A 251,056-nucleotide genomic window follows, 5' to 3' on the forward strand; every position below is an offset into this window, starting at 1 on the left:
TACCTAAACATCCCCAGTTGTTCGGTACTCAATTAATTTATTAATTTACGTAATCTTGTTTTGTACTCCACTAATTTTATCTATTTATATAATTACTTAAATAACCAAAGGCACCTCCTCCCACAAAGGAGGAACACAAAAAAAAATCGTTTTTCCAATTTAATAACCTCGAGACTCAATTCTAATCCCCTATAATTATAGGATGTTGAGTTCTCCCTCTGAAATATAGAACTTCCTTTATTTTCCAGACTTTTCAATGTTTCAATTAGGCACCCTTTAATGATAATATTCCATTACATTAAAATATATCCCGTTAGCATTAATCATAAATGAGCATATCTCTATCTTTATAAACAGTATCTTTATTTAACCATTATACTAAGCGAGTATCGCTATCGGAGTACCCCAAAAGGATCAATATTTTCATTACTCATGTTTAACATATGCTATATATTTATCACAATAATCCCTTTATAAGGTACATTATCGATCTAAGATTCTGAAAAAATAAGAGAAGACTAATATTTAAGCATACTTCCATATTATCTACCCCTTCTTACTTTCTAACCTTACGTGATCATTATGTCTGATCACCGTAATTCCATTTATTAGCAAAATCTCATTTAATTTGGAACCAAGGTTTTCTACTATACGACCTTTTTCTTATTTATACCCTTTGTTATCAAACAAACGGGCCCATATAATTCTCCCAACAGGATATTTTATTCCAATTTTATCAACTGAAGGTAAACTAGCCCTGTCTTTGGATCTTAAGAAATCCAACGGCACTCTAGTCCTTCTTCCCAAAAATAACTCCACCGGCGTAATTCCCTCCCGGTTTCTGGAATTATTATTATATAAATGGGCAATCCAAACATCATTATTCTCTTGTTTGGTCTTTTTAATCCAATTTTTCAAAATAGCTACCCTCCTCTCCGCCTGTCCATTGGAACTGGGATGATATGGTGGACCTAATACATGTTTAATTTCCAACGAATTTTTATTTATAAAGGCCGGACCTCCATCAGACACAATTGTCTTGGGAATCCCAAATCTGGCCCACAACCTTTGCAATAATTTGATAACAATCCTAGTGGTTAATCCATGAACTTCTTTATACTCAATCCACTTAGAATATGCATCAACAACTAAAAAATTTTGGTTTAAGTCAAAGAAATCAACCTGGATACGTTCCCAAGGCTTTTCAGATTTCGGCCAATAACTGTCTATCTCCTTCCGGGGCATAGCGGCACAAGAATTACATGTAATACAACTCCTGGTAATTTTTTAAATATCATTACCCATACCAGGCCACCATACATACTCACGAGCCCAAGATTTCATTTTATCTCGACCCTATGTCCTGCATGCAATAAACGTATAATTTTACACCATAATTTCCACGGAATTACGGCTCTATTACCCCGCATCAAACAATCATCCACCACAGACAATTCCTTTTCAATTTTTTTATAAACTTTACCATTATTTTTTCCCGTCAAAAATAATTTTACTCCATAATTCCTTATCCTTTAAGGTATTGCTTTTAAGATCCTCCCAATTCGTAGGACCACCCTTCAACATATGTGATAAAGAAAAAATCAATGCCTTTTCTCTATTCCCTATTATATTTTTGTTAACATCAAGATCATCCTCACTGGATTCCAACCTAGATAAAATATCAGGCAAACAATTTTCTTTGCCACGGCGATATCTAATTTCTACATTGAAACTCCCCACCAGTAACAACCAACGTTGCAACCGGCGAGATAACATTAACTCTTTATTATCCTTCTTAAATAAATAAATTAATGGCTTATGATCTGTGTAAATAATAAATCTTTTACCGATCAAATACTCCCGACACTTGGTTAACCCAAAAATAACCGCTAAGGCTTCTTGTTCAATCACAGAATACCTAGTTTCAACTTCATGAAAATATCTTGAAAAAAAAATAATTGGTCTTTCTAGCCCATCAATTATATGTAACAATGCACCTCCAACACACTTATTGGATGCATCCACGTCTAAAATTATTTTTAAATCATTATTAAAACATACTAAAATAGGTTCTTCACCAATTTTTTTTTTCAAAATTTAAAAAGCATTTTGTTCAAATTTCCACTCAAAATGAACCCCTTTTTTAAATAAATCGTACAATTGAGATGCCACTTTTGAAAAATTCTCCACAAAACGATGATAATAATTCACCATGCCCAAAAAAGATTGTACTTCAGCTTTGTTACTTGGCTGATTCATATTAAATATTTTTTAAATTTTTATCAAGAGGTTTCACTTCAACCCTATTAATCTGCATTTTTTTCAAAAAAAACGAATAATACAAGATCAAACAATCCAGTTAATAATAACAATTTACAAGAATGAACAATGGATAATGTTATTTAAAATGATATAATGAATTCTCTATTATTACATTATATATTATTATAAAACTAAATGTGGTTGTAATAGTATAATTACAACTGTGTACCGCCACAGTAATCGCCCCGTCATTTTTTTATCACGCCTCCACTAAAGTGTCGGCTATTCTCATTTTATGTCCAATGTCTGAGAAATCATATCTAAAAATATATGTAATATGTCTTACCTACACAGACAAATGCTCTAGGGGATACTATGTCAAAATGTCCTGAATTATTATTTTTATATAAAATACTTATTCATTATGCTTAAGCTAAAGATTTTTTATATGGCCATTTCAGCAAGGAAGTTATTTCCATTTCAAATTTAGGTTTTCTTATGCAACTAAGTGTGAATTGAAAGTTTTTATTCGCATTTAAAAAGTTATATTAAAATTGAAAGTCATGCGTACATTCGGCATTACACCGAATTGTATTAATACAATTTTGAAACTCCTCCAAAACAAGGAGGTATCGTATTTTTGAATCGAATAATTTTAATATTCATGAATTGAAAAATTCCTTAATTTTATTCGTACGAATAATAAAAAATTTTCAAAAATGAAAAGAACAAGAGTATAAAAAAATCTTAAAATTTTTTTAAATAAATCTTTGAATATTTTTTTTAAAGAAAATTTGTGATTTCATTTTTATAGATTTCCTTTGCATTAATTTTTTTTACTAAACATATTTGGAATTTTAAGCAAAATTTGATCAAAAATCTTTCTTTAAAAAAATATCCAAAATTTTTTTTTTACAAACTCGGGAAAAATTAGATTATTAAAATTTAAAAAGTGATTTATAGTTGTAGAAATAAAATAAAAAAAATAAAATTCTCCATAAGGAATATGTTACATTAATAATTTTTAATATATAAATAAGTTTTCGTATTTATGAATAATGTCGAATATATACGATAAAATGCAATTACATAAATGGCAGAAAAAAAATTATTGTAATTTTAATACTTTACCTTTTCCCAGGTTTTACTACTAATTTAGAAAACTAACTGATCATTGTAATCAAAATTCGAATTCCAATGATAATATGGATGAGATTAAAACTTTTAGGAAAAATATATCTCAAAATGTTCATTATTCAAATGATGAATCAGTTAATTCAAAATTCTTGATAAAATTTAAATTTTCAAATATCTATTTGTCATGTAAAAATGTTAGGATCCAATACTAGATTTTAGTATTTGGTTTATTTATATTTTAAATCATATTTTAAATCGGAACAAATGCTGAGCTCTCCCAATGGGAGGTTTACCAGTAGTGTTACTGGGGGGGGCGCAGGGGCTATAGCCCTTTGAAAATTTTGAATAGCCCCCTGACGAAGATAATTTTTTTCTTAATGGCTTCCTAATAACCCCCTGAGTTAGAGATAAATTTTTTGATAGTCCCCTGAACTTTTATAATTCTATTAAGTATTATATATAGATTTTATTTTAATATTTAAAAATTAATGAGACTATCTAAATTTTTACTAAATGAGTGCTATTTAAATTATTAGATTAGATTAATACAAATAAATTATATTTTATTATTTAAAAATTTATAAGACTATCTGAATTTTTATTAAACGAATGCAATTTTATTTATTAAATTAGATTACTACACAAATTATATTCACTATATCATATTGCAATCAAATTCTGTGTTAAAAATGAAATATTAACATCACTCATAATGTCTAAATATTAATTTAGCATTAACAGTTGAAAGTTAATTGAGTTTTATTACTTAAATTAATTTATAACCCTAATTAAATGAATATAATCATTTATTAATTGAAAATTAACTAATTTAATATTGCAATTAACCGAGTTCAAAATCACCTAATCAACTATTTCATTTTTAAATTTAATTACCATGCCTCTTCCTAAAAGTAAATTAAATGTCAAAATAAATATAAGAGATTTCTTTATATAAAGTAAATAGATGTATAGTTGAAAATCCTCTATTATATAAATTGGTTATAAAATATTAGATAAAATGCCACTTTTATAGACGTATTTAACAGTTATAGAATATATTACAGCTAAAATTTTAATAAATTTGTTAAATGCTTTTGATAATAAATATAAATAACAATTTGCATTCAATTCTTTAACACTATCTATTTATATGAAAATATTATTAAAAATTAAACATCTAGTTATTCATCCCACAATGGATGTAATCTTATTAGATTATTTTTTTCCTTCTCTTTTTTTACATGTTTTTAGGAAAGCTATTTTTTCTTCTTTGAAAAACAATTGTGAGTTTAATTAATACGAGTATATTCTTGATATTATTACAAACCACTATTATTTTAAAATATAATATACCAACAAGTGGTGGTGCAACAATAATATATATATAATCATAATTGCTTTTATCATGTCATTCTGGTCCTTATTTTATAGGTACAAAATATTTCATTTCCAATATGACTTTCTTGCGGTGTAAATAACGCAAGGCTTCAATATATTTGCATAATTATTTTTTCTAAAGATTTTTACTGTTTTTGTTTTATCATTTTATTTAACATAATAAATTCTGATATACTCTTAAGTGTCATGGCTATGACTGCAAATTAACCATCATCTATTATTTGTGTGGCTATGTAATTTAAGATTATTACTCATGCTGTCGAGAGCATTTGATTGAATAATTTAGATATGCAATAATGATCAACTGTCTAGTCGTTTATATTATTAAAAATGGAAGATAATCCTTTAGAAATTTAATGTCTCACAATAATTTTTTCGATTACCTATCTAGCTTCATAATGTCATCTAAGTATAACCACCATATAGTCTTATGATTTGGATTAGTCGTTTATATTATCCTCTTTAAGAATTATTGATTTAGTTAGGTCTACAAATTTTTCCCAACGTTATATTAGTTTAATGACTTTTTCTTAATATAGGTTGCTAAGAATTTTATTGCTCTGTGTGGTTTGTAAAATTATATCAATTGAGGTTAACCTTTTTTATCACTTGTAATTCTTTAGACAAAAATTTTTTATATTCGCAAAAATATTTAAAGTTGTAATAAATGCTTTGATGGAGCAATCAAAGGATCAAAATACTATTGAATTATCACCAACAAATTCATCCAACTTTAAATCAAACATTTAATAAATTTTATCTTAGTGTGTTTATTTTTGTAAATATGTTTATTTATATATAATAAAGTAATATTCCATATTATAGTGTCCATTTTTGAAAAATATATATAAATAAGCAAACTATTCAAAATTTATTTAGCATTTTTAATAAAATATATAGATTATTATAAATATATTAAGGTAGGATAAACAAATAAATATTATAATAATCAAATTATGAAAGAATGCGATTGAGTAAACAGTTATGAAAATCCAATAAATAAAAATATCAGGAGTAACATGATTGGAAGAAGTTACAATTAAGATCTAATAGTGTATATATATATTATAAATTTTGACACAATAATTAATTAAGATCAAAATTTGAAGCCTATCTAGGATTTTAATTCATTGACATATAATTTAGCCAATATATCTTTAGAAATTAAATAAAATATTATGTATATAAACAGAATAATAGTGTTTGATTTTTTAAGATATTGACTATTTATATCTTACTATGTTTTATTGAGCTAACAATATTTTATTTTGACATCATCTTATGTGATTATAATAAAAAAATTCAAAAACCAATTAAATAAAATTGGGCAAGATGGTATGATTTTATTATTTTAATAAGATATTTAATATTCTTACATGTTCTTCTAGTGTACATTTTTATTATCAAATAATTGAAAATATAATTAAATTATTTTATGTGCATTATTTGTAAATTATAATGTTCTCCTCATCCTTGTATAATTAAAATAAGCAATTGTTGTTTATCTTGTAAACTAAAGAAATCCATATTGTTTAATAAAAATTAAATCACGTTTCAATTTTAAAACAAGGAAAAAACGTGCTGCTTTCAATTTAAACAAAGGTGCGTTGCGTTAAAAAACGTACAAACTCAAACGCTCAATTTGTGCGCACTATTATGTATTTTTTTTAATAAAAGATGATATGTACGTCTGTACATCTATCTCTCTCTTCAGAAATTTAAACTTTATGCCCTTATTTTTTAATTTAAAAAGTATTTTGAAATTAAAATTATTCATAAGATTGCTTTTAGTAAAAAATAATTTTTTGAGCTTCAAATTTTTAGAAAAAGATCTCTTCATCACATCCTTGAGTATTATTCGAAGATGAAGACGTTTAGTTTTTATATGACTTCTCTTAGTGATAATTTTAATTGTCTTCAAATTTATAAGTCTCAATTTTTTTTTATCGCATTTAGTAAGAGTTTTTTTAATTTTATTATTTTCTTTAATCTTTGTTTCATTGTTTTCTTTAATGTTTATTTCCTTTTTTTTATAAAATCACGAATATTTCAAATTTTATTATATAATTTATCTCCTTTAGTTTATATAAATCTCTTTCATTTTGAATATTTGATTCTAATTCAATATTTTTCAATTTTTTGTTACTAGATTTACAATTACAATGATAATTTCTTTTATTACAATGTGTTTCTTTATCATATTTATTGTCTAATTTATTTTTCTTATCATGGGATTCACAGTTATGACATCTAAAGTTAAAATTTCTGTAGTCTCTACAATTACAATTTTCATAATATCTAAAATTATTATTGTTGCAATTTTTATTATAATTAATATCATATTTTTAACAAAGTTTCGTCCAAAGTTGTTTTTAAAATGCTCATTATATTTATAATCATTATAATTTCTTTTGTTATAATTAATATTTCTATTATTATTATAATAACCTATGTCATTAGTATTATAATAACCTATGTCATTAGTATTATAATAACCTATGTCATTAGTATTATAATTTTTTTTAAACTGAATTTTGTCAATATGAAATCCATAATGATCTGGGAATTGAATTAAATACGGCCTATTTACGTAATATTTTTTAATTGGGGCTAATAATTTATCTTTAGGCAATTTAGTTAATTCCCACATTTGGTCATAATCCCAGAAATCAAAAATACGAAAAATGTCAATGGGTAGGTCATCAAGAAATTTAACTGTTAATTCATTATTAAGTAAATATTTTCTAAGGTTATCTAAGTATTCATATATGTCCATTATAACTGATTTATATTTAAATTTTTATTAAATTCTTTTATTAAGTTATATTGGAATTTTATAATAACTTTTTTTTTACGTGGATTTAGAATATTTTATAAATCCATTACCTATTGTCTAACTATCATATTGTTCTTGTAAGTCCATATACCCAATTTTAATAATCATTTCCATTTATAATAACTCCATTATCCATGATACATGCGTCTAGTTTGATATTAAGTTTAGTAATTCTCCTTCCCAGTTGAATCACCCGTGTCATAATTTTGTGTGTGTCATTTATCGGCATATACACAATATATATGAGATTTTTTTATATATATCATTGTGAGTTATCATTCCGGGGCGGGGCACCATGTTATATATCAATAACGGTGGTGTTGTATGGACAAGAAAAAATGTTTTATTTATTATAAATATATCTAAAACTAAAAATGATACTATCAAATAAATATAAAATAAGGTATATATTTATGTATTATAAAAAAACAATTTAAATGAAATATATATTTAAAGGCTATAATAACAATTTAAGTTAAATAAAAAATTAATAAATCAACACAATTTTTTAATTTTGATTTTTTAATTTTATTTAAATATGGTTTTTATGCCTGTCATTTTTATAAAAAATTTCAAATAACCATTAAAATTATAATTCTGTATAATGCAATATAAATATTTATTCAAATATCTATAGTTCATTTATCATTTTCCCATATTTTGACATATTTCCCTGCTTTGGATATATTATAACTCCATTTTTTGCCAATACTTTTTCATTATTTAGGAAACCTGCAATTTTTTCTTTTTACGAATTTAGATTTATTTTTAATTTATATTTTTTGAATTTATTTCTCAATATGTTTATAACATAAATTTGATAACGATTATATTCGAGTTTAAAGATAAAATAAAACCAAAATAGACCTTTTCTACTTTCAGGGACTCTTGGTTAGATATTAAAAACTTAAGGAAGGCAAAAGATGTAGATAAATTTAGATTTTATTTTCTTTTTAAATTCTTTTTTTATGAAAACATTTTAAAATTCTTTATTATTAAAATATCTTCTTTTATTTGACAAAATGCTATTCTATATATATATTTCATTTAATTAAATATGTACTTTTTTTTGTGAAAACATTTTAAAATTCTTTATTATTAAAATATCTTCTTTTATTTGACAAAATTCTATTCTATATAAATATTTCATTTAATTAAATATGTACAAAAATTAAACTATCTACTAGTAATAAAAAACAAATTATTTATAAGGTTAAATATCAAAGTAAGAAAAGAACAATTTATTTTAAGGTTAAACATTAAAGTAAGAAAAGAACAAATTTAAGGTTTTTACATATAACATTTTTTTTTACAAAAGTAAGAAAAGAAAAATTTGTTAGGCTAAACAAAATTATTTTAAAATAAGCGTGAGTTAAAATGACCTTAATACAAAAATATTAAAGTTTTATTATATTTAAGGTATAAATATTAAAATGACGTTTTTATTGTAAGTCAAGTATTTTTACATCTAAGTTTAAAATGAGTTAAGCAGATGATAGATTTAGTAACTCAAAACAAAAGAAGAGAGCAGTGATGTTAGAACAGAAATATACCTAGTTTTATTTGAATTACATCATTCCACGTAAAATCGATCACGATTCGACCTACCCCTTTTAAAATTGTTAAAAATTTCTGGAATTATTTAGAAGGGTAAATAAATGAGAAAGCCGTTTATTTTAGCTCTCTAGTACACATGGTTCTCGAGATATAGGGGCTCATAGGTACAAAAAAGAGCCACTTTGGAATCTGTAAAATTTTTTAAAAGCTTATATCTCAAGAACTATTTATAGTAAAAAGATGTATAATATATCATATTGTAGGTAAAAAAAATCTCTAAAAGGCTATCATAAAATAATAAAAATTGGCGCCAATTTGAATCTTTAACTTCCGGTTTATCTATAATGCTTTACCTGTATTTTTAAGCAAAAAGGGGAGTTTGTTTTCGAAATTTTCTTATTGCTTTTTATTTAGACACCTTTTATAAATATATATACGATGTCAAAACTTTGGCGACGCTATCGACTCCAAAAATTTAAAAAAATAATAGATGGCGCTTTATGAAATCACGGATTTTGGTTAAAATTTTGCTGCAAACTTATCAATAAACGGATATTTTCACTTTTTATACTAAAAATATTTTAAATTTCTATTAAATATACTAAATAAATTGAGGGGCAGTGTGGGTAAATGCCCATTAAACACTTAATAATGTAATATATTTCCAATAATAAAATCTTTCGTATAATTTTTTTATTATTCATTCATATTAATAATATAGAAATATAGAAATAGAGATAGACAATCATATTCATTCCATAATTTAAAATTTGTGAAATGTTATATTTAATATTTGCGATTCTGTTGAATTAGAATAAAATTTTGTTTCAATTTTATCCTGAGAAATTGGATAAAAAGCATGAAATTTTTGCGTCCCTGGTATAGTACGGGCTTTGTCGAATCTCTCTTTTAAAATTATTTGTTCTTTCTCATATTCATCTTCCATAATATAGGAGAACTCGATTCCTTAATAAAAAATTTTAATATATATATTAATAAATTATAAATCATATACCTTTTATATTTTCCTTACAATAGGCAAAAAACTCTTAAGAAGTTATTTGTTCTGAAGTAGTTCTTTGTAAACTTGCTCTAGCCACTAAACGCTTGACGGTACCTCCGACCCCGTCACAAGCTGATTTGCCATGAGATGTAGCCCAGAAATGCCACTCAGCTTTTATCTCGAAATCATATTCATGGTGGCAAAGATTGATTAAATTTTTCCGATTTTTATATTGAGCTGCTGCTCCATCTGAAAAAAAAGAAGAATTTTTTTGGCAGGCATTGAAATTTCTTTGTTAAGTATTGAACTAAATATTTTTAGAATATATGAACCGCAATTGTATTATGAACGAGAGATTCAGATATTACGAAACTTAAATGATTTAAATTATTAAGTGACTTGTAATAAATGACAAAAGGATGAATGGTAACTTGAGATTTATTCCAGTGAAACCCCTGTACTTCATCTTGAACCACAAAGGCATAATTTTCAGCAAAATCTGCCTGCACGATATATTCTCCTTCCTTTAAATTAATTCTAAGAGAATTCATGAATATTGTTTGCTGCTTTGTTATTAATGAGTGTAATAGTAAAATATTTAGCTTTTCGAAAAGCGTTTCTAAAAAATTAAAGGTTGATGAAGTGATAGTTAAAAGATCTGTACGATCTGTTGTTACCCATTGCTTGTTTTAAACTTTTAATTTTTTAAAATATTATTATCGTAAATATATAATTTATAATATGTCTAATATAAATTCTTTTTTAATGCAGCTGTTATACATTATCGTGCCAAAAAGTCATTCGCTATTATAGTAGTAAAGCAGAGATCTAAAATATGTAAAAAAAATTAAGAATGGTGGGGGGGGGGGATCAGAACTGGAAAATTTTATCGCATTTCTTATAAACTTATAAATATTTTCATTTTTAGAAATAATATTTTTTTTAAACATTAGCGCCATCTATTTTTTTTACGATTTTTGATAAAAATGTATATTTTTGAAGAGTCGATAGCGTCGCCAAGATTTTGACATCATACATATATTTATAAAAGGTGTCTAAATAAAAAGCAATAAAAAAAAATCGAAAACAAACTCCCTTTTTTTGCTTAAAAATACAGGTAAAGCATTATAGGTAAACCGGAAGTTAAAGACTCAAATTGGCTCCAATTTTTATTTTATTTTGATAGTCCTTTAGAGATTTTTTTTACCTACAATATGATATAGATATATTATATTATTTTTTACTATAAATAGTTCTTGAGATATAAGCATTTTAAAAATTTTACAGATTCCAAATTGGCTCTTTTTTGTACCTATGAGCCCCTATATCTCAAGATCCAGGTGTGCTAGCGAGCTAAAATAAACGGCTTTCTCTTTTATTTCCCCTTCTAAATAATTCCAGAAATTTTTAACAATTTTAAAAGGGGTCGGTCGAAAATGGGCCTTTTTTGATCGATTTGACATGGAATGGCCCAAAAGCGTTCAACCAACCAGCCATGGATAATTTTAATTATATCATATCTCTTAACAATCATTAAATTAATTTATTCAACAATTTATAATTATGTTTATTGGAAAAACAGATTTATTTTTCAAAATTTTTTTAAAAATTTAATAACCACTATTAGAGCTTAACCCTTCATTGTACAAATGAAAAATTCCTCAAGTGAATAGGCATTGTACCAGCCAGCTGAGTGGGGGGATTATTTTCCTTCCAAAACTTTATAGAACAATCTAGATAATAAAAATGTTATTTATAAAAAAATAAGAAAATATTTTTATAAACTTATAACATAAGTTTATCTATCCCTAAATTGTAAATGGGTTGTTAATTGTCAGCTATCACCATACCATTGTTGCTATTTATCTAATAGATTGTTATACAGACATATACTCTCAACTGCATTCCATAACGTTAATATAATTATGCCTAAAATGAGAATGAGAAGCGGCTGTTATTCTCATTTGTCTCCTAAAGCAACTTTTATAATGATTTACTCTGCCCACATCATATTCAATTTTTATATTCGTCTACCTTAGACACATCTCGTTCAATATATATCCCGCATAAGTTATCATTCTAAATATATGTAAAATCTTATTTCCTATTTTGAATACTATAAGTGGGTTAACATATAAAAATTTTAAATGCATGATTGTCTCATATGCAATAAATCATCAAACATAACCAAATCAATGATGTTTCTAATTCATGGTCCTCCATCAATTGTAAATGGATTTCAAACACAGACATATACTACCAACTGCATTTCATAATAGGTCAACATAATTATACCTACAGATATACATTATCAATCTTATATGATTTTTTAAGTTATTTTGTTTATAAAAAAAAATTTGATAATGATTTATAAATCCTAATGTATATGATACTCTTAAAACAACTAGACCCTAATTACTCTACTATTTCACAGATTCCTAATGCAATTTTAATATGGATTACCCTGTCCTCATCTTACTTAATTTATACATATATATGTCTACCTTTGACACCTTTCCTACATTACACATCCAGCATAAATTATCATTCTAAATTTTTAAATATATGTTAAATTTTATCTATCATTTTGATCACCCTGAATTCTATGTATTAATTAGAGTGTTGGTAAATAAAAATTTAAATGCATGAAATATGCCCCTTATGCAATAAATCTACAAATATTACCAAAGCCAGAAAGTTTCAAATCCATGGTCCCCCATCCTCCAGATGTAGAGGTTCAAGGCTACCATGTATAATATCTACAGATCCTCCTCCCTTTAGTCTATTAAATCTAGCAAGCCCTACCTCCTATTGTTTCTACTGACTTGCCTGCCAGTCAACAATCACCCAACATACAATCACGGGCCAATAATTTTTTTATCTCTACCCAACTTTCCCACCATATCCCGCATACCACGGGGTGCTCATAATTCTTTTGCAGATTCCTTCAACAAGTAATCCTATCAACAGTGAACAATCTTGGAAATCTATCCAATTGCAAAAACTTACTATGTTTTACCAATTTCACTAGTGTTTGCAACGGTCCGGTCCGACCGGTCGGACCGACGGTCCGGTCCGGTCCAGTCCGGTCCGGTCTTATTAGACTTTTCGGTCCTATGGGACGGTCCCGTCCAACAACACGGTCCCACGGTCCGGTCCGGTCCGACCGAAGACCGATTAAAGAATATAAAAGTTTACTATAAATTGCTTTATAGTTAATGTGTATGTACATGAACATATAAAATATGATTATTTAATGCCTAACACTATATAATATCTAATTCATCGTTTACTTTTTATATTCTTCCGTTTCATTAAATTCAATATTCATAGTTTACTTTTTATATTCTTCTTTGATTAGGCATTTGTGTATAATATAATAAAAATGAATTGATGATATAATTGAAATATTAATAGGGTAATTTAACTATTCATTTTTAATAAATTTAAATGCAGAATAAAACTTTTGTAGCTTTATAAAAAAAATTTTTTTAGGTGGGACCGGACCGCCTGGACCGGACCGGACCGACGGTCCCACGGTACGGTCTCATTTGACTTAACGGTCCATCGGTCCGGTCCCATTTTAGAAAAAAAAGACCGGACCGGACCGGACCGTTGCAAACACTAAATTTCACCCTTAAAATTCCCGATAATAAAAATATTTTATTATCCAAACATATAAAAACATCAATATCCCTCTTCAACCCTAATCCCATACAAACCCCTACTCCCCAAACCTACCAATCCAATCCTCTCCCCATTTCCTGTAGAGCTAAAATAGTCTCAAACAAAATAAACAGCCTTAACATAAAGTCAGCCCTCCGGGTTATGACCTCTGAAGACTCCTTAGCCCCAAATAATGAGTCCACCTTAGAAGCTTTGATTTTAAAACAGCCCATATGTGATTCGGAATTTGCCTTCTCAAGTAAAAACTTCCATACAGCTCCCAAAATCAACACTGATGAGACAATCAAAGCTGTTAGATCTTTCAAAAGATACTATACCGGAAGTCTTGATGGCATTCGTGCTATTTTCATCCAAGACATTTTAAAACATTTCATATAGAACCCTTTTACAGAACCTTACCAGGTTACTAAATATAATTATTAATGGACCCCTTCCATCACCTATAATTCCAATTCTCTTTGGGGCCCGCCTTATAGCCCTCAAAAAAAAGGACGGAGGTATTCGCCCAATTGCTGTTGGGTCGTTTTTCCGATGGACTGTCTCTAAGATCATTGCTTCACGAACAAAGGAATCCCTTTCTTCATTCCTGTTGCCACTTCAACTAGGGTTTGGTGTTCCAGGAGAGGCTCTGAAATTTCCGCTCACCTTGCTCGTTTAACTATAGCTAACAGAATACCAGATGACGCGGTCCTAAAGCTGGATTTCAATAATGCATTTAATACAATAAAACGTCAACACTTCGTTCCCCTATTTTGCAACCAATATCCCGAATACTCTACAGCTATTCGAGTCATACTTTTTTAAAATTCAATAATTACATAATCGAATCTCAAGAGGGAATTCAACAATATGACCCCTTAGGCCCAGCTCTCTTTTGCAAAGGGATTGACAAGATCAAGACAATCCAGGAAATTCAATCTAAATCTAACCTTACCTTAAATTCCTAGTATCTTGATAACGGCATTGTCTCGGGCATCTCTCCACAATCACGTCCATCCCCCTCATCATTGAGAATCTATCTCATATAACAGGACTATCTTTCAACCTCCTCAAATGTGAAATTTGCTTCCTAAATCCCACTTCTATCCCTTCAGACATGGCATATCACGTCATCAACAGAGACGAGATGACACACCTTGGATCACTTATAGGAGATGAAAAGCCATTGAAACATTTTTAAACAAATCTCTTAATAATTTATACAAATTAAATACATTATTTAATTACCTCCCAGCACATCAATCTTTTTTTTTAATAAAAAATTATTTCAATATACCTAAAATGTTTTACGCCCTGAGATTTCCTCCGATCTTTAAATGCCGCGACTTGCTCGTTTCCCATGAAACCCAAATTAAGGGTTTTCTTGAAAACATATTAAACCTTATATTTTCTAATTCATCTTGGCTTCAGGCCACCCTTCCCAGCAAGTCAGGTAGTATTAGTATACGATCCCCGATACAACTTCTCTCTCAGCCTTTAACTCATCTCGTCTTGCTGCTCAATCTATCATTGATAATGGATCCACTTCTTAAAATATTGACCTCTTTCAGGCCTTCACCTTTTGGGACAGCAACTGCTCACCCACTCTTTGTCGTCCCGCTTCCAGCATTCAAAAAGAATGGGAAGCTCCTCTGATCGCCCGTTCCGTTGAATACCTTATTTCGAACAGGTTCTTTGAGGACAATCCATATAACTTAGTATTATTTGCAAGTTCAGGTTATGAATGGCTGGAAGCCATCCCCAGTTCCAATCTTGGCCTCCTCTTGACTAGTGAACAGCTACGCATTTCCACAGCCCTCCGCCTTGGCTGTAATGATGTGGTTTCCTCCATTTGCATCGACTGCGGCCATCCCATCGAATCGAAAGCTTACCATCCCTTGCACTGCAAGTTCTCCTATAGACGACAATTGCGTCATAAATCTATTAACAATTTTCTACTAGCTGCTCTTAAAAAAGTTAATATTCCATCCACCCTCGAACCAGTGGGCCTCTCAAACGAAAAAGCAATACACCCTGTTGGCATATCTCTCATTCCTTGGCCCAATGTTCGCCCACTTGCTAGGGACTATACCTGTGTTGCTTTTGCCGCCAAGTCCAACCTCTCATTTTCTGCCATCGAAGCCGAAATAAAAAAAAACAAATATCCTTGCATCACCATAACCGTGTTTATCCCAATCGTTACTAATACCCCAGGCATGTTCGGAAGTGATGCTCTCAATTTCATTAAAACCATAGGAAAAAAATGAGGCAGATCTCAGGGGACCCCAATGAATCTTATCTTCGTCAGCAATTTCCCTGGAAATATGCCGGTCCAATTTTTTAAGCATTCACTATTCTCTAGAATGATTTGTACTTTTTTTTTAAATTTTTTCCCTCAGTTCTTTTATATATATATTTTTTTTTAAAATTCATTTTTAATATATGCTTATTTGTTTTTTTAATATATATTTTTAATAATAATTTGTAAAAGAATAATTTGTGAAAATTTGTTTTTTAAATAAAGTATTTACCCGACGAAAATAAAAAAAAATAAGTTAAACATCATTGATTTTTTATAAGCCAAATATATAAAGTTTTTGATTTTTAAATTACAATTTACTTCTTAATATATAAATTTATAAAAAATTGCTTGTAAGAAATATCATAAGAAATTTTTGATCTTTTAAATGCATAAATGAATGAAAGGAAAAATGCGTTCAGCTCGTTGTAAATTTGCTCCTCTCGGTTCTTTTTTGAGCTGTTCTGACGCTTATTTGTCAGATTTTTATGCCCTCTGAAAGATTCCTCCCCTATATTTTATATAAATATTTATCAATTTCCTATCATCCCGTTATTTCTAATTATGATTAACTTTATGCGTTTTGTCGTTATACGAAAAGGCGAAAAAAGGTGAAATTGGATTTACAAGCTAAATACCATTTTTCATTAATCAACCCAGCATAATACTTTAAGTTTATATAAAAAGGAAGTATATAGGTAATTAATTTACTATTAATTTAATATGACATGCAGATATTTTATGCTATTCTAATTACATAGTTATTATTTATATAGTATATAAAGGTGCACATTCTATTATCAATCAAAAAGGTCATATCCTACCCAGACCAAATCGGATATGTATTATTATGATATTTTGTTTTCTATTATAATATTAAATTTTAGTAGATCAACTTGCCCATAAATATAGACCTCTCAATACTCCATTCAGTCTATAGAAAATATTGTACATATTTTTGGTCATGTACCATTTCTATCCCTGTTTTAATATTTCGATATTTTGACCAATTAGCTAATTAAGACAATTTACGACAATCATAGCGTAGTTCCTCAGCATCTAAATATGAAGTCGCAACCTTTTAAAGCAAATAGGGGCCTCAAACAAGGATGCATCCTTTCACCGATTATTTTTAATGTAATAATGAATGATATCCTAAATAAATCCCTTAAACAGGAAAATGCACTCAACACATATTACAGTGATCAACAACACCTCAATGATATGCACAAATCTTTAAACTTTCTATGTTATGCCGACCACGTATGTATTCTAGCCAACTCAGAATACAAATTAAGAAATATTTTATCATTATTTGTCAACAACTGTGATGGATATGGTTTAAGAGTTAACTACACAAAAACCAAACTGATCACCTCAAATACCGATGCGAGTCACTTAAACCCCTTTAACTTTGAGGGTAATATGATAGAATTAGTGTCAGATTTTAAATACCTAGGAACCAGGATAACATCATTAGGCCTCACTTTTTTAGATACGAAATCGAGTACGAATAATGCTAGACTCCGCTATCATCAACTGTCGAAATTATGGTCATCCAACCAAATATCTACAAATTTAAAAATAAAACTCTTTAAGTCCCTAATTATACCCATTTTTACCTACGGTCTGGAGACTTGGCAGGACTCAAAAAGTAACATCAACACAATTCAGACATTTATAATCAAATGCCTTAGAAGAATCACCAAAACGTATTACCAATACAACACATCAAATACAACGCTCTGGAATAGATGCGACATCCTACCAATCAATCGTCTCATACCCTTGAGGAGACTAGAATTACTAGGCCATAGCTTAAGACACTCGCAGGAAACGTCCTTGAAATGGTGCCCTGACGGTAGGAAGAAAACTCCTAAATACTATTGGTTGGCGAAATGTTTGAAAGATATGGACCTGATTAATCTCTCGTTTGCAGATTTCATGGCGCTCAGCAAAAACAAGAAACACCTAAAGGAACATTTACAATATATGTTAAAATATGGCCTAAATTAAAATTGAAACCGTTCTTCTCCTTTACGTTCTTGTAATAAATGGAATAAGTATATTTGATAATGATAATAACCTGAACAACAACAATATAACTTAACTTCCTTTTATTAACCCACGACCTTCTTTTCTGGACACACGATATCGGCGACGATAACGATAACAATTACGAAACTATTAGTTGTATAATGGACAATGAGAAGATAAACTGGTTATGATTATAACGCAATAACTCGGACGAACCCAAATATCATTGGCACAGCACATACAAGATCTACAGGACATACGATATTTGGCACACCGAACAACAAACAAGGAAGAGACTCTTCATGCAAACTTAACATAAACTCTCAATACTTACCAAGATATAAGGGTTATTATTTTTTGCTCACCAAATACCACTTAAGGATGCAGGTACATTTTTTATATGACATTATTTTTTTCCTTAACACTATTCTGCCGGTAACGGAACTAATACATCACCATTATTGTACTTCTTCCTTCTTCACTTTGCTAACTGGCTACATAGTGTACCGTCCACTATAATAAAACGGGTAGACATCATGTATGGGATGGGATCTATATACTAGTGAAAATACATGATGCACGCTTCAATTCCTGGTGGGTGATCACGGTGCAATTTCTGGCGTGGTAATGAATGAATGAATGAATTACTATAATTATTTACAAATGTTACAAATCTTCAAAAATTTAAGTAAACATTTTATGATTATATTACATTTTTTATATTATCAATATAGATAGAATACCTTTAAAATATCTTTCTAATGCTGTACAAGTAAATGTATCTTAACCAATTTAAAATTTTTCTTTAAAAGTGTATACAAAAATTTGATGGATATATACCTTTAAGTTTACCATTTTATCAATATATTTTTTAATTTCCTTTATAGATGACCTAGAAATTAATTATATAAACAGTACTGGTCCAGGGGGACAAAATGTTAATGCAAGTTAATTTTCTTTTATTAAGAATATAATTCATAAAGTTTTAGGAAAAACTAAAGTTCAGATAAAATTTAATCTGCAAAGAGCTGATTGGATTCCTATGGAAATAAAAGAGAAAATAAAAAAAAAGGTTAATTTTAATTTTTTGTTTTATTTTTAATTTGGGAATTTTATCTTAATAAACATGCATTTAATTTTATCATGTAAAAAAAAAATTAAATAATTCTAGTAAATCTATGACCTAGATCCCTGTGGTTTAGCCTAGTTAGGCATTGCCAAGGGTGACACAATAAAGGGGTGGGAAATCATATTAATGCATTTAATTTTATCATGTAAAAAAAATTAAATAATTCTAGTAAATCTATGACCTAGATCCCTGTGGTTTAGCCTAGTTAGGCATTGCCAAGGGTGACACAATAAAGGGGTGGGAAATCATATTAAATAAACATGTTCTAAATCTATAGACAACTTTTATATATGTATTATGACAAATAATTTTTGTCTAGGCATAAAATATTTTAGGAATGATGCTGATCAGGTATATAAATTTTATAAATTTAGTTTTTATGACATGTTTAAATACTTAATAATATACCTAGTTTGAGTTATTTATTTTATTGATATTTTTTAACAAGGTGTCTTATTTGAACAAAATTTTACATCCTCTTTAAGTCAATGATACAAAAACTAGAAATCAGCCGGTGTCAAACCTACCTGGAAAATATTCTGGCTCAATAAATATAAATAACTTTTTTTATAAGTTCTTTGTCCTGGTTTGGCTTCGGGGTGATTCCACGTCAAATCGACAAAAAACGAAATTTTTGGCCGACCATCTCAAAAATGAATGAAACTTGGCATGTTAGTTATTTATGTTGTAAATGTTAATAAAATCAAAATTTTAGAGTGCTAGCTCAACCATATCCTAAGATATACGCCTTCAAATTCGAATACTTAAGATAGAGTTACAAATTATATATCATTTTATAGCCCTTAAAATTTTACGTTGGAAAATATTAAAAAAAAATTTAAAAATTTCAAGTGTTTTTTTATTTCCTGTAAAAATAAAAAATTAACATTGTTAGGAAGGGATTTTTTTTGGGTATTAATATTCACTAAAAATGTTTATTACCTTTATATTAAACGATTTAATAAAAAATCTCGATAGCCATTTTTGTTTTTTTAATTTTATTAAAATTTTTATAAATAAAAAATGAAATATAGATGGCATTATATTAATTTTTTTTATAATATTTTTAATAAAAATATGAATAGTATTGAGATTAAAAATAAATTGAGTAGAGCCAAGAAGATGTCCTGGGGCGATATATAAGCAGGCAGCCCATACAGATAATATTTTATTGATGCTATATTGTAAAATAAACATAATAAAATTATTAAAACTATTATAATTTTTCGCTTATTAATAGAAATTCCTACGGCCATAATTTGTAGATATATCCTTTCATTTTTGTGAATCTACTATCGTTATTATTTGAAAATAACGATTTTATCAGCTTATTTTATTTTTTTATTCCTATCATCGCTACCAATCAATCATCATATATTTCAAAACTTAAACATTTTTTACAACCAAATGAATTTCATATAATTTGTGATTTCTCTGAAAATTATACATTTATAATCCATGACACTGTTCAAGGATTCCACTGGAATAATAATCAAGCCACTAGGCATCTTATGATAGCATATTATGATAATAAGAGCAATATAGAAAACTTTAATTATATGGTAATATCAGAGTCATTTCATCATAATGTTATTGCAGTACATTTATACCAGACTAAAATGAAAAATTTTTTGACCAATTAATTCAGCAAAAGGCAGACAAAATATATTACTGATCTGACGGATCAGCTGCACAATATAAAAACAGAAATTTTTTTTATAAATCTGTGTTATCATAAATCAGATTTTGGTGTAGCAGCTGAATGACATTTTTCAGCTACATCCTATGGAAAAGGTCCATGTGATTGCCTTGGCGGAACATTAAAAAGATTAGCCGTGCGTTCGAGCCTTCAGCGCATCAGTTCTGGACACATTTTAACGCCAGTTGATTTATATTAATTTGCAAAACAAAACATGCCATCAGTAAATTTTACATATATAACCAACGGACAACACAATTTATAGAGATTAAACTACGAGTAATCTTTTTTTTTGAGCCAGGCATTGCAGACCTCCAGTTGGAAAAACAACGTATTTACCTTGCTAAAATATTTATAAAATAAGGCTAATTTTATGCACTTTGAGAGGCTTTATAGCATAGTAATATTATGTCATATTGGATGGGATAAGGAAACTATAGTATGAAATATCTCAATTTTAAATAATTTACTAAGGGCCATTTTTAAATTTGGAGATTCTTATTTCCTGCAAATTTATTCCAGCATGTGTAGATTATCTGCCATATCGATTTCAGACAACTTTTTATACTTTTACAATTTATTTAATTTGTTAAATATAGACATAATTCATTGGTGGAAACATACTATATTTTATTCAATTTTCATAAAAAAACAAGAATCCTTTTCAATACACAGGCAAAATTTTGAAAATGTCAACTATTAATTAATTTATGAAAGTTGCATGGGACATGGTTTTTTGATCAGGCCTGGCTATGTCTGCAAAAAAAATTTCGGACCAATCTATAACCCATATTTAAAATTCAAAATCTTAAAGCACCTCTATTTTAAATTTTATCTAATATGATTTCCATCACATTTTTAAATTTTGATATTTCTAATACATGCTCACAGTGTACATTGCAACAATTTTACCTCTTTTATTTTTAAATTTAAATATTTATATAAAATTTATTAATAAAGTATATTTAATACCATACACACAAACTAAATAATTACCCTTCAACCCATGGCTTTTTGATCAGGCCTGGCTATGTTTGCAAAAAAAATTTCAGACCAATCTATAACCCATATTTAAAATTCAAAAATCTTAAAGCACCTCTATTTTAAATTTTATCCAATATGATTTCCATCACATTTTTAAATTTTGATATTTCTAATACATGCTCACAGTATACATTGCAAAAATTTTACCTCTTTTACTCTTTTACTCTTAAATTTTAATATTTATATAAAATTTATTAATAAAGTATATTTAATACCATACACACAAACTAAATAATTACCCTTCAACCCCATCAGCTAGTATGATAATAATAAACGGTAGAATTTTATAAATATCAGATATTAATTATCTATATAATTAATATTTTAAATTTAATTATATATGTCGTATTGGGATATGTATAAAATAAACACATTAAAAATTTATCATATACAAAATCTTTTCATTAATCGTCGTGTTTCAACAATTTTATTTTCTCCATTTCGGCGTCTGTGAATTCTTCTTCATTTTTAGTTTGGCCTCTATTTATAGATTGATCCTCCTTACCAGGTCTCGTAGCTGGTACTGCATAAACTTGTGGGATCAGAATAACCTTTTTTCATAGATTTTTTCAGGGAATTCATTAATCTATCGCTTGAATGTCGCATATTTCCTTGATAAATCCTGGGTGGCCGCATTCGATTGCCATAGTACTTTATCCGGGAATCTAATTCATTTATCTTATTATAATTTATCAATCCCAATTTCTCTTTTTTATCACATTGTAATTACTGGAAAATTTATTTGTTGAAATAAATTTTTATTATATGTGGTGTAGCAATGAAACAGATAAAATGTTTTTATGAATAAAAATAAAACGGCTAAGTATGATCATACAAAGGTTTGAAATGAGATAAAAGTTTGAAATGTGTTTGAAAAAAGGGTATAAAACATGTATAATTTTTGAAAAATTTTTATTATATTTTTTTAATTTAAAAAAAAATTAATTTAAAAAATTTTATATATTTTTTTTTTGTATTTTAAAAAAATTTTCTTTTAAAGTTAATTTAAAAATTTAAATGAATCCTAAGGAACTTCCATTGATCGATTGTGGAATGTGTTTCATAAAGATTATTGTGATTCTGAAATCAGTGAAAGATTTTGAGAGGAAAAAGAAAACATCTAATACTGGCCGAAAGTGTTTTCGGTGTCAAGGGACTGACCATTTGATGGCCGAATGTAAAATGCCATCATATTTGCTAAAAAAAACGTGAACATCCCAATTTTACCGTGAGGAAGATAGTAAAAGTCAACCAAGCTGTTCCGGTAATTATAATGTGATAAAAAAAGAGAAATTGGGATTGTTAAATTATAATAAGATAAATGAATTAGATTCCCGGATAAAGTACTACGGCAATCGAGTGTGGCCACCCAGGACTTATCAAGGGAATATGCGACTTTCAAAGCGATAGATTAAAGAATTCCCTTAAAAAATCTATGAAAAAAGGTGTCCGATCCCGCAAGTGTGTGCAGTACCAGCTACTATATGAGACTTGGTAAAGAGGATCAATCTATAAATAGAGGCCAAACTAAAAATGAGGAAGAATTCACAGACTCCGAAATGGAGGAAATAAAATTGTTGAAACAAGACGATTAATGAAAAGATTTTGTATGTGATAAATTTTGATATATATTTATTTAGTTGTACATGTCCTTGGCCTTTTAGGGGTGGACATGTTGTAGATATTAATAAAATATGTATACTTAGAAAAATTATAATATTATATTTAAAAAATGTCAATCAGATGTTTTATTGATTGTAAAATTAAGAATATATTATTGATTATTCATTTTTTTTGATTCGTGAAAAAATAAAGGATTCTTGTGTTTTTATGAAAATTGAATAAAAGATAGTTTCTAACAATGAATTGTGTCTATATGTAATAAATTGTTGTTTGAAATTCAGTCAGAATATTCTATATAAGCATTTCTGGTCAAATCAGAATTTTCAGGTTATCTTTGCAAACTTCTAGCCCTTAATACCAGAATTATTAAATGCTACTTTACAAATGTACGAGGATAGATACAAAGGTATCTATAAACAGTTTTATAATAATCTATGGTGGTGTATATAATGTCAAAATTGGAAATCTTGAAGTGAATCAAACATTTTTTTGTTCAGTTTATATTTTATTTATTCATAAAATATGAAATTAAATTATATTTTTTAGATTTTAATTATTCCCGAAGTATCCTTAAACACATTTTTAGCTAAGCTAGAAATCTTTCTACTTAAAGATAGTGTTGTGCTATATCATAATTGGCGTTATACTTTTTGAATATCACTTTTACACGAATGACCTTTATAAATGGCCATTTAAAAAATAATTACTCAAAATTTGATAGGTATTTAAATGTGTAAACTTATCTATATCGATTTTTTTTGGACAACCTTGTTTATTTTAATTGTAACAAAATAAACTCGGATGTAATTTTATTATAAGGAATATGATTATATATTTAATTGAATAAATAAACATAATATAAAAATTTATCTTGATACCTTAATGCATTAGTGATACAAAATCGTTCCATTTGAGCCGCTTTTTAAAATCGGCGAACTCAGTATTTTATCCAGAAAAATACTACTCAAGTCTAGAGATTCTTCTCATAGATAGCACAAAGATTTAGACATCTCTTAGCAAAATCTCGGAGCTTTGGCAATATTTTGCTGGCTAAAATATGAGTTAGTCGTTTTTAAAAATCGGCTCAAATGGAGCGATTTTACACCGTTTTTCTGAATCATGCCTAATTTTTTAAGCCTGACCCAATCTCGAACAAAAAAATATTTCATTTGTCCCGAAATACCTGACCCGAAGTTAAAATTATTTGTTTGGCCCAGCTCAAATTTATTTTAAAAAAAATAAAAAAATTTTTGTTTTATATTGATTTTACCATATATATAATAAATCTCAGATTACACATTATATTTCAAATATTAACCAATAAAAATATAATTTTAACAACCCATTTACTATTTTATTAATATTGAGTTATTTTAGGGAATTGATGAATCTTCTTTCTAGTTAACGCACTGAAACGTCTTAAATGAAAATTACCATTATATACTTTTATATTAAAATATAGTTTTACATTTTTGACTTACATTAAAAATAATAGGGTCTTTGATATCGTCAAAATTGTTATATATTTTACTCGTATCTAAATGGAGGAAACGTTTATTTGCGTCGTTTTGGGTTTTAATAATATAATGGATTCTATAAAAAAAATTATTTTTACCCCCCCCCCCCCCATTACCTCAAAAAAATAAAATAAAAATGATATGTAGCGCTAGTTTCCTATATATATAAAATATTTTTTTGCCAAATATTTTTATAGTAATTTTAATTTTCAAATATGAGTTATTATATATACACCTTAGGTATATGACACGTTTTTCATGAAATAATTTAGAAATTTATACGAATTAGGCTTCGCCCTCTCCCGGCTGATAATTGTGAATCGTTTTAGCTGCAACTCAGAAGGAGGAAAGTGGGTGGCGATCAAAAAATATTAAATTTCGATGAGGTAATGACTCAATGTCTTTTTTAGAATCCCTTATATTTTTTACTGAAAAAAATATAATTCCAATTTTTTTAATGAAAAATCAAATGAATTTCCAAGTTTATGACACAACTAGTGTCCTGCATGGGCTGTCATTAGTGGCCCCTACAAAGGGGGTGGGGGGATTAGAGCGGAGGCCCCAAAGGCAGTTTATTTGGTCCTATTGTCATCGATTGTTAATGGTTGTTCAATGCCAATTGATAAAAAAAATACAAATATTTTAGGGATCTTAGAGGAGATTCACATGAATTTCACTGGTGTTAAAAAATATATGCAGTTCTCAAGCATGTCTGTACTGACAAATCGCAACGATTTTTACGCATCAAGAATACCACTCGGTGGTATTATCTTATTGGTTTAGATTTAAATGGTGTTTCTTACATCTATAGAAGCTGGTTATCATCATATAAAGCTATTGTAATTTTTTTTCTACTTCATAATACCTTGACGACATCCTTGACAAATTTAAAGAATTCTGCCACTTTTGGCTATAGTTTTTAGAATAGAAACTTTGATTTTATTACTTTGTGCTTTGAGTAAAATATTGTTTATAACAAATTAAACTAAACCATTTTATCTGCCTAAATTATTAATTTAAAAAAAATAGATTTTAATATTTTTTTTACATTTTTATGTATATTCAAGATTGATGCAATAAAAATTATTGTAACTAATTAATTCCCTTTTTTGAGGAGGATATTCTACTTCCATCACTCTTAAAGTGTAGGTAACATAGGCTGTCAGAAGCCTCAGGCTCACGCACAAAACATTTTAAATTCGGACTTCGGCCACGAAAATATCACTTAGCATGGCTTTAGACAACACTATTCAAAATAGAATTGGGTTACCGCCATAACTGGTGACCGTATTCATATTTATTACTATTTTTTTATATCATATTGGGATATGGTTACCATGGTGATTCGGAATCTAGATTTTAAATCATTTTCAAGATGACCATTTATAAATTCGGCCTTAAATATATTCCAGCAAGCGTAATGTTGTAGAGTACCTACCCTATGGACGTCTTGAACTTTTATTTATCTTTAATTTAATACAAACGATCTGTATATAAAAATTAATAATTAGGAGTAACTTCAAAAGTTCTCCACAAAATTTGTATAAATTTTCACAAAGCGGATAACTCATACACATGCTGTAATGTGTTTCTGATCGAATAGATTATTTTTTTTTCAAATTTAAAAATGTCCCTATCAGTAAAAAATGATTTAAAATTGAGATTCCGAAATCTCCGTTTAATTGTAATTTTTGCTAAAAATATCTTTTTAAAGCTTCCTAATAAAATAAATCAAGAAGGACACATGATTATCACTTCCGAAAAGACGCGTTATCAAATGCTGAATCAAGCTGATTGCCTGAATAAAATACGCAACATAATTTGGAATATGGAGGATCCACAAGAAATTAAAGATGATGATGAAGAAATTTTCAGATTAAGGCACATTTCAATTTTTTTATATATCGTCACCTGAAAATTAGATTATTTCATCTCCATTTTTGTAATATTACAGTAGCTTAATTTTAAAAATGGATATTTAACCTTATATTGGCTATGATTTAACTTATTTTATATTAATTTCGAATTATTTTTTCTAAATAGAACACCATAATTATAGAAAATTGATTTATGTAAAAAAGTCATTTTTAACAAAAAGTGGATATAGAATAATCCAATTCTCAGCAACGATATACATGTTTAAATATAATCATAGATGCATCGAAATTTTTTATGCGATCGGGTATCGGTATACAACCGATACTTTTATTAAAAATTTTTTACTTAATAATTCAACCATCAAATGACGCTATTGATGAAATAAAATTACTAAAACATTTCTTTTCTAGGTGGGAAAAAACGAAAAAATATTAAAAGCAATCTTTTTTAAAATTATTTTAAACTATAATGGACTAAAAATTACATTTTTTTCTGATTAAATTTTGTAAAATAATATTTCTTTCAGTGCAAAATTGTATTAATTCAATATATCGGCCCAAAATAACGTCCAATACCAATGTAATTAGTAACGATGCAACTCCAATTGTAATCAAGGACTTGGAATATTGCATATTTTAGGCCCAAAATAACGTCCAATACCAATGTAATTAGTAACGATGCAACTCCAATTGTAATCAAGGACTTGGAATATTGCATATTTTTCTTTCTATTTCCTTAAAAAGTTCCATTTCTATTTCTAAAAATATTAAATTATCGAAATGTTCTGGAATACTTTATATATCAACCATCCCACTATGTTTTTATAAAAATATTATTTTATTGTAATATTTAGACATGAGGCTTCAGTGAGAGAACGATTAAAAGAAAAAACAGATAGAAGTATAAACAAATCATACAGGAATGTTGGATTAATTTAAAATATTGTACAAATTTACAAAATGATTCATGTTTTGATCATTAAATGAAAATGCATTGGTTGAATAAAAAAGATTATTATTGTATTGCACATTTGTAAAAAAAACTGTTTATAAAATTATTAAATAATTATATTCATGTCATTAGCTTTTTTGGAAATCTTAGGTAATTGAGCAAAAATTTCATCAATTGGAGATCTTTCAGAAATTACAGTAACATTTAGTTTTGTATTTAAGAGATTTAATTGAAACCTGGAATAATAAATAAATAAATAGAGTATAAAAGAATTATTACTTAGGACTGATAGAAATAATGGGTGGTTTATTACATATATTTAAAATAACTAAATAAAGTTTTGATGTGATTTCAATAGCATGATTGCTTATTATCATAAAGTCACCTTTTTGAGATTTTTCATGAGGCTTAAAAATATAATAATAAATTTTTACATAGAATATGTTTTTAATTGAAAATGCACTGATATTACTCTTTTGCCTATAAAAGGGTTACGCCAACCCATTATCTTTCACCAATTAAATGGGATATTCATATCAAATCTGATATTTAAATTGATTTTTATTTACCATATTTAATTTAATGTTTTTTAAAAAGATCATATTTTCTGCTAAGTGTAAATTATGAGCAAAACAAGAAACACTTTGGAATTCAGGCAATCTTTATAAATAATTAAGTGTATTTTGTTTTATACCCAGGGTTGCCAGATATTCTTCACTTGAAAACGTATTTCTTTTATAATAATTAATGGGGGACTTCGCCCCCCATACCCCCAATTTGCGGGCCTTCGGTCCGCTTTTTGATGTAGCATACTCATCTAAGTTAATATATATTTAATATAACAAGATTTTAAAGACAATAAAAATTCTTTATTGATTTACTAATAACAATTATGATATATAATTTTCTCATTTTTATAAATATAGCATAATATTAATTATTATATTTTATGGATGATTTCAAAAGGCAATAAAGATTTCTCAACGGCACTGTGGAGATAGGCTGAAAACTCTTTGCATGAATAGTTATATTTTGTTTAACCATAAGTTCAGCTTCCAATGATGACATTCTTTTCGCCAAGCAGTAGTCATTAGACTGAATATTCTCTCTGATTAAGCATTTGAATGCGGAATAGAAAATATAAAATTGCATATTTTCTCTATCAATGGTGAGTTTTTATTAGAAAGAAAATCCATCCATTTTTCTTGGGTATTCATGTGATAGTTTTTTGATAATTTTTCTTCATAAAAGGAATAAAATTGCGAATATTTCTCAAAGAGAATTTCTGTATCTATGTTTGGTATTTTATAATTACTAATAATTTTTTGTAATTGTTCAAATTCTGGACATTATTTTAATGTCATAGGGCTAAGATATTTCCATATATTATCTATAATATAACGTTTTTCTACATATTCTATAATATTTTTTATAAATATCTTTGATTCATTTTTGAAATTTATTGCCTTTTCTACATCATTATTATGTTGTAAAATATTTTTAGAAATGCTCCCATAAAAATTTTGTTGAATTTTTAAATTTAATGAATTCTTTAGTTTTAGGATAAGATCATATATATATAATGCTAATACATCTTCAGATTGCAATTGTAAATTTATGTTATTGACTAAAGTGTCAACGTTAAGGACAACACCTAAATATGCCTCTGCAAAATTATTTTCAAAATTGGTAAGGTTGCTGATAATGATAAAAAATATTCTTTAAGGGGTTGAAAATACTTAAGCATCCGCTTAATCGCTGGGATTAATGTAAGCCAGCGTGTTGGAACATGGCGAAGTGATTCTCACCATTCTAAATTGCACCATTCTACCAATTCTTTTAAAATTGTAACTCTTTTTGTCGAGTTGCTAAATTAATTATAGCATTTACTATAATCTCAATATCATATTTAAGAAAAATTATGGCCTTTTTAAACGAATTGTGAAGAATGTGGCATATACAACCAGGGTTTCGAACCGTTTAGTATAACGGTTCGGTTCGTTCCGGTTTTTAGTTTAAAATTTTATAAAGGTTTTGTTCCATTTCGGTTTTTTAAAAAAAAATCATATCGGTTCGGTTTGGTTTATAATTTATAACGGTTCTTTTCGGTTTGTTCCGGTTTTTATAAATTTAATTTAAAAAAAATTAATCATTAACCATGTATATATTAATTTTAGAGAAAAATCTTTTTAGTTTATAATTTCTTATTTAATTTATCCATGATAATCTAATAGATATTTTTATTAAATTTAGGAAATATAAATTAGACAAATTAGTTTTTTTTTATTTCATAAATAAATAAGATAAAAACAAACATGCGTAAATACAATAATGAATAAAATAATATGTATACTATACTATTTAGGTTTAAAAAGAGAATTCGAACGGATAACTAAAATATTTTCTAATATTTCAGGATTTAATTTAGTTCTCTGCGCAGAGAGTATAAACTTAAGGCTTGAAAATGCTCTTTCTATGGAGACCTGCGTAGCTGGAACTGCTAGCACAGTTATAGCTAACTTATAAAGTTCTGGCATACTATTCTTTACATTTTCCCAATAATTCAAAAGATTAGTATCTTTTTCTAATCTCTCTATATTATCAAATGACCGAATTATATATTCTATTTCTATACATTTATTATAATTTTCGATGCCCTGAGAATTATTCTTATTAAGACTTTCATGCGACTTTAATAAATCTTCAAAATCATCATATAAATTATCCTTCGAATACGAACACGTAGGCATAGTATTTAGAATTTCAATATTCTGATTATTTAGATTTTGTATCAAGTTCCAAGTTTTACAAAGATGTTTTCTGGCGATCTCTCTTTCTTCAAAAGTTAAAAATACATTATATCTAGGGTTGAGATAAATAGCAGAGCAAAAAACTTCATTTTTGAAATTTATTTCTCTTGCTTTCATCGTAGAAACTAAAAGTCTGGCAAATGGAGTGTCTACTTTACTCGTTTGCATGAGACATTTGATCCACGCAGCATAAAAATCGCCCATTGTCAATTGTTCACTTTGTAAATATTTTGTCAAAACATATGCTGGATATAAAGCTTTTAATATGTCACTAATGATTTTAAGATATCTTATTTAATTAACAGATAAATTGTCTAATCTCTTATAAATTAAGTATTTAAAGAAAAAACAACAAACCTGGTATTATTTGATATATAATGTTGATAATATAAAAATATTTAATTTGATATATAATGTTGATAATATAGAAATATTTAATTTGAAAAGAAATCACCAATTTAAAAAATGCCCCCAAGGAAAATTAAAATTTTAAATTTAGGTTAATAATTTAAAATTAATTATTTTTAAAATATTTATAACGGTTCGGTTCGTTTTTTTAATATTTTCTTCATAACGGTTCGGTTAAGGTTCAGAAAATCATAACGGTTCATTCCGGTTTTGCGGTTCGGTTCGAACCCCTGTATACAACCCATTGGTATAATATTATTACTATGGCTTTTCAATTCTGTCCAAATACTTTAATTTTTCCCAAAGTTTACAGATGCGTTATCTGCACAATAGGCCGTTACATTAGCAATATCAAGTTCAGCGAATTTTAATTTTTTTTAGCAAGCATCTAGATATGTCTGTAGAAGTTTCACTGTCAGACGAAAAAATTTTGAGTAATTAAACATTTATTCCATTCTTTTTGTTGAAGTATCTAAGTAATAAGGGAAATGTTTTTATACTACCTTTATTCTATGCATCCGTTAGTATTGAAAACGGATGATTGTTTTTTAGATCTTTTATATTATTTGCCCTTAATTTATTTCATTTAAAATTTTACAAGTTTTAATATAAGATTTATAAAATCCATAAAAGAAATGTATAGTTATTTAAATTCATATTATAATTATACTTGATTAACTTTCTAAAAATTGAATTTCTGTTGTGGGTAATTGATCAATGAATATGATTGGTTAGTTGGACTATTAACAAATACTACAATTTTTTTAAATATTTTAAAATAAAATTAATTTAAAATTTTATATTTGTTTTTAAAAATATTTTAAAAAAATTTAAATGTGAAAAAAAATGTGAGACTAAGTGTGATTATTTTCATTTACTCAAAAAACGTGAGAAAAGCGTGAAGTGTGAGAAAACGTGGGTAAGTAAATAATTAGGTATGAAATCGTGAGAATCACAGCTAAATTGTGACATCTGGCAACCCTGTTTATACCTCAAAAGTTAATCATAGTGTTCAAAATATGGGTGATTGTTTTTTAAATATTTTCAAATCATTTTCTTGTTATAAAAATAAAAAACACCTCATTTTAATTTTTTTTTAAAATTAATTTGATTTTATAAAAAAATAACTAATAAATTAAATGTTGGTATTTTTAATAGGAAATTATATAAAAAAAAAATTATATAATTATGTACAAATTAAATCTTAGTTAGCACAGCCAAACTAGCTTATGGAAACTTTCTGTTAGGTTTTTGGCCCAACCTATAAAATATTTTGAATAAGTCCATAATAATTTTTTATAAAGGATAACAGCATAAATTTACTTAATTATCAACTTTAAAAATATTTTCAAATTTTTTTATCATAAAATCATTGATAATATTAGATCTATTGTTTTGAAAATATTGAGCCAATCCAATTATTTATCAGCACAGCCTTGCTGATACCAAAGTGGTATATACTGATGATAAATTTTTTTAAAAATATTATTGAATAGTATAAAAAAAATCCAGTCTCCATTTCCAAACAATACTTGATTAATTTATTTTATTGCATGTTTATTCTTCATAATATAAATAATTTTGCAATAAAATTTTAAAAAAGATATAGGAAAAAATGAGTAGTCTCCATTTCCAAACAATACTTGATTAATTTATTTTATTGCATGTTTATTCTTCACAATATAAATAATTTTGCAATAAAATTTTAAAAAAGATATAGGAAAAAATGAGTATCAGTGCATCTGATTTAAATACTATATTGAATCCAATATTAATCAATTACTTTTATATTGAAGGCTACAATTCCATCTGAAAATGGACTTAAAGATATTTGTATTATTTCAAAAGCAGGTATGATATATTTTGCTTCAAGTGTGCGGTAATCAATAATTAAAAGTCCTTTAGTAGTCACCACTAATAATTTTTGTACAAACTTAAAAATAGTTTAAATTTTTTTAATAATTGTATAATTATAATTACACTTCCATCTGACCGATTAATTTTGTGAACAATGTCAGCAAAAACTATATAATGCTCATATGTTTCATGGGACATTTTAAGCCACTTAGGATTTTGCCGCAATTTAATATAATCTCCACAAAATATATGAGGTACACTTGTAATTTAATAATTCTCTTTATGTCATAAATATATATAATAAACCTTCTAGCATAACTTAACTTCTTATCCTTGAATATAGTACTGGCAATAGCCTTCTCATGCATTTTGTTACATTCAATTTGATCTAATTTTTGTCTATACTTATAACACTAATTTCAACTAATAATAAGTAAATTTAATGATTATTTTTTACTCTCCATTTATGAAATATTCTTTTTAATTCTTCGTTAACTTCTATAAAACATTTTAAACATGAGGGCCACCGATTATCAATAGGGGAAGATGTGGGCAAATTATTGTAAATATTAGTTAAAAATTTCCTTATAATAAAATGCTTGATATGACGTTGTATAATAATAGTAGAACGTAAAAAATAAATTGTATGGGTGTTCTGTATTAAAAGATTTATATAATTTTAAAAAATCAAATATTACATTGAAAGGATTGTTGGTTATCATCAATTTTACGATTCATTATCCTTAACAAACTCTAAAATCGATTCTTGACTATAATCTCATATTTATATAAATAGTTACGACAAAAAACCTAATTTATATAATATAATATTCTAATTTATAAAAATATAGACGCGAGTTTCATTTAAGATCTTATATGGAGTTGTATAACATAAATAACAGAAAATATATCCTCATCTCACATCCGTCAATGCGAAAAAGTTTTTTATTTAGTTTTTGTCATTGAAAGATGTGAGATGAGGATATATTCTCTGTTATTTATGTTATAAAGGCCAAATTACGTCCGAACTTCGCGATGGATGCTTTGAACAATTCCACATATATGACTGAATTCATCAAGCTGGATTTCCCTAAATTCAGTAGCGATTACAGCGCCTTCATAGGGAAATTGCAGAATTTCTTAGACACCAGCAAGATCTTCAACGGAGCAGGGGCCCCTACAACGGGGAGGGGGGGGGTCCGAAGCAACTGCTTCAGTAAATTTGAGTGGGGGTACTTTTTTTTTACATCCATCATGATCATGTGATTTCTGGTTTATAAATGTAACAATAAGACCCCCCCCCACTTAATATTTAATTTAATATATTGACGGAAATTTTGGTCGATGTTTAATAAATTTGTTATCAGAAATTTCTTGTTTTTCCAATTATAAAATATGCCTAAAAATATTAACCAATATTGACAATAGCAAAATTACTTGAAATTGGATTACTTATAGTATTAAAATGTATAAAGTTTTTTGCTTAACATGTCTCTTATTTCGTGGTCCACAAGCAAATACAAAATGGACATGTGAAGGTCTAGATAAATGGCAAAATATTAATCGTGATATTATTCTGCATGAATCATCACAGGCACATATGATGGCCGATTATGGAAGGCTTTCTCATAATAAAAATTCGATATTAAAATTTATAACACCTCAGAAAGAATGTGTAGATAATAACCGTTCTATTATAAGAATTATAATAAGATGTTTAGATTATTTAATATCTCGTAACCAAGCCTTCTGGGGGAACAGGCAACAAGAAGGCAATATGATGGCCCTTATTAAGCTTATTGCAGATTCTGAACCTTTACTAAAAATGTATACACAGCAAAATGAAGAAAGAAAAAAGGATAAAAAAAATAAGAAATTAAAAACGAAATTATATTCAAACCTATTATCATATAATAACATAAACATTCTCATTGAAACCATGAAAAATATGGTTATAAAAAAAATTCAAAATGAGATTACATTTAACAGGTGCTTTTCAATCATAGTTGATGGCACATACGATGTTTCGAAATCAGAAGCAATAGCTTTTGTTGCGTTATTCCTTTATCTTATTTTTTGTTTTTTGCATTTGAACTTTTATTATTTTTGTTATAATCTAATTTTATTTTATAAACGGCGTAACCTTACTTTTTTATATATTATTTTACTTTTTTGTATTTCGTTTTATATTCTAATTTATATGTTAGAAAATGTATAAATACCTTAAGAAAAGAAAAAGAAATTAGTTAATAAAATATATTTTTACTGACTCGAACCTCGCACCATATCGTCTCCATCCTTATTCTTTGCATGGTGCCCTTTGGGTGGTGGACTAGAAAAAGATGACTACCTAATCTGCTGAGATGACCATCTAATCTATGACGATTGCTTAATCCATTGAGATGACTCTATTTATATGACTACCTATTGTGATGATTGCTTAATCCATTGAGATGACTCTATTTAGACTACCTATTGTGACGATTGTTTAATCCATTGAGATGACTCTATTTATATGACTACCTATTGTGTTGATTGCTTAACCTATGGAGATGACTACCTATTATGACTACCTTATCTATTGTGATGTTATGACTACCTTATCTATTGTGACTACCTAAACTACTGAGATGACCAAGAATCAAACCTTAGTACGTTCTTTCATGCAAAAAGCTTCTTTCTTTATGGTGTCCCGGCTCTGGATGTTGGACTGGAATATAATAGCCAGCACCTAACCTAATGTGACAACCTAGGAAGAACTGATATGGAAGTTGAACGATAGGTTATGAATTCTATTTTGTGAGACCAATGATGGTTACTTATTATTCTAATCCACGTAAGAAGTATTATAAATTAAAATTTTATGCCAGGATAAAGGCATGTTATAAATTTTTAAAATTACTAAAATGTAAAATCATAATGGATAATATTGATATTTTTTGATTTCTTGAATGATGACCAATTGTTGTAAATTAACATAAACCTAAAGATGAATTCTTAAATATAATTAAAAATATTAAAAATCCTAAAACTTAATTTTAAATATGTTAAAATGTAATTTTTAAATCACATGATTGATTCAAATAACCTTCATAAGTAATACTTAATATGATAAAAAGTTTTTGAAATTAAAAGCTTTGAAGACAAAAAGTTATGTAAAAAAACATTCATTTTAGAAAAATATATTTAAATTATGTGGTGAATTTTCAAAACTATCTTATGAAGAATTTTTTTTTTGAATTAAAATTAGGGTGTGAAATTTAAAATTTTATTTAAAGAGAGGGAAATGTGAATAATATATTATTTGCATATTTTAACCTGGGAGATAGAAAATAAACAAAAATTAATTAAACACTAAAACACGAAAAATTAAACGCTTATAAAATATGAAATGCTAAAAAATGTAAAACGCAAAAAATATAAAACGCTAAAAATATAAAACGTATAAAACGCTAAAAGTATAAAACGCTATGATTAACTTAAAAATAATATAATAATTATTATAATTTATCATTCCTTATTCTGGATTAAAATTTTATTCCTTATTACATAAATATCATTCCTTATTACATAAATTATCATTCCTTATTACATAAATTATCATTCCTTATTACATATTTTATTGTTCCGAAATTCAAAATTTTATTCGTGCATATTATTCATATATTTGATTTGATCAACTATTCCAAATTACATATTCTGATTTATTCCAAATTCCAATATTCAACTGGAAAAATGATAATTAACAATTGAGTTCGATCAAACAAGCTATGATTAATGGAGACAATTATATGGATATCAAGCTTGTGATTAAACAAACCAATGTGCAAAATCGATTTATACAAACCAACGATTGGACAAGCCAACGTTATGATGATTTGTGATACAACTTGATTACCAAAATTATAAACCACTTGAACAACAAACTCTCTATGACTTCTCCGATGAAATTATCAGAAGAGGGAGAATGTTGCGTTATTCCTTTATCTTATTTTTTGTTTTTTGCATTTGAACTTTTATTATTTTTGTTATAATCTAATTTTATTTTATAAACGGCGTAACCTTACTTTTTTATATATTATTTTACTTTTTTGTATTTCGTTTTATATTCTAATTTATATGTTAGAAAATGTATAAATACCTTAAGAAAAGAAAAAGAAATTAGTTAATAAAATATATTTTTACTGACTCGAACCTCGCGCGATATCGTCACCAACCTTTATTCTTTGCAGCTTTGATAGTAAGATGTGTTGAAAATAGTGAGACGCCGACTGTTGAAAGACTGATTGACATATATTGTACGGGAAATACCACAGGTCTCGATATAAAGCATAATATAATATCCAAACTTGGCTCGATGAATTTACCCCTTGAATATCTAGTTGGGCAAAGTTATGATGGCGCCTCAAACATGAGTGGAAGAATCAGTGGTGTGCAAGCCTTGATTAGAGCAGAGGCGCCAAAGGCAGCTTTTATTTGGTGTTATTGTCATCGATTAAATTTAATCGTTGTTCAATTATGCCAATCAATTAAAGAACTTCGAAATGTTCTATGAATACTAGATGAGATTTATGTCTATTTGAATGGTGTAAAAATATATGAAGTACTCAAAAATTTTAGTGTAATGATCTGCAAAAATCGCAACGATTTCTACCCGTCAAGAATACCACTCGGTAATAGTTCCTTATTTATTTAAATTTTAAATGTTTTTTTTATTTAGAAGCTGGCTATCGTCATATAAAGCTATTGTAAATTTTTTTCAACTTTATGATGCCTTAAGGGCAGCTTTAACAAATTTAAAGGATTCTGAAGATCCTGCCACTTCCACTATGGCTAGTGCTATAGTCTTTAGAATAGAAAAATTTGATTTTATCTTATCACTTTGTGTTTTGGATAAAATATTGTTGATAACAAGTTTGGCTTGTACAAAATTGCAAACCATTTCGAAGAATATAGGGTATGCAATAATTCAAATTCAATTGACAAAAGATTGCTTGATTAATTTGAGAAGTATAATATAAATTATTGTCTTAATTATTTTTTAATCTAATAGATAATAACACTTAATTTTTGGATGTTTTTTCAAAGGCGCAAGATTTTATGAAGGAGAGAAATCTACATTTTGATTTTGAAAGTTCTAGACTTCAAACATTACAATCCAAAAAGGAGAGGTATATATACTTTCATCTTTAAATATAGAAATTTTTTTTAGCTTTAAAATAGGTGTGTTTTATGCTGCACTCGATTTAATTATTATGCAGTCGAAAGATTTAATGATGATTCCATGAAATTTTTACATCAAACATCATTTTTTACGCCAAAGGGAATGGCAGAAAAATCAAGTTTTAAAGAAGATATTGAGGATATCTGTGAATTTTACAATTTAAATTCAATTCAAATTTTCGAAGAAATGTTGAAGTTTAGAAATATTTATAAGATGGCCAAAATGGGGAATGTAATTATTACTCATGACCTAGATATTCAAGAATATAAAGATTTGTCAGATTCTGAGAATTGTAAATTTATTTAATTAAAATATTTTTACCAATACATTATTTAGCTTCTTCTAATGATGATGATGATAATTCAGGGACTTACGATTCAGATTGGAAAAACTATTCATTTATTTTACCTTATCGTTTACTTTAAAATTTTTCTGCTTTCCCTAATTTAAGAATTATATATAAATATTTATTAACCATTCCCACAACCTCATGTACTGCCGAAAGAGTCATGAGTAAAATTAAATTAATTAAAACAAGACTGCGCAGTACCATGAAAAATTCTTTTCTCAATAATTTAACCATATTATCAATGGGAAATTTTTTATTTAAACAATTAAATACTGATGAAATTATAAATTCTTTCGCTTTCGCTTTCTCTTCCCCTAATTTATCTAAATTATTAATTTAAAATAATATTTATAAAGTTATATTTTTTGCATTTTATTTATATTATATATTAAAAATTGATGCAATAAAAATTATTTTTGAAATTTATGGGCGTCAAATTATCATTTTTTTGAAGGGGGGGGGGGACTTTTCAAGTGGGCACTTTTCATGGGGGTATTCTGCTTCATTCGCTCAAAAAGTGTAGGGGCCACTGCAACGGAGAAAAGGCCGCGTTGTTTCTCCGAAGTCTTCCAGATGACGAATTCAATAATATTGGAGCAATTTGCACGGAGGCAGACTTTTAGGACCCAATCGTCCTGCTTGGCAAATTCAAACTACAACATCCATCGAAGACTGAGAACGCTAAACTGTCATTATTTTATGATGCCACTCAAGGCAAGGAGGAGACGTTCTTGGCTTGGGTCACACACGTAGCACGACTCAATAAAGAATGCAAATTTAATAGCATTCAGCGCATTATTGAGAAAGTGAGAGTTGCTTCGAATTCCAAAGATGTCAGGAAAGCGGTCAGGAGCTCTATGACTATAGAAGACATTTACAATCTAGGTCTAGAGGAAGACACCACGGAGCCAAGTGACATCAAGGGCGTGATGAACGTTGAAGCCATTCATTTGACTGAATCACCTGGAATACAAGAGGTTAATCACATGGGCAGAGTCAAAAATGGTTACGTAATAACAAAACCCATTCAGGACTCTCAGGCACATGGTAAATTTCTTATCAAAAAACCTCAGTTCATCAATGACAATCGCCACGGACAACATTTCGATGAACGTTACGAAGTATGCTACGACTATTGCCGCGACAAACGATTTGATAAACGTTACAAGATGTGCTACGACACCGGCCGCGACAAACGATTCGATGAACGGCACAGCAACTTCCACGACAATCGTTTTGATCAAAGTTACGATAATTGTCACTATAACCGCAACCGTTTTGACAATCGCAACGATAACTACTACGACGATCGATACAACAATAGCGGGTACAACGTACATGGCAATCGCCACGACTATTATTGTGACCATCATCAAAGCCCTGATCGACGGGATGACTGCTATAGAGGTGATAACCGAACCAACTATTCCTGTCGTGGTCAGCACAGACAAATCTCTCAAAATATTAATGGCTTTCCGAAATATTTGTTCGAAGCCCAACCATTATAATAATGACAATAATACCTACAACAGATCTTCTGACTATAAAGATTGTGATTGCCAATTGAATATGAACCATGCCATGAACATCGAAGTAATTGATGATGACGACGACTTAAACACAAACCTTAAAGAATATAATCTACAGAATTTGGAAGTGTACAATCTGGGGGTAAACGATACCAGATATGACGCGTACAACGTAACGGTGAGCATCAACAACATACCCACGTTGATGCAAATAGACACCGGTACAAGGTACACTATACTTCCTAAGCTGACAGCTAAGACTGTAGGCATAACCACGATACGTAAGACGGATATGAAACTCACTGTTTATGACGGCTGCGTCATCAAGATATTAGGTCTTGCCAATGTAAACGTTAAGTATGAAGGTAACTCACACGCTGGATCCCATAGTAGTGGATTGTGACTAGATCCCCCTGCTAGGGTGTATGTGGCTCCACGCCTTCAACAACATTTTAAAAACGTTCTTAGTGCGCTATAGAGAATGATCTTGAGAAGATAATCTCGACAACAAAAAAAGACCTAGAATCAACTTACTCCTACAAACCTAAAATGGTCAGACAAGAGAAAGTTCACTTAAAGCCGGATGCTGTGCCTCTAAGATCATTCAAGGAGATTTTCTTGTGCCAAGATCGATGCAACGACTTAGGAATTGGATAGCTGGCTGAATGACAACATAAACCTTGCTCGAGAAGAATCTAGATGTCTGATACCATGCACAAGCGATTCGATTGGGAAGTTAGCTAAGGGCTGCCTTTTCTTTACCAAGCCATCGTTCGGTTTGAAAAGAAGACTGCACCATGAACATGGATGGCGTATTGCGTGGCGATCATGAACGCCAATAGCGTTACCATACCACTCAACTTATCCAAGGAAATCATAAGCCGAATTTCTTTTAGGGTGGAATGTTAAATAATAGATATTATACCTTTCAGCGATTTTATATTTACATTTTTATTTATATCATTTTAATGTTACATTTTTTTTCCTTTTTATATCTTTTTTCAACAATAAATAAATAACCAATACAAATTGATATTAAAAAAAAATGTTACGTTAAAATGATATAAATAAAAATGTTAATAAAAAATTTACGCCGAAAGGTATAATCTCTATTATTTAACATTTAGGGATGATCATGATAAAAAGTCTTATCGAAAATATTTGACAATGACTGAATTTATTTTATAAAGGTTAAAATATTTTGTTTTTTGAAGACTTATTAGTGATAATAATTAAGGTTCGTAGATATTGAGGTTAGACCTTTTTTGGGTATGAAGGTTTGTGAGATAGGAAAGTAGGTTAGTGTTATTAGAGGTTTTTACTTGAAGTACATTTCAAAAAATATATATTAATATAGTTGATATCATGATCTTAAATCGTCTGCCTTTAATAAATTTAACTAAGAATATTATAAATATCAGATTTCAGAGGTGTAATTTCGCTAAGATGGTGAGGCCATTATTAAGTGGGTTTTCCTCATAAATTTAATTGGAGGTCTATAGATCCACTTATTATAGATCTTGTTGCCTATATTAGATTTTCATAAAATTATTTTGGCCTTAAATATTTCTTATAAAAACGTTATTATTCTAAAAATTTTGAATAATAGTCGTTATTTTTAAAATTCTACTTTATAGTAATATATTGCATGCATTTGTAAGGGGTTGGGGGAAGAGTGGGTGTAGGGGGGAACATTTTACTGACTTAAATGGTATATATGAAAACAGGAAAATTTCCGATAGGGGATGAATTCCCATTGCCCTCCCCCTGGCCAGGCCTATGCCAGATTGCATTTATTTTTTTGGTTATAATTCTTGATATGTGTAATATTTGTCGAAGAAAATGGTTACATTATACCTATATTAAAGTGAAACATTTTTCCAAAAATGATAAAGAAATATTTATATAAAAATAGAATGATAATGAAGATTGAATGAATGCACACGACTTTTTTATTGAATAGTTTCAATATTGAAATCTTATATTTCTTTTTCCAGCATATAAAAAAATAAATATTTTTCATAAAAAAGAAGTGGTCATTTCTTTGAATCTAATTTTATAGAATAAAAGCAAAGGGACGACATGTTCAAGCTCCTTTCTATATAAATATAATCAATAAAATATAGGAATTAAAAAAACAACTTTATACTATTAATACTTAAGTGATATATGAAAATTGAAATAAACATGATGAAACTATAGATTTTTCATTTCGTATAAACAAAATGAGTCTATAAAAAGAAGATTTTGGATTAAATTGAAACAATATAGGTGCCTGTTTTATTATATTTTCTTCTTATTATATTTCCTATGTAGTATTTTAAGAAGGGTTGTTATTGTTGAAATTTTTTCGATATATATGGTAAACATTAAATAAGCATAAAAAAATTAGAACCTCCTTTATATTTCCAGGAGTCGGTGCTCTCGTGATTGCATTAAAATTTCTAGTAGTGGGCAATTAATCTTATTATGCCCTATTAATTCTATCAACAAGTTATTTATATCTTCCAAAAAATAAATTTCATTGTCCCTTATTAATAATGTTAATAATACGTTATGCAAATTGGCTACAAGTTCCTTTAAGATTAACCCTATAACTATTATTACCAAATGAACTGCTGTTTTTGCTACACCGTTTAGAAAAATCAATGGCAAGTTAAAATATCATAGTAACCAAAGCGATTACAAATCGATTGTATAACTAGTCTTGACGTATTTTTGGTAATACCGATATCAAAATATTATATTAAAAAGGAAAGAAGTAATTCATCAATAATATCACTATTTTTTAATTTATAAAAATTAAATTAAAAGTGCATATTATTTTTCTTACATTTTTTTATCGGATTATAAATTAGTTGATGAAATTTTTTTTATACAGTATAACAGGGGCTTTATTAAGGCAAATTATCATTTTTAAGTACCGGACATAATGAATATATGACCGATATAGTGAGAGTATCTCTGTATTATATTAATGCATGAATAAAACATAAATGAGAGTATTTATTTATCATATGTACATTAGTTTACAATGATTTTTCAAAAAAGGAAGATAAATATATAATAGTACAGATTTATGTATATTTTTATCAATATAAAAATAATTATCACAATTGTATGATATAATAATCGTAGAATAATATTTATTCTTTTTTAAATAACATATAATGTGTTTTTCTTAAATAAATAAGAGGAAAGTTTTATACGATAATTAAAAAAAGGAAAAATAATTAAAAATTCTCTTTAGGTTTTTTTTGTGTGTGACTCAACTTAAATAATTAGGATGTCTTAATGAATAGAAAGTTATATAAATATATTATAATAATTATATATTTTTAAAAATATTATAGCACTGATTTAATGTCGAGGGTTAAATAATAAATATTGTGTTCATGCGTCGGCGATATTTTTTTTGATTAGCGTATAATCGATTATTTTTTCTTTGTTTAACTTTTGGAAAAACGTGAGGTACGAATAGAACAAACTTCCCAATATACTAATTTATTTTCATAAAAAAACAGGGAGTAATAGGACAATGACAACTAACCTAAACTCATGATACATTTATTAAAAGTGGGTATATAGTGAAGTCTCTGTACTCTAATAAATGTCACTAACTGATGGGGGACTAATATATGCATACCTTTAATGCAATATAGTCTAGGTCATATTAATTAAGGTAGGGTTCGGTCTAACTTAGTAGCCATTCCGAATGATCTTATCATAAATATTTTAATTAACTTATTAAATGGCTACATAATAAAACAGCATATAGCAAGTACCAACAATTATTGAAAAGTTTTTAACAACCGGTCCAGACCAAAGACCAGGAGCCTGAACAGCTAATTATAAATATTATTTAATATAATTTTTGCCATCTAATATATTCTGAATTATAAAAATAAATAATAAAAAAGAATCAAATCCCATCTGGTATTGCAATCAAAAAGAAGTTTTTTAAGATTTAGGCGTATTAGTAGAATATTTAATGAAATATGATAACGATTTTTTTGAGTAGTGATGCTTTATTAATTATCAATTCTGGTGATGTTTTGACACAATCATTAATGGCCAAATAAATGTGTGTTATTGATTGCTATACTAAATTAATATTGTATCTATCTCATGCTAGAAAAATTGGTGGAATTAAAATATTGTGATGAAATTGAATATTAACGGAATAGCGTGGTCACCTCGGAGAGTACGGATCTATGTGAAGATAAATATAAAATTATTAAAGATATATTAAAAGCATTGAAACCGTCTATTCAACAAAAATTCTTCAAACTTAACAATTAGCAATGAGGGATTTTTATGCAGCATTACTAAATTGTCGTAATAAAAATACAAAAGGTTCAAATACCCTTTTCACACCAAACCTATATCAAAGCAAAGGCTAATATTTAAAATGATGCAGTTTGTTCAGAATTATACATGAACTCACGATATCTGATATTGCTAACAGAGGGTTAAAAATCTACAGCCAAAGGCATTCAAATCAAAGATGGAAATCACTTCAGGTCAACATCTTTAAATTATTTAACTATATTTTTATTATTGTCTAGATTTATTTTAATAGATATTTTTTACTTAAATGTATGGGCCTGGGAAAATCAATGCTTAAAGATAGCATTAGTACAATCTAACCATAGCCCTCCCGAAGAATATAATTCAGGTGATGAATTATAAAAAAATCAGAATCTAAAAAAACCTACTTCAAATATATATAAGAAACAAATATAAAATTGGAAATAGTGTTGTTAAACGGCTCGTTTTGAGCCGATTCTTAAAAAAGACTAACTCAATATTTTATTCAGAAATATATTATAAAAGCCTTAAGAACTAGCTCATAGATGACACAAAGGTCTGAGCATCTATTAACAAAATCTAGAGGCTTAGGCCATATTTTCCTGGCTAAAATATTAAGTTAGCTGTTTTTAAATCGGCTCAAATCGAGCTGATTAACAACACTAATTTGAAACATTATTGATTCATTTTAAAGTGTTAAAAAAACCGAGAAAAAAATAATTATTGGAATTTGAATGTCCAGAAATATACAAACTTGCAGTTCCCATAACACAAGTTTCTGTTGAAAGGACCTTTTTCGGGATTAAAATTTGTGTCATCATCGCAGTGAAAATACATGAATCCAGTTAATTTAGAAAATTTATTGTATATATGTTCAAATAATGTATTTAGAAATGAATTGTGATACTTTTTTATTTTTTAGAACCGCAATGAACCTTTATAATTAGTGATCTAAGCTTTTATTTTTTTTCTTCTTAATAGCCGTAATCATTATAAATTTTTATATACTGAACCGTAATCAACCCGTTGTAAATAAGAAAGACTCGACCGTGACCTTTACTAGTTAGTATTAGGTGGCATTCATAGTGGGATCCGATCCGACAAAATTTAACAGCTGAGCGATTTTTAAAATCTTTTAATGAGATCAATTTTTGATTATTAAAATCAATAATTCTTATATTATTATCATGATAGAATTAAAAATAAAATAAATATTAATAAAGAAAAATCAAAGATGAGCTGTTAAATTGGATCTCACTATGAATCCAGTTTTAAATATAAGTAGTAGGGGTAATGATCTAAATGTGAATATTTTCAATTTATAATCCTTATTTTTTAAAAATCTAAAATATAGCATAAAAAGAATAAGGAAAAATAAAGCAGAAAGTCAAGAAGCTTAGGGAAAAGACTGCCGTTAAATCTAATATAGTTCACTTTGAGGATAGTGATGGCGAGCATGCTGTCATGAAGACAGAAATCCTTTCGAAGGGCTGTCAGAAAGCGAGCCGTTCATACATGTGTATTATATATTTTATTTTTCAAACCTTATATTCAATCCAACGAAATTTGGCCAGGAAAATATGTAATCACCTCCAATCATCATACCGGAATAAGTCACTATCATATTCTATATCGATAATTAAAAAGAGTAATATAAACATATTTCATATCAAAAAAAATTTGTTTAAAATCAATCTGAGAAGCCTCTTACCCTTTTGTCAAAATCAAAATATGATCTGGTCACTTAGTAATAAAATAATGATAAAGATAATATAGGTACGCACTAAATCCGACATCTTGACATATGTGATTGAAGGCATGTCTACTAGAAATATAAGCTAGGAAAATGTTATTATTAATGAGAAAGGATAATTATAAATTAATTCAAGAATTTATCAATTTTGTATTTAAAAATATTTATAATATCTATTTCATATAAAGCTATGTCCAATTTTTTCTATCTTTTTTAAATAAAAAATTTAAAACTTTTGCAAATTTTAATGAAATCGCATGAAATTTTCTATAATTATGCATTGAACATGTTTATATTTTTTACATTTAAAATAACTTATTTATTTATTTTCATTAAAGTTTTGAAAGTTTGTGAATTTAATTTTTTGATATTTTAGACACACCCTAACAAAGAAAAATAAGGAACTATCACGTTGTCTAGTAAAGGTATTAAGCAATAGAGGATGTCGCCGGATAAATGATGATTTACGTCGTTTAAGAAGCCTTATATTAACTTATTCTTCATGATTCAATCGATCAATAAATTCCTGACACGTTATATAGAAGGATTAACCGAAAATATAAATTCTCAAGGGTAGTCCTTAATTTTAAAACTTTCCAAAAAATTAAAAATGAAAATGATTTAAAAAAATATTATATATCTTCAGGCATGGACATCTGCCTAAATAAATGATGATATATCGCTTAAGAAGCCTTATATTTTATTTTCCATGATTCAATTGATCAATAAATTCCTGACACATTATATAGAAGGATTAACCGAAAATATTTTAAATTCTCAAAAGTAGCCCTAATTATAAAACTTTCCAAAAAATTAAAAATGTTTTTAAGCGATTAAAAAAAAATTATATACCTTCAGACAACCGATTATTGTAGTAGTCAGGGCAGAATTATAATGCGTACATAAAACGACGGAATAATTTAGAATAAATCCCATGAAACAGGATAATAAAAAGGAAAGAATAAACAAGGGTTCATTCCATGAGGTAAATTCAGCGAGCTTTAACATTGTTAAATATAAACATTTAATGATTAAAATGAAGTTCGATAACAAGGTGCAATTTAATATTACATATAATTACGTTATTCTTTTTCGTGGGTTATATTTTAAATGCAGAACACAGTTATCTTGCATTTTAAAGAATAATTTATGTTAAAGTAATTATTAAGTTTAGAAAATTTTAGTTGTAATTATTCCATTATATAACTTTTGTTAAATAGTATTAGTATATTTATCTACGCCCTTAGGATTATTTTCCTTATATTATATTATGAATAGTTTTTCTAGGTCTATTTTTTGTTTCTTTTAAAATACATGAGAAGAAAACATGTGGCCATTTGTGTTTCCAATTAATCGCGTGCTTTTTATACTTTTGGATTCCTTACCAAGATATTCATTTATTAAAAACTATTGGATCATCGTCCTGAATCCAGGTGTATAATTATAATCTCGAGAAGTATAAGAGGCATTGGCGTAGGCATGCCTCCCCTCCCCCCACATGAATTTCATTTTATCAATTGATAAAATAAATGCTTAAAATTTAAAAACTATTTCTATGTTTTTAATTTATAAATAATAATTTTGATCGATAGTATTTGATTATTTTTTAAATAAATTTTAAATTATCTTGCAATAAACTTGTCTGGTATGTAATACTTTTTTTAAAAAATTACTTTGTCAATTTTATTATGAAGAAACAATCATTAATTTAATCCTATTAATGTTAAGCACAGATATGCCTCATGTCCATTTGATTACTTTTTTTATGTCGCTATTGAATATACAACCACATCAAATCTCATATTTAAAAGATGATAGCATTTTTTATATAACAATAATAGTATAATTTATTTTAGATATTTCGTTTATTTAATATTTTTTATTGCTTTTGTGCTTCCAGCATCTTCGCTCTATTTTGTTTAATGAAATTTAAAAATCTTTCTATATTATTTATTAAACAAACTGTAAATAAAAATAACACATATGAAGATCATATAGAATCATATGATTCAAAAATATCTTGAATCGGGGAAGAGAACATAATGTATTCAGACCAAAGAGATTTATGATAATTTAAAATGTGATATTAATAAGCTTAAGACTTGCCGTAATTTTTATATCGCTTATACTGGTTATTATTTATTGGCTGAAAAAAAACTGATCGATGAACTAGTAAGTACTAATCATGCATTACATTGTTCATTACTTCTTAAATTTTCCTTCTAGCATGATGCCAATTTAAAATTTTTTTTTTATTTTACCAAAAATGTTTTTCAAACTATCTACCAAAAGGGTTGAAGCAGTAAAGAAGTATGATATACACACTAATTATTAACATTTTCCGAGAAAATGCTTCCAGTGGTTTGGCTAACTTTAGGCTTAAGAAGTGATATCATAGTTAGTTTTTGGTTTATAATTTGGTTACTTTTATAATGGCTGGCGAAATTGATTAAAAATTTATAAGGAACTAAATATTAATGCAACCAGATAGTTAGAACCAGGGATGCGAACCCGACAAAATTTTTGCCCGGGTTCGGTTCGGGGTATAAAAAAAAGGTGGGTTCGGTTCGGGTTCGGTTCAAGAATTTTTGAGTTGATAAAAAAAATTCTATATTTAAATCATAATAAAAAACTAGACATAAATTTGATATAAAAAATAAATTTTTTATTTTATTTATAGGCAAATATAGTTAAAAATACAAAGCATATAGTCATGTATCAATTTTAAAAATTTTATTTAGACGTATTAGCATAATATCTTCCAAGAGTTGTTCACTCATCCTCAATCTATGTGGTGAAAGAATGAATTTCAAATGTGAAAAAGATCTTTCAACGCTAACCTATATTAAATGTATTTATATGTGAAAATATGATAAATTAACTTGAGTTGCAGGAACAGCAAATATGATTTTAGATAAAATATATAATTCAGGGTGTTCCAGCTTAGCAGACTCCCAAAAATGCAAAATATTTTCCTTCTTATCTAATCTTTTATAATCGCTAAATCCAGTAATTATTGTTCCAATACTTTTCTCAGCAATCGTTGGCCCTCTTTTAAGTATTTTCTCCTGCCTTTCTTTAAGTTGTATCAATTTCTCTAAATCATCTTCTTGTTCAATAACTTCATCGGAACTAATATCATCAGATAAAATCGGCGTTGTTAAGCTTTTAATTCGTCTCCATAAATTGACAAGATGCCTTTTCGCACAAATCTTATCATCATCACTAAGTAATACCTGTAATATTTAAGGATTTATATTTTTTATATTTAAATATTTCATAAAATAACAATTTTAATATAAATCTAAAACAATTAATTTACTAAGCTTTTAATTAACCTTGTATCTTGGGTCCAGGTATATGGCAGCTAAGAGAATTTCGTTCTTTATAAACCTTTCTTCTCTGTTCTTAAGACAAGAATATAGTAATTGAGCAAAATGGTTTAGATTTTTTTCCAGTTCGATGCAGCATCTTAACCATGCTGCATAAAAATCTGTCAGTGTTAACTGTTCAGATTGGAATTGTTTGGTTGCAATTTTTAGCGGTTTTAAAATTTCAACAATCGTTATTATCTCTTTCCAATCTTCAGTCAATAAATAATCAGATTGCTCTGAAAAAAAATCTTCGATATTGGGTTTTAGTAAAATCAGCCTTTCTAACATATCATGGGTTGAATACCATCTGTGGCAATCTAACACAGGCTTAGGGAGTTTCATATTTTTTAATAACTTTTGGTAAGTGGGATGTCTTAATTTTAAATTTAGGCTCCTAGCTTTTGCAATGGTTTCCACAATAGGTGATAATTTTATAGCATCTTGAAGTGCCAGCTGAAGTGTGTGAGCTGCACACCGTACACTATAAATCGGATAGGATATAAAAGTTGATAAAAAAGTATTTTGTATATCATCAATATCATATTTATATACATTTACATCCATATTTTCCTCATCTGCTGATTCACTCCTTATATCATAATCAGTTTCAGGTTGCAGGAGCTTTATAGCTCTTAAAAAATTACAACCATTATCAGAAGTAATTGTGTATATTTGTTCAATATTAATTTTAAATTTTAGTAAAGTTTTTAATATATTCTCTTTTATATATTCTCCTGTACATCTCTCTTTCAGCTCTACAATTCCAAGAGTCCTCAAATTTATAATGGACTTTGATATAAATTGAATATTTACACCAAGAATTGACCTATCTAGTCGTTGAACTGCATCAACTTTTAAACTTATTAATTTTCCTTCTACCTCTCTCGATATTTTGTCTCTAATTGATTGGACTGTTTTATTAATAGTTCTGGATAAATTTTCTTTGTTTATAACTAAATTGAGCCCAGATAGGAGTGGATTTATAATTCTTTGAAATCCCGAATCTCTAATAATTGAAAAAGGCCGGCCATTTACAGCAACAAGTTCTAGTATAGAACTCATTAAATCATTAGATGATATATTTATACTTATATGCTTTTTTGGGAAAAAGGTTTCTATATTAATTTTAGGTTTTTTTGCCAATAACAATTCCTGATATTTGGTTTTTTCATTTAAATAATTTAAATATTCATTGTTGTGATTTCTTTCCAGGTGTCTTTCTAAATTTGACAAGTGATTACCAGACATTTTTACTTTGCAATATGAACATATTGATTTTTTTTCTATTGTATTAAGGGTAAAATGCTTATCAAATATGACTTTATCTTTAATCTTAAATCTATATAAAGAAGAACAATTTTTTTAAATAGCAATGATTTCAGAATTAAAAAAGAGATATTGATAAATTTAATTTCATTTATAATATGCACTTCATTAATATCTTGTAAAAATTAATCTGAACCAAAAATAAATGATTAGCATATATAAATTTTAAAATAATTTTAATAAGTTCACAAAAACTGCCCTACATTTAACAATTTTTAAGTTAGATGTTTAGAATTTTTAAGTTAGATGTTTAGAATTTTTTAAATTAACAATATAATAATTTTTACTTTGATTTGTTAACCATTTTCTTCTAATTAATAATCTTTAAGAATAATAAGATAAAAATTTAAAAATAAATGGCGTAAATTAATTCAATTGTTTAAAATTTTTTAACACTCTAGCAATCGAGAATAAATTTAAAAATGGCATAAATGAATTAAGTTGTTTAAAATTTATTAACACTTCATTTAATTGGAAATTTGAAAATATAATATTTGTATTTACATATATTAATATATGATTTTAAATAATACACTGAACCCGGGTTCAAATAAAATTCTTGGGTTCGGTTCGGGGTTTTGAAAATTTTATAAATGGGGTTCAGGTTCGGTTGGGGTTTAGAGTTTTTTTCTAAAAACCCGGGTTCACTTCTCCGGGTTCGTGTTCGAATCCCTGGTTAGAACTTTTATATTCTCCGTTAAGGCATTTTTGACAATTTTTTATTTTTATAAATAATTCTATTCCTCTTTATACCAACTACCAAAGAGAATAAACCAATAAAATATACAAATAAAGTTCTATTTAAAGGAGTATGTCAAGTTTCCAAAAGTAGCTCGCTTCAAGCTTAGAGCGTGACCTCATAGTTTTAATTTTCGTGGTTCTCATATTTGAGTGAGGAATTGAAATTACTAGTCAGGCCACTTCCAAACACGACGTTTTTTCAAAACGCTTTCCGAGGCACGTTTTTTGCAATATTTTTTACTTCCAAACAGCAACGATTTATATTTTACAGTATATTTTTTAAAAATGGATCTTATAACTAGATATTTTATTATGAGAGATTATTAAAAAAAACGAAAAGTATAATTTATAAAGAAAGAGATCTGTATATGAACTATATCAATTTAAATGATTCGCAATTCTTTCACTATCTTGGATTATCAAGGAGTAAAAAATTATCTAATGAAACCTTATTCTACGAAGAATACCAGCCCAGAAGAAAAATATTATAATTATAAATTAAGTAGTGCTAGAATGTGCATTGAATGCACATTTGGCATAACTACTGCTAAATTTGCCCTACTTTCTAAAGCTATAGAGTGTTGAGTTGAAAATGCTGATAAAATTATATCTACAATTACTCTTTTACATAATATTATTATTGATTATGATAAAATAGAATATACACCTAATATTTTACCCAGGGATTCGAACCGAACCCGGAGAAGTGAACCCGGGTTTTTAGAAAAAAACTCTGAACCCGAACCAAACCTGAACCCCATTTATAAAATTTTCAAAACCCTGAACCGAACCCAAGAATTTTATTCGAACCCGGGTTCAGTGTATTATTTAAAATCATATATTAAATATATGTAAATACAAATATTATATTTTCAAATTTCCAATTAAATGAAGTGTTAATAAATTTTAAACAACTTAATTCATTCATGCCATTTTTAAATTTATTCTCGATTCCTATTGGAGTGTTAAAAAATTTTAAACAATTGAATTAATTTACGCCATTTATTTTTAAATTTTTATCTTATTATTCTTAAAGATTATTAATTAGAAGAAAATCGTTAACAAATCAAAGTAAAAATTATTATATTAATAATTTAAAAAAATTCTAAACATCTAACTTAAAAATTGTTAAATGTAGGGCAGTTTTTGTGAACTTATTAAAATGATTTTAAAATTTATATATGCTAATCATTTATTTTTGGTTCAGATTAATTTTTACAAGATATTAATGAAGTGCATATTATAAATGAAATTAAATTTATAAATATCTCTTTTTTAATTCTGAAATCATTGCTATTTAAAAAAATTGTTCTCTTTTTATAGATTTAAGATAAAGTCATATTTGATAAGCATTTTACCCTTAGTACAATAGAAAAAAAATCAATATGTTCATATTGCAAAGTAAAAATGTTTGGTAATCACTTGTCAAATTTAGAAAGACACCTGGAAAGAAATCACAACAATGAATATTTAAATTATTTAAATGAAAAAACCAAATATCAGGAATTGTTATTGGCAAAAAAACCTAAAATTAATATAAACCTTTTTTCCAAAAAAGCATATAATTATAAATATATCATCTAATGATTTGATGAGTTCTAAACTAGAACTTGTTACTGTAAATGGCCGGCCTTTTTCAATTATTGAAGATTCGGGATTTCAAAGAATTATAAATCCACTCCTATCTGGGCTCAATTTAGTTATAAACAAAGAAAATTTATTCAGAACTATTAATAAAACAGTCCAATCAATTAGAGACAAAATATCGAGAGAGGTAGAAGGAAAATTAATAAGTTTAAAAGTTGATACAGTTCAACGACTAGATAGGTCAATTCTTGGTGTAAATATTCAATTTATATCAAAGTCCATTATAAATTTGAGGACTCTTGGAATTGTAGAGCTGAAAGAGAGATGTACAGGAGAATATATAAAAGAGAATATATTAAAAACTTTACTAAAATTTAAAATTAATAATGAACAAATATACACAATTACTTCTGATAATGGTTGTAATTTTTTAAGAGCTATAAAGCTCCTGCAACCTGAAACTGATTATGATATAAGGAGTAAATCAGCAGATGAGGAAAATATGGATGTAAATGTATATAAATGTGATATTGATGATATACAAAATACTTTTTTATCAACTTATCCGATTTATAGTGTACGGTGTGCAGCTCACACACTTCAGCTGGCACTTCAAGATGCTATAAAATTATCACCTATTGTGGAAACCATTGCAAAAGCTAGGAGCCTAAATTTAAAATTAAGACATCCCACTTACCAAAAGTTATTAAAAAATATGAAACTCCCTAAGCCTGTGTTAGATTGCCACAGATGGCATTCAACCCATGATATGTTAGAAAGGCTGATTTTACTAAAACCCAATATCGAAGATTTTTTTCAGAGCAATCTGATTATTTATTGACTGAAGATTGGAAAGAGATAATAACGATTGTTGAAATTTTAAAACCGCTAAAAATCGCAACCAAACAATTCCAATCTGAACAGTTAACACTGACAGATTTTTATGCAGCATGGTTAAGATGCTGCATCGAACTGGAAAAAAATCCAAACCATTTTGCTCAATTACTATATTTTTGTCTTAAGAATAGAGAAGAAAGGTTTATAAAGAACGAAATTCTCTTAGCTGCCATATACCTGGACCCAAGATACAAGGTTAATTAAAAGCTTAGTAAATTAATTATTTTAGATTTATATTAAAATTGTTATTTTATGGAATATTTAAATATAAACAATATAAATCCTTAAATATTACAGGTATTACTTAGTGATGATGATAAGATTTGTGCGAAAAGGCATCTTGTCAATTTATGGAGACGAATTAAAAGCTTAACAACGCCGATTTTATCTGATGATATTAGTTCCGATGAAGTTATTGAACAAGATAATTTAGAGAAATTGATACAACTTAAAGAAAGGCAGGAGAAAATACTTAAAAGGGCCAACGATTGCTGAGAAAAGTATTGGAACAATAATTACTGGATTTAGCGATTATAAAAGATTAGATAAGAAGGAAAATATTTTGCATTTTTGGGAGTCTGCTAAGCTGGAACACCCTGAATTATATATTTTATCTAAAATCTTATTTGCTGTTCCTGCAACCCAAGTTAATTTATCATATTTTCACATATAAATACATTTAACATAGGTTAGCGTTGAAAGATCTTTTTCACATTTTATATTCATTCTTTCACCACATAGATCGAGGATGAGTGAACAACTCTTGGAAGATATTATGCTAATACGTCTAAATAAAATTTTTAAAATTGATACATGACTATATGCTTTGTATTTTTAACTATATTTGCCTATAAATAAAATAAAAAATTTATTTTTTATATCAAATTTATATCTAGTTTTTTATTATGATTTAAATATAGAATTTTTTTTATCAACTCAAGAATTCTTGAACCCGAACCGAACCAAACCCGGGTTCAAAAATATTTCCCTGAACCGAACCCGAACCGAACTCATTTTTTTTTATACCCCGAACCGAACCCGGGCAAAAATTTTGTCGGGTTCGCATCCATGATTTTACCTGTTACTGAAAATTTAGGGATCAGTAGATCTTTAAATGCTTCAAGTTCTAATTCAAGAGAAATTAGAGAATTATTTAAAAACTATTTTAATTCTTAAATATATGTTTAATTTAACATTTTATCATTATATATTAAATAAATAAATTACTTTTGTATGTGTATATAAATTAATAAATTACTTTTGTATGTGTATATAAATCACTTATGTATGTGTATATAAATCATTTATTTTATTTTAATTTAAATTTATAAAATAATACATAACTATTTAAACATCAACATTTTCTACTATAATATTATTTATATAATTATAAATAAGAGTTTGCACATTAATTTTCATGGCGTCCTTAACTTCATTTGGCACCTTCTTTACATTATCAACCAAAGACAGGCACCATAATCTATCTGGGTCATTATCAATTTCTAACATTTTGTCAAAATATCTTTCCATTGAGTCTTTTGTTACTTTAGCCCTTTTTACAGGTCTTACATTCTCTATATTATCTGTGATATTATTTAGTGTCTTTCTTGGTGTAGTGGAAGTAGTAAGAAATGATAGTGAATCATACCATTTCCATGGAGTGCTAGCTTAAGCAGCATCCCCTGAATGCACTTCTTCTCTCTTTCTCTTTTCCTTTAAATAAGAATCCCTCAAATTCTTCCATTTTAATTTACAGACATTTGGGGATGAATCAAGCCTGGTAAATAATAAAGAATAAAAAATAATTTTATTTAAATAAAGATATAAATTATTAAAATTCATATTCCATGCTTACTAATAAATAGTATCTAATTACAAAGTCTGTTAATTAAAAATTATTATTATAAAATAGTCAATATTTTCAATATAAAGTCTTGTTCTACTTTTTAGCACATAAAGTCCATAGTTCATCTACTAATAATCTATTAGAATAATTATTATTAGATTGGTTCCATAAATCGTCATGATCTTCTACAAAATTTATCAATTCAGATACAAAATTTCCTCTAAAATCATTTCATTTATTGAATATTAAAAATTATTTATTCATTTCAATTGTATCAGACGCCATTTAATCGTTAAAAAATATCAAGCTAGTTTGTTATTAAAATAATCGCAAAATCGTATGCATGAAAAAATCGTTTGGTTTGGAAGCACACATCTATAAAGCTTAATTTGTTATTTATCGCTTTGAAAAAACGTCGTTTTGAAAGTGGCCTAAGGATTCTTAAAATATTTAGTTAGTCGACTTGTACAAGATCATAAGAAATAGAGAACGACTTTACCATATAATAGGCCTATTCAAAATTAATTCGAATCGAATAATTACGAATAATAAATTATTTGTTTTATGTGAATACGAATAATCATTTATTCGATCCGAATAAAACGAATTATTCGTAATATTTAATAAATCTAACATTTGTCATTTCTATTTGTTGACCGGCCAATCTGACAGGTGATGTGTTTGTGTTTATAAAAATTCAAGCACAAATTTAAAATTTCTGAAGTGAAAATTTAAATTTTTATTTCCCACATTTTTTGAATCTCACGAAAAGTTTATTTTTTGAATTTCATAATAAATTATATTAAAAATTACACAAACCAGATGTATATAATTACATCTCTACAATAATTATTGTTAGCTAGCCTAATTATGTTAGAGGAGAATGCTTGTGATGAAATTATGCTATGTTGAAGATGAGAAAATTTCTTCACAAAAGAGAGCAATCATATGGGATCATCAAATCCTTAAAGAGGGTGAAAAGGCTGATTGCAATCATTGGAAGAGTATTATAAAATGTAAAGGCAAAACAACATCTCCTCTTATTAATCATTATAAAAGGTTTCATTCACACCTTAGTAAAAAAATATAATAAAATTGACATTTTTTTAAAGTCTACACCAAATTCTTCAAAAAAAATTAATTTTAAGGATAATTTATTAAAATTATTAATTCAAATGATTTTAAAAATTTTATAAGTGATCTTGATTGTTCTGTAAAATCAATATGCTCCAATACTCTTAAATTGCACGTGTATAATACATTTGCAAAAAAAGAACAGTTGGTAAAAGAAATAATATCTAAAAATAAAAGTCAGATTAATTTTTCATCTGACATTTGGACTAACCCAACACAGGTTACTATTTTAGGGCTAACAGCCCATTTTATTGATGATAATTTTAAAATAAATAACATAATTTTGGATGTCAGTCCAATAAATGAAACACATTCAGGTGAAAATATATTTAAAGCCTTTGTTAAAATAATTAAAAATTATAATTTAAAAAATAAATTTTTTTATATAACTTTAGATAATGCAGCTAATAATAAAACATTTATTGATATGATACATTTTCTTTAAAATGTCCATTAATAAAAATAGGGCACATTCGATGATTTGCCCATGTAATTAATTTAATATCTAAAGAAATTTTAGACCCTTCAATTCTAAAACTAAGAAACATTATTAGAATGATTCGTAATTCCCCTAAAAAATTAAATTTATTAAAAAATATATGTGTTCCCTACACCCTCCCCTAAATTTTTACCAAAATTGGATTGAAAAATAAGGTGGAATAGCACCTACCAAATGATTAAAAGGGGCTTATTGTTAAAGCCTGCTATAACAAAATTAGTTAATGAAGTAATAACTAATATTAAAATTCTTCAAGAAAAACAAATATCAGAGGTAAACTAAAATTTATAATAAGGTAATAATATAATACTTTAATAACATAGGATGAATGGGAGGATCTTATAAAAATTAAAGCTATCCTATTGCCTTTATATAAAACTACAAATATGGTATGTGGGGAGAATTATCCTACTTTCAATTTGGTTATACCCTTATATTTTAATTCTTGAAAAATGAAAAACCTGGTTTCCATAAATCCTTTAACAATCAGAGCAGCATGTGATAAATTTTTGAGTTATTATAATTTAAATTCCGATGATGCAATAATAACCACAATATTAGATCCCAGGCTTAAAGTAGAATATTTTAAATAAATAAATTAATATCTGTTGATTATGATATTGACATATCCAAGTTAATGGACAAATTTAAAGAGATTTACAATAGATATGCATGTATTTAATTTACCCCCATTTAAATATGATTTTATTTTATAAGCTCATAATTATAGTTGTCAAACAAATAAGGATAAAATTCAAAAAAACAGGCTAGACATTGTTTTTAAACAAAATAATATTCAACTGTGTGAAATAAATTTTTATCTGAGTGAACGTGATACTGACCTGTTAATGTGGTGGAAGGCAAATGCATATCGGATCCCCATACTGTCGAAAATGGCAAGGGATTATCTATCTATACAAGAAACATCAACTGCTTGTGAAAGGTTTTTCTCAGTTGGAACTAATTTATTGTCAAAAAACCGCATGTCATATAAGGAAGAAAATATAAGAAAAACTCTTTGCCTTAAAAATTGGCTTAAATTATAAATTAAATTAATAATATACATTTTAATTTTGTTTATAACTTGATTATATATTATATTATTTATTATCAGATTATTGATTACATATTATTATAATTTTTTTGTTTAAAATCAAATTTGTATTAAAAAAATTTGTCAATATATTTGAGTAGTGTTGTTAAAAAGTCGAGTTCACCCGACTCCGACTCAGAGTCTGAAGTCGTTAGTAGTGAACTCAAGTCGACTCAGGTCGTGAACTCAAGCCGACTCAAGTAGTGAACTCCAGTCAACTCGAGTCATGCACTCAAGTCGATTTGAGTCGAGAACATGAGTTTTCCATTTGAGTCGAGAATTTAAGTCGACTAGAGGACGAATATTTCGAATAGGTATTGTATAATATTATTTTTGTTACAATTAATTTGTGGTTTTCATGCAAAATTTGAATTGCTAAGAATTTAAAATCTTCTTTTTTAATTAATATTTTTGTGAATTACAAATCTTTTATAGGTTTATTTTTATCATTTTTGTAAAATTATCTATTTTTTTAGTATATTAAAAGAACTAGTTTAAATAATTTATAAATATTTGTATTAAATTTTTATGTTATTTATAATATTTTAATGTGACAATTATCATGTTATTTTTTAACATTTTTGAAATTTTTGGTACTAAGGGTAAAAATATAATTTATATTATAAATATGTTAAACTATAAATTCAATGATGATGTTCCTTTGTAAAAATGACAAATATCATAATCTGTATTTTAAAACATATTAGTTTATTTTTGACGCTATAATGGGTAAAAATATAGATTGTAAATATGTTAAATTAAAATTTCAATTAATATTTCCCCTAGATAAGTGACGTCATAATCGTTATTTTTAAAGTTTTTTGACGCAAATAAGTAAAAATATAGGCTGTAAATAATCCGTTTAATTAAAAATTCAGTGAAGATGTACCATAGATATGTGACAATTGTCAAAATCGTTATTTTTAAAATTTTTTAAAGCAAATGGGTAAAATATATATTGTAAACATGTTAAATTAAAATTTCAGTGAGGATATACCATAGAAAAGAGACAATTGTCATAATCGTTATTTCTAAAGTTTTTTGAATTTTGACGCAAATAGGTAAAAATATAGATTGTTAATATGTTAAATTAAAATTTCAGCGAAGATTTCCCCTTGATAAGTGACAATTGTCATAATCGTTATTTTTAAAGTTTTTTGACGCAAATAAGTATAAATATAGGCTGTAAATACGTTTAATTTAAAATTCAGTGAAGGTGTACCATAGATAGGTGACAATTGTCATAATCGTTATTTTTAAAATTTTGTGATTGCAAATGGGTAAAATATATATTGTAAACATGTTAAACTAAAATTTCAATGGAGATCTACCATAAATAAGTGACAATTATCATTTTTTTTTCATCTAATTCTCAACTCCCTTTTGAAATTATTTTAATATATATATTTTGAAATTATCACATTACTCATATCCATTATTTTTAAATTAGGTTAATATGATTTTGTTGGGAAACACTTAAACCTCTGGGCAGATGATAATAGTATCATATATGTTAAATTTTTTGAGCCAACCGGAATGGAGTTGAACTAGAAAGATGCATCAATATAAACATCATATTTTTGGGAACAACAAATTTAAAAATATTTTTTCTTTGATCTTTTAAATCAATTTTAGATCTTAGAAACTACTATTTGGATATATCTAGTAAAATACGCCCCCCTCTGATTATACTATTCATACAAAAAATCTATTTATATTGTTATCATCTAAATCAGTCATATATATGAATTTTTATTTATTAAAATTTCAACGTAAACAATAACTTTATAATGAAATAGGTTATATAAATAATGATTTAAAATATCACATTATTTAACAATGTACGAATAATTAAAATATCATCAAGTATATCTTTGTCTGATCTTGTCCTTAGAGAGGTTACAGTTAGTGCTATTGCACTAAATGCTCTCTCAACTGAGACCTGGATGCAAGGAGCAGCAAGAATTATTTGAGATAATTTAAATAATTCTGCATCTTATTTTTTTATTTTGCATTATATATAAAAAAGAAAATTTTGTAATTTTTAATTTTAAGTTTAACTTTCTTGTTTTTTCCTTTTATTTTTTTTTTCACTTGTTTATTATATTTTGAAATAAAAAATCATGAATTAATAATGTTATATAAAATAAAAAAAATGAATAAAATAATTGTTTTATAATAAAACCCCCATTTATAAATTTGGGTGGGATATATTTATTTAATGTTTTTTTTATTTATATTTATAAAAAATCAAATGTTAAATGAAGATATAAAAAATGCATTTTCTTTTCTTTTCGTTTTTCCCATTGTCTCTCTCTCTCCCTCCTTTATTTATTTTTATTTAATGTTTTGCCTTATGAATTAAAGAAAATAAAATATCTCAAAAAAATGAAATTTGCTGGTGCCAGCGAGGCGGCACCAGATTGAAAAAAAGTAATGTTGTCATATCTGATAGCAGATTATAGAACTTTTTTCTTAATTGGTTCATTCAAAGGTCTCCCTGATTATTTTTTAGTAATTTTGCCCTCCGATACGATAACAATATTTATTTTAAATTTGATAATTTCATGACTTTATTCTCTTTAATAAGGTGCAAGAAGATATACTATATTTTGAAAATTTTGTGTTATTATATATGGGCGCATTATCCTTAATTATTAGTGAATTCAACGGCAAAATGGATGATAATTCATCCAGGTAAGCTTTAAATTTTATTGCTGTAATGGTACCCAAAACCGATACGTTTTCCCCCTTGAAGGAGGGAGTTTCATCCATAGTAAGAAATGACGTGAGAATTCTAAATAGAATATATATTGAAATGACATGTTCACATTTTTAGATCTCAATATTCTTTACAAATATTGATAACATCTGGGGAATCCGTCTCTCGAGTTCTTTTCCAACCCTTTTTCAGCTCCATCCTATTGATTTAATGAATCTATATAGATATTCCCGTATCACTCATTATGAGATGAGGTAGTAAATTTTCCACTATATTTTTTATCGTAAATCCATTATTACGTTCTATTAGCTGTATAATTTTAGATTTCAATTCTGTTTATGGCTATTGCAATTTTTTCCTGACTCCAATTGCTATATTTCTTTTGTGGTTTATGATAGGTATCAGAGTTTATTGTAGAAGAATTTATTTGATTGGGTAAAGAATTATTTGTTATACCAAATAAAAATGAATTTGAAATATTTTGAGAATAAGATGGTTCTTCCTGTGAGGAAAAATCTAAAAGATTATATATAATAAACAATATAATGTTAATTGGTACCAACATGTAGATGTAGAAAGATCTAAGAGACCGGAGATAGTGACTATTTTACTAATTTTTAATATCTTAAAAAATGGGAATTTTATTTCCTGGGAATTATATTCACAGATTCTTTTTAATGTTTACCTAATAGATTTTAAATAATAAACTAAAGTTAAATTTTTTAGCCCGCTAATTGTTAAAATTTTGTAACCGATTCGCTCGCACTTTTTAAAATTATTAAGCTAGGCCGCCCATGGACGGGCTTCAACCAAAAACCTGCTCGTTTCAGCAAATAAATTCTAAAATGATCATAACGATTATGACAATTGTCATTTTTCTATGGTACATCCTCATTTAAATTTTAATTTAACATGTTTACAATATATAATTTTATATTTTTGCTTCAAAATAATTCAAAAAAGATTAAAAATAACGATTATGACAATTGTCACTTTTCTATGGTAGATCTCCACTGAAATTTTAATTTACATGTTTACAATATATAATTTTACCCTTTTGCTTAAAAAAATTCAAAAAAGATTAAAATAAACGTTTATGACAATTGTCACATTTCTATAACATCCTCATTTAAATTTTAATTTAACATGTTTATAATTTATTATTTTACCCTTTTGCTTCAAAAAAATTCAAAAAAGATTAAAAATGGCCATTATGACAATTGTCACTTATCTATGGTACATCCACATTTAAATTTAACAAGTTTACAATTTATTATTTTACCCTGTAAGTTCAAAAAAATTTAAAAGGGATTAAAAATGACGATTAAGACAATTTTCACTTTTCTATGGTAGATCTTCAGTGAAATTTTAATTTAATAAGTTTACAATATATAATTTCTTCAAAAAAAATCAAAAAAGATTAAAAATAACGATTATGACAATTGTCACTTTTCTATGGTAAATATTCACTGAAATTTTAATTTAACAGGTTTACAATATATATTTTTACCTATTTGCTTTAAAAAAATTCAAAAGTTCAAAGATAACAATTATGATAATTGTCACATTTCTATGGTACATCTTCACTGAAATTTTAATTTAACATGTTTACAATATATAATTTTACCCTTTTACTTCAAAAAAATTAAAAATAACGATTATGACAATTGTCACTTTTCTATGGTACATTCACATTTAATTTTATATTTAATAAATTTTTATCTACTTACTTGCTTTAAAAAAGTTCAAAAATAACGATTGTGACAATTTTTACAATCATTAAAACCATCTCGAAACATGCTCAAAAAATTTTTTCTTGCCTATTTAATACCTAAAATTATTTTTATAGGTTCTGATATGAATATTATGACAATTGTCACTTTTATAGTTTACACATTAAATATTAATTCATGTTTGAATTAATCATTTTTCTCTATTTTCAATTAAAACATATGTGAAATAAGTATTATGACAATTGTCACCTTTATATGCTTTACAATCACTGAAACCATCTCAAAACATGCTCAACTAGCTTTTTTAATTATAATTTTTTTTAATGGTTCTGAGAAGAGTATTATGACAATTGTCACTATTATAGTTTACATTAAATATAAAACATTAAAATTATGATATAACATTTTTAAAATAATCATTATTATATTCCAAATATTAAAAAAATGCAGTCGGTATTATTTCCAATTCTCACATTTACAACTTTTTTTAACATAAAATAAAAAAATATATATATATCAAAAATTTTATTTTTTAAGAATTAACCAAAAAATTTTAAGATCAAAATTTCAAAAATGTTTTAATAAAGATTTCCTTACAAAAGATTTTATTTTATTATAAAATTCTCAAAATTATAGAAGATTTCTTTACAAAAAATTATAGAAGATTTTTTTACAAAAAATTATAGAAGATTTTTTTACAAAAAATTATAGAAGATTTTTTTACAAAAAATATTTTTTAATTTTTTTAGCGAAAAAATCTTCGCAAAAAATTGATCTTTTCAAAGATTTTTTCCTCAAAATTTTGGGCGAAAAAAATCTTCAAAATTTTATTTGAAGATTTTTGTAAAACTCTGGTTTATTTATAAGAAAATTCTCCAAAAAATTTATCAAATGAAAATTTAAAATTCTTATATTTTTTTTATAAACAATATAAATAATAAAGTAAAGAAAAGAGGGAGGGAGAGGGTTTATATTTAATTTTGACTTGGGAATGAAATTATTTAAACAAAAAATAAATATTTTTATTATGGAATTAATTTTTGGGGGGAAAAAAAAGGGTGGGGAATAGAATTGTTATTTTTTTCAAAAAAATATTAAATCAAGGAAGGAGGGGGAGGGGTATTTTTAAGAACAAAATTATAATACATACTTTTAATATTATTTATATATATTTTTTTATTATATTTTATTCTTAATTTAATTAAATATCATGAGCATGAGATATTATATACCTCTTAAAAAATTTTCTCTATGTAGGGGAGACTGGGGTAAAAATGTTAACGCGAATAACTTTTTAACCCTTGAGCACAAAGATTTTAAATTTGGTGTGAAGAACAGTGATTATTACCCAACCTTGTCGTTGATAGCTAAAGATTTCCTGGCACAACAAACGACAAGCGTTCCAAGTGAGAGAGTCTTTAGCAAGGCAGTAGACTTTTAGACAAAGAAGCGAAATAGGATGGCATATATCTCAAAAACTAATTATATATCATATTGTAAGTAAAAATATTCTCTAAAGGGCTATCAAAAAATAATAAAAATTGGCGCCAAATTGAGTCTTTAACATTCGGTTTACCTATAATGCTATACCTGTATTTTTAAGCAAAAAAGGGAGTTTGTTTTCAATGATATAATAAAATATATATTTATTAAATAATGTGATCAGGATTTCCATTAGTGTTGTTAAACGGCTATTTTTGAGCCGATTTTTAAAAACGGCTAAATCAATATTTTAACCAGAAAACAATTGTCTAAGCATCGAGTTTTCGATAGTGCCATCTATCCGGATCTGGACCTTGGGTCTGAACGCCGGGTCTGTGCTCGAGGTTCGTGCTCAGAGCTGGTTTTGTCGATATTTTATACTCAAACCCCGGGTCTGGGCTCTACACAACCAACCAATTAACAACACTACTTATGCAGGCAAAAATAATTTTATATGTAAATAGGAAAATATCAAGTGCAGAAAAGGCTAATTTTATGTAATATTAAAGAACTTTTCATTCACTTTAGAGAGACTCATAACGATATACAGTTAGGCCTGAGTAGATTTGCTTTCTTACGACGTAAAAACTGTGTTTTAGCGTAATCCAGGTACATATACCATGTGTATCTGCACATTACATTAAAATTTTAATCTTATTTTAATAGGTGGAAAATTAAAACAGCTAACAAACAATATTGGTCATTATAATTATCCTGTGTAAAAACAGAGCAAATAAATTAATTAATAATAACTAATATGAAATATTCGTCATCTAGTCGACTCAATTATATATTTTATATTCATGGTGTCAAGTTGAAAGTCTACAGTAAATAAATGTAAAAAATAGATCACAAATATCTTAATTAATAAAATTTGAAATATTCGTCCTCTAGTCGACTCACGTTCATATAAGTATAACTTATAGTCCTCTAGTGGACTCAAGTATATAATTCCTATTTGCAACTAAAGTTGGAAGTCTAAAATAAAAAAAGTAATAAACAACAAATATCTTAATTAATAATAACTAATTTGAAATATTCATCCTCTAGTCGAATCATGTTCATAGAACTATTCGTCCTCTAGTTGACTAAAGTATATTATTCCTATTTAAATCTCAAGTTGGAAGTCTAAAATAAAAAAATGTAAAAAACAGAACAAATCTTAATTATTAATAATTAATTTGAAATATTCGTCCTCTAGTCGATGACTCAAGTTTATAAAAATATTCGTCCTCTAGTCGACTCAAGTATATAGACTTGAGTTCACGACTCGAGTTCATAACTCAAGTCAGTTTGGGTCGATTTTTTCGACCCAAAACTTAGACTCAGTTTTCGACTAAGTCGACTCGACTCAGTCGATTAACAACACTATATTTGAGTATGATTTATTTTATTAAAAAAATTAATTCGAAATATTTGAATCGAATACAAATAGTAGATTTTATTATTCGTACGAATTCAAATAGTAGATTATTCGATTCGTTTAAACGAATCGAATATGAATACAGCACTATTCGATTCGAATTTGAATAGGCCTACCATATAATGACAGAAGTCCCGTTATTTCAGCTTACGCCATGGGGTATAGACCGCTAATATCATGAAAAATTCAACACTGGAACCATTGTGTAATTATTTACACCGGTTCCGGTTACAAACCCTGAATATAACAGACGACATTGAAAATAAAAAAAAATGCCTTCGCCCTAAATGTAGTCATAAAATCAATGAATCTATTTCTGGAATGGAGGAGCCACCAAATCAAGCTCACTACTCTCTAAGAAACTGGATACAAAACAACAATAAAACAAAAATGCGGAATGGTGGAAATCCAAGCAACTGCGATTTAAAGAAAGCCATGATTTATTCAGATCAACTCCGCATATAATAAGAATGAATATTTACAATAATTAATAAAATATTTAATGACATGTTAATTATACTAATCAGGCCTCTTCATATTAGTTTTAACCCATTCATAGTATAAACAAGGAAAGGAAACTAGTTTTTTAAATGGGAATTGAAATTTTGCAAAAGAATATTTAAAATAGATTAAATAAATCAATCATTATTTTTTAAGATAGTCAATTTTCCAAATAATTTTTCATAACCCTTTGTCGTTTCACCGTATTTAACATTGTGCAATAACCTTATAACTGGAGCTGATGAAGGCATTTCTAATGTATTTCAACAGTCTATAATATTTTAAAACCTCCAGCTCAATGTTATCTGTTTTATTGAACTAAGCAACATTTGTTTTACCAAAAGAAAATTAATCATAATCGAGCCTCTTTTAATAATATATTTAAAAATTATTATTTTATCATCCGATTTAATCCATAAGTTCTAAAAATATAGATGGGATAACGATGCCAAAAAGCCTCATTAGATTCATCTTTATAGGAAAAATTTTCCCAAAACCTTTGCCAAAACCATCATTTATTATTATCTTAATGTGAGATGTAAATTTTCCAACTAATTTTGGTTGTCAAAATATTTAAAATATGGCGGAAAGAAAATAAAGAAATTAATACAAGATTCCATGAAGAAAATAAGGTTATATTCTGTGATAATATAAATTTTTTAAACATGAACATTAAAAAGAATATATATATGAAAAGGATACAGGATTCTTTTTAGAAGAGAGACTCTTTGATATAGATAGTATCTTATTAAAAATTGTTGTAATATTCAAATCTACTTTTAAACAAAATCAAAAACGAAAGAAATGTCTTATGCAAATTATTATATTATTTAATTTCAGACTATAAATGAATATTATAGAAAAAGATATATAATTGAGGATATTTTTACTTGTTAAAAAACTTATTTTTTTTAGCATATACTTTTTAGTATTTTACTTTTTCTTATATTAATTTTTTTCTTTTATTTTTGGTTATGTTTTCACTTATATTTAATTATTAGCATTTAATAAAGATTTTTAATTTATATTTTAGTATTTAATTATATTTTTTAGGTTCCAACTTTTTTCTATATGACAGTTTCGCCAATCTGATAAAAATGTCAAAAAGATACTGAGTACAAGATACAAAAGGATCTTGTAACTACTAAGATACAAGTATTCGCGGTACTGCCCAACTCTGTTTGAGGGTTCTTCTAACCCTTGTACGCGTCATGGATAACTAAATATTTTAAGAATTTTTTGATTAATCATAAAATTTTAATAAACCACAATTATAAATAGATCCTGGCATGGTAAACGAAAATAAACGGCGCAATCATAAAAAGGATCATTTTTAAAAGTCGATTTGTGGTATTATTATCTTATATAATTTAGAATAAAACGGATCCCCCCCCAACCATCCTTACTGCTCGAGATTATAATTATACCCCCGAATTCAGGACGATCCCAGGGACTTAACTATATAGTTTTTAATTAATTAATATCTTTGTAAAAAATCCATAAGTACAAAAAACTCAAGATAAAACACAAAGTGTCACATGTTTCCTTCCTATGTATTTCAAATATAAACAAAAGGGGGTAAAAAATACTAGTCATACAATAGAATATAATAAATATAATCCTAAGGGCAAGAATGTAGATAAATTAAAAAAAAAATTAAATAACTTTCATAATGGGACTCATTAGATATCTGTTAAACCAGGTATATTAGTTACATAGTGGCCTATATTTACCAACCACTCCTACTTAAGAAAACATTAAATCTGTAGTTAATACATGAAAGGATATATAAAATGAATTTAAATTTAAAATATAACCCATAAAAGATAATTAATTAGATTGTTTTCGGGTTAAACACGTAAATTATATATATATAAATCAAAAACTATGACCAAAAAACAAACTTTATTAGGTAACGTTTAAGTGCAACTTGTTCTAATTTGTGCACTATTCGCAATTATTAATTTAAATAAATCTTATAAAAAATTGAGGTATAAAATAAGGGATATATATTTTATCGAACTCGTTCATTTTTTTAAGTCGGCTGATGCGACATTACAAAAATTCTGATAAAAAATTATAATCATTGTTAATATTGGATCATTTTTTTTAGTTAAGTAATTTTCATAATCAAGCTAATAATGGGTTTAATTTATAAAACACTGAACGAAATAATGATATTGCGACATATTTCAAACGCATCACTTGAGCGAATCACTCTTAAATGCAGCGTAACCTTGCATTAACATTAAGCGTGAATTCGCGGCGACGTATAAAAAATTAACATTAATTTTTATACTACGCCGCGAATTGGCGCTAACTGTGAGTGCAGGGTAAGTGTAATTGCCTTTTAGAAACCGATACGAGTTTAACGATATTAACTCTTCATTAACTGGCTTAATATGACATTACATTCTTTAGAATTATAATAACAATATAACTATTTTTTCGGTATATTTATTTATGCAAAATTTGATAAATTTAGGATCAAGTGCTTTTTAAATCATACTGATTATTTATAAAATTTTGATAATCTCTGATGATACGAATCAATATTTTGTGCTTAAAATTAATTTTAATGTTTTATTTGGTGGTAAAAATTAATTCACGATTTATCTGGTGGCCAAAATCATTTTTATCTATATGTCAATTTTTTTAAAAAGATTTGTGATATTATTTATAATGATTTTTGAGTACTTATATAACAACACATAATTGCATTATTATTTAATAAAATTTTAAAATAATAAAGAAATTTTATATAATATATAAAATATAAATAAATTTTATATTCAGATAAAACAAATTAATTTGAGGTTTTCAAAAAACAAACAAAGAGTAAAATTGATATCTGCCAATTACTGATATCAGCCGATCCTAATTTTAGAAAATCTATCAAAAATATTCCTATAAATAAATATTACAATATATTAAGCAAAACTAACATTCTTTAAAAAGTTATAAGAACTATATTTTTAAAAAATTTCTCACTATATCCGTCATTTTGATATATCGATCGGTACATAAGAAATAGGTATATTAAATTTCAAACATAGTTAAAAAAAAATTTTAATTTATAATAAAGTTAGAATATAAAGGAATCAGCTGATATCGATTATCGCCCAACATAAATTTGACAATTGGCAATAACAGATCGATCTCTGGGTAACAAACCTATATGCCTAAAAATATTCATTAAATCGCTGTGCTGGCTTACCTTTACGTGTTCTTGATCTAAAAATGCGTAAATGAGAGCAAAAGGTATCACGAAGAAAGAATTATAGAATATCAGACCATATTTACCAATTTCCTATACATGAGAAAATATTTATTATTAAAAAAATGGATGGGATAATTTAATCTAATATAATAAATTTACGGTAAAAAAAAAATTGATCCACCAAAGTTAAAATTTTCATTTCAATGTTGTTAAGCCTTATTTAGGCTTAAGAAAAGTTAATTTTTTCTCAAATAAAAAAATATTTTAAATTAAATTTATGGGAGGGGGGGGGGTGATGTGACCACGTTTTTATTAATCCCCTAGGAAAATCCACTAAATATTTTTAGAAAAATTTTGGTTAATTCATGACTTTATGAAAGATATATTTTATTAAGCATATAAAAATAATATCGATAAAGCGGGTACATGTTAATGAAAACTGGAACTGGAAAATAACCATCTTTTGAGACATTTAATAAGAAATAGGAGAAGGAAAGGAGTGGTTAAAAATATTTTACGTCGAAAAGAATTGCGAAAATGTTTTAGGAAAGTGGGAGATGGTGTTATGGAAATAGCTACCAAAGAGTAAGAAATTTAGGGAAAGATGGTGATTAGATACATTTTACTGGAAGATTAGAGATAGAAAAGTTATTAAATATCTTAGGGAGATTTTAAGTAAAGACTAGTGGCAGGAAAACAGTGTATGTAAATTGGAATAAGACTAAAAATTTAAAAGAAAAAAATGGTTTAAGGATGACTACAAAATTGGTCAAGTAAAAAAAAAGGATCACATATATTTAAGAATAAAGGTGGTCTGTGTTAAAGTGGCGGTACACGTGAGTTTTGTTGCATAAAGGGCTGTATTTTAACTGGAAGCTTCTGGGTGTATAAAATGATTGCGAGACAATAATTTTTTTATATAAGAATGATCATTAACAAGAGCGAGGAAAATGATTAATAATATATGGAATGAAGAGGGAGGCATTATATCAAGAAAATGGTAAAAACTTGACGATATATGAGTAAGCGGATGAGAAAGATCGATAAAAAACTAGTGGATTTGTTAAGATATGATTTTAACAAGGTTCCTTTAATAAATGACAGAATGCATATAATGAGGAATCATAGTGAGTATATATATTTTTATTAATATACTTTGTTTTCGAGCTTCTTCTTAACAATAACGCCATTCAAAGCCGTGAACACGTCGTTCCCAAATATAAATATGTAGCCAATGATATCGAAAGCTAGATCATCGCTAAAATGTAATATTTTAATAAATTTATCATTTAGTATTGAGTTAATAAAATTTAGGTTTACGTAATTATAATCAGTCAATTCAAAGGAAAATAGTTAATTGTTATGTCGGGGATACTAAAGTCCATTTGTTTAAAGGTAGGCATCGTTTGAATAATTATCAAAAGTCTATTTTCTTTTAAAGGAAAAGAGGGCTCTAGACTATAATAAAGATGTCAATGACAATATTAAAAAGATTTGATAACATCTATCATGACAATATCAGCATTTATGAGTATAATAGGCGCATCCTAAATCCAGTGCAAAAAAATATGAAAGGTAGCCGACAAACCCTTATTCAACGAATATAATATGTTAAGAACTTTATTAGATAAACTGGACGCGTTTTTATATGCCAGTGATCTTTCCCTCTATTACATACATAAGTAGTAAATTCGTCGTTGAATATATAGACGTCATATATATAAAATGGCTATTAGTTTTTAAATCTCAAATAATCAAGTCAAAGGATTGATGGAGCAGGGAAAGAAAATTATAGAAAAATAAGCGGACCTACATTGGGGATGGATAAAAACAAGAAGGAAATCAAATATTCATTTGCCAAAATCTCGTTTTAAAATTTAATAAGATAGAGCATTGATTATTAGGGGTTAAGTTTATTCCTCTAGGATTGAATAAAAATCTAAAAATCGCAGATATTTTATTGTTTTCTTATCATTCAAAAAAATAAATTGTAAATTTTGCAACATGTAATCATTGCAACATTTTTAAGAAAAACACTTTAATTTGATTAATAAAAACGTTCTAAATATGTTCTTTATGTGTTGGGGGGAGGGGGGAATTAAGGTGGAGCGGAAGAAAGAGTTAAATATAATTGAACAAAATTCGCCTAAAATAGCTTCGAAGCCTGTTTCTTTAGTAAGCCTAATTTTTTTTAAATTTAAAAAAATTTAATCCCTGAAAATATATTTAAAATTTTTTGTTTTTTTATCAAGATTTTATACAAATTCTGTTACAATAATTATTTAATCAATGAACGAATTTTTACAATATAAAATAACGATATCATAAAATTCTTATTTAAAAAAAGTAAACATTATTTTTATGTAAATACTAGAATAATAACGGCACGTGTAATTTTATGAAAATGTTTGCTTTTTTAAATTTAAAAAAAAATGCTGTTTTTTTTAAATTTTAAAATAAAAATTCAAGCAACTAATTAATTCGAATCACGGAAATCCCCCCCCTCTTGAAAAAAAATTATTTTTTCTTCGGGGATTATGAAAGAGCTCGACTGCAAAAAATCAATAATTTGAATACCTTTACGATCTGAGCAAATTAACAAATCCTTATTTAAAAATATGTCGATCATTCAATGCACAGCTTGGAAGATCTACGTATAACTTAAACATGCTACCATAAAAACGGGTTTAACCGGGTTTGGTTCAAATCTCTGCAATGATTGTAATAAAATAATTTAATAATATTTATCGAATTATTTGATTTGATAATTAATTTTTTTATAAATATTAATTTAAAAAAACAAAAAGGAAATTCTTAAAAAAAAATTAAGAAAAGAATAGATTCGGAAAACAAAAGTAAAAACATAAAAATATTTTTGAAATAAGGCTGTGTTCAAATTCTTAAAAATCCAATTGACAAACTTGTGAAATTTTATCGAAAAAGAAGAAATAAGTTTGTTTTAAATATAAAAATCATATTCTTGTAGAAAATTGAATCTAAAATTTAATTAAAAATTTAAAACTTCTGAAAGTTTTAACTTATTTCTTTCTTTCTAGGTTTGATCAATGCTATATAATCCTTAACTAGATTGAATGCAATTTGAAGAATCATTTAATGCAAATCAGCTGCTAAGTGGTGACACGCTACATTTGGGTTTCTTTTTTATAAAATTTTAATGCAAATTTGTTTATATGGAAAACTAAAATCGCGTTCTGCCTTCTGATTTGTGTTTATTTTAAATAGGATGTTTAATGTTTAAAACTTTAACCCTTGGAACACAAAGTAAAAATTTCCAAGAAAACCTTAAAACAGCTATAATAAAAAAGGTACAAATAATTTATAGTTTGCACTACCCCACTTCATTGATATCCAACTACTGTTATTTTTTTTCTTAGCTTATTCAAATATTTAATTTGAAAAACTAATCAAAAACAATCCGGAGTTTAAAATAAGAAATGTTAGGGTTGTGAAAGTTATTTCTTCTTTTATTTCTATCTTTCATTTTAGCATTCAAAATTACAAATTTATATGTTCCCTTTAAATGTAATTTAAATTAAAATAAATTTACTATATATTAACGGAATCAATTTACATATCAAAATAAATATCAAAACACATTAAGACATATTAATAAAATGAATATTTGAACGAAAAATGGCTATTATGTTGAGGTTATACAAAATCTCTGGCAGTAAAATAAATTACTTTAGGCAGTATAAAAAAATTGTTTGGTAGGTATCTTAAATTCTTGGTAGATTAATTAATTTGCAAGTGTTTTTTTAAAACTAACATAGGGAGTAATTAAGATGGGTAGTTTAATAATAATTTATTTAGCGTTTAAAATTTTTGGCAAACTAATTAATATTCGAGTTTTTTTATTGGCTTTGGGAAGTTTTAAATTTTTTTTAAAATTGTGAATTTAAAATATTGGAAGTGTTTAGCAAACAAATGCCTAAGTAAAGTGCAATTTCTGCAGATCTAATTATTTAATCTTATAATAATAAAAAAAGTTATCAAAATTAAATTTATTTATAAAATATCTCGCCATACTGGGATAGTTGCAGAAAGCTTCTATATTCGCCAAATAAAAAAGATTAAAAGTATGTTCAATCAAAATGTAATCTCAAATAGAGATCTGCGAATCCCTGCCCAAAAGGGCTTCGGGTGTATTTTTAAAATAATTTGGGTGTCTAATATTTTAAAAAAAATTCGGCCGGATCGGGTGTAAATATGATATCAATCAATTATGTGGAATAAATTGGTATATAAAATTCTTGCAGGAAACAAGGTTCCTATACTTTTTATTTGTATATTTTTTATTAAATAAAAAAAATTAAATATTTCTATATTTTAAATTATTCGGGTAAGTCCGGCAAATAATTTTTTTTATTTTGGGTCGAGCTTTTTGGGACAAATAAAAAAATTCATTTCAGCCTGGCCTTGGGCCGAACTTGAAATATTAGGCCCGATTCAGATCACTAATCTCAAACATGTGGATTTAATTATTAAAGACACTCGCAAAACAATTTTTCATGCTTTGACCCTTGATATCTTGAAAAGTATAAAAGCTAGGAGGTTAAAATTAATTACAAGAATCTTAGTTTATATTCGAATATTCATAAAAAATATAAGGGACCAGCTATAAATGATGTTTTTTGATCGATTTAACATGGAATGACTCTATATTATTATACATTAAAAAGCTAAATATGTATAATGAATATAATGAGATGTGATATCCGATTGGTAGTTTGCCGATATCATTTTAAAAAGTGGAATTATTATACCCCTAATTCAAATTAAAAAAATCGATGGTGGTCAGATACAATGAGGTGGGGTAGTATATTCTTCAAATGTGTGCAATTCATTTTATAGTGTTTTTTATTTAGTATTTAAAACAAATTTCTATGCTTATTAACATGTTCGAAATAGACTAAGAGCCTAGAACCTCTGGAAATTATGAAAGTGATCTTCTAAGATTTATAGCAACTAGAAATAGCCTTAAAATCAAATATTCAGGATAATGCTAATACCTTTGATGGTCAGGGGTGAAAATGAATATGGAATACAGCCAAAATTATTTAAAATAACAAATTATAAAAATTTTAGCCAGAGTTGTAAGAGGATCAACAAACCCGCACCAAAAAAGGCATATTTTTTTTATACTTGGAATAGGTAGACCTCTTATTTTGACCTCTAAGAGTCTCCCTGATAAATAAAATTACATTTATTATAAAAAAAATTAATCTTAAAATTTTACCTTTTTTTTATATGGAATATTTTTATTACAATATGGAATCTGGACTAAAAAAATTCTAGTTTTAATATTTATTTATAGGCCTGTGCAAATAGGATAGTGTAGGTGGGGAAGCAGTCCAGAGACCCCAAAATTTGTTTCTTATGTATTTAAAAGGGAATCATAATTTCAACAAGGTATATATTATATGCTTAATATTACCTTATCCAGTCATTTATCACAAATTAATCATTATAATAAATTGCATAAATATTAGCTGATTAATATTGTAAGCCACTTATTTATGAATCAAATTTTATGATTTTTATAAAATGCAAGCTTGTTCATCTCTGATTTATCATTTAAATATTTATTTAATAAAAATAAACCTAGCTGCAATAATAGCTCCCAGGATCATGGAAAAAACTGATAATTGTATCCAATTAGATGGTCGAACTCTATAATATATAAAAAATAGATCATAAATATGATAAGTCAAAAATATTATAAAGGAAAGTTTTATGCTAAATATAAAATTTAATAATATATTTACTTTAAAATTATATATTCTAGTATCATAGTAAAGAGTATTGAAAATCTTCGAAGAACTGTAAACATTGGCAAACTATAATAGTTTAATAATAAAATAAGTAAGATCGTATTTACCTAAGTTTTTTTGTCCCACCTAATCCAGTCATAATGTTTCCCAAATATATTAATGGTAATGGAAAAATCTATGATTGTATTTAAAAATATTTATAAAAAATATATTCACCTTTATTAACATTTCTTTTGCATCCAAAGAGAAATTTATTAGTCTAAACCCCCTAGCAAATCCCAACACTAAAACAGTCGTTATCATCTTAATTTAAAATATCATAATATATTCTTTAAAATATTTTGATAAAATAATAAAATATCAATTAAAAATTTTACATAATCAATTCATACCATATTATTACTTTATAAAAAATAGATAGGTTATATATATTAGTATTACAAAAAGTTATAAATACTACCTTACTTGACCAATTGCAAGGCATTGAAATGAGGGAAATCTATAGTAGATTAATTTAATATACATGGCATTAAAATTTTACTTGAATGTAGTCAGAACTATCTTGTTTATGACAACGATAAGAAATGAAGAAAGAGCGTAAAGAATCGCCGAAAATAAGCGTAAAATCGCCAACTTTTCCATTCAAAAATAAATGAATAGCTTCTAAACTTTATATTTTTAAGCTAAATCTTGACCGGTCAAACTGTTAATTGATGACTTGGAACGATAATACTAATATTTTAAATACATAAGAATAGATAAAATTTGCAAGCAATACTTATCATTGAGTCCTGCCTTTTAGTAAGACATAACAATTTTAGCTAAAACCTTATAGTTGCGTTGGCACGGAACTTCCAACCTTTTAAGTTTCAATAAGTAACCAGTTTCCTGGTCGTGTCTATAATTGCATAGTAAAGAATTTGTTTTATATAAATAAACCTAACAAAGTCAAAATCTGTGTAATAAGGCTATAATAAAGTCAAGTATAATAATACATTTGATAAAGAGAATAATAACTACAAATATAATAATGATAAAGATTATAATAAACTTAAATGTTATAAATGTTGTTTTATTTATAACCGAGAAGTGAGATGTCCAGCTACAAATGCGGCATGTAAAAATTGGTCATTTTGCAGTTTGCTGTAAATCAAAGAATTTAAATTATATAAGAGTGTCATCAAGTGATTCTATTCATAATATTTGGAAGATTCAACAAAATCGAGAGAATCGAGCAAAACTAACTGCAGAGATAAATGGGTTAGATGTTGAATTTGATTTTGACACTGGTGCACAAGCGTCATTGATAGGAATTGATATATGGACAAGTATTGGGCGACCAAAAATTAGGCCAACCAGTCCATTGACTGCATATGGTGATCATCCGTTAGACGTCAAGGACGAGACCTAAGTCAATGTTAGGATTGGATCACAGACAAGGACTCTACCAGTGGTAATAATGAATACAACTGGGGTGCCTCTTTTCGGATTACCATGGATTATAGCATTCAATTTAGAAATGCCTCGTCAGGTTATGATTAAACAAGTACGCAATTTGGTCAACAATATTGAAAAAGAAAAATTTTGCATAACACTAGATTCTAGAATTCGAGATTTGATTAATAAACATCAAGAAATTTTTGATGATAAGATGGGACATATACGTGATTTTGCAGTGCGAATACATTTAAAGGATACCGCTGTACCAAGATCGTTTCCAGCCCGTAGGGTACCATTTCCACTTCGCAAAGCAATTGAAATGGAATTAGACCGATTAGTAGCTGCAGGAATTATTGAAAAGATTGATTCGACTATAACCAGGATACAGTGGTCAACGCCAACCGTAAATGTACGCAAGAGTAATGGCGATATTCGAATTTGTGCTGATTCCAAAGTTACACTCAATCCGTGTTTATTATATGACCATCATGTTATTCCTACCTTAGACGATTTATTAGAGAAAATCCAAGGTGGTGATAAATTTACCATGATAGATCTGAAAGATGCGTATTTACAGATGGAAGTAGAATTGGAATCTCATGAACTACTAACGATAGTGACTCATAAGGGCTATTTCCGTTACCGACGATTGCCATTTGGATTGGCAAGTGCACCAACTATATTTCAAAGATATATGGATGAGTTACTAAAAGATTGCCAAATGACTGGTGTCTATTTAGATGACGTAATTATTTCTGGTCGAAATGATGAGGAGCACTTAAATAATTTGCGAATAGTGTTAGACAGATTACATGCAGCAGGTCTTAAGGCGAAATTAACAAAAGTGAGATTTTTACAAAAATCGGTTTCATTTTTAGGGGTGATAATTGATAAATTCGGTATACATCCTAATACGGAAAAGGTGAAGGCTATCCGAAATGCACCAAAACCTAAAAATATACAACTTAGATCTTTTCTAGGACTAGTTAATTATCATGAACGTTTTATTCGCAATCTACATTCTAAAGCGGCGCTACTACATAGATTAACGAGCGTGAAAGTACCTTGGCAGTGGTCGAAAGATGAACAAAATTCCTTCTATGAGGTTAAGAAATTATTGTCATCCGAGGAAACGTTAATTCCTTATAACGCGCAGTTGCCTATAATTTTGGAATGCGACGCATCTGATTCAGGATTAGGGGCTGTGTTGTTACATCAATTAGTAGACGGAAGGACAAAACCTATTTCGTTCGCGTCACGTACTTTATTAGAATCAGAGAAACACTACGCTCCGATTGATAAAGAAGCTCGAGCACTTTTATTTGGTATTGAAAAATTTCATTCATTTATTTATGGTAGAAAATTTTTACTTCGAACTGATCATAAACCATTAGAGCGATTATTTGGGGAGAAACGCGATTTACCTAAAATTTCTATTAATCGTTTGACACGTTGGGCCTGGAAGATGGCTTCTTATGATTTTACAATAGAATATAGACTTGGTAATAAAAATGTAATCGCCGACGCATTATCAAGGCTTCCAATATTAGACACGGAAGAGAATCAAGATTCTAAACATGCTTTGGATATTCGAAGTATTAATTTGGATGATATGCAATTGTCAGAAAATATTCTACGAAAAGAGTCGAAGCAAGATTTAATATTAAAAAAAGTAGCCATACATATTCAGCAAAGTTGGCGAAACTTTGATCGTTATAAAGATAAAGAAATAGTTAATTTTTATAATAGACGGGAAGAGCTTTCTGTCGATCGTGATATTATAGAATGGAATGGGAGATTGGTTATTCCTAATAAATTAAGAAATTCAGTGTTAGGAATGATTCACCGGGGACATTCTGGGGAAAATGTAATGAAATCTATTTTTAGATTGTATTGCTGGTGGCCCAGATGTGATGTTGATATAGAAAATTTTATCAAAATATGTTCTGGATGCCAGAAAAATAGACCTAGTATTCAAGAAGTACCTCTATATTCTTGGACTGTTGGAAAGGAACCTTGGGAGTGAATCCATATTTATTTTGCTGGACCAGTGGATTCGCGATACTGGCTAATAGGTGTCGATTCGTATTCCAAATGGTTAGAAGTTGATCTAATGCAAAATACCTCTGCTGATGCTATGATAAAACGACTAAAAAAATGGTTTGCTAGGTTTGGAATACCCAAGTACATTGTGTCAGACAATGGACCACAATTCTTTTCTGGGGAATTCCGTAGGTATTGTGATTTAAATAACATACGTCATATACGTTCAGCACCCTATCATCCAAAAACTAACGGATTAGCTGAACGTACAGTAAGAACTTTGAAAGGTCGGTATTATGCAATGAGAGATTCAATTAGAGATCCCGAAGAAGCTATGACACAGGTTTTAACAACCTACCGATTGGGAGAGCATAGTTCCACAGGGAGATCACCTGCTAAAATCATGTTTGGGAGGCAATTGAAAACAAGTCTGGATTGGATCCGACCAAATGCCGAACACGAAATAGTAAGGGCTAATGATAAACAAAGCCTTCATCATGATTTACATTCAAAGGAAAGAGAATTTGAAATCTCACAACCTATATGGTTAAATAATGAAAATACCAATGGTTGGAGAGAGGGAGTAATTAAAGAAAGAATAGGACTTTATTCTTATATTGTTGAATCTTCCGGGAAAACATTACGGAAGCATGCAGATCAGTTAAGAAATCGTTTAGTTATCCCAAATCATGAAAGTTCTTTGGAAGTTACAGAAATGGTTGTGCCAGTGAATGAAGCAAATACAAACACAAATACCACATTACGTTGCTCATCAAGAAACCGTAAACCTACAAAGAGGTTTATTGAAGAAATCTAATTTTAAATTGTTTGAAGGAAATGTAATAAATTAATAAATGATTATTTATGTATATTAAAACAGAATCGAACATTCGAAAAATAATAAATAAAAATTTGATATCAAAAATAAATTGAAATATAAATCAGTGGTCGTATTGTTTATAATTAGTAGTTGGTATTACTACACAATTAATTTTTTTCTAGATTCTTTATTTGTTTAGTTTATTTTTATTTGTTGCTTGAACTCAAGCTTAAGGCTGGGTATATTTTAAAAGGGATAAATTTTTTAGTTGTAGTAAAACATGTTTCTTTATTATACTCGGCCCTAGTTCAATGATATTAGCTTAATAAAATATTTATGTTATCAAATATATATTTCCAAGAAATTTTATAGCTAATTACATCTAGACAATTATGTGTTTGCTTTTGGAAACTTATTGACTTTAGAATAAGAAAACATATGTATTTATATCATTTATCCTTTATCATGAATTATAAAAACGAAGTTCTGGACGCTTATAAATGTGCTTTTGAAAATGATTTTGATACTCTTAAAAATATCATTAGGGAATCTCCAGATATTATTAACAAAAAAGACAATGTATTTAGATTAAAAATTTTTTTTTAAATATTATTTTAACCAAGTCAGGGAGAACGCTTTTGCATTGTGCTACCAGTAAAGGAAATATTGAAATTATAGAATATTTAATAGATCAATGCCATGCCACTGTGGACGAAAAAGATGAAGTACTAAATTGAATAAATTTTGTTATATATTAAAATTTAGTTAGGCTGGACACCATTAATGATGGCCTCATCAGCTGGATGGCAAAATGTAGTTTTTTATCTCTTAAACAAAGGTGCAAAAGTAAACATTACAAATAACAACAAACAAACCCCTCTGCATTATGCTGCTTCAAAAAATCATTTAGGGGTGCTCTAAAAATTTTAATTTAGTCATAAAATATATATTTATTAGATTTTACTTTTATTATTAAATGAAAATGCCAAAGTGGATGCATATGATAATTTTGGTAACACTCCTTTGCATAGGGCATCTTCTCAAGGCCATGCTGATATTGTAAAGTCATTGTTAGAATTTGAAGCCAATAATAATATACAGAATTTGGAAGGAAATACTCCATTGTATTATAATTTATATAACTTAAATAACAGGGCAGCCCAATTATTTATAATTTTTATAATCCTATCTAACTTAATAGTCATATATTCCTTTTTAGTTTTGGTCTTACTCATTCTACCTATATGTAAATCTAAAGATAATTTTATTATCATACTTTATACTAGGTCTGATAAAACAATATTCGCAGCTCATTTTTTATTTGTTTCATGATATCTAATGAGTTTTATAAAAAAAACTAAACATTTTTATTGGTTATCACTAGAGACTTACATTAGATAAAATATTTTAACCCAAATCATAGGAAGCAAATTTTTTTTCATGACTTAACTCAATCTAAATACTATATTTTTTAAAAAATTTCTAGCCCAACCTAAATATAGAATTATATACATATTTTTCACCCAAACAAAAATTTACCTTAAATATATTTATTTTTTAGTATGTAATATTACATTTGTATAATAAATTAAAATGAATAACCAATAGATGGTTAGGGATAAATTTTAATAATTCAACTTGATATTCAAATGATTTGCTGGTGTTTTTGCTCTATTTCTAATTTTATCATAAAATAATATTTTTTTTTGAAATGTAAATCTATTTGCCTGTTTCATGTAATATCCTCATATGCTTTATCTCTCTCATAATTGCTACTCTCATAATTAGGGCTGTCCGATTTCCTAAACTAACTCAATATTTTTATTTTAAGTTGTTAGATTTTATTTAAAAAAATATGATCAGAATATTCCCTTACTTATCTCCTCTTGTAAAATAAGTATTCCAAAACTTATTTCGATTTTAATTCTAAAATGTTCTCTCCTTAAAATTCTAATTATGTAAAGGTTTATTTTAATGTAAGAAAAAGGAAGGTAAATATTATTTTTTCCAAATTCATCTTATAGAAATTAAGTAATAGCATTCTTACTGCAAACAGTATAATCAAATTAAATTAAAATTTTACACTTAATTAAGATTATTTTACTAAAATTATATACAACGGTGAGGAAACGACCCTTTTCTCAATTTTTGTTCTCATCATTTTGTTAAATAAATTTATTTTAACGCATTCAGTTTTTAATCGCATATCGGTGACAATCCAATTCCAATATATGGGACAGTCCTATTAGCGCTTCTGATTATTTAATATATTTTTTTACTGTAATAATATACAGGCACCTAGCATGTGAAGAAAATCGAGAAGAAATTGTTGATATATTATTGGAAAATCAAGCAGATATAAATATACAAAACAAGCAAAAAAAGACACCAATCGATATGGCGGAACCAGGCTTAAAACGGAAATTGACTAAATTAAAAAAATAATTTTCATTTTCGTTTAGTTTATTCAATCACAAAATAAATATTATTTGATTTATTTTACTTGTAATATTTTTTAAAACTTTTCCCAAAGATGTTCAATAAAATTTTTTTTAAAAGATATAAGCGGGATTCCCAATTTTAGCGATTTATAACGTGAATTATGATTTTATTTCTAATTTGTTTTCTCAGCCACCAATCATTCCGATTTTTTTAAAGAAATTAAATTTTATTTTGTAGGCATATAATAATTATTATGTTTGTAAAAAAGATACAAAATAAAAATTTAGAAAAATATAGAAATTATATCAGGACTAGGACAGGGTTTGCATATTTTCATTTTGCCAAGTTCTAAGAATTATGGTCATAAAAAATGTAGACCTATCAGAAATTTCTAGATTAACAAATAATTTAATCATCACGCTTTTATTTCCATCTTTAATAACTCGCTCTCAGTTTATTGGTCATTAATTTTTGAAAATACCAAAATTTTTTAAAGAGTTCATTTTTCTAAAAAAAAGATGTAATTTTTTCTGCAAACCTAGATTGAAACTAAGCGACTAAAAAAAGCTATATAATTATCAGAGACCTGCAGAGGTACCATTTGCACGGACCGGCCCGGTTTTAAATTTTTTAGGCCCGGCCCGGATATTTTTAAAAAAAATTTTTTACAGCCCGGCCCGGATTTAAAAATTTAAGGCCCGGCCCGGATATTTTTTAAAAAAAAAATTTAAGGCCCGGCCCGGATATTTTAAAAAAAAAATTTCAGGCCCGGCTAGGAATTTTTTAATTATATTCGACCTGGTATATACAAAAATTCACCTATGAGGTATTTTACCATATTTTTCAGCGAGTATTATCGCTTATTATTTAAAAAATACATGTAAAAAGCTAATATTTTGAGAATATTATATTGAATTTAAAAAAATTATAAAACTGTTATTTATAAAAATGGATATTTTGAGCATACACTAAATTTTATATTGCATTTATAAAAATAATACTAATATTCATAAAAATGGTAATAATATTTGTCATATACTATATTTTATATTACATTTATAAAAATGGAAAATATTTTGAGAATATAATATATTGTATTTAATTTACTATTTAATTTATAAAATAAAAATAAATCGCTATTTAAAAAAATGCATGTATAATAAATAGTATTTTGAAATATTCTAATTGCACAATATTAATATAATTTATTTTATAATAAAAATTTTTAACTATAATATTGTAAAAAAAATAAGAAAAATGTTGGATTAAAAACTTTCATGACTCAAGGTAAAATATAATAAATGCAATAAATATTTGACAGTTTGCAAAGTAAAAAACCAGCATGATTGACGAAAACCTATACTCAAGAAAGATATTAAAAATTCACAAATTATCATGAAGATAGAGAAGCATATCTACCTTTTCAGGTTGAAGATTACTTCTTCTTTCTTCAAGAATTCTCCTAGTAGTGGAAAAATTCCGCTCACAGCTTGCACTTAAAGCAAGAATTGCCAATTTTGCTAAAATTGGAAATTCGCTTTAATGAGCCGCCCACCACTCTAACAAATTATCCACCTTAAATGTTTTATCTATTATTTATGTAATTATAATATTCATCATCGGGTATTGACATATTACCAGAATTACCATCGCCCCATTTGTCATAAAACGATTCAGTTTGTTTAACAACAGTCGTAATTTGACTGGTCGATGGTATTTCATTTACTTCCTGAGCCTCTTGTAATTTAATATAATCTTTTATATAGTTTTCCGTCATTTTGCGATCTGTCCCTGACTACATACTTAATTGCTTGAATTTGGGACAGAGAAAAAGAGAAATAAAATGATACTTGTGTAAAACAAATTTTTCAATTAAAAAATGCTTTATATTAAGTAAAATCAATTTTATTTCTCCTTTTCGCTTTGAAAGGTATTACAAACTTTAAGAAGTGATATTCCTTTATTTGATTGTTTTGGTAAAATATATTCTAAAAATTTAGATATGAATTATAAAAAAATATATTAATAATACTTGAATATTGGGGCTTATTTAAGATATTCCTTTATTTGATTGTTTTGGTAAAATATGTTGTAAAAATTTAGATATGAATTATAAAAAAATATATTAATACTTTGAATAAATTTGCAGGAAATTAATAATTAGATCGATCTGTGGGTTGTTAGGTAGTGTTAACCATCACCCAATATTATATTAATCATATCTATAATATAATATAATCTTATAACCATTAACTCATAATGTAAAAATTTTTATAAAAAATATTAAGGCCCGGCCTGGGTTTAACAATCTTAGGCCCGGCCCGGATATAAATTTTTTAGGCCCGGCCCGGATATGTTTAAAAAAAATTTTTTTAGGTCCGGCCCGGGTATATTTAAAAAATTTAAAATACGGCCCGGCCCTGCAGGTCTCTGATAATTATACTTTAAAAAAAAATTTGTAAAACAGTGAAATTTTTATGAATTATTATATTTGTCCTTGCCACCTAGATTGACGATTTATTTATTTAAATGTGTATCAACAAAAATCAACAGGTGACACGCCATTTTGGTTTTCCATATAAATAATTCGTTAAAGTTTTAAGAAAACTTTTTAAAAAAGTAAAGTTTCATTAATTTAGGCTATGTCCAAAATCTTTTTTAAAAAATTCAAAAGGTTTCAAAACTTTTCCCAATTTTAATGAAATCGTATGTTAAATTTTCTAGAAATGTTTTGGGCATGTTTTTATTTTTAAAATAGATTATTTCGGCTGTGGAAATAAATAATAATTAGGGGATAAATTTATAATTCATTTAAAGGATTTTATAAAATATGAATGTTATCTAATTCCATAGCTTTAGTTTTATATAAAAAAAATTCACTAGAATAATATTATAATTATTTTAACGAACATCTTTAAAAATTGATTGCTTTCCCACAAAAGGCTGCTAGATTAGCTTCTCTCACAGCTTCGGCGCATGTCTAAAAAAAGATTAAATAATATTTACTAGAACTTTTCAAAACGATAATACAAAATAAAAAATATATTTTATAAAAATACGATAAGCTTCAAATTTTTTCGCGTTTCAAAATAAAATATATTTGATTAAACTTAGTTAAAATAAACAATAGATCTAAAGAAGAAGTAAAAATCACAAACTTATGAAGAATAACAACAAAGTTTTAATTGATCAACTAAGGCTGGATTCATAGTGAGATACCCCACACGATTTAACAGCTAATCAATTTTTAAAATACGAGATGAGATTAATTTTATCTTTAATTCTATTTATGATAATAATATAAGAATTATTGATTTTAATTTTTTTTATCAAAGTCAAGATATAGGTGAAAACTTATTAAAAAATAAGAGTATCTGTACTGACCATCATTATAGGCGGATGTTTTTTTAAAAAAACTAATAATCATGTAAATAATTCTTACTGGATGAGCGTGACAAGTTTTCGCGACATCTTCGCAGGTAGCACCTTGTTCTATAGCAAAAACCATTTCGTTAATCAATTCACCTGCTGACTAAATTTCAAATAAAAATGTATGATCAAATCAGTTTCGCGGAATCGTGCATATAATATTTAATTACTTTTCAAAATTGTAAGTTACAGAGCGTAGTTTGCCTAATTTGAAATCTAAAAGTTACTCAAATGTAGAGCTAAGCCGATTCACAAATTTTTCACCGATTCAATCCGTAATTACTAGTGTTGTTAAACGCTATTTTTAAAAGTAACGCGTTATTGCTACTGGTGTTTCACAAAAAAAGTAATGCGCTATTAGCTACTTAAGAATTTTTTTAAAATTATGATTTCAAATATAAATATAATACATTTTTTATTGCATTTTAAAAATAATAACATTTCTATACTGTCATCCCCATGTAGAGAAAAGATCAAGGTTTTTGCCGAACTAAATAATCGTACAACGCTATATCACTTGAGGGCAATGCAGTATTGAATTTAATATACATATTTTTTTATATAAGAAAATTATCAAAATATTCATTTGAATATTTTTAGAATTAAAAATGCGTCTAAAGTATTTTCAATAGTATTATTATTTATTTCAAAAAAATCATCTATAGTAGGTGGCGTTTTTGATCTGGCTAGGGTTAAAGTATTATTCAACTTTACCATTAGTCTATCAAGTTGTCATTTAGATTCAGTCAAATTAATATATGGTCAATTCAACTTGAAACTAGAATAGCAGCTATGTTTAACATCGGGATAATAAAGATAATAATTTATATTATAATTAAATAGATGAATCTAATGATAAAATGAATATAAATATTAATTATTTATAGTAATTATTAATTTATAATATATTTCTTATAACTTATGGCCAGTTAAGCATACCTTGTTTGGACTGGGCCAGAAAATGAATTTCTACATAAACTATTATATATACAACTTTGATTCGAATTTTAATATAAAAATTGAGACTTTAGTTAATAATTAAGCCTCAAAATTCCGCCAATAGAAGTTTAAACTTTTTTATCATCTGTGGGCAAAATCTCTAAGTTGATATTTTTTTTTGGTCAAAATGTTCAAGTTAGCCTCTAAAAATCGGCAAAACTGAACCGTTTAACATTAGCTGAATGTGATTCGTTAGATTTTTTAAAATCCTTTTCTTGTTGCAGTAGCCTAACAATATCTTTTAAAGTTATTTGATTTTTTTAAACATTACAAATAATTTGAATTATTGTTTTTTATATATTAATGAAATTATTTAAAAAAATAATAATTATAAAACTATATATATACAATCATAAAATAACCAAAAACAAAAAAAACCGCATCGGTTCATTTTAACTATCGCCACAGTTTAATCATTTTTTAAAAACACTAATATCGACATCGATCCCATTTTTAATATGTATACAGCCCTAGTAACTTAAATTTTTGCAAAAAAATTATGTCTATAAAATCATTTATTTGATTTACATTTTTTTTCAAACGTGGTTTAATTTGTTTGGAATGTTTTATACTTCTATTCAATAAATCATATTTTTCCAAAAAAACCATACATCCAATGCTAAATAAACCTTCTACTAAGGCACTTGTTGGAAGAGCAACATTAATATTTGATGTATATTAGCTTTAAAGTAGAATATTCATCATATTTAGTTATTTCGGGATTATGAATATATTAGGAATTTGGCATTTTTTATAACTAAGGCTGTGTCCTAAATATAAAAAATAAGATAAGCTATTTTTTATAAAAAATAAAAGTGTTATAAATCATTTTTCGTCATTTACCAATTTTTTTTTAAAGATAATACAATTAAACGTAGTAAATTAATCAATTTTAAATAAAATTTTGCTTAAAATCTTTAAATTTGTATAATTTTTATGGCTTTTTTTCTTTCATTTTGTTTTTCTTTATTTTCATTTTCACACAACTTAAAAAAAAATGCAACATTTCAGGCATGTTTCACAATTTTATTAATTTGCGAAAATTTATAAATTTTGAGGTTTTTTTTAAATATATTTAGGAAAACAGCTTAAAAAAATTTAAATTTAGTAGAATATTTCCTACCGCCATTTGAATTTATTTTTTAAATTATATACAATTTATTTTGGTATCTTTTCCAAATTCAATTTCAGTCCGCCTTAAACCAAAAGACGGAAAAAAGCTACTATCAAATCTCAAGATTAGGTTGCGACACTTTTATTAGTTCGTCAAAATCTTCATGGTTTAAGGTTGAACGCGGATTGATATATAAATCATACATTAATGATCAAATTTTTAATTCATTCTGGTTTAGTTGTTGTGGGAAAAATTTAGTATTTTCTTTGTTGTGATTGAATATTTTTGTGAATTAATTAAAGGCTTCGTTTTCGAGGAGAAGAAGATTGTAAATTTTATCATTATATTTAATATGAATATATTGTTTAAATCTATTCTCTTCTACAGGTGTTGATGGGCCAGAACAATTATAATTCATTCCCTTTCGTAAGGTAAATTTTTCTTATGACTTATTACAAAAGGACTTTCAAACTAGTTGCCATTCAATACTTGTTTCTTAATTTTTAGTGATCCTTGTTATCGTCCTACGTCTTAGAATCGTTATAATTTTTATACGTTTTGTAGTAGTAAATTCCCTTAACAGCCGTTGACTATTGAAAAATACTATGGGCAAATAAGTTAAAATGGCGTTTAATATGGTCCCTAATAAGTTTGAGGTTAGAAATTTAATATATTAATATTAAATAGAATTGGAAGATAATTGTTTTGACTAATAACAATATCTTAAGTGAGTACATACTCTTGAATTAACGATAGAAGGTGGGGGGGGGGAGGTTAAAAATTGATGAGAATATGTTAAATAATATTGTATTTTACATGGAATTGGAAGATAATCGTTTGGATTCCATTTTCCTGAGTTCCTACATCTTTTTGAATGGTAGATTTGTACCTCCATTGTTTCTGAAAGAATAGGTGCTTTTGGACCCAGAGCAAAGGATATTTTCAAGGCACTTGGCCAATTAATTTCGAGTGATACTTAGGAAGATTTTTACCTAACCCAACGAATTTTAATGGGAATTTGTAGGTCTCATAATATATCAATACATGGTGCCATAATCTAGATGCACTTCCTCGTGTTCATTTTTTATTACATTACTGTTACATATGTTATGTCATGTATATTTATTTTTAATATTATTATAAATAAATGTAACTTTTATTATATAATAATCATATAGAAAGCGTAATTTAAAACTAAATATGATCAAATATTGAATCTAATATCAATAGCTAAGTTAATAATTGATAATTATGGCAAAAACATCAAAATTAATTTTTTTTAAAATATGGGTCATCTTATGGTCAGTTGAAAATTTGAAATTAATATTTCGAAATGAATATGATCTCCAATTTTTAATTTTTTTACGAAATATTATCCGGTTACTATTTTTTTAATAATTTCTTTAACAATTAGCATGACTGAATATTTATTTTAAAAAATATTGCCATTTTTATACTTTAAAAAAAATAGATGGCGCTATATATAATAGTTTAATTATGTTAAAATTCGTTTTTTTGTTGAAAAATATTTTAATTTATATATATCATATAAATTAATTAAATCTTACTTCATCTAAAGGAATACAAAGCCTGGCTAGCTTGTGAGATTTCTTCAGGAGATAATATATGTTCGACCGGTGGGAGTAGAAGGATTGACCAGTGAAAGAATATGAGATTTAGGTAACACTAAAATATCATCTTTAAGGGGAAATTTAAATGAAGCTGAAGGTCCACAAGGGTGTAAAAATCGGATTTTTACTTCTACATTTGTATCATATTTAACTATTATATATCCTAACTACCATTTATCATCATATACACATGTTACATATCCATTAATATTTTAAATATAATTTTTTCTTTTAAAAACGAAACTTTTTTTATATTATATTTTTTAGAATTTGGATATATTTTGGTTTTTAGTCTATTTTTATCAATGAGAATAACCCCGTGAATTTTTAAGGTCCCATGTATGGGCAGCGCAGAATTAAATCTTTTACGATGGGCTAATTCCCCTTCGATATATTCTTGATTGGATATATATTCAAATTGAATTCCATTAATATTTTCTTTAGCATAATTATATAATTCTAATGGGGTTATGATTTGATTTTTATTTGGCCTTTGAAGACTAGCTCTGGCAACTAATCTTTTGACAGTTCCTCCGATACCGTCACATGCTTTTTTGCCGTGAGCAGTGGCAAAGAAATGCCATTCGGTAGGAATATTAAAATCGTATTTATGAAGGCATATGTTCAGAAAATTTTTGCCATTCTTGTATTGAGACGCGGCTCCATCTGAAAAATATATTATTTTTTCTGGTTTAGAATTAAATTTGGCTGTTAGGAAATTAATAAATTTTTTTTGGTAAAGGTGGACTGCACTAGTATTATGGTTTAATGATTCGGATATAATAACAAAATTTATATTTTTTAAATCTTCTCCAGATTTATAATATGCTACAAATGGATGTATAGTGGCCTGCAAGTTGTTCCAATGAAATCCCTGAACTTCATCTTGTAAAATGAAGGAATAATTTTCAGAATAATCTAGAATTGTTAAAAATTCCCCATCTTTTAAATTTTCTTTGGAATTCTTCAAAAATAAACTTTGTTGTTTAGCTATAAACGAGTGACGTAGTAAAATTTGAACTTTTTCTAATAAATAATCGATGAAATCATCAACGGACTTTATAATAGTTTCAAGATTTGTTTATCCACCATGATCCATTGTTTAAATGTGACATATTCTATACGATTTCTCTGAAACAATTGGTATAATTGTCCCTTAAGAGATTCTATACCAGAGCATTGATCACAATTTGTTAAATAACATTTTGGCTATGTATTACAAATAATTTGCGCCAAAAGATAGTTGTAAGAATTTATACAGTAATCTTCTCCTGCTGTAATTTCAGCTATTACATTTGTCATTAATTTCACATTCTGATGAATAGCGCATACACAAGCAGTGTGTGTGCCACTAGCTTCAACTAAAATACAGTTTTTTGGTCTAAGTTCGGCAAATTTAGAGAATCCAATTGATATATTTGGGTATTCTTTCTTAAACATCTTGAATATTTCTTTAAGATTATTTAATATAAGTCTTTTTTCAACTGGTTCTTTCTCGCTTTTAACAGATACACAATCTTTTATTCCTGGCATGAGTCTGCTTACTTCATCAGAACTATAAAAATCCTTGACGAGTTTAAATGTTTTTTCGTTTAGTGTCTTTCCTGCCTTATGTTTTGGGAATGAAAGAATTCCACTTTCTTTTACCACCATTTTAGATTTTCTTGCCATGTATGATGTTACTTTGAATTCCTTTTGAATTTTATTTACACTCCATCTTTGAGGCAAAATTGTAAGAATTTGATATTGTTGATTTTTTGATAATTTATCAAAGTTATCCTTAAATATAATAAGAATTTCCACTTTCATTAAACTATCAATCTCGGAATCAGATATTTCTAAAACCTTACTCTTTATTGCTTTAATCTTTTGAATTTTATTTTTAGGATATTTTTTCTCCATTAAACGTTTTCTTTTAATTGGTGATTCTCCAATATTGTGTAATGTTTCATTAATCGATTCAAAGGCATCCTGATTATGGGTTATTGGGGATATAACTTCTTCGGGAATGTGTGGACCAATTTTACTTAACTGGTATCGGCACGAATTACATATTTTTTGTTGAAGATATAAATCATTATTTATATTAAGCATCGATGGAATAACTGATCTTAAATTTTTTTTAAAATTTTTATGTTTTGGTTTATTCAGTGGATTGTAACACTTTAGCTTATCTTTTAAAGGTTTCATTTAAAAAATTTATTTATTTTTAACGACAAGTAAAATTATAAAAAATTAGTTTTTTTTTAAATTAGAAAAATGTTAAAGAAATGAATCGGTGTTTGTGAAAAAATATTAAAGAAATCAATTTGTATTATTAGCAACTGATTTATTAACTAAATTCGCTAATTAATTTTGCTAATCAGTTTATTTTTAATAATTTTAAGAAAAGATAAAAACAGCTGACTTACTTTTATTAATTTTTTCAGTGTTAAACATATGCTCAAATTCATTTGATACCCAATATTTTATAACTAGTTAATTTTTTGTTTTGCTTAAAAATTTTTTAAAAATCTTTGAAATTTTCTGGTTAATGACAATTTCATAACATTCTTGGTCTTGATGGGTATGACTTAGTCTCGGGGGGGGGGGGGGGGGGTAGGCCGGGTAATTATGTGATTTTCGATTTTTCCCTTAATAATTTTCCTGCACTCCTTTAATCCTGCTTTTTTGTTCGCATGCTAGTCGGATTATTTAATTATTTTTAATTTACATTGAAATATTAAAAAAATTATTAAAATTTTTTATCCTGCGAATATCTCAGGGGAATAAGGTTTACAAAGTTATATAATCGAATTTTATAATATAAAATATTTTTAATCAATAAAAAAATGAATCTTAACATATTAAAACTATTATATATAGCGCCATCTATTTTTTTAAAGTATAAAAATAGCAATTGAAGAATTTATTAAAAAAATAGTAAAAGGATAATATTTCTTAAAAAAATTAAAAATTGGAGATCATATTCATTTCGAAATATTAATTTCAAATTTTCAACTGACCATAAGATGACCCATATTTAAAAAAAATTAATTTTGATGTTTTTGATTATCAATTATTAACTTAGCTATTGATATTAGATTCAATATTTGATCATATTTAGTTTTAAATTAAAAACTAATTATTTAACATCAGTAAAAAGCAAAAAAAGACGTTTTTTGGACCTTTAACCCCGATTATCTCCGCTAATATAGTTGCTAATGCTCTAAAATTTTGTTTGTGATCTAATGGGAACATATATAACCAGCCTACGATTTTTTATCGAAATCGAAAGGGGTCGGCCGAAAAGTGATTGATTTGACATGGAATGACCCTATAATAAGTAACAAAATGATAAATTATCTCTGAAATTTTTAATTAAATTGAGCAATAAGTTTTTCCTATATTTGATTTTAAACTTTAATGTTGATTTTCTCATTTTAAACATTTGCGCAAGTGGAGCAGTCCAATTCTAGGCCGACGAAATATTAAGCCAATAAAAATTACCCCTTTCAAATGAATATAATATTTCATTATAAATTAATGATAATTTTTTATCAAATCAGTAAATATTCAAATAAAGTAACCCATGACCGGAAAAAAATTAATAACTATAATTCAAAAATTTCCCGAAAAGTAATATTTTTAAACCAAAATTATTCCAAAAAGCGTAATCCTGTCAAAGGGATCTGGAATAAACTTGAATTTGTTGGAGGGAGGGGTGAAATCAACAGCCCCCCCCCAGCTAAATCCTGGCTATGCCCAGGAGTTACGATATGGAACTTTAGTTATGTTTTGGATAAAGTAACTTCTTACTAAATATGATTTAATAGTTACTTTAAAAAAAAACTTTTAACAACACTAATAGCTATGTAGAATCAAACAGAATATGTTACATGCGATTTTAATATATGTTATAATGAAATAACTTAACTAGTGACTAGGTCCATTCAAAAATTAATATGAATAGAATAATCTTTCTTTCTTTGATAACTATTCGTTTTTGAATAGGTCTACTTGTGACTGACAGGATGTATTTTTTTTTAAAAAAAATTAAATATGACATTACCAAAATCTTTTTAAAATTTAATATTTTCTTTGCAAATAACTTATCAATAAATAGGTTAATAATCTAAGAAATTTTACTGGTCCAAAAATGTGGGCGCCAAGAATTTTGTTAGATTCCTGATGAGCTATAATCTTAACAAGCCCATCTGGTTCGTTGTTACATTTAGCACGGCTGTTGGCTAGGAAAGGAAATCTTCCAATTTTGTACGGAATTTTCTGTAAAAAATAAAATAACGTTTTTTTTAAAAAAATTGACTAATTAAGCCACAATTTATTCATTATTTTATATTCTCCCCTAATATTTCCATGTATTCACTATTTTAAAAATTATTTAAAAATTTCTAATTATTTCTTATTCATAGAAAATGTTTTAAAAAAATTTAAGTTGATAAGAAAGTTTTCGTTTTCTATATTATATACAAATCCTAAATAAATGTGATAGGAGAACTTTTAATCACGGGTTAGCAGAGTCGTTAAAGTAGCTCGCTGCTGTAGCGCGCTATATTTTTGGAAGCTATAACTAATAAATAGCGCGCTACCTAATTATTTTTTTTAGGGAGCTCTTTTTTTTGAAAGCGCTACTTAGCTACTTTTTAAAAATATAATGGATGTAATTATAAAAATTAAAATTTAAATATAATATCATAATTAATTATAATTTTTATAATTTATTATTTAATTTTAAAATTGAAATTTATATTTTCAATTTGTTTTATAAACCTAAATCATCTGGTGTAAATTATTTAAAATGTCATCGCAAATGGATAATCAAAACGATGTAAGTGAGTCAGCCAATTATAATATTAATGAAATGTAAGGCACCCTATAAGTAAATGTTCTTCTAAAGGTAATTGTCATTTTTAAATTCTAATAGTATGCCAACAGTTTTAAAGAGATAGAAAAACATCTTAATAATTTTGGTATAGAGGAGACTACATTCAAAAAGACCAATTCAATTCAAGCCAAATTGATTAATAATATTGCACATGCCAATATTTCTCAGAAATTGGTTGATAAATTATTGATGATTTTATAATTGATACAGTTTAGCCAATGTCATTGGTTGATAATCCGTCATCTACAATGATGATTAAAACTCTATCCCTGGTACAACAATTTTTTATCGCCACACTAATGATTGAGATAGCAAAGAAAGATGCCCTAGTTAGAACCATAAAAACGATTTCCATTGATAATTTTTTTGAAATAAAGGATACTAATATAATAGAATATCCCCTCTACGCATTTTCTAAATCTAATATTACAAATGAGTATTTTTGATAGTTTTTCTTATATTAAAAATATTTATATAAAATTAAATACTGCTCTAGTGTTGAGAGATTATTTAGTAAGACGAAACTTATACTTTCTGATCATCGCTCTAGGCTTGGGGATGAGAGTAGAGAAATGATTTTTATTAAAATGCAAAAAAATAAATAATAAATGAATATTACCATAAATAGTTATTTTATTATAAAAATTAGTTTTTTTACACAATTTCTAATCAAAACTTACTACATTTAAATATTTATAAATTTTATGTATTATATACTCTGCTATTACATTATAAGCAAAAAATAAAACAAATTTATAACTAATTTTTTTTTATAAAAAGTAACCAAAACTAATTTTAAATTATAGTAGCTAATAGCGCGCTACTTTTTTGACAAATAGCGATGGTATCGCGTTACTTTTAAAAGTAGGGTTCAACAACTCTGCGAGATAGATCATTTCACGAAACATTTCAATCATAAAACTCCATATGTCAAAGTGGTAATTTTTATTAACCCTTAATTGCACAGGTGCAAAAAAATCACGCGTGGAAATGGGCGGAGCATCTTCAAACCCTAATTTATAAAAATTATATGGGTAATTCCATACCAAATCGATAACTTTTCGGCCCGACCTTTTTAATTTCGATAAAATTTTGTATGCTGAGAGAATATCATTTGAAAGCATCGAATCCAAAATTTTAGCTTCCTAATACTCATAGTTCCTGAGATATCAATGGTCAAAAGTGAATAAGCTTTTTTTCGAAAAATACGATTTTTTGAAATTGAGATAAGTTAAAAAATATGATTTTAAAATTATAAGTTATATGTCATTTTGTAACTCTATTAAAGGCCTTTTATTAAATATTAAGGATTTTTTGAAATAATATTGTTGCGGTTTTTATTTACGTTATAAATTTTAAACATAAAAATTCCAGGTGTTTCGCTTTCCAAATTTTTTTGAATTTAATATTTTCTTATTCTCTAACCTTATATCTATTCATAAAAAAATTTAAACTTGGGAGAGCCATGGGTTTTTTAGTTATTACGATTTAAAAAATCAAAAAATAAATATTTTTTTCAAAAATAGATGGCGCTCCTTTATAAAATAACATGTTTTGTTATAATTATTATTTTTTTAAACTTTTTTTCATTTTTAAACATAAATAATAAGATTTTCCAGCATTAATATCATGAAATGAGATTATTTAGCTGCGGTTATAATTATTTTTTTTTATAAAAAATTTTAATTTTCGAAAAATAATTTTGTAAATTTTGAAGATATAATAAAAAAATTAAAATTCATGAAAGATATTACCTATTTTCGGGGTTTCATTAAATTTAGTTTTTTTGACGCCATGATAATTTCGTTTTGCGATAAATTATATGTACGCCCAGTAGCCGTTGATAGGCTAACTATTGTTAAAATATTATTTTTTGGTATGAAAAGGATATCTTGTGCAGCTGGATAAACAAAAGAATTTGCTGGTCCTTTAGGGTGAAGAAAATTAATTTTTACTTCATCTCTAATTACATTCACTTCTTGTACAAATCCTAAAAACCAATCGTTTTCATATGCACATGTTACATATCCTCTAATCTCATCGATTAACAGATCCTCAATCAAAGGGTCCTCACGTGGATATACTATATTCTCCACAATAAATGTCAGCGAATTAGAATATAGTTTAGTGTTGAGTTTAGTTAAGCCAATCGGAAACACTGCATGAATTTTTTGTGTCCTGGGTGTTAAGATAGATTTACTAAATCTCTCATTTAGCCTTATCTCTTCTTCCTCATATTCTAGTATAGTAGCATAAGAAAAATTTATACCTTTTATATCTCTTCCGCTTATTTGATCAGTATAAGGTCTTTGTAAGCTTGCTTTGGCAACTAACCGTTTTACTGTGCCGCCTATGCCGTCTCAGGCACTTTTACCATGTGCCGTAGGAAAAAAATGCCATTCTGCTTAGAGATCAAAATCGATTTCATGGTAGCAAACATTGATGAAGTTTTTCCTATTTTTATATTGCGCTGCTGAACCATCAGAAAAGTAGTGATTTTTTTCTGGTGGAGTGTCGAATTTGTTTTTTAAAAAATGAATCAAATGCGATTGGAATAAATGGAAATGAAACAGTATTATGAATTAAGGATTCCGATATTACCACAAAACTTAGATTGTTTATTTGATCTCTTATTTTATGATAAATTGAGAATGGATGCAACGTAACTTGCGAAGTTGTACAATGATAACCCTGAACTTCGTCTTGGACAATAAAGGAATAATTTCCTGAAAAGTCACTAATAATTAGATAGTGATTATTTTCTAAACTATTTTTAATGTGAAATGAACTTTGTTGTTCATAAATAAATGAATGGCGTATGAGAATATTCATTTTATCGCAAAAATAAATAATAAATTCGTCTGAAGATTGAGAAATAATCTCCAGAGTTGTTTTATCTACCGAAACCCACTGTTTAAACGTAACAAGTATAAATAATTTTTGATGCGTTTTTTTAAGAGTGCCGAGCCAGGACATTCGTTGCAGTCACCAAAATAACAGGTGGGTAACGGGGGATTGCAAATCATTCTGCCTATAACATCTCTATAAGTTGTTAATATATCCTCACAATTTTTAGTCAATGTTGCTAATTCACAGCCTAAAATCATAAGTTTAATATTCTGGTGTATGCTACAAACGCATACACTATGTATTCCGCTAGCCCTTGCTAATATACAATTTTTTGGTCTTAAGCTAGCAAATTTCGAAAATCCAATTTTTAAGTTTGAATTACTCGCCTTAAAATGATTATATAATTCTTTCACATTATTAAGAACTAACCCTTTTTGAGCGTTCACTCGTTCCCCCTTTTCAATGATAGATATGCAATCTTTTTTTCCTGGTAATACCCTACTAACTTCATCACTGCAATTTTTTTTTAACAATATCAACTTTTTGATTGAGATATTTTGCAAAAATGATTTTGGAATTATATGCCATATGATATGTAGCGTTGAATGTCTTTTTATTTTATTTGCGCTCCAATTAGGAGGCAGAATGGTCAGCAATTGATATTTTTTATTATTAGATAAATTAGGATATTGTAATTTCATGTTATTGAGTATATTATTATTATCTTTTGTATCCGATTCTGGATTGTTAATTATTATATCTGAAATAGCTTTTGATATTTTTGTTACCTTTTTTTTGGATAATTTTTTTCGGTTAGTTTTTTTTCTTAATAAGAGATATTCCAATATCGTTTTAAGTTATATTAATTGTATCTATTGATGTTGATGCTGTGTTGATATTATTTACATATTAGCTATCAGAATATTTATATTTTCAATATTCTTTTGTGATAACCGTTTACGACATTTATCACAAATATAATGTTCCGCCTCAATGTTTGGATATTGTGTCATCCACGTCATGACTTTACGCAGGTTCTTTTTATAATTAAAGTGTTTAGATTTTTTTAAAAGGATTTACGCATTTATATTTATACATTATAAATAATTTTAAGAAGAAAAATAATTAATATCAAAATATTTGTAAAATAAAATTAATTAATTTTAGGGCAGGTGCATGAAAACTTGCTTTTATCTTTCAACAATTAATTATTATATTTTCTTGTAGGAGATATAGGAATTTTAACCATCTTTTTAGGAAATTTAATCATTTATTATAAAAACTAATTTTACAAGTTATCAATATAGCTATAATAATAAGTAAGCCTATCAAACGATCTACATAATATTTTTCCCTGATATTAATGCTGGAAAATCATATTATTCATGTTTAAAAATGAAAAAAGGTTAAAAATAATAATTATAACCAAACACGTTATTTTGTAAAGGAGCGCCATCTATTTTTGAAAAAAATATTTATTTTTTGATTTTTTAAATCGTAATAATTAAAAAACCCATGGCTGTCCCAATTTAAATTTTTTTTATGAATAGATATAAGGTTAGAGAATAAAAAAATATTAAATTCAAAAAATTTTGGAAAGCGAAACACCTGGAGTTTTCGTGTTTAAAATTTATAACGTAAATAAAAACCGCAACAATATTATTTCAAAAAAATCCTTAATATTTAATAAAAGGCCTTTAATATAGTCACAAAATGACATATAACTTATATTTTTAAAATCATTATTTTTTAACTTATCTCAATTTCAAAAAATCGTATTTTTCGAAAAAAAGCTTATTCACTTTTGACCATTGATATCTCTGGAGCTATGAGTACTAGGAAGCTAAAATTTTGGATTCGATGCTTTCAAATGATATTCTCTCAGCTTACAAAATTTTATCGAAATTAAAAAGGTCGGGCCGAAAAGTTATCGATTTGGTATGGAATTACCTATATATTAAAATTAAATTAATTTGTAAGCTTTCACATTTTAAAAATATATAAAATAAACTATGAGTTAATGATTTTAACTGTTATTTTTTCATTATTACAGCAAGGAGTAAAAAAAGTGACATATTTTAAAATGTCGCAATGTGATATAAAAAATATTTATAAATAAAATTGATGATGTAGAATATTTATTAAAGAAATATTAATATGATATAACTTTTAATAAATAAAAATGATATATAAAGTGTTTATTTATGCTTAATATATCAATGCCAAAGAAAAAAAAACTAGATAGATGAACAGGTGGGGCATATGTGACCCCAAGCTTCAAAAAACCCTAACTCTTGAACTACTGAAAAAAATCAAAATTAATTTTGCACACATGTACTTTATCTAAAAATGTTAAGCTACTAAAAGATTCAGACAAAAATATCGAAAGAATTTAAAGTAATAACGTTTTTAAAATGACTGGGGTCTGCAAAGTCCTACCTGTGCAATGGAAGACTTAAAAAAGGACTCAATTAAATGATCCACTAACAAAATATTAAGCATTTATGGGTCATTCCATGTCAAATCGATCTATATTACATGATACTCAGCAGACTCTTTTCAACTTTGATGAAATTTGCATATGCATTAAGATTCTTGTAAACTATACTTGGGCAACATTTTAGCATTCTAGTATTTATACTTTTGAAGATATATACAGTCGAAGCATGAAATATAGCCTTTTTGCGAGAGTCTATATTTATTAATTAATGATTGATTAAAAATTATGCGAAATCAATCTAGTATTAAAATAAAGAATACACTTTTTATCTTCAGAAGATGTAAGTAAAAAAATTAAAAATTATTTCTAAAAATTTCTAAGACCTCTTATTCCCAGGATAAAATTTTAAATCCTGATAACAAAAATTGGGTAAAATCGATTTTTATGAAACTTTAGATAAACATTAGTATTATTAGTCTATATGAAAAATTTAGAGTGGAGCCGATAATACTTCAAAAGCAAAATCGATAAAAACCAGTAAAAAATGAAAAATATTGTTTTTATACTATAGATGACGTTTAATTTTTATAAGCCTAAATGTATTTTGATGATTATTTCTATACTAGCTGATAGCCCGTCAAGAATGACGGGGAATCAGAATTTTCTTATTTATTTAATGATGGATGAATAATAAATTTTCCTATTTTTACACAAAACTCATCTAGCAAGAATATATTTTTTATATTATATACAAATAAAAATGAATAAAAGTTTAGTTTATAAGATTTTTTATTGTGCACATAAATTAAAATACTAACCATATAGTTCATAATCATAATTCATAAAAAAGAATGGAAAATTTTAGAATAACTCCTCATCTAAATAAATATAAATTTCTGAATCACATCTCATAAGATAAGAAAATTTCTGATTCATTCATCATCAAATAAAGGTAAAATTTATTATTCCCCTCATTAAATAAAAAAGAAAAGCTGATTCCCCGTCATTCATGTTTGATAACGGGTTCTTAAAAAAATCCCTAAAATATATGTAAAAGGAAAGGTCACAACAGTCATTATTTTTTTTTGTTATTTACCCTAAAATAAAAATGGATTAATATTTCTTCCATATATACACTTCAATGGCTTCCTTTATTTTCTTGTGTACAACAATTTCTTGAATCGAGTAACTATCAGAAATTTTTTGCAAATGATTTAAATAAGGCATATCTGTGGTTTGATTATTCCTTTAAGTTCAAATAAAGTCAGATGGAAAATGAAATAATTCAGTTATTGAAATTAGAGACCTTCACGGGCCTTGGTTTATTCATCAGCCTCCAGCCCAGGTCAGCAGTAAAAATAATTTGCAGGCCCAGTCCATATTTAATAAAATGTTCAATTCCAAGCTCATCATAAGTTTCAAAAATTTTGCCCAAGCTCATATCCAAAATTTAATTTATTGTTTTAAATGAATAAATAAACAATATTTAAGTGTATTTAGGCAATCACTTTGTTTGCAATACTGATATTTATTATTATTAGAAGAAAAAAATGTAATATATTTTTAAGTTAAATAATAACAGTTTGATAGGCTAAATTTAAATGAAATTTTTTAGGCTTTTTATCAAAAACCCTGTCCTGCAGGCACGTTAGTAAATATATTATACCTGACATCCCTCATTAAAATATTTTGTCACCTGTTAAATATGGATTTATATATACAATTATTTTATTTATACGTTGTTGTGTAGCATAAATTGTGATGTCTCATTCATTCATTAACATTGATTATATAACACTACCATTTTATTAACTGAATGAGATTATTTCTTTCACGTGATGTATATTAATAATTTGATTCACTAAAATTGAATTCGAAAAAGTATTTATAGAGATAATTTTTTAGTTAGATAGTTGCATTCATTATGAAATAAATAAAATAATTAAAATTTCCTTTGTTTTTTTTTGATATTGATGATGGACGAAAGTATATCTAGAAAACTTTATGGCATACTTCATGGTTGCAGCGGTGGGATAAATAATTTATTGGAATCATTCATGGAATAAGAATAATAATCATAATTTGAGATATAGAATCAGAATATTTTGAATTATAGCGTTTTATATAATAATTTTTTATTTAATATTAAATTTCAATTATTTTAAATTTTACTCCTTTATTTTTCAATTTAAACAATTTTTTCATATCATAATTTATCTTCAAATTGTTCTTTGCAAAAAATTTTTTATTTCACCTTCCATTTTTAACATATGGTTTCCATATCATATTTTTTTAACATCAAGATATTTCACTTTTACCTTGCCTCTCTGCCACCATGAAGTTTTCTAAGTTTGATGTACTTTCGTACATCATCAATATAAAAAAGAAACACAAAGGAAATTTTCTAATTTTAATAATTTTATTTATTTCACAATGAATGCAACTATCTAACTAAAAAATTATCTCTATAAATACTTTTTCGAATTCAGTTTAGTGAATCAAATTATTAATATACATCACGTGAAAGAGATAATATCATTAAGTTAATATAATGGTTGTGTTAATTTAATATGTTAATGAATGAATGAGACATATCACAATTTATGCTACACAACAACTAGTATAAATAAAATAATTATACATATAAATCCATATTTAACATGAGTTAGAGATTATTCTATCCGCATTTTTGTCAAAAATATTAAGAGTTTTTTTAACTGATTGTATGGTTTTATATAAAGATCCTGATATTACTGGTTCAAAAAACAAAAAATTAAAAAGAATATTTTTTATTATAATTTAAAGAAAAATAATATTACCATAATTTTTATTCATTCCATTAAAATATATCAAAATTTTTCAAATAAATAGTAATTATTATTTTATAAAATTTTTGGATTTAAAGAGAAGTTGTTTGGAGAATAGAATGATATTTCTTAAAATAATAAAAATAAAATTTGGTATTTATTCTATCTCCAGTTTTAGAATAATAATAAAGATGATTTTTTAAGAAATATATCATGGTATTTTATATAATTAAGTTATGAGGAACTAATAAATATACACATTAATTTCATATAAAACCTTCTCTTATCTCAAAAAATCTTTTATATGCATTTAAGACCTTCATAAATACTCTTTTAAACAAAAGCCTCCTAACACAGATTTGAATCAAATATGAGGTCAACTTGATTGTGTCACAAAAACAATGTGGTGGTATTCATCCCATTGCAATTGGCTATTTAGAAGATTATTAGCAAAAATAATTGCTATGGGTAAAAATCCAGTCTTAATTTATTAGGAGTGAGTGTTAAGGAAGAGTGAAAATACCATGCCATTCGTATTATATTCAGAATCTTCTTCCTATTATGTATATTATCAGTCTACTTTAAAAATGTTTTGATAACAAATTTCGACTCCTAAATTCCTAAAGACATACATGGTATTATGTGTTAAAACTGGTAGCTTGTCTTTTCCTTCACTGGGAAACACACAATTAAATGGTTTCCACCACCCAAAAGGGGGAATATCCAGTGCAGTGAATTTGCATCTACTGTTTGGCAGTAAAATTTACTCTACTGTCAGGACCCATTTAATAAAAAAAAGGTTGATGGTAACTGATCCACTAATTGACAGTAATTTACCCTACTGTCAGGGCCCAACAGTAATTTACGTAGATTATTGGTATGAATAGAGAAATAAGAAAATGTATAATTAATAAATAGTGTGCTTATCTTATTAGAGTATTTGTTTCAATAGTTTAGTGAATGATTATATGAATCCGTAATTGTAACAAAATATTAGATGGTAAATCTAGAAATAAAATTAATGTCGTGTATCATTGCATTTAATCATTAATAGTTTATCATATTAAAAACACACAATTAAGTGCCACAACTCAAAAGGGGTCATATCTAATTTGCATCCACTGTTTAGCAGTAAAATTTACCCTATTGACTGGGCCCATTTAATTAAAGAAGGATGATGGTACCTGATTCACTAATTGACAGTAATTTTATCCTACTATGGGGGCACGACAGTAATTTAGATAGATTATTGGTAGGAATAGAGAAAGATTAAATGCACTGATATTCAAAAACACTAATCTATTGAAACAAATATTCTAAATAAATAAGCTCACTATTTATTAATTATATATTTTCTTATTTCTCAATTCTTACCAATAATCTATGTAAATTACTATTAGATCCTGACAGTAGAGTAAATTACTGTCAATTAGTGGATCAATCTTTCTTTAATTAAATGTGCCCTGACAATAGGGTAAATTTTACTGCCAAACAGTGAATGCAAATTCATTGCACTGGATATGCCCCCTTTTGGGAGGTGGAAACCACTTAATTGTGTTTTTAATATAATAAACTATTAATGATTAAATGCAATGATAACCACATTAATTTTCACAGAATAACTAATTAAATTTTTTTATAATCATTCATTAATGTTATTTCTAGATTTACCATCAAATATTTTGTTACAATTATGGATTCATATAATCAATCAAAAATTCACTAATCTATTGAAACAAATACTTTAAAGAGATAAGCACACTATTTATTAATTATATATTTTCTTATTCTTACCAATAATCTATGTAAATTACTGTCAATTAATGGATCTCATCCTCTAATAAAATGGGCATTATAGTAGGGTAAATTTTACTGCCAAACAGTGGATGCAAATTCACTGCACTGGATATGCCCTCTTTTAAGTGGTGGTAGCCACTAATTGTGTGTTTTTAATATGATAAACTATTAATAATTAAATATGATATACCACATTATTTTCACAGAATAACTAATTAAATTTTTACATTAAATATTAACAGTTGTGCTTTTAAATGTTCCATCATGTTTATTCTGAAATCTGGAAATTATATAAGTATCATAATAATATATTCATAGAGTTTTTCATATGATTTATAAATAGAACTGGTAGCTAAATTGAATGAGTGTTGAGTTGGGTTAGGTGATTACTATTGGGCCGATTATGCTATAATAATTTTTATTGGACAAATATGTTTTAAAATAATACTATTGGCTAAATTTGATTAACGTTTTTTGAGGATTAATATAATAATAATAATTTTCCTACGACATTCCTATTCAACAGAACTACATTTTTTATACTATGTATAATAAATTTTATTATGAATTTATTTAAAAATATATGAATCTTTCAAATAGTCCAGCCATCTGTTTCTATTTATTAGAAAATGATAAATGTTTGAATTTATCTTTAAGATGTACTAATATATCATCTATATTTTGTTTTGAATCCAATGCTGTCTTCGCAATATTTAATCTTGTTGCAATGGTTCTTGATATTTTATCAAATTTTTTTGGAGATATTGTTTTTCCGATAGCCTCCTTTTTTGATGGGAGATTCTCCAAATTCATTATTTGTTGTGTTGATTGATTCAATAATATACACACCTATGACAACAGTTTTAGTTTTTACGACCTTTAATCGGCAGCTATTGCCATATATAGTGTTGTTAATTGGTTGGTTGTGTAAAACCCAGAGCCAGGGTTTGGGTCTAAAAAATCGACCAAATAAGCTCTGAGCACAAACCTGGGTCGTGTTGTGAAGATTTTATAAACATGTAGATAATTAAAATATTTTTTTATTGTAATAATAATAATCACTGATATAAGGTGGGGCGGGTCTAGGTCTTGGGGGGGGGGTCAGGAATATTTTTATCTACACAAAATATAGATATGGGTATCAAATAAAATATAATTTCAATATCTTTAGATTGAGAGTATTCATTTTTTGTCTTAATGGGTATGATCTGGTCTGGGGGGTGGATGGAGGGGGGGGGGGGTGTAAAAAATATTTTTATTTTATATGGGTATCAAATAAAAGGTAATGAAAATATTATTTTTATTGTAATAATAATAATCACTCATAGAGGGCGGGTCTAGGTCTTGGGGGGTCAGGAATATTTTTATCAAAACAAAATATCGATATGGGTATCAAATAAAATCTAAATATCTTTAGATTGAAAGTATTCATTTTTTATCTTAATGGGTATGATCTGGTCTGGGGGGTGGATGAAGGAGGGGGGGAGGGGGGTGTAAAAAATATTTTTTTTAAAATATGGGTATCAAATTAAAATATTTTTTATTGTAATAATAATGATCACTCATAGAGGGCGGGTATAGGTCTTGGGGGTCAGGTATATTTTTATCAACACAAAATATCGATATGGGTAGTGTTGTTAATTGGTTGGTTGTGTAAATCACAGACCCGGGGTTTGGGTCTAATAAAATCACTGCAATCTACATAGCAATATTTATATAAGAAATAAGCCAGCGTTAACTCGAACCCCAAGCACAGACTCGGGGTCCAGATAAATAATGTTGTTTCAAATATTTTAAATAAAAATTATTTATCAATAGTATCGAACTTAATAGGAAAATCCTGCAAGCAACTCAGTTTATGAATGCAAATTTTTTAATCGGGACCACTTATAGGGCTTGGAAATAATTAAAATGAATTATTATGTAAGTTTGCTGAAATCCCCTATTTTCTTATGTGATAAAAAAATTAAATTATATATTTGTACATGATTTTAAAATCTAAAATATATATGTGATATTAACGCGTGGATTGGCGTCTCTAGTTTCTATAAATATAATCAAATATTTTTATTTTACATAAAAAATTCAACATAAAATTGATTAATTTAGATATATTTAAAAATATTTCCGTCAACATTCTCTTGGAAACAGTTATAATTATAAATTTGATGAAAATTAATTTCCATTTTTTTAGATTTTGGAAAAAAAGGAAGCTTATAAAAAATTTTCAAAAACACATTTGATTTCAATTTTAATTTTATTCGTAAATATAGTGTTGTTAATTTGCTTGGTCGTAAAATTTACGACCCTTTTATGTGCTCAGGCCGACCCGGGGTTCAGACCCACCTATAAATTACACCTGGGGTTCGGATAAATGAAAAGTAAAAAAAATATCATTTTTTAATCTTAAATTAAATCTTATTCTTATCTTATACATTCTAAATTACTAAAGCTTTTAATCTCATTTTCTTACAATTTAAACGATTTTTTAAATTTGGAGACTTTCTTTTGATCAAAAATTTTTTTGGTAAAATAAAAATATCAGTAAATATTCAAATAAAGTAATTCATGCATGACTGGAAAAAAAAAGTAAAATTTAATTTTAATACATATTTATTGTAATTAAATATGGACATAAAATAAAAATTAAACGTCATTCATGCATGTAATAGATGTAAATTTATAATTTGTGATGAAATGGCCAAGTCATGATGCGTTTTTTATATATTTTTTATGTTTAAATTATTATTTTTTAGTTATTTACTTATAAAAAATTTTTTAAAAAATAATAATTTTTAAAGTTATATTCCCAATATATATATGATAATTTTTAAAGGAATTTGAACTATCCAGGCTCATCAAGGGTTTTTAAGGTATAAGTAATAAATTTGGATTTTAAGTAGGTGTGTACCGAAATCACTTTTTGGAGGCATATCCGGTCCGATATTCCCGATATTAAATTGATATCGGCCGATTACCGATCCGATATCATATCTAATTTTGTATTAAAGATAATGGTTTTAATTTGTATTTTACTTTTTATTAGGATAACATCTATAATTTAATCATACCATAACTTATTAAATATATTATAATGATCAGTTATAGTTTATATTCAATTCTATTGCAATTCTAAAAGTATATAAAATATTTATGTTAAATCACTTTTATATAATAAGTAACAACATTAATCTATATACATAATAAGTAATAAACAAATATATTATAAAATTTAAAAAATAATATTTAACATTAATATATCGAAGATTTCTTTTTAGAAATACCAAAATTTCCAATTTATCCGAAATCAGCCTGTGGCGATGCTAACTGTCAATATCACCAGCTTCACTAAAAACAAAGAGATTATGGCACACTTTTATAAACAGAATGCGCAAAAGAATAACAATATGGCAGAATGTTTATTAATTAATTATCATTATTAAAAAAATTTATATTTAGATTTTATTTATAAAAATAAATGATTTTAGATATAACTTTTTTTTTGTTTTTATCAAAAAACATTTTGCATATCATATTTGTAGTATTTTTGACATATATTTTGGTATTATCGTTAACATTTATTAGAAGTAATTTTAGCCAAAAATTAAACCTTATTGTATTTATCATAAAATCTTATTTTTGTGTATGAAATTGCACAGAATAATAAAAGAAACATTTTACAGAAATTCAAAAATATTAAATAAAATATTTACATAATAATATTTTTATTTTTTGTTAAGCTAATCTGAAGAAACATCTAAAGTCCGCGCACTCAACTATATTCACTGAATTATCACAAATTTCAACAAAAGATACGATGCCCGGGATTAGAAAGCCTCTAATACATGAGAATTTAAATATGAACAAATATATATTAAACTTTTTAAAAAAAACAAATAGTCCACTAAGTTTAGTGGATAATGAATCTTTTAAAAAGATGATGTATTATGCAAATAGTCATCTCAAAATATGGTGTAGACAAACGTTATCCAAAAATTTAGATAAAATTTATGATATGCCCAAAATACAACTAATAAAATAATTTAATAATTTTAAAAATAAATTTGCCTTAACAAGTGATATCTGGACTTCCCATAATGGTTCATCTTTCTGTTCATTAACACTTCACTAGTGTTGTTAAATGGCTGAGCCAAGCCGGCTTAGCCGAAAACTCAGCCAGTTTCTGAGCCAAAAATTCGGCTCAGGCTCAAGCCGGCTGGCTCAAGCCGATAGCTCAAGACGATGGCTCAAGCCGATAGCTCAAGCCGATAGCTCAAGCCGATGGCTCAAGCCGATAGCTCAAGCCGATAGCTCATGCCGATGGCTCAAGCCGATGGCTCAAGCCGATAGCTCATGCCGATGGCTCAAGCCGATAGCTCAAGCCGATGGCTCAAGCCGATAGCTCAAGCCGATGGCTCAAGCCGATAGCTCAAGCCGATGGCTCAAGCCGATAGCTCATGCCGATGGCTCAAGCCGATAGCTCAAGCCGATGGCTCAAGCTGATAGCTCAAGCCGATAGCTCAAGCCGATAGCTCAAGCCGATGGCTCAAGCTGATAGCTCTAGCCGATGGCTCAAGCCGATAACTCTACCCGATGGCTCAAGCCGATAGCTATAGCCGATGGCTCAAACCGATTCAAGACTAATCCGGCTAGCCGTTTAACAACGCTAACAAATAAATAAATTTCGAATCAAGGGTCGGCTTGAGCTAAGTCATGAGCTCACTCGAGCTAAATTTGACTCAAAAGGCCGGCTTAAGTCAATTTTAGACTCAAAAACTAGATGAGTTTTCAGCCGTTTACCAATATTAATCTTAAATAAATTTCGGCTTGAGCCAAAATGAAGATCATAATAACAATTAAAAAAGGTCTACGACACTTATTTCATCGGTATAGCAAACTTTTGTTTTTTTTCTACCGAAGTATAAAATATGATATTGCACGAAGTATATTAAAGATCTGCAAGAGTAGGCCCGGCCAGTACCTGGTCCGAACGGGCTTCGGCTTATATTTAAAAAAAAATCAGATTCGGGCTGGGACAGGCATAATATTTTTTTAAAAATTCGGGCCTGGTGGTGCTCAGTCAGGCCTGATAAATTTTTTTATCTAAATTTATCAACTTTATGTGATTTTGTTTCTAGAAGGAACAAAGGTTTGGACATCTATTAGCGAAATCATGAGGCTTAGCAAATATTTTTCCGGCTAAAATATTGAGTTTTTTATAAATCGGCTCAAAACGAGCCGTTTAACAACACTATATTTATAATAAATCAGGCCAAGCTGGTAAATTTTTTATTAAATAATTTCGGGTTCGTGCCAGGTCGGCCAAATTTTATTAAAAAAAATTAGGGCTAGGCAGGGTTTCAAAAATAAGGCCGGATGCAGATCACTAAACTATATTCTAATTCCTGATGATATTAAATGTTAATTTAGACAAAACTCATTCACAAGTTTAATCATACACAAGTATTCATTTAAAAAAATTTTATATTTATTTTAAAAAAAATAAATAACATAAAAAAATAATATACCACCCGAGACGAGATTGGCAGCATCCGGAAATTTTAAATCATTAATTTTATTTGTTTGAATTGAAATAAAGTTATATTTTTTATATTTTTTTATTTATTATAATATAATAATATTAAATTTTTTACAATTATTATTTAATATTATTATAAAATAAAATCCATGCTTTTTTAGTTTATGTAAAAAAAAGTATATAAATTCATTTATTTTTTAAAAAAAGTAGGAGATATGGATTATTCATCATTTGACGATTCCTCACTTACAGGGATAGAGGTAAGGTCAATTATATAATATATGCTTATTTTTTAGTTTTTCTTTAAAAGTAGTTAGAGTTACATAATTTTGTTAAAATTTGTAATCTTAAACGAGATACATAGTCTTTGGTTAATTAAAATAATTTTGATTTCATTAAGAGAAGTATATTTGAATCTGCATATTATTTATTAAATCATAGCAATTCAATTTAATTTAGGTTTATGGCAATATGCTAATTGGCTCAGCATCCGATTAGTGAATTTAATTTTTTGTTAAATTTTGCGCTAGATTAAAAGTTTAATTTTTCCTTGCAATGGTTTCTTTATTTTAATGATGTCTCATTTTCTATTTAATTCCTAATAATATAATTAATTTTTATTATTTTAATTTGTAAAACTAATTTGTTCAGAAAAGTCCGACCCAATATATAAATATTTTTTCCGCCCAGCCCGATTTTATATAAATTGAAAATTTTTTTATTAGGAAAAATTTATTAAATGAAAAATATTAGTGCTTTGTTTCTTGAAATATTTTTAAAATATAGATCTTAATTTAACACAACTTAATGATAATAAGCCAAGCTCGGCCCATTTTTTTAAAAATATATCCTATCCGGAATGAGTTTTTTAATTTATTTCGAAAAGTCCGACCAGAAATATAAATAATCTTTCCGCCCAGCCCGATTTTATATAAATTGAAAATTTTTTTATTGGAAAAAATTTATTAAATGAAAAATATTAGTGCTTTGTTTCTTGAAATATTTTTAAAATATAGATCTTAATTTAACACAACTTAATGATAATAAGCCAAGCTCGGCCCATTTTTTTAAAAATATATCCTATCCGGAATGAGTTTTTTAATTTATTTCGAAAAGTCCGACCAGAAATATAAATAATCTTTCCGCCCAGCCCGATTTTATATAAATTGAAAATTGGAAAAAATTTATTAAATGAAAAATATTAGTGCTTTGTTTCTTGAAATATTTTTAAAATATAGATCTTAATTTAACACAACTTAATGATAATAAGCCAAGCTCGGCCCATTTTTTTAAAAATATATCCTATCCGGAATGAGTTTTTTAATTTATTTCGAAAAGTCCGACCAGAAATATAAATAATCTTTCCGCCCAGCCCGATTTTATATAAATTGAAAATTTTTTTATTGGAAAAAATTTATTAAATGAAAAATATTAGTGCTTTGTTTCTTGAAATATTTTTAAAATATAGATCTTAATTTAACAAAACTTAATGATAATAAGCCAAGCTCGGCCCATTTTTTTAAAAATATATCCTATCCGGAATGAGTTTTTTAATTTATTTCGAAAAGTCCGACAAATAATCTTTCCGCCCAGCCCGATTTTATATAAATTGAAAATTTTTTTATTGGAAAAAATTTATTAAATGAAAATTATTAGTGCTTTGTTTCTTGAAATATTTTTAAAATATAGATCTTAATTTAACACAACTTAATGATAATAAGCCAAGCTCGGCCCATTTTTTTAAAAATATATCCTATCCGGAATGAGTTTTTTAATTTATTTCGAAAAGTCCGACCAGAAATATAAATAATCTTTCCGCCCAGCCCGATTTTATATAAATTGAAAATTTTTTTATTGGAAAAAATTTATTAAATGAAAAATATTAGTGCTTTGTTTCTTGAAATATTTTTAAAATATAGATCTTAATTTAACACAACTTAATGATAATAAGCCAAGCTCGGCCCATTTTTTTAAAAATATATCCTATCCGGAATGAGTTTTTTAATTTATTTCGAAAAGTCCGACCAGAAATATAAATAATCTTTCCGCCCAGCCCGATAATATATATTGAAAATTGGAAAAAATTTATTAAATGAAAAATATTAGTGCTTTGTTTCTTGAAATATTTTTAAAATATAGATCTTAATTTAACACAACTTAATGATAATAAGCCAAGCTCGGCCCATTTTTTTAAAAATATATCCTATCCGGAATGAGTTTTTTAATTTATTTCGAAAAGTCCGACCCGAAATATAAATAATCTTTCCGCCCATCCCGATTTTATATAAATTGAAAATTTTTTTATTGGAAAAAATTTATTAAATGAAAAATATTAGTGCTTTGTTTCTTGAAATATTTTTAAAATATAGATCTTAATTTAACACAACTTAATGATAATAAGCCAAGCTCGGCCCATTTTTTTAAAAATATATCCTATCCGGAATGAGTTTTTTTAATTTATTTCGAAAAGTCCGACCCGAAATATAAATAATCTTTCCGCCCAGCCCGATTTTATATAAATTGAAAATTTTTTTATTGGAAAAAATTTATTAAATGAAAAATATTAGTGCTTTGTTTCTTGAAATATTTTTAAAATATAGATCTTAATTTAACACAACTTAATGATAATAAGCCAAGCTCGGCCCATTTTTTTAAAAATATATCCTATCCGGAATGAGTTTTTTAATTTATTTCGAAAAGTCCGACCAGAAATATAAATAATCTTTCCGCCCAGCCCGATTTTATATAAATTGAAAATTGGAAAAAATTTATTAAATGAAAAATATTAGTGCTTTGTTTCTTGAAATATTTTTAAAATATAGATCTTAATTTAACACAACTTAATGATAATAAGCCAAGCTCGGCCCATTTTTTTAAAAATATATCCTATCCGGAATGAGTTTTTTAATTTATTTCGAAAAGTCCGACCCGAAATATAAATAATCTTTCCGCCCAGCCCGATTTTATATAAATTGAAAATTTTTTTATTGGAAAAAATTTATTAAATGAAAAATATTAGTGCTTTGTTTCTTGAAATATTTTTAAAATATAGATCTTAATTTAACACAACTTAATGATAATAAGCCAAGCTCGGCCCATTTTTTTAAAAATATATCCTATCCGGAATGAGTTTTTTAATTTATTTCGAAAAACCCGAAATATAAATAATCTTTCCGCCCAGCCCGATTTTATATAAATTGAAAATTTTTTTATTGGAAAAAATTTTTTAAATTAAAAATATTAGTGTTGTTTCTTGAAATATTTTTATATAGATCTTAATTTGAAAATGACAAATATCCCGCCAATGCATACCTTTAAGATATATTCCTTATAGTAATTTATTTAAATAGTATAAAAACTTGAAATTTATATTTATATCTATTTTTTTAATATATAGACGCAGCCTATGTCCAGTCCAATCATGGAAATTCAAGAAGAAGGATATAAAACTTCTAGATCAGAGAACAGCGTCATTATCAAAAATAATTTTAAAGATACTCCTAAGAAGTCAAGACGTAAATGTAAATTTTGTGATAAGTTCTACCTGTCTACTACAGCTTCCAGTAATTTAAAAAACCACCTAAAAAGATGTCATCCCAATATATTACAAAATGTTAGTCTACAATTGAGTGATTCTAGTTCTACATCATTAATTGGAGTTAAAAAACTTTCAGCTAATGAAAATCTTAATCTAAATAAATTAATTTTAAAGTATCACATTGATCAAAATGTACCTATTAATGGATTCGATAGTGAATCATTTAAAGATATATTTAAATATATCAATAAATATTCAAAGATTTGGTGTCGACAGACCGCATCCAAATATTTATCGAACATATATACAATAGCTAAAAATGAAATGATTTCTAAGCTTAATAATGTTAACAGCCAAATTTCTATAACCACAGATATGTGGACTGGAATAAATTCCACTTCATATATGGCTCTTACGATCCATTATATAGATAATGAATGGATATCCAAAAATTATTTACTAGATTTTATCGAGGTACCTCACCCCCACACGGGTGAGGATATTTGCTCAGTTATAATTGAATCTCTTAAAAAATTTCAAATTCCTAAAAAAATATCATCAATAACCCATGATAATGCCTCAAATATTTTATCAGCATCTGAATATATCAAAAAATATTATTTAAAAAATTATAACAAAGATTTTTACATCAATCGATGCTTAGCACATACTATAAATATAATAGTCAAAGAAGGATTAGATTCATATTCTTCCCTCCTCCAAAATATAGATATTTTAGTTAAAAAATTGCACAGAAGTCCCAAACTCATGCAGGAGTACATGAGGATTAGTGGTGGCACAAAAATCCCAAATGATGTGGCCACCAGATGGAACAGTAGATATTTAATGATTAAATCAATCAATAAGGTATTAATATTAAATATTTTACTTTTTAATAATTTTTAATATTTATAGAATATAGATGCTGTCATAGAGTTTGGCACAAAATTCTTGGAAGATTTTCATTTAAATAATGAAGAATGTAAATTTTTAAAAGAATTAGAAAGTTTTTTATTTCCATTTTACAAGATTACTTGTGAAGTAAGTTCCGAAACCTATACTACTGTAGGTTTATCATTATTGTATATTAATACAATAATGACATCACTTGAGCGAACCATCGCATCTAATGCAAGTGATGGGATAAAAGAGGCTGCTGTAAAAATGAAGAATAAATGTAAAATTTATTCAGATTATATGAATACATTTGAAAATTATGTATGCTCTTTCCTTGACCCAAGGATTAAAAAAAAATATATACCAACTTACATCAATAAAATTGAGTATTTTGATAAATTTAAAATTATAACAAATATCTGCCCGGCACATACAATGTTTATGAATATAACGACGAAGAAAATCCAGCGAATTTGATGTCGGTATCCATATTTAACGACCTCAGAAAGTAAATATAGCAATTTTTTATATTTAATCATATATTTTTATAATTCGTTTTAAGGCAAGCTTATGATTATCCAGAGCCGTCAAAAGAAGAAATTGACGATTATATTGGAGAACCGGTTGCTAAATCAACAATAAATGTTTTGGATTGGTGGAGTTCTAACATCCACAGATATCCAAAATTATCGATGATGGCCAAAGATTTTTTTTCGCATCAATCTACGTCAGTGCCTAGTGAAAGAGTTTTTTCTGGTGCTGTAGAAACGTTGACCAAGAAAAGAAATCGCATATCATCAATGAAATTAAATGAATGTTTATCACTAAAATCATGGGATTTTGATATATTAAATTTAAAAGATGATTTTTGGACATGATTGATTATTGTATATAATAAATTGTTATTAGCAAAATATATAAATAAAAAATATTATTACAAATATTTTATTTTGGCTAACAATATAAATATTAAATATATTTTTTCTAAAATCTAATAGGGTTTATGAACCCCAGGTTGTTGGAAAAACTTTTGCGTAAATGCCGTCAAATAATATAGTTCCATTTTTAAGTATTGAGTGTTATTTCTTTTCTAACACTTTTTTATAAAGTAATATACAAAATATATAACTTTAGCTATTAATTGGAAATATCCTTTTGAAGCAAAATTTCCCTCTCATTCAATTTGCTTAATAAATCATATAAGTAATCTAGTTTCATAAAATTTAAATAAAATTAAAAAAATATATATTTTTTTTTTGATTTATTATTTTTTTTATTTTACTAATAATTATTACTAAAGTAAAGAAAAGATGGAGGGAGGGAGATGGTTTATATAATTTTGACTTGGGAATGAAATTATTTTAACAAAAAATAAATATTTTTATTATGGAATTAATTTTTGGGGGAAAAAAAAGGGAGGGTAAATAGATAGAATTGGAAGTTAGTTATGCTATGCTATTATGGAAAAAACAAAAAATAAGTAAAAAAAAAATGGAAGTTATTAATATTAAAATAAATAAAACTGAAATTTTTTTCGGCAAGTTTGGAAATTTGTTTTTATAAGGGCTATGTGTGGAATAATTGTAAGCAGAAGCTAATCTGATCATATAAAACTTAGATTGTTTCAATCAAATACGGGAGACCGGACCGGGGTTATTTTTATCCATAAAAAATAAGTGTTATAAAAATAGACTAAGCAAATTTATCAATATAGAATTTTAAAAAATATCATGGTTTATCAAGTGATTAAATCTATATTTTATTTACTTTTAATTTAATGACCCGTAAAAATTCCCTCAAAACTATCAAAAGTTTTAACAATTTCATTAAAATTATTTTATTTATTCTATGACAAATATAAAATTATTCACATTAATAAAATGAATATCGAAAAAGATAACTTTGTTTAACAAATTTATATTAAGTTTTATGATTATAATATCGTCTAAAGTATATTTGTCAAATTTATTTCGTAATGTGGTTACTTCGTAGTGCACTGAAGGATCTTTCCATCGATATATGTGACCAAAGATCAGTTAGAACTACTCGCTAGAGGGATATTTTGGATAAATGTAAAAATATTTTGATGGGAAGGCAATTTTAGGCTATACATTAATTTGTAATATCTATCGAATTAGAGTTAAACAACAAATAAAAGCATTTCAGCTTAAAATTAAAGTCGGGCCTACTAGAGTCAACTCCTGAGGTGACTAATGTCAACTCCTGAGCCAGCATATCAAATCTGTTTGAGCCTTAACCAATTTTTACAACTTTAGGGCAAGAATTAAATCAACATAAATTATCCTCATTTTTCGATGATATATGAATTATAAATATCTAAAAATCGATAAATTCCTATAATAAATTTTTCCCGGTCTTAGAAGGTAATTATTTCGAATTCCATATCAATTATTTAATTAATATGAAATTTAATTACTCTCCTCTAATTTTTAATATAAGTATACAATTTTTTAAAAAAGACTGTTATTGAAATATTCGTCCTCTATGCATAAAATTGATCAAAACATTAACAATAAATTATTATAAGTTGATTTGGGTTGGTGCTCAGGTCAGTGCTTGGGTCGGTGCTCGGGTCTATGGATTTGGTCGACCAATTTGTTTGCTTTGGTTTTGGTTCATTTTTTCGACCAAAAACCCAACCAAAAATAATGCTAATTCGACCCAACCTAGCAATTTAACTACACGAATATTTACAATATATATTTTTACCCATTTGCGTCAAAAAAATCAAATATCTTTAAAAATAACGATTATGACAACAATTGTCAGTTTTATATGGTACATCTTCACTGAAATTTTAATTTAACTTGTTTACAATATATATTTTTACCTATTTACTTTAAAAAAGTTCAAAAATAACGATTATGACAATTGTCACTTTTCTTACATCTTCACTGAAATTTTAATTTAACTTGTTTACAATATATATTTTTAGCTATTTATTTGTAAAAAATTCAAAACAGTTCAAAAATAAAGTTTTGGACAATTATCACTTTTCCATAGTACACTTTCACTGAAATATTAATTTACATGTTTACAAAATATATTTTTACCTATTTACTTTAAAAAAACTCAAAAAAGTTCAAAAATAACGATTATGATTTGTCACTTTTCCATAGTACACTTTCACTGAAATATTAATTTAACATGTATACAAAACATATTTTTACCCATTTACTTTAAAAAAACTTAAAAAAGTTTAAAAATAACGATTATGACAATTGTCACCTTTCTATGGTACATCTTCACTGAAATTTTATTTTAACATCATTATAATATATATTTTTACCTATTTACTTTAAAAAAAGTTCAAAAATAACGATTATGACAATTGTCACTTTTCCATAGTACACTTTCACTGAAATATTAATTTAACATGTTTACAAAACATATTTTTACCTATTTACTTTAAAAAAACACAAAAAAGTTTAAAAATAACGATTATGACAATTGTCACCTTTCTATGGTACATCTTCACTGAAATTTTATTTTAACATCTTTATAATATATATTTTTACCTATTTACTTTAAAAAAACTCAAAAAAGTTCAAAAATAACGATTATGACAATTGTCACTTTTCCATAGTACACTTTCACTGAAATATTAATTTAACATGTTTACAAAACATATTTTTACCTATTTACTTTAAAAAAACACAAAAAAGTTCAAAAATAACGATTATGACAATTTTCACTTTTCTATAATAAACTTTCACTGAAATATTAATTTAACATGTTTACAAAACATATTTTTACCCATTTACTTTAAAAAAACTTAAAAAAGTTTAAAAATAACGATTATGACAATTGTCACCTTTCTATGGTACATCTTCACTGAAATTTTATTTTAACATCTTTATAATATATATTTTTACCTATTTACTTTAAAAAAACTCAAAAAAGTTCAAAAATAACGATTATGACAATTGTCACTTTTCTATGGTACATCTTCACTGAAATTTTAATTTATCTTATTTACAATATATATTTTTACCTATTTACTTTAAAAAAATTCAAAAAAGTTCAAAAATAACGATTATGACAACAATTGTCACTTTTATAAGTTACATCTTCATTGAATTTATAATTTAACCTCTTTACAATATAAATATGTCAAAAAGTTTCAAAAATGTATAAAAAACGAATATGACAATTGTCACATTAAAATATTTTCCTTTAAAAATACATATAAAATAACATAAAAAAGTTTAATATAAATATTTTTAAAAATTATTTAACCACCTCTTTAAATATACAAAAAAATAGATAGTTTTACAAAGATGATTAAAAAAAACATAAAAGATTTCACCTCAAAGATTGTTTATTTATAAGAAAATTCTCCAAAATATTGCTCAAATGAAAATTTAAAATTCTTATTATTTTTGAACTTCAAATTTTTGCTTAAAAATTTGGGCGCGTGAAAATCACTAATAAATTGTAACAAAAAAAAATAATATTACAATACAACAATAGCAGCATATTGTTTATTAAAAATACATCAAATCAATAAACTATTTTCATAATATATAAATTAGTTTAAAAAAAATAAATATATATTATATTGTTTTTTAACATTAAATAAATAAATTTTGGCTTAAAATAAGACTCGAGCCAACTCTTGAGCCGGCTTGAGCCAACTCCTGAGCCGGCTTGAGCCAACTCCTAAGCCGGCTTGAGCCAACTCCTGAGCCGGCTTGAGCCAACTCCTGAGCCGGCTTGAGCCAACTCCTGAGCCGGCTTGAGCCAACTTCTGAGCCGGCTTGAGCCTAAGCCAATTTTTCGGCTCCGGCCTCGAGGTCGGAGCCGTAAAAACTCGGCTTTTTAACAACACTACACTTCACTACATCAACGATGACTGGAATATTATAAACATTGCTCTAGATTTATTATCGTTCCCCCACCCACACACGGGGGATGATATATCATCGCTTATGATAACCTCCATAAATGATTTCGAATTTAAAGATAATATAATATCTATAACGCATGATAATGGCACTAACATGGTAAAAGCCGTAAGTATTATCATTTAAATTATGAGACTGTTTTATATAGTCATCGTTGTATGGCACATATCCTTAACCTAATTGTCGAGGGACTTATATTTTTGGATGATAAATTAACAAATATAGAGGCTTTCGTTACCAAATTACATGTCTCACCAAAATTATTGCAGACTTATCAATCTATTAATGGAGCTACAAATACCTCTTCCAGTTAAAACAAGATGGAACAGCGTATATCTTATGATAAAAGCCATTAATAAGGTAAAAATAAAAATATTTTAGTATATTTCTAATATTATTTTCCTAATTTTTTTATATCTATTTTTAGAATATCAAGGCAATATTACACCTGAGTGAGCTTAAATTAATTGAAACCGATTTGGCTCCTGAAAATCGAGAATTCTTCACAAATTTAGAAGAATTTCTAACTCCTTTTCATCAAATTACGGTTGAAATAAGCGCACAGCTTCCAACAATCGGGATGGCTATACTATTTTATAATGATATTATGGATAATTTGAAAGATCAAGAGATAGGTAATTCAGATGCCTCGATAAGAGAAGCAGCAACATTTATGTTAAAAAAATACGAAGAATATAGCCAATATATAAAAACACCTAACAACTATGCTGCATCAATAATAGATCCTATTATTAAAAATACATTAATCAATAATTTAAAGGAAGATGCCGCAGTTAAATATATGGCTATATTCAAAGATATTTATTCAAAATATATGATGGAGCCATTTGATGAGTACTTATTCGATAATAATAACAATCCTTCTAACCTTAAAACAATTTCATTATTACAGGGATTAAAAAGAAGGTATATTTGTAATATAATATATTTAGATAGAATTAATTAAAATTATATATTCTATAATTTTTATTTATTTTAAATTTATCTCTTTAGAAAAGTATCATCAAATGGTGATACAGACAATCAGCTAAAGACCTATCTTCTTGAGCTGGTAGCGCCCGAGACAACCAACATGCTTGATTGGTGGAGAGGAATGCAAATCGATTTCCTCATTAAGCTAAGATAGCATGTATCAACAAACAACTTCAGTGGCATCGTAAATAACTTTTTATCTTGCCAGAAATACTATTACAAAATTGAGGAACAGGATGGCTCCCTCCACCTTAAAACAATGCATATTGCTATCGTCTTAGGATATAAATATAATGGGTCTTCATGACGATATATGGCAATAATTTGTAAGGTATAGTAATAATTTATATTTTAAATATTTTTTGCAGGCTATGGTATTTATATACATGATCAATTCAAATCTATATCCACAATCAAGAAAAATGAAAAAATACTATAATTATTTAAAATTGTATTTTATATGTTATTGTATATATTTTTATTATAATCAAATTTTGAAAATAAATATATTTGTACTTGTACTTCACCCCAATGTTAATCTTGGTCGGGTCTGAACCCCTGGTCGGCCTGAGCACATAAAAGGGTCGTAAATTTTACGACCAAGCAAATTAACAACACTAATTATATATAATCTATTTTATAAAAATAATATTGCGATAATATAGAAACATAAATGTTAATATGATATAAAAATATAAAGTAGTTCTTCTGTTGAATAGTACGTCGTAAGAAATTATTATATAGAAATAATCGTAAAAATACACTATTAAGAATATCCCTCCAAAATCCTACCTTAAGCCTCATCGTGGCGGGGGAGTGGCAACGTCGTTTGGCGACTAATGGAGGTCTAAAAGGTTCCCTGTGGTCAGTCTCCTCGACGAGGTGTAAAAACCATCTAAAGGGGTTGATGTTAGGAAGGGCATCCGATTGTAAAATCTTTGCTATAAAATTTCTATTAAATCAGAGGAAAAACTGGCAAACCTGGAAATAGCCATTAAAGGGAGAAGAAAAAGAAGAAGAAACTATTAAGAATATTAGGCCTATAAAAGTTAAATGCCATCTATAGTATAAAAATATATTTTTTATTGGTTTTTATCGATTTTGTTTATCGGCTCCACTCTAATTTTTTTATACTTATATAGAATGGTAATAGTAATGTTTATCTAAAGTTTCATAAAAATCACTTTTACCCATTTTCGTTATCAGGATTTTAAATATATTCTGGGAATAAGAGGTCTAGAAGTTTTTATAAATAAATTTTATTTTTCTGAAGATAAAAAGTATCTAGATTTATTTAAATATGGGCATAATTTTTAATTAATTATAAAATTAATGAATGAAGACCCTCGCAAAAAAGGGCAATTTTCATTCTTTGACTGTAATCATCTTCAAAAATATGAAAACTAGAAAGCTAAAATTTTTCCCAAATATAGATTACAAGAATCTTAGTGTATCAACAAATTCTCATCTAAATTAAAACAGATCGCCCAAACCGTGATCAGTTTAGCATGGAATGACCATATAAAAAAACATAATGTAACCTCCTGTTTGATTTGTTCTTCACTTTTACCCACCCAGGCCACCTCGGGATGCGTGTAGATGACGGAAGGGACAGCGTCGTAATCCAAATGCGCATTTCCTTTATTTTTTATATTTTGAACGCATAATATACCCTCGTCCTCAGCTTTATGGGCTAGCATAGGCCCGTGTATACAATCTCCTATAGCGTAAATACTTGAAAATAAATAATTTGGATATCAGAAAAGGGAGATAGATATGGAAATGAAAGACATTTAAAGGATTTAGTTTTAAAAAAAATCTGGCTCACCCAGCTTGACTCAAATAATGAAATTTGGCACGATCAGGCACAATTGGCATAGCTAGAAGCAAAAAAATTACTAATAATACAATCAACCATTTCAAACGGTAAATTAAAGAATTTTTTAAAAAATATTTACTTTGGAATAGATGTTTCCCATTTTGAATTGACAGGTATCCTACCTTTATCATCCAATTGTAGGCCCATCTCTTTCAACCCTAAATTATGAGTATATGGACGCCTCCCAATACTTACCAGTAGGATTTCGCATTCGATCTAAGATTAGATTAAATTGCAAATTGTTTATATTTATCAAGACCTGTAGTGGAAAAATTTCAGGTCCAGCCAGAATTTTTTCAAAAAATTATTTTTAAGGTCGGCCTTTTTCGGACCAGTCTAGATTTTACTTGTTTTTTTTCTCTCATTTTCTGGCTATAGAATTTTTAAAATTTGTTGTTGAAAATAATTTTGGTCATAGTCAATTTATTTCAAAAGGAGATATCGAAAATATGAGCAGTAAACGAAAATTATATGTTATATTTATTATTTGTTTTTTCCAGCTAATTGAGATTTAATTTAAATATTAATAGGTCAAACCCCAAATTTTAATTTTCATAATCATAACGGTTAGATTTTATATTTATTTCTCTTAAAATAGGATCCCAAAAATAGATATTGTTTAGACCTCCAAAATTTTATTCAAAAATTCCCCAAAACCTGGCCCACAGCAGGTTCAATTTAATAAAATATCCTTCCAAAATAAAAAACCACTACAGAAACAAACCTTTAACAAATTAGTTTTTAAAAATATGAATCGAATCTTTATTATTTCACCGAAATGTTTGTTTTAAACAGATAAAAATATTCAATTTTTTCTTGTTTTTTTTAAATAAATAAATGCATAACTACAAAAGATTTATAATTTTTTTTACAAAAAAATTTAAGAATTTTTAGGGAAAAATTAATGGTCAAAAATCTTTATTCTTTAAAAAAAATAATTTTTTTTTCAAACTCTATGAATATATTTAAAAAATTTGATGAAATTACCTCTTCCTTCTTGCCATCTTTAACTGACTCCATCTGCACCTTTATTTTGCCGTCAGCTTGTTTGGTGGCCGATAAAACCTTGGTGTTCAGCCTAAATTTCATGCCCTGTTTGAGGAGAGTTTTTTGAAACTGTTTGGAAATTTCCATGTCTATTCCCTGGCCACCCACGTGACCCATAAATTCAACGGCGGTCACGTCAGAACCTAACCTCTTCCAGACTGAACCCTAATGTATAGATATGAAAAATAAATATATTGAATATCATAAGAATAAGTAGATCTATTATGCATCATAAATTTTTAGAACATATTTTTAAAAATATTCCTGTTTTTTATAAATAAAATGATAGTAAAGGGTTAGATGCAGGTAGATAATGGGTAAGATAAGTTACAAAGCACCTAAATATCCATTCCGTTTCAGTTTAAAAATGGTGCCATCCTCATAAGACCAAAAAAATTACAATTATATATTTTAATATATATGATTGAATGTCTTAAGCTTTTTATCATCATTTACATTTCTATTATAATTTAGAAGTTTTTTTAAAAAATGGATATAGAAGAGTGTTATTATTTTATAATTACATAATATCAAGGTTTCAAACTTAGCCCAAAGCAGAAAACCCGGGTTTTGGAAAAATTTCTGAGTTTAGTAAAACCAATAAGAAAGTATCACATTTGTTTCATATATAAAAAATATATTCATATTATTTTATATGTGTCAGGGTGCATCGAATAACCTTGATCTCCAGTGCATGGTGTCACAAGTTAGAATATGGTAAGTGCAAAAAAATATTTCTTTTTAAAAGTCAAATTTCAACCTGAAACTGATCTCGAATAGAATTGGTTGAGTGGAGGGGGGGGGGTGGATAGATCAAATTATAATTAGGTTATACAGTCTCCCTCTATAACATTAAGAGATAGGAAAACATGCACTTATGGATTATGGATATTATATATTAATAATATGAAAAATCTTAAAATGTAGATATAATTAATTATAATTTATTATACCTGTTGATGTTGACCAAATTTTAAAAATTTATGCAGGCTAATTATTTTTTGAGTTTATAAGTTAAAATTTTAGTTATTAGGCAATATTGATGAATTTCTGCTCAACATGTAAAATAAATTTAATATTATACCAATTCAACACCGATCACTCCAGCTCCTATAACAACCATTGATTTTGGTACAGATGGCAATGAGAGTGCACCTGTTGATGAAACAATGCTTTTTTCATCAATCTATGAAATTTAAATTTAGTTATCTAAATTTATATATATATATATAATAGTCATTAACTGTTATTGATGGAAATGGTGTAACTTCTGACCCACTAGCTATAATAATATTTTTAGCCTCAATAATTTTTGTCCCATCTTTTGTAATAACTGACACTTTGTTAGGAGACACTAATTTACCATGCCCTTTAAAATGTGTGACCTAATAAGATAGTTATATAAATTTTATATATTAAAATTAGAGTGTACTCAAATACCATGTTTTTTATTATGGTTCATAAGAATGATGGGTGGCTGATGCATATTATAGAAGTACTAAGCACCCCCCCCCCTTCTTTCCTAATGTCATTTATATATTTCATATTAAATTAACATATAAATTTTATAAAATTAAGGTTTTGTACAGACTACTGAAATATTATTTGTGTAAAGCCTTAATTTAAATTTCACAAGACTCTAGATATGAACAATTCAAATTGCATACTTTATTATTTCTAAATAAGTATGCTATGCCACTGGTTAATGCCGTAACAGCATTCTTCTTCTGTTCCATCATTTTGTTTAAGTTTAGCTTAATACCAGATGCTTAAATAATCCCTAGAATATTATTATACATCAGCTTAATACTTTCAATTCCCCTTTCTTTGAGATCATTTGAAGTAACCATATAATAATAATGAGAATTATTTAATAAGGCTTTAGATGGAATACAACCAACATTAAGACATGTGCCACCTAGGGTTTCATTTTTTTCAATACATGCAGTCTATATATTTTTTATTTAAATAAAGAAAAATATTTGAGATTTGTATTTATTTTGCATGCATATTTTTTACTTTCATTCCCAATTGTGCAGCTTTGACAGCTGCAACATAACCACCAGGTCCTGAACCAATTACACATATATCAAAATCTGAAATATATTGTATAACAATTAAATTATAGATATATCACTATCAGATAAGGTAGTATATGTTCGATTTTTCAGATACGTATTGAATTTGAAGTTTAATTGCAAGATAAGTGTATTATAGGTCTTACTCTAATTAATTATAAAATATAAAATTTTAATATATGATTACAATATTGTTATGTCCTATTTTGATTGCAATCATCCTGCAGAGGATAAAAGTTCAATTGAAAAGATTAGCAAAATTCAAATGTGGCAGAAATTAAAAGCGATGATTTATCGATGTTATCATCTGTCATAACAAAATATAAGAAATCAACCATGAATTACATAAATATTTGATATCACATATTTATTTATTATTAGCAAAAATCTTATAAAATAATTTAACCTAACAAATTATTGGTATTTTGTTATATTTTTAAAAAAAATTAATTTGATAATATAATATTAAAATTTCTAAATAATTCTTGACCTACTTATAAATATATATATAGGAAGAAAATAAGAATCTTTAATATAATGTATTTCCATAAATATACTTATTTTAGAAATAGGATTTATTTTAAAAAGATAACAAAAAAGAATAAATATAAATTCGCCTCTTAAAATAGTTTGACAATGACTATTCTGTTGCTAATGGTGCATAGTTTTATAAAATAAATAAATAAAAAGCCTACACATACTTAAATTAAAAAATAAAAGGAAGATTATTTCGTTTTAAAGTATAATAAAGAATTAGAATAAAATACAAAGCATGTCGCATTACTAATAGCCTCCCACCAGATGCATTAAAATCTATAGATATAAATTTATATTTTACAAAATGAAATGATACTAAAAATTATATTAATATTAAAAATAGTTATGTAATTTATGACAAAAATTTGAAAATTCCTTATGGAACGGCGGACACACACAAAGCTATCAACAATGTCATACTAAAAGATTTCAAAAAGCCTAACAAGCGATCCACCTTTCACCCAGCTTGTCTCTTTAATGATTTTATAAAAAAAAACTAAATGTTAATATTTTAATTCCTTTGTAATGGTCTTACCCTTGCTTTGAACTATATTATTAATTTCTCAGGTAAATCAAGCAATTCACACTTTGTCTTGGCCAAGTCGGAACTTGAAAATAAAATATTCTTACCTTCAATATGCAATTGCCCATACATCTTTTTAAAAAAATTATTTATTTAGTTTCTTTTTATAATTTTTTTAGTTTTAGCCAAATTTTTAGGAATAATTTGCTTTAGTCATTCTTCTTTTATTATAAATTTTTTTTATATACTTCTATATTTAAAAAATATAATGTTACTATTTTATATAGAGTATAATGTTTCTGTTATTTTTTGTATGAGATATAAATATATACATTATAAATCTTTAAAGTAATCGCATTTAATAAAAAATTTCTATTAATTAAAATAATTGATATTAATAAAAGTAGATAATAAATTGATGAAAATAATATATTAAATTAAATTAAAAAATACTAATTATTTGAAAACTTAAATATAATCTACATCTTCAATTAATTATAATGGTGTTGAAATGATTAGTTACTAGTGACTGTCAGTTAATATAATACAATTCATCGACCAAATTTATATATTGCAAACAGTCATACACATTGTTTTCCAAATAAAACTTTCTGCTATACTTTTAAATGTAATTTAAAAGGTTTAGATACTTCAGCAAGCTCATAATGCCATAATAATTAATTCATTGTAAATAATGGAGGTTTTAATTGATTTTATTATCTTAAAAATAAATTCTTTATATTCACAAAATATCGATAGTAGGTAGTAGACAGTGGCGTAGCTAGGAATTTTCCTTAGAGGGGGTCCATACATATAAAAGCTGGGGGGCGATCTTCGATAATATATAATAAATATATTTTTTAAATGCATCAATAATATGTTATTATAATTTATTAGATTATTCTCAATGACTTTATAATAATTCTATGCAGAATAATTTCAATAGTAATATAATATCCTTTCACAGACATCCAAACCAGAAAAATATAATTCATATAAAATCACTTTTAAGTCTTCTGAACGTATAATCTAAAATAAAATTTTGCTCTGGGAGGGGTCGAAACCCGAAAACCACCCCCGTAGTTACGCCACTGGTAGTAGAGTTAGATTAATTTAAGTTATCCTTTATAAATTCTCTGAAAAGAATATCAATAAATTAAAAAGTAAAAATAATAATAGGGATACACGCCGCCGAAGGCGATGAAATTTTTTTAGGGGGGTAGGCAAAGGTTTTTGAAGGGGGTTTTCATCCAGTGAAAATCCTGTCATGTAGACGCTGGTGACTGGGATAAATTTCCTTTCCAAAATTAGGATCAACTAGATGACAAAAAAGACATGAAGTTGATCCTATTGGACTAAGTGGAGACTAACGTTGAAGAAATCGTTATGGATTTAATGCTGTTTATATACTTGGTGATTTATCCATTAAATGCATTTAAATGTGCACAAGCATAGAAATCATTTTATGGTTTGCACGTCGATTAAATCACATTAATGCATTAATATAAAAATCTAAAAGAAAATTAGTCGTGTAGACTAGAGATCTGTCGGGCCTAATTTCATTTTAAATAATCGGGTTCGGGCCGGGCCGGGCCTAATATTTTTAAAAAAGCCGGAAATTTTTTTAAATATATCAATTTTATATTGAATTTTTTATGTAAAATAAAAATATTTGTTTTATTTATTGAAACTAAACGACACATAACATATGTCTTTTATTTTGAGTAATTATAAAAATTAATTTCTATATTTAAATAAATTCGGGCCGGGCCGGGTCTGTAAATTTTTTTTAAAAAAAATTCGGGTTCGGGCCGGGCCGGCAAAACTTTTTTAAAAAAAATTTCGGGCCGAGCCGTGCTTGAAAAATTAGGCCCGATGCAGATCACTAATGTAGACTACAAAATTGAACTATAGATAACTTCTATGTAAATACACTTATAATTTTGTCAATCTAGTAACATATATATATACACATCAATATATGGATTAAAATTATCGGCACCTTCAGTCCAATCTCACAAGAATAAAAGATGGCTTAAGTTTAAAGTTCTAAGTCTATAAAAAATATTAACGAAAAAATGAACCCCTTGTATGAATGCTTAAAATTAAGAACGATGTCATTCTCAAATGAAGATTATAAAACACTCGAAGGATTACTTCCTCACGAAAAAAGGAAATTTCTATTTGTCACAATATATATTCCAGACCAAAATGACTACAATAATAGCAACTAAAATATACTGATGAGCAAAATATGATAATCAAATGCCAATGAATATTATAATTTATAAAATAATGATAATTTACGATATATGCCGTGGTGCTTAAAATGATAATATAAAATTATTTAAATGATAAAAGATACAATATATATATGGAAAATAAATTATCAAAAACAAAGTATGATCAACAAAACAAACTATTAATCAAGTTTAACCTTATATCTTTTATCTTTTAACCGTATATCTCCCATCTTGTAATCATATATCTTCCACCTTTACTTTAAAGTAGATTCAAAATGTGCACGGCAATCGAACATTTCAAAGAGATAGGAAAGTTTTAATACAGTATAAATATATTTCTGAATTAAAATTTTTAGAAGTTATAAATTATTAACTTAAAAATAAATTGTGAGTTAGTTATAAAGTAAATTTATAAAATAAAATATGATAAAAAAATAAAAGTTGTCCCTAAATGTGATAATTATAATTAATTAATATAGTTACAATTATTATTTCTTAATATACTTTATTAAAACTATTTACATCTCGGATAAAAAATAAGAAAAACATTATATTAAAAAAAACTGTTTCTAAAAAAAAATACCAAAATTTCTAAAAAAAGGCTAAAAAATTAGTGTTGACTAAAACACTACTCAAGGAGTTTTTAGCAAAAAAATCGGCTTACTCGTTTAGTCGTGTGATTTGGTTTACGAATTTATTAAAGATGGCATAGGTTAAAATAATTATAAGATTTACATATTTTATTCCCGGGAATAAAAAAAATATAAATTACTTAGTTTTTATAGAATCATTTAGTTATTGTATAACATTGTAATAATAAAATCATTTCAATATTTTTATACCCAAGTCTAAATCGGCGATCACTAAGTAATAGTTTAGCCTTACTAAATAATCGCTCAACACTAGTGCTTAAGGATAATTGGGTATTGAATTTATAAATAAATTTTTTAAATTTTAAAAATTATCAAAAATACTCATGTAAATATTAATGAATTAAAAAATGAATTTAATAGGTTTTCAATGTTTGTCTTACACGAACATATTACCTCGATATCCATTTGCTTCGACAATTGTAATATTTTTTACTAGTCGATTTGGTTTTTCAAATTTCAAAATTAAATAAAAAAAATTAAAATTCATAATTATATTTTAAAATAGTAGCGCGATAACTCTATGCCTATTTTTTTTAAAAAACACGCTATTAGCTATAGCTACCAAAGATGATATGCATTACTTTAGCAACTCTGCTAGCAAGGGAAGGCAAACCGCGAAGTCATTGAATCTCAAGAAAAAATTATTTTAAATATAAATTTTATTTTATAAATAAAACACGCGATTTTTATTTATTTAAACAAACATAAAATATTAAACAATTATAAATATAAATAAATTCAAAGTATAATTTTATGGAAAACCAAAAATTGTTGTCATATAAATTTATATCATTTAAAATGTAATTTAATAAAATTAGACATTTTGTCTAATATTTCTAAAATAGCAATATTCACAAATGTACAAATGACATAATTGTCTTCCAGTTCATGAAATATTAGCCTTTTGATCCCCCTAAACACACTCAATTCTGTGAATATATGAATTTAATGTTGGGTAATTGGTTAAAAACTAAAGCATAAGGCTTATAGCCTACAAATCAGCTAAACTTAATTACGCTTAGCCGCAAAATCGGCTTAAAAGTATTAATCAATAATTAGGTATCAGATAATCATCCTTCATCGTTATGCAACACTAGGCCTACCCTTAATGTTTATTTATTATAATTATTTGTATATAATTATTTTATTAATATTTATTATATAAATGACAGACGATTAGCTGATGACCAATTAGTTTTTGCCAATTTTTAGGCTAAAGGTTTAGCTGATATTTAGAATTAGGCGTAGCCGATTTTTTTTTACCTAAAAACCCGACTAAGCCTTTTTGCGGCTAAAATAAGCCGTTAGGCAACACTATATGAATTGGTAATTTGAATCCATAAAATTTCGACTATATGGTGCTTAATTAATAAAATTACGAAGGTAATATTTTAAATTCCTTAAATAATGCCATCGTTAATTTAAGGAATTAATTTAAAAAAAAATTCTTATAAAATAAAAATAATAACAAAAAAAACTCAAAAATTTTTACCAAGATTAAATGACTACAGCCAACCCTTATATTTAGTTCATCTATATTTTCTGCCAATTTTTATTAATATTTTGCTAATAATATTTTTTCCTTTATACTGCATTCCTTCCAAACCGATCATAATATTATAAAATTAAGCTATAAAAATTGATACAATTTTTCAATAAATGGTTTCAGTTATTTTTAATGGTAAGGTTGGCCAAAGTTTTATTACGAATAATTTTTCTTTTATACTAGTTATGGAAAGAAAACACTTATAGGCACTAATAAAGAACGAAACATTGGCAAAGATTTTAGTTAGTATTTGCAATTGTTCCATCAACTCTATCGAAGACGATATAAAGATATTGCATATTTTTAAAAGCAAAATAAACACGAGAAGCAAAATAAACACGAGAAGCAAAATTTTTAATCTAAGATTTTTATAGACTGGATTAGACCTCAAAACAAATTATTCGTTATTTAATATTAGATTTGACTCGATTATAGTATTTTATCAATGAATGACAAAATTATTCGATTCAAAAATTCGAAATAAATAAGAAAAAAATATTATTCGTCGAATAATATTTTAATATAATTTGAAATTATTCTTAAATATTAAAAATTATAAAATATTTGAAAATTATTCATGGATTTAACACGAAACATAAGGTTTTAATGTCTAAAAATTGTTTAAAAGTATATCTTTTCTCTCGAAGATTTTTAATATTTTATATCTTTATTTAAAAATCGATTTTTCTTATCAAAACCCAAATAACTGTTTTTTTCTTCTTCTTGCCTAAGGTAATGATAAAAATAATTTACAATTAATATTATTTTCTCTAGCATTCTCTTTCATATAACAAATAATTTTATATATATATAAACATTAAACAAAACAATTAAATATAAAATAATTAAAATATAAAGTAACGAGTAAGATAAAAAGTAAAAGTAACGCGATATTATCACACGCTATTTTCTCCTAACAATGCCATTACATTATTTTGGGAAAAAACGCGTTACTATAAATAATTTTTTAGAAGTAGCATAACTTTTTTAAAATATAAATAGAAGTCATTATCCGTTATGAACGGTACTTTGGTGTGGGTGTTGATAGTAGATTGATTGGTAGTTTTCATAAAAAAATGATGGAAGATCCTATAAATATGCTTGTAAAGCGTATGGGTAAAAGATGATTAAAAGTTTTAATGTTTAAATAAAATCCGTTGGTTTAAATAGATTTTGTAAAATATATGTATTTTATTCATATACCTTCCCTTATTTTCTTTTAATATAAAATTTAAGAAATTAGTTTGTAGTAATTATTAATTAAAAAATGCCATCAAATAATAATATTTAGCAATTTAAAATTGTGTTTATGTAATCTTCATCTCATCATAACGCTGACTTAATGTTACGGTATTTTATACTCCTTTTCTCTTAAACATAACTTTTAATTAGGATTCGAAGTCAAACCAATAAACCGTTATAATTTTCCAAACCATAACCGTTATAAGAAAATCTTGAAAGGAGAACCGAACCGTTATAAATAATTTCAAGCTGATTTATAACGGTTTTATTTTAGTTTTAAAATATTTTTTATTAGATTATTATGGGGCCTACTAAATAAAAGATATGAATGGTATAAAATAGGATCTAATAAATTCGTTTAAGAATAAAGGGAATGCAACTAAACTGTTTTAAATTTAAAACCAAGAACAGAAATGGAGCTGAACTAATACAACTATCGGTTCTACCCTCTGGTTTTAGTGTTGATAAAGCGAGATTAGAATATCATAGGTTTCGACACCCTGGTTTTGGTGTTAATCAGGGCGTTATTACAATGCTGGGAAGTTATTACATCTCTAGCGCCATGATTAGAATATTTAAATAAATTTAAGTTAAAGAAGAGTAGAGTGATGTGTATACTGAAAATATCCAAATTTTTATTATAAATCCTCTGAAGAAAAAAAAATAAATAATAATAAAAGCGTAATAATTATATAAACTTAATTAGGAGCTAATCTTTTATAAATATCAAATATAAACTTGTATTTCGGGGAAAAAAAATAATTATTTATTTATTAAAATTATAAAATCGTAAATATATATAAAAAAAATTTTTTTTTAGTTATACTTTATAAATGTAACAAAATTTTTTTAATGTAATTTTGCTAATAATATTTATTTTCACAGTGATCGAAATATACAAAATATATAAAATTTGCCTCATTTTTATTTATTTTTTATAACCTAAATATAAATTAATTATTTTTATGGTTATTTAAATTATAACACTTGATAAAAAAAGTTTTAAAGATATAAATTAAATTTTCTAAAAAAATATATATAATATAATATCAAAACGAGAAATAAAATCTTATAATAAAGCTTTTTCGAGAAAAAAAATTCATGCATTTATTTTTTTGCGATATTTAGTAGCCGAGCAGAGTACGTCTAAATTGTAATGGTTGGACTCTTCTGATCTAGTAGTGGTAGAGTTTTCGTCAATGTTATTTTGTTGGCTTTCGCACAGTTCAGTATTTATAGTTCTCTTTTTGGGATGAATTTTGAGGTAAGGAGACGGCATAACGCCTGAAGAAGATTGAGATGTTGCGATTGTATTTATAATATCTTTCGAACCCGAGAAAACGTTATTGACTGGACTGGTAGTAACGGATGCGGAGTAGTCTGTTTTAGTGGCGATATTACAATTACTATTTTTACTATTGAGGATGGTCACCAGCTGTTCTTCTTCCTCGCAATTGTTTTGCTTGAGAAGGCGATGCAAACTGCCTGCAAATTATATTTTAAATGTTAATAGTGGGTCTTATTTTTAAATAGTATTTTTAAAAAAATATAATTTAATTAAGATACTATGTATAAATTTTAAAGAAAACTTATAATCGTACAATTAATAATAATATACCTAAAGAGGCAGTACAACTAGAAGTATCTATATCATTAAGACTGGCTCTCTGATCGAAAAAGGCGTAGGTGCCGCATGGAACTTTTCCATTTTTTTCCAATCCTGTAATGTGCATCTTGGAGCGCAGATGCTTAGCCAAATGCCCTTGAATTCGAAAGGCCACCTGACAATCGTCGCATTTAAAAGGCCTAGGGTCTGGGGTCGGAGATGAAGAGGTCGGTGTTGGGTAGCAAGTCGTATTATTGGGAAAATGGTAAGGGGAACTGATGCTTGATAAAGTCGAAGGGGCGTTTGCATTTAGAGATAGAGGTAAGGATGCTATTATATTCGATGATATAGTAGAAGCATGGGTCAAGTAAGAGGCGTTAATTAGTGTGGATTTGACGTTAGATTTAGAAGCGTCTGTAACAATGCTGCCATTGCCCTCAGAACAATTTACTCCCAATTTATTGAACAACGACTCCCTGGAGTTTAAAGAAGAATTATTCACGCTACCGATATAGTTCTTGTTATCCGAGGCATTCAACCCGTTTATTAAACAATGCGAAGATGAAGCCAGCTTGTCCGCACACTTGTGTTTATTCAGAGCGGCTTTATTGCGAAAGCAATCCCTGCATGTTTCACACCTGAAAGGTTTTTCGAAATAGTGAGCGTTTAAATGTAGGGCCAGTTGACTTTGTTTGGAGAAATATTTACCACAAGTGGGGCAAATAAATTTTTCTGGCTGCGAGGCTAACATAAAAGACGAAGAGAGCTTCGTTGTTACCGAGTTGTTAAGAATTTGCAAGTTGTGATAAGAAGATTTGAATGGATCGCTAATAGTAGGGTCTAGACTCATAGGACTTTGACTACGAGTTGTTAGGTTTGAAATATTATTAAAATTGAAATTTGAAACTATCAACGGAGTTTGGGTAATCGTCGTCACATTGGAATTTGCATTAGAAATATATTGTAAAGTGTTGACTACTAGCGAGGCCGTGGATAAATGTGGTGCGTGAAAATTTTTCAAGTTCTCCAAGATTCGAGCCAGATCTGGAGGTTCGAGGATGTTGTAAGGATTGAACGAAGAAGGCGTCAATGATTGAAGGTGTGTATTAAAGGTTATATAAGAGGTTTGCGTTAATTCAAGTTGATTATTAGAATTCTCTGCACCGTTATTTACATTATCGTCATCCTCACTTTCATTATTATTATTATCAATTGTGGGTAAAATTTGATCAATTTTATAGGGGTCTCTGAGAGTATCTCTTATTAGGAGTGCTCTGTAATTTTGTGAGACAGAATTTTCACTTTCCTTCATGTGAAGGTCTTTCGAGAAATTATTTACGGGAAGATGACTCGATTCTATTTTATTAAGGACAGGATTGTATGAATTATTATAAAGGTTGTAATAGCCGTACGCTAAAGGATTTAGCTGGTGGTAATAGTATGGGGATAACATGTAAGGATTGCTTATAGGATTTAGGTTATTCAAAACCGTCGGGGGGTTAGTAATTAAATTTTCTTCAGTGCTCGAATTAAACGATGACTGTTGGGTAGGGCTTAATAGGTGAGAAGGCAAATGGGGTCTTAGGAAGTAGGGGTGAAGAGATTGGAAGGGATAATGAGGGGGAGGAACGAAAAGATGTTGAAGTGGGTTTACACCAGGGAGAATGGGGCATGGGTATGGAAATTGGTGGTTTTTAGGATAAATATGTTGATTTCTTTCATCGATGACGGGTGAGCAAACTGTTTTTGTTATTTAAATTAAAAAAGATAAAAACTTTAATTTTAAATAATAATAGTAAAGTAAAAGGATTATTTGTTATTGATATTTTTTTTAAAAAAAAAATATTCAACTCAATTAATGAATAACCACCAACCTGATGCCATATTTAAAAGAGCAGAGTAGGAATTCATGGCAGCCATTGAGAGTTGAGATTGCATCGGAGGGTTCATATAAAAGGACGGATATGGGAAATGGGAGCTATTGGAATACATATTAACAAAACATTAGTATATAATAAATGGAAGGGGGGTGGTGCTAATAATAATAATATGAAAACACTTTTTTAAAGGGTGATTATGATGATCTTAACTAATTCTATAATCAGCAATATAATGATTTCTATTCGTATACCTTCTATGTTTATAAATCAAAAATAGTAATTAAAAATAAATTGAAGGTCAACTGTACCGATATAGAACGGTATGCGGATTTTCTTCCTAAACTCGATATGTAATGCGCCGACCATTCTATGGAAATCTCTTTTTTTTATTATGGAATGATCTGAACCAGTTCGGCTAACCTTCATTTAATAACCTGCATGTTAACATATTACTTACTTCACAAACCTTTCGATATTTGAATTTTGGGTCGCTCTTTCGTCTTCCTATAAATGTGTTTAAAAAAATTAAATATCACGATTTTTCCAAAAAGATTATTTGACGATAGTTTAGTTGGGTAATCGTTTTATTTTTTAGCAATTTTAGCCAACTAAAAAAACGGCGAATAGTTTTCAACTTTCGGGTTTTTTAAATAAAATACGGGTAGCTTTGAAGAAAGATTAAATAAATTGAATCCCACCTCAATGCATAGCCGATTTTCAGCTAATACCATTATACTTGATAGTAAAATCTTTAATTTTTTTCGTATATGCTCAATCTATAATAAAATCTCCCTCTTTCCAAAATATGTAAACTCTTTAGCTTGGATAATTAGATATTTTTAGCCGTAAAGGACAATTTTTATCAGGCTAAAAAATCGGATATACCATTACTAGCCATAAATTATCACTCTGGTCTCAGGTGTTCTCTTAAAAATATAGCAGCAAAAGAAATTATTATGAATCAAAAAACACCTTAATGTTAATAAATTTCTCCGATACGAGCCCTTAGATTGAGCCGAATTAATCGACATTTAACCTTTACTCAACTATAGTAACTGGTTACAATTAACAATAACTTATTTGTAATATTTATTTAGGCAACACTACCAGTTAAAAGTTTATATATATATATATATATCTATCCTAAAACGCTAAAACTATTTTACCTATAAAAAAAATCTAACCCTTTTATAATTTGTATAATTTATTTCTAAAATATCAAAAAACGTTGCATTTTTATTGTATTAATATTATATTGTATCTCTTATTTATAATTTTTTTACGTTAAATTTAAAATGCTTTTAAATATAATATTAAAAAAAATATAAGAGAAACAAAATCGATATTTTTATTTTTTTTTATAAAATAAATCGTTAAAAAAATTTTGCAAAAATAAATAAAAATGAAATGACAATTTTTTTTTCTTAGTCTAAGAAAAGGCCTCTCACGCGCACTTTTTTTTAAAAAAAATCGAAAATTTTTGAAACTTTAACAAATTTTAAAATTTAATTATATTTAATAAATTTTTAAAATGTTCTAGGATAATGTTTTTATTTTTATATTTAAAATAGCTTATTTTCATTAAAGCTTTTTAAAAGTTTAATTTAATTTTTTGATATTTTAGACACAACCTAAAAAGGAAATTTCTCCTTATACTAGGGGACGAGTATCGTCAATTAAATCATGTCGTGTAAAATTAAAAAAATTTGAAAACTGTGATTCGAGAGAAACTAGAGATATGGAGTGAGGGGCAGAAGGGCCCTAATTCGATTACCAGCGAGCCCGATTAGTTTATTTCCTTCTGAAAATCAACCTCTTGGACGAGATTAGGTAATAATAAAGTTAGTCAGATGTGGAGTGGAGGGGGAGTATATACATTTAAAAAAGCCAGGTTGTTATTTAGTTAATTACTATATGGTGACCCAAGCGGCCCCTATCCATCTAAGTCTAAAAATAATTCACACACCTGCTTAATTATTTTTTATGCTTAGCATTTTTTTTCTTACTTCGGCGGAGAAGATCAACAAATGTGCAAATTATACTTTACTCCACCTTCCCATGGATTTTTTTTAAATTAAAAAATATATATGGACATTAAACCATTGATATTGCGATCGATTCAGTCGTAACATGTCGGCGATTTTTTAGCAGCGAGCATTGAGGCATTAGTGGTGATATCATGTGATCAATTGGGGGAAGCGAATTACTATATCTACATTTATTATTTATTCATTTTTATATAAAAAAAATCGTAAAGATTTTTAAATTCGGATTTTTTTGTATATCCATGAATAATTTAATTATATTTATAATGTAATAATTTTAAATAAATAAATATTCATTTAAATATAATTTATATTGTAAAAAATAATAGATTTGGTGTAAATATAGGGAGGGGGGATAATGCATAATTTATTCCAATTTAAAACAAAATTTACAGAAAATATTATATTATTTAAAAAGTGCAAAAAGAATATTTTTTCTGGAATTTTAATTTTAAATGGAGGAAGAAAATAATCTTAATCTAAAAATGATACCAAATTGCTTCCCTTTTTGTTATCATGTTAAAAAAATTTTCTTCCCTTTTTTAAAAAAATAAACATTAGGTCTCAAGAAAAAATTAGAAATTAAAAAATTTTTTTTTAATTTTAAATATAATAAGGTGAAAGATGGTAACTAAATATTGAATAAATAAATTACCTGTTAGCATCTTCCATATTGATGGCAATATTAGATTGGGCAATGGTGTTCAATGATTTATCGCGAATCTTGGTAGCTGATATCGACTCATTGAGCACAAAATTATGACTTGGTGGTGATGTTTCGACAAGAGGCTTCTTTTTGAATCCTAATTATTTATAATGCATTTGTTTTTTTTAAGAAATAACGTGTGCTTACTCCTGAAATTTTAAGGAATAAGCATTTAAATCCCTAGATTTCTTTTTTTTGGTAAAAAAAAATAAATTAAATATATCTAGCAACAATTTACTAAAAAAAAATCGGGAAAAGAAAGGAAAATAAATCAATAATCGTTTTTCCATTTGATCACAGAGGGAAAGGATAAAAAAAAACAAAAAAAAAGATTGTTTTATAACACGGGTATTTATTGTACTGTCACCGTGATTCAGGGTAAAAATAAATAAAATTATGACTAGATAGAATAAAGATTCTCCTTTTAAAATAAAATAAGGGGGTGAGTCGTCTCTATGTTATGGCTTGTCAATTACTCGACTATTTTAAGTTAGGAAGAATGACGAAATATGTTTAAAAAAGAATTGACAATGATTAGCCCCGATAGGTGAAGCGTAATCGTTGATTCGCAAATATATAAATTTATAATATATATATTATTGAGGCAAAATGGAACTAAATCTCTAAAAAGTAAGAGCTCGGGGTGGAGGGAATGAAAATAAAAATTCGATCCACTAATGAAAAACCGAGGTACTATAATTCAGGACGGGAATTGTTTGTTATACTCGTTACCCCTCAATCAAAGTCAGCAAGAATTCGCTGGAGGGAGTCCAGAAATTTAAAATTGTTTTAATTAGATATTTTGCGAAAATCGACCAAACGGGACCAATTTTTGGACAACAAACCCGAGGTAATATATAATCGAGGAGGGTTGGGACCCACTAAAGAAAATTTCTAAAATTATTTAATAATCTAGTATCAAAACAATTTTAAATTTTAAACTCGAACCCGGGTCAACTGTGTTTTTTATAAGCATTCATGTTGCCTTGCGTAAGGTCTCTAAGGGTAGCATACGATACAATTAGGTCATTGATCATAGGGCGGTAACCCTCATAATCATTTATATTTTAGCCACCAGGAAAGTCTCTTACGTCATTGGTTTTTGATGAATTAGGATACTTTTATTTCATATATCTACTGCATTCAAGCATCTTCCGAATATGGTTTTACTTTTTAAATGCAAGTCTAACCAGGAATCAAAAATTTATTTATTTTTACAAATTCGGAGGGGCCCAAACATTCGGAATCGTGAACGTGATCCTCAACCCATTCTCAACATGATTTAACTCGATATCGCAAGTCGCATTGTGTTATTGGAAAATGGGGTTTTTTTTGTGTCTTTCTCTCGCCATAGATGAATTGATGGTATAAAAGAAAATTATCCTGTCTTGTTCTTCAAATATCTTAAATCGAATTCCGTTACAAGCCCATGTTCCAATGGATCAACTTACCTCGTTATGGTGGCTTAAATTGAGCAATCTACTTCAAGATTTGGATGAGGGCGTGATCTGGTTAGGAACTTATTGGCGAAACAGATTTTCTACAGGTATTCTTTATGAATAGTAAAAATTTTCATTTACATATACCCACCTTCTTGCGTAGCCTAACAAAAAAAAACCTGGTATTTTGATTTGTTACACCTGGGAACTTTTATTGTTTGCCTTCCCTTCAAGTTACAATATATAATCTATTTTACTTAAACAAGGGAAATACGTAGGTCGTTAAACGGCTCGATCGATTTTTAAAAACGGTTAACTTAACATTATAGCCAGGAAAATATTGCCTAAGCGTCCAGATTTCGCCAATAAATATTCAATCCGATGTGCCATCTATGAGCAAAATCTTAAGGCTTGCATAATATTTTTCTGGATAAAATATTGAGTTAACCGTTTGTAAAAATCAGCTCAAATTGAGCCGTTTAACAATACTAGAAATACGGTATGAACTAAATCTTGTTGCAATCATTTTATGATGCTGTTAAACCATAATAGGATTTGCTCTTATTTTTCTTAACGGTTTTAATAGGCCAAAAACTGATAGGGTGCGTCACAAAATTAAGCGAATTTACTTCAGCGCGTGCGCCTGAAGACTAATAGCCAATTTTAGGCCATCTTACTCACCATACAGTGAAGACTAGAATTTGAGCGACTTTGTTTTGATTTCACTTTTTTTAAATTATAGTATACTTAATATATTGGCAACCATAAAGATTGAAGCTTGCCCTGCCATGTAGCCGAATATTATGTTAAATATTGGTAAGAACCGGTTCATACCTAGGTGATCGATAAGGGCTAAATCGGTTTTGATGTTTCCTAAAATATACAATTCTATATGAACATTATGTTCAACTTGTAGGTCAAATACAGTCCGTACATGTAAAGGTGATCGATAACAACTAGCGGTTTTGATATTAATTCCTAGTTGATAATTCAGTATATATTAAACTAATGAGTAGATAAATGATAATAAATGCTATTTTTAAACAAAGAAAAATCCCCTTATACTTTCACCACCTGCATTTCCCAATTATTAAATTTCATTTTGAGATAATTTTTTTCTAGAATGTATCTTCTTCCATTTAAAAAAAACTAATAATTATTGTTTTACACGTATTTTTATTTTAATGATGGGACTCGCAAACTAAGCGGTCACAATCACGAGATTTATCTGATTTACTATTGGATATTTACTTAATAATCCTAGCATAATTCCTGGTAGCATTTCCCTTCTTTTTACCTCATATATTTTTTTAAATCAATAATTCTTGTTATTAAAAAATATATATTTATCTAAATTGGAAATTAATGTTCACTTTTTGAGCACGAGTAAGATGCGTTTTTTTCGTTGAATTGATTGGATTCGTCTTGCGTTTCCTGTAATAAAATATAATAAAATTTTTTTTTAAATATAGTGATAATGAATTAAAATTATATGTACAGGATAGTGAGTAGAATTCGTCCCAACCCAAACCAGCCCTTGCAAATTTTTGCAAATATTTTTTGGCCACGCCCATAAAATAATTCTAAACAAGTTGTCGGGCCCTTGCTTTTAATCGATTTAAAAATTATAATAAACGCCCGCAATAATTTTTTTAATGAAGGAAAAAGGCATAACTTTCTCCAATTCTATGCATTTAATAATTCGAACTTATGACCAGGCTCGAAAAATTATATTGCGCAAATACATGGAATGAAAAACATCGATCTTTTTTTCTTTATTTGTAATTTTTTTTTTAGTTATTAATGGCACTAAAAAAAAGTATAAACACTCAAAAAACTCAGCGATTAAGGGTATGACCAATAGGAAATAGGGTAAGATGCAACTGCGTCGTTGAAATTACGAGAACTAATGGGGGAGGGAGAATACCCACATAGTTAGTATACATTTTATAACTGAAGCATTTTATACATTCGGGGAGTCTCAGCGACATTGGCTTAATGGGAATTTAGATAGATATTGCCCATATGAATATATTGACTTATCATAATAAAAATATTGGAAATACTATTATGTGAGATCTTTGATTATGGTCCAACTCAATGAAAATGCCGCTACAACAGCTGATTAATAATACACTTATTTATTCGTCTATTTATAATCACATGATCTGTCAAATTTTGACAGTTTATTAAATAAAAAAGGTTATTAAACCCCCACATTTTTTTTTAAAAACCATTTTTAATATACCTTAACCCTAACCCACATCTCTCATACCTTTAATTAATCCTACTTCATATCTCTAACCTTTAATCCTATATATTTAATTAAAAATCTCCTTTAGTTGGACATTACTTGAATTGAGCATATCGAGATCTTCAAAAATCCCGAGTATAAAAGTTTTAATGAAGGGGAGGGGGGTTTACATAACTTACGATATGCATAATACTATAGTAATAGACGCTCAATTAAATTAATTTTTTTAAATATAATTTTATTATTATATCGATCCATCAATGCGTTTTAAAAAAGAATAAGTACAACACTTCTATCATTGATTTCTTTATTCAGCATACAAATTTAATAACTATAAACATGAATTTCAGAAAATAAACACACAGGTAGAATAGATTTGATTCCATATATCACCTTTTCGGCTAAGAAAAATGGGATAGGTGTGCATATAAAATTAAAATTCATGAGGCCAGGTAATACAATAAAGGGGGAGGCAAAATGAAAGAATAGCTGATCAAATTTGCAATATTCAGCTTCACATCACTACCTACCACTAAAAAGTTAAATAATGTATAAATTATAAATATTGTTATGATAGATTACAATTCTTTAAGTCATCATATGGCTGAAGCTGAATATAACCAATGTAAAATGGCATCATTGAATATGACCATCTTGTCAATTGTTCGAAATTCTTAAATTTCTCCGAGACATTTGACTAGAGTTTAACTTATAAAAAAAGAAACAAAGCTCTTCCATATCATTCTATTTTATAGTGTCTTTTCATTCAACCCCTTATGGAGTAAAATAAAACATCTGTTTTAAAAATTGCAATGGATCATGACCAAAATATTGGGCTTGTAGAGTAGCCAACAAGTCTAATGCAACATAAAATTTTTCGATTTTATAGCTGAAATAAAGTTAAAAATGTATAACATAATAAATATTACCGTAATGAGCTACTAATGCTTCGCAGAAACCGTTGCCATTTTTTTAAAACTAATATTTTCCTTCGCATTTGTCGAATCACACTATTTTGACTCTTAACCTTAACCCCATTGAAATATTCATGGAATATTTCATTCCATTATTCTGATATCTTTATATTGTAGAAATTGAATTACTAACTGTTTTGTTCTTGAATTGTATTGTGCCATTTTTAAAAATATATTTCCTAATATATAATATATTTAAATTATACAAATATCTACTTTAGCTCACTTTCTGTTCATTCGTGTACATGATATCTTCAAGATATACAAAAAGACACATACCCCTGGATAATAATATCTCAATTTTAATAAGTTTTTTAAAATAGAAATGAGGATTAAAAATCAATTTTTTAAAATTAATTCTACACAGCTCTAAGTGTCTGTTAGATTTTAGCCAATGTAGTAGGTTTTGTCTCTAAAGTTAGTATTTATCATCATCTAATATAAACATTAACCATTATCTTTGTTGCATAGTCCCAAGCTAACCGCTAACTCTTCACGTGGTATCAGGAATTACCTTGAACAGAGTAGTTCGGTAAAAACTAAAAGATACTTCTTGGTTGATTCGCCTAAGCAGCCCTAAGTCTCTTAGATTTTATCGATTTGAGTAGATTTAATGTCTAATAAAATCATTATTTCTCATAATCTATTTTTATACTTAGATTAACCCTAGCCCACATTAGACCTTGCCATGAACCCGCAGCGACTTCGCATTCCCATTATTTTATAAAAATGATACATATGTAAGAATGAAATTAATATATTTTATATAAAACTTTCTTCTTTTTCTAAAAATTTTCAAAAAAAATTATTAAAATTTAGGTATTTTTGGCCGGTAGCTATTTGTTCAGATCCCACTTCTAACCGATTGTCATTCCGGGGAGGGGGATCAGACACTTGTGGTTTGTTTGGATCACAATTCTCAAGCCCTAATCTATTCAAAACAATAAGGTAAAAGCTACGTGAAAATCAAGACAATCCAAAGGATGGGTTTTATTTTGGCAAAGAATATCCTAAATTTACTGATCCGACTGTATTTCTATACATTGATGATTAAGTAGTATCAACAGTTAAATAGTTCTTGCTTTTTAATTAGTTTTTTTTAAAAAAAATATTTTATAGAGATTGTCTCATATTCAAATTGATTAAGGTTATTATATAATTTTTGAAAATTAAATTAGAATAATACACTAATTTTTTTTAATGAATTAAAAAAAAAATTTTCTATGAAGTGGTTATAAAAAAATATGTATTATAAAAATTGGTAGTGAGTGACTCTGAGGATGCATCCTAAATTTCCCTAACGATGACGTCATTGCGTCACCCATCTCCCAGGATAGGGAACACTGGCCACTATATCTCGTTCATTAAATTTAAAAAAATAGCTACTTCTAGCTTTTTTTTGACGAGATATGAGAAATGTAAAATAAAAATTTTTTTGATGCCCGACGTTGGGACGCCTGCCTTCACATAAGATAAAAAGATAATGTAATAAAAAAAATGGTATTTTCTTATTTAAAAATATAAAAATTTCTCTTGCCCGACGTTGAGACGCCCTTTTAACATAAAAAAAAGTGTTTTTCAATCATTTATTTATATAAAAAATTATAACCCATACTTAAATTACTAACTTACAAAAAAAGAAAGAATGAAGAAAAAAATACAAAATGAAAGAGAAACGGAAAAGATAAGAAAGTGAAAAGAAAATATTAAGGAATTTAGACATTTTAAAGAAAAATATTCACTGGCATTTAACTGCATCACATCACAATTTTTTAGTTTACGATTTCTTTTGGTGGAATAAACGAAACCACTCAAGAGTCGATATAAAAGAAAAGAGTTTAAAAGATGTGGTTGTCACTTATCAGTCATATTTTCTCAATCCGTCAAAGGTCAATTTTCGTAAAATATATTGGCATAATTATATAAAAAAAAATTTTTATCAGGTGAGTTTTACTTTTAAAGAAAATTTTGATTAAAAAATAATTAAACACAAAAGATAATTGTGTTTTTTAGAAATAATTTAAAATTAAAAAATTATGACGACATTTTATTTTGTTAATTAATATCCTTGAGATAATTGATAAAATAAAAATACTTTTGTGACAATAAAAAAAATTTAAAAATAATTCTTGAAGGGAAATCGGGAAGCGTTCGATAAATTTTGATCAAAGGAATGTTCGAAAAAGAGATTATCGGCAAATTAAATATTTAAAAATTTTGATTAGACGTAACATCGATTAGGGGTTGAATTGCTACCTTGTTCTAATTAGAGATCTGCATTCTGCAACAGGCCGGGCCTATTTCTAAATAATAATCCCGATTCGGACTGGGTCGGGCCTAACATTTTTTAAAAAATTTCGGGCCGGGCTTAAATTTTTAAATACGATATTACATTTTATCCATTAAATTGATATATATTAAAATTCTTGCAAGAAACGAGACGCTAATATTTTTTATATTTAAATAAATTAGGGTCGGACGGACAAAAGATTGTTATTTCGGATCGGGTTTTTCGGGACAAATAAAAAATATTCGGGCCAGGGAAATTAGACCCGATGCAGATCACTAGTTCTAATAATCTAAATGGTGGTATAATTTTAAATATATTGGCCCATGGAAATTAATATTCTTTAAAAAGCAAATCATCTATAGTGCGCACAAATTGAACTTAACGTATCACCTGTTTAATTAAATTGAGGCAGTATTTTTAATTTTATCAAGGAGTACGTGACTTTGGAATAAAAAAAGATTAGCCATGAATTTAAAAAATAAAAGTATTAAAAAAAGCAAAGTTTTTTTAAAATGATTTCTAGCGGCAAACGATGTAATTTGATTAATTCATACAATTTGAAATACATTATTTGTGCTTGCAATGTAGCTTTTGAAACGCTCAAGTTTTGCGCACTATCAGTCTTTACCCAAATAAATATATTTACTAAATATTCTCTTTATAAAAAGGTGCCATTACCGTTATAAATTTTGCAGTTTTTCCCCATATTAATTAGATTTACGATTCATTTATTTAAAAAGTGTGCATACATAGGAATCAGCTGTATACTTTATTTTTATGGTCTATATTAGTGTTGCTAAACGGCTCGTTTTGAGCCGATTTTTAAAAACGGCTAACTCAATATTTTAGAATATTGACTAAGCCTCAAGATTTTGGTTGAAGAAGGAACAAAGGTTTAGACATCTATTAGCGAAATTTCGAGGTTTGGGCAATATTTTTCTGGCTAATATATCGAGTTAGCCGTTTTTAAAAATCGTAACAAACAACACTAGTCTAGATAAATGTCATTTACTCAACGCACAGACCATAAAATAGCGTCTACATACACTTTTAAAGAATTTATTGAAATCATTAAATAAATATAGCTTTTTTCTGCCTCTGATATCTTTTTATTTAACAGACTTTCTAAAATAAATTTCAACCATCCTTTTTACTTATAAGATTTTCTAATAAATTTCAACAAAATGGGATGATTTTTTCTTGTAAATTACAAAAAAAATGAGGAATTCGATATTTATTATATTTGGCAGAAAGAATTTATTAGCAAATTCTGAGTTGTTTCCATGAGGAAAGGCATAAAGATAAAAACTTAATTTTCATAAAGCATTGGTGATAGTGAATAAATAATTTATTTTAAAATAACGTATAAAAAAAATTAAATTAATAATAATACCTAGACTGACGATTCATTTATTTAAATGTGTATATATACAAATCAGCTGGTGGTACGCCATTTTGATTTCATATAATATAATCAATTTAGATTAAAATTTTATAACTTTTATTTGGAATAAATAATTTAATTTCTAGTAAAAAAAATACATAGGATACTAAAATGGCGTGTCATCAGCTGATTTGTTTAAAAAACATTTAAAAATCCATATTTAATGAATGAAAACATATAAAATTGTTATTACAAAATGGAATCACCAAGGGCGAACTTAGGCCTAACTTTAAATATGATAAGTGATAAAAAATTTAAAATGTGCCTTTACCAGAACCCTTTTTAACGCATAGAAATGTATCGAACAAAAAAAAATACCAAAAAAAGGGGGGGAGGGGGTGGTTCAAAATTCTATTAATTTTATAATAAATTAAAATGATAATAAGAAATGTTTTTATATAAGAAAATTATGGACTGTAAATGCCTGCCGCATGCCAGGGTTACATATGAAATCGCTTATGGAATACCAATATAAAAAGGGTATATATTGGGTAAGAAAATTATACTGTAAATTCATGATCATGAAATAGCTAGGTCCAGCTTAGATCTACTTTACACAAATAAGGTATAGGGCGAGGTACTTACTCGAGGTCGGCGCAGCCCGACCAATGGGCCTGAAAAATAATTTGGGAGCTGGATCGAAAAATCAGATAGGCAGATCTTTAGTCTTACTATAAATACATTAAGAATTCTTCGTTTTTTATTATTGGCGAACAATTTTTCAGCACGCCTTTAAGAAAACCGTTTTTTAGTCTTAGCAAAATATAAAAAAATATGTCTAAGTGATAGCAACTGGACTTATCTACTTATCTAGCCTCAATTAATATGTTTTGAAAATTTAATTCAAGCCCAAATTTATTTATTTATTTTAAAACAGGTGGGCCTCATCTTAAAATTATAACCAACGGATGCGCGTTATAGATGGACAACTAGGACGAGGGGTTTGTGTTTTCAGACTCTTATTATAGCTAGACTGTGTTGTTAAACGGCTCGTTTTGAGCTGATTAATAAAAATGGCTAACTCGATTTTTATCCAGAAAAATATTATGCAAGCTTTAAGATTTTGCTCATAGATGACACAAAGGTTTAAATACCTAAAAATTTAAAAATCTCGAGGCTCAGGATTTTTCTGGATAAAATATTGAGTTAGCCGTTTTTAAAATCGGTATATGGTATATTTTATTTTCCCCTTTAAATTATAAATACTTTATTAGAAAATGTTGTTTCAAAATTTTATCTAAAAAAATATACAATATAATAATTCCCTAAATTATAATTTAAAAAAAATTCAAAACATAAATGAAAGAGGATACGAAATGAAATCATGATAATTAAATTAAATAAGCCAAAAATATGTTATTTAAAAACTATCATTTGACAATAAAGGGTAATCTTTATTTTTTGCTATTGTAACAAATTATATTTTTCCTTGAGCTCGTTCTAAGAAAAACCCTGGTTTTAGATGTTAAACGATCCTTTTTTTTAAAAAAAAAATAAATATTATAACGCTATCAAATTGAAGCGTTTTATTTTGCTGTAATTTCCAAAAATCAAAATATATACCTCACTAATTTAAATAAAAGAGTGTTAACTCATTATTTTGATTATAATAAGGGACAAGGGGGGGGGGGGGGGGTATATAAATTACAGACCTGTAATTATATTAATTAGAAAATACGAAGGGAATATGGGTATTTAAAAAAAAACATAAAGGACACCAATCCAATATACAATTCAGGAATTTTTTTTTATTTATAAATTGTAATAAGGTTAACCAGTTAGTCTACTTTTAAGATAAATAAAATGGATAGAGATGGTGTATGTCGGTCCAGTAATTAAATGCCGAGTTTATTGTTTAGGCATTTTATCTTAAAAAAACCTATATTAAATCATCAAAGGTATCCCTTTAAACTCGTAAAAGTATATGTGAAATAGTACACCTTAGAATTTGAAATGGTATCTTTACTAGATTAACACTCTTTTAGTCACGTGCCCTTCTGCAATTCTGACCAAAAAAAGCTATAATATCGAATCTTAGGAATAAACCACTAAAATTTTTTTAGATAAAAAAATTATAATAAAAATGGACAAGGGAAATTTACTCATCCTTTATTCGCCTTTTTAAAAATAAGCATAAATACTATAATTATAATAAATTAAATTAGTATTTGAAATAAATAAATAAGGCGAATAAAAATTAAAGGTGAATTCCTTTAAAAAATATTGTATTTAGTAAGGAATAAAAGATAAGAGAAAAATATTCGTTTTAATATATGAAAAAAGATTATCCCTTTTAAAAAAAAATATGATAAATATTTGGCATAATTTTTTTTTATTATAAAAAACATTTTTTAAAAAAATATAATAATTATAATTAAAAAACCAGAATATTTCGCTTAAAAAATAAAAAAAAATAATAAAATATTTCAGTTATTAATTTTAAATATACATATATATTTTTTCTTTGGACAAAAAAAAAGTCCCTTTCTTTTAGTACTAAACGAAAAATATCAAAATGTTTTACAAAAAAAAAATTAAGAAGGGAAAATTTCATTTTTGTTTAAAGTAATGACGCGCCGAACGGCCGATTGATCAGGCTATAATTAAAAAAAGGGAAAAATTTATCGTACCATTTGTTGCGCCGCAAAATAGCTAAAAATCTGAGAATTTTGTGAGATAATTAAAAACTTTTTTGGTGAAGAACTGAGAAAAAAAATATTAGGAAAATTTAATTTTTTTGTTAATTCTTCAAACGGGAAATAAGTTGACGTGCGGAAATGGATCTAATTTCGAGATATATATTATAAGTCCACAGAGCCCGAGCCGTGTAACGAGAAACATTTATATATGCAGTACGAGAATTTACTAAAATTTAAGTCAATGAGAATTGATTTATTTAGTGATTTGAGTTTAAGATGTCATGTGCACTTTTGGGTAACGCTATGTAGAGTTGATCGACATATAGCAATTAAATAGCGACCAAATTTTATTAAAATCCAATAAGACCCATTTTTATTTTAATATATTATATTAAAGAAATTACGAGATGGCTTATATACCATACCCCGCATACAATCACATTGTTAGCTTCAGAAAAATGGATTCAAATCCGATCCATAAGGAATATCATATATGAAATCACTTTCTAGGCCACAGAGGCTATTCGAAAACAACAATCTTTTTTTTATATATAAAGATAAATTACGACTCTAATATTCTAATAAAACCACATAAAAAATCAAAGTTCAACGCTATACATCATTACCCTACATTTTCCCCTATTATTTCAATATTGATCTACTTCTAAAATACGAGCTCGGATCTTTAAAAATATAACCAAAACATGGCTCCCTATCATTCATATTGAAAAAAAAAATTTAAGTTTAAAAAAGGCACAAATAAGCGCATGCGTATATTTTTTTTAAAAAACGAGAGAAATCTTTCGCAAAACGCCAACACATCAATCCGGAAACATTAGACTTCTTGGCGGGTATGGAAATAAAAATCAATTCGATTTAAATCGAGAATTAAATATAATGAATTTTTTCTTAAAAATCATTTTTTTCATTCAATTATATGTTAAAAGTATTTATCAACAATTTTTTCATGATTTTTATTAACATTTATAATAAGATAAAATTGTTTATAATAATTAATATCTATGTTTATGGTTTTAGTTTAGTATTACTTGATTTTAAAACTTCAACATGCTGTTGATAATGGAATATTAATAATAGTAGTGAACGTATAATTTTAAGAACTTCGAGGATACATAAATAACATCGAAGGAGATACAGGTGGTAATTTATCAATTATTATTTTGGTATCATAATAAGCTTTTCTTATTTTTAGTTGCAGAAAAAAATTAGATGCCTTCCTGAGATATAATGTAATTCATGTTTACATTCTTTTTGCAAACTCAAAATTTTGGCACAATTATAATGATAAATTCAAAAAAAGTAATAAATCAAACATTGAATCATAAATAATGCATAAAAATTTATATGGTGAATTTTTATGAATAACCATTGGTCGTAAGATAATATTCAAATACAATAGTGGATCATTCAAAATTCCACTTTAAAAAAAATTCTGATTTAAATCCAAAAAATCCTATTTAAATAATTAGATTTTTTAAAAATAAATAATGATTTAAATACATCTTGCTATCCTGCTTTTCAAAGGTATTAAATTAATGAATTAATTATTAAATTCCGTTTCCAGAAAATGAATGTATCATTCCATTCATCTCCATCATTTATAAAATTTCTATCCTTATTGAAAATTTATTTTAAGGCGTAAAAATTATGCATGAAAGATATATATAAAACAGATGAGGCTTTTTTCTATTCAAAATCACGCAAGCGCATTACTAAATTACGAAAATAAAAAAATATATAAATTATTTTTTGAAAAATTACTTTAAAATAAATGTTTTTTAATTATATGTTTACGTGGATCATAAATATATTTAAATTTTTTTATAATATAAATTGCAAAGGTTGGAAATAGAAATGGATTCCAATTTAAAATAAATAAGAACCAATATGTAGCTTAGAGCTATTAGGGCTGTGCCTCTCGTCTATTTTCTTCATAAAATTCTAAATAGCTGTTCTGATCTGATTAGATTCTTTTTAAAAAATATATATTATAGTTACACTTTTAAGCGTATTTTTTAAAGATCACCTTTATGTCGAGAGTTATCATTTTTAAAAAATCAAAAAATGGTGTCCTAACTGCTTTTCTGGATAGAATTAAGGATAAAAATGCCAAGAACGTGGCCTTACCCTGAATTCACAGTGAGCACGAATAAGTGGCGAAGTATATGCAGCGTTAAAAAAGCATAAATTAACGTGACTAAAGTCTGCGATTAAAAAATGAGCTAGGAAGGCCTACTAATAGCTAAGCATGCTAAAAAATGATCTAGGTCTTACAAAAAAATCCTTTATGCCTTTCCCCTCTTAAATGTCGTCCTAGAAAATATTTTATGCAATATTTAAAACACCCAAAAAACTATGATAGTCAATTTGTCGTATATTATTAAACATGGCAGCATTTTGGAGCATTTTAAACGCAAAGTTATTAAGTGAGTCAAGACGAGATCAAAGAATATATTTCAAGAAAATTTTTAATTTTTAATATAGTAATAACGTAAAATATAAATAGCATAAGTTTCATTTAATACTTATTCAAATTTCTAGAAAAAAAATCATCTGTAGATCTAGGACATTGAAAAAATAGCGATAGCGCTAAAAACGCAGCGTAAAAAAGTGATCTAGGACGGCTTAGAAGAAACCCCATAGAAGAAATCAAATAAATGATAAATATATTTTGTTTCAGTTATATTAATCCTTCTGGCATAAATACTTCAAACATATTTTTTATGAAAGGGTATATGAATGATTAAATTATCGGGATTGACGTTTTTTTTCTCGATTAATATGTGGAAGTAGCTATCAGTTTAATATGTGCTGAATGATTGCTCGTTTTTGTTTTATTAATCATCATATTCTTTAATTAAATAGTAGAATAGGGTCCCCTCTATCTCTTCTTTAAATCAATGATCCTTAAGATTTTCCGAAATAGTCTATGAAGAAGGCACCCCTTTTCTAAAAATTTTACATCAAATTTTAAATATTTCAAACAGCATGGAGAGAAGAGAGATGAAGCTATTTGTGCCCATTTCAAGGAGGTATGCTGGTAAGGGGTAGGGAGTAAAAAATATCTTAGAGAGTAGGGGAGTAAATCTAGGCTTGTTTCCACCAATTTTTTTTCTCCCATGAAGACGTTGACAGATTGCCCTCCGACCAGAGCCAGATAAAAAAAAAATTGGAATATGAGCCCGCCGGCAATTTTAAAATTTTTAGCATTTTAAATGTTTTTTAAAAAATTTATAATTTTGAGGATTATTTTTATATTGAAATAGATTTAATTTATTTTTTTTCACATAGTTTGTCAATTTCCTTCTTCCTAATATCTAATATATTAATTCCTATTTCAACAAATATCAAGCACAAGCACCATGTGTGAAATGGAATGGTGTGAGTTAGTACATGTTCCTATCAGATAATTATCACTAATATCCGCCATTGATAGAATTTTAAATTATCATGAACCTCTAGATATATATTTTTTAGGAAATTATAGGCTGTCCAAATATTTTGAAAGAATTTTCAGTAAATGAATTGGCGGAAGCATATTTAGGCATGGCTTCACATTTAAGAAATCTATAAGCTGTTTATATGCAATAACAATCACAAGAATTAATATAGATTCACAAAAAATGTATAAATATTATGACCTTGGAATCAAACCCATCAGGTGCGTACGCAGGAATTTGGTCTTGGGGAGGGATAATAAAATTTTTTAAGAAATATTATTGTTTTTTAAAAATATCAAGCATAAATTTATTAGGACTAATTACTATTTCTAATACACAATTTTAAATTTATGTGAATTATAAAAAAATTATATGTAAAGAATCACTTAAATGACCCAAAATAGAAATTTGAATTTTTTGAGCCTTTACACAAAAAGTTTCTTAGGAATAATTGCATTTTGTATGTTATATATTTACAATGTAAAATCCAATCTTCGTTGTGATTGAGCTAATTTTTCAATTATCTCATCCTTGCTTGTCGTCAAATGCCTATAAATATTCAAAATATCCAAACCTTTCAATCTACTTTCAGATGTTGTACTTCTTGGTATGTTTTTCAGAGACCTGCAGGCTCGGTCCCCGTGCTGGACAGTATTTTAATTTTTTTAAATATACCCTGGCCGGGCCCGAAATTTTTAAAAAAAAACACCCATGCCGGGCCTGAATTATTTTAAAAAAACACCCAATCCGAGCTGTATTTTTTAAAACAGCCTGTATTTGAAATCGTTATTATTAGCTATGAAAATCAAAAATAAATATAATTTATATTAAAAAAATCCGGGCCGGGCCTGAAAATTTTATTTTAAAAAAAGCCGGGCCGGGCCTGAAAATTTTTTAAAAAAAGCCGAGTCGGGCCTAAAAATTTTTTAAAAAAGCCGGGCCGGGCCTGAAATTTTTTTAAAAAAAACTCAGTCCGGGCCGTAAAAAATCTTTAAAAAAAATCCGAGCTGTGTCCTGCAAATGGTACTTATGCAGGCCTCTGTTATTCTTCTTAAAAAAGAGAATGTTCTCTCATTAGTTTACTAATGGGAAGAGTTTATAAACCCTTTTAATACATTGGGAATTTAATCTAAAATGTGTTTGAAATAATGCAGAGCATCCATAGCATTTTTGGGACTATATCAACCATAGTTAATCTTATAAACATAGTTATTCAGCTAGTAAGGCATCATAAGATACTTTAACATCTTCATAATAAAAATCTAACAAATATTTTTTTTTCTATCACCATCTGAAAAAGTGGGAAGGCTTTTGTGGAAGTAATATTTGCAGATTAGTAAGTGTTGCATAATGAATTAAAAATTCATTTATTTGGGTTATAAATGTATCTGTATTTAAGATATACTCTTCTACTGATTCTATATTAATGTTTTAACGATGAACTTGCCTTGCTACAAGTCGAGAGAGGCAAATATTAAACACGTATAGCTCTGCTTTTGACTCAACAATAAAATATAAAATATGAAATTTTTTATCAACATTAGCCCTAATTTCCTTGAGTTCTGATAAAATGCTCTCCGCTATTCTCATCTTCTTAATCAAGTCAATGTCATGTTTTTGAAAAGTAATACTTAAAATAGTTGTATAATTAAATAATACATTCCAATGAGAAATAAAATTTGGAATAAGCCTTGAATCCAATAATTTTCTTACTTCTGAGGAAATATTTCCTTCAGGCCATTGTGATATTTCAGTAATAGCAAATAATTGGCTCTTCTAACTCCTTAAAAGCTGTTACTGCTTGATGGCAGAGACTCTATCTTGTTGGACAAGGTTGCAATTTCTATTTCCCTGTTGGACAAGAAGTTTCAGAAATAATTATTATTTGACTAGAAATTTGAAAATGGTAGATAAATATTACGCCACTAAAAATTTGAAAATAATAAGTAAATATTACGCCGGAAAACTTGAAATCGAAATTAATTGATAAAATAACTTAGATAAATGTGATAATAAATGTAATTGAATATATATTTAATATGAGATACGAATAAATATTAACAAATATAAATTAATATAAACAATAATATTTTTGAAAAATATATCCGGCATCTGCATTTTTTGGCTTTGGGGGGGGGGGGGGTTGTCCCCCTGCCCCCCCGCTGCGTACGCCAATGAAACCGATCACTTGATGGATTGCCCGGAAAAAAAATTTTCTACCGTAATTTTCATATTACTCTCGCAAAATAAAAAATTTTCCCACTATTTGAAAATTTTGACCTGACAACCCTGGTCATAGTACCCGGTGATAGAGTTTCTAGACCCATCACTACTCCAAGCTAATGACCGTCCTACTCTTGGACGACTAAAAATATATAATTATTTAATTATAAAATGATTTGTAAATTTCAGGTCTTACCTAAAAAATATTTTGCACAAGATGCCCGACTCAGTAGAAATATTTTTTGGTAACCAAGATGATGGCCTCCTGAGATTTCAATGATGCAATATATTCCCTTTCCTCCACATGTTAGAGGTCTCTACCAGATCTACAGCTTAATATGCTTATTTATTAGAATTGCTAAGAATGGTGTCATAGTCATTTAAGAGGTAGTTTTTTTTTGGAAATACGGGATATCCTTTTGTAGCGTTTTTATTCATTTTAATTTTTCAAATAAAAAATAAAAAAAAATTTTTAATAAAAAGTTTGCAAAAAAATTATGTCATAAAAAATACCTTATTATTTTTTAAAAATATATATTCTGCCTTGGCTATATCCTAAAACAGATATTTTTTAAAAAAGTTAAAATTTTTTTTTGAAAAATCATAAATAAAAATTAATGAAATTGTAATGATGATTGTTTATTTGTATTTGTACATGTTTGTTTTCATTCTTTGTTATTCATTTTTTAAATTGGTTAATTTTTTTTCCCTTCATATTTTAAATGTTAAAAGTATAGTTACATATTAAGAGCTTAGGATTTTATACGTGCGTTAGACTCATTTTTAAGCAAAGAATATTATGCATGCCTGGAGATTTTGCTCATAGATGGTTTGTACATTTATTAACAAAATTTAAAAATTTGCCTATTTTTTTTTGGCTAAATTATTGGGTCAGCTCCTTTAAAAATCGAGTCGTTTAACAACACTACCACCCTTAAGCCAGGGTTCTGGACCCGAATTCGGGTTCAAAAATTTCAAGTTCTATTTGGCGGAATTTTTGATAATAGAAACTTAATCGAAAACTGATAGAGGTCCAAAACCGCCCCAAATCCATATTACCTTGTGTTCAGTTGCCCATAAATCGGCCTGGTCTGTGGTCTACAAATGTCCAACCAAACAATTTTAAATTCATGAACCCTATTCCTTGGTTAGAGCGAATTAGAGAAATTGATAAATATATTAATATTACTAATTACTTTACATCCCCTTGTTTCTGACACAATCGGTGCTTTTGGAACCCGAGCCCGGATTTCTTTAAAGCATCCGGCCAAAAAAATGCGCTTGCTGCCCGTCCCTTTAAAAGAATTTATGTTCCATGGGAAAAACAAGACTAAATGTCCTACTCAATGTTTAATATTGCCAAAAATGTCAAATACCATAAAATTTTATAAGATGAATTTTAAGAAAATTCATATTTTATCAAATTTCTTATATTTTATTATCGGCTATCTTTTGAAATTGAAAAAAATTAATAATGATTATGAACTAAATAAATTTCTATTAAATCCATAGGACTCGGAGCAGTCGCGTAGCCATAATTTATCCGTGGTGGGGGGGGGATTATAAATTTTCTTTTATTAGCATCTGACTTTAACCAATATAGTAGTCGGCATAAATAGAAAAATTATTAGTAACAAAATTTTGGCCTACCTTACGATTAAAAAGGACTGAAAGCATTGTTCTCAAAATTTTATCAATGTTTTAATGCTCAATTGTAAATTAATTTGATCCGCTTGGTAGACAGTAGAAAGAAAGAAAAATGGCATTATGCTAAAATGAAAAATATTTTAAAAAACTATACATCTGGCCTATGCTAATATTTAGTGCTTGAATAGTACCTTTAATTCCTCAATCAAATATGAGAATCACAAAAGAATTATTAACAAAGTGACTACGACGTCACGCTTTAAGAGGGAAGTTAGCCAAGTTTTTGTAAAAATCTGATTTATACTAAACCATTAAGTAGAGCTTTATTAGAACTTAATCATTTTCGCCAGCCACAAAAAGCAACCAAATACAAACTATGATATCACGCCTTAAGAGTAAAGTTCATCCAAAGATATGGAAGCATTATCTCTGATGTTTATGTCAATAATTAATATGCATTTCATACTTTTTAGTGCTTCAACCTGTTTAATAAAAGAAAAACTTTATTGACAATAAAAATAAATTACCAAGATTGACATCATGTTAGAAGCAAAATTATAGAAACAATGAACAAATAGGTAAGGCATGATTACTACCCACTAATTCATCAATCAGTTTTTCTAATCAATAAGTATAAACTAGTTATAAGAGAAATAAAAACTATAGCATGCCTTAGGTTGAGTCATAAATATCGAATTTTAAATTAAGATTCAAAAAATCAACTGTAAAATTTAACGCTAATAAATAAACAATTATAAAAGTGCAAAAATCATATTTCTCAGACTGTAACTCAGCTATAAAAAAGGTGCATAGAATCAATAATTAAGAAATTCTACGAAAGTAAAGAAGCTCATAAAAATGGGAAATATGAAGCGCCCATTCTCAGCTTAATGAATACATCATGAAAAATAAAATCGCTCTCTAACTATTGAAATGAAGATTGATAAATTTATATGAATAGAAATTTAATTAAAATTTGATAAATTTGTAATTTTTTTAACAAAACGAATTATATAAAATGTGATTAATAACGTTTGTCCAGCGTAGTCCTGCCTTTCAATAATTAAATCCTTAAAAATCCTCCAAGCTGATCTATAGAATATATGGCAGGTCTATATATATGATATAACAAACTTTAGTCATCCATTAGATCGTTGGTCTCGTTGCAAACAGAATTGTTAACGCTCCTTTTAAAAGTAGCTGGCTCCCGCTCCTACTTTCTCAAAGAGCCAGCTTCCGCTCTAGCTACTAAATTTTTTAAAGGAGCGAGCTCCCGCTTTAAGTAATGGAGTGCCATTTCATAGCCGCTCCTTTGATTTTCATTTTTTAAAGTACACGAAACAAAATAAAATGATATATCAAAATATTTATAATCTTTTATTAGCTTTTAAAAGTAATAAATTTTCTAAATTTGAATCTAACAAACATCCACCCTTCTCTCCTAAAACCTGTTAAGCAATATTAAGCAGGCGCTCAACAGGATTAAAAGGAAGTGGGGCATTGTTATTTATAAAAATATATTTTAATTCAGGAAATTTAACAAAAATAGCAATTTTGATATCATTATTTAAATAATATTTGTCCAATATATTATCTTCCTGATAATCTATTTCTTGAAATCCAAAAAAATCTTCCATAATTGCAAGGTTCCCGTGAACTAGTAGATATTTTTACATCAGGAATTTGTTTTCTTAAAAAATTAATTAATTTGTATTTTAGTTCCATATTTTGTGCACATTATATCCATTCCCAATTTAATTTGAATGCAGGATGGATAATAGCAGCAATGATATTTTCATCATTATAAACATTTGAAAATCTGCAATAAGGTCATTTAAATAAATAATTTATTTTTTATTTCGATTTCTTCTTCTATGATGTCTGGATCCATAATATCAAAAACTATTTTTTATCATATATCTATAAAATAAATATTATGACACAAGATTTTCCAAGAAATTTTCAATATAAAAAGAAAGAAAAACTTGATGGTTAATATTTTAACTGATTAGATGAAAAACTAATATAAAACTCGGTTCAACATTTAATATTGCATAAATTTAAATAAAATAGAATTTCATTTTTATTTAATTTTAATGAATAAATAAATAGTTTATTAATAATTAAAAAATAATTTAATTTATACATTAAATTTAAAAGAGCGGTGGAGCGGAGCTCCTACACTCCAGCCCTAAAAGGAACTAATTCCCACTCCCACTACTGATTTTTAAAAAGAGGGACACTCCAAGTGTTTTTGAGAAAGTATAGCGGCGTGCTCCTTACTGAGTCTGACTAATAAAAATTTTCAAAATGTGTTTTTTTTGCATTTATTAGGTTTTAATAGATAATGATTTATTTATTTTACATAGTATCTTAATTTAAAGTGCGTAGCTTAATATCAAAAATAAAATGTCTTTATCTAATTATTATTTATCCTTATATTTGGGCCAAAATTTATGTAGAATATAGTTTTCCATAATCACTATAATTTGCGGTCTCCTTCATCATTTCTTTCCCCATATCCAAAAACACCACTGATGCTTTTTGTAGCTGTCTCTTGCTTTTCCCACATGCGCATTTAAGTCTCCACCTATTATTACTAGATCATTCTTAGGGATTTTCATTACAGCTTCATCAAGGATAGCTCCATCTTTCTCTTCTTCTTTGCAACCCGTTTGAGGAGCATATACTGAAGGAATGTGTAGTATTGATTGACAAATGCGGAGTTTTATTTTCATTAGTCTATCAGATATCCTGTTGACTTCTACCACTGAGGAGGTTAGATCTTGACTGAGGATGATGCTGACACCGTTCCTATAGCTAACAATTCCATTATAGTACAATTTATACCCACCTCCAATCATTTTAAAGACTTCACCTTTCCATTTAGTCTCTTGTATGCACGTATATCAACTTTTCTCTTGTTCAACATTGATGCCAATTCTCTCGTCTCTTTAAGTTAAACTTGCTAACCTTGCCTTCTTTGCTTTGACCTTTATTTTACTTTTCACAAGATGGAGGTCTACACCCCGCGCGTCGCTTGGAGGGAACGCCCTAGCTTTCATATTCATATTTTTGTTTGTTTCCTTCATTTTTGTTTATTGGAAAAGTATCCTTAGCACCCGGCTGTCCAAGCCTGTCGGTGACCGGGGTGTCATCTCTAAGCTCCGAAATTCATCTTACCATATGTCTTTAAACATCAGTCATCGAAGAAAAACCTGAAAATATTTACGTTCCTTAGGATTAAACCTGGGGCCATCTTTTTCCTAGCATATATCATAACCCACTAGGCCACCTCGGCGATATTATCAAAATAAGAAGTAATTTGTAAAATTCGCACCAAATTCGGGCAAACTATGAATGAGGGGTTAAGTTATTCTTATATTTTTAAAGTTGAATTTATCAAAATTTAGCGGAAAGGCGTTTTTTCTTTAAATTAATATACTTCGTTTGGTAGGCATCATTGTGATTAAATTTTTGCGCTTTTCATAATATTTTAAACAATAATAATTTTTATGATGTTATTTTTTCACATATTAGCCACTATTCTTATAAAAAAAAATACAGGCCAAAACAGGATGCGTAATTTGTAAGCTTTGATAGTTATAGACGCGGGCTTTGTCGTCACGATGTGTCACGGTGTGAGTGTGAATGAATTTTTAATTTTTAGCCATAAACTTGGTGTGATAGACTCCCCCAAAATACAGGGCGTGATTGGAGCTGAATACAAATTTTCTGCCAATCATGGAAATTTTTTTTGAAACTAAAAATCTTCAGCATTTTTTGACATTTTTTTTCCCCGTCAAATGAATAAAATTTCAAAATTGAATAAAAAATACCTAATAGTCTCTCAACTCTCAATCGACAATGCAAATTTGGTAATAAATTAAATATATTTTAATGTCATTTATATTTATTTTAGAAATCGTAATCATTTACACTTAAATTAAATATAATTAAAATTTATAAGGAAAAGTAGACGCCTTAATTAAATCTCTTTGTTTAAATTTCTTCTTATTTATCTATAAATCTATCTAATAGAGTCTTGAATATTTAATTAAATTTGCTAATCTTTAATAATTTAAAATAATATAATAAATAAGACAAATAAGACTTAAATAATAAATAATCATTAATTTTGTTGATAGATTTTAAACGGCCCGATTGAGATTTTAATGGCAGAAAGGTTTGTACCCCTATTTGCCAAATCTCGAGACTTACATAATATTATTTTGGCTGAAATCTTCGCAGTTTAACAACACTCGTGAATGACATTAAACTTAAAGTAGGAATATCAATTAGAACTAGAAGCAAAATTAAATCGCTTAAAGCGCCGTGTCTTATTTTTGAGTTGTTTTAAGGTTGTACATTAAATAGTATATCATTTTGTAATTTATACATTTTTTTCAGTAAATAAATTTTCTTTTATGTAAATCTAAATAGCTTCTTTCTTTTTAGGTTTCTTAGAAGAAGCTAAATAGATGACCAAGATGGCGACTGTTCGAACCAGAACATGGCCTAATATCTTATAATATTTTAATTTTTTCCTCTCTTTCTTATGTCCAAATTTAAGGTAATCGAGATTTTCAAGTATTTTTAAATTAATTTTATATAATAATCTTTTATTTTCAATTTTTTTTTAAATTCAACAGAAATTATTTAATAATAAAGTTAAATAAATTGTAACTTGTATAAAATAATAATTAATTTTATTGCTATATAATATTTTCACATTATGTTCAATTTTTTTTATTAATTTAAAATAATTTTTAAGCAAATACCTAAAATCATTGATTTTATATTATAAAATTTAATACAAATTAAGTTGTCTGGATGAAAAAAATCACACACAAAATAAGCAGTGAAGATAATAGTTTTAATAATAATAGCTATTACATAATTTGGGTTGAAATAATTTTTAAAAAAGGGGGCGTTAACCAAAATAAAAAGGAAAAAGACATTTGAAATCATATCCCATGTAGGACACTTTTAATTAAGGAATAGCTAATCTAGTAATATAATATTATACATCATTGGATAAATATGAAATAATTTGTTTATAAAATAGACAATGACAATTTATGTTGAGGAAAATGGTACCCCCTGAGATATTAATTACACATTCCTATCCCCTCCTTCGGTGTTAGAGGTGGGGTTGACAGATCTCTCTACCCTCATCCGAACTCCCTCAATTTTTTTTTGCTCAATACGGGTAAAATTGCCTTGTTGTTAAATGGCTCGATTTCAAGGATTTTAAATTAAGATTGTAGCCAAAATAATTATATTAGCCTAGATATTACGCTAATAAGATGTCTAAGCCTTTCTAACCATCTATGAGCAAAATCTCTAGACTTGATTAATATTTTTTGGTTAAAATCTTGAGTTGGCCGTTTTTAAAAATCGAGCACTAGTCAAATAAAATCCCCATAATTTTAAAATATTTTCTAGTTTAAACATAATAAAAAATAATTTTTTCATACAGAATTGGTTCAACTTTTTTTTGATTATATAAGGCCGTGTCCAAAATATCAAAAAATTAATTTCGCAAACTTTCGAAACTTTGTTGAAAAAAAATGAGCTTTCTTAATATAAAACATGTCCAAAATATAATTCTAGAAAATTAAAATTTTGCTTTTCGAATTATTTTAAAAAAGATTTTGGACATAACCAAAATAAATAAAGAAATTATCCATAAACCTGTTTAGTTTGCTTTAGTTTTTAAAAAATAAAGCGATCCCATTTTTGTTCATACCCAAAAAATTAACGGTAAAATTTCTTTTTAAACTAAAGCTTTGTTGCAACGATTTTAAGAAACTTTGTATCATGATATATACAGAGTGAGTCTCCCTATACTTGCTTAAAAGAATGGCTCAACCTACTAATTAATGCAGATAGCTTAAAATATGAGACTAACATTTCACACTTTATACTTGAAGTTATTTCGGGTCAAAAATTATCAAAAAGATAAATGATCGAGGTATCCTTTCATCATCTTTGAACTTAATTATAAGCAGTCATAACTATCAGAGGTCTGCAAATGGCAAAATTTTTAGGCCCGGCCCAGTAGGAATTTACTTAATGCCCGACTTTGCTAAATTTTTGTCCGGCCCGTCTCAGTTTCAGTTGCCCGTACCTTCCTGGTTTTCAATTATTTTTATTAATACAAGGCCTAAAACCAAAAATTATTTTGTTGAACGCCAAAATAAGCAACTATTTATAATCTTGGGGAGTGGTTAATATTTTATAAATTATTACTTCTATAAAGTATCCGATTTATCATATACAAAAAATCATTTTGCTCCACTAGCCCGTTTAAGTTATCTGACAACACTGTATTTATTTATATGATTTGCTCTGTGTATATATTCTAAAATTGGTGGCCTGAGAATTAGTTTATTCTACATCCACTTTTTGCCAAAAATGGCTTTTTTATATAAATCAATTTTTAATAATTATATACCATTCTATTTACATTAAAAAATCCGAAAAATAACTCAAATTAAATCCGATATAAATCCATCCTATTGGAAACAAAAGAAACTTAATTTTTTAAATTTCTCTTCTATAAAATTACAAAAATTGGAGATAGAATATTCTAATTTTCAGGCGACGAATTCAATTTACTACAATTTAAATTTTGTCGGCTCGTTTTTTTTTATTCATTTCCCTTGTGGCAAAGAACAAATGTTGTTGGTTGTTAATTTAAAATTTATTATAAAAATCGTTTTTTATAGTCATCCATCCACAAATCGGTGTTTATGGACAAGTAATTATCACTGGTCATGTTTTTAATCTTAATTTCATCATATATTTTTGTTGCTATCATTAGAGTTTTTCTGCTCTGCGAGCATAACTTTTATATATTGTTGTCCATATTTAGTACAAACATTTCTAAACTCTTGGCCTAGCTGTTAGTAAAATCATTCACTTTTTCTTGCATCCTTTATTGTCGAAGATCTGTAGAACTAAAACTGCTTTAGATTTGTCGGACAATTGTTTTTAAATATATAATATATATTGTTTGATTAGAATAATTTTTTTAAAGGCATGTTTATGCCTTAATAAACTGGCAGTATCCATAAGACATGAGTTTTGGCAGTTCTCACATTTTACATTTGCCCTTTATAGAATATTATAAAAACTTTGCTCTTTCTATTTTCCGGTGTGCAAACCACAAAATGGCGCTATAGCTGACTTTTATGGTATATAGAATTTTTAAATTCATTTATTGAATGAATCACCAATCTAGTAGTATATATGTACATCATTGATTCAACAATCAGGATGGAGGGAGGGGACTACACATCACTGGGCTAATATTATTTAGCCTTGAGTGTGTACTTAGTTCTTTTATATTACGAGTGGTTACCTTTTAAGTATAAAAATTTAATAATAAAATTTTGTTTTATTAATACAATTTACATAAAGACGGAGACAGATAGACTTCTGTAAAAAATAAATAATTTAAATTTTCATATTTTACATAAGTTATTTTTTTGTTTAAAAAAAGTAAAAACGCTATCCTACGTCCTTATAAAAAAATATATATAATTAACTCCGGCGCCTTTTAGATGTATTGAAAATAAAAAATTTTATGTCACTTCTATATTTTAATTACTATAAATTTTTTTATTATTATGTATTAAATAATTATAATTATTTATTATTATATAAAAACAAACGGCAATTAATAATATACAAACAAGGATTTTATTATAATTGTAATGTTAGACGTAATTAACTATATTTAATGAAAGTCAAAAGTGTGGTCTAGACTGAAAAGATTTCTAACTTAACCGGTTTTTAAACCCGGTTATCGATCCGGGATATCATAAAAAGATTTAAATGATAAACATTTTTTAATAAAATTGTATTTATATTATGTTATATATGACATATATTATTTCTATTTAAAAAAAACATATATGAATAATAGATGTTTTGTTTTGTAATTATTAGTCTACCTCATATATTATAAAAATATTATTTCGTTAATAATCGAATAAATTCAGGAATTAGGCAGAGTTCGTATCATTATTGGTAATCGGACAAAATGACCCGGGGGAGAACGATACTGTTACAAAAAAAGACATCCAGATATTTTGTTAATGATAAATACTGCCAAGTCAACATATAGCAATTTTCTAAACAACAATCAAATTTGCTAAATACCGACCTAGTAACTGCTTATTATTTAATATATATTAACGTAATCACATGGTCTAACCCGATCTTCTATATATCATCCACCCAAGGACTAACCCCTAAGTTGGCTTCAATAAAAAACATGATCCTTACTGGGATTCGAAAAAACAATCGGATTGGCAAGCGACGCTCTTATCGACTATGTCACCGACGCTTTCCGAAAATCATGATTTTTAAATATATATTATAAATAAAGTAAGTGACTACCCAAATAAAAAAAATAAACAAAAAACCAATTTATTAACCCAAATATTATGGGTATTTTAATGCTTAGATAAAGTTTTAAAAAAAACTTTATGTAAATTCTCTTTAATGTAGAGATATTGATCTAGGACATCGCATCACATCGAAAACCGAAAATACAAACGAAGGTTTTACCTTAGACAAAGAATAGCCATTAATATAATTTGAGCTCCACATCAGTTTCATATTCGCCGTTAATGGATAAGAATAACATTTTAATCTAACTCATTAAATTATGTTCTGGATTTGATTCTCATTAATTTTATAAGTTAAAAGCTATAATATAATTATAGCGAATATAGATGAATCCCGAAAAATTAGCATAATTCAGTTCCAAATCTAAGATAGAATTACATATTATATTTATAATTAACTACAAGGTTTTAAAATCCGATTGAGACTAGATCTAAATAAGGCTAAAGTTCATCTATAAAATGGTCATTCAAGTGCCGCTGCTTTTTTTTTAATCAATATAGATAGAAAGTCAATAAACAGGAATTTTTTATATATAATCTTTGGCAGGAGATAAATATATCCTTAAATTCATATCTCTAAAGAATTCCCTTTGCCAATGACCCCCCCCCCTCCCCGAAGATTAAAATATCCAAAAATTAAATTACAAAATGTACATCGACTTTGATTTGCACTCCTCCCCCCTCTTCTCCGGCGAAATAAACTTGTTTGAGCTTAAATTATGACGTTAAAAAAAATTTGTATGATAAAAAATTTTTAAGCTATATTAAGGATGTACCAATATTTTTTATTGGATCGGATCGGGCCGATATTTCATTTTTTTAAATCGATTATCGGCCAATATTATAAAATTTTCTAATCCGATCCGATAAAATGGTGTCTTAATTTTTAAAATTTATTTCAAATTTTATAATATATTTGTTTGTTACATATTATGTAAATAAGTGATTTATCAAAAAAAATATATATATACTTTTAGGTTCATGAATATAAACTATAACTGATCATTATAATATATTTAAATGACTTATGTTATGGTATAGTTAAATTATAGAAGTTATAATATTAAAAAGTATATGAGATGAATAGATGTATGTAGTTATGCAAAATCGCTTCATTTGAATTTGAACCGATTTTTAAAAACAGCTAATTCAATATTTTAGCCAAAATAATCCATAAACCTTGAGATTTCGCTAATAGATGTCCAAACCTTTGTGCCAGCTATGAGCAAAATCTTCAGAACTGCGTAAATATTTATCTAGATAAATAGTGAGTTAACCGTTCTTAAAAATCGACTCAAATGTAACGATTTTGCAACACTAGATGTATAAAAAATTAAAGATATGATATCGGATCGGCCTCCAAAATGTGGTATCGGTACACCCCTAAACTATATACAAAACTGATTTTTTTACTTTTTTCGCAAAGCAATAATATATTAAGAAGAATAATAAACCTCCAGCAAAAAAAAACCTGGATAGTGATATGTCCAATCAAAGCAACAACGACCCAATTTTTTGCTTAACAAAAACCTAATTTTAATTATAATGCAGAATAACCCATTTTTTTAAATATTATAATGATAATACCTCGGTAGCCTCCGATATTCTATGCAACCCCTGTAGCACATAACCGCCTAGTTGACTTCAGAAATAAAATCTAGTCCTTGCTGGATTCGAACTAGAAACATTCATAGGCCAGATCGACCCGCGGCCCAATATATTATTTTCATTCAAATTTAGCTTATTCAAAACAATTGCTAACTTTAAAAAAAAATATTGCCATTTTCTTCTATTAATAAAAAATTTCAGTATTGCAAACAAAATGATTGCCTAAATACACTGAAATATTGTTTATTTTTATTAAATACAATAAATTAAATTTTTGGATATGAGCAGGTTTTTTTTCTATTGCGAGCCTGGACCGGGCCTAATCAAAAAATTAAGGCCTAAATATCAGATTTGGATTTGAAGAAGAAAATGTTTACTGGGTTTTAGCTTATACATCGAAAATGAGACTGTATTTATAAACAAATAAAAATTAATAATTTATGACGTTTAGAGTCCTGCATAAGTGCTCGAAATCAGGTAATAAAATTTTAACAAGAGAGAGGGGTGGGGGGATGGGAGGTTACTAATTGAAATAAGCTATGATGATCAGCATGCTTCAAATTAATGTTCCTGTTTTTAATGCGTTGATTTGTCAGCTCTCAATGACATAATAAACCTACACAGATTGATGGACGATTGATTCATTAAAATGCATCTTGAAGCGCGCTCAATATAAATCAGCTGGTGGCAAACCATTATGGTTTCCGATATAAAATTTCTCCAACAATTTTTAACGTAAACTTTATACGGGAAACCAAAATGATGCGTCAATAGCGGATTTTTATTGATACATTTTATAAATGAACGAATCGTCCGCAGATGTAGTATTTATTTGTAATCAATTCTAGTGCCAATATTTCATATCAATGCGCATATCCGCCTGGCGATAATTTAATTTTTAAAAAAGGTACAAAATAAGATCAATGGCGTAGAATGAGAACATGCTTAAATAAAAACATTTTTGTTCCTGAATAAGATAATAATTTTCAAGCAAGTAAATAAATAATGCAGGGTCATTTAGTGCCTTTATTTGATAATAGCAAGCTTTTTTTAGAGCTATTTTTGGAATTGATAATATAAGAATTTATTTAAAATCAGTGACCTATAACAAGGAAATTTATTTTCGTTTATTTGAAATTAAAAAATATGCTGCTCCATTTTCCTTTTTAAGATTAAAAATGCCTCTCCCCCCTATCCGATGATCATATTTTCGGAACGTTCCAAGAATCTGCAAAGTTTTCCGACGGCTCTAAATTATTTAATCACCTTAGAACAAGTGATCTTTTAAATCATGGGATTCCGTTTATCTAAAATCTGAAATTTTTCGAAAAAGGAAACTTATCCATTGTTCATTAAGTCATATTTCTTTATTAAATATTTGGCTATAGATTTTTTTAAAATGATATAGTTGGGAAAAATGTGAAAGGTGAATATTTATCTTATAGAATCACCAATGAAGAGAGATAAGTATGCTAGCAGTATACTTAAAACGAATTATTTGTTATTAGATATTCGATTCGATTCGTATTTTACGAATACGAATAACCCAATTATTCGATTCGAATTCGAATAAGGAAAATAGATCGAATTATTCGATTAAAATAATTTATATAAATAAATATCGAAAAATAATCATATATTATTAGTAAGAATTATTTGCAATTATTCCTATTTTATAAAATTTCCTAGTGGAATAATGAAAAAACATTTTATATTTCTAAATGTTGTTAACGGCGATTTTTATTCGAATAATTCATAATACAAAATTAACTTCCGAAAATTATTTTATGATGGACGAAGAAAGTATTTATTCTTATATGTAATTATAACACATATACAATTATAAATAACTAGTAGCTATCCCGTCAAAGGGCGAATCAGATATTTCTCCTTTGTTTGATGATGGAGAAATCATAAATTTGACTTTTTGCAAAAACTTTGTGTTTAAAAAATTTGTTGTTGGTATATTTGTCTTCTACATGTTATGAATATTATATTAATTTTTCTACATTATATATAAATATACTATGTATGTATGCTTCTATATTATCTTACTAATAAAATTTGTTTGTCTTTTATCCATAGTTAAATTTTACAAAATAAATTTAATATGCTATCTTTTTTAATTTACGGTTAAATAAAATTTTCGAATTGAATCGAATATTCGACAAATCAAATCGAATAATCATTTTATCATTCGTACGAATATGAATACTGAATTATTCGATTTAAACGAATACGATTTTATTCGATTTAAACGAATACGATTTGATTCGATTCGTATTTTTGTAGGTATAGCTAGCAGTCAGAAACAAGATTATCCAAACAAAGATTTGTAAAATGACATTTAATAATGATAATAAATAAATAGCAGGAGAACAAGTTATTAATTCGAATAAATGTCATAAACTGTAAAGTAAACATTTTCAAATGTTATTTTAACTTCAAAAGTTAGTTTAGGAGGGTAATAGTATGTATAGGGTAATTTCATATCAAATGAACAAAGAAAGGATATTTGACTGGCTAAATTTTAGTAAAAATTTGAATGATGGTTACATATGTTATAATTAAGTAAAAACAAAATTTTAGCTTTTCTATTTCCTGAAATAATAGGGAGATAAAATAGTACAAAAATCAAGCATTTTTAATAAATCATTGATAATTAATTAATAAAAAAAATGGCTTATCTAGCTGAGGGGAATAAAATTTTAAAAATTTCATGATGCCCATCTTGAGTAAAGTTTAAAATTCATTGCCTTTTGAAGAGTTCATTGGCTTTAAATTCTTTTGAATTTTTAGTTTCTAAAAAGTATACCAAATAATGTGATAAGAAAAGTATTTGACCCCTATTACTTTAGGAAATATAAAGAGCAAAAATTTTGTTTTTAACTTAACTATAACATAGTAACCATCATATAATTTTTTTATTAAAATCAAAAAAGTTAGTTGTGGAGCTGTGTGATTTGAAATCAAATGACACTCTAGAGTAGATATTTCCAAAAAGGTGATTCAAAGTTGGTTGAATGTAATTTTCCTTAGCATAAAGAATATGAATTAGGTAGTAGCATCACTGATGTGGGGGGGGGGAATAGTGCAGGGGCTCAAGCCCTCTGAAAAACTTTTTATAACCAAAAAAAGGTCATTTTGAAATGTTAGCTAAAAATGTCATTTTGAAAATTCTAAAAAAAGGTCTTAGAAAATAATTTTAAATTTAGGTACCCTGAGATTGTTAAAGCAGTCACACCCATGGAATTAGGTAATATTTATGCAATAAATGATAGTAAAATAAAAATAATTTGTAAAAAATGACTGATTATAATAAGCATAATTTATCTAATAATAATAAAAATACTTTTTAAAAAATTACAATTTACTTAATGTACACAAAGTAAACTTGATGACCCCTAAAATAGTCATATTTTGGTGGCTCAATGTGGCTATATTGGCCACCCATCCATTTACACAGGCCTAACATAGAATTTTAATTAAATTTATTTGTTAAATTAATTATTATATTAAACTAAATTAGCATAAATTTTGGGGGGTTAAAATGTTTGTTTTAGATACTATTTTTACTAAAAAATAAGTAGCCGTCTCAAAAGTCTTATAAATGCTAAATATAATCTATTACCATTGGTGTATTTGTAGAGGTATTAAGGAGAGCTTGATTGGCATTTGTATTTGATAAACCTAATGTAAAGGCTTTTATTTCTTGGTCATTATTTGTTTCCAGTATAGGCAAAGGATCATTTTCAGTGGGCTGATTATCAGTGTCAAAGAAGTTAAATAAAGAGCAGCATTTTTTGGTTGGATTCCAGAATGAATAAGATGATGAATGCTTAATACTAATTGAATTTTCTATATCCATTGTATGATTTTTTATAGTTTTGATATTGCAATCTTTTAAGGCTGATACGAATGAAGGTTGAATATTATTAATGGTGCACCAAGTCAGATTGCAATTATAACCATTTTTATGTTTCATCTTTAAGAAAAGTTGTGATAGTTGTTCAAAATATGGGTTCATAAATTGAGAGTTTTTATAATTTAACATCTGAAACATTTGCATTTGAGCTTGTCTCCACCATAAGAAATACATATAAGCAGGGTTGTTTGACATAAATTCATCATGTTGTAAGGGACTTGGTGGCATATTTATCATACCAGGTTGATTCCTTGATATCATGTCAGAAAACATTTGATAAGGTGGTACAAATGGAAATTTAGGTTGATTAAAACAAGTTAATGATTTTTCAAAACTATTTTTTTGATTAAATGCAATATTATGATTTGGGGAATTATTATGCAAGGAAGATTTTAAATGAGGAGATAATACTGATTGAATACCTTTAGTAGTTATATTAGTATTAATACAATTATGAGAAGTCATAATATCTAAATGCTTTTTATTAGATAGTATTGAGCTTTGTTCAATATCATTGTTCGTAGTATGGGGTAACTTTCTTTTAGACCCTCTAGTTTGTTGTGCATCATCTTTATATTTTAACTTTTCTTTTTTCATATTTGATTGAACAATTTTGGAATTGGCTGAGAAAAGGGCATATGAACAGTACTGAAAAGAGGCCATAGTAGAATGAAGCATTATACTTTTACCACTTTTTAGGACAATGTTTTCCTTAGATATATTTGCCCCTGAACAGATTTTTTTGAGTCCACTCTTTACTAATATTGACGTTTGAATTTGATTTGATATGTTAACAATAGATTCATTATTCACGTTTCTGCCATCATAATCGGAATTATCTAATGATTCCAACTTTGAATTATCATGAGATTTTATTAATTTATAAGAATCAAATTCAGAAGTAATATCATATAAGTGTTCACCATTTATAAAATGATTGCCTATCCATTTTTCAGTTCGACTAGATGATTTTTCAGAAGGAAGGATTAAATCCATATCATCATTAGATGCTAGACATTAAAAAGTTGAATATACTGTACCTAACATAAATAGTTTGATATGAACAATCCCAGATGACCAATGTCAATCATTCAATAAGTATAAATCATTGAATTTTTTTTATTTATAGATGATAACCAATCATGGTGGCGTCACTATACCAAAATAAGTTTTATTTGAAAAATAACAACTATGATTGTATGGAATATATATTTTGTATTCCATATAAATCAACTGAAGATTCAACCCGACACTCTTCCATCTTTTTAGAATTTCTATCAGGCGCGTACGCAGGAATTTGGTCTGGGGGGGGGGGGGGATAATAAATTTTTTAAGAAATAATATTTTTAATTAAAAATACTAAGCATAAATTTATTAGGATTAATAACTTTTCTAATACACAATTTTAAACTAATGTGAATTAAAAAAATTATATATATAAACCGGCATTTAAATGTGAATCATAAAATATAAAGTGAATATAACCCACGATATGAATCACTTAAATGACCCAAAATTGAAATTTGAATTTTTTGAGCTTTTAAAATATATAAAGTATAAAAAATTTAAATGTTGTAAATATAAATTAATACACAAAAAGTTTCTTAGGAATAATGGTATTTTGTATGTTTTGAGCTAATTTTTCAATTATCAATCCTTGCTTGGCGTTAAATGTCTATGAATATTCAAAAGATCCAAATCATTCAATCTACTTTCAGATGTTGTATTTCATAGGTATGTTTTTCACAGACTTGCAGGCCCGGCCCCCGAATTTTAATTTTTTTAAATATACCCCGGCCGGGCTCGTAATTTTTTTTTAAAAAAACACCCGGGCTGGGCCTGAAAATATTTTAAGAAAAAATATCCGAGCCGAGTTGTATATTTTAAAACCAAATATTTGAAATCGCCATTATTAGCTATAAATATCAAAAATAAATATAATTTATTTTAAAAAATTCGGGCTGGGCTAGCCGGGCCGGGCCTGAAAATTTTTTTAAAAAAAACCCGGGCCGGAAAAATTTTTTAAAAAAAATCTGGGCCTGGGCCTGCAAATGGTACCTCTGCAAGGCTCTGTTATTCTTCTTAAAAAAGTGAATGTTCTCTCATTAGTTTACTAAAGAGCTGCTAATATATATATAACCATTTTAATAATTGGGAGTATAATCTAAAATATGTTTGAAATAAAAAGCATCCATAGCATTTTTTGGGACTGTATCAACCATAGTTAATCTTTTAATCATAGTTATTCAGCTAATAAGGCATCATAAGATATTTTAAAATCTTCATGATAAAAATATAACAAATATTTATATTTTTTTTTTATCACCATATGAAAAAGGTTGGGAGAGGGGACATTTGTTTTATAATACTCTTCTACTGATCCTATATTAATGTTTTGATGATGAGCTTGCTTGCTGCAAGTCGAGGGGGACAAATATTTAACACGTATAGCTCTGCTTTTGACTCAACAATAACATATAAAATATGAAATTCTTCAACAACACTAGCTCTATTTCCTTGAGTTCTAATAAAATGCTCTCCGCTATTCTCATCTTCTTAATCAAGTCAATGTTATGTTTTTGAAAAGTATTACATAAAATAGTTGTATAATTAAATAATACATTCTAATGAGAAAAAAAATTTGGAATAAGTATTGAATCCAATAATTTTCTTGATTCTGAGGAAATATTTCTTTCAAGCCATTGTGATATTTCAGTAATAGCATTAATAATCAGCTCTTCTAACTCCAAAATAGCTGTTACTGTGGCGGAGACTCGATCTCGTTGGACAAGCTTGCAATTTTTTTCTCCCTGTTGGACAAGAAGTTTCAGAGATAATTATTATTTTATTAGAAATTTAGATAAATATTACGCCACTAAAATTTGAAAATAAAAGGTAAATTAAGCCAAGGAAAACTTGAAATCGAAATTGATTGATAAAATAACTTAGTAGATGAATGTGATAAATAAATGTAATTAAATATATATATATATATGTATATATGAGATAAGAATAAATATTAACAAATATAAATTAATATTAACAATAATATTTTTGAAAAATATAATCCGGCATCTGCATTTTTTGGCTTTGGGGGGGGGGGGGGGGGGATTTGTCCCCCTGCCCCCCCCCCGCTGCGTACGCGCCTGATTTCTATGATGGCTAACTAGTAAATATAAAATTTTAATTCCCAACAGATTACCTCATGAAATATGGCCATCTTTATAAACGTAAAAATTCCAAAATATACTATATTTAATTTTAAATATCTCAAAAAGTAATTAAGCTAAAATCATAATTAAAATTTTATTAAATAGATATAAAATAGCCCTTTTAATTGCTTTTTTCTTTCATATTTTTTTTAAAGATAGACCAGGCTTGTTAATCGATCCTTTTAAAAAGATCGAATCCCGATCACGATCTTTTGAAAAAAAGAGGATCGAAATCGATCGACCTTTTTTTTAAAAGAGGATCGAAATCGATCGACCTTTTTTTTAAAAAAAGGATTGCGATCACGACCTTTTTCTTATTTAAATTTCTGATAGATGCAAAATTAACAATATAAAAAATAAATAAATATGGTATAAATTTATTGAATAATAAAATATAAGTATAACAATTAGAATATATTTATATTAAATTAGCCTTTAATAATATATTATCATTTAAACAACCACGTTTTTCATTAAATGCATGTTTAGCTAAAGATGTGTTATATTCAATAAAAGTTTTTTTTAATTAACATAATTATTCAAAATATTTATTGAATCATCATTAGAATAAAAAAAATTATTAATGGAAAGAGCATTTTGTGACGAGTTTTTCCCAAAAAAGGTAACTTCATTTGAAGGATCTGCATATGGTTGACACTGTATATTTTCCAAATCGGCAATTAACCTTTATTTTAGCAATAAATTTTGTGACAGATATAAAATGCCAATTGAGCTTAAATTTTGGGTGAATTATTTATGCCAATATATTATTGTCATCATATAGTAAAGGAAATCTATAATTTTTATTATATGAATATTGTTATGATCTTCACAAATAATAAAAGTTGTATTTTTAAAAGAATTAATTACTTCTAAATGCCTCTTTAGGTTTGAACTGCTAATCTTTGAAATAGATATTCTGTTTTTACATAAAGAGCATTTTGCATAGATCATTGTATGGTTACTTCCATCCGTTTCACATAAAGTAAAATACTTACGTAAATTATGAAATGGTAAAAGATTTTCATTCTCACTTATATCTGCTGTCACATCAATAGAAGTAGATTCAGGGGTGTACTGGCCATAAGACCAGGTGGGTATTTTGCCCACCAGGCCGCAATAAAATGTCGATTTTTGAGGCCGATCAGAGGAAAATTCAAAAAAGAGGCCGATTAGAAAAAAAAAATTATTTTGTATACATTATTTTCTCTTTTCATTTATTTATTTTTAATGATATCTATATTATTTGAATATCACATTCCTTGAAAATTATGTCGTTTACTATATTTTAATGCATAAAATATCAATAACGTCGCTTGATGCTATAAATCATTACCATCTGCTTTTTTTTGTTTTTTTTTCAATGAATTGAAAAAGTTTCCGTTTGAGTTTGAGTAGAGTGAAAGCTAAGTTTTGATTAATTTATTATATTATATTTTTATACATTGATTTTTGTATAAATTATATAGCCAACATTTATGATTGTATTTCTTGTTCTTAATTCATTGAATAAATAAAACCCAGGTATAATAATTTTAATAAAATAAATTTTTGATCAATTTGATTATCCAATATTTTTTTTAATATTAATTAATTGAATGTTAAAAACACTTTAACAAGAAGCTCAACAAATTTTCAACATATGCATTTAGTAATTAAAATACACGAAATTCAAGAGTTCATATTGGTGTAGTCGAGGCCTACTTCAGAGCATCAAAAAACAAGTCATTTGATAATTGAATTAGTGTTAAAATATTAAATGAAAAAAATCGACAAATTTATAACAATATTCACATAAAAAAGTTTTTAGGCAGATAAAGCTTATCCTACATAAGATCAAATGATACTTAAACACTTAGCCACTTTAAAAGTGAAAATTTGAATCATGGTAATTTCGTGGAAATGATTCCTATTATATCAAAGAATGATTAAATATTCAGAGATCATTTAGAGAAAGCTATTTTAAAGAGCAAAAAAAGCTTAAACTCTCTGACAAATCATAATTTAAGAGAAGAGGTTCACTCATAACCTTGTTGTCAAAAACAACTTTAAAAAAGTTATTGATATTGTTCTTGATCAAATCAATTTAATAAAAAAGGTGTAACAAACGGTTTAATTTGCAAATGGATATTAATCAAGACATTAGCTTTTATGACAAGCAACCATTCACCTACATATAGTGGCAAAATAACAGTGTTAATTAGAATATAAAAAATTTATATTTTCTTTAATTTTTAGTTTATTTAATGACCTTTTTTTTCTATTTGTGAAATATATTTTGTGCGAACTTAAAAAAAAGATATCGTATTTGTATATGTAAAACGTTAAAATAACTTTTCTTAAAGTAACCTTAAAACAAATTGTAAATTGTAACTTTTCTTAAAGTAAACTTAAAACAAATTGTAAATTGTATATATGTAAATAGTATTAAAATAATAATATATATAGTTGTAAAATTTTCAATATCTTCAGTAGTAATAGTAATATAAATAAAAATAAATTAAATAAAAGATTTCGAATCAAATATATTTTTTGGTTTTCTTTACCTGCCTTTCATGAAAATAACAAACAGAAAGACTTTACGCACTTACAAAAGTTACAAACTCTTCTGAAAATGAATTTTTTGATATCTTGAGTGAATGCTTTTAAAATAAATATAATAGGAGAATTATTTGATAGTGCTGCAAATATGCGGGGTGAATTTATTGGGTTGCATGCTCTTATTAGACTAAGGGCTCCAGGTAGTTTTTTATATTTAGTGTTAGAGTCACATATTAAATCTCTGTATATATGATTCATGAGATAATATTGAAGGCAAAAATTTATTTGGATTATTGAACAGACTAGCATCTTCTTTGGTAAATCATATAAAAGGATGGATACTTGGGTAAAACAGAATAATTCATCTGGCTAAAGTAAGTTGAGAAGGCTGCAAAAAATAGGTGACAAGGTGGTGGGCATGTAAAATAGCCCTTAGATAGATATATAGTAGAGAGAGCTTGCTCCCAATAAGGATAAGTGCTTTACAATTTATAATAGATAATAAATCATTTTAGGCAAAAACCTCATAAGAAGCTAAGTCTTTGATCGATAATTTATGTTGATGTCATTATATCTTCAAACTAAAAATTTAAATATTTTATCAGCATGGAAAATAATAGAAGAAGCTAAGTCTTCTGTATCATCGATAACTATTACATCGATTCAAAATAAAACAATAAAAATGGCTTCTAATTTAAATGAAACATTTTAATATTTATAGCTCCTGGTGAGTATCTGAGTACGAAATGCTCTGTAAAAAGATGGAATCGAGAGAAGAGAATATATAGAAACGAAGGCCAAGATGAACGTCCTTAAGAATCGATTGACCTTTATTGGGTTGAAGTATTACGCCCTATAATTGATCAAATTATAAATAGCTTGTCGGAACTGTTTTTTGCGAATAGTAGCTTATTTTGAATGTGCAATATTTGCATCCAAGGCATTTTGATGAAATAAATAGTAAAGGTATTTCTGAAAAGGCCTTGGAAAAACTGGCAGAATTGGCAAATATATTGAGTGTTAAATTACGTAACGAATTGTCATTTGCCAGTGTATTCAAAGATTTAATAGTAGAATTAAATGAAACGGACTATGATATCGAATGTACCAGTGAGAAGTCTGGAATATTACAATATGATAATAACTAAGAGTGTGATAATAAATGTAACAAGTGTTTAATATGTGTGTATGAAATTCTTAAAAGATACAATATGCACACAAGTGCGTCTAATTTATTTTTGGCGTATGAATACATTTTAACTTAGTCATTTACGCAGGTTAATTGCCAGAGAACATTTAGTAAATTAAAAATTATAAAAAATAGGTTGAGAGCTAATATAGGCCAAGAAAATTAGAAGCATTTTTAATGATATCAATTGAACGATTGCTATTAGCGCAGATTGAACTAGAAGATATTCTTGTTTATTTGCCAAAGGTTCAAAATTAATGAGAGATTTAATAACGTAAAAATTATATATTATCTTAATTCTTGTATTTAAATCTCATTTATATCTATTTACAAATGATCGGTGCCTGATTTTATAAGTGTAGCAATTTTATTCTCTGTGTAAAATTGTATAATGCAATAATTTTATATGTGTAATTAATTGATTTTATATATTGAGTATGTATTATTTTATATTTAACACGTGATATATGATTATATTTTATGGTGTAATATCGTTGTAAATCTAATATAAAATATATATGTACAATGAATATTTTTTTAGATATGCAATGAATGATTTTAGATCTGCTTTTTTAAAATAAAATATATGATTATCGTGTCATGCTATTCTATTTTTATTAAAAATGTAAATCTTTGAACTTATTTTCAAAAATAAGAGGTAATAAAAATAATTTAATTAAAGAACCATTTAAAGGAACTCGGCCGGGTAAAAGCCAAACGAAGGCCCGAAAAATGGGGGAGTATGGGGGCAAAGCCCCCATAAAAATGAAGCCACTATTAAAAAAATACCCACGAGGCCATAGCTTCGCCAGTCCGCCCCTGAGTAGATGTATCATCTTCTAATGGAGGACATTATTAAAACCTAGAATTTATATTATAATATTAATAAATAAATATAACTTGTTCTTACAAAAAATTTGGGAAATTGTTGAAATATAAAATTTGGTGGAATGGTGGTTGATAAAATATGATGTAGATAGATATTTTTTTTAAAATAATATTTAAATTTAATTTTCAAAATTTTTATTTTATTTAATGCTTTTTAAGTAAAAAAAAATAATTTTTAAAAGGATCGGGAACGAATATATAAAAAAATGATCTCGATCACTATCCACAATTTAAGGTCAGGATCTAATCCGAGAAAATTCACAAATTTAAGATCGAATCCAGGATCGGCGATCTTTTGATTCGATCCTTTAACAACTCTGAGATAGACATTATACTTCTTAAAATTTGTACAAAATCTAAGACTGGGACAATTACTGGGCCAAGAGCTATTACACTTTAAATATAAGTAGTATGGCTAAAATATTTCATTGATATAATTTATATTAGAATATATATAATAATATTTTAAAATTTAAATAAAACTTAAAATTTAGACATATAAAAACTTAGGTGGGTGGACATTGGATTCTGAGCCAGGCCTAATATGTCTAAAAAAAGATTGGACCTGATTCGGTTTAAATTTTAAATAAAATAAATGTATTTTAAAATTTTTGCCAGAAAAAGTAGGTAATATATTTTTATTTGTTCATAGATTGATTATAAACCTAATGTTATTCAATGTAATTTAAAACTATATTGAAATAAATAATAATTTCTATATTATAAATTAGGGCCGGGGATAAATAAGTTTTATTTTGGGCAAAGTTTTTCTGGACAAATAAAAAAATTGTTTGGGATCGGGCCAAATATATTTTTTTTATAAATCTTTCGGGTCGGGTTAGAAAAATTAGACCCTGATCAGTAATAGACATTGTGTCATATTTAACACATAAATTTAGCTATTTTATTTTAGAAAGAAAATGGTTGTAAAAATATTTATAACTTTTAAAATAAAATTTGACTTTAATTTTCCTTTTTATTGGAATAAATGCATGATATTTTTGTGTCCCGGGAATTCATTTGGCCATTAAAAATCTATTTTAAGTTTCCATTCTTAAATACTAAACGTTGCTGACAAATATATAATGAATCCCCGGGATATTACTTTCCGCATAATTATATAAATCCATAGGTGTAGTATGTGATTTTCATAAGTACTTTGCAGGTTTGCTCTAGCAGCTCTAATATTAGTAATTTCCCCTAAACTATCGCAAGGAGTTTTGCCATGTGAGTTGCAAAAAATGGCATTCTGCCTTGATCTCAAAATTATTATAATGGGGTTATAGAGGTTTATAAAGTTTTTTTTTGCTTTTATTCAATTTTTATGTGGAGTGAAGAGATTATTGAGCTCACTTTTAATAATCATAGTTTACTTTTTATATAATTTTATTATTTATTCCTTTATAATGCTTCCAATTAAGGCGTTTTGCTTTATATTTAAAATAATACAAAAGAATTTGGTAAATGTTATTTTGCGTTATTTAATTCAGATTTTTTAGGATTTTTGTTTTAAGGCTATTATTCACATATATTGCCCACTTTTGAAAAAAAGAAAATACTATATATTTGGTATAATATAGGTGAGCCATACTTTCAAAGTGTATGAACTCTTGGCCCAGTACAGGTCCCAGTCTATAATTTTGTAGAATATTAGATATTATATTTTCTAACTGTAAAAAAAATTTTAAAGAAAAGGAGAGAGAACGATAAATTTTTATTTTATAGCCATTTCCGCTTTTCTATTACCGATTTATGGTAATAAACTTATTTTTAATAAATTAATTTTATTTCATATTAAAGGGCTATTTTAGAGTTAGATTATGTTTTTTGCTTAATTACATTTTAAAATATTAAAAATTAAATATAGTGCACGTTTGAATTTTTGCGTTAAATGGAATTTCAAGATTAAAAAGTGATTACCGAACTTTTTCATCCATATTAATCGAACTAGAATATTAAAATTGAACATCTTATTATACAAGAAGTTTGATAATATATTAAATTTTATTCTTTTAAAATAAATCGAAATTCAATTGATATGAACATTAAATCTCTCAATATCGATAGTAATCATTTAAGACTTACACTAAGGAATTTAAACAAAATCAGCCCCCTCCCACACTTAAAGTAATTAAATTATACTGAAGTTCTCGGTATAGGCTTTTGTATTGTCCAACTCTTTCTTTCTTACATATGGACGTTTAATTGGATTATTGTGCGTACAAGTGCGTGTGGCTTGCCCACAAACGTGTAGAGGGCTCCTCATTTTTTTGTCCAACTTAATTTAATCCTAATTAGCTCATTTTCAAATATTTTATTATTTGTGTTCAAAATTACCATTTTTAAGAATGATTGGTTATAATTGTGAAAACCTGGGGCAGATTTTGGCAGGGTGCATAAGCGATTTTTAAGCATGAATTTATTCTGAATAAAAAAATTTAACTATATATATATAAACACTATAAGTTACCAGTTTCTCTAGGGTCGCGAATGATAATACGAAGATGGTTGACTTATTTTTTGTAAATTATGTAACAGTTTTAAGTGATAAGTCCATCCAAATGGTATATATATAATCAGGGCTGTAGTTGAAGGGGTGGGGGTGCCCTCAACAATTTAAAAATTTAGCATGCCCCTGCCAGTCCAAATAATTTGATGTGTTTTTATAATGATATTTTAGCATATTAATATTATTTTTTATCGTAAAATAAACAATATAAAATATTTTATAGACAAAATAGTAGTATATTAATGTAATTGTACGTTTTTAATTTAAAAACTTACCCTTCCCTATTTTAATTGGCTCATAAAAAGAATATTTAACATTATATCCAACATTATACCCAACGATAATACTCGCGTTGTTTAAATCATCGTTTTGAATTAGCAATATCCAATGCAATAAGAAGTGCTCCAACGTTAATCACTATAAAGCCTTTGACACAATATATAGTTTATATAGCCAGTCCAACCGAAAGTAAATTTTGGATCAGTTAGCTTCTGAATTTGGCATAGAGTTGCTGAAGATTGGAAGCAGTGGCGTAGCTACGGGGGGGGGTTTCGGGTTTGGACCCCCCCCCCCCCCAGAGCAATTAATTTTTTTTTTAGAATATTCGATTAAAAGACTCAAAAGTGACTTTATATCAAATAAATACCATGAATATTTATATTTTTCTGGTTTTGATGTTTGTGGAAGGATATTATTACTTTTAATTTTAAATATATATATATAAATTATTCTGTATATTATTTTAAAGTCATTGATAATAATCTATTAATTTTAATAATATATTATTGATGCATTTTTAAAAAAATATTTATTATAAATTATCCAAGATATGGTTCGAAAATAATAATATGAAATAAAAAAGTGCATAATCTACCCACCCCCCCCCCACCCCCCCCCCCCCCCCCCCCCCTCAGAGCAATTTTTTTAAATTATTCGTTCAAAAGATTCAAAAGTGACTTTATATCAAATAAATACCATGAATATTTATATTTTTCTGGTTTTGATGTTTGTGGAAGGATATTATTACTTTTATATATATAAAAATTATTCTGTATATTATTTTAAAGTCATTGATAATAATCTAATAAATTATAATAATATATTATTTATGCATATTTAAAAAAATATTTATTATAATTTATCGAAGATATGGTTCGAAAATAATAATATGAAATAAAATAGTGCATAATCTACTTTCTCATGCTTTTGAGGTTAAAAAATATTTAATCCAGTGTACTAATTAATATCTTATGCATTATAGGCTCTATTGAAAATAAATGATGTAAATACACCAGGTCAAAATAACATTTAATATAAAAAATATTAAAAATTAATAGCTAACTATTTTTATTTTAGAATTTAAAATTAAACACCTAGTCATAGTTTTAACTAAATTAAAATTGCCAGTACAAACCACTTTGGGTAATTTATTATTTTAAATAATTTTGGCTAACCAAAATATTTTGACATTTATAAGATATACCCAAACGTAGGAGGGAAGAAAATGATCTTGATACACTCATTTATATACCCAAAGACCATATAAAATCACTACCTAGTACAAGTAATATAATCTATTAAGATTTAAATATTTTTTATTATAGATTTAGATATATCAAGTATTACATTTAATAAAAATGATGATAGTCAACAAAATGAACACACCAAATCACTAATTAATATAGAAAATCAAAATTTTAATGATGAACTTGATATCATAAGCAACAATTTACCACCCACGTCAGGTATTTTATAATGACATATTTAAATGAATCACTAATTAATATAGAAAATCAAAATTTTAATGATGAACTTGATACCATAAGCAACAATTTACCACCCACATCAGGTATTTTATAATGACCTTATTTAAATGAATCACCAATTAATATAGAAAATCAGAATTTTAATGATGAACTTGATACCATAAGCAACAATTTACCACTCACCTCAGGTATTTTATGAACTTATATGACCTTATTTAAATGTATTCATTTAAATTTTAGAAATACCTAGATACTCTATAAAAAATTATGATAAAAATAAGCTAAATACACTTGATCACTTCAAATCTCTACCTAGTAAAAGTAATGTTAACTATTACCTTTAAATATTTATATCATAATTTTAGGTATATCAAGTATCACATTGAAGAAGAATGATAGTAGTCAACAAAATATTATAGGCTGTATCAATTTAGAATTTAAAGGTTATCTAATATGTTGTTTTATTTTAATTTATTTTTATAGGAATATCTCAATTAATATTCACACCAAGGGGTAAAAAAAATAGTGATAACAAACAAAAAAATACACTAAGTCACAACAAATCACTATCTAATAAATGTAATGTAATCAATTACTTATTAATATTTACATTAAAATTTTAGATATATAAAAAATCTAGGGAGAATTTAAATGGAAATGAAGTTCCACTCATGTCAGGTATTAGTCTTATTTAAATTATATTTATTTAAAATCTTAGCAATTCCCACATACTCCAGAAAACTAAAGGATAATAGACAACCAATTATACTAGATCATTTAGAACCATCACCTACTACAAGTGATATAGTCTATTACTTTATACTTATAATAATCAAAAGTTGGTTCCAAAGCTAACATGTCATCTATGATTATTAGCCTAGGTTTCTCAATATTAATTTTAAACATCTATCATATATTGGTAAAAAAATATTGCCAACACAATTTTGATTTTTTCACTTTGAAGGATATCGACTTAAATTTACAGTTTAAAAAAAACATTTATTTTTAATCTATAGTTTTAATGTGTTTACTAATTATAAAATATATCATTTATAATTAAGGCAATATAATATTTATAATTAAAGCAATTTATATGTGTAATACTAATATTTATAATTAAGGCAATATAATATTTATAATTAAAGCAATATAATATTTATAATTAAAGCAATATAATATTTATAATTAAAGCAATATAATATTTATAATTAAATCAATATAATATTTATATTTTAAATAATCGCTTTTTATTTGTAAATAACTTCTAAAAGTATAATAAAATGAAACGTATATCAATAAAATTGTGTCAATGTGTTATTTTAATTAAAATTAGTGGCTCAATTTTAGCCGATATGGCTAACTCAATATATTAGCCAGAAAATTTTGCTCATGGAGATACAAGTTTTATATTATTCGAGAAATCTCTAGGCTTGAACAATATTTTTTGGCAAAAATATTGAGTTAGCTGTTTATAAAAATCAGCTCAAGTCGAGCCGTTTAACAACACTAATTAAAATAATTAATAATTCTAGGACTTTTATATTATAAGAAAAACCAATATGATTTTTAAGATAAATCCGGCAGAAGGCCGGGCAAAAGGGCCGAAGGCCCGTAAAAGGGGGTCTGGGGGGCGAAGCCCCCAGGCTTTTATATATGGACCCCCTCTAAGGAAAATTCCTAGCTACGCCACTGATTGGAAGGGTACTTGATGTACGATGGATGTCTAGCATCGTACTGTTAAGGCAATTTAGAATAAGTATAAAGCCCTGTATATGCATTTCAAAAATTTAGCAAATTCTAGCAACAGCGCAAAATTTAACGGGCTGTCCACCCGATTAGAAAGTGATGAATTTTTATCAAATCTCGCCTTGATGTACGATATTCTATTCTCCAATCTGTCATTAAGGCTTCAGACAAGAACAATCAGTTTGCAAATCAATAAAGAGAACGATTCATGTTCTAAAATCATTCAGAGATATGCCTGGTATGTTCTAAAATCATTCAGAGATATGCCTGGTATGTTCTAAATCTTTTATAATTTCTAAATGAATGTTGATTTATTATTTCTAAAAAGGAACATGTTAAAAAGGCTCGAGAAACTAGAGAAATAAATAAATTTAGATTAGTAATATTGAAGGAAAACAAAAGGCACTCTGGTATCAAGGAAAATCAATTATATGTAAAATTGGTTTATGAGGGCCTATTCCGATTATAATCTACTAATCAAAAATACTATATTGAATTATAGTTTTATCTTATTAGCAATATCTTATTTGATATGGAACATTTCGAAAATGATAACTGGCTAGCAGACCCTCACACTCGTTATGGGGAAGAAAAAATTAAATGATTTCGGACTGTATCTTAATGTGAAACTTGCAGGGATGAGGGAATGTATTTACGAAAACAATAAAAACAAATTCCCCCGTGATTTGAAAGTGTTTAAAAATTGTATTAATACAATTTCGTGTATATACTTCTGAATGTGAGCGCTGGCTTTCACCTTATGAATGCCATTATGACGGATTTGCATGCAAGTCTTCTATAAAAAGATTTCCAGTTTAATGATAAGCGTTCACGGGCCTCTTCTGAGTCAGTGGAACTATTCGCCATGTATTTAAAAGGTAAATGGATGAACTTGATACATTTAAGATATTTGACATCAATGTATCTTCATTCATTTACTTAGTTAACTTATTTATATAATTTTATTTTTAAAATATCTGAAAATATAGAAGCGCTATAGGACGTCGCGAAAGGGTAAAGGGAGCACTGGTGTTTTTCATAATCTTAAATTTTAATTTTTTAAAAAATTTTACATTAATAAAAAAAAAACTAAAAATTTTTTTTCTTAAATATCTATTTCTATCGTAAATATATATGCAAAAACTAAAACTACGTTTAAATATTTTGGAAAATTGACTTCATCTATTTTTTTTATAGCACTTCTATATTTCTTAGCACCATAATTTTTCATCCCGACCCCCCCCCCCCCCCCCCCCCCCCTAGTTATATTTACCTAAATAAATATATAATTAACGAAGAAAATAAATTTTTAGTCCAAAATAATGCATTTCCTTCAATCAGACTATATTATAAGTCTAAATAATAAAGGTGGTTAATTTTATTTTTAAAAATTGAAAATTGGCTATAATCGTTTATATGTTTTATAATATTAGTGATTATTTTTCTAAGTATTTACTGATTTATGTATTTAGAATCAGCAAAGCTTATGGCGGGTATCTGAATCATTTGCATAACCAAGAGTAGCTTAAGTCGGAAATTCACCAATCTCTTTACCAAATTAGTTAGTTTTCGTAAATATTATTAAAGCTAAAAAATCTCCAACATTCCCCTTTCACCAAAAAATGAATATCAACATTATTACTTAATAATATAAACAAAATTTAAAAAAATAATAACTATTAGTTTAGGAATTTTTAAAAATATGACTATAGAAATTCTTTGAGGAAGAAGCAAAATTATATTATTTAAAAATGTAAACCGACAAAAGTTTCAAAGAAGGCAATTTTCTTTAAGATTGATGTCGAAAATAACAACTTCGAAAATCCTGGATACACACGTGGTCTCAGCTCTGGGACTTTTATTTTTTTTTGCTCAAACAATAAAATTTTCTTACTTTTTACGTCAATCAATAAAGTATTATTAGAAGCGGGTGGTGTATTTATGCCCTTCCCCTCTTCTCCGCCCTAATTTATAAATTCTAAGTTTCGTTTTAATCATTTTTATTTTATATATTGTCAAACGATATTTCCTGCAAATGAATAAACCATTATTAGTTGGAATAGATGATTAAGTGGCAACCGTTTTTGAAATCCGGAGTTTTAGAACCAAATAAAAATATCAAAGAAATATATAAGGGATAATTAAGCACATTTAATAAACGCCGGAGTACTGGTCATCTTTTGTTTTTAAATCATAGGCATTGCCAAAATTTCCAAGGATTCAAAGGGAGTTTATCACCACCCTCCCTCATATCTACCCTATTTATATGTAAGTAATTACCCTCAATGGCATCTTAATGTTTGCCAAATTTTTATAAAAGGTTGATAAATATTTTTTAAAGATATTTAATTTCTTTCATCGTTTTTTTAGATAAATATAATTGGAAACATCTAATACCTCCAGGGCCGTAGCCAGGAATTTTCAGCTAGGGGGCAGCTGTTTACTTGAGGGAGCCACTATTTTTTTAAAATAAAACAAATAATTTAGCATTCATAGAATTTTTTTGCTATTTTTATTAAAAATTTATTAATGTAATATGAATACAAAATTATACTATAATATGAATATACAAAATAATACTATAATAAAATTCGACGATTTTTATTTTTAAATTTTAACATAAATGAATTAAAGGATAAATTTTGTGTTATTTTTCTTTCATAAGCCATCAATACTAAATTTTGCTTACGTTCATCTTTCATCGACTCTCTAGTGCTCGATAGAACTCTCTTTATTGTAGAGAAAGAAGCCACACAAGAAGCCGTTGGTATTCTAATGATGATACTGCTGAGTAGCATTTATGCAATTCTTTAAATGCATGATGATATTTTTTTTATACATAATATTTAGGATATTTTCAAAATTATGTGTTTCTTTAACTTCTGCAGTTAATAATCCTTTAGTTATTTTCATTTCATGATGTAACGTTTCCGTATTTAAGTTTAATAATGATTCTAATCGGGCCATTTTATGTGATATAAAATAATCAGGGTCAATAGGGACAATGTATTAAAACTAGAAGATTATAGTAATCTATAAATCTATCTAAAAAACGACCAACACAAAGTAATCAATAATGTCATAATAATTTCTTTTTAAAGAACTCCAATTGGAGTCTTTTTCACAATCAAATTGTAATTTGGTCTCGACTAAAAAATCTTGAAAATTTAAAGGCGTTTTACGTACCCTTGCTGATTTGTGGGGAGTAAGATTAAATTTTGCTAAAAGTTTTTCAGCATTAATTATAATCAAATCAAAAGAATTATCGCTTCTTTTATTTTTTAATATATTGATAGTGGAATCAATACAATTTTTAGCATCCATTAGATTACCTACTGACTGTAGATTAGATATTACTTCGTTTTGAATTTGGGGTGATGTATTTTGGGAATTTTTAGGTATAAATTTCATAATTTAATTTAATTCAGGATCTTTTTGGATGGTGTGTGAAAACATTGCTATAAATAGTCCAGAAAAATAAATTATGTTTTCATCTGTTGCAGCATCCGTAATTTTTGTTGAACCAATCCCAAGAAAAGGTAGCTCCTGTATGCTAAGAAACAGCATCAAATCAAATATTGATTTAAGATAGTAAAGATTATATTATCACTTTTATTTTTAAAAAAACTTGAATGCACAGTTATAAAAATAAAACAAAACAATGATGAAAATACTATTTAAAAGAATATTAAAATTATAATTGACATACTTGTTGTGTGTGATGTCCTAATTGATCGCTATCTATTAACTAAAAGATTGATTTTTTTTTATTCTTTATATTATATTAACTTTAACCTCGCGGACTCGTTTTATAAAATTAACTCAATAATTCGATATAAATTACTTGATAGATTTTGTAAAGTATATAAGCGTAGAAATTTATTGTACTTAAGAGTTAAATATTTTTAAAATAAATTTATTAAATAAAAGTTTTATTATCACTTTCTATATTTTGTTCTTCTCCCTGCCAACCTTAACATATATCTATATTCTATATAAAAATATATAATTAAAAGAGGAGAAATTAAAAAAATAATTTAAAATAATATATTTAGGTATGGTCGGCGGGGCTTAATGACCCATGAATGGATATGTTGTTGGATCGACAAATTTTCATTAATATTCTTTGTCGAAGGTAAAAGCCTTCATTTGGATTACCTGTGATTAAACGTAACCTTATTACTGTTAATTTGTTGCTTACCAAAATTGTTATTATTTCAGTATTTTCTTCATAATTCTGAAATATTCACCGCTGTTTTAAATAACTGGTTATATTATAATAATAAAATTATCAGGTGCATACGCAGGAATTTGGTCTGGGGGAAGGATAAAAAATTTTTTTAAGAAATATTATTGTTTTTTAAAAATATCAAGCATAAATTTATTAGGACTAATAACTATTTCTAATACACAATTTAAATTAATGTGAATTATAAAAAAATTATATGTAAAGAATCACTTAAATGACCCAAAATAGAAATTTGAATTTTTGAGCCTTTACACAAAAAGTTTCTTAGGAATAATCGCATTTTGTATGTTATTCATTTACAATGTAAAATCCAATCTTCGTTGTGATTGAGCTAATTTTTCAATTATCTCATCCTTTCTTGTCGTCAAATGCCTATGAATATTCAAAAGATCCAAACCTTTCAATCTACTTTCAGATGTTGTACTTCTTGGTATGTTTTTCAGAGACCTGCAGGCCCGGCCCCCGGGCCGGACAGTATTTTAATTTTTTTAAATATACCCGGGCCGGACAATATTTTAATTTTTTTAAATATACCCGGGCCGGGCCCAAAATTTTAAAAAAAACACCCAAGCCGGGCCTAAATTATTTTAAAAAACACCCAATCCGGACTGTATTTTTTAAAACAGCCTATATTTGAAATCGTTATTATTAGCTATAAAAATCAAAAATAAATATAATTTATTTTTAAAAAATCCGGGTCGGGCCTAAAAAATTTTTAAAAAAAGCCGAGTCGGGCCTAAATATTTTTTTTAAAAAGCCCGGACGGGCCTGAAATTTTTTTAAAAAAAACCTAGGCCGGGCCGTAAAAAATCTTTAAAAAAAATCCGGGCCGTGCCCTGGAAATGGTACTTCTCCAGGCCTCTGTTATTCTTCTTAAAAAAGAGAATGTTCTCTCATTAGTTTACTAATGGGAAGAGTTTATAAACCATTTTAATACATTGGGAATTTAATCTAAAATGTGTTTGAAATGATGCAAAGCATCCATAACATTTTTTAGGACTATATTAACCATAGTTAATCTTATAAACATAGTTATTCAGCTAGTAAGGCATCATAAGCTACTTTAACATATACATAATAAAAATCTAACAAATATTTTTTTTTCTATCACCATCTGAAAGGTTAGGAAGGCTTTTATGGAAGTTATTTGCAGATTAGTAAGTGCTGCATGATGAATTAAAAATTCATTTATTTGAGTTATAAATGTATCTGATTTAAGATATCTCTTCTACTGATCCTATATTAATGTTTTAACGATGAGCGTGCCTTGCTACAAGTCGAGGGAGACAAATATTAAACACGTATAGCTCTGCTTTTGACTCAACAATAAAATATAAAATATGAAATTCTTCATCAACATTAGCCCTATTTTCCTTGAGTTCTGATAAAATGCTCTCCGCTATTCTCATTTTCTTAATCAAGTCAATGTCATGTTTTTGAAAAGTAATACTTAAAATAGTTGTATAATTAAATAATACATTCTAATGAGAAATAAAATTTGGAATAAGCATTGTATCCAATAATTTTCTTGCTTCTGAGGAAATATTTCTTTCAGGCCATTGTGATATTTCAGTAATAGCAAATAATTGGCTCTTCTAACTCCTTAAAAGCTGTTACTGCTTGATGGCAGAGATTCTATCTCGTTGGACTTGCAATTTCTTTTTCCCTGTTGGACAAGAAGTTTCAGAAATAATTATTATTTGACTAGAAATTTGAAAATGGTAGATAAATATTACGCCACTAAAAATTTGAAAATAATAAGTAAATATTACGCCGGAAAACTTGAAATCGAAATTAATTGATAAAATAACTTAGTAGATAAATGTGATAATAAATGTAATTAAATAGAAATTTAATATGAGATACGAATAAATATTAACAAATATAAATTAATATAAACAATAATATTTTTGAAAAATATTTCCGGCATCTGCATTTTTTGGCTTGGGGGGGGGGGGGTTTGCCTTCCCCCCGCTGCGTACAATGAAAATTATGATTAAACCATAATAAATAAAATAGTTATCATTGAAATAAGTACAATTTAAACGTGATTAAGCGCCTAATTAATGTCATATTCTAACACATATGAAAATGATAAAATATGAATGAATGATGATTTATTATGGATAAAAATAAAACAGGATAGAAAGAAATTTACAAACTAGACATGTTTTTTCAATAAATATTTTAAATTTATTTTAAAAATATAAAAATAATACAATTTTTTTTTAAATTTGGAGGCCGGAAAAATTGATGAAAGATTTTTTCTGGAGGCCAGGTTTGATGGCCAATAATTTTTTAGAGGGTTCTGCCCCCCCATGGCTACGGCCCTGAATACCTCTCTAGATTTCATTACTCAAATGACACAGTTGATTAATCTATAAATAGAAGAATATTTTTTTTACAGAATTAATGTTATTTATATTAATATTTAAAATAATATAATAAATTGATTGATTTCATTATTTCATAAGTACAAAATATTTTTAACAATTTTAAAATAGCATAATTAAGTTTCATAGTTTACAGTATAGATAATTAAAAGTTGTTTTTGTTTTTCGGGTAATTTTATTGCGTATTCAATTTCCAAATCCTTTTCTGCATATTTTAATGAAAAAGGTATATTTTTCACCCCATATTTTTTACATATTTCTATCATTAGAAATCTGCCACGTGGACCTTACCAATTTAAATGCTGATATTTGCATCGATGTAGATTTTCTATTGTGTAAGGACGTGATAAATTTTTTCATTAAATGAGAAGGCGAGTTAAGGAAAGCCTTCGATACAAATACTAATTTTAGATGGTCCAATAACCTCTAAAAATTAATATTTATTAAATAATATATTCATAAAAAATTTACTAGTATAATTTTTTATATCCGTAATACATATATCGACTAACTCCTTAAGCATCTATTTTTTCGCTCCATATAAGATTTCTGATATTGTGTCAATGTCAATAAAATGAAGTTTACTAATTTTATTTTTATAAATATACCTTTATCGATATTATTTTATATATATATAAGATTACTTCAAAATTTTTTCAAACGCGTTTTTCTTTAAATCTTCCCTTTACGTATTTATCTGTTATCTTTACGTTGCCTTGAAACATGGTACAAATGTTTTACCTTTAAATGACAGAATAAATTTATGAGCATTGAATTCCTTCAACCTTTAGAGTTGTCAATAATGGATATAATTTGTTTTATATTAAGGAAAAAAATTATATAATAAAACCTCTAATCTAGCATCAGATGTATATGCGTTTTACATGGTCCGAATGATAACGGTTCATGGTTTAAGTTCGATTTATAAAAAACATTAATGTCGGTTTGGTTTGAAACTCTAAAAACCTGGTTGAATTCTTCTATATACAAACTTCCTTAAGAATTTTGTATAGAGAAGCACATTTTTTTTATTTCATCATTAAAACAAATGACATGAAATGTTTATTTTATTATTAAATGCACATTATAACAATAAATATAGTTTTTTAAAAGAGTAGATATCCTACCATATAATTCCGGTCTCTACTATACTTTAACAACATAAGTCTCATTAATTAGTTATTGGTTAATTTAGATAATTATTAATAATTTCCTAAACCCTTGAAACAATTGCAATAAACTTATTAATATCCATAAACCAGCATTCTTTTAGTCTAAATTATTGTGAACCCCAAAATTTAAAAAACGGACTCAAATTCAAGGTAATAACTTTTTTAATCATATTGGGATACTCATAATCACATCTAATTCTTAAATTTCAAGTTTAAAACTTGATAAAGTGTTATATTTCTGATCATGACATGATGACGAGAATGATGATTATGATATAGTATTTTCATTCCGATTTATTTTGACCTAATATGGATTATGATATGGTATTGATTTCATTCAGCTGAATGATTCAAATTCCGATTTATTTTGACATAATATGGATTATATTGTATGATATTGATACTAATATACATCGAATTGTACCAATTTTTATTGTTGCTTTCTATGAGTTATCTGTCATATATATCTTCAACAAGGGTAGGAAGCTAGTTTTATTTTAAAAAACGTGCAAATATATTCTAAAGACTAATTAAAATTCAGATCCAATATATTATTAAGCTTAGTACCTTCAAGTTACTTGTGTTGACCTTGTCTCTTTCGAACAAGAGTGAATATAAATTCCCCATCCCATCTCAAAGAATTTATATTTAAATTAAATACTGATTTTCGATTTTAATAATATTTCCCATTATATTTTGTATAAGGAGAATAGTCCTGACTTTTAGTACGGAAATTAAAGGCGATATCATGTGAAATCAAGTAATATTTAAATACATGCCTACTAAATTTGAATTATAAATCTAAACCAACTGGTGTAAAATATTTAAAATGTCTATGCAATGGACATAGATGTAGGGGAGAGCCAGACGCAGATAATATTAACTACATCACAATAAAAGATGATGATAGATAATATTGATAATAAAAATATCAATTTTCCTTTTCCTCAGATGCTAGTGGTTATTGTTGGATTATGCAAATTTAGTTATAAGATATTTATGGAACAAAATTAATTTAAATGATGGATTTTTATTTTATGTGATTATTTCTTCGAAAAATTATTATTTTAATATGCAAATACTTATAATGTTTAATGGCTATAAAAAAATATATAAATAGCTAAGAAAAATAATTATATTTAAACGATATTTTAAAAATTAATTTAATAAAAGAATTACAGACGATATTTTGTTTCTTCGAAATTTGTGTGAAATTTAATAAAAAGGAAAGATTTAATACAGAAAAAGTAAGTCTACGATTTAATAAATTAGAATTATTTAAAAGAGTTACATTATATATTTTAGGTGTGCTCAAAAGTAAGTAGTTAGCCATCGTTATTATTAAAATTAATCCTTTATTTTAATTATATTGATTTAATACACCTTTGATTCTTAATTAGCTCTCCCAATACTGTGTTAACACCCTGAGTTAAGTTCGGACTTATAACAATTTGGACCGAAGTAAATCAGGGCCTGTTAGATATTCACTTAGGAATTCAAAGGTAAAAAAAAATTTATTTTAGGTTATTTAAATTATTATTACTTTTATTAATTATAGTAGTAATTTTATATTTATACAATTTTTTTAAATTTAAAATTATTTTAATCAAGTGGTTATTGAGTACACTTTAATGTATATTACGCAAATAAATTTATTAAGTTTAATACTTGAAAATATTATAATTATATTTTTAGTGCTAATTTTAAGTTTCACGTTAGGTTTAATTATAGGAAGAAATACTACTTACGTTAAGATAGAGATTAAAGAGTTAGAAAATATTAAGAATATATTAAGAGAGGAAGATAAGAAAAGAAATATAAACAACTTCATACGAACGGATAATTACAGACAGATAAGTTGCTATAGCTGTGGTCAGCCAGGCCATATGTCGCGTGATTGTGATTTAACAAAAGATTTGAAATGCGCGAGATGTGGCAGGAATGGCCATTTAGCTATAAGATGTAGGTTAAACAATATAATTGTGAGATGTAATATTTGTGGCCAGGATGGACACACTCAAGAAAAATGTAACAAATGACTAAGAAAGAAATATTTTGATAATGAATTTAATAATTTTTTTAATGTTGATAATTTAGTAGAAAATAAGAATAAATATTTTAATTTTAATAATAAATTTGGTAATAATAGTTTTTCTAATTTTAGTTCAGGTAAAATTAAGCATTTTAATTTTAATGATAGATTAGATAATTATACTAATTTTGTTAATGTTAATAATTGTAGTAAAAATAAGTATTTTAATTTTAATAATGATAATTTGGATAATGTTTATAATGCTAGTGCAAGTAAGAATAATTACTGAAATAAGAACGATAAATTTTGCGATGATAAAAAGTGTTTTGACGTTGATAATTATAATTAAATATAATTATTTTTCTTAGCTATTTATATATTTTTTTATAGCCATTAAACATTATAAGTATTTGCATATTAAAATAATAATTTTTCGAAGAAATAATCACATAAAATAAAAATCCATCATTTAAATAAATTTTGTTCCATAAACTATAAAAAAATAAATTTATTTTGCATATACAAATATTATTTTTCGAAGAAATAAACACATAAAATAAAAATCCATCATTTAAATTAATTTTGTTCCATAAATATCTTATAACTAAATTTACATAATCCAACATCTCCCCCCTTTAATTCTCCCTTAACTCCATCGTGTTTGCCGATGCTACCATGTTCCTCCCTGGTGCACTCGAATTACTATTCGTGGTCAACTCCATACTTGGGCAAAACCGTAGTTTGTGTTCACCCCCGCACGCCCAGCATTCCACTCTCCTTCTTGTGCTATACGGTGCTATTCTGCGACCCCCTCTCGTCGGCGCTTCTTGTAGCCACTCTCCGTATCTTTGTTTCGCCTCGTTCCTAGCTGCTTCTACCCACCTGTTTGATTCTTCTGAACCGTCGACGTCTCTTATCTCTATCCTCATTATCTTGTTACCCACTCTAACATAGGAGGCCATCTAAATAAAATACTTTATACACATATATATATATTCTTCGACTTTTATTTCTCTATACTAGGTTACAATTTCTTCTCTAACTCTTTATAAAATATAAATCTCATAATTAAGTCTAATATCCCTTTTATTTCCTACAACGTATGATTCTCCTACTATGTCTATCATCAAGTTATTCCTTTCTAAATTATGATTCTCCTACTATGTCTATCATCAATTTATTCTTTTCTAAATTATGATTCTCCTACTATGTCTATCATCAATTTATTCCTTTCTAAATTATGATTCTCCTACTATGTCTATCATCAATTTATTCTTTTCTAAATTATGATTCTCCTACTATGTCTATCATCAATTTATTCCTTTCTAATTTTTCGTATATTTCTCATTTCTCTCTAAGGCCCTAAGCTTCTACACCTTACTTACTTCAGGTGCCTTGTAAAGGTTCCTTCTTGTCCTTCCATCTTTACTTCTACTTTTTTCTTTCCTATATTTTTGCTTATTACAGTTATTATCATTAATTTTAATTTTTTAATATAAATTGTTTTATAATCAATAACTTTATTTCTTCACATAAATGTTGATTTTACCATTATAAACAAAAAATAAAACTAATTTATAATTTCTAACCTACTTTTAAAAACGATTTTAGCTAATAGAGCGCAACCTTTTTTGATAAGTAGTGGTAAGTTATGACCTTCTTTTTGACAAATAGCGATAGCGGTAGTTCGTTACTTTTAAAAATAAGGTATATCAACACTGATCCTTAGTAGTGAAGGCGGATCATTTTTTTGAGGACCACAGTCCGGATCGGTGGTCTTTTATTAATATTTAAGTTGCTTTAATGAATTAATATTATTTGATTTACCTAAGTTTTTTGTATATATTATTTTATGTTATTTTTTTTAGTGGAGTTTTAATTTGTAGTTCATTTTTATTTGCAATATGAAAACCATAAGTTTTTTTAAAGAAGCATTATACTTATATTCCCAATAAACAAGAATAAATTAGGTAAAAACGAAAATATTTTTAAAATACCAGATCACGGTCTGGTTCGATTTTTTTAAGACCATGGTTCTATGCATCGACCCGGTCTGAACCAAAAGACGGATCATGCCCTTCACTAATCCTTAGTGTCTTATGTCTAAACATCGTAATGAAAAAACTATTTCTTACTTTTTATATAATTTGCTGTTTATCTCTACTGATTATGATTTAATAATTTTTTTGATATCTAAGTTCATCTAAAACTATTGGTTTCCTAAATAAACTAAAAACTTCTTTATTGGTTTCGAAGTTGATAAAAAAAACTTTTTATTCTAATAGTTATTTTCATTAATTATAACCTTGTTACAATTATAACGCGAATTTCCTTTATTTTTATCTAATATGAATGGACCTTCATAAATTTTTGTACATTATTTCACCCGTCGAGCGACACATTACCACACGAAACTTTATCCAGCTACACTTTATCACAGCCACACTTAATCATTTGATAACACGATACATCACACGATATTTTATCAAGCGATTTTTATTTTTTTTTAAAAAATATTTATAATTATTTACTAAATTTTTTTTTAAAAACAATATGGCAAAAATTAAAAAAATAGGAATAAAAATCTATAAAATGTAAAAATATGAAAAAATACAAAAAATCAAAAATATTATAAAGGTATAAATCAGTGAATGAATATGATATTGGATCTACATATATCAAAAGATATTATCTGCCTGACCCTGCATTCACAGTTATTGCAAATTTGCGGCAAAGTATACAAAATATGATATAAATATAATAATTTTAAATTAATCTTTGTACACTTTGCTGCGAATTCACGCTAACTGTGATTGCAGTGTGAGATAGATTGTTCCTCTAGCCAAAAACATATGTTTTTTTCCCATAATGTTTTTAGAAAAAGTTATGCTTCATTACTTAAATTACCTAGAGTGTAAGTGGCACAAAATATACGAAGCTTCGACTGCCGTAATTTATAAGATGTATCGGTTTGATTTAGCTAATGAGTCATATTCAATGTTGATAAACGAAAACATATTATATATTTTAATAAATATAATTCGAATTTTAAGAGCTAAAACAATTATCACCAGCTGCACTTCTGAGAAAGATATTGGTGGATTTTGAACAGGTGCCGATAAATATTTCCATCTAATATAGAGCGTGAATAGAAAAATAAATGATAGGACTAAAAAGTCTATGACTCTAATGATGGTTCGATTGTATAGCAAGTGTTTATCGGTCTTTCTTGGTAATGCATTTGAAACCTTGACAGAATTATTTGGAGAAATGAATGACCCCTCTAAGCGTATTTCCTACTGTCTTGGAATTGCATTTGAGATCTTGGCAAAAATATTTGAAGAAATGAATGGCTCTTCAAGCTTTTTCTACTGAGAAGACCTATATCCGAAGACTTGGAAACCTTAGTAAAAATTATATTTTTTGTTAAAAATTATCGGCCAATGAAATATTTTGCAGCTCCCTCTATAATGTAAAATTGTATAATAAATACAATTACACGTTAGATCGTGTCACCAAAACCACAAATTATGTTAAAGGCTGGCATTATGGAATTAAATCTCCATGATAATTTCCTAACTCAACGTTTTGAAATTTTTTAGAGGAAGTCGTAAATATATGCACAAAAAGGCCTTATATCTTCAAATTGTAATGAGGAATATACTGAACCACTCAAAGAAATCTGAAGATATTAAAAAACGAGTTAATTGGTATTTTAATGCAATTTCCAATTTTTTCACATTTAAAAGAGATTGCCCATATTTCCAGGAGTTAAATTTTTTATTTCTAATTTATATTTGCGATATATTGATTTATGATTAGTTACTAAAGGGTATAAATTAAATTGTTTTATTGCTGATGTTATAAGATAAGATTATCTTTTCAACGCTAGAACCTGTATGACTCAATACCGTAGACAACAAACGTCTAAGAATAACATCCTTTCTTGGGCTAGAGAATTTCCTCCTTAAGACTATACCTGTATAGACTCATTTAGATTAAATCATGGCCACCGAAACTTCAAAACGCATAAATATTCTTTCTTAGAAAATGCCATATTTTATACCTTTTGTCTCTAGGTAAATTTGGCGTTGAAGCTTACTTTTCCTAAAAATTTTAGGGGAAAAAACTCTCTTCGATTTTCGACGACCCCAAGGAAAATATAATCTTTACTTATCAGAGAATATCTCTTGAAATATGTAGATCAAATTTTATCTATTACTATATAATATTTTTAATTTTTTTAATATTTTTTAATTTTTATCATATAGTTTTTATATATTACTATTTTAAATAATCATACCCGATATATTTTTTTTAATATTTTGATTTTGACTTTTAAACAGAATATAGATATATACATATTTATTTTTTTAAAGAATTTAGAGAAAAAATTTAGAAAAAAAAATAAAATAAATTTTTAAATATTGAAATTGAACCGAAAAAGTCAAAAGATGTTATTTAAACTTAACTTTTAAAATTAAAAAATGAGTGATAGTGTCGTCGCTATGAAGTTTGTCGTAATAAAGTGACGTCATGTTAAAGTGTATTCGTGATAACGCATGATAAAGTGTCACTAAATCATTCCAAATTAATTCTCCCTCTATTATACTTTTAATTAATATAAAATTTCCTAGCTTCAATATGCAAAATAAATGTCTGAAACCTTTTCTCCTCTTTTTCAAAAAAGTTTTTATATTTCTAGCCTATTTGTTCAAGAGAAAGTGTCCTATATATTCTCTAAAAATCTTTTCAACAAATTTTTATTGTTATTTTTCTTCCCATTCAAAATAAAATAGCATTAGAATAAGAAATAAATTTCAATGAAGGGATTGGAAATAAAATATATAGAATTTTAGTATATCTAATTTTTCTAGACTTAACATCTAACGATTAAATGCTCTAATATTCAATTCCTAATCGATTTATCGATTATACTGTATTTTACTTATTATAAATTTCTCAGAATCGAAAGATTTACGATTTGGCGAGACTAAAATTAATTTTTGATGTTTAAGCTTTTTAAGTGCGAACTCTTTAAAAAAATAATTAGTGATAACAAAACTTATTTTCAAAGATTATACTTTATAAAAATCTTTTATATATTTCATTTATAAACTTCTAATTATACATGTTTATTGATAATTAGAATAATAATTAGAATTCGATTCATAATTAATATAAGTATCCTCACGACTCTCATAGTTATTATCGCGAATGAGGTCTTTATTAGAAATTCTAATAGAATCGGCATCATCTTTCAAGTGTTTTTTGTACAAGAGATATCCAATGACGCTTACCAATATAGTTACCGATAGAATAATTCCCACTATCAGGCATAATGTATCTAGAGTGTCATTATTTTCTTTAGGTATCTTTTGTCTGGGAGCTTTTCATTTAGAATTTGATGCACTAAAAATATTTTCATCAGTTTCACTGGCCGTATCTTCATACTATTTGTATTCGGTATTGGATGAAGGTTTTTTGGTAGTTTTAAAGTGACTAATTTTATTCGTATTTGTATTAATCATGGAGCCTTGGGAATGAGGAAGGTGAAGACCTAATGTCATATTTCCGATCGCGAGTTATGCCTACGTCGACTAAATCACTGATATCACCTAACCTTGGAAATAACAGATCGGGTGTTTGGGGTATATTAACGCAATCTCTCCACAAGCAATATTTTGTTTTTTGAATATTACATATCACTCCATTAGGCAGTGGATATGTAGGAAACGATTCCATAATACCTTGCATCACTGTGCACTCTATCAGGCATTCATTTAAGTTAATATATCTTTCACCGGTTAAATATGGGTGCTCAATTTTTTTCTTTTTACAGTAATCTTCCATGTAATTAGTCATAGAGAAGAGTTTTTTCCATTTTTTCTAAATTTTTTTTAAAAATATTCAAAAATCTAAGTTAAATTGATTGAAAAAAATATCGAATTAATTAATTAATTTTATATAAAATATGTTTTTAAATATGACTCACTTGCACTTTACTCAAGTTATAAAAAAAAATTTTTAAATAAATAACCAAAATAATTGTAGTATGTATATGTATTGGGTAAGATTATAATTTATGATCCATAATTATTGGCTCTCTTTTATTTTATCTGTCATATGATTGGTTGAGTTTTATTCATCTTATTTTTTTAGTATTTTTTGTTGAAGGATATTTTTATTATTGTAAACCATTGGTTTTAATATTTACACATATATTTTTTTTAATTTTATTTTAAATAAAATTTTTAAGTTTTTAAGTATTTTTGAATAGTGAGAATAAATATTTAATATTTATTTGAAAATAAAGGGACCTGGGGGTTCTAAAGTGGCAGATATACCTATAAAAATATGAATCGAATAATGGATTTATTCGTATTCGTTTAAATCGAATAATTCATTATTCGTATTCGTAAATAATAAAATGATTATTCGATATTCGTCGAATATTCGATTCAATTCGAATATTCGATTCAATTCGAAAATTTTATTTAACCATAAAATAAAAAAGATAGAATATTAAATATTTTGTAAAATTTAACTATGGATAAAAGACAAACAAATTCTATTAGTAAGATAATATAGAAGCATAGGGAGACCGGGGATGGTTGGGACACTTTTCGTTCAAATCTTAATAATTTTAATATTAGTAGACTAATCTGAATAATTAAAATATCTTCTGAATCCCAAAAGTATAGGCTATTTGAAATAATTAATATATATTTTATGAAGATTATATTTTTTTAGAAAATTGAATTTAAAAAAAAAAATTTTTTTGTCCCAACTATGACAGACTCTGTGTACGTTGGGACACACATATGTGATAGTTGGGACACTCGTGAAATAGAGGTCTAAATAAATTTAAAAATTAAAATCAGTAATCCAGTAAAACTAGAGACTATGACACATATGATTTTATTGATAATATTATAATTCATAATCAATAACTATATTAAAAAATTTTTAGCAAAATTTAGGAAATTTATTTTGGCGAAAAAAAAATTGTAAAGAAAAAAATGCAAAAAAATTTTTTTTTTAATCATAAACATAGTGAAAGATAAGTATTTAATTATTTATTATTCACAATACTAAATTAATAATAAAATTATAAAATTGTTTATAAAATGAGCTAAAATGGCGTGTCCCAACTATACTATGACCGAGCCCACTAACTTTATAAATATCATCCAAAATCATATTAATTCATGTTTATTGATTCTGAAAGTTTGCCAGATTGGAAAATAAGGTTTAGGCTTTCCTAAAATCTATTTATTATGATTTTTGAAGCTTTATTTATAAATATAAACGATAAAGTTTGCAAATATTTTTTATTACTTTTGGTATGCCAAAACACATTTTCTTCTGTAAAAATTAAAATACAAAATATTTTTCAAATCTTTTTTAGCCAATCATGTATGACAAAATTATCTATGTTAGGCTCAAATTTCCAGTCTTATAAAATAATAGCTCAAATTATAATTAAAATGTCCTAACGTTCCCCTGTACTCAATGTACCCCGGTCTCCCCTACATATTATAGTATTATATTTTTATATAATGTAGAAAAATCAATATAATATTCATATCATGTAAAAGACAAATATACCAACAACAAATTTAATAAACACAAAGTTTTTGCAAAAAGTCAAATTTATGATTTCTCCATCATCAAACGAAGGAGAAATATCTGGTTCGCCCTTCATTCTTGAAGGCATATACTAGTTTATTATAATTGTATGTGTTATAAATTGCATATAAAAATAAATAATTTCTTCGTCAATCATAAAATAATTTTCGGTGGTTAATTGTATTATGGTTATTCGAATAAAAACAGCTGTTAAAAACAATTTTATAAATATAAAATGTTTCTTCATTATTCCACAAGGAAATTTTATTAAATAGGAATAATTGCAAATAATTCCTACTAATAATATATGATTATTTCAATATTTATTAATATAAATTATTTTAATCGAATAAATCGATCGAATAATAGATAAAAAATTATTCGACGAATAATATATTTTCCTTAATCAAATTCGATTCGAATCGAATAATTGTGTTTTCGTAAAATACGAATCGAATCAAATCGATTCGAATGTCGAATAACAAATAATTTGTTTTAGGTATAGTGGCAAAAAGCCAGTGGACTGTAAAGCCCATTTTATGAGAGCATTACATCTGTTATGTCGGATTGAACGTCCACTGCTAAAGATTAAAATGAATTTTTAAAATTTTTTCAATAGTGAGAATAAATGTTTAAATATTTATTTGAAAATAATATTTTTTGTGGAATTTAATTGTATGCTCATATGTGATTAGAAATAAAGCTTATAAGTAATGATATAAGTGACCATTGAGAAATGATCAAAGGTATCTATCACAAATCTGCATGGCATCTTTATAATCCATATAGATTTTTTACCCAATTTGTCGTTCCCTTTATTTAAATTCTATCTTGTCTCTCTCATTTTTATTTATCTTTTTACAAAAATGGCTGAATAGCTTTCGATAATAAAGATATCTCAACAAAAAAATACATAAAAAAAATAAAAATAAAGTTCAATCACATGACAGATAAATAAATAAAGGATAGCCAATCGTAATTATGGCTCACAAACCATAATTATAATTTTACCAAGTATTGTATATAAAATAATGCCAAATTACCCCAAATCCATATAATATACTTGTTAGAAATTCCAGATTCATTATTGGTTTGCAAAGGGAAAAATTTTCAGGCCCGGCCCGACCCGGTGGGAAGTTAGTTTTTACATGGACCGGCCAGGATTGCAACCTGATGATTATATCACTTTATGGTTTATTCCTAAGCATAAATTATTTTTTTTTAGCCCCATAATCTCCTTTTACAAACAAATAGTATCATTTTTATGTCTTTTTTTTTAAAAATGAAGGTGACATTTTGCAAAACGAAGATGTCTTTTTTTTTTATTCATATTATAGAATCACAATTTTATTTGTTTTTAAGATTTTTTAATTTTATAATAATTTCTTGGAAAATGTTTTATTAATTTGAATTTATAAAGAGAGGTCTAATTTTATCTGAGTTTGCTAATTCATCTAGAAAAATTTTTTATCTAAAATAATCTCCTTATAAATATTTAATAGGGCTAATCCAAAGATTTTTCAACGGTAGTATTTTTTAAATTAACCTTTTTAAAGTTGAAAAAGACCCTTCATTAGTGCAGGTACTAATTGGTAATGTAGCTAAAATAATTAATAATGTTTTGATATTGGGAACCTAAAGTGCAATTACACATGGAAAGGGTCTGCAGAGCATTTTTTTGTCTCAAAGAATACTCTATTCTGTCATGATTACGAAAATCAGACATCACAAAGTAACTTATCATTTGGGCCTACTATATTGAAATTTTCCTAATATCCTCTCGTTTTCAAGCGTAATCAACAGTTTAGACTCAACCGGCAAAAGAAAAAAAAATGCTTTTTAAAATAAAAATATGAATAATAAATCTTTCCTTTAATTTGAATAAAAATGTATGAATAAGATTATAAAAATCCTCAATCGTAGATTCATCAATATTTGAGCAATTGGATTGTCTAGTAACTACTCTTTAAAAAATTTCAATCACAAACATATTAGCAATCTCCTATGAAATTTTTATCCACATTCTCTCTAATATTTGTTAATATTTCAACAATATCCTTTGTTCCATTCATAACCTCCCTTAAATCCAAATCAATTTTTTGTAGCATTTTGCTAAAATCATATGTATAATTAAATAAAAAATAAACACAAAGAATAGATATTAAAAATTGTGGTTTAATAATAGCCTGCAAAAAATTCTCATCATCTGCTGAATCTTTTTTCTTGCTTGATATATATAATTCTGCTGCAAATACAACATCATATGGTTCAATAAAGAGTTTCAATGACTCTTGTTTTCAATGAATCTGACAAAATCTTTTTAGTTTTTTTTTTGATTTTTTAAGTCAATGTAGCCACTTATATTTTTTTATCCATGGTGAGATTCCAAGATTAATCACATGATGGAGAAGATAAGTGAAATAGCAATCTTAATGAAGCTTTATAATTTTTTTAAAGATTTTTGCAAACCCTACCTTGTACAATAAGTTTTTTCTTTTTAAAGAATAAAATCTATCTCCGCTTTGCACTTGAGGTTGTTGGAGACAAAATCAAGATTAATTTATATTATTTAAAAAATTATTTTTTGAAACTTTTAATCAAAGCTCTATATATTAAAAATGCAAGTATTTCTTTGATATTCTTTTTAAACTCATCGTCTCGAAACGCTCTATAATTTGATGTCCAGCTTGTGCAAATCGAAAAAAAAATTGAGAGTAGGTTTTATTATATATACCATTAATTTTGTTGGGAAATTATTAATAATTGTTCGGAAATCGCTTCCAGCCGCTCGGATTTTTTATATTTGATTTACAAAAAAAGAAGAAACAGTTATCAAAATATAATTCTAGATAATTTTTAAAATTTCAAAAATTTAACGCCTTCATTAAAATTTTATTTAAAACTCGCGATTATTTTTTAAAAATAATCTTGGTTGGAACTGGGTTGGGCCTAATATTTTTAAAAATATTCGGGCCAGGGGCTTAAATTTTTTAAATATTCAATTTTGTGAAATAAATTGTTGTTTTTTTTAAAGCTCTTTCAAGAAACAAGGCGCCAATATTTTTTATTCTAAAATAATTCGTTCGGGATTATGCCGGGCCGGATAAATTTGTCAAAATTTTTTTTAGGTCTAGCTGGGCTTTAAAAATTATCGGATGCAGATCATTCAGGTGCGTAGCCAGTCTACGAAGGGGGGGGGGGTATAATTCTTTTTTATATTGAAATAACTTTTTTTGGAACATTAAAAAATTATTAGAACTATATAAAATTTATCATAACCAATATTAAAAAGGACAATTTCGAACACGAAAATTTAAAATATTTAAGAGCGAATATAATATTGTTTTTCATACCAAAATTTAAATTCTGAAATTGGCCTTCAGATACATTTATATTCACAAAATATTAGCGAAATATTTAATTTATTCAATATCATTTAATATATCCTCAAAAGGATTATAGGTAATAGTATTTGTAAATGAGATGGAGCCATTTGATGAATCAGAAATCGATCTTTGAATTGAGTCAAAAATATATTTAAAAATAGAGACAATAAGATATTTTATAGTAATCCTTCCTATTTAATATTGAAATTGTTTGTCTAGGTGCAAGTCTATGCTTGCGAATCTCAAAACATATAATTTGGCCTTGCCCTCAACAATCACATAAATCTCTTGAAATGATCAATATATCACTTAGTTTTACAAATGTTAATATAACATTCGCGATTTTCATAGCTTCAGTTAAATACATATCATTTTTTTTGAAAATATTGCATAAAATTGTGGGGTATTTATAATTTATTAAAACATTTTAGTGGAAAAAAAATCAGCTATCATATTGAATCTATTAATGTATCTGCTTCAGATAAAATATCTAATTCATGCCATTCTAATATCCCCCCTCCTTCCCACGTTACGCACCTGAGATTACTAATTTATACCTATTTTGGAATTTGATTATAACCTAAAATAGAATTTGATCTTAAATAAATTTATATATTATAAAAGGAAAACATTATGTTTAAAAATTTTTTTCTCATTTAAAGAATATTATATCAATGACAGACGATTTTTGTTGTTTAAAAATTTATATGATGTCGTTCATTGATTGACATCAATAAAGATGATTGATTACATGACTTTATATATTATAGGCGATGATATAAATACTTAGTTTTAAATGTAATATTCAGCAAAGTTGTTTATACATCGTATATTATGTTATCTATGAGATTACTACCTTATCATGGTGGTAAAAAACAAAAATCGGATATTAAATCAAAATGGAGTTTGGGTAATAAAATGGCGCAATGCAAGTTAGAAAATAAATGAAAACATTCCCTCTTTAACCTATATTAAAAATGCATATTAAATGAAAAAGAATTACAAAACGTTTAATAAAATTAGAAAAAATTTTTTTTTTAATCAGCAAAAATTACATAAGGTCGTCTGCATTTAATTGCGGCAAGTTTGACGGATGCATCATCGCCTATACATGGTTTGCCTCCAAAATGAGGAAAGGAATTTGAACATTTTCTTATCCAATATTCTAAAAGTTGAGCTCCAGCTATGCATTCAGTATTTATACATCGTTCATATGGTAACTATGTTCCCCATTTGCCATCTATGGGCATAGAGGGACCAACTTGATCGTGAACTGAAGCAGGTATCGGAACACATTTGCCACTTTGACACCAACTGTTTTCTCCACAATAACTCATTTCCAAAGCTGGACCGCCTGCACTGACTTGCATTCACCCTATATAGGCTAGTTTTCCGCATGGTAAAAGTTCACAAACAGGCATTTTAACTGATTTCTGATAAAAACCATTAATTCCTTGATTGATAGAGCATTGTTCATCCAACGATATCTTATAACCATAGTTTGGAATATTATACAAATTGTACTCTGGTACTAATTTTGGAGCATCATAAAAACAGTTATATTTATTCTTCGATGAATTATATGTTTTCATAAATAATTCTCGAGAACATGGTGACCAAAATTCGAGCCTATCTGTAAGCAGTGCATCCATTATATAGCCCTTATTTATGCAAGCTGGATTTTAGGTTAGATCATAATCTAATTTGTCAATTTAGTAAAAATATTTATTAGTTTGTTACTTGTGGCCCACTTCATGGGCTATTTGTTTAAATATGCTGTATCCTTTATGAATGCCACCTTCGATAATGGCACAGGATAAAGACTATTGGCAAATTGTCCCAACTTGTGCTCCACCTTCAATCATATTAGTTTTATCATCAAATAAATCATTCCTATAAATGAATAGAATATTATATAAGGTTTAGTGTCTTAATATTATAATATGTTTTCTCTCTTCCTTCAGGACTATAACTATAGCATGGTGGTTAGGATCCCACTAAAAAATTAACTCCCTCCTAATCATACAAAATTTTCCAAATTTTATTTTGCGTTTTATTAGTGATTTTTTTTAAAGAAAAGAGTCACAACTTAAATATTACATAAAATATGCTTATTGCCTAACGTAAACCAGACATATAACAAGGCAAAATGACCATAAATATAAACATGATAAAACATATCTTAGATTCATTTTAAAACAATATTTGAATCTTATTTAGTGTTATTTGAGTAAAAGATAGGAATGATAAATTTTAAAGAAAAACGCTCTTTTAGGTAAATTTATATTTAATAGATTTATATTATTATTATTAAAATTCATTTAAAAGTCACTTAAAATAGATAAATGAACGTTTTAAGTAAAACTATTCTATTAAAACATTAAAAAATAAAACCATCGCATCATCATATATGTTACAATTTTACTATCAGGTATATAATATATTTGAAATAATAATTCGTCTCATAGAGATTGTATATAAGTATATATAATTAATTTTAACTCAATATGATCCCTAATACCTTACTTAGAGGTCTGCAATGATGGGGTTGGGTTTAGCCCACCAGCCCTACCAACCCATTTTTCTGGCATACTTTGGTCGGTTTTCTAAAATATTTTAAATATTGAGCGGGTGTCGTTACTGCATATTTTATTCGTTTAATTAAGAATACATCAAAGTAAATTAATATAACCATTAAAATAATTTTTAAACAATGAGTAATGGGCGGGTTAAATAAAATTTTAGATAAATTGGCAGAGGAAGTGGGGGAGGGTGAATTTAGAAAAAAATAAATTGGCGGTTTAAAGGCGAGCTTGTTGGCTAAATGAAACCAGACCACTGTAGACCTCTAACTTCATTTATCAGTGATATGTTCTAGTTACGGCCCTCTCTCTCTTATATATAATAAGTAAATAAAAATTACTATATGATACCCAGTGTATAATAAAGCATTATAGCATCTCTTATCCTTTACATCTGTCCCTGGCGAATTTTTTAAAGCTTTATATTTACAGAATATATCTAAGTAATCTTGCCACCTCCCATCGGTTTTCAATTCAGAGGGTTGAGTTGTCATAAGTATAACTTTAACTAAAGTTCGACAGGCATACCCAAACTGGGATGTTTAAATATCATGCTCGCCATATTCATAGTAGCTAGTATATAATGAATAGCCTTTTCTTTGTTGCCCACCATGTATTTATTGATAAAGCTATAAGCATCCATAAAAACAGCTGTTTCGAGTTTGAAAATACTCTCCTCATTAGACATTTCCCTTTTAGTTTTCACTTTGCGAGGGTTAAGGCCTAATATAATAATTAAATAAAATAATTTTTTAACCAGTTATTATCTCAAACAAAATTAAATACACTATTTGAATATTAGGTTAAAATCATCAGAGATATACTCAGAGTGCCTCGTGAATATTTTACAGCTCCCTCCCCAATCTCTGGTATTGAATATCAATTATCTCGTTATTTAAATTTGAAAATTTGATTTTATCAAAATGGATTCCAGAATGCGATATTATTCTATAAATTTTAGATAAATTCGGTTATGCAATTTTATCATTTTACTATGTAATGGGCAAAAGCAATACGCCGACTGACTACATATTGCCTTATTATACAGATTGACGTTAACATAAATCTATTTAATAAGTATAACCGCTTCGAAATAACAAGAAACCATATATTTTAAATGTTAAAGTAACGGTAAGAATACGAAAATGTTATAAACTTTCGTCCTGATATTTCTTGAAAACATTACTTTACTAAAGCTATGTCCAAATGTGTTTTATGCCATGATCTTCACAAAACTTTTTAAATAATTGACTAAAATTCGTACCATTATCCGTCACGATTTTATGTGGTATTCCGAATAAGCTTATTATTCTCATCAATTCTTTTACTGTTGATTCCGTCGTAATGTTTTTCATTCGTTTTATAATCGGAAATTTGCTATATGCATCCACAAATACCATAAAATTGTTGTTTTCAAATTGTGCAAAATCTATATGTACACGTTCAAAAATCTTTGTTGCTGGTAGTGATGTTAAGGTAACTAGTTACATTTTGGCTAAAAAATAACTGTAACTAGTTATATTTTTAAAATTGTAACTAGTAACTGTAACTAGTTATAATTTTTGAAATGTAACTGCCTAAAGTAACTAGTTACTTTTAACGATATATTCAAATAATTAATTTTATTTTTAATATTTGTGATAAATTAATTTTAAATTAAATTTATTAATTTAATATTTTGTGAAAATGTCTGATTGTTATAATTTCCCGTTCAAATTGATTTTCTTTTCTTAAATTGTTACATTGCTGCTGGGCTTCATGATTTTGTAAGGAAATTCAAGTAATTTAATAAATTTTAATATTATATTTATTTACAAATGTAGCACAATATATTTTTTTCCGTCAAGTAACAAGCATTGGAACTTCATATCATACGTAATAAAAAAAATTTTTTAGTATAAGGAAAAACAAAGACAGATTATTTTAGAATTTAATATTAAATTATTAATCATTACTTACAAGAACCATGTCTAACAAAAGCATAAGAACATGACTCAAATTTAAAAAAATGATTGCTTTCTGAAATTTATTTTTTGGTCTAGCCTGAATTTTATTTATATTCAAATTATATATAAAATAGACACATTTTAGAACTGTATGTTTCACTCTAATTGATTATTCTATTCCTAATTTAGATAGTGCTATTTATATTTATCTCCTAGATGGAAGAAACAGAATACAATATGGATATGGATTCTGAGTCAGATGAAGAAATTATACTTTCTCCTACAATAATTGCAAAAAAAAATGACCTTCCTTGGCCAAGTTTTGAAAAATATTTTGAATACCACAAGGCTGGTAATAATACTAATATTATTGTCAAATGCCTCTTATGCCTACTATATAAAAAGTATACTGCAGCATCTAAGTCATCCACAGCTAATTTATGGAAACATATCTCTGTAAGTTTATATAAATTGTATTAATATTATATAGAATAATTAAATGAATTAACTTTATAACAATAATTAATATTAATTAAATATTTATATATATAAAACATATATCTATAGAGAAAGCATCCTAACCAATCCGTAAATATAAAACAAACCATAGATAATAAAAAAAACAATTCAGCCACATCAAGTAAGTTAAAACAAACTAAACTTGACTTTGGTGGAAAATCAAATTTTAAAGGTATCAGCAAAGATAAATTTGATTCACAAATTATTAAATATATAATAAATGGAAATCACCCATATACAACCTGTGATGATGAAGATTTTGTTGAGCTGATAAACACCCTGCAACCTAATATGAAGATTATATGCAGACAAACCTTAACCTCAAGAATATCAAAATATTTTGTTCAAATGAAAGATATTCTAATAGAAAAATTGTTAGAGCCTAATTATGTTTGTACAACAGCTGACTGCTGGACAGCATTTAATCGGTAAATATTATTTTTTACTAAAGTGCACAATACATTTGGTTATCTTTTGTTATATTAATAATAGCTCCTATATTGGTATAACAGTGCATTGGATTGATGTGGAGAAATTGGAAAGGCGTTCAGCTATTCTAGCCTGCCAAAGACTACAAGGTAGGCATACATATGATGTGATCAGCAAAGCCTTAACTGCTGTTTTTAAGGAGTTCCATATCCAAAATAAAAATATCTGCACAATAACGGATAATGCTAGCAACTTTTCAAAGGCGTTTAGGTATGCCTAACTAATTTACTTTATAAATTATTTCTCTTAGAGTATTTAGCTGCCCATCTATTATAATGGAGGAAGATTCTGTTTCTGATATTGAATATATCTCAATAGAAGATATAATGTCTTCTTCTGGGCTCTCCAGTTATGATATTAATGACTTCGACTACCTTCCCAAGCATCGAAGATGTTCTTGCCATACATTAAACTAAGTGGCAGCACAAGATGCCAACAAGTTACTTTTAAACAATGAGGGGTATAGGAAAGTTTATAACTTAGCTATATCTAAATGCCAACGTTTGTGGAACCTCCAAAATAAATCTGGGCCATCTGCCGAACTTATTTTAAAAAAATTACATTCTCAACTCCCATATCCCGTTATAACAAGGTGGGGTTCCTTTTATAAATCCCTGGCCAAAATATTATCGTTCTTAAATCAAGTGCCTGTGGAATTTGATTCATTATGTGATGAATTAAAATTGTGTAGATTCACATCAGATGATCGTGATTTTATAAAAGAATATTGTAGTGTAAATTTAAATTAAAGTCTTATAAAAATTTACAATTTAAAAATTAGATTATGCGACCAGTGTCCAAAGCCATTGATATTCTTGAAGGTGAAAAGTACATGTATCTGGGTTATTATACCCCAACAATAACACAAATAATTATATGTATGGCAGATGTGCAGGTATTAAAATATTGTCAACCTCTAAAGGATACTATATTAGCTAGTATTGAAAAAAGGTAACTTAAATCAAATAATTATTTATAAATTAATAATATCATGTTATAGGTTTAATAATCTTTATGATAATGACATCATCATTGCTTCAATTCTTCACCCTTTATTTAAAACTGATTGGCCTTGGATTAGGCAAGAAAGGAATAAAGCAAAAAAGGAGGAAATTTTAAATTTAATAAATACCTTAATACCTCAGAGTGAATCCCAGACGAATGAATCATGCTCAAAACCAACATCACTTGATGTAGTTGGATTTTTTGACCTAAAGCGCCAAAATATTCTGGATAATGAACTTATAGAAAACTTTATCAAATCTAATAACAACACGTTTTCTTTATATAACGATTTTCCAAAGTTAAAATTACTCTTTATTAAATATAATGTTGTTCTAACATCAAGTGCTCCCGTAGAGCGCTTGTTCAGTCTAGGTAAGCTCATATTTGGAGATAAACGAGCACGTCTAGATAATAACTTTTGAAATTAATTTGTTGTTAAAAGCACATTTATTAGATTCTAATTTTTATGAAAAATTAATTTTTTTTTTTTCAATTCAAATATATATTTTTGTATTCGATGTAAATATTCAATTTTGCGATATTTTTTATATAAATAAATTGTATATTATTTAATAACTGATTATACTTTGTTTTTTTTTATATTAAATAAATGTCAATAAATAAATAATGCGCATATGAATGATGTATAAAGTAAGTAACTAGTTACTTTTGAAAATAACTGTAACTAATAACTAGTTACTTTTGTAAAAATGTAACTAGTAACTGTAACTAGTTATGTTTCAAAAGTAACTTTTAACATCACTAGTTGCTGGTTCCCATGGGTTTTGTATATTGTGAGGATTGTCCGAAAATCTATTACATGAGTCACAATTTTTTACCTCCAGATCTATCTCCGTGTTTATACCAGGCCACCACAAATAATCTCTCGCTAACATTTTTGTTTTGCCTGCACCCAGATGTCCTTTATGCAGTTCGTGTAAAATCTCTTTTCTCATGTTCAGTGGTATTATTACTCTGTTTTCTTTAAATAAACAATGTTTTATCAAACTCAATTCCATTTCCATGTTTCTGTATGTTTTGTTTTTTATTGGTTCATTATTTCTAATATTATCAATTATCTCCATTAATTCTTTATCATTCTTTGTTTCTTTAACTAATTGATTGAAGTTTATTGGTATATCCCATAATTTATCATCAACTTTTTCAACTACAACATTCTTTATCATGTTTTCTTTATTTTCCTGTGGTAATCTCGATAAGCAATCTGGCACTAAATTTCTTTTCCCCGGTCTATGTACTTATAGTGATACGCTCCCATTGCCAAGTTCCATTTTTGTAAACGCATCGATATTGTAGTGTTTTCTTTGAGTGTCTTTGAAAAAATGTATATAAGAGGCTTGTGGTCGGTTATTATTCCCTTTCGATATTTGTATAATTTGTTTCAGCTTTTAACAAAGTTCTTGATGCGAACGCAATAGGTTTTTCTTTACCATCTCCTTCGATGTGAAATAAGACTGCTCCTAGTCCTTTTTTCGATGCGTCCGTCGCAATTCCAATTGGTAGATCAGGGTTGTAAAAATTTAAAGTTGGCGGACTACTAATCAACATTTTCAAATCATCGAAACTCTTTTGGTGCGCATCTTCCCATATCCATTTTTCCTTGTTAACCATTTTATAAAGAGGATCAGCTAAGTCAGCAAAGTTGCACAAAAATTTCCTGTAATAACTGGCCATGCCTAAAAATGTCGCTAGTTCTTCTTTTGTTGTCGGTTTTGGCATGTTTGTAATTGCATCTATTTTGTTTTCGTTCGGGTAAATGCCAGTTTCATCTATATCGTGTCCTAAAAATCTGATCTTTTTTCATAAACGCTTTTTTCGAAATTTGGTGTGAGCCCATATTTAGTTATTCTGTCGAAGACTTTTTTATATTATTAATATGTATTTCATCATTATCACCAGTTATCAGTAAGTCATCTATGTAGAATATCACGTCCTTCATATCCCCAAATATTCGATCCATGGTACTTTGAAATATCGCAGATGAAGTTTTTAAACCAAAAGGTAGTCTTGTGAATTGATAATACCCTTTGTGTGTTGAAATGGTCAAAATGTTTCGGCTATTCTTGTCGATCGGAATTTGCAAGAAGGCCTCTTTGAAATCTATTTTGGTGAACTTTTTTCCTTTTGATAATTTTGCAATTAGATCGTTTATCCGTGGAATTGGGTATTTGAAGTCCTCCAAAGCAGGATTTACAGTGCTTTTGAAATCCGCATAACCTGAGCGATCCATCACTTTTGTAAACAGGAGTAAGTGGACTTGCCCAGCGTACCTCCTCTACTGGTTCTATTATCTTGTTGTCGAGCCATTTCTGTAACTCTTTTGTTATTAAATCAATTCTTTTGTATGGAATTCTTCTTGGTGGTATTATTTTGGGTGTGGCGTTTTCTTTTAGATATAACTTGACGTTGCTTCTACAGATCGGTTTTTTGTTGATTTTTGACTTGCATTCTTTTATCAAATTTTCTATCGTATCATTATGATTTTCTTCGATCTGATTTACAAATTTATCTAATATATTTCCAAAAACTCTTATCCAGGTCCTTCCTAGAAGTGCAATCTTGTCACTTTGAACCACATACGCGTTTAATTTATGAGTTTTCTTTTCAAATCTTGCATTGACTTGTGTAGTTCCCAATACTTCTATTCTCTTGCCATCATAGCCCGTGAGTTTGATGTCCGATTTATTTAAGATTTTGATTCCTATCTTTCTTGCAAAATTAATCGGCAATATTTGATTCATTTTGATGTCTATTAAATCTATTATTATAATCATTGTAGTATCGATTATCATTATTATAATAATTATTTCTATTATAGAATCTTGAATTAGAGTTGTTTCGATATCTATAGTTGTTATGGTATCGCGGATTAAAATTTTGTTGTCTTGGGTAATAACTGTTTTGATATCTTGGGTTGTAGTTATTCCCTTGATAATTGTTAAATCTTGGTGTCCATTGATATCTATTTGTATAATTCATTTGTGCGTTAGACCCTTTGTTATGATCATCATATTTAACCATGCGCCTATCCATTTTATCATCCCTGCGTCCTTCTATTTGTTTGATAGCTCCATTGTCAGATTCTATTTTTATATTTTCTGTTTTATTAATACGACAGCTTAAACTCCCTAATTTTAATATTTCTGATATTGTTAACCCTTCTGACTTTGCAATTTTTCTTCGTAATTCTTTGTTAATGGTCGACACTCTTATTTTTTCTATCGCTCTATCAAAATTAGCATATTTACATTTAGTATTTAATCTACATATTTTGCTTACCCAATTTTCGAACGTTTCACCTATTACTTGTTCAGCTGCATTGAATTCTTTTATGTAAGAGTCCACCGATTTTTCCGGATGTAAAAGCTTGAACCTTTCGATAACGATTGCCGGGTTAGTGAATTCTGCCACCGTACAAATAGCTTCTAATTTTAGATATTCCTCTTCTGGAAGTCTTTGTGTGAAACGCCTTTTCAGCCTCTGTATACTGTGGATCTTTTAGTATTGCATCAAATCTTTTTAAGAAATATTCTACGTTATTACAATATATAGGGCATTCAAGTATAGAATTTTTCAATGGTTTCATTTTATTATAATCTATAATATTTTAATATTTAATTATTTATAATTTATATGAAATTCATAATATATATCATACTACAATTATTTAATATTTTTGATACATCTTCGCTTTTAAAATAAATCTTTTTCCATCGCTGTCTATATATTCCTTGTTGTTGATGCTCCTGTAAACGTGTTGCATGACGTCAAAATTTTCGTAATATACATGAGCAATCGTCCTGGTTTTGTGTCTTAAGTAAACGTAATTGTTGGTAGCTTCATCATAAATTCGTTTAATAGTGTATTTCGAAGGTAACTTTATGACTAACAGGTAGTTATTAACTGCCACCATAATATTTATGGAAGGCACGGTATAAAAAGGTATAGGTAAAAATAAACTTTATTTCAAAATATTTATTATGATATTTTACATTAATATTTTACAGTTTATATACAATTTCTTTAATCAGTTTTATAAGTATTCACAAAATAAGTGAAATAAAAAATTATATAAAATTAACGTTTTTTAGTATGTTGTTACTATTCAATACTAAAATATCTTACAAAAAATAAGATTTACAAAAAACTAATTTTTAAGATACTTTGAATATTACTCAAGGTAAGAAATATAAAATTTATCTAAAAAATTATATAACTTTATTTTTTGAATAATAAAATATAATCAGTCATATTAACAATTTCCCTAAACTGGGATGTCTAAATATCATATTGGCCATGTTTATAGTAGCTAATATGTATTCAACAGCTTTTTTCTTATTTCCCGCCATGTATTTACTCATAAAACTATAAACATAAAAACAGCTGTTTAAATTTTGAGTTGACTCGTATCATCCATTGTTTTCCTTTTAGATTTCACTTGGCGAAGTTTAAACATTCTTGCTGGGTCTGTATATATCAAAATAAAATGATATTTTAAAGTATTCGTTATACTAATAGAAAAATTGGTATTAAATAACCAAATTATTGGTCAACCATGTCTTCTTAATTTCTTTTAAATACAAATTTTTTGATTAGTAAAATATTGTGTAAAACATAACATTTATAAAAACTATATAAAAAAGTGGTAAGTCACTGAAACTAGGTGAAATTTTAATATTATTTTTTATTTTTTTTTAAATATTTTTTTATTAAAAAATAATAATTATGCGATCGTGTGAAAACTCTAGTACTAGAGAGCCAAAAAGTCAACGCGAATGAGATGTCCAATATCAAAGCCCAATTAGCCAGCGCCACTGAGCAAATCGCCAGGCTACTAAACGTTATGGAATCCAACCGTGACTGAAAGACCCCGATAATCGGAGGATCGCCGGCTCCCAATATTGCAGGACCAAGCAACTTTAACGTAACTAAGATATTTCATAATCCAGAGCCTCCAATGGATAAATCGGAAAACTCCATCGAGTTCTTACTGTCGGATGAGGAAATCAGAACGTTAAATATCATGGCGGAAACCGACAAAGCAAAGCTTATAAGGATAGCATGTCACTTCCGGAATGCTATTTGCCTTGCCGAGAGAGCCCCGGGTTACCAACTGCGGGGACGCGATGCCCACGAATTCCCCTCACTCAAGCTTTACGTTAAGGAGATGAACCAGGATTCTTCTATTGAATTCCTTAGAGCCGTAGCAGCAAAAGCGCAGATTTACACTAAATATTGTGCTTGGGGGTGGGAGCAGATCCGTTTCGAGTCTCAAAACAATCTGTGCAAGTTCGTAGGGGGTATGCCGCCAATGCCAAACTTGCAGCACTTTTCAGCCCACACCTCCTCAGGCGGAAGAAAGGCGGGGGGAACTGGGAGAGATAGACTCCCTACCGCCCACGATGACGACATTATCCAAATCTCCGACACCGTGTCTAAAGGCGGTTTCCCTCAACGGGGCAAGAAGCCAACGAACAGTCGGTGAATTCATGGGGAAGTTGCCGCCATCAGCCCTTGAGTTCGGGGTCGCAGAGGCTCTAGCGCCCTGGGTGAACACCTGCATCTAGGCCGTCGGAGAAGATGAAATTCGCCGTTGAATCCGGGATGTGAGGCGCCAGAAGTTTTCGCCAGGAAGGGCGATATCATGCTTTTAGCTTTTGGTTAGAAAACTTATTTTCAAAATACTAGAATAGTTAACAGAGTCAAAAACAAAACTTCAAACCTTTTAGCTCCAACCCAAATGGGTTTTGGAGGGGGGTATAAATAGAAATTCATGCTACTAGAATTTATCATAACAACACTACTTCAGATAAAGAAATATTTAAGCTTGACTTTCAAAACGCTTTTAATAGTCTTTAGAAGAAAATCTTTATTTTTCTTTCTCCAAATTACACTTAATTATGGTCCCTATTGCTTAGACTCACAGGAGACCTTTTAAGCACTCTTTATTAACCTCAATATTAATTTATAGGTTAAAGATCTCAAAAATAAATATAATTATGAATCCTATTTCGACGATGGTACTTTACTCTATCTTCTAGTATTGGTCTATCTTGTAATAAAAGTAAATCAGAAATTAACTTGCTTGGCCATAAATCTGTTACCACAGTACCTTTTAAGTTTATTGAACGTTGTAGCCTCAATGCTTGAGTCACTTAACTTCAAATTCTAATTTGTATCCATGCGCGCGATTTTATTAACTTGAGAGCAATACCGCGAAACAATGATTATATTGAACACATTTATTGAAAGAAAAACAACATATCCAGTAATAATTTATCCTAAGTTCTTAAAGTGCCAAATATTTTAAGGGTATTTAGTTACTTATTGTGTATTAAGTAAGCAAGAGTTGTCTATTAAAATAAGCAAGAGTTAGTTAAAATGTGACCTATATCAGATGTGATTAAAAAAATATAATTTAGCAAATTCTTTCTGGTTTCTCCCTCATTTTAATTATAGACGATGCATTTTAGATTCAGTTTTTTTACCCCATTAAAAACAATTTTAAAATGTGCCTTACTCCTCATTCATAGTTAGCCCAAATTCGCGGCCAATTAAATAAAATACATACGATGTAAATTTTTGAATTTTTGTATTCTCCGCAGCAAATTCGCGCATGAATTATACATTTAAAAGCATATTTTAGCAAATATTTTAAAATGCTTAATTACTTATAACTCAGGATTAAAAATACCTAAAGGTTAAGGATTTTTATTGATTTTAGATTTTATTTAAAAATCGTAAAGGATTTTTGCTAAGTAAAATTTTTTTTAAATTATTGTGTAAATAAGAAATGCGAATTTCATTTTTCTTAAAAAATCTCTTATTTTATCTGAGCCCCGGAAACATAAACGTGTTAAAAGGGTCCAATTTTTATTATATTTAATAAATTTCAATTAGTTGATAATATAAACCTAAAATAAAGATTATATATATTTAATCTTGTTAAACCCTACTTTTAAAAGTATCGCACTATCGTTACTCAAAAAAAGTAGGGGGCTATATTAGATCTTTATAGGCTACTTTATAAAAAATATTTACAAATAAATTTATTTATTTTTTTTCAATGGAAATAACCTTTATTTGCTTCAAATTTCAATAATAAGTAAAAAAAAAATTGGTTTCCTCTTTAGACATTAGTTGAACACAATTTAAAGTATATTATAAGCACGAATTAGTAAATAAAAGCTAAAAATATTAATATAATAAATAATATAAAATTTTTCATATTTCATTAGATTTTTTTTTCTCTTACTTTTATGTAATATACTTAGACCTGTGCGCCGCCGGTATTTTTATTCACGCCGGAAAAGCTGCCGATTGAGATCAGCGGCGCGAGCCGGCTCGCCGCTGATTTTTAATATGGCGGCGGCGCGGCGTGCGTATTTTTTAGAAAGCATATTAATTATATTTATATATTAAATTATTATGTAAAGCTTTATTTTGAAGTTAAAACTATATCTAATTTATAATTTGTTTCATTCCAGCCCTAATTATTTTGATATTTTTAAATATCTTTTTAATGTTTAAAATAAATATGAAATCTAATAGGGTGAAATTATATTTTGATGTGCTGTTTAGATTTAATGCCATTTGATTCTATAAACAATAATGGAATGACAGACAGGTTTAAAAATTATATAAAATGATTAATAAATAATAAGTTGTTCAAAAATTAGAAATATAAGATAATTGATTCCTCGCCAGAATTGCCAAATAGGACAACCATTAGTCGGGGTGCACTAGACGATGTTTATTTATCTATAAAGGCGCATGTTTTAAATTTGATTGATTCTGGACCAATTTTGTTCTATCACTTTTGATTTATGGACCGATCATTTCAAGCGTCGAAATTATATTACATTTAGTCTTCATCATTTAGATGAAGATTTTGATTTAAAATATTTTACCCTAGCAACTAGAAATGTGACTCAAAAGTATACTAGGGAAACAATATTATCTGAGATTGATATTATTGAAGAGGAGTTCCATTTAAAAGCCAAAATAATGCAAATGGTAACTGATGCTGGGGCCAATGTCAAAAGAAGCGTCAGATTAGTGAGCATCATTTATGCTTAGGGCATGGACTTCATAATTTGGTTACAGTTGATGGCATAAAAAAAAGTTACCAAAATTGATATTCTCATTAAAAAATTAGAGAAATTATTTCAGCCCTCAGATATCGAGATTTGGAATGTGAAATTGAGGCTACATCGTAAATGTCTGCTGTCAATTTATGAGACAGGTAATATCTTGGATATTGATGATTCTGATCCATACCTTGATGACCATTTTGATATGTCTGATGAATCGGATAATAGAAATGGCATTGCACCAACCAATCCAATTAATGAAGCTTTAAAATTTAGCATATTAATTATGCTAGAAAGTGTTTGCAGTGTAAACAAAATTCCTATAAATAATGTTCTAAATAAAATAGGAAAACAATCTTTAAAACTCTTTAATAATGAATGGGATATGATAGATGAGCTTTACGGAGTATTAAATCCATTCCGAGAGTCGATAGAATTTCTTTCCTCCCAAAAGGATCAACAATACTTATGATTATTATTTCGCAGTGAAATAGAAGCTCATATACAAATCAATAGATCTGATTGCTCAGATTTTATATGCTTAAAAAAAATATGAAAAAAAGCTTGACCATAGGTTTCCGATCACTGAACTTCAAGTTATTATATTTTTATTAATAAAAATATATTTTAAACATTAGATATTAGCAACTCTACTTGATTCAAGATTTCAAAATCTCAAAGTTGTTTCACAATATTTAAATTCAAATTCTACGACATCATTGCAATTTCTAATACGACATTTAAAACTTTTAGAGCATGATAGAAATGCTCTGAGTGAAATTCAAGTTGAGGATGGTACATCATGCTCTTATATAGCGAAATTAGCTCGAAAACATTCCCTTTCTATTAACCATTATAACAATATTACTAATTTTGAACAAGAATGCCATATTTTGCTCAGCCAAAATATTATCCCAGAAGAGGATTCATTGCTCTTTTGGAAGAAAAAGCGACTGGTACTTCCTATGCTTGCTAATTTAGCTAGGAAGGTTCTTTGCGTACCTGCAACCAGTACACCCAGCGAAAGAATTTTTTCCATTGCTGCATTAATACTCAATGCTAAAAGGAGTTCTTTATGTCCCACAAATCTTGATAAAATACTGTTTATTCATGACAATTTTAATTTTGCTAAATCTAAATTCTGACTTATTATATTTCTTACTTTATATTTTGCTTGCATTCCAAATTTATTTTAATAATAATAAAATCAATAGAATATTTCTTATATGTAAATTATAAAAAATGTAATACATTAATTTATAAATTAAATTCATAAAAAATATATTGATTTATAAATTAAATTCATTAAAAAAAATTTTAAAATAAATCGGTGCGCCGCCGAACGCCGATAAAAAAATTTAAAAAAACCGCCGCCGTTGATTGAGGCATCGGCGCACAGGTCTAAATATACTCAGATAATATTTAAAAAAAATTTTAATACTTTTTTTTATTTGAAATATTTAAGGGATCCAAACCGAATTTGAAACGAACTGATATTTTCAAGCGTTAAAAAATTTGTTACACGAACCTGAACCAAACCTTAAATATGGTCTGCGAAGCGGTTTAAAACTTTTGTAATTCTAACTATTCTAGTTCTGAAGGAATAAATTCTTTTGGGTGCCCCAAAATGGCTATTTTTAAGGATAACCTCTGGCCTTGTCCTAATTAAAGATATAGTATCATACCTCTTAAATTTATAGATCTAACATCTAACGATTAAATGCTCTAATATTTATTTCTATATCGATCTAGAGTCAGTGTAATTTTATAATATTTTATTTTAATATATAATTCTCGATATTGATTTATACATATTCACTAATCTGGCGTCCATTAAATTTATTAACTTAAAAAAATATTGTAACAAATTGTTTAGACAATTATTTATCACAATCAACCACTTATAATTTAAGGGTTATACTTTATAATTTCTTTATGTTTTATTTATAAATTTATCATTTATACAAGTTTATCGATAATTAGAATAATAATTAGAATTTGATTCGTAATTGCTATTACCCTCGCGACTCTCGTAGTTATTATCGGGAATGAGGTCTTGATTCGAGAATCGAATAGAATCGCCTCCATCTCTCAAGCATTTTTTGTACAAGAGATATCCAATGACGCTTGCCATTATAGTTACCGATAGAGTAATTCCCACTATCAGGTATAATTTATCCAGAGTGTCATTATTTTCTTTAGGCATCTTTTGTCTGGAAATTTTGATTTAGAATCAAATGTGTTAAAAATACTTGTATCAGCTTCCCTGGTCGTATCTTCATAATATTCATATTCGATATTGGATGAAGGTTTATTGGTAGATATGGAGAGACTTATTTTACTAACATTTGTAATATTCTTGAAGTTTTTACTAGTAACAAATGAGGAAGGTAATGAAAGAGTGACAATTAATTTCTCATCGTGAGCAGTGATCTAAATCCTCAATATCACCGAACCTGGGAAATAACAAATCGGGTGTTTGAGGTATATCAACGCAACGACTCCACAAACAATATTTTGTTTTTTGAGTGTTACATATCACTCCATTAGGCATGGGGAATATAGGATAGGGTTTGGTTTCATCTGGCAACACCGCACACACTATTCGGCATTTATTTAAGTTAATATTTCTTTTTCCGGTTATATATAAGTAGTCAATTTTACTCTCTTGGCAGAAATATTCCTTGTAATTAGCCAAAGAAAAGAGTTTTTCACATTTTTTCTTAAATATTTAATTTTAAAAAATATTCGAAAATCTTTATAAATGGACAGAAATAAAATCATAATGAAAATATATTTTTGAATAAATAAATAACCAAGATGTTACATTAATATTATATTTGAAATATTACAAAATTTTCCGTACCTAGACCTGTGCGCCGACCACCTTATTGGCGGTGGCGTTTCTTTTTTAAAACGATCGGCTGGCAGCGGCGAATTAACTTAGACGCCGCCTCAAATTATAAATTTATTGGAAACAATTTTATAAAATTTATGCTTTATTATGCAAATTTCAAATTAAATTATAACTATAATTTACCTTTTTTATTAAATTATAATTATATTATTTAATTTAGATTTATAGGACATAATAATAATAATAATCTTTTAGAGGTCAGAGTTAGCCCAGCTATGAAAAATATACATTATTGGATGTGCATGCTGGAACACACAAGACTTTTCTAGCTAATATTGAAAGTTTAAGAAGACCCAATTCTCTAATCTTCCAAAAATCTGAGATATCTATTATCTCTAAATTATAAGGGTTAGGTAATGAATTACACTCTTTTTCTAAACTAGTTAATTAGTCTTGTTCCAGATTCTTGTGATAAATGTTTGGCAGCAAATATCTTAAGATAATCGAATTCTGAAGCAACCTCTGCGGGTTTACATTTGGTAAATTCGTCCGTTTAAGGGATTAGAGGTAGCTTGTTGGCATAAAAATTGCACCGAAATAATATCTTTTCCTTTAAATATTCATTTACTATGTTTATAAATTAAAAACGAGGTTCCAAAAGTGCTCCTAAAACCTAAATAAAAAAAATAAAACAGGGAGAAATGAATAAATAAAAACTAATTTGACACTCCTGAAGATAGGTTATTATGATCAAAATTATTAAGCATTTTTTGTTTAAGGGATGATATAGTAGATTATCATATTCTTTTATTAAATGATTTTTGATTTCACAACGAAATAAATTGATAAAATTATAGTAAATCTTTTTTGGGAGGATAAAAATTCAACAGTTATTTGAAGGTTCTAAGGAAATTTAAAAATTCATGAAGTCCTAATCGGAGTTAAATAATTTTAGATCCGGTTACTCCATTCTATTTAATAGAATATTCATAGGATTTTTATTATTGTCACTCACACATTCTAGCATTATTAAAATACTATGCCAATGTGCGGGAATATTTAATTTTAAGGTTTTATATTTTTTTCATATGATTTTTGAATTGCACTATCATCATCAAACCCAAAATGATCTTCGTAAACAGGATCATTATTATCCATATCAAAAATATCCAATGTAAATGATATGGATAAGCATTTCCTATTTTCGGATTATATCTCAAAATTCGCTGTTTTGAATCTTGAGGAAACATTCATTTCTCTCACATTTTTAATTAGATTTTTTATTTTATTAAATTTTTTCATTACATCTACTCACTGTCATTAAATTAATCCATTCCCCAAACATATATGACGGTATTTTCCTAGACAAACTCTTTTTTTTACATTGGGTCCTGCATCCCCATCATTCGAATTTTATTAGACTCTAAATTGAATTCAATTTCAACTTTATGTATATTGGGAAGAATACTTTCGGCGATATATTTAAGAGTGACATAATGCGTAGCCAATGTATAATATGCGATGTAATTAATATCTATTCATTTAAATGCAAAGATAATATGATTTCGCCGTCTGTATTTGTCGGTCCACAGCATTTTGTAATAATTTAATATTTAATATTATTTTTCTATTTTAAATAATATATAAAATAAATAATATTTTTAAAATAAAAAATGTATCACGACGCCACGCCGCCGAAGCTAAAAATCTTGGCGGTGGCATACTGGAGCAACTGTGGTTCCTGATAATATTTTTGTTTTAGCAAAATATATGTCAATTCAAAATATAAATTAATAAAGTTTTAGAGATTAAGAGAGGGATACAATTAGTGAAGGTCAACGGTCCGGTCCTATCGGTCTTAGATCGGACCGGACCGATTGTCGGGCCGATTTTTTTTGAGGACCATGGTCCGGACCGGTCTTTTTATCCATACCTTATTATTGTTTAAGTTTGCTTTACTATTCAATTAATATAATTTTTTTGTATATTTTATTTTATGATATTTTTCTAGAGGAGTTATTTTAGATTTTGTTAATTTTTATTTTGCAATATGAAAACCATAAGTTTGTCCAAGAAGCATTATACTTATAGTCCCAATAAAAAACATAGAGTATGTGTTCACTGCAGTACCAAATTTAATGTATCGTCAGCGCCTAGTAACAAAATAATTGTTTATAATTTTTTAAGCAATAAATTAATAAAATAAGCAATAATATTATTAAAATATTTTAGTTATTATATAGTTCTATTTTTTCTTAAGAAACTGTCTGTATAATTTATTGTAAAAATTACTTAACCTTATTCTTAATAAAATAATTAGGTACCTTAAGCAGACATCTGATAAAATATAAAATATATACTTCTAATGATGAAAATGAACATATCTCAAAAAACACAATCTACTCTTAATTTTAATGTGCCCTCCACAAGTACTAAATCATTTTCTTCAATACCATTGGATAAATTTTATTGTTTATATAATACTCTTATATTTAATAAAATTATAAAACAAATCAAATTAGGAAATATGTTTTTTATTTATGACCATGGTCTGGATCAATATTTTTCTTAAGGACCGTGGTCCGGTCCGGTCCGAGGGTATCGGTCTAGCCCGGACCAAAGACCGGACCGTGACCATCACTAGATACAATATAAATGTTAAAGGCAAATTTTATCAAATTCTATAAAGAGGGCCTAAAGTTATGCTCATTGAAAGTTGGACAAACAAAATTCGAATCCATCACGTCAAAATTCATTTTTTAATTTTTTTATCAAACTTTACAATTCAGCATTAACATGAAACGTCAACATTTAAAATTAATTTGAGTCAAATGTTGTAGTAATCGCTTGATTATAACTTTTTTTTCTACAACTTAGACCCTATGATTTTGCAGATTTACCGGTGGAGTTATTGTAAACAGTTTTTTTTACCTGTGAACCATATAAAATGAACTAATCTCTGAGGGTATTTTCGTACAAGTTGTTTGGTACGTACCAGATGGGAAATCCTAATCACATCGCTTAAATCCTGGGCTTGTTTTTTTACATTATAGATATGCTTTTTATGGATAATCAGATGCACTGAAATTTGCGAAATAACCAGTTTCTCGGGATACTTTACGAATGGTTCTAAGTTCGGTTTTCTTGGCTAAATACGAGTGTTTTCAGAATCAACATTTTTCATAGTACGAGCTGTGCGTGATCAACTACCATACCGTTTTTCTGCCGATCCGGTAGCATCAATTTTTTCAATCAATCAAAGCTGCGTTAGACCAGTTTCTGGTAAGAAATTCCTTCAAAAATCTTTTGACACCTTAATGTTTTTCTTATCTTAAAATTTTAATTAAAACTCAAATATATTTTTTTTTAAATTATTGCCTGCTTAAATTAAATAGAAAGTTTATTAAAAAATAAATTTTTACAAGTTGGAAAGTTTGAATTATGTTTGTACAACTCTGAATGTGCAGAACATTTGACCCTCTTAATAGAATTTAAAGAAATTTGCAGAAAACAATAATAATTTATTCCTCAAATCTATAAAATCTTATTAAATTATTTTTTAGAATTGACAGATTCATCGTTAAAACAATAATGTAACCAGCTCAATCTGAACAGAGTGTATGTGGCTAGATTGGTGAAATATTATTTAAAAACATACATACATAGGGAGTTAATTGCAGAGCCATTTTATCGTTGAAACGTTTAATTTTTTTGATCATCATAATTTGTTTAAAAAGTTATATGTATGACATATTACATTCATTAATGCACCCTAATTTCATTGCCCTTTTAGCTTTAAGAGGTTTCTCATATTTTCTTTCCTGATAAAAGTTATATTGATGTTAGGTCAATCTCATACCAAATTGGCTATTTTTTATTAAGTGCTATTATATAAAAAGAGATCTGTAAAAGCAAACCTGGCCCTATTGACCTTCGGGTCGGGCTTAGTCGGTTTTGAAATAAAATTGATATATTTTAAAAAATTTTGCAAGAAAACAGGGGCAAATATTTTTTACTTGTTTGTACGTAGAATGATCAAAATCGATTAAATTCAGTGTAACAATATGAAACTATAGTGAAAATTTTATTAGTTCCCATAATTAAATAAATTTAGGCTAGGCCGGGGAAGACAAGATTTATTTTTATATCGGGTCAAGCTTTTCAGGACAAATAAAAAAAATTTTTTAAAAATCGGGCCAGGCCGGATAATTTTTTTTAAAAATTCGAGCCGTGCCGGGCCAGGCTTAAAAAATTAGGCCCGTAAATCACTAGTTTGTAGACCTTTTTTTTAAATAAAAATTATAATGCTGTTCTTTGTAAATTCTACCTGTCAAAACAGATTTTTTAAATGCTCCCATTATCAATGGTTAAGAAATCTTTGCGAATAAAAATTATTATGCCCTTACTTGTCCTTACTACCTTCCAAATTGACTAGATTAATTACATGTATACCCTTTTAAAGGTTTTGGTTATTTCTGCAAAAAAACCACAATGCCTTTATTCGGTACTCATTTTATTTTATAAGGTTTTTAATTAATTTTATAAATTGTGATTATTAAGCCATTATTTGGCTAACTAGAGGAGACGTGTAAAGGATCGGTCACATTTCGTTTAAATCTGAATAATCTATTACTTTTAAACCAATATCAATAGATAAAACATATTCTGAATCCTCAAGGTATAAGCTATTCCGACTATTGTTCCCGTAGTTCGCCTGTAATTATTAATTTCCTGAAAAGTTTCAATGAGTATTTTTTTTTAAAATTATATAAACTCACAAAACTAACTTTAACTCTAACAACCATGAATGTAAAGAGCAGATTTTTATCTTTAAAAAGATGAGTCAAAAGTGCTTGTCTAATAATGGGATATGTCCATAAATCTTTATGTACATATAAGATCCTCTTTCAGTGGACAGGTTTAAAGTTAAGATATTCACAATTGAAATCTGCAAAGTACCTAAATATCATTAGGCCTGGCCCGAAACGGCTTGAAATTTTAAAATTTTTGTCATAGCCCGAACGAAAATTAATCAAAAATTAGATTCACCAAAGTAAATTCGCTCTCGGGGAGAGGGAAGATCAGGCCGGGCCTTACAAATAACTAATTTACACCCTTTATTAAAATATTTTTTTGAAGTATCCTAAAATAAAAGTTGATCTTAAATTAACTAATATATTACAAATGGCAAAAGTGTTATGTTAATAAAAATATTTATAAAATTATTTGCTCATTGGACAATTGACCTAATTTGCGATTTTATTTCATTATTGACAGACAATTTTTGTTGTTTGGAAATTTATATGTTGTCGTTTATTGATTGCATTAATAAAAATTATTACTTGGCTTTCTATATTACAGTGAAACGAGTGTTAAAAATCAACTAACAATAAAAGGGGGTAAATATTAAGATTTTAATTTAATACATATTGAAATCAATTATGGACAAGCAATTAATTAACAAGGTTAATCGTTTTTAAATTATATACGCAATGACAATGACATATAATTCTTACCTAGACTAATTCATTCTTTTAAATGTGTATCAATGTAAATCAACAGTTTACTTTATTAAAATTTTTTAAAAATTTTTAAAAAAAAATAAAAATCTTATTTATAATTTTTATAAAAATTATATGCGAAAGCAAAATGGGGTATCACCATCTGATTTGTATTAAACAATGCTTCAAAATTCATTTTTTAAATGAATAAATTGTCAATCTAGGAAAATTTCAGCATAGTTTTACATATATTTGCTTATCTCTCATCATGACGGTAAAAACAGAAATCGGATTACATCTAAAATGGAGTTTGGATAATAAAATCGGGCAATATAGGCAGGGTTGGACAAATTTTCGAAAATATTTTTTTCGAATATCAAATACACTTCAAAAAAATGGATATGAATATAAATGTAAATACTTTTAAAAAAATTAAAAAAACAATTTAAAACAAATTCATTGACGAAATACTTTGCATAAATAAATACCTTGAAGAATATTTTTCGCAAATCAATTTTTATACCATTATCAACTTTTTTAAAACTTATATAATAGAATTTAGGTATGGGGAAAGATTTTGGCTCATTTAAGAGAACTGTTCAATCTTTTTTTAGAAACTTATTGGGACTCAAAATATTAGTTAAAATTAGGGGCCCGAATTATTAAGAGCCCAGATTCAGAAGTTTTATTTATAAGTGTTAACTCTTTTCTAAAATTATAATATATAATTTATTAAATTATAGCCCATTTCTTTATACCTATTTGGCCTATTAATAATTAAATAATTTCTACATTGTTAGAATAATCATTAAGATAGAATTTTATTTTACTAAAATAAATCATTTTGTTCAACAAAAGAAGAGATGGAATATTTACTTGCTTTATTATCTCAATTTCTTTTAAAATTTTTATATGGCTAGATTTTTAAAAACGGCTAACCCAATATTTTACCAAAAAAAATACTAACGCAAGCCAGATAATTTTGTTCATAAAATGGCAGAAAGGTTTGGACATCCATTAACAAAATCTCGAGGCTTGTGTAATATTATTTTAACTAAAATATTAATTTAGAAATTGGCTAATCAAGCCGTTTAGCAACATAAGTTTCACCCAAAAGCATATGTTGTAAATATTATTTTTTTTCTCCACTACATGCTTACCCATCTATTTATAATAGGAGTGTAAAAGCTAAAAAAAAACTCACCTTCATAATTGTTAAATAACTTGTAAAAGATGTGGACGCTATTATATCTTATAAATATAATAGCTTAATTATCTTCTTTAAATAGGTTTTATCTTCGGTTTCGTTTTCACAATTATTCAATTTAAAAATAAAATGGGATTAAACAGATAAGATGTTTACTTTTTCACTAATTTTGTTCACAAATTTAATATTTAAATAAATATTTTTATATTTGAATTTAAAATCGTAATAATACATAATACTTTTTATTAATTAGTATTTAAAATACTAAATAATTTTCAAAATATTTATATATATATACTAAATACAGATACAAAAAAGTATCAGTATTTACTATTAAATACAGGTATTAGTGTTACTGCCCAATCCTTAATGCAAGTTAATAAATAAGAGTATGCATTTTTAACCTCAATTAAAAATGCATATTAAAATGAGAAAGGGTTATAAAATGTTAAATAATGGCAAAAGTTCACAAACAGATGTTTTATCTGATTTATAATAAAAACTATTTAATCCTTTATTGATGGAGCATTGTTCATCCAACGATATTAACCATAGTCGGGAATATTTTACAAATTGTACTCTAATACTAATTTTGGAGCATCTAAAAAATGCTTAAAATTATTCTTCGACGAATTATATTTTTTCATAAATAATTCTCGAGAACATGGTGACCAAAATCCGAGTCTCTCTGGAAGGATCGCTTCCATTATGTAACCCTTGTGTATGTAGGCTGTATTTTCGGTCATATCATCATGTCCAAATAATTTAGTAAAAACATTAGCTTATTTAACTTGTGGCCTAATTCATGGGCCGTTCCTATATATATATATTGTATCCTTTATGAAGACCGCCTTCGATAATGGCACATGATAAAGACTCATCACATATTGTCCCAGTTTTTGCCCCGCCCACGTTCCTATTTGTTTTATTATCAAATATATCAAGGCTATAAATTTGTAAAATATTAAATAAATATGTTATAGTGTCGCAATATTATCATATGTTCTTTCTCTCTTCCGACCCATAACTATGGGCTGGGGATTGGTATCATTTCAACAATATTGAAAAATAAAGTACAGACCTATACTTTATAACTTGATAAATCTTATCTTGTATTATATGAGAAAAGGATAGAAATGACAAAAAAAACGTTTTATTTAGATAAAAAAAGTAAATTCATAAGAAAATTCATTATAAATTTAATTGGTGAGTGTTACACAATTTGGTTATTTTTTTATGCTGTTTTACTTCCGTTAAAACCATGGTATCATATTATGAAAAATATTCCCTCGCGAGTTACATTTTTACTATCATAAATTGATGATATTTGAAATAATAAATCTCAGAAGAGTTTGCATATATATATATTTGTTGGAGTCAATTGGTGCATGCCTATATGTTATCTTTCCAAATTTAAATCATTTTTTGAACCCGTTTTTTTTAATTTTAAAAATCTTATATTACCGAGATATACTGCAGCACAGTTGCGTCACTAGGAGGGAGGGGGTGGGGAGGGTAGGGGCTCGAGTCCCCTGAAAAATTTGAATATCTCCCTGAAGCGAAAAAACAATATTTTTTTAATAGCTGCCTAATAAAATAAATTTTTTTTGATAGTCCCCTGAAAGATCTCTTTTATATTTCTATTAAGTATTATATATTAGATTTGATTTTATTATTTAAAAATTAATAAGACAATCTAAATTTTTATATGATTGCTATTATGATTATTAGATTACATTAATACATATAAATTATATTTTTCACTTCGGCTTGCAATCAAATTCTGTGTTAAAGATGGAATATCAATATCATTTATAATATCTAAATATCAATTTAGCATTAACAGTTGAAGCATAATTGATTTTTATTATTTAAATTATCTTATAACCCTAATTATATAAATATTATCATTTATTAATTGAAAATTAACAAATTTAATATTGTAATTAGCCGAGTTCACAATCACTAATCAACTATATTATTTATTTTTAAATTTAATTACCATGCCTCTTCCTAAAAATATTTCCGAGGTCCAAACAAGTATAAAAAATTTCTTTATAAAAGGTAAGCAGACTTATAATAATCCTCTATTATATAGAATTGGTTACAAAATATTAGGTAAAATTTTACAGACATATTTGAAAGTTATAGAATATATTACAGTTAATATTTTAAATACACGTTACTAATCAATGCTTTTAATAATAAATATAAGTAACAATTTGCATTCAACTCTTTAACGCCATCTATTTATTTTAAAATAAATATTGTTGAAAATTAAATATCTTATTATTTATTCCACAATGACTATAATCTTATTAAAGATTTTTTTCCTTCTCTTTTTTTTTGTGTTTTTAGGAAAGCTATTTTTTTCCTTCTTTGCATAACAGTTTTGAGTTAAATTTTTAATACGTTAATATTTTTATATTATTACAAACATAATACCAACTAGAGATGGTGCGATAATAATATATAAAATCCTAATTGCTTTCATTATATCACTCTGGTTCTTATTTTCTAGATACTAAATGATTCATTTCTAATATGAATAACTTAATTCTAAAGATTTTTAGTATTTTTGTTTTATTAATTTATTTAACATAATACTGATTTGAGTTTACATCGTGAGTGTCATGGCTATGATTGCAAATTAACCAGCATCTACTATTTGTTTAAGCATGACCCATGTAATTTAAAATTATTACTCCGCATTCCCTCAGTGCCCCCCCCCCCCATTACCAATGCATAGCTCTCTTTTATATATAATAATACTAAAGATTAAATTCTTGTATACTACCCAGTGTATAATAATGCATTATCCCACCTCTTATCAATTACATCGGTCCCTGAGAAATTTTTTGTAGCTTGATATTTGCAGAATAAGTTTAAGTAATCTGTCCACATCCCATCGGTTCTTGGTGCAGATGGTTGATTGGTCATAAGTATAACCTTAATAATGTAAATTCCGATCGGCATACTCAAACTAGGATGTCTAAATATCATGCTCGCCATGTTAATAGTAGCTAGTGTATATTTAACAGCTTGTTCTTTGTTCCCTGCTATAAATTCATTCATAAAACTATAAGAATCCATAAAAACAGCTGTTTCGAGTTTAAAAATAGTCGCCTCATTAAACATTCCCCTTTAGGTTTTTACTTTGCGAGGATTAAATATTCTTTCTTGACCTAATATAATAAAAGAGAAAATAATTTTTATATAAACATTTATTATCTCAATCAAAATAATTCATATTATTGTATATTTTTTTTAATAGCTCAAATATCGTACCTAAGCAATAAAAAAATATTTTATTATGAAGTAAACCATATTTACTATCATTGATGCAGGCGTTTTATTGAGATAATACAAAACGACCAAATCGAATTAAGAGCAAAATTCTTTAGAAGTATTAAACTTTAATACATGATTATTATAGAAATTCGGCAATGTCTTTATCATGATCTTTTCCTTTGACGAATAAATAGTACCTATCTAGAGAATATTCTTTAAAAATTTATATATTAAAATTATGTCTGCAAAAATTACTAAATTTTTATATTTCGTATAATATTTATTTGTAATAGGCGTTTAGCAAATTTCGCTATGGTTCATTAACCCGAGTTTTAAACAAATTTCAAACTTATTTTTTTATGGAATGCGTTTTTAATTTAAAAAGCCGGATTTTGACGGAGTCGTGTTGCAGGGTATATTAGAGATTGTGAATGTTGACCATTTTACTATGAATTTTTTTGCGCTTTTTTTAATTTATAGCATAAGTTAATTTGGCCAATGTATACTCCATCCCTCAAATTAGAGCCACGGGTGATAACGATACATTTTACTTTTGATGATGATAATTATCAACAATACCAGGGTGCAGAATATGCTCACCCACTATCATAGTAGCGGATATCTACATAAATCATTTTTGCTATATACTCTTTCACCTCAAACCAAAAGTTTAGGGTCGTATATATGGAAGATAGTTTCATATAGTGTTGTTAAACGGCCCGATTTGGGTCGATTTTATAAATGGCCCAATTAAGATTTTAGCCAAAATTATTTTATATAAGTTTAGAAATTTTTCTCATATATGGAAGAAAGGTTGGATCTGCCAAATCTCGATGTTTACATAATAATATTTTGGCTAAAATCTTAATCGTGCCATTTTTAAAAATCGACCCAATTCGGAGGGTCGTTTAATAACAGTAGAATCATAATTCGGGGTCATTCCATCAATAAAATAAAAAGATATCTAAATATGTATATTTTATGCATCCTAATAACAACCTCAAAATGGAAATACATATACCAATCTTTATACTTAAAAGGTAATTTAGATCTCCATTCTTGACATATACAAACATTCCTATGAACTTTACTTAGTTGATAAATATGTGGCATCCAAAATGAAATATCTCTTTATCTCATGTGCATCTTTCGATAAAGATTATAATTTATATCAAAAACCTGCAGATGTACAATTTGCACGGCCTGACCCGGATTTTATATTTTCAATCCTTGCCCGGATATTTTTTTAAAAAAATTTTCGCCCTGGCCCGGATTTTTTAAAAATATAAAATTAATTTTTAATTTTATAGCTAATATTGGCGATTCAATATTCGGTTTTACCCAGCTCGGGTTTTTAAAAGAAAGTTAAGACCGGCCTGTGTATATTTTAAAAAATTAAAATACGGCCCAGCCCGGCCCGGCCCGTTATATATTGGCCAAAAATGTTTGAATAGTAAAAATAAAACTCCATATTTTAAAAAAAACTTTAGACATTTTAAATCAAATTTAGCTTCTTAACTTACCAAACACATTAATTTTTTAGAAAAATATGCTTAAAACTTTACCCGATCAGGTTGCATAATTATATTTTAAAAAATCTCAAAATTTCCAAATTTCATACCTTTATAAAATTATAAAACATGTCCACACTCTTCCATTAAAATTTTTAAATATTTTTGTAAAATTTTATAAGTCCCATTTTGACTAAAATAACTGCCCATTTCTTATTATAATTTGAAAAATATAAATTAATATCCCTTACTTTTTTTTCGTAAAAATTTCACAACTTTTATATACTAAATTTTTATAATTTCTCTAACTTTAAAATAAATAAACTTTCGTAAATTTCAAAAATGATTTAGGCCACTATTTTATTTTTAGATTAAAAATACCTTATTTCTCTTTTTTGTTAAAGTTATTGAATTATACGAATGTGGCCCAGTGGTGTGTGATTTATGCTTGTAGACCGAAGGTCCCAGGTTCAATCCTGGTAAGGAACTAAAAGTTTTCGGGTTTTTCTTCGATGATGGATGGCTTTTCTGAGCCGAGAAATGCCACCCCGGTCACCGACAGGCTTGGACAGCCGGGTGCTATGATACTTTTCCAATAGACCAAAAATGACGGTCAGCTGAATTATTGGGTCAGATGATAACGATTTCTTAGCCAGCGCTAGGATGATGGGATGATGGTGACCTCGGGGGCCTCGGGGGCCTCTCAAGCTCAATGTCTACCAATACAATGGACTTGATAACGATACTCCGGTGGGAGATCCATCGGGATTGATACTCCAGTAGATCAGGATTAGGATATCTGTCGATTTGATAATTCGGTGTGAGGAATACTCCGGTGGGATATCTGGTTGATATTGATTTGATACACCGGTGATCGATACAAATGAAATCGAAATACAAATAGATAAAAATAGATAGCATGAGTAAATAATAAAGTGGAGATAGATATTGATGGAGCTTACCACCAGAAAAGGTGAAAGCTAAAAGGAAAAAAAAATAAATTGTATTTTTAGTATATAGGAAACAGACAAAAAAAATAATTTAAGGATTCAAATTTACAAAAAATCTTTTGCATAATGTTTATATTGGATTTATTTCATAAACTTCATAAGTAACATAGATATATCAGAAAATCTTATTGTAAAAGAATGCATGAATATAATAAATATTAGAATACTATTGTTATTCAGCTCGATTTATACCTATTTTTAATAACGGCCAATTCAAAATTGTGTCCAGAAAAATATTGTGCAAGCCTGAAGATTTTGGTTATAATTGATACAAAGGTTTGGACATCTAGTGTTGATAATTGGTTGGTTGTGTAAAACTCAGACCATGGGTTTGGGTCTAAAAAATCGACCAAACCAGCTACGAGCACGAACCCCGAGCACGAACCCCGAGCACAAACCCGGCGTTCAGACCCGGGGCTCAGACCTGGGGTCCAGACCCGTGATTCAGACCCGGGTGGTGTTGTTGTGTTGTGACGATTTAATAAACATGTTGATGATTAAAATATTTTTTTATTGAAATAATAATAATAATAATAATCACTCATAGAGGGCGGGTCTAGGTCTTGGCGGGTCAGGAATATCGATATTGGTATCAAATAAAATCTAATTTAAATATCTTTAGATTGAAAGTATTCATTTTTTGTCTTGATGACTTGGTATGGGGGGGGGGGGGGTGGATGAAGTGGGCTCTTTATCACGATTAAAACGTGATAATACCGTATTATCATTCCTTAACTTAAAACTCTAATTTTTTAGTTATGCCTTTAAAACCCGTGATGACCCGGGATAGTTCAGAACCTTTTAAAAATTACGACAAATATCTTAATTTTTAAAAATAAAATGCAAAAGAATCATTTATATGTTTTCTTGGAATAGAAATGAATGAATGAAATACACTAAAATATATTATATAAAATAATGTTAATATTATTATTTTAATAGTTAATAATTTTAACGTGGTAAATATTAAAATCAAATTTACTTAAAGATTTATCGTTCATTTCAAAAAAAAATCGTATCTCTTTCTCGTTCATCATCATATTGATATATGAAATATCTGGCAAAATTTTCTGTACAAGTTATTAATTTAAAGATAAATTATTAATTTAAAAATAAATAAGATAAGTTAAATATTATAATGTTACCAGGAGTATGCGTAACCAGATAATATATATGCCTTCTGTTCCTTGTCAAAAATATATAATATCAATACAACCACCCACCTCCCTCCAAGTCAATGACGATATTACCTCTTACCCCCTCATATTTCCCTTCGATTTAAATTATGATCATGCGTCATTCCCACTCTATTTCTTTTCCTCCTTGGAAGAAGTCCCTGACAGAAATATCTGTTTCAGTGAGTTTTTTAAATTTGAAAATCAGATTTTAAAAAAAACTTCCCAGTATGCATCAAATATTATTCTATAAATTTCAGATCATGAACATTTGAGTAATTTTTTATTTATATACTGGTAATTGATGGAATATAATAACTTTTTAATCAACCATAAAATTTAAATGTTGAACGAGGTAAACATTAACGGATTAACATAAATTATGATGTGAAAATAAGATTAATCTTTCTTATTACATTATTGTAGTTGGCAAAATTGTTTGAAGAATAAGTAAAACACTAAATATTATATCAAACCAATTATTTAGAACTATATATTCCCCGTTCTTACATAATGGTTGGGCAGTAGTTAATAACTCTAGGATATATGTAGCCTTAATAAGTCTCAGGCATCTATTAACGAAAACTGAAGTTTCCTAATTTGTGTTTTGTTATGCTTCAACTGACCCAAATTGAAGTTTAGATAAGTTTTGTTTTGTAAATCGAATTTTTCAATATAAACATCAATAAGGAACCAATTCCTACAATTTCAAGTTTCAGCTATATCTTCAATACAGAAACAATCCCTACATCTATATCCTCAAGTGCAAACTTTTAAATACAAGAATGATATTAATGAGAAAACATATAATTGATTATAACAACATAATTAGATTAAAATATAGTTATCTTATGGATATTAATTATGTTTCTGTTGTATTATTTTGTGATGTTAAAGATATATTGAATTTTTATATGAAAAAGAAATGATGTTAAGGATATATTATAATTTTATATGAAAAAGAAATGAGGTCAAAGATATTTTTGTATTTTATTTAAAAAAAAAAAATAATAATGTTTTTTTACGCTTCGAAGATTGTTAATTAAAAAGAAATTTTATTATATGTTTTTTAGTTATTTTTTTCCGTGTACAAATTATATAAATAAAATTTTCATCTAATAAATTATAAGAAGTCCACAAAAGTGGTGCCGTTTAATTTTTATTCAACCAACGGACAAGATATCTAGGTAATAGTGGACTCAGTGTACTAATAAAAAATACAATCACGATGGAAAATAAAAAATTCTTAAAAATAAAAAGGTAAAAAATTTTTGGAATATATAAAATGATGTGCATTAATATAATTTTGATATTATTAATTATATTTGGTTTAATATATTGTCTAACTTTTAGTAATGTTAAAATATTTATAATAAAAGTTTTAATAAATTTTTTATAAATTTGTGGATAAAAAATAAATGTTTAATTATAAAAGAAGTATAAAAACTCAAAAGTATGTGGAAATGGTTCCACAGAGAAATAATTGTATTATAGCGGTAGTAGTGATATGTTTATGGATAATTGGTATTATGTTACATCGGAAAAAAATAAAAAGAATTATAGAAAGAGATAGAATAAAAATTACGGAGGAAATTGAAATGAAAAATAATGAAATTGAAAAAGGAAAAAATGAAAGGGAAGTAAAAAACGTTAATGAAAATGAAAGAATTACGGAAGAAATGTTAAATTTAAAGAATGAAATATGGAAAATGTTAAATGAAAATATGATGGAAGGAATGAGGAAAAGTATCAATATTATTAGATCGGGAGAGGAACGAAAAGATATTGATAATAAAAGAGAAATAGAGATTAAAGATGAAAGTGGAATGAATAAACGAAATAATTGTAGTCATGGAGAAAATTGTGAGAGAAGGTATAATGAAAGTAACTTCAAAAGAGATGATCGAAGAAATGATAAGGGATACGATCATTTTAAAGAGTATAATACGTCAATGAACTTGCAGAGAAATGATATTGGGAAAAAGAAAATTTTTTCCGAAATAGATTTAATCGTCCGAAGATTAATATGTAAAATGTTATTCATGTGAAGAATTTGGGCATATAAGTAGAAATTGTGTTGAGAACGGTGCAATGTTTAACAAGCAACCGATTAAATTTAATAGATGTGGAGGAGTTGGACATAGTAGTGAAAAATGTTATGTTCCGACATATCGTATTATGGGAAATAATCAAAGAACATTTCAATGTGAAAGATGTGGAAAAATGGGACATGCTAAAGAGAATTGTTATGTAAGAGAACCGATAAATGGAGAAGCATTTCCGGCAGTGAAATACATAGCACCGGCATCTAATGTAAGAGTGCTAAATAATGATATGTTGAAAGAAGATAAAGTTGATGTTATGTGTTTTAAATGCAGAAAGGAAGGACATAGTGCTATAGAATGTCGAGAGAGGTATAAAATGGAGAGTATTACATTAAAGAATGAAATGAAATTTCGTGTGAATGGAGATGTAAAAGTTAAGAAAGATTTAGTAGAAAAAAAAAATGTAAATTTGGTAAATGGGGGAATTATAAAAGATTATAGAATCCCTATTTTAAAATTAGAGGACAAAAGTGAGAAGAATAAATGTCCTCGTGTGGAAATAGTTGTAGGAAGTAGAAAAATATTTATGTTATTGGATACAGGTGCGGCAATATCGATTGTAGGTTATGAAAATTTTTGTGAATATTGGCCAGGAAAGAATATAATTAAAGAAGAGATGAGAGTTAAACAGTTTGACGGATCGGAAATAAAGGTTTTAGGAAAAATTGAAGTACCGTTTGTGATAAATGGTATAGTTAATTATTTAAATTTGTGGATTGTTGATAAAAAAAAGTGGATACGATTATGGGGTGGGAATGGATTGTTAAGATTGGTCCATTAAATAATTTTTGGGGTATCTTTTCAAATGAAATTTAAACGAGATGAAATGATTGAAGTTCAGAACGATGAAATTAATAATCGAAAATTATGTCATGTAAAAAGTGAAATCATTGGAAATGATGTGATGGGTAATCAGAAAATGGAATTTGAAAAAGAAAATATGTCTCAAAAGTGGATAGTTCCAGTTAAAAAAAGAAAGGTAAGATATACTGACTTGTCGCAAAGTCTTAATATTATAGAAAATGACAAGCCTAGAGAGGTAAAAAAAAGAAAAACCTTATAGAAAATGTATTAATGAGCGAAATAATGATGAAATAAAAATAGTCACAAAAACAGAAGAAATAGAGGAGAAAATTATTAGTCAAGAAATGTGTAAGGAACTGGATAATGAAAAGAAAGATATACCAGTGTTACAGAATTTCCCGGCGAAATTTGTAAGAAAAAAAAAGTAAAAGGAGATTAATGGAGGGGAAGGAAAGGAACAATTGTCGAGTTTGGAAAATTGGAAGCTTGCAGTGGCAGTTTTAATGAATAGTTATAGTGATATTTTTGAGGAGGAATTAGGATGTTTTTGGATATGTTAATATAATACTCAGTAAAGCTGAGGTAGTTGTAGAGGATGTTGATAGAAGGGAATTGGAATATACTGTGGGACAGTTAGTGTGGATTAGATTATATGGAAGTACTAAAAAATGGGAGAAAGGTGTAGTAATAGAAAATTTGGGAAACAAATTAAATAGGGTAAAATTTGATGATAATGGTGAAGGTGTCAGGCACAGGGATCAATTACGGAAGAGAGTGCATAAAAATGGTTGAAAGAGGAAATTGTAAAAAAAAGAAAATATGTAAGGATAGTTCCTGGTTAATAAAGATGTAGATTTCAATGGTTTCAATGGTGTAAATAATCATGTAATCAAGAAGCAACCACTACCCACGTACATCGTATGTCCAACGTAAAAGAGGAACGACACTATGTTAGGAGGACAAAAAGTTATGACGGATACTACGAAAATCGCCCAAAAGAAAGGAGGATGGCAACGTTAGAATCGACCTTCTAAAAGCAATACTGGGATGATTATCAAGATCTGATTGAGTGTATGAAGTGATAAAGAAGAAATACAGACATAAAAATTTTGTTTAAACAAAAAATTATGGGAATCATTTATTGAATGCTTATGCGCTGATTAATTTTTTTTGCATAGTGATATTTAAAAAAATATATATATAATTTTGCCCAGGATTTTTGTTAAGGGGGCGCGTGTTGTATTATTTTGAAATGATGTTAAAGATATATTGAATTTTTATATGAAAAAGAAATGATGTTAACGATATATTATAATTTTATATGAAAAAGAAATGAGGTCAAAGATATTTTTGTATTTTATTTAAAAAAAAATAATAATAATGTTTTTTTATAATGTTTTTTTACGCTTCGAAGATTGTTAATTAAAAAGAAATTTTATTATATGTTTTTTAGTTATTTTTTTCCGTGTACAAATTATATAAATAAAATTTTCATCTAATAAATTATAAGAAGTCTACAAAAGTTTCATGTCCCTCTTGTGACAAATTAACATCCTTACTAAATCAGGTAAACTATCGCTTCATGGCCCCAGATCATCAAGATATCCTGCATCTGGATTTTTCGTCCATATTCCCTCTTTACCACCTTTTTGCTTCTCAGCCTTATTCTCTAATACTGTACTGCCAACCTTAATTATAAATGATCTTGATATAAATAAACATTTATCCACTGATATCACACAACCTTCTTGGATCTAGAATATTATGACTAATCCATTTGTGTCTATAATTTCAAGGATACCCCGGGATGCTCGCATTTTGATTGCCCAAAAATTACTTAATCTTATTACTCCGCTTAACAATAACATCAACAATTCAGAGAAATGGAAAGAACTATTTTTCACCAGCACTCATCTAAAATCTCCATCTGATAAAGACAATCTTTTATGCCAAATCAAAAATTCTTTTGATTCTTATGTCACCTTGTTCTTCATTCACTAAAAAGCAAATCAACAACTACCACAATGTCCCAGAAAGCAAAATTGTTTGAGAAAAAATTAATTTATGCAATATTAAAAGTGCCCTAAACATTGCAGTTTCAAATGATGTGGTTTACTCCTAATGACCATTCTACTATACGATCCCTTTTATCTAAACATCCTCAATAATATATTGCCATTACAGCTCCCACCACCATATCCCCAGACCCACTCTCAAGCTTAGAAATTATCAAGGTTATTAAATTTTATAAAAAGTACCCGGCTGGAGGGTTAGTCTGAGCAAATTACCTCCAGGATTTAACAAAGCCATCTATTCTATGCCCCCACAGCCTAATATCAGCGTTAACCATACTTCTTAATAACATTTTTAATAACCTTGTTTCACCATGCATTCTATTATTGCGCTATCCAAAAAGGATGGAGGCATTTGCCTCATTACTATTGGGTCTATCTTTCGAAAAATCATATCCAAAATCATTGGTTGGCGATTAAAAGCAAACTTTCTAATATTTTACTTCCTTAAAAATTAGGATTTAGTATTCCTTTAGGGTGTGAGGCTGCTTCATACATCACAAGCCATCTGCTCCACCAATCAAACAACATTTTTTTAAAAAATAAATTAGATTTTAATAATGCATTCAACTCCCTTAAAAAAGTACATTTCATTTCTTCTTTCTGTAATACATTCCCAAAATATTTAACTTATATATCAGCTTGCTATGGTCACGTGTCTTTTATGAAATTTCATGAAACTACCATAGAATCCTCTCAAGGAATACAACATGGGGACCCCTTATGTCCAGCTATTTTCTGTGTGGCTATTCGCACCATATTAGACAACATCAACAACAAATGTAATGTCATTGATGATGGTACAGTTGCAGGACCTTACGATGAATTAATTAAAATTCCATCTATCATTTTTGATCTTCCTATTACTGGGCTTTTCCTATATCATAAAAAATGTAAATTTTATATCTCCAACAATTTTTATCCTATTCCTGATAACTTTTCTATAGTCGATAAATCAAGCTATACTCATCTAGGCTCACCTATTGGAGGCAAAGCAGCTATCCAAATTTACCGAAGACCTTCTGATTAAATTTGATCGACTTTAGAAAATCCTAGGATTTTTACCATCTCAACATTCATTCTTTCTACTAAAGAATTTCCTTTATATTCCAAAAATATTTCATGCCTTTCGTTTTGTTCCTCTTTACCAATTCCCAGACATGTTACTAGATTTGGGACATAAAGTCAAAATCTCTCTTGAATCAATACTCAACCTCAAATTCTCACCCAGTTTCTAGATGCAAGCCGCTCTCCCGTGCAAATTTGGGAGGTATAGGCTTTCGATATCCTGCCTCACTGAGTATTGCAGCTTTTCTCTCATCATACACTAAAATTCAAACAATTATTAACATTTTTACCACCACTATAGATCCCCATCTGGAGTTAGCACTAGACCTATGGAAGTCAAACGCCTCAAATGCTCCTTTACCTTTATCCTCTAGACAACAAGATTGGGACTTACCTTTATTCCAGCATTCCGTTGAATTCCTTCACTCGAACGCGGCCTTGAAGGGCATTTCTTCGATCTTTAACCCAGATATCCCCTCCCCAATTAATCAAAGTATTGATTCCTTCCCCCAATAAATCAAATTAGTAATTCTCCATCATCAATTCAACATTTCAGGACAGGCTATAAATGACTTGAGTATTCCTAACTCCAACCTTGGCTAGCTTCTTTCCAATGAAGAATTTTGGATAGGAGTAGATATTCGTTTAGACTGTGACTTCGCCACCCCCTCATCATGCAAACTATGTCAGCTCCCTGTGGACAGTCTTGGTTATACCCTCTTCACTGCCGTTTCTCCAAAGGCCGACATCCACTCCACCAAGCAATAAATTTAATTATTGCTAGAACTTTTCGTTTAGCTAATCCATCATTGGAACCTGTAGGTCTTAATTTCGGGGACAATAAAAGGCCTGACGGAATGACTCTTATTCCATGGAGCAGCGGAGTTCCGTTAGCTTGGGATTATACATGTATTATGATGTTTGCACCATCCTTTAGCTCTAATATCTTAGTTAGTTCGGGAATTAGAAAAATTAATAAAATAATAGCATTCCTAACATTACTCTAACCCCCATTGTTTTTGACACAATCGGTGCTTTTGAACCCAGAGTAAAGGATTTTTTCAAGGCACTCAGCCGAAAATTGCGCTTATTTTTGGGAGATCCTCAGGAAGGTTTTTACTTATACCAATGAATATCAATGTGAATTTGTAGGTCTCACAGTATATCAATCCATGGTGCCATAACCTAGATGTACCCCCTAATGTTAATTTTTTTTTTAATAAAACATTATTTTATTTTATATAGCTTATAGTTTTTCTTGTAAATTGTAATCGTTTTTAAATCGAAATAATAATAAACATAAATAATTTTAAAAAAAAATTAATTCCATAAGTACAATTCTTTTTTTTTATAATTAGTAAACAATTCCACTTTAAAAAAGTGTTAGTAATTAAAATTTATTACATTTTTTCAGGTATGTAATCAAGAATTATCAGTTATAATTTATTATAAATCCTAATTACATTCATAATTCCATTTTTTATTTAATTAATTTTTATGAGGAATGCGTAATATTTGCAAACATTTATTCATATTCCTGGCCGAAACGGAACTGACGATAGTTCCTACTCTTCTAATACTATTCTTACATTCAGAAGATATTAAAATCTTATTCAAATTTATTTTTATGTTAAAGAAAAGTATAAAAAATACAAAGCAAAAAAAATTTACAACCCCTCCACCATCAGCAAAATTTATTAAGCAAGCGACGCGATGTCGTGCTATTTTCGCTTGGTTAATATAAACGAGCCTTTAGTATAGAGTATTCAAATTGTTGATTATAAATTATTACTATTTTGAAGCCATATGGATAAAAAGTTAGGTAAATAAATAATGACTTAACATTTAAGCACTGAACAGATTTCGGAATTTCCAATGTCGGATAGAATTTTGTGATCAAAAGTAAGATACGATTTTTAAATAACATAAAAGAAAATAATCCATGGCACAACTTAACCAATTAAAACTTGGATTTTAATAAAGAACATATTCTTCTTTTTTTTTCATTTTTAGAATATATTTTATATTCAGAGTCACTCATAATAGCGAAATATTCTGAAATCTCTCAAGAATATATTTTCTTTCCCATCATTTCCACAACCCTTACAAATTTTGGGAAATATGCCTTATCTTTTTTCAAGGAACTTGGCTCTCACATTCGTCAACTAGCCAATGAACCCCGCGAAGGCTTCTTCTTAAGACAAAGACTCGCCATAGCGATACAAAAGGCAAATTATATTAGCTTCATAGGCAGTCTCATTCCACAAGATGATCCGTTTTAACCTCAGTACTTTTTACTGCCCCCCTCTCTTTTTGTTTTTTCCTTCCTTATTACTAATATATAAAATATTGTATATTGTAGTTTATATGAAAGTACTATAAAATATTTTATATTTACAATATAAATAAAATTTGATTTGTATTTTTGTATTTTGAAAAATTTATAATATATTGATAACATAATATTCTATTTTCAGTTCATTGGGGTTTGCCACTTAAATTTTTTTCTTAGTCATTTCTGCCCAAGATTCTGTCTCATCTACGAACTTATTTTTTAAATGTTTTTTTTTATATTCTATATTTTAAAAATTTGTATATTTTTTAAAGTTAAACACATTTTAATTTTCCCATTTTTTTAGCATTCTTGATTAAGTAGTTATATTTTAAAAAAGGTAACCTATAAATGAAGAATATATTTCTAGTTTGGAAAACAAAACCGTTTCGGGCTGCATATTTTTTTTAAGTATTTAGAGAAATTAATAAATCTAATTTTAAAAAAAGCTTTATTTATAGGTGAACTTATATTTAGATACCATTTTACTTCGTAAAGTATCATTTAATAAGAATATCGCCGGGATCAAATCAATCATTGCTTGCCTTCTTTTAAGAGGAGCTTATGTTTAAATCCAACATATAAAATAAAATGATTTAGAATATAACGCTAAATAAATATACCTTCCCAAAATGTTTAAATAAATCTTAGTGGAATACCGATAGCAACACTATTATAATGAATCAACATTAATCTACGGTTCTGTGATTGACACAAGATTTGAATTTTTAATTAATTTTTTTTCATCAACATGTATACTAAGCTGGAGTCAAGAAAAGTTAATGTTTGGATATATATAACCTTTTCTTATTATTTATTTATTAGCCGGTCCAGAATTGGAGTCCTCGTGATATTTAAGAGTTTTTGAGTTAGGAATGGATTTTAATTTCATATAAATTAAATACTAGATTTATAAAATATTAATCTTTGGCGACATTAGAGCACTATCAATTTTGGAGTTATTTTTATAGTTTTATATACTTTACATTTATTTTATATATTTTCATAAATAAAATTAAAATGGAGCATTTTGAACAAGAATTAATTCATAAATTGTATAATTTGCTCTTAGTGGTATTTTGATTTTATCAATAAATAATTGCTCAAAAAAATTTCTCTCGTAAAATATTTTTAGGCATTTATCTCATTTTTTTACATACATTGATCCATAAGTTATTTCTTATATTTACGTTATGTGAGGTTACTAAAATGAGATGAGGGTTTTAATTGTATTTCTTATTTAGTATGGAATTTATTTTAATGAGTTTTTTCATATTCTTATATTAATATACTCTTTAGCCTTTTTTTTACAACCAAACCACACTATTTTTTTTAAAAAAAAATGAAAAATATTTCATCAAGTACCACAATAATATCAAAAATCATATTTTTATGAATACATTACTAATATTGTAGCTAGAATGAAGTCATATAGATATACCAGGTTATTTTTTGATTACGATATTTTTGAGATTTAAATAAATTATCTTAAAATATATAAAAGTAATGTAAAATTTAAATTTTTATTAATCTATATATTATTGAAATCCCCCATAATAAATTATTATTATAGAGCACTTTTTTTATAAACCCTTATCATTTAGAAAGAAATAAGTTGTTAAATTTTTTTAGGAGTGTCAAAAAGTATAAATGACTGCAGTGAAATAAAATACTGGTGATTTTTTATTTAATTTGATTTAATTTAAATGTAAACGCTATATAAAAATATTATTTGCAAGGATCATTTACATTTTCATTTGCATTAAATTTTTTTTAAAAAATGATTTTATTAATAATAAATAAATTTATACTCATTTGTACATGTTTATAAAAAATAAGTAAAATAAATAATCATAATTCGATTCTTATATTTGATAATTTGTTATTCTAACGACTAGTTGATATGAGGGAAGATTTGCTAATTACTATCCGCGATTCCAAAAAGAAGTGGCACTCTGTTTCAAGCGTTCTTTATACAAGAAATATCCTATGACGATCGCCACAACAGTTCCCGCTAGGATAGTTCCCAAAAGTATGTGAATTTTATTAAGATGATTTTTCTTAATCTCTTTGAGCTTATTATTTTTCTTGGAAATTTTTGTTGTCTTGCGTGAATTTTTATAATTATATGCAGAATCAAAAGAGGGCGGAGTAGGAGGGTTGACAATTTCTATACCTTTAGCAGTAATGCCTTCGCCAATCAATTCGTTTGTATCACCAAATTTGGGGTATACTTTATCTAATGTTTGAGGTATGTCTACGCAACTTCCCCACATGCAATATTTGTTTTTTTCGGGATTGCATACAACTCCATTAGGTAATGGTCGTATTGGAAATCTACTGCTGTTAACACCAGGTAATAAGGTACATTCTATTTGGCATTCATTTAGATTAATAGAATTTTTTCCAGATATATATGGGTGCGTAGTCTTTTTATTTTCACAGAATTTTTTCTCATAACTGGACAAAGGCAATAGTGTTTCACATTTTTTCTAAAAATTTAAAAAAAATATATATATAATATTAAAAATTTATTATAAAGATGGGGAAAATTATAAAATTTAAAAAGTTTTACGTTCGTAAAACTAAAAAAATGATTCACACCTTTAAGAAAACTGTATTTTTTTAAATATTTGATATTACCGATTAGAGATCTGCAAAAGTAGGCCCGACTCGGCCACAATCTGGGCTTATGTTTTTTAAAAAAACTGGGTTCGGTCTGGGTCGGGCCTAATATTTTTTTAAAAAATTCGGGCCAGGTCGGGCCTTGGAAATTTTTTTAAATATATCTAAATTCAATTTTATGTTGAATTTTTTATGAAAGTAAAAATATTTAATTTTATTTATAAAAACTAGATGCCATATGAAGCATATCTTTTATTTTGGTATAATAATTTTTAAAAAATTTAAATTATAATTTTTAAAAAAAATTCATTTAGCCAGTAAAACTTTTTAAAAAAATTTCGAACCGGCTGGGCTTGATAAATTAGACCCGATGCTAGGCCTAAAAAGAATTATTTGTTATTTGATATTCGATTCGTATTTTACGAATACGAATATTCGAATCGAATATGAATAATGAGAAAAATTATTCGTATTATTCGAAATTATTTATATATAAATATTCGTAATTATTCGCAAATATATTATTGCAAGTAAAATAAAAAGAATTAATTAAATTTTCCTAGTGGATATCATTTCGTTTAATTTTATTTCCTATTATCAAATATCAAATCATAACAAGTTATATTTGCTGAAAAAGTTTAATGGAAGAAAAGGAAAAACTTCAAAGTAAAATATAATTATTTTATTTTGATTGTTTCTCTTTAATCATTTTTGATGTTATGAACATGTCAAAACATTTTTATAGAGTGTGCCTCTTTCCCATATTCTCGAGCTCTTGGCAGATAAATAATTTTTTTTGACTAGTTCTTATTATTTGATTAGGAAAATCCTTTTCCCATTTAATAACCTTATTTTGGGCAAATTTTAAAGACAATCTAATTCAGATAGTGCATTATAATATCTTCATCCTCTATTACATTGTCATAATCACCTCTAAAAATTATATTAATAATTAAATAAAGGAAATTTATGCTACTAAAGTATTTTTAATAAATAAAATCTATAATGAAATACTTTCTAAAATTTTGTTATATTTTATATGCAAAAATGACAATTAGTTTAGAGAATCCTTAAAAGTGTCATCTTTAAACATCTGTAAAATTTTTTTGCAAAATATTTTATAAGCTTTAAAAAAATATTCGAATCGAATAGAATATTCGACGAATCGAAACGAATAATGATTTTATTATTCGTACGAATACGAATAACGCAATTATTCGATTCGTTTTTTTTGTAGGCCTACCCGATGCAGATCAGATCACTATAACCAACTTTAGACAAAATCATGTGATAATGTATTATTATTTGTTTCTTTTTATAAAATTGTATGTTTTTATTTATTTCATAACATTTTTACATAACGATAAATTAAATATTTTTTATTTAGTCTGATATAAAGTGTAAATTTTATGTTATTAGTATTTACATTATGTTATTAGTATTTAGATGATGTTTAGTATTTATTATAAAGTAAAAATTTTTGTTTAATTGACCATTATTTTTTTTAAAAATATTTTGATTAATAAAATTTTGATGATAATTTGACTTATTAATTTAGTAAATAATTTAATTTTTCATTAGATAATTAATCATTTATTTAAAACTACTTTTAAACTAGCTTTGATTAATAATTGCTACCAAAACAATTACATCTTAGACTGAAGATTTATTTATTTAAATGCATATCAATGCAAATGAGCTAGTGACAAGTCATTTTGCTTCCTCGTGTAAATAATGTATATGTCAGCGTCAATGTCTTTTTCCCATTAAGTGTTATTTCAACTTTAAACTAATTTTTGAGAGCGTTTTTTAAATTTAAAACTATGATTTTACCGGAAATGTATGCCATCATGTTTGGAATCCCTACCCTATGAATTTCAGACAATTTTTCCATGAACTTTTAAATATAATTTATATTAAATTTTCCATAAATTGGTTAACAGCGAAATTGTCTACAGTTCATAAGATAGGTATTCCAAACATAATAGAATATATTTTTGGTAAAATCCAATTTTTAAATTTAATAAAACGCGCTCAAGAAATGATTTAAAGTTTTAAAAAAATAACACCTTGCCGCTTTTATTTTTCTTTAAATAATTACTTCAATATTAAATGATTTAACAATTTTAAAAATTACAATAAGCGAAATTTATATTTAAAAAAATAAACATTTGTTAAAAACAACCAAAATTTATATATAATCCCAAACTAAAAATTGGCACCATTTTCATAAAATCTGGGTGATTCCGTCAGGCCACTTTCCATCGGATCTAAGAAGTCCTTAAGTTGCAGGTTTAGGGGCAGATTTTATGTTGGATCAAAAAATTGTTATGATTAAGCTGAGGATTCGGCCTTAAGATCTGCAATGTAAAATGTGCATTCTGTTCGTAGTAGTTCTGCAGACAGAGCAAATGTGAAAGGTTATCGTACAATTAATGTTATTCCAATAGCGTGGGGAAGCTCATTGTTGGTGAGTCGGAGCTGAAGATTGTTAGAAGGATATTCCAAAAATTCATGCCTGTATCAATTAATTTAAGGAGTGAAGAGAAAATACTCGGTTAGTAGCATGCTAGATAATATAGATTAAACGTAGTGAGCTACAACTGGCTTATATCAATCCTTCTATCCATTGGATTCAGGCGATAACACGATCATTTAAAATTTTACAAAAACTATAATAAAAAATATCCTATTTTTCAGATTTTCATCTATTAATATAAATTAATTAGGAAATTAAAATGGCGTGTCACATGTCTTCAGCTTCAAAATGCATTTCAATGAATAAATCATCAAATTATTATTATGTGTCATTAGACAAAATGACATAAATTTTTGACTACCAATTAAGATTTTCTTAACTATGATAGTAAAGTTATTTAATCATAAATTCGTCCACTTTTCTGTAGCTTAGTTAATAGCTGTAAATTAAGATTATATCCAAAATGTTGTTTAAAAATTACTTGATCTGATATATCCATTAGATATATCAAATAAATACATAAATCGAATAATTAACTGCATATAAATTCATATTAATAAAATAAGATCAAAGGAAGCCATCCCCCAATTAATACCTCGACAATTCATCAAAATAAATGTTAGTAAACTTTGTCAAGGAAATCTTAGATTTAAAATGTCTATTTTTAAAAGTAAGGCCGCTTCCAAACACAACTTTTTTTCAAAGCTAGACAGCTTAATAGATGTGTTCCAAACACAATGTTTTTTGAATGCATAAGATATTGCGTTATTTTTAATATCAAAACCAGTAGCGTACGCAGGAATTTGGTGTGGGGGGGGGGGGATAATTAAAATTTTTTAAAATAAAATTATTGTTATTTAAAAATATCAAGCATAAATTTATTAGGACTAATAACTATTTCTAATATACAAATTTAAATTAATATGAATTATAAAAAATTAAATATATAAACCGATATATAAAAATAAATTTGAAAAATAATAAACGAATATAACCAGCGGCATATAAATACTTTAAATAAATCTGAATTATCAAATTTTAAGTGGATATAAGCAGGATATGATGACTATAAAATAAATAATCCATAATAGAAAT

At 27.2% G+C, this 251,056-nt stretch overlaps 9 protein-coding genes and 1 long non-coding RNA gene across 15 annotated transcripts; 5 read left to right on the forward strand and 5 right to left on the reverse strand.

Moving 5' to 3' along the window:
- The first annotated feature begins 17,223 nt into the window (after positions 1-17,223).
- Positions 17,224-18,174, forward strand: LOC135922017 (uncharacterized). The gene has a single exon (XM_065456424.1). It carries the CDS (start codon positions 17,224-17,226, stop codon positions 18,172-18,174), a length of 951 nt encoding a protein of 316 aa, XP_065312496.1.
- Positions 18,175-18,775: 601 nt separating this feature from the next.
- Positions 18,776-28,097, forward strand: LOC135931170 (large ribosomal subunit protein mL62-like). Its single transcript, XM_065468083.1, has 7 exons — positions 18,776-18,883; positions 18,930-18,967; positions 19,008-19,041; positions 19,083-19,142; positions 19,185-19,267; positions 26,922-27,088; positions 27,939-28,097. Exons 1-7 carry the CDS (start codon positions 18,835-18,837, stop codon positions 28,021-28,023), a joined length of 516 nt encoding a protein of 171 aa, XP_065324155.1. The 5' UTR covers positions 18,776-18,834; the 3' UTR covers positions 28,024-28,097.
- LOC135931169 (unconventional myosin-Ib-like) lies at positions 27,878-33,921 on the reverse strand. The gene is made up of 7 exons (XM_065468082.1): positions 33,810-33,921; positions 33,569-33,766; positions 33,418-33,524; positions 33,235-33,370; positions 33,038-33,187; positions 28,316-28,443; positions 27,878-28,272 (listed from the first exon to the last, which is right to left on the reverse strand). The coding sequence occupies exons 1-7, from the start codon at positions 33,831-33,833 to the stop codon at positions 28,143-28,145; spliced, it is 873 nt and encodes a 290-aa protein (XP_065324154.1). The 5' UTR covers positions 33,834-33,921; the 3' UTR covers positions 27,878-28,142.
- A 9,411-nt stretch (positions 33,922-43,332) lies between these two features.
- Positions 43,333-76,322, reverse strand: LOC135922522 (UDP-sugar transporter UST74c-like). 4 transcript variants are annotated; one of them, XM_065456889.1, is made up of 11 exons: positions 76,192-76,322; positions 76,116-76,149; positions 75,867-75,953; positions 75,758-75,825; positions 75,645-75,716; positions 75,481-75,549; positions 71,011-71,113; positions 69,853-69,945; positions 47,130-47,276; positions 46,069-46,151; positions 43,333-43,712 (listed from the first exon to the last, which is right to left on the reverse strand). In XM_065456889.1, the coding sequence occupies exons 1-11, from the start codon at positions 76,290-76,292 to the stop codon at positions 43,607-43,609; spliced, it is 963 nt and encodes a 320-aa protein (XP_065312961.1). In that variant the 5' UTR covers positions 76,293-76,322; the 3' UTR covers positions 43,333-43,606. The 4 variants fall into 4 exon arrangements, 3 of the variants coding, with proteins under 3 accessions (XP_065312961.1, XP_065312960.1, XP_065312962.1); XR_010570945.1 differs by having other exon boundaries at positions 43,605-43,712; positions 45,959-46,151; XM_065456890.1 differs by lacking the exon at positions 43,333-43,712 and adding an exon at positions 43,759-44,425.
- Positions 76,323-80,413: 4,091 nt separating this feature from the next.
- LOC135932042 (26S proteasome non-ATPase regulatory subunit 10-like) lies at positions 80,414-82,614 on the forward strand. The gene is made up of 5 exons (XM_065469379.1): positions 80,414-80,532; positions 80,577-80,678; positions 80,719-80,865; positions 80,911-81,077; positions 82,248-82,614. Exons 1-5 carry the CDS (start codon positions 80,419-80,421, stop codon positions 82,396-82,398), a joined length of 681 nt encoding a protein of 226 aa, XP_065325451.1. The 5' UTR covers positions 80,414-80,418; the 3' UTR covers positions 82,399-82,614.
- Positions 82,615-85,140: 2,526 nt separating this feature from the next.
- On the reverse strand, positions 85,141-125,538 carry LOC135922749 (dihydrolipoyl dehydrogenase, mitochondrial-like). Of its 3 annotated transcripts, XM_065457199.1 has the most exons (13): positions 125,434-125,538; positions 125,306-125,393; positions 125,188-125,264; positions 124,979-125,117; positions 124,836-124,936; positions 124,413-124,553; positions 124,253-124,354; positions 123,109-123,333; positions 122,201-122,337; positions 121,784-121,976; positions 93,697-93,834; positions 85,838-85,927; positions 85,141-85,375 (listed from the first exon to the last, which is right to left on the reverse strand). In XM_065457199.1, the coding sequence occupies exons 1-13, from the start codon at positions 125,464-125,466 to the stop codon at positions 85,310-85,312; spliced, it is 1,530 nt and encodes a 509-aa protein (XP_065313271.1). In that variant the 5' UTR covers positions 125,467-125,538; the 3' UTR covers positions 85,141-85,309. The 3 variants fall into 3 exon arrangements, with proteins under 3 accessions (XP_065313271.1, XP_065313273.1, XP_065313272.1); XM_065457200.1 differs by lacking the exons at positions 85,141-85,375; positions 85,838-85,927 and adding an exon at positions 92,744-92,884; XM_065457201.1 differs by lacking the exons at positions 124,836-124,936; positions 124,979-125,117.
- A 7,090-nt stretch (positions 125,539-132,628) lies between these two features.
- LOC135931272 (uncharacterized) lies at positions 132,629-171,574 on the reverse strand. Its single transcript, XM_065468269.1, has 8 exons — positions 170,261-171,574; positions 141,040-141,100; positions 138,177-138,324; positions 137,577-137,688; positions 135,934-135,980; positions 135,471-135,574; positions 133,609-135,336; positions 132,629-133,475 (listed from the first exon to the last, which is right to left on the reverse strand). The coding sequence occupies exons 1-8, from the start codon at positions 171,548-171,550 to the stop codon at positions 133,090-133,092; spliced, it is 3,876 nt and encodes a 1,291-aa protein (XP_065324341.1). The 5' UTR covers positions 171,551-171,574; the 3' UTR covers positions 132,629-133,089.
- Positions 143,123-143,589, reverse strand: LOC135931273 (uncharacterized). The gene is made up of 3 exons (XR_010572992.1): positions 143,550-143,589; positions 143,347-143,511; positions 143,123-143,175 (listed from the first exon to the last, which is right to left on the reverse strand). It is a non-coding gene; the product is annotated as an uncharacterized LOC135931273 (long non-coding RNA).
- Positions 171,575-180,577: 9,003 nt separating the features above from the next.
- On the forward strand, positions 180,578-183,630 carry LOC135922041 (dr1-associated corepressor homolog). Its single transcript, XM_065456453.1, has 12 exons — positions 180,578-180,583; positions 182,155-182,188; positions 182,250-182,315; positions 182,371-182,457; positions 182,498-182,638; positions 182,683-182,742; positions 182,788-182,847; positions 182,900-182,980; positions 183,025-183,102; positions 183,143-183,238; positions 183,283-183,337; positions 183,378-183,630. The coding sequence occupies exons 1-11, from the start codon at positions 180,578-180,580 to the stop codon at positions 183,288-183,290; spliced, it is 717 nt and encodes a 238-aa protein (XP_065312525.1). The 3' UTR covers positions 183,291-183,337; positions 183,378-183,630.
- A 26,383-nt stretch (positions 183,631-210,013) lies between these two features.
- Positions 210,014-212,341, forward strand: LOC135922049 (uncharacterized). The gene is made up of 6 exons (XM_065456464.1): positions 210,014-210,253; positions 210,365-210,744; positions 210,809-211,015; positions 211,056-211,539; positions 211,587-211,756; positions 211,806-212,341. The coding sequence occupies exons 1-4, from the start codon at positions 210,014-210,016 to the stop codon at positions 211,219-211,221; spliced, it is 993 nt and encodes a 330-aa protein (XP_065312536.1). The 3' UTR covers positions 211,222-211,539; positions 211,587-211,756; positions 211,806-212,341.
- The last annotated feature ends 38,715 nt before the right edge of the window (positions 212,342-251,056 follow it).

Source organism: Gordionus sp. m RMFG-2023, chromosome 1 (genome assembly GCF_954871325.1).
Source record: "Gordionus sp. m RMFG-2023 chromosome 1, tfGorSpeb1-WG-v2, whole genome shotgun sequence".
In the NCBI taxonomy this organism is placed as follows: domain Eukaryota; kingdom Metazoa; phylum Nematomorpha; class Gordioida; order Chordodea; family Parachordodidae; genus Gordionus; species Gordionus sp. m RMFG-2023.

Excerpts from the sequence above, each read along its gene's own strand:
- LOC135922017 (XM_065456424.1), top strand. The coding sequence starts at position 17,224 with ATGAAGTCGCAACCTTTTAAAGCAAATAGGGGCCTCAAACAAGGATGC.
- LOC135931170 (XM_065468083.1), top strand. The coding sequence starts at position 18,835 with ATGAATTACTATAATTATTTACAAATGTTACAAATCTTCAAAAATTTA. Across the intron at positions 18,884-18,929 it reads ACAAATCTTCAAAAATTTAA|ATAGAATACCTTTAAAATAT; the intron begins GTAAACATTTTA and ends TTATCAATATAG. Across the intron at positions 18,968-19,007 it reads ATCTTTCTAATGCTGTACAA|TGTATACAAAAATTTGATGG; the intron begins GTAAATGTATCT and ends TTTCTTTAAAAG.
- LOC135931169 (XM_065468082.1), bottom strand. The coding sequence starts at position 33,833 with ATGATAACCAACAATCCTTTCAAT. Across the intron at positions 33,767-33,809 it reads TAACCAACAATCCTTTCAAT|AACACCCATACAATTTATTT; the intron begins GTAATATTTGAT and ends CTTTTAATACAG. Across the intron at positions 33,525-33,568 it reads GAATATTTCATAAATGGAGA|TGTTATAAGTATAGACAAAA; the intron begins GTAAAAAATAAT and ends AGTTGAAATTAG.
- LOC135922522 (XM_065456889.1), bottom strand. The coding sequence starts at position 76,292 with ATGGAAAAGTTGGCGATTTTACGCTTATTTTCGGCGATTCTTTACGCT. Across the intron at positions 76,150-76,191 it reads ATAGTTCTGACTACATTCAA|ATTTCCCTCATTTCAATGCC; the intron begins GTAAAATTTTAA and ends AATCTACTATAG. Across the intron at positions 75,826-75,866 it reads CAAAAGAAATGTTAATAAAG|ATTTTTCCATTACCATTAAT; the intron begins GTGAATATATTT and ends ATACAATCATAG.
- LOC135932042 (XM_065469379.1), top strand. The coding sequence starts at position 80,419 with ATGAATTATAAAAACGAAGTTCTGGACGCTTATAAATGTGCTTTTGAA. Across the intron at positions 80,866-80,910 it reads CTTCAAAAAATCATTTAGGG|ATTTTACTTTTATTATTAAA; the intron begins GTGCTCTAAAAA and ends TATATTTATTAG. Across the intron at positions 81,078-82,247 it reads TTGGAAGGAAATACTCCATT|GCACCTAGCATGTGAAGAAA; the intron begins GTATTATAATTT and ends AATAATATACAG.
- LOC135922749 (XM_065457199.1), bottom strand. The coding sequence starts at position 125,466 with ATGATTGCAATCAAAATAGGACATAACAATATT. Across the intron at positions 123,334-124,252 it reads GAGTGATCGGTGTTGAATTG|GGTTCAGTCTGGAAGAGGTT; the intron begins GTATAATATTAA and ends TCTATACATTAG. Across the intron at positions 93,835-121,783 it reads AAGAACAAATCAAACAGGAG|AAAATTCCGTACAAAATTGG; the intron begins GTTACATTATGT and ends TATTTTTTACAG.
- LOC135931272 (XM_065468269.1), bottom strand. The coding sequence starts at position 171,550 with ATGGATTTAATCCTTCCTTCTGAAAAATCATCTAGTCGAACTGAAAAA. Across the intron at positions 138,325-141,039 it reads ATCTTACTCGTGCTCAAAAA|GATTCAAAAAGAAGCCTCTT; the intron begins GTGAACATTAAT and ends ATAAATAATTAG. Across the intron at positions 135,981-137,576 it reads AATCGATCGCAATATCAATG|GAAGACGAAAGAGCGACCCA; the intron begins GTTTAATGTCCA and ends ACACATTTATAG.
- LOC135922041 (XM_065456453.1), top strand. Across the intron at positions 182,316-182,370 it reads GCCAGTACAAACCACTTTGG|ATATACCCAAACGTAGGAGG; the intron begins GTAATTTATTAT and ends GACATTTATAAG. Across the intron at positions 182,639-182,682 it reads CAATTTACCACCCACGTCAG|AAAATCAAAATTTTAATGAT; the intron begins GTATTTTATAAT and ends TAATTAATATAG.
- LOC135922049 (XM_065456464.1), top strand. The coding sequence starts at position 210,014 with ATGGAAGAAACAGAATACAATATGGATATGGATTCTGAGTCAGATGAA. Across the intron at positions 210,745-210,808 it reads TGCTGGACAGCATTTAATCG|CTCCTATATTGGTATAACAG; the intron begins GTAAATATTATT and ends TATTAATAATAG. Across the intron at positions 211,016-211,055 it reads AACTTTTCAAAGGCGTTTAG|AGTATTTAGCTGCCCATCTA; the intron begins GTATGCCTAACT and ends TATTTCTCTTAG.